General features: G+C 38.7%; 6 protein-coding genes and 1 non-coding gene across 9 annotated transcripts; 2 read left to right on the top strand and 5 right to left on the bottom strand.

Annotated features, from left to right (window-relative positions):
• Positions 1-9092: 9092 nt before the first annotated feature.
• AMPD3 (adenosine monophosphate deaminase 3) lies at positions 9093-41957 on the top strand. 2 transcript variants are annotated; one of them, XM_021529466.3, is made up of 15 exons: positions 9093-9237; positions 12321-12546; positions 15041-15236; positions 15617-15782; positions 17727-17946; positions 20408-20537; positions 28286-28480; positions 28728-28859; positions 29745-29908; positions 31067-31193; positions 32002-32165; positions 34203-34323; positions 36258-36431; positions 37341-37451; positions 38382-41957. In XM_021529466.3, exons 2-15 carry the CDS (start codon positions 12326-12328, stop codon positions 38556-38558), a joined length of 2298 nt encoding a protein of 765 aa, XP_021385141.2. In that variant the 5' UTR covers positions 9093-9237; positions 12321-12325; the 3' UTR covers positions 38559-41957. The 2 variants fall into 2 exon arrangements, with proteins under 2 accessions (XP_021385141.2, XP_021385139.2); XM_021529464.2 differs by lacking the exon at positions 9093-9237 and adding an exon at positions 9504-9635.
• A 523-nt stretch (positions 41958-42480) lies between these two features.
• On the bottom strand, positions 42481-56791 carry RNF141 (ring finger protein 141). 2 transcript variants are annotated; one of them, XM_021529467.2, is made up of 6 exons: positions 56702-56791; positions 54668-54867; positions 53078-53186; positions 51930-52111; positions 48849-48956; positions 42481-47280 (listed from the first exon to the last, which is right to left on the bottom strand). In XM_021529467.2, exons 2-6 carry the CDS (start codon positions 54850-54852, stop codon positions 47130-47132), a joined length of 735 nt encoding a protein of 244 aa, XP_021385142.2. In that variant the 5' UTR covers positions 54853-54867; positions 56702-56791; the 3' UTR covers positions 42481-47129. The 2 variants fall into 2 exon arrangements, with proteins under 2 accessions (XP_021385142.2, XP_021385144.1); XM_021529469.2 differs by lacking the exon at positions 54668-54867 and having other exon boundaries at positions 56702-56788.
• A 3568-nt stretch (positions 56792-60359) lies between these two features.
• LYVE1 (lymphatic vessel endothelial hyaluronan receptor 1) lies at positions 60360-69205 on the bottom strand. The gene is made up of 6 exons (XM_021529511.2): positions 68673-69205; positions 65040-65199; positions 64794-64933; positions 62272-62574; positions 61433-61511; positions 60360-60749 (listed from the first exon to the last, which is right to left on the bottom strand). Exons 1-6 carry the CDS (start codon positions 68752-68754, stop codon positions 60563-60565), a joined length of 951 nt encoding a protein of 316 aa, XP_021385186.2. The 5' UTR covers positions 68755-69205; the 3' UTR covers positions 60360-60562.
• A 2635-nt stretch (positions 69206-71840) lies between these two features.
• Positions 71841-132415, bottom strand: IRAG1 (inositol 1,4,5-triphosphate receptor associated 1). The gene is made up of 24 exons (XM_031505074.2): positions 132201-132415; positions 121932-122052; positions 106740-106803; positions 103649-103734; positions 102417-102605; positions 96952-97052; positions 96094-96164; positions 94822-94995; positions 93799-93876; positions 93271-93320; positions 92797-92838; positions 91628-92218; positions 89746-89824; positions 87192-87312; positions 86320-86350; positions 85108-85248; positions 82918-83049; positions 82014-82155; positions 81281-81330; positions 79623-79730; positions 78364-78431; positions 76868-76987; positions 76119-76250; positions 71841-75164 (listed from the first exon to the last, which is right to left on the bottom strand). Exons 5-24 carry the CDS (start codon positions 102483-102485, stop codon positions 74924-74926), a joined length of 2541 nt encoding a protein of 846 aa, XP_031360934.2. The 5' UTR covers positions 102486-102605; positions 103649-103734; positions 106740-106803; positions 121932-122052; positions 132201-132415; the 3' UTR covers positions 71841-74923.
• Positions 132416-168496: 36081 nt separating this feature from the next.
• On the top strand, positions 168497-188420 carry CTR9 (CTR9 component of Paf1/RNA polymerase II complex). The gene is made up of 25 exons (XM_021549769.3): positions 168497-168647; positions 170389-170487; positions 171245-171484; positions 171591-171708; positions 172299-172388; positions 173657-173805; positions 176034-176141; positions 176634-176741; positions 176867-177103; positions 177839-177928; positions 178032-178160; positions 178265-178448; positions 179027-179115; positions 179379-179564; positions 179745-179832; positions 180066-180214; positions 182216-182332; positions 182500-182645; positions 184054-184125; positions 184949-185084; positions 185509-185655; positions 186088-186245; positions 186556-186652; positions 186972-187084; positions 187337-188420. Exons 1-25 carry the CDS (start codon positions 168603-168605, stop codon positions 187746-187748), a joined length of 3507 nt encoding a protein of 1168 aa, XP_021405444.1. The 5' UTR covers positions 168497-168602; the 3' UTR covers positions 187749-188420.
• A 14420-nt stretch (positions 188421-202840) lies between these two features.
• Positions 202841-214741, bottom strand: EIF4G2 (eukaryotic translation initiation factor 4 gamma 2). The gene is made up of 23 exons (XM_077784422.1): positions 214562-214741; positions 214436-214510; positions 212660-212724; positions 212463-212528; positions 211924-212049; positions 211474-211576; positions 210660-210791; positions 210501-210567; positions 210266-210417; positions 209741-209851; positions 209122-209205; positions 208938-209036; positions 208612-208753; positions 208360-208520; positions 207816-207929; positions 206920-207045; positions 206583-206687; positions 206283-206498; positions 205734-205992; positions 205330-205534; positions 204654-204865; positions 204425-204546; positions 202841-204120 (listed from the first exon to the last, which is right to left on the bottom strand). The coding sequence occupies exons 1-23, from the start codon at positions 214739-214741 to the stop codon at positions 204055-204057; spliced, it is 2988 nt and encodes a 995-aa protein (XP_077640548.1). The 3' UTR covers positions 202841-204054.
• LOC116183776 (small nucleolar RNA SNORD97) lies at positions 207606-207774 on the bottom strand. The gene has a single exon (XR_004148469.2). It is a non-coding gene; the product is annotated as a small nucleolar RNA SNORD97 (small nucleolar RNA).
• Positions 214742-249920: the final 35179 nt, after the last annotated feature.

Below are 249920 nucleotides of genomic sequence, written 5' to 3' on the forward strand. Positions count from 1 at the left end.
TTTTCACAGTTAATTTTATCCACAGGATGCCTGCAGGTGCCTAAGGATGGAAAACAAAGGGTTCTGGCCCCTTCCACAGAGAAAGCTGACAAAAGTGGTTTTAAGCTGTTGATATGCTCTTCATATCTTTTGCACCCATCTGTGTCACACTAGCACAAGGAAAAGGCATGGCAGCACCCATTCCTTCCTGCTGCACTGCAAAATGCTGAGAAGTTCTCTTGAGGGATGGTGAAGTTTACTCTTGCTCTTCTAGCAAATATTCAGTTTCAGTATCAGATTACTAAATGAATGCATACAGCATATTTACCTTTCCCCATTGTTTTGGGGTAGCACATGCAAGTTTAAAATTTATACTTTATTCATATGAGTTTTGAAGAAAAACTAAATTGATCTGAAAAAAACAAAGTTCAAGAAATACCAACATGATGGTTTATTTTTTTCATTATCTACTCATTTAAGTTCTATACTTCTCTGATAATTCTGTTTTTTAAACAAAAGGTTGTTGAAACTCAGAAATTAAGTATTAGGGAAGGCAGGCATTGAGTTCAACACCTTTTCTTCCACTTTAGTCTAGATTTGAGAAGACTGGCTGTTTCCCTACTAGCATCTAATTGTACAGGAGATTACAGGAATAAGCCACTCAAACACTGACTAATCCAGCAGGTCACCTTCCATCCCACACCTTCTGCCATCTCCTCCAGCCTCTATTCCTACACTCCAAGAGATGTGTCCATGCTGGAGCTGCTCCCTGTGGAAATCCCTTCTTTTCCACTACATGATCCAGGAAAGAGTTTATTACATACCGAGACCCTCCCCACAGATCCTGGGCTTTTAGGAACACATGAAAAAGGAAAGTGGTATGAAGGTTGGTCAAAAATGTCCAACAAGGCCAAGGAAAAGGGGAAAAAACCCTGAGACAAACATGAAACCAACAACAACAACAACAAAAAAACCCCAAAACAAAATAACAAAACAACAACAACCAAACCACCTACTGCAATTTATCAGGGTCACTAAATCTGAAAGGAAAGGTGTGTAAAGTTGCAGGATCAGAAATCAGTATAGAGGGAGTTGAGTAAGGCATCAAGCACAGAAGCCCTGACAACATCTACTGCTCCATGAAAGCATCCCAAGTGTGCACCACTAATGATGCTCTGTCTGCACATGACGGGACAAGCAAACAGCAACAGGTCCCACCATCTCTGCAATCTTCCCTAACATCTGCTAAAGACAGAGTTCTGAGCTACTGGGCTCTTTTTTCCTAGCCCTAATGGCACTGAAGTAACTTGGAAATCTGTCTTTGGACACAGGCATTGGAATCAGATCCTTCAGTTGTGGCAGCAGCTGAAACATAGATCTCGAGGCACACAGAACTTTGTAACTTCCCTTGTCCACATTGGATTAGCTTAATAACTGGGAATTAATAAAGCTTTCCTAGACTCAGGAAAGGGCACAAACACGACTTAGGTATGTGTGCTGTTATTTTAACGGAAGGAAATGTCCCGCAGGTAAGGAAAAGGCGGGATTTTCACGAAACGCGAGTGGAAAGAGCCACGGCAGCAAAAACGTCTCCGTGGATGGAGCCAGAGATGCTCCAACACCGCGAGCACCGCTGTTCCCTCTGTTAATGCATGGGCAGCGCCGGCTCCAAGAGGGGAGGCTCCGGCAGGGGCGGGCTGTTACGTAAGGGAAAATCTGCATTTCTTGCGTAACTCGGCTCTTTACATAACCCCGGCCCCCGAGCGGGGAGAGCCGCACCGGCGGAGAGGAGCGCAGCGCAGCGCAGCGCCCGGCACTGCCCGCCGCGCCACGAAGGAAATGCGCTGTTTCTGCCTAAAGGAAAAGAAATAAAATAGCTTACAGACTGCAGATACCCATAGCTGATAGTTTAGGTGGGCTTTATGAAAAGAGGACAGGAGGTTTTTGAAGCAGTTTTTCATCTAGAATCACGGAAGCATCAAGTTTGGAAAAGACCTTCAGGATCATCCAGTCCCCCGTGAGGCCAGCAGTGTCCCTAGAGCCCCTAAGCCACAGAACCACATCCCCTAGATCCAGACACACCAGGAACGCCTCCAGGGATGGTGATCCCACCACCTGCCAGGGCAGCCCGTTCCAACATCTGACCATCCAAACACTGGAAACATAAAGACAACACAGGCCTGGCCATAGTGATTTTACACAGGCAGATTGGATAAAATAATAAAACAACTCCCACTCCCAGTCAAAGTTGAAGTTTCTACAGGAGGATAAGAAAATTCTCTGTTGGATTTCTTGCCAACTTTGCTTGCTTAGCACTAGGCAAGCAGAACACAGAGAAAGTTTCTTTGGGCTGTAAATGGTCACTAGGATTCCCCATGTACAAATGAACTCGGGTTGGAGGTTGCAGAGTTTCACTGACACTTGTAAAAGGAGAGACTTGAAAAATACACTTGTAAAACAAAGAGAAGATGGGGATAATTTGGTGGCAGGGAAAGATGCAGTTCAGCAGCACCTAGCCTGGAGTTTATTTAAGGATAAAAGTTCAACAACACCTAGCCCATGGTTTATTTAAGGATATGTGACCTCTGTGTAAAGTCATGTTTAAATCTTACCTTGCATTTTCCCCACTGGGCAGTTATGTGCTCCATCTGCATCCCACAGATACCTGTTCTTTGGGAAGGAAACTTCCAATGTGAGAGCCAAAGAACCCAGATGCAAACCCTTATCACTAATGATTACAGAAAACTTAATGGCCGATAATAATACAAATGCAGAACTATTTGCATTTCCCTGCAAACAACAATATAAACGAATTCTAAACATACAGGTTAGATTTCAGTACTGATTTTTGCAGAAATCACCTAATTTAGAATATTTTTATTTTAGGGGTCTCCAAAACAGACCAGTGTTCTCCTCTGTGAGCTGTAATTACACTGATTTATTATTTATCATGCACTGGTAGTGTCTAATTTATTAGACTGTTGCTTGCTGAATATTTTATTTTATGTTCATTCTGAGCAAATAAAATTGCTCTTAAAGCAAAGTTGAGTAAAAAGGCATTGTACACAAGAGTTGTGCTTAAAAACTATTTCTACCACATTGCACATAACAAATTTAAAATGTATCTTCCAGAAAATTCTGTTTTATAAATCAGATTTAAAGTCACTTAGCTACACATAAAGGTTTGTCTGATGCATTCAGATCTCTCCTTATTTGAACAGCTCCAGGATTTCAGATAAATTATGTATAAAGTCAGAGAAAGGCAGTCTTCCATCTGGGGTAACTACTTGCAAAGTCCAAGCTAAGCAGGTTTGAGACAAACTGGTTTTAAAGCACTATTTTACATGGCTGTTGTGCCAAAGGCAGTTAGCAGATGCCAGCAAAGAATTTGCCAAGTGGCTGGAAAGGAATCTTTCCAAACATCCACATGATGACTTACAATTCCAAACACACCAGATCCCATCTTGCTTGTAAACCTTTCTTGTGCAACAAAGTATTACAGTGCATTCTATTTATAAACTCACAGAAAACTTCTTTTATGTTGCTTCAGACTCTAATTATTAGGACTGTACGGGTACTTTCCCAGTTTATTTTTAAAGCAGTCTCTGAACAGTCACATTCTTTTGCAATTTCTGCAGTTCTCACTTCCATTTCTGGTTTGAAACAAACTGGTTTATATTTGCATACTCTATGTGTTTTATCTTATAATAAAATACTACAGGACAATTATACTCACAGGTATCCTTTCAGAAGAGAGAATGTCACGTGGCTGAAAACCCCCCAGGAGCTGGATTCCACAGCTAGAAATCTCAGTTCTAATGTCAGTACAAATAATTTAAAAAACATTTTGCCTTTTATATAAACCTACAAGTATCTTGTATGTACATATTCCAACTACTCAAGATGGAGTTTATGGAAAAGCTTGGTCTAATCAAAATTTCTCATCTTAGTTCTCATTTCACAACCCACTTTCTCGAATGGCCTTGAACAATCTCCAAAACATAGGAAATTTGTTGTTTTTATTTAGAGTAGGAGCCAAACTTCTAGATTTACAAATTCCTTCTTAACTTAATACTAAGACCAAGTTATATGTACCAAGAGTTCTTAGCTGCTCTAATTCCATTACAGGACTGAATACTCATGCCCAATCAATTTCTGCAGGCTTTTTGAAAAGCAGTGGATAAGAAATACGATGCTTTTTGATTTATTGACTTTATAAAACTGATAAATGATTGGTATCATTCAATCATTCAGTGGAGAAATTTTCTCTGTTTATGAATGATTACAATTTTCCAGATTATTTGGTGTCGTGGTTTGACATGGGAAAAGAATTTTCTCAGAAGGAAGAGGTCAATCCAGTCAGGGGTCAGGTTTGGATACTGACACTTGGGGTGACCAATTGAAGGTGGACACGCCTCTGAGAACACAGAGGGGTTAAAAGCAGAATTCCCAGGAGAACTCGCTCTCTTTGGTTCTGGTCATCGGAGAATGCATATTCCTGAGTACAGTCAGATCGTGAGCCCTCTTTACCTGGTTACTCGCAAGAATGATTTCCATTGGGGCCCTGAGCAGCAGTAAACTTTCACCCAGATAAAGCAGGAAATGGCTCATGCGGTAGCCCTTGGCCCAGTCAGGACAGGACCAGATGTGAAGAATGTGCTCTACTCTGCAGCCTAGAGCCATGGTCTGTCCTGGAGCCTTTGACAGAAAGTGCCTGATGAAACTCGAGGCCGACTGGGATTTTGGAGTTGGGGCTACAGAGGGTCTGAACCCAACTACACCCCAACAGAGAAGGAAATCCTGGCCGCCTGCGAGGGAGTCCAGGCCGCCTCAGAGGTGATTGGCACAGACGCACAACTCCTGGCACCCCGACTACCGATGCTGGGGTGGATGTTCAGAGGAAAGGTTCCCTCCACCCACCATGCCATCAGTGCTACATGGAGCAAGTGGATTGCTCTAATCACGCAACGCACCCCTATTGGTAAACTGAATCGCCCTGGGATTTTGGAAGTAATTACAAATTGGCCCGAAGGTGAAAGTTTTGGTGTCGCAGATGAAGAAGAAGAACCAGTGACACGGGCTGAAGAAGCTCCACCATACAACCAACTGCCAGCAGAGGAAACACGCTACGCTCTCTTCACTGACGGTTCTTGTCACATCGTAGGGATGAATTGGAAGTGGGAAGCAGCTGTATGAAGTCCCACACGATGGGTTGCAGAGGCCACTGAAGGAGAAGGTGGATCAAGCCAGTTTGCTGAACTCAAAGACGTTCAACTGGCCCTAGACATTGGAGGAAGGGAGAAGTGGCCAAAGCTCTACCTCCACACTGATTCATGGATGGTAGCCAATGCTCTATGGGGGTGGCTAGAGAAGTGGAAAGAGGCTAACTTGCAGCGTAGAGGAAAACCAATTTGGGCTGCTGAAGAGTGGAAAGATATCACTACCCGGGTAGAGAAGCTACCTGTGAAGGTTCGCCATGTAGATGCCCATGTCCCCAGAAGCAGAGCTAATGAAGAGCAGCAAAACAACCAGCAGGTAGATCAGGCTGAAAGGATAGGCGTGTCAAAGATAGACCTCGATTGGGAGCACAAGGGAGAGTTGTTCCTAGCACGATGGGCCCATGATGCCTCAGGCCATCAGGGTAGAGATGCCACCTACAAGTGGGCACGAGACCGAGGGGCGGATCTAACCATGGACAGTGTTTCTCAGGTGATCCATGACTGTAAGACGTGTGCTGCCATCAAACAGGCCAAGAGAGTGAAGCCCCTGTGGAATGGTGGGCGGTGGTCCAAATACAATATGGGGAGGCCTGCTTTGCTTTGTTCTCGATCAGATTTCACAGCATTCAATTGATTGGTTGCATTTTCATGGGGGCACCGGCATTGTGCCAGTGTCAAACCATGACATTTGGTTTAAAAAAGAAATCATTCTTCCTTTACAGTGAAGAGTATTTGATAACATGATTTAACTGCATTTCACATGTGGCAAAAACCTCCCCTCTAGCTTTTGGAGACAACTTCATTTAACTGTGAGGAGTTTTTTTTTCTGTTGGAATATCAGTAAGTCTTTAATAAGTAAATGCATGAGTGCCAAGCATATCATTAACTGAACTGACTGAAGATCAGAAAAGCAAATACTAGGTCTGATATCGCTTGGGTGCCACTAATGGGTCCATTGTAGATTGAAATATTTCATTTGATCCATTAGTTATTTTGTTGTTATCAATACCACAGGAGCTGTATTTATATATCTATTTACAAAATGAATTCAAACTCCTTTAGCTTTTAAGGCACTGCTCAAATGAAAGCAGTCTCTTACAACAGCTGAAACAATTACAAGTGAAAATGAGAGACCATTTTGATGAATATGCATTCCAGCAGTAATCATCTCCCAGACAGGATCTGTCTGTTTCTAAAAATAATTGTTAATAATACAGATGTAAATTTAGGGGAGATTTATTATTTTGTTCCATTCCTCTGTAAATGTTGACACTTAAAACTTTTACTGCATTTCCTCTTGTTAAAATAGACAGTCTGCAAAAGAGAAAATACAATGTGCACTGAAATAATAATGAGTGTATTATTGTCACCAAAAGAGTAGTCTCTAAATTAGGACTAAAAGCAAGTTGAAGACATAATAGAAATACACATAAAAAAAAAATAATATGAATAAATGTGATCAGCTGTAACTTGGTAAAAAGAAGTGGATAACTTTTTCTGGTATAGCAAGATTAAAAAGATTAAAATAAATACATTTTTACAAAGTGTAAAATTTACCTGAGAGAACCAGTGCTTGCTGCATAACAGAAATGAACCAACACCCAGGTGGCTTCAGAAAGTACAGACATTTTACAGTGGTAATCCCAACATTTAAAATAACTCTGGAGATGCACTATTTTCAGCATGGGGTGTGTAAAAGTACAACCTACCTACAAACAGGCTGGCAGACAGGCTCCTCATGGGGCAGACAAGGTGCTGAGTGGCATCACTGAAGTGTTCTAAGGTTTAGTGCTCTATGTTTTGTAGGTGCCAATGGAAGCGAACAATGAGATCTGTGCAGAAAATGCATTATTTCACTGCCAGCTCAGTGTTACTGCCGTTGCCCAAGGATGCAGGTGAATTCTTCATTAGGAGAGCAGAGACAGGACAGGAAACTAGACCCACCAGTCAAATGTATGCTCTTAGGTAACTGACCATAGTGATTGCTTCTGCAAAATGTGAGAGGATTTAAAGTATTTTCTTGTTAATTTGTTACCATTACCCTACCCTTACAATCCACCCTGCTCTTATTACAGATCTTGCAATCGTATTTTCTTAATGCCTCAATTACTGTAGATGCATTTACTCAGCTATGATCACAGTTTGCTTTTGAAGTTTTCCAATTTGTTACAAAAGGAAAGCTCATTTAAATACTCATGGTCACCTACAACAAGCGCCCTGTGTCCTATACACTTAGGGATTTGTACTTCAGCACTCACAGAAGCCTATTCTTTCCTAATGTATTTTAAGGTCTCCTTTCCGTGTGAATCCTCTGGCTTTGCTAACATGTGAGCTCATACTGCAGTGTTCTCTCTTCACTGGGGGCCCGTGGAGCTGCCCGTTTGTGTGTAAGAAAGCTGAGAAACAGTTATCTTCCAAACCGCTATTCTTTCACTGCCGTTGGCACCAAGTCAGCACGAGAGGGAACCCTGCCAAGCTCTTACATCCCACAGAAGAGATTAAATCAAGTGCAGAGGCAAGACTGATGTGCCAAGCTGAGGACAGAAAACCAAAAGGCTGTGGGACACCTGAATCCAGCAGGCAGGGCACAGTAATGACTTGATGGACACCAAGCTTAAACTTCCAGACAAACTGCCCTGATAGCAGGCAAGTTTGAGCAAGTTCAGGCAGGTGGCTAGGAGAAAGGAAGGAAGCAGAACTAACAGATCAGGAATTGAATGGCCAGCAGCAACAGGTGTGCTTTACTCACATCTCAAATGGGCAGGCCAGCTGTGAGTCACAGGTACAGACACTTACAGTATGTGGTTTTCTGGGCGACAGATATTTTGTCAGGGTGTTGCCAGCAGCAGTTGATGAAGACATTCATAATTACTGTGGGAAAAGCATGTACACACAGCATAAGTCCTTTTTCCAGGCTGAGAAAAAATGCCTATTTTTGTAGTATTGTTTCTAAATATTTTTTTTATTGTGGCTGACTCATTTTTGAATGCTTTGAATTGCTACATGTCTCATACAACAGCTGTAGCCATAATTCTTAGCCGTTTTTATGACCACATGAGGGTGAATGTGCTGCCACTTGTCTAAGGGTCAAACCATCTGCTCTTCTTTGCAACTCAGATTTGGGATGGAAAACTCCTTTATTTTCACTATATTTCTTTACTAGCTGTGTGAAATAAAGGAGTTTCCAAAGCCAAAACCGCCTGAGGTTTACACATGGAGTATTTCTATGCCTAGCAAGCTGGGGGGACTCAAAACTACCTGATGCCTCATGCTTTGGGACATCTACCTTTAACTCTGCTCATCATTTTACACCAACTATCTTCACTCACTGCATTCCCAGTGCTTCCCTGCATTGTAAAGATATTTTATATCTAAGTGTCTTCAGGTTAGTCTCAAAGTAATGTAACCCAGACTCACAAAAAAAATGTCCCTAGAACTTTCAGCTTCAGGGCCCAGAATCTCTCAAAATAAGGTCAAGTTCTTTTACACGTTAATATCCTCATTCCTGCTGAGTCACACTGGGTTTGAGCTTCAGTTATTTGCCTTGGCCTATCTACCCGGAAAATTTCTTGGGGTTTTGTTTGTTTGTTTTTTAATATAGACGAACACCTGGACTAGGTTGTTACATTGAAGGGCAGACGCTGTTGAAAACACTTCTGACTGGGACACATCGCCAGCGCACTTACCGGCTGTCACTCTGCACTGACCCCACGACTTTCTGGTCTCGAACCCAAGTTTTCTACGCTAAAGCACTTTTTGAGGAGTTTTGAATCAGGCGCTGGGGAAGGCTGCTCCGCTGAGGCGAATCCAGGTGGGGCTGGGCTCCCGCCCCTCCTTCCCTGCCTGCCGCGCCGGCCGGGGCCATGTGACAGCGCGACTTCTGCCTCCGAGCCGCCCAAGGGGAAGGGGAAGGGGAAGGGGCCGCACTTTCCCCGCCGCTCCGGCTGCGCTGAGGCCGCGGCCCCGCGGGGGAGGCACCGCCCGCGCCCCGCCACAGGTACAGCCGGCGCCCGGAGCGACAGCGCCGGCGCTCGCAGAGGTACGGACAGGCGCCCCGCCCGCCGCTCGCCCCCCGCGCCGGGGCGGGGCCCGGCTGGGCAGGACAGGCCGGGGCAGCCCCCGCGGGTGCGCCCCCCGCCCGCCGCGGAGCCGCCCCGGCCGCGATGCGGCCGCCCCGGGGGCAGCCGGGCGGCGCGGCGGGGCCGGGGGCGCGGCGAGCGCGCTCCTCCGCCCGCGGGCCATAAAGGGCCGGCCCGGGCGGCGCGGCACTGCGGTACCGGGCGGCCGGCGGGTGGATGCGGCAGCGGGGAGCGGCGGCAGCTGGCGGGAGCGGCTCCTCCCCCCGCCGCCTCCTCCTCCGCCGGTGGCTCCGGGCAGCGTCTCTCCGGCCGGCGGCGGCCCGGCCCTGCCCCAGCATGGCTCTCCCCGGGGCGCTCGGTAAGTGCCGCGCCGGGCTGGCCCGGGGCGCTGGCGGTGACCTTGGCCGGAGCCGTGCGGGGCTCCTGCGGCGGCCGCGGCCCGGCCCCACCTGCTCGCGGCGCTGGGATGCGGCGCTGCCCGCTGGGCATCCGCGGGGCTCGGAGGCGGCTCTGGCTTTCGCGGCATGTGCTTGGTTTAGATTCAAGGCCGTGAAATGCCTGATCGATAATTGCTTTTTAAGTAATAATTCAAATTTTTTTTTTCATTTTTGTGCAGCATGTTTCAAGAGAAATAGCTTTCTTTTCTTCTGCAAAGGTGCAGACCTAAAGGGCAACCAACCTCTCTATTAGATCAAGCTATTTAGGAAAAGAGCATTTACTGAGTGGCATTCATATCCTTTCCCATCACATTAAAATGTCCAGTTGTTGCTCACCTTGGGCAAAGGACAGCAGTTCAATAGAAGGATACTGGATACAGAAGCCTCTTCAAATCCTGGATGGCAAAGCTCACACAAGTATTGCATGAGGTGCCTCATGACTATTTTAGGTTCATTAGGCTCCTCTCTGTGCCATGAGCTAGCAGTGATGTGGGTGAATGTACATTTCAAACTATTCCGTGCATTAGCATCTCGTGCTTGAGTGGAGAACGTGAGCTTGGGTTCTGTAAGAAAGAAAAAAAACTTTGGTGTCAGTAAAGGATTGTACTTATATCTGTACTTTCTGTCTCTTCACTATTTTATTGTAAGGATTTAAAACACAGCATGGTTTCTCATGCAGTCTGTTTCTTTAGTGCATTTGTGTCTCTGATCACAATTCTCTAGAAAAAGTTCATTTAAACTAGGAAAATGCTCAGCATTTTCTACTCAGCAGAAAAGCCATTATTACTTCACATTGTCCAAGTATTGTTAGCACTCTTACTGTAGTTGGGTAAGTGTAAAGGGAGTTTTTCCCTGGCTGAAGTGGCCCAAAAGGCTCTTGCTGCTGACAGCTGCATCTGTAGCAGGCTCTGCTGCTGACAACTGTGTTCATTGAGGTCAGGGGACAGACTCCCATGACTTCCTGGGGGTTGACATTGCAAAACCAAACCTAAGTTTGGATGCTACTAAGATATGGTAGTGCATTGTCACTGAATTATTCAGCTAAACATATATGTATTTTTAAATTTCTTATGTAGTTAAACTCGATTTTATGAAGACTTAATAACTGACTACAAAACAAATACTCTCCTGTGCAGAAAACAGCACAGTCAGATCCACAGCTCTTTAAAAACAGAGATGCTTTTCTACTGGGATGTGAATGGGTTCTTGTAAAATAAAAATGCAAAGTAATGTAGGGGAACACTAAATTGCTGTGTTATGGTCCAATTTAACTCGCCACCTTTTCATGCTACATTTGCTTTTAGAATAAAAGCAAAAATGCTCTCAAAGCAACTGTGTAAACAGGTGGACATTAATTAGAGTCTTTTAGGCTGAAACCAACAGGATCACATATCAACATGTGAAACTTGCAGCATGCCTACAGAAAAATTGTAATGGGGGCCCTGATAAGTTGTGCCTGAAGAGATAAAAAACTGCCACTCTCCATGCTGACTTCCAGGGTATGTTGTTATTTAAATGAATGCTATCTCACAAAATACGTTGCATTTTTCTAACCAAAAAGGATTCCAAAATGCCAATTTTGGACCCAGACTTCACATTCTGGCAGTGCTTGGATCTGTATGCTGTGACATGTTCGCAGCTATTTTAAACTTATGTAATAAGAATTTAATCTTATTTGTTATAAACTCCATCATACTGAAGGCATTCAGAAAGCTTTATAGTACACAACAAATAATGCTGATCAGTAGCTTATCAGAACTGTGTTTTTTCCTCTCTGGAATGCTTCCATTTGTGCTAAAAAGCACATTCTGAATTGTATGAAAATGGAATAAAAGTAAAACCAGGAAACCACAGAAGAAGCAATAAAGATGGCATTTTAGTAATGATGCTAGTATAAAACAGAAATATTTTGTGATTAAAGGCTAGGTACTTAAAAATTTAAAACATATTCTTTTTGAAAAGTAATATTTAAATACTAAGTAGAAATGGAAGTCCATGACTTATCTGCTTCTCACATGCATTCAGAAATGTGATATGAACTACTACAAATGGAAGAAAGAGTCACTGAGTTAACTATACTACTTTTGTTCCTATTGTGCAAGTATTCCACTTCCCAACAATTCCATGCCTTTCAGATTTCATCTGTGCAAGGGATGGGGTGAGGTGAAAATTACAACCTTCTTTTCTAACTTGCCTGTTGGCTTGAAGTCACTGAGCAAGGAAGAAGGCAAGTAAGCAACTGAGTGAATGTGATTTCCAGGTTTGGTGCAAGGACACACAGCTGAGTATCCATTGTATCACAAATAATTGTCTGTCTGTGCAAGTAAGTGGAATCTCCCGGTCAATCTCTACATAAATTGCTTTGGAATTTTTGTGGGTATGCCACAAAGTTCCTGATGCACAAATTAGCATGGCTCCAAAAGTAGAGCTGCTCTGTAGTTCTTGTATACTGCATGCTAGTTTGAATTCTGCAGAACTGTTCTACTTTCTTCTGATTTTGCTTCAAGCTCTGAATTTTGATAGGCATACCATGGAAAAACCCTCAATCTCTCACACATCTTCACTCATCCTGTAGCTCTAACTTTGTCAACTGTGCTCCTCATCAGGCGAGATGCCCCGACAGTTTCCCAAGCTGAATATTTCCGAGGTGGACGAGCACGTGCGGCTCCTGGCAGAGAAGGTGTTTGCCAAAGTTCTGCGAGAAGAAGACAGTAAGGATGCATTGTCACTCTTCACCGTGCCTGAAGACTGCCCTATTGGGCAGAAGGAGGCCAAGGAGAGGGAGCTGCAGAAGGAGCTGGCAGAACAGCAGTCTGTGGAAACAGCTAAAAGGTTTGTTCTGTTGTTGCTTTCTTAGTGGAAAATAGTTTTTGAGAAGAGTTTGAGTTTGTATTGAAATACCTGGCAGACAGCATTCTGCCTCTTACTACTCTAGGAGAAAGGTCAGCAGCAGGCACCAGGGCCACCCCTGTGGTGTCCTTCTGTCCTGTGCAGGAGCTATCGGGATGGGCCCCAGGGAGCTTGGATTGGTCAGGTTGTCTCAGCTTGTGATCCCAGCAATAGCACAGATATTGCTCATGCAAATTTAATAAACAGCATAGCTGGGTAGAAATGAACAAAACCCTGAGACTCTTTAATGGAAGAAGAGTCAGAAAAAGAAACACTGCCCCCTCTTTTTCTAGTTTCATTAAGAGAAACAGAAAATTTTAACAGAGAAAATGACAGTGGCATGATACTTCCTTTAGTCTCTGCAAAAATAGATGAAAGCAAAGAATTTATATTTAAGATCAAGGGATAAGGTGAAAAGTGGTATTGTCATAATGAGTTTATTTGTAGCTTTCCTTTACTCACAGAGATAAAGTCTAACCACTGTCAGCCATAAAAGTATACATTAAACAAAAAGAAATTGCATTCTAACTTTGGTTTTCCCATGGCTGTAATGAAGGCAAACTTGCTTTGGTTTGTGAGGTATTTTTTTTTTTTTTTAATTCTGTAAGAGAGGCAGCCTTCCCCTGATGTCAGGCTGTTCCAGTGTCTTGCCTTCACAGGACTGTTGGGCTGTTTCTGGAGTCACATGAGCTCAGCAGCAGCCTGACACCAAGTGGGTTGGACGTGTACAGACTCTTCAAAAAGCAGGCAGGCAAGAAAGCATTTGAAAGTGATAGCTAAACCCATGTACCTGGTTAGCTGCAGAAAGGCAGTTGGGCAACACTTGGAATCATGTTTCTGGAACAGAAGGGAGACGAGTCAATTTAGTTAAATTAAGGTATGACTCACTGATGATACAAGCTGAGACTTTGGGTTTGGAATTGTGCAAGTGGATTTCCCAGTTGGCATATTCATAGACATAAACAGGCACAGAAGGGAAAACCAGATGTTTTCAGTCAAACAAATGTTTGGTATATATTTCCTCCTGGACTAGTGTGTTTCATTTTTAATTTGGAAAATTCATCTCACAGAAACAAAGTCAGGTTTCGTACAGGTTCAACTGTAGGAAGGGGCATTAAAGGTATTTTGTTTACATGTAGGAACAGAACAAGTGTTCATCCCTGCCCTGCAGGACTGAAGGGACAGTGACACAAGTACAGCTTGTGCTGTTTCCAGTCTCAGTTGATCAAACACTGCCTTTCAAAACTGATGCTGATTTCCAAGGTGGCTACAAGTACTTTAGAGGATGACATTTGGGTGTTAATTGTACTAGCACTGCATGTTCTTATTCTTAAGAATACCACAGAAGAAATATGCGGCTTTCTGAGAATGTTCCAGTGTTCCTTTTTCTTTGCTAGTGATTCTTAGTAACATTTTAAGGTTTTGGTATCTAACTTAAAAAGCAGGGACTATTTCCACAGTGCAAAAGAAATTGTTATCACAGGTACTTGATAACATTTATATTATTTATATGTTATATTAATATTTAAAATACATTTAAGCACATTTAAACTGAATAAGGAAAATTAATTCTATCTTCAGAGATATTCCAAAGCTCCACTTGAGGTATTAGGGTTACTTCACTGGAAAACGCAGCATTCTTTTTTAGCAGGTTTATCTGAATTGCACATCTATCACAGCTTTGATGAGAAAAGGCAGCATTTTTAAATGTATGTAGTTCCACCTGAAGGGAGGAATGGACTTTTGTATCAAAGCCATGCTGTGATATCATTCTGATAACCACATCAGCCTTCTGCTCAAGTCTCATCAAACACTGCCTAAGGAATAACTAGATGCTCCTCCTTTTCCTTACAAGTTGAACTGAATGATTGTGAAATTTTGTTGCCTAATCTTGTCTGACAACTAGAGGAATTTTAGGTCTGGCAAGTTTTGGGAAGAATGGGAAGTCTGTGTAACAGCATGATAATTTAGAACAATTCCCATATGCAATATTCCATACGTACAGACTTGTTTCTGTCTAATCCTTCACGAATTCTGATGCTGTCAGTCTGTAAGAATTGACCCTTACTGAAGTGAGCACAGTGATCACATTTTCCTTTACACAGTGACTTGCTGAAACTGAAGTTGTGAAAAGTGAAACACAAACCTTAGGGCATCTTAGAGTGGTTGTAAGTAAATTGTGGCATATTGGACTCATGTAGAGGGTAAGTGCAATTGTGTGTGGTGTAGATCATGTGAAATGTCAATACAGAGAAGCTAAAAGCACAAGTACTTTCTGAGCAGGGTTTTTTCTGTGGTATGAAAGACACTGTTTTCTTGTGGTATTTTTCATTAGTAAAATTTCCTAGGGGGTGATTTCTTTGCTGTAATCAGTTTTCCAGTGTATTAAGTGTTTTATACCATGGCTTATTTTATGTTTTATACCATGAATTCGTAGGAAGAAAAGTTTCAAGATGATTAGATCCCAGTCTTTGTCATTGCAAATTCCACCTCAGGAATGGAAAGCACCAACGGCCAATCCTGTCCTGTCTCCTGCAACACCAGTTCTTCCGAGTGCTTTTGTGCCAGTCCAAGTGCCATATGATGTACCAGAATTCCAGAGAGTTTCAATTAGTGGGGACTACTGTGCAGGGGTAAGAAACTATTGTTTTCCCACTTTGTGTATCTGGAGGGTGTAAAAAAGGTCCCATATATGTACATGAAGTGTAAAATGCCAATATGATGGTTCTCTGCAACAAACTTCAAATTGTTTTGTCAATACAATGATTTGTTAGACAGCTAGAAGTCAAGGTCACGTTGTTCTATACTCTTTCTAAAATAAGCTGGATAAAAACATAATCAGATGTTCAAGAATAGGATAAAATAATTTGTGTGTGTTTTGTGTATTGTATTTGGTTTCTGCTTATGTCACTGGCTTACTGACTCCTTGGGCAAGATCTTTGTGGTCAAGCCCCACACACTTCTGTGCTAGAACTGCTATTTTTTCCAGTATTTATCCAGGTTTTCCTTCCAGGTTACAGTTGATGACTATGAACAAGCTGCCAAGAGCCTGGTGAAAGCTCTCCTCATCCGAGAGAAGTACGCACGTCTTGCCTACCATCGCTTCCCAAGAACAACCTCTCAGTACCTGTGCAGCATGCGGGATCAGAAATGGAAGGTTGAAGATGAGGTGCACCCAGGTGAATACCCTTTTTAAAATATTCAATTACATTCTGAAAAATGTGATGATCTCTTCTGACTGTCTTTGTAATTTATTCTGTTATTGACTGGAGAATCACTAACAGGCCTAAATTATAAATCCTGTATCTAATTTGGAAATTTAGTGCTGAAAACCTAAAAACCAAGACTAGACTCTCATTGATTACTTTATTTCCTAAGCAAATATTAAGTAGCATACTTGTGCTCCCCCAGGAAAAAGCTGTATGGCTGTGGTTTAAAGTGAAGTCATTCCTCCTCATCTTGGCATAGGGAACTAAAAAAGGTGATGAGCTCATCTACTTCATAAATTGAAGCATGATACAGACATGCCAGTTAGCAAGCCCTGAGTCAGGAATTTCACAGGCAGGCTACACTTGCCAGGTCAAGACTGGAAGCTGTAGCGTCATATTTGTTGGGCGTTCTGCCTGGGTAAATAAACTGATCTCTCAACAAGGCTTATTAGGTTGAAAATATTCCCCCACTATGTGTGTCACAAATTATTTTTGTCTCTAAGGTGGGTTGTGTCTTGAAAGCTTTGCTTGTGCATTAAACTGTTTGCACTGCTCATTTCTGGATTAGGCTGTGAGGAGCAATCTTTGGTCTGTACAGATGGGCCACTGTAGATGTATCCATGTTGCTGACAACTTATTTTCAGCCTTGAAGTGACATTTTAAATCAATTACTGGTTTAGTGGTTGAAAGAGGGTGACTAAATATGTTTTCAAGTGTTTGTTTTCCAGGAAGAGTGTAAAGAGGACAGTATACTGAATATTCAAGACTAGGAAGATATTTTGGAACAGCTGCCAGGGAGACATTTCCAAGCTATTATTAGGTTAATAACTTTCTTACAGTTAGGATTTTAAACTTTTGACACAAAAAATGAAATCTTGTTACACAATGTCTTAATTAGCACAAGTTTGAGCTAAATAGTTATAAATATTAGAGATAAGGATGGTATCAGTTTATAATATTAATTCAGGTACTCTAGGTGAATAAAAGGACTGGTAATTACTTTTCTGTCTGGCTTGATTGAACAGGTAAAAGAAGAAATCTCTGATAAGACTGAGCCAAAGAATATAGTTCAGTTGACATAAATGCAGTCAGGACACTTTGTGCTGGTTGCATTAGTCAGATACTGTAAAAGAAGTGATGATTGTTCACAACAGGAGTGACAATGTTTGAGTGTTCACATAAGCTAGATCTCCTAGAAGTGTGTGTGTGATTACTTGATTAGTAGGAAAAGACTTTGTAACTTCTTAAAGGCTTTACAAAACTGTACTGAACAAATCCCAGTTGTGCTTCTGGCGCTTTGTGATTTTATTTATGATCAGAAGGCCAGGGGATAAACTGGATTTGTGTTGTACAATTTTTGGCTTCTATCCTTCCTGCTTCTATTAAAAAAGAAAATTATTAAAAAAGCTCAAACAGAACCCTCACAACAGAAAAACACACATAAACAGACTGACTCCCACAAACTAAAAATCTCCAATCAAAACACAACAAAACCAACTGATTCTATGCTTAAATCCAAACTTCCAAAATTGCTGGCGAGTGAGAAAGTGAAAAGAAAATACAACATTAATTATAGTGTTCAAAGATCTCAACTGTACTTTGACCATCCTAATTTAAATACTTCTGCAAACTCGTTTTCAAACTTATTCCAACACACATTAATGAATAATAGTATTAAATTTGTATGCCTTGGTTCAGAGAACTCTAATAACATAAAACATTTGCATTAAGGTAGGCTCCTTTAGAGAGGGGCTGCAACTAAAGCAGATCTTTTATAGTAACTGAATGTGATTTTAATGAAAATACTGAGATCTATTAGAAATTAAGCTTTACAGAAGTAGAAAGTTCTTTTTGTAATTATTTTGCCTTTTGTGTAAGTTATTTCTTCCAACTGTAATGTAAATTTGTTTTCAGATTTCCATTCACCCCCAGAAGAAAATGAAGATCCTTATAATCTCGATGCTGCTCCAGACAATTTGGATTATGTTATCAAGCTGAAAGGTGGCATTCCCTTTGTTTATGATAGCAAAGAGATGATGGAGCTCAATGAGCCTCGGAGTTTGCCATATCCTGACCTGCAGACCTACACCCTTGACCTGAGCCACGTTCTTGCTCTAATTGCAGATGGCCCAACGTATGTTCCTCTTTTGTCACTCTCTGCCCCTTCAGGCTGCTGCTTACCTGTGGCTTTAGTACTTCTCCCTTCTGTGATACTTAATTCCTCAGCATATGCATTTTGTAGCAGTGCTTTGTCTTTCTCAAGCATTAATGCATAATGAAAAATCTTAAAAAGTAAAAAATACAATGCCACCTATGGCTACCTTTAATTTCTTTGGTTTCTTAGCATCAACCATGGCAAAAAAGGGGTTAACAGAAAAAACATCAAGGAACTGGCCAAATGTTTCCATTCAAGTCAAATCTGACCCAAACTTCTTGAAGCATGGGAACTGAAACTTAAGCTTTTTTTTTTTTTAATTTTGTTTTTGCCTGTGCTGAACCTGAGGTTTTTGAACAGTTGTCCTGAATTCCTTCATATCTGTTTTGCTCTGGTTGCATGAAGAGAAACCCTGCATATGCAGAGCATACAGATCTGCTCAGCAACATAAATATTCAGTCTGATTTGTTCCAGATGTTAATTAACTGCTCATATGCTGCAAAACTGACCCATGTATGCACAATCAAAATAAGTCCCAAACTTCCCAGAACCACCAAATTCCTGTGAAGTTTCTAAAAACTAGAAATGTAACAACTGTAGTACTATAGTACAATTATAGTCAGTGACACTCATGACAAAACAATGTCCTTGCCTAGTGCATGATGAAAGCATGTGCATCCAGTTTTAAGTTTAATTCCTATCTGAGAATTGGAAACGGCACCATCTCTCATGGCCTCAACACCAGGAAAGGAAAAGAATCCACTCTAGGATGGAACCAAGCAGGAACCTGAACTGTTCTTCTAAGCTATTTGCCCAGTGTGCCAGCACTGCATTGCTGGTCCTCTGCCTGGGAGAGATCACCACTGACTGTGCCCAATTAGCCCCACCTGGTGCATTCTTTCCCCTGTCTGTCTCACAGCTGTGCCAATCTGTCTGCCTTGTGCAGCAACAGTGGCAGAACAAGCCTGGCCCACTCCTTAAGCCCTTTCTCAGGAGCCAACTCCTGTGCTTCTGGTAGCCTTATCAGCTCCAAATCAGTGTCAGGCTGAGCAGGCTTTGGTTACAGAGCAATGGGCAAATTCATTCCAGTTACAGTGCCTTATATTCCCAGACAGATAATGAGAAGTTAAAAGAATGAGGAGGAAAACCAGAAACAAGAGTCATGCTGAAGCCCCTTTTGCAGTTTGCACTTAAACCTTAGACTTCACATTTGTAACAGGGCCCTAAGAAGGGCTATGGTAGGACAAGTTAGAACATTCAGCACTGTGGTGAATGTAGGTCAGTCACCTGCTTCTTTCATTAATTCAGAGTAAGTTTTTGCAGGCTCATCTACACTCTCTAATAAATGCAAAACTGTAAAGAAAAAGGTCTTTCCCATAATCCTGTTGCATAAACTCTTCTTTTGGTATTGTTTCCCTATTTGCAGCAAGTGCTTTCCTGTCATTTATGCCCATCACATGTGGGGCTGCTCAGAGATCAGGAGCCACCAATTCTTTAATCTTTGCTGCTAGTAAACTGATGAAATCTCACCCTTACTCCTCAGGCTTGTGGTCTTTTGGATAACAGTATGATCTAACAGACTTCCTGCAATGGGCAAAGAGGTCTTGACTGGTATTGGGTTTTGTGAGACTGGGTTTGAAACAGACTTCCAAAACCATAATAGGATATGTGTCCTATTGAGGAGAGATTGGCAACAATAAAGCAGGAAAAAGAAGGCTATTACATTAATAGTGCTAACAAAATATTGTGGAGTCAATAAGAATTGACAGATGGTGAAGAGAAAAACCATGTCATTGGTTAAAAATAGAAGGAGAAACATGACAGAAGATGAAAGTGAAGATGGAGCTCTGAGTAGGCAAGCAGGAACAAAAAAGCATATTTTCTAAAAAAGACATAAGAAATTATTTTGGAAAAAAGTATTTCTACACAATATGTGTTCTCAAGGCACGGAAGATGAAAGCATATTGGATCTTGTCTTTGTTTCTCACATTTAACTGGAAAAGCAAATAAATTTGGAGGATTAAAAATATTCATAAGTAAGGCTGGATGATAAGTTGTTTCTGTTATATATGAGAAGATGGTTCTTTTGGAGGTACCATTTTAGAGAAGTTGTAATTGATGTCACATTTGATTATAGGTTTCATGCTTTGGTCATTATTACTAAAAGGACTGCAGTTTATGCACAGGTATAGTGATGAATACTTGGACAAGTTGAAGGACATAACATGGTTATGTAGAGTTCTGTTTGAGATTTCACTAATAACATTGGTCTGAAATTTGCTTACATATTTGTTAACCAATAGGATAAAAAGATTGGATTTGTCTTGGACCTTGTAAAATGCCCCAACTTTGTTTTTACTGTGAAAACTTTTATGTTCTTTTTGAATTTGAAATACATCTAGTTTTAAGTTACTCTTCATGTTTGTGTTTTCTTTTACAGAAAAACATATTGTCATCGGAGGCTTAACTTTTTAGAATCTAAATTTAGCTTACACGAGATGTTAAACGAGATGTCAGAATTTAAAGAACTGAAGAGTAATCCCCATCGAGACTTTTATAATGTGAGAAAGGTAAGTGTGAGAAGGATTAAAGGCATGACACTGTTTTTAGTAGAAGTACCAGCAGTTTTGTCTTTCTTATGGGAGGTGTAGATGATATTCAGGAAGTAGTGTGTGCCTACCACTCTACTGAATTAAGTTATTTTAAAAATGTTGATGTTTTTTTTACATGGGAGCTCTCCAGGAAAATTAACTTGAATATGCGTGGGTTAATTGGATTTTGCTAAACTAATTTGTTTACTTATTCAGAATCAAAGGGGCTTAATTGTGTTCAGATTGCTTTAAAGGAGTGAAACAGAGTTAATCAAATGGAGCTCACTTGGATTATGAATAAAAGTATCCTTATGGAGGTTTAATTAATTTTAATGAACTCAAAGACATTCAAGTGCATTTTTCTGCTTTCGTGTAGGTACATCCTACTAGAATATAGTAGGAACAGCTGTACAGATTTTAGATTATAATTTCATTTCATATTGAAAATAGATGTTTAAATACATGTCAAAAGACCTCCCACAGAAACTAAACTGAGGGTTCATGCTGCTATCAGTATCTGGTAAAAAAAGTCTGTGATATATTAAGTAAAAAGATAATTTGAGTTGTAGTCTTGGCTCTGTCTGAGATACACTGGGCTACAATTAGGAGACAGGTAGGGGAATCAAGGAGCTGACTTTATTTCCTGACATATTCACGCCCAAGAGAGCTGCGTTCTCTTCAAAGCATGGAAGCAACAGTGTTAGGCTGCTTTATTTGCTTCCCTTTCCTGAAGTGGAGAGGAAGTTACTGGAGTTACTGCTTCATTTTGATAGGAGAGATTTCTTCAGAATTGTTGCTGGTGGTTTTAACCACTTTGGGTCAATTTTGCATTGTTTCTCTATGTAACTGGAAGAGGTGATCCTTATTTGTAACTTCAGGGTTTCCTAATCCTTCTTGTTGCGTTTTAGTTAGCATTAGTTCATCAAAAAGTCCTCTTGGCTTTTCCCCATAATGCCCAATGTGTTTGATGGCTACTGTTGTAGTAGTTTAGAGTGGTAAACTGTCCCAGCATCCATCACAGGGGTGGAAACAGATGAGTTGTCAGGTAAGGTCTAATGGATTTCACCCTTCTGACTGTTAAACGTATGGATGGGAGGATCTGTCAGCTAATTCACTCAAGTGGCAGGCTGGTAGTTGAGTCTGACAGTTCTCTTGCATAACCCTAGAAAGACATTTGCTACGTGCCACGTTCAGAGAAGGCACTTCAGGAGCTGACAGATACTTGAATAAAACACGTGGTGACTGAGACATGCAGAGGTGTGGATCAGGTGAATACCACAAACAGTTTATTAGTGAGAAGTTGTAATTAACAGGATTGTACTTGCTGAGTTCAGCTTTTCATCTAAAAGCAAATGTTCAATGTCTCTGGGTATATCTTAATTATTTTTTAATTACCTGCTTTTGAATAAGCCACTCTACAAAAGGATTCATATTGTTCAAAAGCCCAAAATGTGTGTTGCTTCCCCTCTGGCAATATGCACATTCCAGAGAGCTGGAACCAGCCTGCTCTGCTCTGCCAAAGACAATTCCTTCTGCCAGGTACTGGTTGAAAAATTCCTGCTGCACAGAGCTCATCTTGCTTAAAGTATTTTTATGAAGCAAGCTCACAGGTAGTATTTTTCCGAAGCACTCTGGAAAGTAAACTGCATTGTAGGTACAATTCCTGTAAGCCCCCAGGTAATCTTGTTTTCCCTGTGTCTTGCTAACCCCTGTAATGTTTGGAGCTAGAACTTCTCTGAAGTTCTTCCTTGCTAATAACAGTATGAGCAGTGAAATATTTGAAATCCACACTTCTCAGCCTGTGTTTTCAGGATGTCTCTCTGTTAAGTCAAGCCTAAGAAGTGCTTACTGCTCACAAGGAAAGCAAGGAACAAGATTCACCTTCCCAAGGCTGTTGGTGAAGTTGTGTATCACATCCCTTTGACACAAGTGTGAAGATCCTGGTACAAGCTGCTTATATGAAAGAGCCAAAGTAACGGATGGAAAATGCCCAAATTAGAACAGATATGAATGGAGCGGCGAGGTCAGGCAGTGAACGTGTACTGCTGCATTTAGAAAGGTGCGGTAGAAAGCTGGCCAGGATTAATTGCTAGCATGACAACTAAACCTGGTTTTCCCCTGCCTCCTTCCTTGCTTTTCCTGATTTAATAGGAGTTCTCCTGTGAGACCATCTATTCTTAAAACCCATAATTATGAGCATAAGGCTCATCTTAAATAAGGGACATGCATGTTTTTATCTTGCATATTGAACTTAACTGGAATGCAGCCCAAGATATGTTTTGCACAGTTTTGCAAGCTGGACCTGGAAAATTGTCCTTTACTAAGGACACAGGTATTTCTGTAGACAGACAAGAACCCACAGATGGTGAGAAAGCATGGCTGGCTCCCCTTGGTTCTCTCACAGATGTCTGTGAGAAAACACTAACTTCAGAGGAGACTCTTGAGTCTGCCCTCAGCAGGATTCCTCATGTCCTCCAGTTGATGCACAGCAAAGTGCAGGCAACACATGTTTCCCATATAACACTGTGTACATGAAGAATGAAATTAAGGAACCAGTTTATCTCTATGATACACAAACTCAGAACTGAGTTTTAACCTTGGTATACCAGGGTGTCTCTGTGTCCAATAGCCTCAGATAATTCAGAGCAGCCACTTTTTTTTTTTTTAGGTGAAGCCAGATTTTTTTACCTAACATTATTTGCTACCTTTGTAATGGATATTGATGTACTGAATTGGCAGGTGTCCTTCACTGCAAATAGCTTTGATACAGTTTCTAAAGAAATAAAAATCACAGTCTAAGCCTCTTTGGATATTCTTTCTTTCTGTAGCCACTATTTCAGTGTGTCAGCAAACCATACCTGAGGCTGTGTCCTAGCAGTGACTTTTACACATCATATTCTCCTGCCTGCAGGTTTACTAGTGCAGGTGCCCAACCTTGTGTAGGGAGCTGTGCATGGGAGAATGCAGTTTGTGTATTCACAGCCCTGCTGAATGCTCTACTGCAACAGCTGGCTGCTGCTGTGACATCTGTTGGATGAGGGCGGTGCAATGAATTTTTATTTTTTTACTTATTGGTTAGGCAAAGAGGAAGTAAATTCTAGCTGGTTTTTAAGACCAAAGAGTTAATATACCACTGGTTGTACTTGTAAGAAAGAAAGTTAAGAGTGGGGTTAAATGCTACTAAATTCTAGAGATCTCAAAAAATAATGAAATTAGCAGATGTCTGCTTTTTAAACGTTTCATTACAAGCCTTGTGAGTGAATGGTGAACCTATACCATAACTTCTCTGAACTTTGATTCATCCTAAGTTTGCTTGTTTTTATGTTTCTTTTGTTTCCCCCAGAAGCTACTTAACTGACTTTGGTGATGAAATAATTTCATCATATAAACCAAAACGACAGCAAACATGAAGACTTAGGGGTTAGCATCAGATCCAGAGGGAATGCCCCTTCAGCATGACATTGAATTGTGCCTTACCACAGTTAGCTGGCAGCAAAGCTGGCTGTTGTGCTTTCAAAGCTCTGAGTGCGGCTTGTCCCCTCCTGCCTTGCAAAGATGCTGAGGCAAATTCTTGCCCTCAGTCTTGCAAGTGAGCACAAAATATGATCAGGTGCAAAGGCATCAATGATTATAATGCAAAACTTCTGTTGAGACCATAAAAAAAGCTTTTCCTGTCCTTTCTTTTAGTAATTAAAAGAACAGAACAAGAGATTTTCTCTTTACAGCAGTGTATTTCTGTATTTGTGTCAATACAAACACTTGGGTTGGATTCTGCAGCCAAACAAGAAGCTGGATACGCAGGGATTCTCTTCTCATCTCTCCTGGTTTCTAGGTTGCTCTGCATGGTATAAATATGAATTAGACAAGCTGCTGAGGAGCTCTGCACAGCTCTAGGGAATATTTCTGCTGCCAGGAGCATTCCTGCACTACCCAAGGACAAAGTATTTTGTGTCTCTGCCTCTCATGCCTGTTAAAGAACTGCAAGGAGAAAATCAATCCCACTGTATAGAGCTTTGCATCCTATCAGAAAGCTGATGAAGTTTGAATGTATTGACAAGCAGGGATCTAGCAGTGGGATGAGGAATGATTTCCCTTCAATTCAGCACTGAAGTAAAGCCTGCAGAGGACTCAGTGTCAAGTTCATGCAGCCCATAGCTATTGGGTTAGAAGTATTTACAAATGTAATTGTATGTGTTTAGAAAATGTGGCAGTTTACACCTGTGGATACTACTAATCTAGGCACTGGAAAAGTTCAGTGTTATTAAAAGGGCTGGCCTTGGCATTTCTTTTTGCTGCATTTTTCACTTATCACTGAACTAGCTCATATGCCCAATTCAGTGCAGCACTGTCTGTGATATGCACAGATAAACATCTATAAATCAGATCTGAGATGGAGGTTTTGTGGAGATCTGAGTGACAGTGGAAGGAAAGAGAAGGAATGAAGGAAGAAAAGGGAGGAGGCAGAGTAGTTTAGGGAGGCTGGTGCTGGTTAGATGTACAGGGCAATGAGAACTCCGAACTCCTTCAGGCTGTAAGCTGTACACCGTAGGAATCTGCAGAGAAAGAAAGCCTGGAGGATTGCTGAGTGAAGGGAATTCTACCACCCTTTTAAGTGCAAGAAAGCTGATGTCCACCATTGCTTGAATGATGGAATTACAAGAATTTAACCTTTATGTAAACAACTGTTTCCATTTGTTACAAGGGTGAATTCACTGAAGGTATAAAACTGTGTTTTAAGACAGGCTTCTGTCAGTTATTCTGTTTTTCTTTCCATTGAAGATTAATGTGACCTTGAATGAAAGGTTTTCTGCTGGGGGAGGGGACAATAAGCAGTGCAACAGGAAATCTGGTTAAGGGAGAACCAAGGAGAAACTGGGCTGGAATGGCACTATAGTAAATTTGAAAATGCAAGGAGGATGTTTGCAAATAGAAACAAATAAACGTTGTGGTGGGGGTGTGTTACTCATGGTCCAGAAAAGCATCAGCTTATTTATGTATTGTATGAAGAACAAAATAGTGACATCTTAAACTGGGAGTGGCTTTGTCTTTTCTTTGGGGGGGAGGAAGGAGGCAAAGGGGATATTTGTCACCCTTGTATGAATTCAGTCTGTTCAAATTGTTTTAGTAGAAGCATTTCATAATAAATAACAATAAAATTAATAACTATATTTTAGCATAACATTTCACATAATAATAATGACTATAATCTGCCTAACCAGTCAGCCCACCTAAGCTCTATCTAAGGGTTCTGTGTTCAGATACTTCATTTAGTTAGGATTGCACCCTACATGGTAAAAATGTACAAGAGCATACACACTATATGCTAGGGTAGCTCAAGCTCAAGTCCTTAAAACCTTCCAAAAAGTTGCATTTATGCTTAAAAAACAATAAAGAAGAAAAGCTATGTGATTCTCTTATGATTTTAGACTTGAGTCTTTTATGACTTTGGTTACTGAAGTTGCTGCGTGCTTAAAGGTCACATTATACTGGGTAGTAAAAAAAGGTCACTAAAGTAGTGAATATTCTATGGAAACAGCATGAAGAAATGAAGAAGATTCCAGAAAGGTCTCTTAACTTTTGGCAGATATGTATGTTTAGGTTGAATGAGAGGGTAAAAAAATTGTATGTATATATATATATATGTGTGTGTGTGTGTGTGTGTGTGTGTGTATAAAGGCAGATTTATGTTCTCAGAATAAACCTGCTGTGGTTTACTCAGCTCTAGGGCTGTCTGTGATGTGTTTGTGGGGACTAGAGAAGATGTCAATGGAGCTCACTGAATAGCAAAGGCACATTCTAGAGAATTACTTCTCAACAGGAAGCAGGATTTTAAAAGCAATGTGATATTTGCAAACAAGTAAACAAAAGAAACAAAAAGCCTCCTTGCTTTCCATCCTTGTCCTCCTAACAGCAGTGAATTCATGCTGATTTACATAAGGAGGAAGTGCTGTGTCTTGTTTTGTTCTGACTTTTTTCAAGACTCATTAATTCTAGTAGCTAAGCCATTACTGGAACCACTGCATTCTGAAATTAAATAAACTACACTTCTTCAGGGTCCCTACACCTCTATTCTCTGTTTATTACTTGTTTTTCATTAGCATTTAGAGCCTGGTAACGCTGTTCACTGTCCTATACAAGCTGACCAAGCCTAGTAGTATTTCAGTGTTCCAGGAAGAGTTTACAGTAAACAACATTAGTGCCTAACCCAGAGTATGTATATTAACCTGAGTAAGCACATGTATAAAATGCACTTGGGCTCAAATATCTATACAAATACTCTGAGGAGGGTGAGAATACATTGTGTGGAGGTATGTTTACTGTTTACACACAGCATTGTTTCCTGTGCATTAATAATGTACTTTATGTTCTGTACTTTGAGTCAGCAATATGTTTCTTGCTTTTTTATTTAGCTTTAATGTGTCTGGTATATTTGAATTAGGCAGTGATTAACAGTTAAGTGTTTAGGTTTCAGTTTTATGTCCTGGTCTTTATTTATGCTACTGACATTCACAGGGAGACGCTGCAACAACTTGTATATATGTAACATGCAAATAAAATGACTCCAGGTGCCAAGTGAAGCAGTGGCATTCCTGTGCCCTGGATGTCATGGCATAAACCCAGGTTTACACTGCAGGAGGGTGGCTTATTCATGTGTTCTGTGATATGTTTCCTGCTGATCTTTAAAAGCAGATAAGGATGTTGATTAATTCTGTTGGTAGAATGTGAAACTGCAGAGTCACTGCACAACAGGGAATGCCTTGGGCTCACTTTGTTGTGCCCATGTTTGCAGCTTCCTGGACAGAGGAGTCCTACATGAGAGTCCTTTCAGACTTTTAGTTCAGTGACTTCTTACAGCTGGCTTATCAGAGTATTTGGTTTATTTGAGAAGTTCTTTTAGTGTTGCTAATGACTTACACAGGGAAAACTTACATGACAACCAACCCCCAGATGTTCTGAGTTGTCTCTTTGGATTGTATTCCAATAGAGGGTGCTCAGGTAGCAGTGCAAACTTCTGAGCAAAAGCAAAGCAGACCTGTGGAAATAGTTTGTTTCTTGTCAATACTTTCTTTTTTCAACAAAACCTGAAGGAGTACTCTCAGCCCTTCTGTGAACTTGCACTTCCCTTACTGTGTGAAAAGATCTAAGAAAAGAGATCTGAAAAGTCTCTCAGCATTATGAGTTGCTGTATTATAATTAAACTTAGAAAAAATGGTGACAAAAACCTCACGTGTATATTCCTCAGTTCTAGTGACCTAAGATGTTTCATGTACTTGAAATACAAAAATGAATTCTGCTTTTGGAAATGGCTGAGAATTCCAAGTCCCTTCAGTCAATGAGGATAATTATAACCACAGTCTATAGCTAGAGAGGCATTGTTGATTCATTAATTAAGTAAAAGGATACTAAGGGGTCAGAGTCTCCTTAAAGGAAGTACCAAGTTTAATCTGAACCCAGGATCAGTGATTAGCACTTGGAATGTATCTTGCTGAAAGTTTTCCTATTTAAATATGAAACTACTAACTGAGGGGTACTTTACTTACAGTTCTGCTTACTGAGTGATTCTACCAAAATCAAAATCTCAGGATACCGAAACATTTTGATTTGCTTAGGCACTAATCCATACTTAAGGAATATTTTAGAAGGCTTTAGTGTTGTCAGTGACATAGATCTTTGCTGATTAAGTCTATGTAGATGAATGATAAGCATAAATAATCTTTTCATTTCAGGTTGACACTCACATCCATGCTGCTGCGTGCATGAACCAGAAGCACTTACTGAGGTTTATTAAGCACACCTATCAAACAGAGCCCGACAGGATTGTTGCAGAGAAAAAAGGCAAGAAGATGACTTTAAAGCAAGTCTTCGAAAGCCTTCACATGGACCCCTATGACCTCACTGTAGACTCTTTAGATGTCCATGCAGTAAGTCTAGTGAAATGACAATACAAATGGGAAAAAGCTAACTTTTCCAAGTGTAAAATTCTAATTCCTACCATGTTTGCATGATGACTTACAAAATCAGAATTTGACTTCATGCATTACAGTGCATGTTTGAAAGAAGTTATCACAGGATTTTTCTTTTTTGTGCCTTTTAATGCTGGGCAGTTTAATTTATGAACTATTGTGTGTTCTTAAAAGTACAGTTATTTGGGTTTTTTTCCTCTTCCAGGGACGTCAAACATTCCATCGATTTGACAAATTCAATTCCAAGTACAATCCAGTTGGTGCCAGTGAGCTGAGGGACTTGTATTTGAAGACTGAGAACTATATTGGTGGTGAATACTTTGCTCGTATGGTCAAGGTAAATAAGTTTCAAGCTTTTCCAGCTGTAAAGAAATGGAGGTTTGTAATAGATTTGTGATGTCATAATTGTATACAGGCCTAACACTATGGTTAAGTGATTCCAAGTATTGTGCTTGCTCCAGCAATTCCTCAGAGGAGAATCTCAGCTAAGCCAGTCCCTGCTGCTTTCTGAATAGTTTTATACACATAAGCTGTGTATGAGTTCAAAGCTGAGTTGTGGATAGTTTTAAACTAATGGAGAGCAGCTGAGGGTCAATTCACTGGTTTAATATTTTGTTAGGATTTAGTTGGCTACTGGTAGTTGCTAGGGAAGGAGGAGCTAGAGAAGTGCCTCTGCATAAATCTGCACATGCATGCAACAGGCTTCAAATTATTTTCTTAGAAGAAAAAAATAGGTAGTTTTTGTGATGTAGTGATTGTCAACTCTTCTTGAATATACAAAAGTATTGTCTAAAATTAATTGCTGTAAAACTGCTTACTACCACAGATTCTGGGTCAGATTCTCCATTGTTCTATGTATTTTATGTAGACATTTGCTGTAGTTTAAATAGTCTAAATCTGATTTATCTATCTTAAATGTAGGTCTGTCAAAGGTGCTAGTAATGACTGCACAAGAACATTGTCCTCTAAAAGGAGGATTTAGAGTTATTCCCAGTTATATGTACAGTTAAGTTATACTCATATAATATTTGAGCTAGCTTGCCAGTAGAGTATTTAGATGCCTAAAATAAAATAATGACTTGAAAGACAAAAGATTCCCTTTATCTTTGAAGGGTGCCAATACAGTTATGTCTGCTCTGAGGAAAATGCAATGATAAATATATTTCTAGCTGTAGATGATCTCAGTGTCCATATTAAAGCAAATATATTTATTACTTACTAGGAAGTAGCCCGTGAACTAGAAGAAAGTAAGTACCAGTACACAGAACCCCGCTTATCCATTTATGGACGGTCTCCAGATGAATGGCTGAACTTGGCAAAATGGTTCATTAAGCATAAAGTTTATTCCCCTAATATGCGCTGGATAATTCAGGTTCCCAGAATCTAGTAAGTAATCAGGAGCTCTTGGTAATCTTAATAGTTTGAAATCATACCACTGACTTAATTTCTGATAATATTTAGATGGCTTATTAGCTGTCCTGTAGTTCTATTTATAAGCAATAGCTTGGGAGATATATTTTTGACCATTGGTGCAGTTTTTCTGACAGTCTGGGGGTGGAAGAAAGGAGTTGGGGATTGAATCTACTCTTTATGAAGCTATTCAAAACAACTGTGAATTATCTGGAAGTCTGAAGACACTGAAACCAAAAATTACAACTGGGTGAAATCAATCTGCATTCAAAGACCAATTAAAATACAATTTAGTAATAAGAATAAATCAACTCTTGAATTTCATGAATAAATAGAAAATGCTCTGTCAAACTGTTATCATCAAGATTAGTGACTAAATGACAGTGAACTTGGAAACAACCCAGACTGATGATTTCCAAACTTAAATCCTTGTCAGGATCTTCTTAGTTTTTAAGCATCCTTTGGGACTTCATTTCTTTGTTTCCAATACTGTGTGTTGTAATACAGTCTCCCCTGATAATTTTGTCAGAGTTAATAGCTGAGCTTTATGTTTTGAAATGTCACAGTTGGGGTATGAGTAGAGAAGGAGCTATCACAGTCACATGTATCCCCCAGAGTGTACTTTTCACTGGGGAGAAAGTTCTCTCCTTTAATTTCTTCCATAGCAATTTCTGACATGCATGGCACAGTCAGCACTTGGAATAAGCCATGCACTTAGTGTCACATGGAAGTACTATCCCTCTTTTCTGAAAGGCTCACTAAAGCACAGCATTCTACTTTCATTTGGAGTAGTTACAGCTTTAGGAAACAGAATCCTTCACGAGAGGTAGCTCGTTATCTCCCCTGGTAGTACACGGATGTCTGTAAAGGACAGAGTCACTGCTCTGAGGCAGCATCTCCCCCTGCATGCTGTCTCTATTTTTGGAGCACTTGAGAGCTTCAGCAGAGCCTGGATGAAGCAGAGTGCCTGGCAGTGCAGGAAACAGAGCACAGAGACAATCTGCCCTGACATAAACTTTGAATTTCTGAATCCTGGTGGAACTGGAGCTCTAGAATGTACACAGATAACAAAAAATACAAAAGTGAAGGACAATACAAGCTTATTAAAGAATGTGTCTATTTTTTCCCCTTCAGTGACATATTTAGGTCTAAAAATATTCTGCCTAGTTTTGGGAAGATGTTGGAGAACATCTTTGTACCTTTGTTTGAAGCAACAATCAATCCCAAAGACCACAAAGAATTGCACCTATTCCTCAAATATGTAAGTATGTTTGGGTTTTCTTCCTCACATGAAATGGATCCTCTACTACTCATATTTTTTTTGGTCCATAGCTGTTCCCAGATACTAAAAAATCTTCCTTCTCCACAGATTGCTCCTATTATTGTTTCAAAGCCCTGAAACACAATTTAGTACAAGTCTGTGTGAGGTCCAATTCTCACATAACCTGTTTATTTCCTCAGAAAAAGCTCAGTAGCTATTTATTTGTCATTTCATTAATTACCAAAAATGTTTGCTTGCTCTTGTGCATCATCATCCAGGATGGGCACTTTGAGCTGCTTCTGAACTGGCCTCCAAAAAGGAGGCAGCTGGAAGGAAGCATTGTGTAGATCATGATGGATCTCAGGAGAGAAGTGGGGATGTAGCTGCTGGGACAAGGTTAACACAGACATTTCTGAGCGTGCCTCAGATCACAGCTCTGAGGTTTGCTGGGAACCTCTTGCTTTCAGCTGCTTATCAAAGATACCAGATGAGTTCAAAGGATTCTAGTCTGGATCTTAGGGAGTTTTTCAGGTCTGTAAACCTCCACAGGAGGCTGAAGGCTTTTGTGCACCTGGGCTTCCTGTTTGTCTCAGGAAAAAAAAAATGGGGTAAAACTTTGACAAAACATGTTATTCCTGCTGTGTGCATGCTATGGTAGGATGCAGAGCAGCAGGACTGCTAGGATAGGGATGGAAATTAAGGAGGAGAGACTGGAGGCTTGTTCAAACAAGTCCTGGAAGCAAGATTAAGTGGCACTGAAGTTTGCTTCTTGAAGCCCCTTATTTCTGTGAATTTCTTCTCCCACCAGGTGACTGGCTTTGACAGTGTTGATGATGAATCCAAACACAGTGGCCATATGTTCTCTGACAAGAGCCTTAATCCTGACCTCTGGACCAGTGAGAAGAATCCCCCATATAGCTATTATTTGTATTATATGTATGTCAACATCATGTTGCTAAACAATCTTAGGAGGTAAGTAGACACTTTTGTATTTTATAAGCTCCCAGAAAAATCAGTAGCTTTCTCTCAGACTGTCAGTGTTTTAGATTGCAGATCTTCTGAAGCAAGGGTTATTTTGTATTACAGAGTTGAGTACTTGAGATATTTTGAAAATACTGGTAACAAAATTAATTAAAACAAAAAATTCAGAAATTGCAGAGGCATCAGATTAATGCCTTGATTTGATGTTTTTGTGTGGTTTGGGTTTTTTTAACTCCTTAAAGCTGCATATACCAAATGAAACAAAAGAATGGACCCCAAAAAACACACTCATTGCCCTTTGCTTGGCTTTGCAGCAGATTCCCAAATACGATGTACCTGCCTCTTGGTGCCTGGCTATCTCCTGGTAGTTTAAGAGACACAAAGTAATATTGTGGCACACTGGCTTAGGGGCTGCTGCATTCAGAGACAGACCAAGTAGGACACAATTACAAACTGCACATCCAGCTAACTTCCTTTAGCAGGCTTCTTGACTCAACTCATTTTTATAACTTCAGGACCAATGTCTGGGCAAGTAATGCAGGGAGTTATGTGACATCAGACTGTCAGAGCAAATTTTGGCATCGGGCTCAGGAAAGCCTGAAATTCAATGTGAAGCTATATTGCAAAATTTGCAGTTGACTCATTGAGTGCCCTGCACAACTGACTCCAGTGGAGGCAGTGTAAGGTTATCCACTAATGTTAAGAGTGTCATCACTTACCCTGAGAGGATTTGGTTCACTTCATTTAGTTGTTTAGGTTATTTTAGTTATTTAGAAAACATGTTGGGGATTTATTACAGAAGGTGCACATATTTGTCATTTTACAGTTTTATCCAAGTTAGCATTCAAAATTTATTTCTTCTCCCTCACTGCTAATTCAAGCATTTCTTTATCATCCTGTTTAATCAAAATTCATAATGCAAACACATGCCTTAAATTACCTTGTATGTGCAACTATCAGGTGTAGTTGTTAGTTTTAATTCTATAATAGATGCAGTACAGCAGATAGCAAAGTCATCCCTTTCTCCTGACTCCCTTTACATTCTCTGTAGTCTACATACTTTTTCTGTTCAAAGAGAGATTCTGCCAGAACTAATGCATTTCTTTTTAACCTCAAGATAATTTTGACTACTGTATTAAAATGTCCCCAGATAATCATTGAATATTCTTTATAGCTGAGATTCTGACAGAATTCAACAATGAGTCACTAACTGTTCACCCTGTTAATCCAAGTGCTTAAGTCAACACAGCCCTGACAAGACTGTTTTATATTTTTGGTAATATTAGTGAGGATGGGCTACATCCTTACATCAGGAGAAATTTTACTAACTTCCACCCTAGAATTGCCTTATAGTCTAGTACTCCTTGTTGAAATTGTGTTTTAAACATTACCTCCAAATACTTCTGAGACATTTGTATGCACTGAATAACAGGGTCCATTATAACATCAAACCCAGCATCACTTTTAATACAGGTGATAACATAATTCTGGAAATTACAGTGGAAGTCTGGTATAATAACTAACATTCCTAGACCATCTCTACTTCTGAAGGTGTGGTTTTATGCTACACTTAACCTGATGAGATGGTAGGCTCTGATCACACTAGGTACTGTTAGCTAACTCTTGGCAATGTGCTTCCCCTTCTTCCCTCATTTTGAATCAGGAATTCTGCAGCCACAGGTTGCATGGGTTTACTGAATTTTCCATCTGACAGTTAACTCCACTGAAATCCATTCAGTAGCTGTTTGCCCGTGGGTAGACAATTGCTAAATGAGATGTAACTGAGGAAAGCAAGAAACCACAAATATGTCTGGTGGTAGAAGGGTAGAAGGGTAGAAGGGCCTTGGATAGAGGGACCTGTCCTTTTGAGCAGCCCACTACAGGTAGGCCTGGGTAGATGTCACATCAAACTGTATGAGAATGTGTAACTTACTTTTCTTTTTAAATTCACATATTACTGGCAGTTATACACCAAATAGATAAAGAACAGTGCTTTCTTTTAAGTGAAACTTGCTTTAATCTCTTCAGGGAAAGAGGCATGTGCACCTTCCTGTTTCGACCTCACTGTGGAGAAGCTGGGTCTATCACTCACCTTGTTTCTGCCTTTCTGACAGCAGACAACATCTCTCATGGATTGCTCCTGAAGAAGGTATTGCTCCTAAACTAATCACTCTGTGCTCAGACAACCATCACTGGTTCAAACAGAAGGCACTAAATGGACATTTTTCATTAATTTACGTTCTTAGCAAGGCATAAGTAACTCTTCAGTTTGGTCAGAAATTCCACCCAGACCCCCGCCCCCAGCACCACAACACGTGGACCTGCTGGAGGGAGTCCAGAGGAGGCCATGAAGATGCTCAGAGGGCTGGAGCACCTCTTCTGTGAGGAAAGGCTGAGAGCACTGGGGTTGTGCAGCCTGGAAAAGGGAGAGAGAGATCTTCTAGCACCTTCCAGGGAGATCTTCTAGCACATTCCAGTAGCTAAATGGGGGTTACAGGAGAGCTGGAGAGGGACTTTTCACAAGGGAAGGTAGTGACAGGACAAGGGGGAGTTGAAAGAGGGTAGGTTTAGATGAGATATTGGGAAGAAATTCTTTACTGTAAGGGTGGTGAGGCCCTGGCACAGGTTGCCCAGAAGCTGTGGATGCCCCATCCCTTGAAGTGTTCCAGGCCAGTTGGATGGGGCTTTGAACTACCTGGTCTAGTGGGAGGTGTCCCTGCCCATTGCTGGGGGTTGGAACCAGATGATCTCTAAGGTCCTTTACAAGCCAAATTATTTCATGATTCAATGAAATAAATAAGCTCAAATGAACTTCCTGTTCTTAAGCTACAAAAAGCTTTGTCTTCACAGGGAAGGAAGATCAACTGTTCAGATATGTCAAGGATTTGGCAGCACCCATTTTTGGTTACTCCAAGCAGAGTTAAAATTACGTGAACAGAATTTAAAACTTTAGACTTGCTACTGCTCTCTGGTTTAGTCCCAGAAGAACTTAAGGAAAGCTCTCATTTTTTCTCTACAAAGGTCATTTTCTCTGATTGTCATTTCTGTTCTTCAAGGTTCTTTCTGAAATTCTTCAAGGATTTGATTATTTTCATCAAGAAATTCAACATAGCTGTTTGTCACAACAATATTTTAGATAGAACAAATGTTTTATGACAGAACAAATGTTATCATTCCTGGCACATTAGTTAATGAAAATCATCACTCAACCCATCCTCAGGGCACTTTTTCATATTTAAAATAATTGATCAGTGGGTGGCAGACTTGTGCTGAGTACACTGTAATATTTCAGGAGTTCCCTTATAAGTGAGTTTTTTCTGGTTAATGCTCGAAAGTTCTCTATATTTTTCAACATAACCAAGAACAAAGAAAAAATGTACCTAAAATCATGTCCAATACTATGCTCATGAATAATTTGGTCATAAAATTAGACCCAGACAGAGTAGCACTAAAGCAGTGTGTGACCAAAGCATTCTCCTCTTTCTTCTCTCCTGCATGGCCTGGTGTGATAAGATGGCATAGCAGGTACTAACAATAGTAACAGTAATAAAGGCACTTGCAAGGTTCATAGGTTGGCTAAGGCAAAACAGTCATAAAGATGACGTGATCACAGATTATTTATATTATTTACAACAATAACACATGACTGTTCATAAATTAAAACTTCTTTTGCTCCTAAAATTTATCTATTGGACTGCAGCTTTGGAAATAAAAAATTGCTTAGCAGTTCTTACCCATCTGTTTTCTGTGACTTTCAGGTTTTGGGGGAAGGTATGCAGCTGATATCAAATGCAGTGCCCATAATGGTCATATATATACTTACTAATCTACAGAAATATTAGTCACCATATTTTTAAAAGGATGACACCTACATTTAAGATCATAAATTATTTTTATAAAGACCAGTAAGATTTAAAATTCAGACTTTCATGTATTTCCTGCAGAAGTCATGGTTCAATGTCAACCTAATTTTTTTGATCTTGGTTTTCTCCCTGCAGTGCTGTTTTTTTCATTTTATCCAAGGGAAATCCTCACTTTTTCATTACTCCATAGTACCATTAAATACTGTGTTTTGTTTTTCAGAGTCCTGTCCTCCAGTATCTGTATTATCTTGCACAAATACCCATTGCTATGTCCCCACTTAGTAACAACAGCCTATTCCTGGAGTACTCCAAAAATCCACTACGGGAATTTCTCCATAAGGGCCTGCACGTCTCCCTCTCCACAGATGATCCTATGCAGTTTCATTACACAAAGGTAGGAATTGTAAAAAGCACCAGGTTTGAATTTGCCAACAGCACCACAAGGGTCCAGAATGACCTGAAAGCTGTTTTATTTCATTGCTTAGGACATAGTGTCATGTCTTTCAGTCACTTCATTCATTCTCCCTCCTCATTCTCTGTCTACTACTCACTGTTGGGCTTCAGAAGGAAATGTCTGATTTCCTAATTATGTTTCTTTTGTACTCTTGCCTCTCCAGTGTTGGCTGTTGAAGTATAAAATGAAGGATGAGGCTGAAGGGAGGTTTGAGCCTTCATAAACAATCCTCTAGAGTGCCAGGAAAGTCCAGTTTCCTTACTCTAATAAATCTGGGGAAGTACATTACAAAAACACGATGTGGAATCTCAAGATGACATACGAGCTGCTTGCTCAGTGAGCTGAAGCAGATTCCTGCCCTTGGGTGGCCTGGCAGAACAGGAATGCCTGGTCACTGGCTGTGATGCCCTCGTTTGTGGCTGGCACCGCTTTGAGCCATGCTGTGCCCAGAGGGGCCCATCCGTCACTCAGCTCTGCATCCCAGGACAAGCCGAGCCCTGCTAGCCTTAGCCCGGGCTGGTACAACTGGGTGCTCCAGGGTGTTTGTGTACCCTGAGAGCTCTTTTGGAATTGCCTAAGAAATGCCTCCAAGGATCTGGACTGCAGGCTGCAATTTCTTAGACTAAGCTAACTGGATACCCAGTGCCTATTAATTATTAACCAGTAGTCCTTGGGAAATTTGAAATGAACAATTCTTTTCATAGTAGTTGTGATTTTAAAGTTTCAAACTTCTAATTTTTCACAGCTGTCTAAAGAGCATGTATAAAATCCTTAATTAGTAATTATATGTATCCCCATTTATATCTTATTAACATATAATTTAATATCTAATGTATTTTGGTGCTGCAGGAAGCTCTCATGGAAGAATATGCTATTGCAGCTCAGGTGTGGAAACTAAGCACTTGTGACTTGTGTGAAATAGCAAGAAACAGTGTTCTACAGAGTGGATTGTCAGATAAGGTAAGTATGGCTGGAAAACCTCTCCTGTGAGTTTTAAGGCAAGTAGGAACCCAGAAGTCAATAGTCTGAACACTGAATAGTAGGTGCTTAGTGATGTATTTGTGCACATCCCTGTCTTCTTTTCCAGAAATAGTCACAAACTATCTGCTATGCAGTCTTACATTACAAGTAAAGTATTAATATTACTTTTCCCCATTAGCTTTGTTTTGGAATTCTCAAAATATGTAGAGAGTCCAGATGTCTGTTTATACTCAGTTCTTCTTCCAGTTACAAATTTCTAATTATTTGGGTGATATCCTTCTGCCAGTGATTTTCTGCATCATGTCTTAGCATTAAGTAAAAACAAACTGCCTGTCATAAGACATGTTTTTTTACTTAAAAGGGAGTACTACAGAAAATACTTGATTTAGATTGGTGGTCAGATTAGATTAAATTCCCTTCTGGTTTTAAAACTCTACACAGCTAAGGCCTTCTCTAGGAATTATTTTAGAGCATTCTCTCTTCTATGTCACTTTTGAACATTTCTCTGAAGGAACTGGTATTTGAAGGGGCTTCATGAGTATATTCTGTTGCTTCTTCCAATATTCCCTGGTGACTACTACTCATTTTCCTCTTGTATAGCATTTAACAAACAGAAGAGACCTAAGCCTCTTTTCACCCTCTCACATGCAAGATGTTGCAGTGAAAGCTGAACACTAACAGAAAGGGTTTTAGTAAACCAGACTGAGTGTACTTTTGAGTGATTATATGGATCAACTTTGGCCTTAAAATCTCCTAAACTGGTTAAGACTGTGAGGAAGAGTACAACGGCCAGCTGGTTGAAACTGCTCTTTTCACTTGTACCCGACTCATTCAGCTAACACTTATTTTTCCAGTAAGTCAAAGCAGTTGAACTGACTTCTTCCTTTTGACTTCTGATCCCGTTCACAGGAAAAGCAGAAATTCTTAGGGGTGAATTATTGCAAGGAAGGGCCTGAGGGAAATGACATTCGAAAGACAAATGTTGCCCAGATCCGGATGGCCTTCAGGTATGAGACTCTGTGCAATGAACTCAGCTTCCTGGCTGATGCCATGAGAACAGAAGATATTTCTACCCTGTCCAAGTAGTTACAAACTCAGAGAAACCAGAATATATCCCTCTTAAGCAGGATAAGATGCTAATTAACCTCAAATCACCTGTCTTTGATGCTGTGGAGACATAACTGAACAGTACAGAGACAAAGGGAGTATCTGTGGAAGGTAAACAGCGTTTGCCATCCCGTTACTGCGTTATTCTCGCTGCAAAGATTTCAGTTTCTACGAACATTAGGCTTTTTAAGATTGCTGTAACTATTAAATGCAAACTCAGAATCATGTACTATTTGTTTCATACTGTCTTAACTGTGCCCTGCTGTGTAGCCTGGGAAACCAGAGAGAGTATCTGTAGTGCAGATGTGCTGTGCACCTGAGGATCCTGCAGATGCTGACAGCACACACCCACCTGGGTTGGTCTGCACGTCTCAGTACCAGTCATGGCTTTTAAGACTTTTAAGTTTAACCCTTTATTCATTAGTAGTTTTTATGGGGTTTTAAGGCTACCCTTTCATTCTGGAAGGTGTTCTGACACAGTTTTTAACTCAATGTTTCAGCACTTATATTGGAAAACAATAAACTCCAACATCAAGTAATCTTGTTCAATGACTAATTCCTGTTGTTATGTAGGATGTTAGTGAAGAGCAGCAGATTAATGCTTTTTAATCTAGCAAATGGAAAACATGGTGTCAAAATCACTATTATATATTGTAATGAGTCTAATTACATCAAGAAAATTTTGCCTTGAAAGTTGAGAACACTTTTTTTATTGCTTTGTAATGGGAATATATAGATGTGCCCATTCAAATTATTTAGAAATGTATGCAGATAATTCTGGCTGCATGTAAAGAGAAATTTTTTACTTGAAAAAGGGAAGTGTTCTTATGAATCAGTGGTAGAAATGCCAGACCTGGTTCTGGTCCTACTTCTGACATATTTTTACACATTTGTTTTAGTCTGTATTTTAGTCAACTACAGCTAAATGGGAAGTCAAGCTGTCTATTTATACAGAAGCCAGCCCACTTGAAATCTGTCATTTCAAATAATGGTATGTTATGTTAAACTATTTATTTATGAGGAAGTGGTTAGTAAAATACAGCTACTGGAATATTTATCATTTTCAATTTTCTTTCTGTTTCATCAACTTTATGACACAGTACTTCAGAAACAATTAAAGGTAGTAACATGATGGCAGCTATGTATTGTAGAAGCTGCACACAGTTTCACACCAAAAAAGACTCCAGGCTGGGGAAGCAGAGGGTGTGGATGCCTGTGAGTCCAGCAGAGCAACTCAATTCAAAGGGCTGCAGTCCCTGAGGCAGGATCTGACCCCTGGCTCTCTAATACCCTGCACAGGGACACTGGGCTTCTTCAAACAGGTATTCAGTATTAATGCAGAAAAGGCAATAACTGATACTGGCCCATCAAGGTTCACCTGACTTTAAACCCTGCATGTTGTGCTCAGTCAGACATCTTGTGCCACTTGTATTTCCTAGGCCAGGCCCTTCCCTGTGCAAGGAAATGGCACTAAAGTAGGGGAGGGAGGAATTAATTATCATCTCCTATAGCTGTGCATCCTTGCAAGAGCCCCCCAAGAGAGATAAACCTAAAGATGTCAGGAAGCAGCCTGGAATGAAGGCTGCTCTGAGGGAGTCCAAGGCACAAGTGGGAGAGCTCTGGCCATCCACTTAACCATCAGTTAGCCAGTATCATGCAAGGGAACTGCAGTGATTCAGAGGGCTTTCTTCCAAAACCAAGGCTGCAGACAGGTGGTGGGAATTTGACTTCAGCTCTTCAGTGCCCCAGCCTAATGTCTGCAATGGGCCAGATTTTATATCCCTTGTACCCCTAAAATCATGTGAAACCACATTATGCTGCTCAGCTGCACGAGAGTAAAATTGTCCCAAGTTCTGAGTCAGCAGCCCCTGTCAGCCTCACTGTTAGGAACTTCAGCAGCTCACAGAACGCAGTCTCAGGATTTGTGTCATTTGTTTAGGATGAAGTCTGAGAAAGTAGTTTAAGCTGTTCAGCTGCATCGAATGCAAATGTCTTGTTTGTATAAGTACAACTTCCTAATAAACTATTATCAACATAACATTATTTGGGAAAAACATCTGCGTCCGTGCTAAATAAGCAACATGCTTGGTATGAAGAATTTCAGTTTTAAGTATTTCCATCTGATAAACATTGCTTTACTTGGGTAGTTTCACCTATTAGTGCTGCTTTTGTTGTCATGTGTCTTTTTTAGTTTCCTTAAAATTAAACCAAATTTGTGTATATATTTAATACCTTTTCAGCTTTCCTTACCTCAGGTTCTAGTAGGTCTGTAGCTGTTACTGAAAAAAAAACCCTGGATTTGTATATTCAATGAATGGATAGTAATTGGGATTCTGACAGTAACCACAGTAACACATAAGTGGTCACGACCACAAGTTCTGCTTTCTGTGCTTTCTTGTGTGCTGCTTTCAAGGGGAAATTCGGCATATAGTATTATATTTGGGGAAATATAAACAGACATCCTTTCAAGCTTCCACTACTACATTTCTCCTGGTTGTCCTTTAATTGGGCAAATATTACTGATTCCGAAGTTCAGTTCTTAAGCTTTGCTTTGTTTTATTTTTTTTAAAGTTGCACTTTTGTGCTAATGTGAGGCTGTTCAGAGTAACCTTGAGGGCTCAGGCTGTGTCTGTAATGAAAAGACAGATCCAGCACAAGTCACTGCTGTACACACAGACACCAGTGCAGGACAGGGCAGTGGCTGATCCCCCACAGCTGCGCTGAGGTCAAACCTGGTTACAACACAGCTGGTTTGACTCAGGGGCTGGAAGAACATCACTGCAGGTGGCCACTGGGCAAGTACTGCTGCAGGATGGAAGAACATCCTCCTTTCTCTTCATTAAGAGAGAGGCTCAAATGTTATTCAAGGCTTCCTTAAATCTGTTGGTTCAAAAGCATTTTATACTTTCAACTTGAAATGGTTAATTATGGTTATTTGATGTTTACAACCTATCTACCTGAACAATTCTTTCCTGTTCTGTTACTTTAGCAAACTTAAGGCATTTGCTCTGCTACTGGAGAATACATATTTTTTTCACATCCCAGAGTCAACCTTATTGTCTTCTATCATTGTTCTTTACATGTGGCTAAACATTTCTGTTCTCTTTGCCTAGTTAAGATCCAAGTCTGAAAAGGTGTCTGTAAAAACTGCTTTTTTCTTTCTGTGCCTGGGTTACATGATGTTTACCTTTTGCCTCTTGTGGAAGCATTAAACATTACACTAATGAATGAATTGTAAAAGAGTATGGTTATGGATTTTGTGTGTTTATCTCTCAAAAAAAATGTAGCTCCTCCCAATCTCCACATTAAAGGAGAACTAAAACCATGTGCAACTAAACTGACTAAACCTAAATAAAGCATGAAAACTGAAAAAACCCAGTGGAGACAGAGAAGACAGAGAGCATTATTTAGGAGAAGGGGATAAAGGCTTATCTGGCTTAAAACAAGTCAGTGTTAATGAAAACCAACTATTCAGACCTGGCATAAAGTTGTAAAAATGAAATTGCGTTGCTGCCCCCACCATCTCTTGGTGCCCACCCTGCTTCTCTGCTCATCCAAGCTGGGCACCAGGGCGAGGCATGCAGCAGCTCCTGCTGATCCTGCACCCACATGAGGACACTGAGCTGAGAGTCAAGGCACCCAGCCTGGGAGCAGGAAATCAGCCCTGACCCTGAGGGCAGAGCAGTTCAAGGTGTGATTTCATGAGTACACACAACAGATTCATCTAACAAAACCCAACTAAGAAGCCAACAAGTGACACATTTAAATAAATAGTATCAACACAAATATTCTGCTACAGTCACCATGACTTTTGGGGAAAAGCATAATACAAACCACTTCAGTGTTTGAAGTGTTAAGTGTTAAGATTTTTAGATGAAGACTAGAACATCATAGAACATCATCCCTTTCAGTACACAAACTTTATTTCTGTACACGAGCAGCACAGGTGAAGCACAGTTCATCTGTAACTGAGAAATGTGTATTTCTCCCCCACACCTCTCAAAGCACTAAACACCACTGTTAAACAGCACAGTCTGTATAACAGTGAGACACCAACACCACTACGTCTTTCACTATGACTGACAGGTCTCACATAAAAAGTAGTTTTTGAAGGTCTGTTAAAATGGGTCAGAAACACATCAGCATGGAAGCACAGATTGTTATATCAAACTCCTACCTTCTGACACTTACAAATTTCAGAGGTGCAGGTTTCCAAATACTTTAGGTTTCCTTTGTAAAACCACATAGCATTTTTAAATAGCACTTTGAACTAAAGAAGACTGCTCATTTAATCACCTATTACATTGTATTCTTCATTCCAGCAGACACACAGTGCGAAGTTCTATCCAAGTTCACAAAACTGATAATTCCTACTAATATTAAACCTACAAATCCCATGCCCAGTGTTTACTATTTGGATTTTGATGGCTTAGTGAGGTTAAGTAAAGATCTGCTGATGAACATCTTGGCAGCTCAGACACAAAAGCAGAATGTGCTATCCCATCCCTCACGGATGTAACATTGGCTGGCTCAGAGCGAAACGTTACCTGGTGATCACACACTGTGGTCACTGGAAGGCACACAGCCTCATTCAGCCTAATTCCAGTGACACATCCCAGCAGGAAAAGTTTTCAGTCCTTAAAGAATAGCGCTGTATTATAAATTCCCTGCCTTGGAGTCAAGCATTGGAAGAAGTGACAGGTAACAGATATTCAGTTTTGAAATGGGTGATGTTTAAGACACACTCATAAAGCAAAATTCTGTTCACCCACTTAAAACAGGTGAGGATAAAACCTCTGGCAAGTTATCTTCAGGAATGATTCAACAGCAGAAGCCCAAAGAAAATACTTAATTACTGTCATATTACTTCCATTACAAAGTGTGTGTGAATACAAAATTAAAGCATGATGTATATGCAGTGTAAGGACTAAGGGTAGCCAGGTTAACATACAGCTCCTAGTTCTATCAGACATCCTTAGGGCTCACTGAGGGGGCTGTTTTTCCAGGATCTAGCTGGATGCAAAACACAACCATGGCTAGTATGTTCCTTCCAAAAATAATGCATTTGGCACATACAGCTCTACAGGGGTGGGATTGAACAGCTCCATTCAAACCTGTAACACAGATCTCAGTGGTTGCCCTGGCTTCCAGAAGTGGAAAGAGTATGGAGTAGAAAACCTTTCTAATTATGTACAGAATTTTCTTTAAAGGAAAGATAAAGAAGGTAAATATACCATTTCCCATGAAAAAAAAAAGAATCATGCCCATCATATTGATATGATGCCTAAACTTGAAACCTAGTAAATAAAAAGGTTTGCTAATTGCTCTGGTACACCTACCTCCTGCTGTGCCTGTCAACTGGTCATTTTATTCATTCTAATTTCCTGATCTGTTAATGAATTCCACTCCCATTTCTGCTTTGGCTTCGAAAGATCCAAACAGATAAGCCAAGTAACTAGACAGAGGAAAGAGTTACATTAATTACATATTTCAATTCTTACTTAAAAGGAGGAAAAATTAAGAAAAAAATATTCCAAACCTTAGCATTCTTAAACTTTAAAATACCATCAGCAACATGATGAAATAATTTGGAGGAAAAAGTGTATTGCACATCTCTGAAAATAAAAATCCTTTCCCCAAACAAACATGCTCCTCAATATTGTCCCCTAAGAATTAGAGTTGTTTAATATTTCCCATCACTTCAGAATATTCTAATTTATTTGTGTACCTAGAAGAGGTCAAATCAGAGCCAGTTTTGTTTTTTTTTTGCAGAGCTGCATTGAGGTACCTTGTTGATACAACCCTTCAAAGTTTAAGAGAGCTTTGACTCAAAAGTGCCACACTTTTAACCACACCACCTGTACAAAGCAATTGTATTTGCATCAAATCTCAGTTTTCAGATTTCCATAATACTAAAGCCAAATGATTCCTTAAGCTTAAACTCTAACATTTCTTCCAAAGTAACTTTATTGCACAATTCATACAGAAAGTTTAATATAGTGGAATGTTCTTAGTTATTAATACCATCTCTAATGTTTAAGTTACAATTTCACATTAAACCTTTAAGAAATATTCACTTAACACACAAAAAAGTTAATTTACTCTAATGCCCTCCACCAACAGCTATTTGCAGTAATTCACATTTTCAAGTTCTAGCTTCTGGAACTCATTGCCATGTCCATGCCAATGGATTCCTTTTCCAAAATTATTCGCTAAATGTTGTACTTCAGTCTAAGTAATACCAACCAGTACCAAATTACTAGTTTTTCAGTGTTAAAGTATCTATTTCTCCATATAACATACAGTACATATATTTTACAAGGCACACATTACAGTATCTACATCACAGCAGTGTGAATTACAGCAACTTAATTTAAAAAAGCTGTACAGAATACAAAGTTTACTTTTTCATCTATTTAAATAATTTTTGCATTAGTTTATATTGTAATTGTCATTATGCTGCAATTAACAACCTGTTTGCATCAATATAAAATTACATTTTAAGAAGTTCATGTAAGTTCTCAGCAGAAAGTCAACTTATAAAATCTCAGTTCAGAAGTATAATTCTTGAAGTACTTGAAAAATAAAGTTAGCTTGAGGCTTTCATTTAGACGCTCTTTCTGTTCCAGTGATATAAAAACTTCAAAAAAGTCGAAGATTATCTGAAATTTCTGAACATGGACTAATGCAAGCTCAAAAAGCAAAAAGAAACCAAACTAGTGCACGATTAGGAATATTTGCACATGTTTTAGTGGGAAATCCTGGGCCAGTAATGATTTCCAGCCCAAATAACCACCCTTATGCAACCAAACACTTAATAGATTTACTGAAGAATATTTCATTGCTATCAATGGCTTAGGAAAGGGGAAAAAAAAAAAAAGAGTTCTCAGCTATATACAGTCCTAAAAGGATTTTTCCATAGCTAAATACAGATTTACAGACTAAACCATACTGGCTCTCAGATGACAGACACATGAAGGCTATGTTGCTTCTCTGTTTTAAAACCTATGATTAATTTGACAATGGTCTCACAAGCCAAGCTCAAACACGTGCCATACTCTGTGCACATTCTTTAACAAATTGATGTAATTAAGCTATTTTGTAGCCAATTAAGAAAAATAACCTAAATGTGCATATCTACATGTCACAGAACTTGTGACAAAAGGACCTAAGCCTTATGGCATAATGGAATTTTAACAGGTATGGTAAGGAAAAATGCAGTCCTCACAGTAAGCAGGATTTATGCTGTTATTCCCTCAAATGCTACACTTGAATATTTTAACTTGAGGTTACTGAGTGAGAAAAAGTAGTATTTGTTAATTGATATATATATAAAATTCTCTACAGTAGCCATTCATTTTCATAACACTATTTATGCACAGAAGGCTTAAGATGGGTTTCCTGAATACTAACAATTTTAGACTGTCTAAACTCAGCTCTTAAAGACTTTATTCTGCTAGACACAAAATACTGTTGCACTCCAGTTGAGATATCCCTTTTCCAAGCTGTCACATGTGCATCTCAGTCTAAGCCACATTATTGTTAAAGAAGTTTCCCTCTGCTACATAAAAGCATATTGCACTTGTAGATATAAAGTAGAGCACCCTTACTTAGGTTATCACTTGTAACTCTTCATATACCTTTGAACTCTGATCTCATCACTTCAATAACTCAAGAGGAGCAGATAAAACCACAGCATCAGCCTAAACTACACCTTAAGTGCTAATTCAAATAAAGGCATTCAGATATACCCAATGTTTAAAAATAATTCTAGCTGTTCTTTATCAAAAGCTACTGAAAAGCTGATTTACTGCTTTTAGCATTGTGTACAAAACTGTTTAATGTTTCCAAGCTGATAAGACTATGCTAAATATCATATTTAAAAAAAAATATTTTAAGATATAAGTTTTGTTAGAAGAATAACGGGAAGTGCACAAGTACATTTACAGACCTGCCTACACTCTCAGAAACAGACTTAAAATAATTTATACTAAAAGTCTTAACAGATCAGATTAAGTATCTGTAAACACTAAAAGCAGCAGTAACTTCCTACTGAAGAACAGGCAGTGGGACATCTTCAAGTTTCAACAGTAAAATTTCAAATTAATAACCACTAGTGTTAACTTTATCTTTATTCACGTTAGTTGTGAATAAGAGACTGCTTTTAAGGGTAGGAACTGTGAGGTCAAGCCACCTACCATGGTTCATCTCTGTAGCAGTACACTGTGATGCTCAAACAGCAGTTTGCAGTTGTAGTTGTGCTGTTACAAGTTGCTCCATCGAGTAGTCAAACTGTTAATTAATATCAAATGCTGTTGTTAAACTCTGTTAATGATCAAAGAGTTTGCTGGAAGAACAGTTTAATAACGAAGACTGCACACACAGAGACTTGCTCAGATACCCTGTGCTTTAGGAGAGCAGAGCAGACTCACAGCAGCCAAGAGGAGAAGGAAAGGACAGACTGGAAGAACGGCAAGGAGGGATAAAACCAGATGCTGGGGAAAACAAAAGCTTCAAGTGGTTCTGCCCTGATCAGCCTGGTGGGCAGGGTCAAGGTCTGTGGGGCTGCCCCGCCTCATCCACCATGTTAAGGATGTAAGTGGCAATGTCATCTTCTGTAGGGGCCTCTGACACCACCCAGGAATCTCCTGCCCCAGTCACCTGCCGGCGGCACACAGGACAGTTTCTGTGGCGGTCACTCCTGTTAGGAAGGCACAGAAATGAGTGGTTTTCACTGATGGTCTTTTGCTGACCAGAAAATCCAGAAGAGCCCCCAAAAGTACAAACCAAACCCGAACAAAAACCAACCAAGTGAGAACTTGAAGAATGATCACATTAACTGAATTAGGCCACCTATCTATTTTGTTTGTTTAAAAACTTCTTTCTTTGTGAGAAAGACTTCTGAATGGAGGTCCATTCTTGGAGTGAAAATTTGGAATCATGAAAATCTGGAATTCCTAATTCTTTGTTTAGGTCTGACAGGATATATCTGGCTACCTGGCCAGAAAGTTTAAATGGAAATTCACTGTCTAAATTAATTGTCCTATATTCAGGAATTCAGCTGAGGTCCTTAGAAACCAATCTCCACAGGCTTCCTAGATAGAAGAAGGAGCCCGTTCCTGGGTTATGCAGCCCACAAAAGTTTAGAACCGGTCCCTTGGAGTCCCAACCCCCTCCACCATCTCGGGGGGTCCCCAATACTTATGTTTGAGCTGGGAGCCTCCATTATTATGCCTAAATTAAGAGATCAACCTTAAAAACTACAGACCAAAAAAAAGCATGGTGCAACTGGAACTTAGCGAGGAGTTCAGCTGATTCATCAGCCAAAGCAGCATATAATCCACTCTCCAACAGTCACTAAACTAAGCCCTGTCCTGCTGATAGATGTCAGGATATTTTCCCAGAAGAGAGAAATTACTTGCTGTATTCTGAGATCCAGGGATTTTTTACTATGTTTTTTCCTTGTGGAAGCCTGGTGTTTGTTACAAGTGTAACTTCTTTACTAAGTCTTTCAAAAAGCCACCACCAAAAAAAAAATCTTATGCACAAATTATGCATAAACCCATTTGCATTAACTAGCCAAAAAAATTACTTTTTTAACAGAGCAAGTCTGTGTCCCCCAGTGCCAGACTGCCAGGACACTTCACTAATACTTGAAAGCCTGCATGGTCAGGCAAGAGCTGTGTTCCTTCACAAATGAATTCTTCTCTCTCACTTTTCCAAGAACTGGTGTATCAGAGATGCATAAGCTGAAAAGGTGTTCAATTTACTGTGAAGCTGAACATTGTAAGCTACACATTATATATGTAAACTTGAAGGTACTGCCATAGAGTCTGATTTAAGACTGATATATTTAAATCAGTAAACTGTATGCTATTTCTTTGAAAGCATAACATATGAAAAAAAAACCTCTCTGATAGTTATTTCCCAAGTGACAGACAGTCCAACTTGCCTTCATATTTGCACAGCCTTAACAAGCTTTAAATGAGATTTTAACATGAAGCATAACATGCCAGCATCTGCATATACCAGCTTCTGAAGCTTCTAAGCAAGACTGTAACAATTCGATTTTAGAAGAATAAAAAGATGTAAGAAATTACAAAATAAATCCTGAACAGCATTTTCACTCTTTTTTATAAAATTTCCTGCCTTCCTTCTGCTTCAGTCTGCTTTTACTCAATTTTAAATTATTTGGCAACCATAGAATCTGTCAAATCAAGCTGAAACATGCATACTATAAAATAATTAATATCCTATCATTTATATTACCATTTATCAATGCATTTCTGGCAGAAACTGTGAGCACACGGCAGGATTAAATCAGCACGCCCATCCATGCAGATGCAACATTCCTCTTCATCTGTCAGCTGTTTAACCCTGCAGAAGAGAAGACATTGTTTTGTTCCAGATGTTTGATATTTATGCCCCAGTTATTACATTTTTCATAACAATTAGTGATGGCCAGAAAGAAACACCTGTGCTTTTAATCCATGAATGGACTACTTATGTCATCCCAGCCTATGTCAGCAGTGAATGTGCATTTATTTTTTGTGTCAGGTTTTTGTGTTAGTATTTGTGTCAGGTGCTTCTGGTGTTGCCAAGGATTCTGTAAATCCCTTTTCATATCAACAAGGAAGTGTGGGGAGTTGTAACTGCTTCATATCACATAACTGGGCACAAGGACAGAAACACTGTTTACATTAAAGGCAGGAGAAGAACCTGCCTTCCTGTCACTGCACCTTAGGCTGAACTAATTCATAATGAACTTTGCCACATTTCTGTGTGCTGGTTTATATCCTAGAGAAAAACATGCATGGCAAGAAGATCACTACCAGAATGCAGGTTCACTCATCTCACATGGCATCAGAATGCCAAGAGCTGAAGTACTCATTAGATTGAAAAGGCTGATTTAATGCTACATATAATTGCTCCTCAAATTAGGACTCTCAAGATGACTGTTACCACAGCTTTTCCAGTTAAAATCCCAGGTGTTTCTGTTGGGAGGGAAGTTTAAAAATTATCTCACTACCCAAGACAGATATTGACATTTTATATATTTTCCCCAAGTATTAAATATCTTTATCTAATGTTCTTATCAGGAGTATCTCAAATACTGGCACCATCAAGACTTCTCAAGTGCAAAAAGGTGCAGACTCCTCAGCTTTCACTGGCCTAAAGAGATATGTAAAGTTTGCAATTTTATAGTCATAGTTCACTTCCAAAACAACCAAGGAAGTGTTCTAAAATTAATGGGTTTTCCAAAAACCCTTATTAATGAATCCCTGTTCTGACCTGGGGGACAGAGATAGTCTAGAAAAAAAATGGCATTTCAGAACTTAGCCCACCTTAATGACTACTGACCAGACTATTTTGCTTAGATATCTAAGGGAGCTTGTCAAATACAGATTCATTTTTGATCTGCACAGAATAGCCAGTTACTGAACAGCACTCAACATGCCTTTGTTTTATCTTTCCTTGGGGTCCTTGGGGTTTCCTTTGTAATTTGCTTTTGGAGAAATTACTTTGAAATGACATTTTTTTTTTTACAGATGGTAGTTTGCATACAATGAGGACAACAATTTCCAAGAAGCCTGCTGTGTTCTTTAGACCTGTTCCCTTCTCATTTTCCTCCCCCATGCTATTCTGAGTACTAACCTTTAAGAACACTTGAATCTTTCAGATTTACTGGTGTCTATACAAGCAATTACACAAGGCCTATTTATAAAGCTTCTGCAAAGTCAGCTTTAGTCACAGTGCTAAGTTCCCAAAGAAACAGTAAAATAAAGGAGTGACAGACAAAGGAAATGCTTATCTCTTTTTTATCAGTAAGCATAAACCACTTAGGCATATTTTGAATGCTCTGAATAGGAAGTGGATGTTGTAGAGATATGGGGTATTATTCTAGGAGAAAAAGTTAAGAAGAATTGAAGAGATAACATTTGCTATTTTTAGATGGTGAGGGCTAACTTTACAGAGCTGAAAAATCTCTGAAGGTGAGAAGAACTGAAATGGGTGGTTATCACAGAAAAATATATAGAAGATTTAATTGGTGTAGAATACTGAAGATGGTTCAGCTTATATTTTCCTTAGTAACTTGAAAAACTTGGCTAAGACACAAGCTCACCAAACTGCATCATATTAGCAAAGTATAATCTGCTTTTATTTGTGACTGATAAGGTCTCAAGTGGTGAAGTTTACAAACAAGAAGGATGCCCATCTCCCCTATCTCCAAGTCTGAAAAACTGAAAAAGAAACTCACATAGGAAATCTGTTATTTTCCTCATTGACTTTAGCAATATATAAAGTTGTTTTGCCTAAGAATCTGGGGTCTATGTTGTTTGATTTGTCTATTTGAAGCAAAAGACCATTTCCAGAAAAATGCGTGTTCTGGGACAACCTTGAGAAAGCAATTTTCCTGTTCTTTCTCAGATATGTTCACAATTTACAGGAAATAAAATGAAATTAAAATAAGACCTTCTTCAATCCACTAACTTAGAAATGTCAGAGAGCTCTGTGAAGTGACAACACAGGTGACCCCTTTTTCATTTCAACAGCTGACGTGTAACACTCAGGCTGTTTCATTAGAACACCTGGCTGCCAGCTCTTCACTGGTGAACACAGAGAACTCTACCATTTACCACCTTTTCTTGGAAAACCTAGCTCTACCTCACTTTAAACTGAGTTAGAACCATGAACTTATTCAGGAAAAGTAAGGAATTACTGGTAGTAGCAACACTTCCACAACAGGGAAAGGGTGATAGACTTCTTGCTTTTACATTCAGTTTGAACTGAAGTTATTGCAGGTGTTGACCTTAGTCTTTTGTTTTTCCTCTGGTTAACAAAGCAGAAGGTCAACATGAGTGAGACAATTCACATTTTTCCAGCCTTGCAAGTTAAAATTATTACCATAATGGATGGGCTTCTAGTGGCAACAGATGGGAACTTTCACATGCCAAAATGTAAGAGGAAGAGAAAGTTTAACTGAAACAATAACAGAATCTGTTTAAACAAACACTGTCAAACCCCCCTGGATTTGTAGCTGCAGCTGATTCAGTTTCCTCCTGTTTCCTTATTCAGGAGATTCAAGATATACTATGTTTCTATTAGAACTGATCTTTAAAAGGGCTGTTCTGAAGGTATGGTAGCATCATATTTCAGGATTTCACCCAAGTGCACTGCAGCTCCCTTGGTGCAAGGGAAGGTGTCTGTCCATGTTTGTGATGGTACAAAGCCTGCAGCTATCAAGAACGAGCAGTTCTCATCAGCAGGTATTTGTAGTTCAGTTTTGAAGTACACTTCCCAAAACGCTTATGTTGTAACTGGGTCAGAAGCTAAAGTGTATCAAAATACCTTCCCATCCACAAGCTGGCCTGACACGAAGACAGAGATCTCCAACTCTCAGCAGCTTCTTCAGAAGTATCACTCTGTGCAAGAACTCCTGCTGCTTGACTGGTGATGTCTTTATAAAGTTGAGTGAACTGATATAAGTTCAAGATTCTGGAAGCTTCCACGATGCCACTTGTTTTATTTATCTTAAGATATGAGAATTGTTTACAATTACTTATCAGGTTTTAACTTGGCATTGCTCAGAATGTTTGTAAAGCACTGCAGTTCTCATGTAAGGCAGTAGTCTCCTTCCTGTGTGTCCTTTATCACATTAACAAGCTGCAGTCTGCCTCAGCAAGAGTCAGGCCTGCCTACAGCTGTTGCAGCTGAGGAACACCACAGGCAGCACCAGGATTTCAGGGCAAGGCAATTGCCATCACTACTCAAATGGATTCAGGTGTGAATAGGGACTGACTGCCCAAAGACATGGGCTGAACTTAGAACTAAGGACAGGATCATCAGTCATTTGATATTTGAGTTTAAAATTGCCTATAGTGATGGCTGCCTTAATGAAAACTAGGAGTAAACAGAAAAGTACTAACTGTTGGTTTCAAACAGAGTTTGAGGGTTGGCTTATTTAACCACGTTAAGATTGCTATGGGGATTCAGGATCATTAAAGGACTTTAATGATAGGATAAAGAGGGGAAAATCTCCTCTTTAGACAGAACAAATTTTGTAAATTTTTGTCATAAATTAAAACATTTAACCTTTAGATTAGTTTTCTAAGGGATCAGACTATGTACAGGCACAGTAGCTCAACTAATAATGCCTGGAAGACCTGATTAATTTCTACTACTGACCTCAAAATCTATAGTTGGCAGTTTGTTGTACCATTTGATTACTTAACCTCACAAATCACCTGCATTTGTAACTAAAGGGCTGTAAGTGCTCCACTGGAAGGCATTACTCCTTTAAAAGTTATAAAACTGTTTTTGTTGCCATGTTTTTTGCAGAAACTTAGAATTTAGACTTAATTTATCTCCAGCAGCATCTTTGAATACATCATCTGTATCAAAACACATGTAGCAGGTGTTGGATTTTACAAGTAAAACTGACAGTCCTCAAATCTGTGCATACAAACTGCCCTTCAAATTAAAATGATCACACTTACTTTGGTACATATTATCCTAACGATCACCTTCCAGAAAGCAGAAGAATCAGACCCAGGCTGCACTTCAAACAGCAGATGTTTATCTTGTCCAGAAGCCAATTTTGCAGTACTGAAACAAAGCAACATCAGTTCAATGCCATGTGCTGGACCTGCAAAGATCAGCAGCCTCAGCCAAGTGCAATTATTTATGGTTCACCTGTCTGCTCTCCATCCTTAAAAGAGATTTTAGCAATACTGCCCAGGGGCATCAAATTACAGAGTATGACTTTCTCAGCATGTCATTGAATACAAAATCCATTTCATTTTATATTGCACAGCAAACTTCAGACAATGTTGTGCAAGTCTTTTGATCCAGCATCAACAAGCAGGTGTACTTTACAGACATTTAAATTCACATATACTCTCACTGTTTATTATACTAATCACACAATATTGTCTCCAATCTGAAAAGGTTATTTCCTCAACAGGTATGTAAAAAAAAGTCTGTGACTACCAGTGTATGCAGATGAGGTGTATTTTTGTTAGTATATATTAATAATGAGGTAGTCAGGTGAACATGTCAGGTGACCTAAAATTTGTTTCTTTAGTGGAACACAGACACAACAGTCTATTCCACAAGAATCAGAACATATTCAGGCTTAAGTAAACACTGGAAAGAAAAAAACCACTCGAGAAACAGTATTGAGAAACAGTGAATTATACTAATATATGCCTGGAGTCTCAGGCAAAACATCAGGTTATGTTCTCCAAAATCTATTTATGTGTCTACCCAGAAGACAGCTATGTGTTTTTCAAGGTCATTCACAAAATATGACCCTCTCAGAGATAATTTCTAAACTAAATACAAATTCACATTTTAGTTAAACAGCAAACATTACAAAGCCCTTATTCTGTGTGTGTGTGCTTCCACTTCATTTTATCACTCTCACTGTGTGCCATAAATACAGGCTAAAACCGACAACACTGCTTTTTTGCTCATTTCATTTTACTGTCATTGTACTGGTCTAGCAAAAGGCAGGCTATGAAAAATCTGACAAAAAAGCAGCCTTTTGTTCGGGATTATCTAGGTCACTGGTTTGGGACAGTAAGCTACATCTCGTCCTTAATGAGGAGCAGCCTGGAATGTCTGCAGAGGTGGCAGGGATGGTCACAAACAGTTCTGTTTCAGGTGCCACCCTCCTCACATAGATCTGCTGGCCCTACCAGGCTCCTATTGCTCCTTCCTACCCAAACTGACAAACAGAGAAGAAGCAGCATTGCATCTTCAGGTGGAAGGGAGAACAATAAGGGACACAGGTGACACTAATAAAAAGATTACTCCAAATTACTTCTTGTGAACTTTTAAGAGAGAGCAGTACTTGCTGGAAGAAGAGTACTGCAGAGAAGTGAATTTCAGGAGGAGAAAGGCCTGATTTTGAAGTGTAATTACAACTATTATTAAGACATAAAGAAATGAAGGATACATTTCAAAACCATCAGGCCAGTTCTGGCTTAGCCAGCACACAATAATATATTGTATAAAAGGTCTCTGTAAAACACACAACAAAAAAAAAAAAAAGAAAAAAAAAAAGAAACCAAAGTAAGGCTTACATATCATTGAGTTCAGCTACTCTTCCCAGAAACTCTTCATAGGTTAGGAAACCACTTTCTTGAACCAAAGAGGCATGCTTTGCTACTTTTTCTGGCAACTTGTTAATTACAGTTTGTGTGTGGTTTGAAATCTGTTGACCCATGGTGAAGCTCTTCACCTCAGTTCTGCAGAGAGAAGTTCTCATTCACTTGTAGAGTCTCTGCCAAAAATATTTGAGAGTTACATTTGTGTGTCTGTGAATGGCTACTCCCTCACTTTCTTATAGCCTATAGTAATTGTTCTACAAGTAACACAATCTGAATAGTTAGATCAGAAATAATGCAGAACACTTCAAAGATCTGGAATGGGGCATTATAATCTTTCTATTTTGTTTACAGCAATACTTATATTAAATTGAGATAACTTTCCCCACAGATTCAGCTTCAACACCGACATATATAAATACATCCAATGGAATGGAAAAAGAAATCTTAAGATGACAATGGTAATTTATGACAATCTTTGTTTATTCTAAATATTTGTGTGTGTGAATATCAGAATGTCTGCACATAAGCACATCAGTGTCTGTTTATACACAGACATCGCATCAGGAATTACCTTTCTTACATCAAACTTACATTGGTAGATTAAAAGAACTCCCACAGCATTCTGAAACTGGTAATCCAAGGAATCCATGTCAGTATAAACCAATTTAGAGACCTCCCTATCCACACAGAACACTCAGCTTCAGGCCGTATTACAGAACTGACTTGCTCAAATGTCTCCAACTCCAATTTACTTCATCTTTCCTTCACACCCAAATCTTTTCCCCCAAAAGTCTGCCGAAGGATTAATGCCACACCCTCCGAGTATTTATCTACTTACTCCCCACGGTCCCCCTGCATTTGACTTCCCCCAAAATGCCTCTTTGCTGAGTTCACTGTTTGTCAAGCAAACCAGTTGTGTCAGGCCCTTCTGAGACTTGTACAGAGAGAGGTGTGGGAGGGCTAGGGAACTACAGAACATCCACCTAAACTCACAAATGGAGCCATTTGACAGGAATTGCGTTACAAACTCCTGATGGGAGGCATCACAGAGAAAGCAGCATTTTGCCCTGTAGGTAGCGGTAGCAGCACTTGGGCTTAACCCCGCCCAGAACAAAATTTACAGCTGCTGAGATCTCACCACGGTGCGAGGAAAACACAGCACACCAAGCCACCTCCTGTCAGAGCATACTGAAGTACTATGCAATTTCACCACAGTAAGCTTCCAATTTATGGCCGGAATTGTGACCAGTTTCTCCTCCCACACAGATACGCTCCCCCTCCGGCCACTTTTCTCCTTTCCCGATAAGGCTCCTCCTGCCCCGCTCTCCAGGAGTGCCTGGTGAGCACACGCCCAGCCCACACGGCAACAGCAGAACCTGTCACCTTCCAGACACTCCTCCCGGATCTCCCGGGCTTGTGCTCCCCCGAGCTTCTCCGGGAGCACCGTGCCTCCTGCGGGCCTGCGAGCTCAGCACCCAAATCCCAGCACTGAAAAGTTTGGGGAGAAACACCTGCAAGGGTGTCTGCAAAACTGGATATCGGGAAATGTTGCACTCCGAGGGTGGTCGAGCACCGGAACAGTGTCTCCAGGGCAGTGGTCAGTGCACCAAGCCTGAGAGAGTTCAAGAAGCGTTTGGACAACACTCAGACACATGGAGTGACTCTTGGGGTGCCCTGTGCAGGGCCAGGAACTGGACTGTGATCCCTGTAAGTCCCTTCCAACAAGGCACTCTATGAAATGATCCCTATTGTTCACCCTTCAAGACCCCACACACCCTGCGCCACCCTCAGACCCACGAGGCGGCCCGAGCGGCGCGGACGGCCCGGACATAGCCCCTCATGGCCCGGGCCCGCCCCGGGACGGGCCGCGCTCAGCCCGGCTGCGTCACGGCCGCCCCGCCCGCTCCCCCCACCCGGCCCTGCCCGCACCCGCCGGCTTCCCCCGGGCCGGGCCTGGCGCTCGGTGCCGAGGGGCGGCGGGGGGCGGGTCCCGCCCGCCCCGCTCACCGCATCCCGGCACGTCCCGCGGAGGAGCCGCCGCCGCCTCACGGGCCCCGCAGCGCCGCGGCCGCTCCCCCGCGCCGCGCAGGCGCGCGCTCGGCGGCGGCGCGCGGGGCTGACGCAAGCGCGCGGCCGGCGGCGTTGCCGGGACACGGCGGACGCGCGGCGGGAGCGCGGCCCGGGCGGCCCCTGCGCCGCTCTCCGCCCGGCGCCCTTCCCTCCCTCACGGCCCCGCCCGTGAGGCCGCTGCACGCAGGGCAGCCGGCGGTGGCGTTGCCCCGCCGGGACACCACAGAGTCACAGGATCGGTTAGGTTGGAAACGAACTCGGGTATCATCGAGTCCAACCTGTGACCGAACACCACCCTATCAATTAGACCATGGCACTGAGTGACACATCCAGTCATTCCTTAAACACCTGCAGGGACGGTGACTCCACCGTCTCCCTGGGCAGCCCATTTGGATGTCTGATCAACCTTTCTATGAAGAAATTCCTGCTGCCGTCGAACCTGAACCCCCCCTGGCACAGCCTGTGTCCTCTCATCCTGTCGCTGCTTTCCTAGAAGAAACCGACCCCCTCCTGGTCACAGCTTCCTTTCAGGCAGTTCTAGAGCTTGATAAGGTCATCCCTGAGCCTCCTTTTCCCCAGGCTAAACACCCCCAACTCCCTCATCATGATAATTTTGCTCCCGATCCTTCCCCAGCTCACTGCCCTTCTCTGGGCTCACTCCAGCCCCTCAATGTCCTTCCTAAGGGGCTCAGAACAGGTCACAGCAGTCGAAGTGTGGCCTCACCAGTGCTCAGTAAAGAGGGACAATCCCTGCCCTGCTCCTGCTGGCCACACTATTATCCATTCTGACACACAGCAGAAGTGCTGTATAGAGCTGGCTTGTTTAAGAAACACTCTGTAATAACTGGGCTGACAAAAATGGGATCACTTTTCACCTTGCTGAACCCTCAGCAGATGCCCACTCAGTGCTGCAATGCCCAGGATTCACAGTGCCTTCACTTGTAACTATGAGCTCTCTTAAACAGTGATTTAAATGATGCTGAGTGCCTGGCTCAGTGGGATCATCCCAGGCCACAGCTGCTGGTGCAAATACCGGTCTGCAGGGAGGATATGGGTGATGGATGTGAGTGGCAAAGGTCAATGCTCATTGACCTTTTCACACAAAAACCCAATACCCATAAACGACAACAAGCCATTGAGAAACAGACATCCTAGAACATCCTCTGGGTCATCCATATCCTGATGCTGCAATATTTAATTCTACTTTTTTTTTTTTTCCCTTAATTTTAAGAGGAGAAAAGGAGTAGTACTTCCCCTTCCTGCCTGCTTCTGTTCACACATGGACACACGTACTTCCCACACCAAAGGCATCCCTCTATGCCAGACAGGGATTGGGCTGGACTGGAAACCTTGCTGGATTTCCTGCAGGCCAAGCACCCCTTTTGCCTAAGGTCAGCAAACATCTGCAGCCTCAGTGTGGGAATGTGAGTGGTGTTAGCATCAAGTGACAAGTACAGACTGTGCTCCCCTGTTCAGTGGGATGAGTTATTTGTCCAAGGTACTTGAGCAGCTCTGGTACATCAAGAAGCTTCAGAGCTGTTGAGAAGGTCTCATTAAAAAAAAAAAAGGCACAACACTTGAGAAAAATCAGAAACATAATGAAGAATTTCTCTTAAGTTTCTGCTACCTCTAGTTAAGGGTTTGGTGTTTGACGCTTTTTGTCTAGATACTTAAATGTTTCCTGTTTGCATTGTAGTAGTGCATCCCTTGCAATTCCATTAAACAATGAGCAGGAATGTTTTGTACTTTCCAATTCCAAGGTGACCAAGTTGTGCTAACTACATAGAGACAATATCAAATAGAGTCCTTGTTGATCAGTACTTAGAGCTGCCTTTATACCATACACAGCAGTGTAACAGCTCCTTTAGCCCTTGTGGTGTTGGCATGAATTGTGTAGTGAAATGGAGGGGCAGATCAAAACATGTGCATTGGTCAGGCAGCAGTGGGAATGTCAGGATGAATGCTGAGTTTTTAAGGTACATGATAAAATAAGACACTTAGAGGTTAAGGCAATATCTTATTAAAACAGGATTTTTTTTTTTTTTTTTTTTTTTTTTTTAGTAAGTAAACACTTCAGGGGAAGAAAGCACCCTTATTTAGCTCTGAAACAGAAGCAACAATAATTATCTCTTGGCTGTAGGGAATAGAGAAACAGGTTAATTTCTAATCTCTAAAACTTGGAAAAGAGAGGCAGAAGGGAGATTTAAAACATTTCCTAAACTACCTGGAATCCACTATGCTTGCCTGTGCCCTTAGATCTGTTTGCTACTCTGGCACCTTCATGACTGGTGGCTGTGGCACTTCCTGGTGGCCTTTCTTGTGCTGTCTGCCCCTCACAGAGCACTTCCATTCAGGACACAAGGTATTACTGTGATGTTTTGCAAGGAGAGGAATTACTTAACTGGCTGGGAAAGCTGTGTCTAGTGTTGTCCTCTGTTGCACATTTTTCTGCTAAAATTCTGCTGATGGACATCTGAAATGAGCAGTTCTTAGAGCTGTACTGAATCACTTGGAGCCATAAAACATTTCTGAACTAGCAAAAAAAAAAAAAAAAAAAAAAAAAAGGCAAGAAGAGAAAACAAAAAACAACCCAGGGAATCTCTTAAGTATAATGCTAGAAATACACTATAAATCATTGCCAGTGGAATGTATAAACACTGGGCATTTTAAAATTTATGTGAATGAAAAATATCCAAGTTCATAATCCAGTATCCTACACTGTTGAAAACACAATATAGGTGACCAGTTCTATTGCTATTTTAAAAATTATTATTATTATAATCTAAAACTATGTATTTAAAGCTGATGAAGAAAAAAAAAATCTTTCTTTGGCATAACAACCTCCTTCATATATTAAGGGAAATTATCAAAATTCTTTATTCAGGAAAATATTTGATAAACTGCTAGTGTTGTTATAACAACTAAGTACTTCAGTAACATTATGATTATATGAATTATTTTTACCATGAGACAGTTTTCGTGAGAATAAATTGTCCAGACAAACAGATTCACCATAGTTTATTTTTTAGGGAGCACCATAGACATCCCATATCACCTGAGACCTTTATTATAAAAGCTACACTTAAATACACACAAAAGATCTCCATTATAACTCTTGTTCAAGGATTTTTTTGTCCCCCTCTGTCAAATATCTCATGTGGAAGAATGATAATGGTTTCAATAAATAAAAGAGTAAATTATGATACAACAAAGGTATCTAAGTTATTCATTGCTGTGTATATCTATATACATATACATCAGCATCTTTGTACCCTTCTTTGGGCATTTGAATGACAGTGGCTTAATCCTTTGAGTTTTTACTCCCTTGTAAACAGAACTGTTTCTTCTGTTTGTAAACAGACATTTTTAAAGCAGCATGGAACTACTGAGTGGAAATAAGCTAATCTACATGAGAAAGAACTACAGTGTCAGCATTTTATTTTAGGCATTAGGCTAGCAGGCATCCTCCAGCCAGATAAAAAAACCTTTTTATATATATTGATCTGAAGTCCATGCAAATAGCTAATGTAGTGCATGTTGTTAACAGCATATTTCTAATTGCTTCTTTATTAAAAATGAAAAATAAGCTGTAAAATGGATTTGTAGAATTTATTTCAAGTAAATAAGATGCCATGTTCTTCTGCAAGAATATTTGTTGCCAAAGATGTAATTATTGAAAAACCAAGGTTTCATATGTTAAAGAAAATATGAGTATTTACAATCACTTATGTTTAAAAGCACTACTAAGTTCTGTGTGCTTTATTTTATACTTCCATCAAGAACTGTACATTCTTCCCTTTAAACTTCTGCTTCTAGACATTTTACTGTGGCCTCAGGCTTAGTTTTACACTCTTCTACCTTATTTCCATTATTCTGCGTTTCCTTCTCAGGTGTTTGGTCATTTGATTTTGTCTCTTTCAGAGCAGTAGTTACAACTGTTTCTTTTTGCTGATTCTTGTTTAAAAATGGTAAGGTTTTCTTGTACCTTTTAAAAGAAAAAAAGATAGTAAAGTAGAAATACTGACATAGTTTGGTAGTACCACTTAAACAACTAGAATTAAATTACCATACTCAAGCAGAAGTCTCTCAGAGGATAGTGGCATGCTAGATCATTGTGCTTTTTCCAGCAGTGTGTTATCTAAAGAAATATTTTGGTATTTTTTTTAAAAATAGACAATGTATATTCAGGATTTGTGGTACACAATGATAAAGCTGTCTGGGCTGGGGTGTGAGAACTGCACACTTTTTAGTAGCATTTAATGTATTAATGTACTGCATTGAAGTCTAAGTTTGACAAATGAGTTCAACAATTTTTTTTTTCTGAGCAAAATCATAGTGCAATAATAAAAACTTTCACCTTGAGTGTGACACAGAAGAAAAAAAAGGATAGAACTGCATAACAACAGGTGCACATTTCAGTGTTGCTATTTTGACACAATTGGAAATGTTTCACACTAGGCATGATTGACCAATTAAAAGTAGGCAAGATCTTTTGTGTTCCTTTTCTAAAGCAGGGAGTGGCAACAGCAACAACAGTGCAACACTATCATGTCATCATCATTACTACTCTCCTCTTTAGTATATATTTTAAATATTCAGTGATTGCACTCTAGGAGTTAATCCACTCCGAGAGAGAGAGAGAGAGAGAAAAAAAAAAAAGCAACTTACTTTTTGATATAACAGACTGCTAGAACAACAGAAATAATGAAGAAGATGATTGCCAGTACAAGAAGTGTCGTGGGGATACCTAGAGATATAAGCACAGTGTTTTTATTTATGTACTTAAAGCTGATGTTCTGAAGGCTTAAGAGCAAAAGTCTGGATTCTTCTAAAACCAACCTATTATAACAGTACATACACATGAACTGAAGAATAGAATATTAGGAAGATCAAAAGGTGAGTTACTCCTGCTCATTTCTTTCAGGATAGCCTAAAACTGGTATTTGGGCAATCCCTGACAGATATTTATCTAATCTCCTCATTGGAGGGTTTTTACAACCTGCTTGAAGAACAGACTCTTGTTAGTAACTGTTCTTACAGTTAGCATGCCTTTCCTCATATTTGGTCTGTTTCTCCACTGCTGTGCATTAGGATTGCTTACTCACACTTGTATATCAAGAACAATTTTTCTACAAACTTCCTTGGCTTCTTTTAGTTTTAAGACCCTGGTGAGTTTTCCAGTACACTGAGAGTGTTTGCCAAGATTTTTTCCAAAAATTTTTTACCCCAAATCACATTAACCAGAATGAACTTGCACCATTTCATATAAAAATTTATCATAAAGTATAAAATCAGATCTTAGTTCTTCTTAAAAGCTATTTTTAAATCCTCTGCCCTATAAGCCTTGTTCTGCAAAACCAAAACACTCCTATTCTGCCTTCAGGTTCAGCTTTATCAAAATGGACACTGGAGCAGCAAACAAAAATAGCAGTGAACAGTTTGATTACTGACTTCTACATAATTATCTCTTTTCATTAAATAACTACCACATAAGGCCTTGTTTTTACCTCCAAAAACAACAGCATCATTCTTAAAGGCCAGGTGGGGAGTGTGCTTGGGAGAGTCAGTGGGTGAGTGCTCCTCTGGCATTGGTGTGGTGGGCCCCTCTGTTGGTAAGAGCGTTTCAGTCACACATACGACACGGAATCTCTTTTTCAGGAATTGTTCTGACTCAGTCACAGTCTCACTGGGCACTGTTGTGATGTTCTCAGTCAAATCAGAGGCTGAATATGCAGCTAAGTCCCTTGATGCAGTTGATAAAGGAAATGTGGTTGTAGTTGGGTCTGGTTGACATGAATTAATCTGAACATCTGCAGCAGGGAAAAGAAATACGTAAAATTTGTGTTGAATGCCAGCTTTGCACTTAGTGCACACACATCTATTGAAGTTGTTCCTCAGTCTTTCCTTTCTAGAAATTCTTAATTTTTTATTCAAAAAAGCTTTACCCAAACCAGGCAAATATATCCTATTTCAAACATGTGGTTACAACTTAGATTATACAGCTTTTATCAGTACTCACACACACTCCTTTGAGCAACTGTGGTACACATTTTATGATTCCATACCAGACTATATCCCTCATGAAAACTACTTAGAGTAATACTGCACATAAAACCCAACAGTATAACATCCCACAGAGCAGGGAGCAGCTTAACTGCAGATTCAATGTTAAAAAGTATTTCAATTATATTATATATATGTTCAAAATATATGCATGTACTGTTGATATTTGGAAAATTAATTTGATCTCCTGTAACATAATGTAGCCCAAAAAAGGCACCAGTGTGAGATAATAAAGAGATTTGATTGTAAGTGGGGAGGAGAGAATGGGAAGCAAAAAACTTCATGTTTGAAGAAAAATAAGTAATTTCCAAAAATTTAGTCATTTAATAGAAGTGGACGTTGTCTGTATAAAAATGTAGGTGCAAGTGAAGTTTTATATGGAATTGGAAAAGCTGAGTTCTGATTCAGGCTCCTGTGAAAATGTGAAAATTCTACTTTGCTAGTGAAATTCTATATTATGCAAAGCTACAACAATTTCACTAAAGTAACAACCAAGTTAACATAAATACCAGGGAAACGATGTATGTGCTGTTTTCCAAGTGAATCCCCATGGGAAGTCTGATGACGCAGTCACCTTTACAGAATGAAATGCCAAAGGGCAGGGACTTGACACTTTTCCCACTATGGTTTTTCAAGAGCTTTTGGCAAGTTTTTTTGGCACAAGAAAACTGACAAAATGAGCTTCTGACAAATACTTCGGAATGAAATGGAAAGAAATGCCTAGAACAGGCAACAGTTTGGAAATTAAGAAAAAGGAGTGCAGAATCATCCTAATGTGAAATATACATTTAATGGTTTTCTAATCATTGAGCAAACTTGACTTTTTTCACACACTCTAACTGTATATAGTTGCTTTTTTTAATTAAAGCAAAACAAAGCAAATAATTTGGAGTTATTTGCTACCTCTTTAGCATCACCCAATCTACCCAACACTTTTGATGCAGAATAACACACATTTCGTGCAGTGAATGTGGCATAGGCCTTCTCTCTGCAGCTTTATCCTCAGTCTCTTTGGAGACTCCAATGTTCACAGTCACCAGGCAGAGTCTCAGTCTTTACATCTTTGCATCTCCATCTTTCTCCTGCTTTCCAGCCCTTGTTCCCACAGTGCTCCTGAAAATTTTCAGGATTTTTTACATATCCTCTTGCTCTTGTTATCTAAAATTCATTGGCCAAGTCTAGGAACTGATTCTAAATAATTATATTATCCTTTTTTTGGTCTAATTATTGAAATATTTGTCATGTAATAACCATAGAGATGGGACACAAGTACAAACACAACATCTCTAGTTACTTATTTTTAGTAGAAGCCATTAAGAAACAATATTGACCTATTGTGCTGAGATCTAACTTATATCAAGGCCCAAATTCTACTGTTGAACTTCAGTCTGTAAATAGCCAGTGAGGAGAAGGGCAGGTCTTTTAACACTTAGGGTGATGCAAATTAAAAAGAACTGTTGGATTTTACTGATTAGGAATCTAACTAACTTTATGGTCTCTTGAAGTTCTGGCTTGTAATTTGATTTGACTTAATGGATAGACCTCCCTTTATAAAAAAAAAAAAATTCTAATTTTCGTGAAGTAACTCACTCTTAGCCTTTTTGCAAAAGCAGACACATCACACACAGACACCCTGATTAAAGATTAAGTCACTCTTTTTAAAATAATCATACCAAAATAATAAAAACATATTAAAAGCATTGCATCAACATTAAGTAATGGGAAAAGCAACTCTTCCTCAAGAGCTTTAATGTCAGCACCACATTGTTAACTGGGATTAACTGAATTCACCTTTTGCATTTCTTGGAATCTTCTGAGCTAAGAACAGCTGGACAATGTTTAAGACTGCGGGGGGAGGGTCAACAAATTATAGGAAATTACTCACTTTTATGATTTTTTCATGCAGATTTAAAAAATCTAATATAATCCAAAACAAAAAGAAAATGCAGTTGTCATGCTTACATACCTGAGGAATTGAAGCAGTAGAGATGAAATTTTTTATCCTTGCCAACATTCCATTGTACTATTCCAGTTTTTCCCTGACCACATTTCTGGTTGGATGTTATCCGTGGAATAACAGCAAATCCATCTTTCACCCATCCATAGCTGCAATAAAAAGGATCAGTGCTTTTAGTATGAGATTTATCACCAGCCTCAGCTGTGTGTGAAGGTGTTCACTAAAGGTAGTGGGCCAATAACTGATGGCACATACTTGCATGTTTCAAAGCCATGTTTCAAAGCCTCTTCAACTTGTATTTTACTTGCCAACTCCAGGTTGAATTGATTACATCCATTACTTGCTTCTGAAAAATTGGCTTTCTGATCAAGATAAATTCCTATGCCCTTGATCCTGCAAGGTGAATTAATGGAACCTGTAATTAAGCCATAAAATAGTCAAGGTTAGTATTTGAATATTAAAATTCATTCCTCATGAAGAATTTTAGATCAACTGAATTGAATATTTTTTTGAATTTCTAGCTTGAGGATAGCAGAAAACTAATTTCTAGCAAAAAAGACATTTTAAAAATAGAATGTATTTTTTAAACACAATAGTCTGAGATTTCAAGAGGCTTGACTGTCCTTAGACTAAATGCATATGCAGCCTTTTTTCTCTTTTTTTTTTTTTAATGAATTCAAGCCAGCTGTTGCACCAAGGCATTGATTCTGTTATGACACCCTTCTTATCAAGATGGTAAGGTATATAAAAGCAAAGGAATTATACATAACTTTTCATGGAATTAATATATCAATAAGGAAATAAAACTACTTTATAATTTCTGATGTTCCTTATTCCTCCTAAACTCTTTTTTTCCCCCTAGCTTTGCGCGATGCTTCCCTCCCTCAGCCACTATCAAGTTTTCCATTTACTGCGTTTGGGAGGCAGCAGGAAAAGAGAAGATAGGCAGAATGTAACACTTTCCCAGGCAGTTCATCCAGCTTTCTAAATAGCCACAGCTGGCACAGTCTTTGTGACACCTGCACCAGCAAGTGCATAGCTCAGATTACACCCGCTCTTCTTTCTCATCTGTGTTAAGGGCATAGGACAAAATTCAGAATTTGGCACAAATAAGGAGAAAGGGTATTACTATTTTGCCTCCATATTTTACTGGGAACATTTACTGGGGAAAAAAAATATTATTTTGGAGTTACATACAGTAATTGCCCTGTCAAATGAAACATTTCAGCATTTGATTACAGACATGTCAGATAACCACCAGTCGCAGGTGTTACATCCCTGCTCAATATGTTTGTCAGACTGTATTCACTAGGTGTGTGCACTAATGTGTATTTCACAAAATCCGTGCTTCAGAATGCAGGCAGTCCATAAACTCTCAAGGTAGGATGAAGTGATGCCTCCAAATCCACCCCATGAGTTCTTAACAAGACAAGTTAAACTGAATTTTATGAATGAAAAGATAGAACTGGCAGCCAAGCCACTCTTGCAATGAGAAGGGGTAAAAGGTGACTAAGCTTGTGTGGAGTGCTAAGAAACCAGACAGGCTTTTAGCTCCTGCTTCCACTGGATGTGGTGGGGCTGGAAATGGCTTTTGGAAAATGATGCATCTCTGGTGTCCTTACATTTAGTTTAAATATTTGGAAGAGCTGCATTTTAATCAGGTGGCTCTATCTCAGCAGAGAGGAAAAGCCACTGAACCCTTGAGCAGTCCCCTCAGACAAATTATGGCTGCATCCAGCCCTGACCTGAATGTAAGTCAAGCCCAAACACATCGCAGGGGGATGCAGAGAAGCCCTGGTGCTCAGTGAAGCTGTGCATGCTGTTAGCAAGGACTTCAAGTCTGCTTTATTTAATCTATTATTTTCCTATCTTCAGATTTGAGCCAACACAACTTTTAAAAAATGTGATGTTGAGAAAGGAAGCTTCTCAATGACCAACTTAAAAAATTTCAAATAAATCTGAGCAAAGGAATTTAATCAACTTTTAAAAAATTACCTAGGTACTTGTGAACTGCTACTCTCATTAATCATTCAATTACAGGACAAATATTTTCACATGTGTATTGCAAGTTAGATACACAGCATAATATAGAAATTCAGTGCCAAAAACTTAGGTTGCAAATTATAAGTGACTCTAGGATATGGACCAAAATTGTATCTTAGAATTTGCTAGGCCTTTTAACTCAAAACATTGATTTAATGATACATTTTGTAAAAGTTATGAATTTCATACTGTGAGGAAGGAATCCAAAAAGAGAACAGTAGCCTTTTCAAGTCTCTTCATAGCTCATTAAATCATCTCTGAACACTGATCTAAAGATGGCTGAGTTTGTGCAGGAGCAGACTAATCCTTTAGAAGTACATTATCCTTTGTGGTCCACAAGCTGAACATAGTTATACTTTAAGCTCTGCTCTATTTAGGTAACCTAGTACTGGCACGTTCTACTCAGTATTTTGGTCTTGGGTTAAAAAATCTGGTTTACAGAAATAAGTGAGAAGACCTAGACAGAAGAATGACAGTATGACAAAGTTGCCATAGAACAGGAAGAAAATTGTTCAGTTTTTAGTTTTTGTAAGCTGTGGATGTTGGCCTTGTTATGTATTATGTATTAGTTCCCTTTCTGTTTGGTTTTTTTTTTTTGTTTGTTTTTTTTTGTTTTTTTGGTTGTTGTTTTTGTTGGTTTTTTGGGTTATTTTTTGTTTGTTTGTTTTGTTTTTTGGGTTTTGTTTTTTTTTTTTTTGAGGGGGAGCTGTTGTTTTTCTCTTTGCCTTGTGTCTAACCTTCACTCTAATTTATTAGAGTTCCCTTTGGCTGCTGGTGTCAGGGAGCAGCAAGCATGAGGCTGCTCCACAAGGAAGGGGGCCAGGAGCAAAGGGTGACAGGCACAGTCCCACAGCACCTTAACAGCACCACAGTGGGGATGGTGGTGGGTTTCACTGCCACCCAGAGAGCAAGACAATGAGTCAGACATCCATAAAGTCCATTTGGGAAAAGCAGGAGATGGTTCTATGCATGCCTGAAGTCTATCCTGGAGATAAGGCTACCTGCAGCCTAAATCCAGAGTCCATATGTGAAGCCCAGACAGCAAATCACTACAGGAGGGAAAAAGCCCAGACAGTAAATCACTACCATAAAACAGCTCCAAAACACAGCTGGGGATCAGCACTGAGCTTAACTGGAGCTCTTGGAGCCACGAGGGTGCATGAGAAGGTGTCCCAAGGAAGGTCCTTGGGACTTCCTCAAGCTCTCCTTTTCCCCAGTGGAAATTGTACAGTGTTGGTTTTGCTGGAGGACACTGCTGTTGTTAGGTACTCCAGTCCTGTGGAATTTCAATAGGACTTGAACATCTAATTCATTCAGTCCAGAAGTCTTTCAGTAGGTGAGAAAATCAATTGTCTGCAATAACTGTATATGTTCTTTAACAGAAATAGAACAAGCATTAAGTCCTTGGAAAACAGAGAACCATCTGGAAGGTTCTGGTGTGCATTGTGCTTCTGCAGATATCCCAGCAGCTACTGCAGTAAGGATGGATTCTGTCAAGTTAATAATGGAATTTGAAAGAGAACTGGTGTCATATTTTGCTCTGGTATTTAAAATGATACAAAATAAAGTTACATTTCAATAGATCTGAACTTAATCCTAAATGCAATACCAGATCTTTAAAATAAGCAGTTCTGTGGCATTTAGATTCAGGCTTCAGCATTTTCAGCAATTAAATTAGACCAACAATGAAAGTTTCCCTACATGCCAGTTTTTGTTGCACTGTATTCTCAAAGCCCTCTGGCTTCCTCTGCCAGAAACACATTTTTTACACACGCTCCTTCCCCACATTTTTGTTTGTAAATCCAGCTACTTTTTCAAGACTTTAGAAAGTGGAACTTTACATACCTGTTACAAAGTAATTTTGAGCCAGGAACGTCATAACCCAGATGAAAGACACTGCTGAGGTAACTCCAAGATAATTTGCCATTGCCACCAGCTTGGAAAACTCAGAAAAGTAGGAAATTCAAGGTATTTTGTTGCCTGTGCTAAGGAATGTTAAGGTATTGGATGCTGTCAGGTGATGAGATGACTTCTGGAAAGCAACTTCAGCTGTCACTGCAGTGCTTCATAGAAAGAATGCCAGAGGCAGTGTGGTGACTGTCCCACTGCAGGGCGAGGTCACGGAGCGGAAATCCCTCATCACCCTTTCCACTGGCTTTCATGTGGGAATGGCTGGAAACTGTCACTGCTGCTGATTCGCAAAGCATGGCTGAGGAAGTGAGATAAGGCTGTCAGACTGCTAAGTCAGTAAACACTTCAAAAGAAGTTTTTCTTCTGCTATTTTTTCCTGTTTTACTGATGAACAGATCATTATTCATGTTGTCTATTCATCTGGTAAATAAAACAAATCTTCTATTGTATCATAATAAGCCACACAAGATTTTTCTTTTTTATTGGAACTGGAAGGGCATCCATTCCCCACTGTCCTATTTGTCTTGATGGAGTAGTTTTACTTTTTTTTTTTCCTTAGAGTTCCAATGCAAAAGTAGTACTCACAACACAGAGGTAATATGAAACTTATTTTTAAGAGATTTGCAGATATGCTACTGTAAATGGGATTCCTTTTGAGACCACAGGTACAGAGGTGGCAGCCAGTGCCATCACTGCTGTCTTTTCTAACATTCCAACAGTGACTCACTTGGATTGGTTCAAAACACAGATGATCCTCACAGCTATGATTTAGAAAACCTTCAGGTAGTCTTAGAATATTTTTTCCAGAGGTTCCAATAAATACAGAGCAGGAATGGAGTTAAGGGATGGGCTAATCCCTTTAGTGTCAGTCATATCTGCTGTATCTACGTTATTCCTGACAGATGTTTGTCTAACCTGTTCTCAAAGATTTCCAGTGACAGATTCCTAACATTTCCTCTGATACTTCCTCTTGTTCAGTGCCTCACTGTTCTTTACAGTTCAAAGGTGTTCACTACACTAACTTGACTTAGCTATTCCCTGGTATAAACCTATCACTGCTTTTCCTGCTGGCAATGGACATGGAAGATAGTTTACTCCCTTATGTTTTGCAACTATTTTATGTTTTTAAAGACTTATGCCTCTTCTCCCAGTTTTCTTTCAGCTAAGAAACCCCTGCTGCCTCACTCTTTTGCTCCATGTGATGCCTTGCCAATGCCAAGATTAATTAATGAATTAATTTACCTGCTTTACAGTTCAGAATGGTGTCAGTCTCTTTATTATTGCAACCGTATGATTTTCTCACATCATGTTCAACTAGTGATTCAGCAAACTTTTGGATATCCACTGTCTCCAGGCTGTTTTCAGAGTCCTAGAAACACAAGTGTAACAGTGTAAAGCTACCTCTTTAAATTGTGGTTTGCATTTAGAAAGTCCCCAGCCAATATATGAGATAGCATTAACTTTTAATGGGGCACAGGCACAGCTCCTGCAGCAGCATGTAACAGGGTTATTAGATGGTGGCTCTGTAACACAGACTGAACCTGAAGAGAATGCTTGGGGGTCAGTGAGATCATGTCTCCATTAGCAACAATGAAATGAAAATTGGATTGATTTCGGGCTGTGCTTTGGAAGTGAATTTGGTAAAACTCAATGACATCTTTACACAAAGTTCTAGCTCCAATTTCTGTTCCCTCCCTTATTGTGCTATACTTACCTCCCTCTACAAAGCCATGGCAAAGTCAGATACTGTAATCAGACTTAGCCCCACTTGAATAAGGCTGTAAGATGATTCAGTGGCATTTACAAGGTAGAAGCAGGAACTAATTCTCAGTTATTCTGTAGTTCTCATGGACTATAGACTGTGGCTGTAAAAAACTGAGAACATTAAAATCTTTCCATTGAAAATGCTTACCTTGAACTGCTAAGAATTTCCTACCATGAAAACTAATAAATAGCTGGGTTTCTGACATTTTAAAATTGCATGCTACTTGTCCTGCCAGATCTTAACATTTTGTGCTGTGGCAAAGTTCCTTTAGTCAAACTCTTGATATTTAGTAGGATTTTTAGCTGTAAAAATGAGATAAACACCTTTGCAACACCAAGCAAAACTATGAGCTCCTTCATCACAAGGTCTTACAGATTAGAAGAGATAGAAAATAATTTTAGAATGATGAAGCAAGACTGAAATAACTTTGTTTTTTGTCTATTTCTTCCTTTTTGTAGTTCAGCTGTTCCAAAACTGTGTGGAAGGCCACTTATCTGGACAGTAACAGTACAAAAGGTCTTTAACCTTTCGGTGTGCCTTCTTCATAATCCGTGTGGCTAAAAAAAGCAGATCTATGCTGAATGATTAATTAGTCTTTGACCTAAATACTTATTGCAACCTATATGAAAAAATCCCTGCCTTTTATGTCAGCCTGTTTTAAAATGCTGATAAGGATTGCTAAACAGAAAACTTTGATACAGCAGAACACATGTAATTGTTCTCTACAATAATTTCAAAGGAACCTTGAAACCTGAACAACAGTAGAGGAAACAAAAAAATGTTCGTGTAGAAAATACAAATATCAGGGTCTTTCCATGGAACCAGTAATTCCTTTCCAGGTTGTTGATGTCCCAGAGTTTGTCTCCTGGCAGAGACCATCAGAGATTCAGAACTTGAGGACTGACTCATACCTACTGGTCAGGCAAGTCTGCTCCCCACTAGACTCAGGCTTCCCAGACCGCCCAAATCCATGAAGCAAACTGACCTTTCACCCAAAATCCTTGGGTTACAGATTTCTCTTGTGGCTCCCATGTTCAGCCTCCTCCGTGACACGTGGCCTCCCTCTGAAGCAGGAGTTAAAACTCTTACCATGATATTTCAGCTTCCTCTCTCAGCTGGTTTCTAGGGCATGGCAGGGATGATCCTACTTCCAAACATTTCTCCATTGACACAGGAGTTTGCTCTCCTCTTCTGTACCATTTTCCTGAAGAACTGGAAGACTAAGAGCAAGATGCTCAGAGTGTGTAACAGTGTCACAAGGCAGGACTTGTTTCATGAGGACATGGCCATCAATATGCAGACAGAGCAGCCCAAATCTTTAAGATAAAAACACTGAGGACTTTGAAACCATAATTTTATTTCAAAACTCAAGTATGTGATACTATACAGTACAATACCAGCACACTTGTGCAAAATCTTACAATATTACAAATTTAAATATGATACACAAAAATAGTGCCCTTTTGAAATTCCTTTTGCTAGAAACATTTGTGCTGTGCAGGAGAAACCATAAATGTGTCTTGTTAAAGCAGAAAAATAAATATTGCACCTTAATGAAACTATTTCAGTGTTAATAGCATAAATAATAGGTTTGTTTCTTGTTATCTGATGTGATCTTTGAACACAGAAGAGGTTGTTTGGCTTTTTTTTTTCCAGATAAAGCAAACTAATATCCAACAGATAAAACTGTATTTAGAATAGTTTTTGAGCTTAATCTAGTTTCCTATTAAACAAAAGGTGTTTTAATTGAATAACTGAAAAATATAAGCATAACTATTTAGTGTGCTGTTAGTCATTGTGATTTGTTATTTTTAGTGGACAGTTTGCTCAAAGTCGTTACAAAAAGAACAATTTTTTTTTAAAGTAAACTTTATCTTCATTTTTACACCCCCACTAAAATATTTTCCTCTTTCAGTTCATTTGTGGCTAAATTATACTTACTTCAGACATGCAAGTAGCTCAGCTCAAAACAGTACTACTTATGGGAACTACTTATGGGAATTGTCCCTTTGCACTAATTCCACAAGAAGCCAGTGTGCTGAATTTTAAGACAGGATGGAGACCTCATTCACCCACTGACCAAAAAGAGCTTTTCACATGCTTAACACTAAGCAATTAGAGAGTCTTGTTGATATCAATAACTTTTTATCTGTACCTAAAATAAGTTGTTGGATTACAACAGTGCAGATGCAAATAAAAACAAATTAATTCAATTACAGGCACTGTTAATTTTCTTCAGTGCAGCCCAACATTTCCACAGTCACATAAATATATGCCATAATTTTTGGCATAGAAAAATCTGAATATTTAGCAGTATTTACTTTCAATTTTATTGCCTTAAGTTACCAACGTTATTTGTAAAGAATATTAAGTTAAAGAAGCTGATTTTAGAAAAGAAGTATTAAAGAAACAACTGGCGAGTTTCTTCAAATACTGAAACTACCTGAAAGGTGTCAGTAGTTCTTCACAGTCAGAAATTCTAACTGAACCAGAATCCAAGTCATTTGCAAGAAACCTTCTCCTTATTCTTTACAATTGCAATTTTAGACCAAATCACACTTCCCCATTATCCTTTCTGAACTTCCTTAAGCACACTATTCCTCAATATATATACTTTAAAGTATAAAAATAAACCTTTCTAATTGCTTATAGACTCCCTTAACCAGCCTCCAAAAAAATTTGGTAGTGTTTTTCTTTTTTTATTTAATTTTTTTTTCTTTCCCCATATTAATGTCTCCCTAAGAAACACATGGCCAACACAAATTCACCAGCAGGATATTTGTTATTAGTGCCAGGTATGTGAACTAAATTTCTGACTGAGTTAGAAACCTGTTTTTTTTGACAGCTTAAGATTCAGTGTTTCCACCAAAAGAAGACAGGACAATATTGACTGTATCAGAACTGAAATTACAGTACTTCATAACACTCTTATCCTTCTGTTGGAAAACAGACCCATTTCTCAACCAGAAAATGCCAGGAGGATGCAGGACAGGAGTGCAATCGAGGGTCACCCTGGATTTGCTGTTGTGGCTGTAGCTATGGAAAGACAGAATGGTTCACCTTCACTCAGAAGGGATGCTCAGCAGGTACAGATGGTACACCTCCAGTGACAAACATTTTGGTCTCAGCCCTAGGTGCTGGGTTTTGTACATGTAATGGCTTCACCATTTTCAAATTGCTTGTCCAAAAATGTCAGGCTTTCACATTCTTGTGTAAGAACTAACAACTCCCAAATAGGCAGAACTGGCAAAAAATCTGGGCAAAAGATTATTCTAGCTTGATGTGGTAGTCAGTCCAGCTTTGGAAGTGTATTAGATCAGTTTTGATCCTGGCATCAGATTCTGAAAATGAGCTACTGAAAACATCAGTGAGCTCTCCTAAGGCCTCACTGCTACCATGGCCTAATTCATGTAGGCACTGGCTGGGTTCTGGCTGCTCTCAGAACTCTGTTCCTGCTGCAGATCTCAAAGAATGCCTATTCCAGTGTTAGCAGGAGGGCAGGGTCCTCTTGGTATGGTCACCTCCATACAGAAGTTTGAAGAGCTTTTGCTTTCTTTTTCAATCAAGAATTGAAGATTGCTTCCCATGTCCATGACTGCTGTGTTTTGGGCTTGGGTGGCACACGGACCTTTCCAGGCAGCTACCACTTTTGGCTGTAACCAGTACTGACTCTGACTGGCACACATACCATTTTGGAAACCTTTATATATCAGAAGTTTCCAGACCTATTGGAGGATATCAGCTGTGCCACCTAGACCCCATTTCAGGTTCTGTTGAGTATCCCAATTAAAAAAAGGTGGTGGTCCCATTCTTAAAGCACATCATAAAACACATTTATGCACGTACTTAGCATTCCATTTAAATAATCATATAGATCATTCCTTGTATAAAATTACTTTAGCAGCTAGGCATTTGGTCTTAGAATATAATTATATTCTTCCATGGAAGTGTTTCTATTTCTACCCAATAGTTATGAATAAGGAAATTAATTAGCCTCTTAAAACCCAAAGAACTTAAATGCAATTAGTACTTCAAAAATCAACAATAAATTCAGGAAACACAAAGCAAAGCATTAACTGCAAATGTGGGTTTTATGATGGTCTTCAAAATGTCAATGTCCTGTGCAACTCATTCTTTTAAATGTCTTGTAGGTTGCTGATTACTGCCACAACCCTACCACGATTCAATACTACTTTATTTGTACGAGTCCTTTACAATAAGAGGATGGACAGGATTATTTATCAGATTGGCATCTTAGCAAGGAATGCTCACCATGTATCCCAAACCTGGTGGTGTAGAGCAACTCGCTTGCCTAAGGGATCAGTGGAACAGCCACAAGGATGACTAAACACTACCTTTAACAACGGTGCTCTAATACACAAACTTGCCCTGGGGCCATAAGGACGTGGATGTTCCTCTGTTATTCCGTGCGTTGCTGCTGTCGGAATCCTGAGTTCCACCAGGAATACTGCTGGGCTGCAGAGCAGCTGGCCTTCCCTTCAGGTGCCTCTGACTTTTCATCACAGGAGTTGTAGGAATGGTAGATTCCCAACACCACGGCAAAAATGACTATTGCAGCCACCACAAGCCACACCACATTCCAGTGTTTGCACAGTTTGGGGTACAGGATATATAAATAATTAATGACGACTTCAAGTCTGCTGTAAAATTAAAAGAAAACTATTATATATTAATCAAATGCAAATTTTTTATCTTAAGTTTTTCAAATTGGAAGGTGTCATAGGTGATGCACCAACATTTTTGCCTATACAAACATCTTGTCAAAGAAGAATCAAACCGTTAAATTCTTTTATGGAGAGCTGTACACTCAGATATTCCAACTCCAACTATTCCATATGAGTAATATTTGTGAGACAGCTGGAGACTATAAACTTGACTCCTATTTCTCCCACCTGTCAGCTGGCAAAACTCAGAGCTTGATATCATGCAAAATTCTGCACTGTTCATACCTTGATTAATTAAATTAGACATTGTAATATGTGGTAAACATTTCTTTCCAAGGCTGTCACGACTAATGAGATGGTTGCTTTCTGAAGGCGGCCGAAATCTGAAATCAACAGATGTTTATAGCTATAATGGTTATGGAATGGAAATTAATTCTTTTGGATTAGGTAAGGATCCCTGCCTTCACCTGGGATTGGACATATTACTTGCTTTGGCCAGCATCCTCTGTAATGTACAGACAGAGAACACTAGGTGTAGATGGATAGATTGTCACTCCAGTGGCAGGAATGCAACACGGCACCAATTCAGGCTCCTGAATTACAACCTTTATAAGGCAGTACATATTCACAGAGAGTTACATTTTGGCATCTGAGGAAATTTTATGGAGCATTCTTTTACCTCAAATCAGAACCAAGCTCCATCAAGATGAAGCATCTTGATGTCAACATACAGCTTTAACCAAAATATCAGAAATTTTATGCTTGCAACTACATCGTCTTGGAATATTACTTTCTGTGAAAATACTGTTATTTCAATATGCTTCCCCAGGAAGAAAACATGTCAAAATGATAGCATAAAATACTTTCTTGGGTACCACAAGTAGAAAAATGTGGCCCCTCTTGTACGGACATATTTCACCACTGTCTCACCTGCTTTTCAGATTTTTTATCTCATCTTCATTTTCACTTTCTTCATGTTCATCATGACTTTCTTTGGGTGTCTCTTCATCTTCTTCCTTCAGTTCCTGAAGTTCTTTGGTCTTCTTTAAGGCTTCCTGATATCTATATCAGACAAGACATTTATTTATTAGTTTAGGACATTGTATAAGCATGATCTCATGTAATGAAAAATTAGCTTTATGTTTTGTTATATGTAATAAAACACAAGGAGAAGTGTTGCAGCAGTTGAACAAGAGTAAAAATTAGCTGAAGACTATGAGTAAGGCACACAGACAGCCACCTTTCTTGAGGATTATATTAGAGCTGATACCAAATGTATAATTTTGAACAAAAAAAAAGGTTTTTCTTCACAGAGAACAATTTCTGTCTATTGTAAAGGAGGCAGTAAACATTTCTCTATAGCTTTGCATCACTTTGAATATGTTCTAGACACTACTTTTTTTTCCTGGAGAATAAATGCAATTCAATGCTGAAGTCAAATGTCACACTGGATTCTGCAGGAGAGGATCAAAATTTGTCTCACTCTTCACATAATGCAAAATTCTTTAACTAATATTCAGAAACAGATCCCAAAGTTTTAAATTGCCCCAAAATATGATGTGTAAGGAATTTTGTGACACCAACAACATAACTACTGTATTTAAAATCAAATTTTAAAAACACATGTCCTCATCTGGTAGCACATATTTACAGATTTAGTTGACAAAAAATATCCCCACCCCTTGTTATATGCTTCCTCTTCTATCTTGGCTTTAGTTTCAGGACTGATCTCTTCCAACCCACTCTGTGTCAGCACAGAAGTTGAGGTTTCACAGTCAGGTTCTCCATTTGACTTCCCACTGCCAAGACAAAAGAAGCAGACAGGTAGAAAACAACATCAGGGAAATGTGTTGTATTTGGAGCATGCTGCAATTTTGTGAGTCATGATTTGTCTTTTTTAATGTACGTCGGAGAAATGAAATGTCATTCAAAAGAAAAACTTGAACATCAAGAAAAATATTATTTTCAGAATGTTGTGATTTAAGAACAGTTATTATTATGTTTCTAAGGTAAGAAAAGTATATTTTTTATTCTTCTTTAAAAAAGAAGAAAAGAGTCTTTGCTTCCTGGCTCATGCATGACATTTATTTTCTATTCATGAAAACATTTCCCTCAACTTTCTAAAACTCATATATTGTAACCTGCTACATAGGAGGAACATAACAGAAGTAATATCAAATACTAATTCAACAAAACATTGTTTTTATTTGCCTTGTAAGTATTCTCCTGAGCTGACTTTATATGCTGAACTGATGCACAGGTTAAAAAAAATACACATGCCTCACTTTTCTCAAGTAAAAGTTTGGAGCAGTTAGCCTGAAGAGAAGCTATTTTATATTGCTGTCTTCCTGCAGTGCTCTCCTGTCATTTATTTTATCTGGGACAGAGAGTTTAAGTGATTGAGATATAGTAGATCTATCAAAGTCAAGGTTTAATAAGCTCAGCAACGGATTCCATTTCAACTTTTGGAATCTCACCCTTTTTGCAGGTCTCATTTTCCTTATTTTCAATCAGGTTGAACTATTTTAGTTCAACCTGACACCATGTGTGGGCAATGGACTTTTTCTCAAGGCCTGTTAACAATAAACATTATTTTCACTTGGTCTTTAAATAAACCATGAGTATAAGCTTGAAGTGCTTAAACATACAAAACTGTGCTGGTCTGGGTAATGCTACACTACTAGACCAGCTGGCCCATGTACACACACTTAGGCTCAAACTTGAATTTCAAGTTCTGCCTCTGTTACTTGGTAACATGATTTGTTTTTTCTCCTAGGTGTGAAATATTGATAAGGTTTTATGGCTGTTATATTTTCTCACAGAATTTCTGTGCAGTTCCAAAAGATGGTCTAGATCTTGCAGAGTTTTTTTGAATAGCAGCAGCCAGTGCTGTAGTTCCCCATTTTTGTTTTCTCAGTTGTTGCATACTTACAGTCTTAGTAAAGCACGAGGTAAAACAAAGACATAAGATAAATTTTGTCTTGCCTCAGCACTAATCTAAAATATGTGAAATTCGATATTCTGTAGTGATGTATGCATTGAAAGCTTTTAATTTGCATGTTTAAAGCATTCTAACCGCTAGTAGTAATATCACAGCATTTCAAAATATGATTTTTTAAACTATTATTTAGTATTATCATTTAATAGATACTGAGATGACCTAGACAAAACTCACTTTTCTAGAAGTGCTGGCAGAGCAGGAGTAGATGTTAGGCTGCTCCTTCCATTACTGGGTGATTCAGACTGTAAGTAAAACACAGCTGTTACATATAACTGTTACATTCACTAATTAGTTAACATCCATGACTAAATAACTAAATACCAATTAAAATTCATTAATTAATTTCAAATGGGTGTTCAATAAAATGAAAAAGGCAGTGTGCTGCTTAGGTTTCCTTCCCACACTCACAAGCAAAGTATCTTGAATGTGGTGCTTCCACATTCTTCTCATTAACTAGAGTACACAATGGACTTGCACACTAAGAATTTTCTGACATTTCCTTCTACCCTGTTTATTTTTCCCCGGAAAACATTCTCTTTCATATATTGATCACTGACCAGTAAAATCATTCTCTGACTCCTATTATCCTAGGAACATGCATTTATTAAGTTTTCAATGGGAAATTTTAAACCTAAATAATTAATAATAAACCATGACAAACAAACACACCTGGTTCCTGAAGCAATAGACTCTGAGTGCATAATAAATAAATTGCACAAACAGATGCTTTCCTTACATGTAAAACAGATAAATACATTTAGCTTCTCAGCAAAACCCTCATTTAAATAATCCTGTATTTTTAACAGAAAACTCCATAACTTTATGTCCCATCTTAGCTCATCTCTGAACAGTGAATATGTCTTGCAGTTTTTCTCCAAAGTATTTGCATGGATTTATTATGTTCAGATTAGAGTTTCATTTAATTTATTAAAGTTTAACCAAAAAAAATTTCAATAAAGAGGCTGATGGTTCCATTGATCCCAGATCATCACAGAACCTCTAAATTACTGCCATGTAGATTTCTGTACATTCATTAGATTTATGTCTGTTCAGTGGACTTTTGGCAATGAAGAACAGCAGTCCAGCTGTGTTCTGTGGTTTCTGGTTAAAATTTCTCTTCTACAGGGTACAGCTATTTTCATTATTTCTTTCCTGCATGTTACTTCAGATTAAAAGGCAAAGTGCCTCACCAATGTCCAGTGCCTGTGAATCAGCAGCCTGCCCTATTCAGTTGCTCCCAAAGGGATCATTCATGGAGATTGCAATATGCCCTTACACAACAGGAATTACCTCTGTTCATCCCCTTTACCCAGAGTGGAGTCAAAACAAGTTAAATCAATGAAAAGATTTGCTTTTCCAATAACTATAGCTTTCCCCGATGCAAAAGTGGTTTAGACAAAAACCGGTAACTTTAAAATGTGGGTTTTACTTACTAGGGATGGCATTGAAGGTATAGGTGAAGCTGATGGTGACTGACCAGGAATGTTCAAGGAGTTAAACTTAGGAACAACTGCAACACTGACTCTCCTTCGAGGCATATTCTGGGAGAAACAACAATTATTTTTCCTACCATACAACAAGACAGAATGAAGAACAATTCTGTGGGTTAATTTGTGTGGCAAAGATGTAGGTCAGTGTCCCCTTTGGGAAAAGAAGAGTTGGGAGCAAAAGTAAAATAAAAGGTCGTGGTTTTTCCCAGAAATTCATCTTGTCCTGCATGGTATGGCAAGTGTTCAATGTGAAATGAGGTGTGGCACAGAGATGCTGCTCTTTTCCATCCATACTGAAAGCCCAGCAGTGTAAATCACACAACAGAAATGTTCTGAGTTTATATTGTCAGCTCTTATCACAGGCCTTTATCTTTGATGAAAGCAGATGCATAATGATACTGGAGAAAGTGCCAGTGTCACAATGACTGGAAATAATGAATTCATACATTAAACTCTTATCTTGCTATGTCCCTATTATGATATTCTGTACCCACTATGATATATTAATTACATGTAAACATATTAATTATCATTTACTGAAACAAAAACATGCATTCCTTCCACAAAAGAACAGTCCCTTCTCCCCCAGCCCCAAATTGTTAGATAGCATCATGCAACACTGCTTATATTTCCCAAAAACATAAAAATTCTCTTATGACAAAAACATGCTAGCTGTAGCAATATATTCTAGTTCAAGCAGAGATTATGTAAATTTTTGCTGTCATTTGGTAAGTAGACAACTGCTTCATCCTATAAAATCTATGTAAAATCTATGTTTCCAACTAAGTAAAACACCAAAACACTTACAGCATCTAACAGTTTTGCTTTAGTGCATATCCAAACACTTCTAAGATTCTGCTCTAGACAACTTTACAGGAAAGGAGTTAAACACAGCTTTAGTGAATTCTTAGGAGTTACACCATGATTCTGGTTCTAGACAAAACTAACCATACCTATTCATTAACAAGTTTTATTTAATGTGCTCCTGAAAAACTGCACTGGGAAGTCAGCAGCTATGGTAAGCAGTCCATTCCAGTGTTCAGGTTCTTTTTCTCCTTCTCTATATTCTTTGGACTTGTCCCTGTTAAATTTAGTCTTTGAGACCTCTGCTTCAACCTATGGGGTTCTCATTCTGAAATCCCCTCTTGCCCTCTGCATGCTCTGTGCTGTAATTCTTTATACCAAACAGAGGTGGCAGGAATAAACTAAACCTAAAGAACTACAACCCACTCAAATAAAAATATGAAAATAAACAGTAGACTGAGTATAATGCACCTGATCACCAAATTTCTTAATGGTCATACTGAGACTCATGCCTCCCAGATCCCTGGCTGTTTTAGCAAGTTTTGTGATAGACTTGATCTCCAGCACTTGGAAGTTTTGCATAAATAAAACACTAGAGTTTCCCATCAGGCAATACCATTATTGCACAAAGCCATACTAAGTCATGTATACAAAATTGCAAAGCACATGCGCTAAAGTGCATTAATGATATTGAGCATTTACCAGCACTGTTTGAGCACAGCCTAAAGAACTGAGTGTATACACACAGATAAATTTCACTACATAAAGTGTTCATTTTCTTTATGTTGCAGAAATACCTTTCCAACAGTGAGAGACATGGATCTAGATGAACGAGGAACTCCATCTTCTGCACAGAAATAAAAATAAAGAACAGTCTTAGACTAGTGAGTATGTCTAAATAATATTAATAGAAACCTTGCTTATATTTCAAACTCAGATACAGTATATTTACACAGGGTCTGTAAGTGATCATATATTTATTGTCATACGGTATTGTCATTCAGCTGTCTTCTCAATTACACCTGCACAAGAAATTTGAAATAATTGCAAATAACCAAATCAGTACTATTTTCACTGAATCAGGAAAAAAAAAAAAAATTCCCACTATTGGCCTCCATATACAAGGTCTTGCAAATTAAAATCCTTATATTTCAGTTTCCAGCAAAGGAAAGAAGAGATTGCAAAAAGAAAAAAGTGGTTTTAATAATGAAATTTTGCCTTCATCTAGACCTAAAAGGTAGTTGCATTAAAATTGTACAGAGTACATGGATTTGTAAGAGGCCATGAGAAAATATGATTTGATCTCATAAGAATTTGGTAAGTGATTGTGATTTCAAATTACTTTACTATAGCATTAAGTATGGCTCATATGAAACATCTTAACTTATTTCTGAAACTTTTAAAAATCTGTTCCCATAGATCAGAACTTTATGAACAGGTTTCCCAATACTTTACTTTAAATTGTTAATAGCACCCACATCTCTCTGAATTAGAGGCAAGACAAACCCTTAAATTTTGATTTTTCTTTACCAGATGCACCATAGGTTCTGCTAGAATTCTGATTGGCAAGTTTCTTGAACTCCATTAGTTCAGCATGATCCTTTTCATATGTCCTTTTCAAATTTTCCACATACTGCATCATTACTTCTGTTGCCTTTGACATACGCTTCTCCTAAGGAAGAAGAGAAGGAAACATCCAGGTAACCTCTACACATCTCCAAGAAATTATTTGCCTCTATATGTATTCTCCATGTCAGGGTTAAATCTGGAGTTGTTCTTAAGGAAATATTGCTGCCTTAATGACTGAAAATTCCTAAGATAGAAGAAAATGCCAATTCATATGCATTTCACAGAATATAATAATTTATTTTGTCATATATTCAGACACCCTGCCTGGGTGCCTATCTGATTACTTATGTGGTATACCACATTTGTTTTCAAACCCTCAAAGGTCTTAGTCACTGACATCAATCTGTTAACTTTAGAGGGCAGAGGGAACATTCTTGAATCTGGGAGGGTATTGATGTGTTCTTATTTATACTCACTCTCTTTTCATACTTTTTGTAATTGACTGAACTATTGCCAAAAGCAGATGACTGAATTAGATGAGTTTTTTGACCCAGAAAAGTTTTTTTTTCTTATTATTTTTATTACGTGCTGCACTGATTTGAAATTAGTTTATTGTGATGCAGCTGTAGTTCTGAATAAAATATATGCTCCTGTTGTACAGGTATTAAATAGCTTAATGGGCAATCTTCTACCATTGGAATTCTGTTTCCAGGCTGCAGTGGTGTGTTACCTGACACTACAACAGACGTCTTTAATCTGTCAAAATGGCAAATAAAACTCAGAGGGTGAACGTAACCTCTGGCCCAGGCTGGAAAAGAGTGCACCCATGGATCCAGGATGCAGGTAAACATTGGGATGCCCTCACCTGGCGAACGGCTCCAACCATCTCGGCACGGCTCGAGAGCCTGGCAGCCAAACGCCGCAGCACCGCAATATCCTCCAGGAGCTTCTGGTAGGCTTCCCTGTGCTCATAGTGGTGCCACAAGTGAGCTGAAGACTGAAGCAAAAATACAGCAGCTTTATCAGCATGGTTTTAGTTCAAATGGAGTGGCCAGAGCCCCAAAATGGGGTAGAAATATCCAGGCAGAACTCATGGAGAGATTAGACTGGCACACCCAGAAGGGTGCCAGCACTGCCACCACACCTAGCCCAGAGTGCTGCTGCCCTGGTGTTTCACTGCAAGCTGCAGGGACACAGTTTGAGGAGTTAGAGAGGGAACATTTGGAGAGGGCTTAGTACATTTGTGATACTTTCCCTTCTGAAATCCATAGTGAAACATTCCCCACTACCTGTGAACTCTAGAAATGCTAAGTTCGTTTCAACTAGCATGTTAAAATGATTGCCGAGGGACAAAGGACATTTTAATTTTCTGGGCACAAGTATTAAGAAGGACACGCATGTTCTTTCAGTTCCATGATACTTCACTTATTTTCAAAATAAGACATTATAGTCTCAAGGATTGCAATGCTACCTTGATAATAAATTGTAACCAGAATTTGACTTCAAGAACCAAAAAGGCATAAGGAAATCTGTTTAGGAAAAATCATGCACAGAATTTCAGAATTTTTTTTTCTTTCTTGACAACTGTAACCTCCTTATTTTCTCAAAAAAAAACCCCAAAAAACCAAAAAAACAAATTCATGTAGATTAGCTTTCTCTTGAAATTACGTTTCTGAATAATACATCAATTATCACAAGACTAATTAAAAATCAGAAAAACAAGTAAAACCGTCACTGAGACGTAAAATATGTGCCTGTCCTACAGAAGTGAAGATAACCACTCAATAAGATTGGGACAAGTATAGGTCTAGTATGACAGAGATTTTACAGAAGTCATCAATGTTTTTAATTGCTTGTTAGTTTATTCCATTGTCCAGAACAAAAGCTTTCATAGGGAAGACAGCTTCCCCTTTGTTACAAATAATGAAAAAAGCTTGTAAAAGCCAGACTGTAGCATGTGAACTGCTTAAAGGGAGAAAATCCTAATCACATCTGTCCCATGCTGGCAACATGAACCTTGGTGCCTAATTAGGGATTCTTGACAGAAATACATGGCAAATCTAACAGATTTATTTCAGTCTGAAAACCCTGAGATTTAATGTTTCTGCTTGCTCTTTACACATGGAATAGAGTGAAGAGCAGCAAAATATTCTCAACATTTTTTTTACAGAAACAATAATTTGAAAATGGAGATTTGGAATTCTAGATGAAAAGATGTGAAGATCATAGTCTTTAATGGTGTTTTTTCTTACCTGATGATAAAGTAAATGGGAGCATCATATATTCTCCTCGCTATTCTTATAAGAATGGCAGCACCTCCTTGCAATAATGAATGCTGGGTCTAAGGCTATTTCATTGATCAGCCTGGTGTCTAACCATCCCTTCCTTTATGCACAAAGACATGCACAGCACTTCAGTTGACACATCATAGCAATTTTTTGTCATTCCAGTTAGAAGACCCAGAGAATGCTGACAGGAAGTACTCAAGACTACTGCTGTAAAGGAGCAGCAGGAACAGCTGGAATGAAAGTGTACTCAGGCCCAAAACCTGAGCCTGAGATTGGACCTATTCCTTAAGTATTCCTGGCAGTTTCACACAGCATGCCTTCTAGTACCTGCAGCTAAGAGGTGTTTCAAGTTACAGATCTCAGGATTCAGGTTTCAAATAATTTTGGTATCTCTCATATCTGGACACCTCAAATCTACTGCTAAAGAAGGTCTTGCTCAGGAGAATAAGGATTAGTGCTCCAACTGCAGTTCAGAATATTCTTAGCTATGTCACAAACTTATATCAAGAACTGAACAGCAAACTCCAAGTCTTTATTCCTGAAATCTGCTACACCAAGGGAAGCATCCCCTAGGCATTTCCACAAATGCTGGCTCACTCTGGCAGAAGATGCCCTCTCTCAGAGAGTAGTAGGCAGCTCATGGCAAGGAGTTTGAGCAGCAGAAAATGACTTTTTGGGGTTGAATTTACAAGCCAAACACATTTGCAATATGTGTGCACTTTCCTTTACACTATAGTTCAGGAAAAGAATTCCCTCTACTTTCTTACCGTAATGGCTGCTTTAAAGTTTTCCAGTTCCTTCTCAGCATTCTCTTCAGTAAGATTTCTCTCTCTCTCTGCCTGCTGAATTCTAGATTCCAATGTATAACTATCATTTCTAAAGGCCAAGGAGAGTTGTACAAATACATTCTGTTTGGATCAAAAAAGGCATTTTCCAGTAAGTCTCACAGTAATATAATTTTCAATAACAACTTATGAATAAGGTATGTGTTTAACAGACTTTGCTGCTTAAATAAGTATTGAAACACAAAATTGAAATTCTTTTAAAATTTGTTTTCTTTGAAAAATCATGTCTATTTATTTCCACTGAAATAGGAATATTAAATGAATTGCTGCCTCTTTTCCTGTATGTTTTTCTGGGAGCTCTGTAGGGCAGTCATAATGAAGGAAGCAGCCTACCAGAAGCACCAGAATCACAATGGATCTGTTTTCTAGCTGGACTTCCTCCAAGGGTCCCCAAGGTTTTTTAACAGATAGTCTGTGCAGGGGAAGTCCAGGGATGAGCTCACCATGAGCATTGTTTTACCTAAGGGATAAACACCTACCCCTGAAGCCAGCAAAAGATTAAGAGCTAACATTTTTTTTTCTCTTGCACCCTGCTTTTAAAGATTGTTTCTTTCTTTACCAGACTCATTATTTTTTAGGATTAATACTTAAAGCAAAAGTCATCAACAGCTCCAGTAGATTTCAGTGTTGTAAAACAAAGATCTTTTTCTTGACTGCTATGTGTTCTAAAAAATACAAGAAACAAATGCTACAAGCTAGAGAGAGACCCGCAAACAAAATTATTGGCTTGAACTGAGAAAGTAAAACTTATGTAAACTAACAGCAGGATATTATTAAAAATGCCCCAAAGCTCATATTAGCTAATAAAAATGCAATTTAAAATGCTGAGTTTCTGACCTTATTTAATCTCAATTTTTTTTACTCCTTTAGAATATTAAAACTATTTCCAAAGTGAATTCGTATTTTATATATATATATGAAAAACACAAATGTTTTCCTACTCTGTCATTTTACAACTTCTGTTGCTTTTATTTCACAAAATTGCTACTTTGATGAGTTCAATGTGGGGTTTTTTAAAATGAGAAATATATTTTGAGGTAAAAAAATCACCATATTAACTCATTCTAATAATCACACTTAGACTTAAAGTAATCACTTAAAATTGGAACATGTCTAAAATAATAACATACTTACCTCAACTTCTTTTTCAGTGAGTGGTGGGGAGCTAGAAATAAAAGTAAAAAATTCACATTTTAATGAGTTTTTTCTCTAAAAACAAAGGTATTCTAACACTTAATTGAAAAGAACAACAAAATATATGTTCGAGTTTTAAGAGTTTCCTACTACTTTTCAGTATTGTTACAATCAAGCAGTGGTCTCTCAGAAGTTCTTCACCTCATGCATTCATTTATATAAAATAATGTAAATAACAATTCCTTCACCATAAATGTTAAATATTTATCTCACGTGCACAGAGAATCCTTATTGACAGTTCAGATAACTGAAGGCTCTGGTGGTTTTTGGTACCTAATCATGTGGCTAAATGGAGGAATTATTTTTGGCTGAATAAGTTTGGAATTGTTTTAATGTCTTGGAAAGTCCAAATTAGTGAATTCACAAGTGAGTCCTTCAACTCATTTTGCAAAATAAACTCTGTTACCCTAAAAATTGTCCCCTGCAGAAAAACTGCAGAATTTTTACATGTCCAAATTCTACCATTGGAAAGCATCATCTGGCCTGATTATTTTCATGGGGGTGAGAAATAATATTTTCAATATGCGTACATATCTGCAGCAGCAGTCCTGGAAACCAGGAGTGGAAAAACCTGTAAAAAAATCTACTTGTAGCATGCAATTAAGGTTTTATGTAGAACTCTCAAACTAATTTTAAAATTTGGCCAGTTATTGGAAGCTGGTACATTCCCCAAATTTTTTCAGTAAAGCTGTGTTGCACACTTTAAAATGCAACAATTTATCTCCGTATGAATGGAGGGAAGGGAAGTTGGCTGAAGACCATTAGTATATCTTCTCCTGGATTATGTGTTTCCACTTCTAATGAGCTTTTACCTTCCTGGAAGCGATTTGTGCACTCGCAGTTTTCGCAGCAATACATCAGGAATGCTGGGCATGACATCAGAGCTGTTCTTTGTCTCTTCCTCTTCAGTCGGGGAAGGAAGAGGTGAAGGGCCTAAAGACATTTTGCAATTAAAAAAAAATTCTGTTACTTGAAAAGTCACACATTATTTTCTGGACTATTTTAGCTGAGATTTTGTAATAGAATACTGTCATTTTCTAAGGCTTTAGGTCCCACCTGCCAAGATGAAGCGTAGTGTAATATACCATACTACAGATTTTGTACACCATTTATTCTTATAAATTATATCATATACCTGTTTGCACTGTATGTTGATTGAAACAGGATATAAAGGTTATACTTGCATTTTCTGATTCTGTCACCTTCCTAAGGACCAAAACATGGTTAACACTTTTTAAAAATTCTTGTTACTTAGCTTCTGTATTTTCATTTTAGTTAATTTCACGTATATTAGTTCCCTTATCACCTTCTGTCTTACCAGAATTTCATGGAATACTCTCCTGTAGGAAAGGCAGAGTCACCAGCCTGAATCTCAGACTTGGGAAGGAATCTTTAAACAGTTCTCCTACTCATAAGATTAACAGTAGGACTCTTAGACTTGCCATATAATTCGTGTGTAAATCTGGAGAGCAGTAACATGAAAGATGGAACAGAAAAGGAGATCCTTTCCAGCTACATTTTAGTTCTGTGCATTTGCTTTATATTAAAAAAAATCCAGTATTTACTTAAGAACAGTCACATGTATCCCCATAAAATCCAGCCTGACACCACAGTGTCTCCAGATTTAATGCATCCCACTTATCTAATGTAGATGCTGTTGTGTTTACTCAGATGGTGACAGTAACTTGTCATTGATAAAAACCATGATGAAGACAGTACATTGGATTCATAACAGTAATAATGAAGTATCAGACTATTTCCTATTGTTTAAGCAAAATTACCACTCCAGTTGAAAATGTGGCTTCTATGACAATGTAAGGAAGTAGGTCTCCCTAACAAATTATAAGAATTTGACTCCTTGCTTGTTTTCTCCACTGAGGACAAGGAGTTGACTCTTAATATTCTGGCTACCATTTAGATAACTTACTGGACTATAAAAAGCTTGTGATACTCATGAGATCCATGTTGAGAAGCTGGATAAAATAATGCTTATCTTATTCACAGTGTTTTCCTCAAGACTTCCAAACCTGCCAAAATTACATAGCAGGCTGGTAAAATGGCAACTATTTTATACTTTCAAAGGGAGTCTGCTAAATAATTTCTGGGAAATTATACATTAACAGACAGGAATAATATTATCATATCTAAAAATTCAAAGACATAATCACTAAATATAGAGAACAAGAAATCTCTTTTAATCTTGATTCATTCAGACTGAAGATGAGTCCATTTCCAGACATAACATGAAATGTAGTATCTCAACCATCTCTAAGTGTAACAGGAACTTTAAGGCTGATGAGCTAGGCGCAGTGCAAATGTATGAATTAGCAAAATGTACAGTGTTAAAAAAAAATCGAAATTGACTTTGGATTAAATCTTGAATAATCAATTTCAGCTCACTTCATAGTAACCATCTTCATTTCAGTTAATGTCACACTGAGCAAGTTCTGAATTAACTACTTTCAAACAAATATATAGTTTTGGCTTAAATATTTCAGGTTGATATATTTGGTTTAAATATTTTATCTAAGCACTACTGCTATTTAATTCTTCCACATGTTGAATTATCCTCAGGTTCATATCTTTGCTCTTCATTCTGAATCTTTTTAGATGCAACTATAGGCATCAAATATTTTTTGCTTATGTTAGATTGGAGAAAATATTTGGTGCCAGATTTCTTTTTCCTCATTTATGAATAGTTTAAGCTTTTTCCTTAAAAAAGCATTTTCCTTTATTTTTCCTTAAAAATCACAGAAACTGAGGTTAAAAAAAATCCCACTTATTGTAAGGCATATTCTTCCAATCCTACAAACACCTTTATGATTCTTTTCTGGCCTTACATTTTCTCATTCACATTGACATGGAAGTCAGTTTCTCCAGAAGTGAAAATGCCATTTCAATGCTTGCCACACATATACTAAAATAAAAAAGGAATAAAGTATCCCATATCTTATTTATATTCCCAGGGATCAAATTCATCCTTATGACCATAATATCTTGCAGAAGTTGCATCCATTTAATCCATCACTGCTGAAATGTTTTTACAGAAAGCTACTGATACTTCAGTCCCACAACTATTAGGTACAAGCCAGACTCCATTCCACATGTGCATCTTCTCCCTTGGTTATAATAACATCTAATATCTTCTTGGTTCAAATAATCGAGAAATTGAGGTACTTTCCAATATTGGTCTCTCTTGTTTTTAAAAGTAATTTATTATTGTTCTTCATGACTGCTTCAACTATTATTGCAATTGAAGATTTTAAGACTTTTTCTCCTTGTCGTCCCCCCCCGCCCCCCCCATAATAGTCAGTTATAAAAATCAGAGTATAGCAAACATTCCTTCCAGTTTTTATGATACTGCACCTTTTTCCTGTTCCACGGCTTCACTAAGTTCAGGAAGTTTAAGTCCAACTAAATTTTGATTTCTCATCAAAATATGCTCCTGTGAAGAGAAACAATATTTCTAAGTAAGTGAACCACTCATCTCAATTTAAATATCCCTGCCACATCAACAGTAAATAAAACATTTACTTTGGTTAATAAACATAATAGAGATATTTGCATTACATTACAGTCAGATGCTACATAACACGGATACAAATAAATTCAAATGCACTCTAGGATATTACATATTTCAAATTTCATACAGGCATTAATGAGAAAAATTCCCTGTCACGCAAACAAAGATTTGTGAAATGTGCCCCTTATTCAAGCAGATGTGTACAGTTTTGGTAAGTGAGAGCTTTAGTAACTGACAATGAAAAAAGTAGTTTTGGATGTAGCCACAGTATAACTAAGTATCCCAGATAACAGAAGAAATTCAGAAAATCCTGCATTTGAGACTTTGCCACTTTGCCTTTATCAAGACCAGAGCTTGGGATGCTTCATTATTACTGTCTTCTACCTCTATTTCTCACAGGTAAGAAAAAATGCTCTCTCAAGGATTATACCTTGTTGTCTTATTTCTCCTTTTATTATCTCCTCATTTTCTTTCATATTCTCATATATGTTTACATTCACAAATACCTGTTTTTGTTTATGAGTAGATAATTCCTACTGAAGACAGAGCTCAAATCGTTCCGAACTGGAATTATAGATTATGTTGCAATAATTGTTTGATTCTGTTATTTGTGCTTAATAACTTCTAGGTAATTCAAAATGATAAAATTAAAGAATTATAGAATAGCTTGGGTTGAAAGGGACCTTAAAGCCCCTGCCATGGGCAGAGACACCTTTCACTATCCCAGGCTACTTCAAGCCCCATCCAGCCTGGCCTTGGACATTTCCAGGGATGGAGCAGGCACAGCTTCTCTGGGCAACCTGTGCCAGGGCCTCACAAACCTCACAGGGAAGAACTTCTGTAATTAAATGGCCCAAGGGTCCCTATAATCAAAACTTTCAGTACATACACACTAAGAATACATGTATTATATCAACAGGAAAAGCTGGATAATGAAGCTGCCATTCCCAAACAATATAATGGGAATGAATTAACCAAAGTTCAGAACTTGCGTTCCTCACCTGTCAGCCTTATATTCATCCTAAAATACTAACTACTGAGTTTGAAAGAAAATATCCTTATTAGGCTGTTCAGGAAAGTACCTGCTGCCTTTTTTTTTTTTTTTTTTTTTAATCATTATTAGCCATAGAGACATGTTCACTGCTTTCTTTTGGTGGTTTATAATTTCATTAAATTTCTGCTTTTTTTTCCAAGGGTTTAATTGCTAACCATTTGGGAAATTATTTAACAACAGATTATTCATTTAGAAGCTGATAAATTTGCAGCAGGTAATAATTAGGAACTGTAAGTCTGGGCATGCTCTACATGCCCTTGCTGTCAGAGATGCCCAGTTCTACAGCTCTGAACACTTTGAGATATTTTCTGAGAAGCTTCAATAATCAACTAATCATTACAAACCCATTTCCTGTCCTCTGTGATCCTGCAAATATAAACAGGCAAGAGCACATGCATACATACACCTTGAAGTACCACAGTGCACTTGGATGCATATCTAAAGAGAACTAAGAAATAGAGTAATTCCAAGGAATGTCCTTACAGGTTACAATTTAGTAAAGTTGCAAAGGAAAAGCATGATACAAATCTGTATTGATTATGCTGAAACTGTTTCCCATTTTATTACTCTATGTTTCTTGCAGTGATAAAAATAATACTAGACACATTGAAAGTTTAGCAGGGTATGAAAATTACTTTTTCTAACAGGATTCAGCTGATGACAGGACTTACCTCTCTGAGCTTTGTTAGCTTCTGCATTCGAACTGGCTGAACTTGGATTTGAAGGTCTTTGAATGCTTTTAACTGATTGCTGGATTTATTTCCAAGAAAGCTCTTATCTTCCTCAGATGGTAATTTTAAAGAGGTTTTCTCTTTCTGTCCAGGCTCCAAGCTATCCCAGGACACTGCCCGCAATAGAGGAGGACGCAGTCCACACAGTTTAAACTCTGGTTTACATGGAACTTTATGGTCCCTCATTTCTGGAACAGGAATTTTTAGCTTTGAGTCCATATTTCCTATTCCTGGTCCTGGTAGATGGGTTCTTAAAGGAACATCTTTTTCTTTTCCTTTCTTGAGGAATGATTTTCCAAGTTCATTTTCACAAACATTCATGCAAGTATTAAGAGACATTCTGCCACCATCACCAGCTGAAGGGGAGAATTTAGGTAAAGTATCCATATGTTTACGTGGATCAAAGTTTTCCTTTTGGTCTGAGAGCTTCTCTTTGGAGTTTTCAAAGCCAGCAGAACGAGGAACCAACCTTCCCTGAGAAATCTTTCTTTGATCATTCTGCCTTCGATCAATTAATCCTTTTGCAGCATTCTGAAAATACAGGGACACACATGAAACAGAGAATCAAGTCAGGATTCTTCTTTTCCCCTGCACAAGGACAGATTTTCCTTTTAAAAAGCCATTTCCTTTTCAGTGACATTTGCTTTTGAATGTGTGCAGTTGACAAAAGAAATAATTTTTAAAAGGCACTTAAAGAATAGTGAATTTGGAATCTGCTTTCTGAACTTTTGAGTTAACCTCTCCCATTCCAGAGTCCATTACATCAATCTTCCTAAAGTCAAGCTCCTCAGCATGTTAAAGTCATGGAAAGTCTAAACCACTGACATACACCTAAATGGCTATAGTATATATTTTTATTTTGCTCATAAAGTTACTTAGTATATTGATTTTAACTGAGCTAGAGCAGGGTCCATGATAGTTTGGAAAGATCAAGTGGTAAGCTTACTATCCTCTACTTCTTTTGTAGGTCCTTCATAATTTCTTAAAGCAGTGTAATTTTCCTTTCACACAGTGAATAATCTTTCAACATTTTTAGTCCCATCAGTGAGTCATATGTGTGCCAAGACAAACTAGCAGACTTTGTTCAGCTCTCAATGTGAAACACTTACCTCTCCAGTTTGTCTGTCATCCTCTTTCACAATTCTATTATTCTAGCACAAAAAAAAAAAAAAAGAAAAAAGAAAAAAACACTTACAAGGTTCTGTTTTACACCTATCCTACAAACATTAGACATAGATATTAATGGCTGAACTTTGAATCCTATAATTTTTACATTGCTTCTTTTATTTATTTATGAAATAACTTTAGGGATTATTTTTTTCATAGATTAGGGTGATATTGCATCTTTTTCTATTTTCTATACTTAACAGATCTTCATGACCTTTCAGTTCTTGTTACTTCATGGATTTCTGTCTTCCGACTAAATATTTGTCCTTTGCTGTACAGAGAAATACCACTGATCCAATTTTGGTCTATAAAATGGTATTCCAAACATACAGTTTTTATCAAGGAATAAAAGGGCAACATATTATCATATAGTATTGTATATAACCAGGTTATTACACAGACTATTCAGCTCTTACCTGCCCTGGAGATACTGACTCAATGCTAGTGGTTGTGCATGTATCCAACCCTGAAATATAGACATATAATTAGGGCGTAGCCTGATATTTTGCTCAAAACTTTTACTACTATAGCATTAGCAAACACATACGTGGCACAGTTTCCCATGATACGTGAAGGACAAAAATTCAAATGTCAAAAATACGATTAAAAAAGGAAAAAAAAACCCTCAAACACATAGCAAGTGAAAGATTATTAGATCTTCTCAAAACTCTCTTATTGATAAAATTTAGAAAATAGAACATGTGAACTTGCAACATCACAGGAATAAAAATATAATTAAAAATCTATATGCAAAAATATATTTTGTATGCATTAAGGAACTTGTATCATATTCAGGACTAGATGCTTAAATTTACTTTTCTCAAGAAATACTAAACAAATACTTTTTTTGGTGAGGTTTTATAAGTTAAAGTTTGAGCCTGCAAATGATTGGATTTTATGATCTTAGAGGCCTTTTCTCCCTTAATGATTCATGATCATTTTACCTGATGGAAGTGGAAGAGTGAGAGAGTTGCTCCAAGATGCTATGGGTGAAACTTTAGGACTAAGAGTAGGGGAAACTGCTTCAATAGAACAAAGACAAAAACAAAATTAAAAGGTGATTTTACTTTATAGGCTTGTACCTTCTGTATTTTTAGAATTCAGGTGAGATTAAAACATCAAAATCATAGTCATGTGTTCATCCAGAACCTGACAAATCATTTTAATTGCCAGGTTGTACTTGGCAATTAGGAGTTTAGAGTATGTTTCATGTCTTATACTTATCAAAAATGGATACATTTCTATTGATACAAGAAATTCTTGTGCTCCTCAGTTTTCTGGTACTGTAAGCACTGAGGAGACACAGCACAAGAGAAGATTGATGAGGAATTTAGTGAAAAAAAGAGGTGATGTATAGTTGTAGGATGCTTTTTGTTTTTTACCTCCAGAGAGTGTTGGGCCAATTGTAAGACACAACTTTGTTTGAACTGGCATTTCAAATCAAAATGAGAGTCCTATTTCATGGTAAAATAGCATTTTATTCCAGCTTTCAAACACTTCATATAAAAGGAGAAATAATTTCAATTGACATTCTAGAATAAAACATTTTATTCTTCTGTTTTTAAAGGAGGATCTGGTCCATTTAGCTTAGTTTATGACTATGTTCAGAATAGGAGGTAGTGTAATTGTGTCTGGAGGGAATGTTTTTCAGTAGGAAGAATCTAGCCACTAGAATTTCATTTAAACAACAATTTCTGAGTATTTTTCACTTTTCAATAGAAATACTTCATGCTTTCTTGCTACACTGTTTGCAGTGTAACTTTACACCATTTTACCCTGACACATCTGGGTAGTACAGATGGGTCATTTCTGTTTTATGTGGAACTTTGTGGAGGACATGAGGGATTCTGACTTTCAAATTAACCAAGTATATGTCAACAGCAGCAATGTATAGATTACAGGAGATGTTTGCCTTTACAGATGTTTGAAGGAGGATGTAAAATCTGGTTTTCAGGATCTACCCCTACCTGTGGGTGACTCTGAGAAGCTGCTTCTTGACTTTCTGCCTCTGCGTGTAAGGAATCTCTCACTCACTTTCTTTGCTTCTTCTAACAATTCAAGGTTCTTCTTTTTGTCTTCCTCTGATATTTTGACATCTGGTAGTGGATCATTCACCAGATCAATCACATGACCGCTATTGTCTGTATAGAAAATGGCAGAATTAGAGCTGGACCTTCCATTTCCATCTATATTGTGGCATGTGAGAGTAACAAGTTCAAAACAAACCTGTAAATTTATACCTATAAATTTAGTTTTCAGCTTTCATGTCACAAAAAAATTACTGTTTGCTCATTCCTTATGTTGATACAATCTCAAGTTTAGAGCAAGTCCTCAAAACCACAGGTAACACACTAAGATTAATTCACTGTGATCAGAAATTCTCTGAATATGTGAAACTGGCTTTTCCAACTGTGCCTCCAATGCAGTTTCTCATTTCTAAATAAAAGTGCCATTAGATCTATCTCAACTAACTGTAACGGCATTTCTGTTGTAGACTGAGTTTCTTCATGGAATTTTCATATTCAGTTTTTCAAGGCTAAGAACCCACAAACTCACCCAGCAAAGATTTATGCACAATAGTTTTAACAATTAATTTAACACTTCATTAATCTGTGGCATTTAAATTGGTTGAAAACACTAAACTTTTGCAATTCTCCAGTTATGATGAAGCAAAGAAGGCAAGGCCCTTTCTGAGTGAGTAATTATAAATGGCTTTTATGAGCATCTAAAGAACAGCTTGGATGAGGGGGAGGAAAGTCACCAGGTGATATGAGAAAAATATTTTTTAAATTGACAAGAGCCATTACAGAACCATCAGTTTTCAGAAAAGCTAAGAATGCAAGCAAGCAGCAAAAACTCAAGGGTTTTTTGTTTGTGGGTGTGGAGTTGTTTCATTATTGTTTTTTGATTTATTTTTTTGGTGGGGAGGGAGAAATACTTTGGCTTTAATTTCATTAAATTTAGCTCAATTTCAAGGATGCCAAAAACCATACTTACAATTAAATATTCTAAAGCAATCTATTGTCAGTGAAATATCTGTTTTGGTTTAAACTCAGATTTGTGTGCTGGAAGCTCATGACTCCAATTCAACATCCCAGCAGCATTCCCTGTGCATGCATTACACAGTGTGCAGAGAAAAAAAAATGTGGTCAGTACAATCAGACTCTTTCTATAGGTTTTTATTGCATGTCACATTTTCTGGGAACACATCCTAGTTGAAATGAATAATCACTTCTTACCAACAGAAGTCAGTGAACTTGTTGAATTCCTGGTAGCACGGTTCGAATGTCTCCTGTGAGGACTCCGAGGCCTAGAGAGAAAAATGAAGAAAAAAAATTATGGAGTATTACACCAAAAAGAGGTCCTAATTGCCTATTAAAAGTTAATATTAAAAAGAAAGCCCTTCGGTTTAAAAATGAAGACAAAAAGCATTTATTGCAGTCCCTCACACCACCAAACAACTGGAAAATGGAGGAGATTGCGGAAAGAAGGAAAATTGCAGAAATTGAACTGACAAAGGAGTTCTAAATTTTGCTATTAATCTCATTCACTGTGAACCTCATTTCTCAGAAAAAAGTCCCTGCATTTCTTTAGATTACTACCATGACTTAAAAATTTAGAGGCAGGTCAATAAAATTAAAAAGACCAGGTCAGTAAGTATGCTTTATCAGAGTAAATATAATAACTGAAAACTGAATTGAACTTTTCAACTTCAAAAAAGATTACTATTTCTATTCAATTACTTACTTTCACATATGCTTAACCTCAAGGTGGTATTCTTGTCCCATCTATGTGAACAAGCCCAAAACATCTTCAAACCCCATTGTATTACAGTGTTCAAACTAGATATTTAAGTTGTCCAGCTCAATAAGTGGGGTTGCCAGGCAAGTTACTCTGTGTAACTCTATTATTTTAGTCTAAATTATAATCCTGTTACTCCACCCAGCATCCCAAACACCAGTCTCAAAATGCAAAGGCAATACAACCAAATCACAGAGATGCAGCATTAATATTTTCATACAACATACATTTCAGGGCAATATTTTAGAAACACACCCTGGAACTTACGGATGGATTGATAATGTATTGTATAGTACCTGTTAACCAGATTTTTATCAATTTCTACATCTGGTGTGACAGCATTCTCTGGAAGAACAATAGAAGGTGTGCTGCATGTTGTCCCTTCAACAGTTGTGTCCTGAATGGTGTGTGACAAATATAAAAATGTAGTTAAGCAGAAATTCACACCATTGAACATTGATTTTCTCTGTGGAAAACAATGTGTATTTCTCAATTTACCTAAAAAAGAAAAAGTAATTTAAATAAGAAATAATTAGCTGTAATTTGACAAAACAAACATTAATTAGAGGCCTACACTTAAATTACTCAAAAGACATGATGGATACCTGGAATATCTGTTTTCTTTAAAAAGTTTTAATGCATGCAAGCTAAATTCAATAAGCATGGAGCTAATGAGAAAGCTTTAAAAAGGCAGACAGTCCAGTTTTACACACAGCAAACCATTCCTATAGTGAAGTACATGTCCAAGAGTTCAGTGAGTTTATGAGCTGAATGCAAGAGTGAAAAGCAGCTCTGTATAACAGGGCTAAATTAAGAACACAAACCCTCCAAATCATAGTAATGTATAATGAAATCTTGAACAAACAATATTAAGTGTGATGATACCCCCATGATACCTGAAACCTCAGAAAATAATTTAAAGTTATCTTGTTAAGAGCTCCTCATGGTTTTCCCTCAAATTACTTGGAAAAATATTCTTTAAAATACAATTTAAATATTTAGTAAAATAAAATATAATTTTTAAAAGAAACTGGCAGGCTGGTACTGAATATAAATACGTGCTTGCCTGCTTAAAAATATGAGGCCTTGCCTCAAGAATTTAATCTCACACCTTCTGCATAATGACACCATTCAGCTGAAGAAAAGGATTCCATTTCCTGTGAGATATCACAAGTTGAGATGCATCAAGTTGGCATAAATTAAAGTGGATGTCTCATATATAAGAAAGAAAATTCTTACTTCTACCCCAAGCACTGTATTCAGATTAAAACCAAGAAACAGCTGGAGGGGAAAGCTTCCCAGAAGTGGCAGTTGGCTGCTGTCAAGTGACTTGTAAAATTTAAAGAATAATTTATAAATACTCAAATCCTAATTGCTTCTGCTAGGCACTGATACATACAAGAGTTTTGTTCTAGTTTGTTATCTGGAGTCTAAAATTTTCTTGAAACTACATCCCAAAGCTTCACAAGAAATTTGTAAGGCAGGTAAGGTAAGAAAAAGCTGTTGTAATAGCACTATTTTAGACATTAATAGAATGAAGAATGTAGTAAGTCACAGTTCAGCAAGTCAATTTTAGACTCTGGAATTGTTCCAGGCCAGGTTGCGTGGAGTTCTGAGGTACCTGGTCTAGTGGAAAGTGTCCTTGTCTGTGACATTCACATTCTCTGGACAGAGAGACATAATTCTGTCTCTCAGGATTTCTTGGAGAAGCACAGAGAGAAGAAGAGAAAACAATCATTATCTCTGCTCCTTTGTTTTCCCCATGTGGAATGTGGTATGGAGATTGTTTACCTGAAGTGATTGCTTGATTGGATTCTGGTGAAGGTTGTTTGGGTTCAATGACCAATTGGATCCAGCTGTGTCTCAGACTCTTAGCAGAGTTACGAGTTTGTTAGTTAGATAGGTAAGTATGTAGAATAGGATAATATCTCTTTAAATACTATATTAATGTAATATAGCATAGTTTTAATAAAGCTATCATTCAGCTTTCTGATCTGGAGCCAGACATCATCATTTCTTCCTGCATCCAGGGGTTCACCATATTTTACTATACCTGTCCATAACAGGGCAATTGGAACTGCATGACCTTTAAGATCCCTTCCATCCTAAAGCACTCTATTCTATTCCATAAGGAAGCTGACTCTTACTTGACTGCTAATGTCTGTCATTTGCCATAGAACCCCTTGCAACATCTCTCCCAGTGCTGCATTTTATTCTTGTTGAAATCATGTATTTTCTGATCAAGTCAAAGAACTCTAGAATTACGTGGAAAATGGTATAATATTAAATACATAGCATAACCCTTCTACCTCTCAAAGGTAATGAAATAAGCCTTGATTTGGATACCTGAGTTAGGATTCTTGATTCTACTGCAAATAGCATCTTTTTTTACAATAATTAATTTTTTAAAGCAGCTCCACACTTCCATACTCATAACTCTCATATGAACTGCCTTGGCAAGTTCACTTTGTCAGTCATAGGAGCGCAGGATGGGGAACATGCCAAGAAAACACTGGGCAGATTTAAATTTAGGAAAAATATCCTTGTAATTCTGAAAATGTCAGAATCCCAAAGCATATGTGATTCAAATGCACAAGTGACATTTTATGACAATAGCTTAAAAGCAATTTTTAGTAATATGCTTGAAAATGTTAAAAAAGGACAATATATTTTGTCAATGACAAAACTCAGGTGACTCCCCTGCTTGTAGGGCAAAGCAGCTGAATACACATGCACAGTGTTTATACTAATCTCGTGACTGCCAGAAAGCAAAAACTTTTGAATGATGTAACATCAGCCACAAAGTCACTTAAGCCCATTTTAGGACTCTAAAAACAGCTCATTAAAAAAGAGAGAGAGAGAGAGAAGTAAAAAACAAAAAGAGTTTGCAGTCAAGGCTAGTTCAGGTCAGGTAGAAAACATTAATCCTGGTCAGCAGCTATAGGAGTTCAGCATCTGCACAAGTGAAACCTCATGGCCCTCCTTGTCCAAACCTGCATTGTCCAGGAGAGGGTCAGGAAGAGCCAGAGCAGGAAGCTCTTTGCAGGGCCAGCTGGCTCCAATCGAAAGGAATTGTTTTAGACTGAGGAGAGCTTAGGCTGCTCTACACAGGCCTTGGAAGAGGAGCTTTGACAGGAAGCTTAAGCTGCCTCACAACAGTACAGTGTTTTACAGCTGCACAGAGATGTTCACAGATTTCCATCACCTTCTTATATGTGTGCCTTTAACTCTGCTCCCTTGGTAGCTTCCAGCCCCGTCTGCTCCTCAGCTATTCCAAACAGTTGCCTCATCTTCCACTACCAGTGCTTCCCTGCTACCCCTGTCTTTGCTTCCTTTTTTGTCCAAAGCTCTCCCCTCAACAAAAATGTAGGGTAAAACTGACTCCACCTCTGTGGCTCAGGTGGGAACTGCTCCACAAGGGTGACCAGGAGCCATGCAGACTTGCAGGGAGGTGTCTGGAGGGCTGAGAGGTGGCACAGGCAGTTTGGTCCATAACAGAACAGCCAAGAGGATCAGGGATGGAAGTAGAACCGCCAGATGTTCTGGCTTTTAAGTTCTACCAGGCCCTCACTAAGCATACAGAGAATGTGCTTTTGAATTTTTATAATCCAGACAAATTTGGATAATTTTTACATTAATGGGATGGTGAGGGGAGAAGGAACATTAAGATACTCTTCTGAAAGGCCTACCATGCCAGACAGACAGGTGACAGAACTTTACTGCATAACACCTGAATCCTTTAAAGCACTGGGGAAAAAAAAAAACAAAAAACAGGAAACAGAAAACCCACTGTCACCTGGCCATATTCTTAGATATTAACTAAAAGTCTGGACTGAACTTCAGAGAAACACAGGCTGCTTTAAGAAATACTGAAATAAAAACCCACATTTGTTTTCTCAAAATTAATTTGAGACATAGAACCCAGGTCTTCCCATCATGTAAAAGCATGATCACACTTGAAGCATGCAGAAAGCTACATGTAATGTAAAATTCATTTTCTTTTTGTCTGAACTGTTTTGCAATCTGTGTGCATTTAGGCATGCAAGGAAAGGGTGGGGAAAAATCTCCTGAAACAGAACAAGGAAGCTGTTAGACACCAGACAGCACTCTAGATGAGATGAAATTCCAGACTTGGAAAATTTTGTTGAGTGGCAGAAAATAAATTAATCAGATTTAGCTCTTTCTGATGCCCTCTCCTTGCTTGCAAGTCCTTATCTCACAATAAGATGTTTTACTTAGAGTGACTTAGAGTCATGCTGTAGAACTTGACCTGCAGCAAGAGCCAAGAGTGACAACAGCTATGAACAAGTTCAAGTTTTCACAACATTGGCCAGTGGCAAACCTTAAGTAGGTTTATGAGCAGTGTGTTGGTTAAAATCACTCCACTGTGATTTTGTGCCTAAAAATAATCATTTGTCTAAAATGAAGCATTTTGCACAGTGAACTGATTCATGAACTATCACATTACCACAGGTCATTTAAGACCTACATCTAAAAGGCCTGGAAAATGTATTAAAAATTTAATGCTTTTGTATTAGGAGGTTGGAAATTTTCATTTCTCCCACTTGACAAGCACATTCAGGATTAGAATCACTGATGTCTGCTAGACTTTTGCATTTTTCATCTTTGGGTGTGTTTTATATAGCAAGTCTTTTGTACTAAAACATTTTTCACATAGGTGAGTTAAAAAACCCCAATACAATCTTCCTGAGCTAATATATGTTATCAGATGGTAGTCTTGATGAACTTGTATCCAACTGAGGTGTTTATCTTAAGGCAGGAAATTAACACTCAGCACCATGTGCAATTCAGATGGAAGGCAGGACAAATCAGTGCAGAGCTCACTGCTGACATTTTCCAACAATGTTAAAGTAGCGGATGTTTTCACCTAAAGTCTGGAATGTAGTGTCCCCAAACCAAATGACAGTGTCACATCTTTAATTGAGGATGTGCCAGATTATAAATCCTCTTTCTTTACCCCAGTTTGCATAAAAATTAATGATTTGGATAACCTGTGATTTCTTAATCGCAGTGAGGTTCTTTACTTCAGCTAAGCTAACAACTGAAAAAAATCCAACCCCAGTTTATTAAAGCATAAAGCTACTTTTTATCTGTGGTATAGATTAATGAAAATGAGGAACACCCATCTGTTCTTGATTTTTTATATTTATCTGGAAATAAAACATGTAAAAACATATAGATGCCACACAAATTTGAAGCCAACTGATCAATATGCCTGGATAGCACCCACCTGCCTCTGTATAGCTCCAGTGTATGTTCATCTACTGCTTTGGCAAATAAAGCACTGAGAAAGAATACAAACCAAAAAACCCATTTCCATCTTTCACACACACGAGTTGCATAACATCCTCTATATCTGTAAAAACAACACTAGTTGTTGAAGTGAAAGCCTAAGTTCTGTTCTCAAAGTTTAAAGTTTTCTTTAATAACATCAGAAAGGACATTTTTGGACAACTTTGATATATGTCTGTCTGTTCTGAACCATTTATAAGCCTCCAGTTCAAAATTATAAACAACTGCTTGAGCCATTTAAGTTTCATCCCTTAGGCTATAAAATATTTGAGGAACTCTAAGGATTTCAGCTAAAGGATCATTCATATCTTCATCAATTACGCAAAACACCCTAAGATAGAGCAACAAACAGATTTGATTTTATAAACCCCTAAATATATACAAACAGGTTTCAGCCTCAGGTTTCCAGCTAGTGTCAGAAAGCACCTTTGTAAGTAAGAGAGCTTACTTTGGCTGGAGGAGAGCTGCTGTGCTGGGCCTCTTTTGCTTGTCCCTTGTCTTCAGGTAAGGTTGGCATGGTGGGCAGCGTGAAGCACGTGGAGCTGCAATGTTGACTAAGAGGACCATGCACTGCTGGCAGTATCTGTTTCAAGTTAACCTGAAGGCATAAGCTCTGGGAGGCCTCGTGATCTGCAGGCTGGGTTAGATGCCAAAAATACAAATCAAATCCATTTAAAACTCTATGCTCAAAAACTGAGATCACTTTACAATAACAAACAGTATTAAGGTTTAAATTAAAAATGCTATCTTGTGTTTTATTAACTAAAGCTTTCAAGGTCAAGTAGCAAATGCAGATGCATTCAAAACAGACAACCTTCTGCTCTTGTTGCTATTTCCATCTCTTTCCTCCATTTTACAATTTTTACTTTGTCACTATGATGTGACCAAACTGCCTTTTCTAAATAGCCTCTAAGAAGTAAACAGCATCTTGTCATCACATCCTGGATATCACAGAACAGCAGAATGGTTCAGGTTGGAAGGGACCACAGGGGTCATCTGGTCCAACCTCCCTGCTCAAGCCGGGTCATCCCAGAGCACATGGAACAAAACTGCATCCAGAAAGTTCTTGAATATCTCCTGTGAGGGTGACTCCATGGCCTATCTGGACGATCTGTTCCAGTGCACAATCATCTGCACAGAAGTTTTTCCTCATGTTCACATGGAACTTCCTGTGCATCAGTTTCTGCCCTTGCCTCTTGTCCTATTGCTCAGCACCACCAAGCAGAGTCTGGATCCATCCTCTGACACCTCCCTGCAGATATACTGACAGATATTGCTAGGGTCCCTTTCTCGGCCATCTCTTCCACAATATGCCTTTTAGTAACTAATAGCCTTAATGCTACAGAGCATGATCTCACATCTCAGAGGACCAAAACTGGAACCCTAGAGGGTGGCACTCTTCCTTTCAGCAAGGTGAATTGTGAAAAGACTTGGTGTACCTCTGCACAAGACAACAAAGGGCAAGACACTTCCAAAACAAAACAGCAGAAATGCCCAAAGGAAAAAAAAAAAAAAAATCACTACCTATTAGCTGAGAAAATTCTTATTGTTAGTATCAAGGGGAGGCAATGCATTCACAAGTGTAACATCAGCATGAAAGCCTGCACCAAAGTCTGAGGATCAGCAGTGCAAAGCACAAATCAGTCCTTAGAGTGGCAGTGGATGGGTTGCAATACTTACTGTGACACCTGCCCAGGAATCAGGGAGCTGTTCTCATCAGTACATCAGTGTCCTCATGAACACATCACTGCACTCCCCGGAGGTGCCTGCAGGTCACACACACACACACAGCTGAGGCCACCTGGTGCACACTTGGTGTCTCCACCAGGAACTGCTGACTCCTGCATTGTAAATTAACCTGCTACAGTTTTCCCTTCCATTTCAGGGGTGGGCAAAGAAATGGATTCAGGAACATGTAGGTTTGTTGAGATTGCCAATTGCATTTGTCAAAATACATCTGTCGCTTTAAAATAAAAGCAAAAAGAGGCAAAATCATTCACAAGAAACACTGAAGCAGTCTCAGTAGTGACAAGTGCCTCACCTCAACTCTCACAGAAGAAAATCTGTGTTGTAAAACCTACAGAATGTGTGAAAACTTTGGACTACAGAAGCAGCTAAGACCCATGCTTTTATTAGGTTTATTTCACATTATGTTGGAAACTTAATTTTCTCTTTCACTAGAAGAGGAATACAAGGCCATCTCACGTGAACTTTAATGCAGAATAAATAGATTGTAAAAATGATCCTACACAAGTATTGCTGTGTTCAGGAAAAAGTAATTCTATATTGCAGTTCCTCAATAACAATACTGAAAAAGATGCAGCATATGTGACATCATTATGAAGACCAAGATACAGACTCTTTTTGAACAGTGGGCATAAAGATTTTTCAGAGGAGTGCATGCTGTAGGGACAGTGTATTTCAAGCTTTTCTAGACAATTTTGTACCTGTTACAGGTGGTTTTCTAATTCTACAAAGGTAAGTGGTACTTCATGTTTGTATCATGATTTTACCCACCTCTGACTTCAAATAAGAATAGAGGAAATTTTCTATTAATAAAATATTTAAAAATGGCTATTAAGGCAAAACAAAGTCCCTAATAGGATGGAAAATACATATTTATGATTATGCATATTTTAATAAATCCACACATTAGACAGATACTGAACATCTGTGTGTTTCAACAATTATGTTTTTTTGTATCAAATGCAGTCACCAACTATTTACAACACATGAAGCTGAGATGGAAACAAGGTAACTAAAAAATATGACATAGACTTACTTTTCATCTCTATAAGAAAATCCTGGCATCCTACACAATTTCTGAATTTGCAAGAACATAAATTTTAAAAAAAGAAGAAAATAAAATATATAAATCTGGCTATTTATCTAATCCCTCTTAGTGTTTGCCTAATGAATTTATTATGGTTCTGATACATTCAACCCAATGCTGGGCCTGAAAAATCAGGAATGTTTCAAGTCATGGCCAAAGCATGTTTGCAGTACTACATGGAATTGTAGAAGCTATTGCACCAAAGTGGTTTATTCCTAGTCTTAGCTGAGTTCTTAGTACATACTAAACTTAAAAAAGTAATGCAACTTATCTTGAAACAAGAAAGAGCGATTAAACATATCAAGTTTCAGTTCATTTTTCAGATTTAGAAATCAAAAAAATCTTTAAAAGAAAAAGAAATAAATCAGTAAGCTTGTCTAAGAATAGAAAGAGACAAATCGTGAGCTGTGTTGTCCTAGAGATGCAGCACAGAAAGTACAGCCAAGGGAAAACAGAGGGCAGAAAGATGAATTTATGCCACCTTAACAACCCCCAGATTTGGAGTGGACTGAGTTCAGGCTGTCTCCAACACAATTAGAACCCTACTCTGATTTCCTTACAGAGCTATCTTGCAAATAGGAATAAGCTTCAAATCTCTGTACTGATCAGTAGGAAAATTTCTTCTTTTGACTTTCCATTTTTTCCTACTACCACTCCAGAAAACCCCAGTGCTGAGGACTATATTAGAGCAGTGAAAGCTTACACATAGTTATTCATATTCTTTGGCTTCTTGAATCAAACATCATATTTGCACACCTTAACTGCATTGCTGCAGTTCACTACACTGCCAAAGTGAGTGGCACTGCATTTCGGTATTTCAGTATAAGGATATAGTTCAATTAATAAGCTACATTATTTAGAACTTCAAAATTATTAACTTTCAGTCTAAAAGCTTAGTTTTAACCTGTGCAGTGTTCTCAAAGTCAGTAGCCCAGATTTTTTAAAGACTATGATGCTTACCCAACACAGATATCATACATTGTAAATTCAAGTGGATATACCATGCTCTGCAAGGAGTTCTGCATTTCACAAACAATTACTGCCTTCTGATACTGGTAGGGAAGGCAAAGGCTTAGAAAAGATGGAAACTTAAATATTAATATTAGTGAATAAATATTCTTCCATCACTGCTGAAGTGACCTTATGCCCCTTTAGCTGGGCAGTGAAAACAACCACAGTAAACGTCACATGGAGTCAAAATGGATAGAAATGGGAGGCTTTGTAAGAACATTCTACATGAATTAGGAGTTTATCTGAATCTCAAAAATGTAGATAGAAGATAAAGAAATATCCTTGGAAAATTTATGTCACTGGAAGGTACATTTTTTCTTTTTCAGCAGAGCATTAGGGCAGAGCGCAGCCTTGGAGCTTACAGAAATTCACGTCTCTATTTACAAAACCAGCTGACAGCTTTACTGAACCCTGAGCTAGAGTGTGAAGAGCTTGACTAGCCTGCTTCTAAGCCTGGCTCACCTGCCAGCTGCACAGCCTTTGGAAAGATGCCCCCATTAGCTTTGCCAACTTTGTCTCCTTTCCACAAGAGCAAACACATTTCAGTCAAAGAAGGAAATGATATGTTAACAATACATGCAATACAGTGAGGTACCAACTGAAACACCTGTAATTACTGGCCCTGAAGACACTGAAAAGAGCTTAAAAATACACATGCACTTTAGAAATAGGCAATGTGCATGAGCACATATTAGCATCCTAGGCACTGAGATAATTTCAAGATCCTGTTATTTCTATTTTTATTTCTTTTTTCTTTCCATTAATCAAGCCCTGTCTGGCTTACCTCTATCTTATCAAAGACTATCATTTACATTATTGTACTTTTTTATCAAAGTAAATTATCTCCCCCAAAACTCCATTCTTTCACAAATGACAAAATCTTCAAAATTATCTTTTAAAACGAAATACTTGTGGAGATTAACTCACATGTCATAGGCAGAGTGGATGCGGGTGAAGATCTACAATCTCAGTATGCACAAGCCTTGTGCACCTACAAAATGAGTTAAAAAACAAATTACTTCTCTAGTTCACCAAATTCTGCTCATTCCCACACTAAGGGGAGACAACCTAAAGAAAAAGAAAAAAGAAAAAGAAAAAGAAATAAAAGAGAGAATGGAGTGCTTTTCAATGTTTTGGTCTATTATTACAAACTTACTGCTTAAAATAGTTAAGAAAAAAATTAGACCCTGAGCTCAAATTTGTAGACAGATACAGATCAGTGAATGCAAAGAACTTTCTTTTACCACTGTGTAGGCTTAGAGTACAATCTCCAGGAAATGGAGATCTGGGAGCTCTATTCCATAAAAGGGAAAAGTATTTAGAGGTCCTTGGCTTTCAGTGTGTTCTCTCTGCAACTTATTTTACCATAGTAGAGAAAGTTAAGTATAATCACTTAACTTCCCCTGGCTGAGTCATGGCTGAGTCCGTGGCAGCAAAGGCTCAAAGAAAGATGCTTCACTCCATCTCCACTGATAGCTGGGCACCTGACCCCAAATGCTGTCACATCTCAGCAAAGGGACACAAAAAAGTGCAGAAATAACCAATTAAGAAAGCATTTTATTACTATTTCTTAACTGCATCCTGCCTGTGGTCAAGTCTCATTTGTCAAAGCAGGAGTTGCTTGTTCATGGATGCAGCAGCTGAACTGCACAATTCTGAGTGGCTTTCTGTAACTTTTTTCTGTGTTGCACTGTAAAGTGGTTGTAAAATGTTACCAAATTAAAAAGGTACCTTCTTGCACTCCTTTTTGTATAGCTATAAAAATATATGGAATTTGCGTAACATTTTGAATTTGGTTTTGCAGCTTTGGAGTACTTAAGACCCAGGAAACGTCCTTCAAAGTCTGAGCAAAACAGGGTGTTTTTCTTGTGTTTGTACCACAAAAGTGTTTTCTAAGACAAAGCATGATTATAGCATAAGATACACAGTTTGTCGGCAGATATAACCATCCTCTAAAATTTTAAAAACCCAAAACCACAACAAAGCAAATAAACCCCAAAAAAACAAATCCAGAATATCTTAATAGAAACACTTTGAAATTTTGCATTAAGACTCCAAGATCTTTGTATAATAGGAAAATTCACTGGGAAAAGGAAAAAGAATCCACAACTGAAAATGACTCATGTACATTCTTGCCCTTTGTGACAAAAGGTCCTACATGGAAACTGGAACACATTTTCTTTATTGTCTGCAACACAGGAAAAATATTGACTAGTAGTTTCCTATTGCATCTCATTCTTATGAAAAAAGAGTGGTTTTTCACGTTAAATACTCAAGTTTGCAAGAGATTAAGATCCTGCTTCAGCCAATTTACCAAACCACAGAGTCATAACCCCAGGACAAAAATAAGGCACCTCTGTGATAACCTTAATGATCCGAGTTCCACTCACACTAACATCCATGCGACTACTCAAGGTAAAACCTGGAAGACAAAGTGGTATTTCTGTTTTTAGGATACAGAACAATTCCACTGGGGCACGCAGTGTACAAAGAACCATTGTGTGAATTCAAAAAAATCTGTTTTCATTCTGAGATTCATTACTGAGTGACTTAAATTATACTTCTTAACAATCAGAAAAATTCCAGGTTGCAACCTCAGAGACAAGGGATAAATGTGAATAATTCTGTCACAAAAATATTTTAAAGGAAGAAACTAGAGAAAGCTGAAGGAAAATATAATTTATAAAAACCTTCCCTCAAACTCAGTGATTACAAACTTCTTTGGAACTACAAGCGACACATGTAGGACTCAATTTACAGAGCAGCAGAACAGGAAAGAATCTCCTTTTCTGCTTCCTGTTTTCCTCATAGCCCAGGAACACATAAAACTGGATGGTTTTCAATAATCTGCTTGAATGAGAGAAAGGAAAAGTTAGGTCAGGCAGAACGTAAAAAGTTTTGATGCATGTCCAGCCTGACACGCATCCTGGGAGAATTTTTCTGGTAATGAGTAGCTATGACACTGCTGAGACTGAAAACCAAAAGTTTTGGGGGTGACAGGTGATGCTGCTGCCTTATCAACAAGATCAACCCCTATAACAAGGCACCTGTTTTGATTATGTATCAAAAATTTACATCAGAGTTTAAGGAAATAAGAAAGCTAATTCCAAAAGAGTTTAGTGGACAAATTATTCTGGGAGTTCTGTACTTAACTCCCAAAGGATCCATTCTGGTCCCAGCTTTAGCTCTTCCTTGATACATTAAGAGAAAAAGCTATTGGACCTATTTAACTCAGAGACAATCATTTTAACATAGCTAAATGGAAATTTAAGACTTACTAAAAGATCATAATTGTGTTCAAAAATAGCACTTTTCTTTCTGTAATATGTCAGCTTCATTTGTTTTAGCAATGTTTTTACAGTTTCTGTTTTGTTAGCAGTCAGTGTTTAGATTTACTTCTCTTGCAGCAAAGCATCTGAAGTACTGGCTTACAATGACTTTTTTTGTCTTGCAAGAATTCTAGGCTGAATTTTATGCTGCAGACAAACAGCAAACAAATGAAGAATGTACATATTTTAGAAACACTGAGGAGCAGTATTTCACTAGCTTTTTACACTACTGGATGCAGATTAAAAAAAAAATGGAATTTCTTTTAAGGTAAGCCTATTTTAGACAGCCTGAAAATTTCCCAATTCCATTATTTTGGGGTTTTTTTTTAGAGGCAAGTAGTAGTTAATGTTGCATGAATAAAATTTTTATAAATTACTCTGGTTGAGATATAATTTTTTTTTATTTTCAGGCATCTAGCACTAAAAAGAGCATAAGAAAATGAGGTTATAAGCAGCACAACAACAAATAGTTTTAAGAACTGCATACAAGCCCAGAAAAAAAAACCCATGTTTTGGTTCACCTGTACTTTTTATTCATTCTGGGGCTTTTCTTTGAACAAATATCCTTGACACAGAACTCAAAAATGGTGATTTTATCTGGTTAAGTCTGTAACTAAGATACTGGACTCAGCTCTCTTATGAGAAGGATGTCTTACTAAGTTTTTTGGGTTTTTTTGTCAGTGGACTTTCAGCTGGAAAAGCAAGAAGACAACAAAAAGCATTGCCCAGCCAGGTGGCCTCTAGGAAACCAGTTGGAATGAACTTTGAGGTACTTTAAAATAAAATTTTAGAAATATATATATGGAAAAAAGACAATACATGTGATATTAAGGAAAAATGAAGCCCTGATTTAGTCAGTATTATACATAAATGAAAGAATTCAGCCAACAGTAGCAAAACTGATGATCAGAAGACTGTCAGATCTCAAGGCAGAGTTGCTATATTTCTTAACTTGCAGATTATTTTATGTAGACTTTAAGGAAATGCAGTTTAAAGGAAGAATGTGAATATAGAGTAGGAGGATATTTGGCATGGAGAATAAGGATGCCTAAGCATATAAGAATAAGGAACATCATATAAGAAAGTGTGAAGATAAGAGTGGGAGAACAGTACACTTGGTGTCATTCAGGAGGGCAGTTCAAAACAAATCCAGAGCTAGGAAGTACCCAGAAAAATGTCTATTACAGCATAAAGGCAGTGAACTTAAAACAGGATAAAATAAATAAAAAGTTGAAATTATATGTGAGTAAAAAAACATTGCTCTCTTCTTCCTGGACAAATTACTATTTAAAAGTAAAATTGTTTAAGAGGCAGTGCCAGGCTCATTGTGTGGTGCTGAAGGACCCCTCTGAAGCAGGACCTGTGCACTGAGGAATCTCCCAACAGAAATTGCACCATTCAGAATACCAGGGGATAATACCACCCAACATGCTTTTGCCTAAATGAGCATCATGTTCTCAGTCACAGCTACTTGGGTTTCTTTCTTCTACTCCTTCTCACAGATTTGGAGAAACCTAGATATGTTTCTGCTGTCTGGACTGCATATATTATACATCACATTCTAGTTATACATTTATTTTTTACTAGGGTGTAGGCAGAGTGGGGAGCTTGAGATGATATTTTCTCAAATTGACACTTGACTATATTCTTATTCAATATAAAAAGCGAGCAAATACATTTGTGTGGAGGGGAGACAGATAAGATTAGGGGAAAAAAAAAATCAGTGTTTCTTGCTGTCAATTCATCTTTTTTAAAGAAAAACCTTAAGGTTTCTATATGAAGTAAAATGACTGAAAGCAATTTCTACATAGAAACATTTTATAAATTATTCTGCTTTACAGGGCAGCAGGATATAAACTTTACATAATTTGGAAAAACTGACTACCAAAGGCCTGACTTAGAAACATAAGTAAGTTGAAGTCAATTAGGGCAGAACACTATTGCTTAGTGACCCAGGAGTCTTGTTGCTAGTCAAGCAAAAAGATTTTCCAAATGAAGAAATTTAATTCTTTCTTTCCCAATCACAAAGGGTAATCCCAGAGGGGAAACTTTGTTGAACAAACCAACAATAAATAGATTTTTTTGGGATCTAGAATGCAATTGTGGGCTTTCAAGCAGGGAGATTATACTTGGCTTTCCATCTTGCATAGATAAATGGCAAAGCAGCAAAGCAAGCATTTTATTCCCATTTTATCCTTCCTGGACACAATCAGATTGACATTTGCTTACTTTAGTGATACATGGACACCTATTTTTGCATTGCAAAAATGAACACACGCCAAAAGAACATGAACATGTTTAATTTACTTTTTATGAGAAAGGAATGATAGATCTTAGTCCACTGAATGTTTTTTCAAATATTGCTGTACACCAGGACAGGAATATCTTCACTATCAACTTATTCAAATCAACAGCCATTGTGTGGATTTTGACTGCTTACTTTTTTCTACAGACCTGGTAGTTCACTCATCCAGGTTGCAATGGCCCAGCCTGGATTCAGGGATGCTGCATATTAGGTCACAAGAATTGTTGTTTTTGCTAGGAACAGTCCAATTTTATTCCTAGAGTACACATGAAATATGCAGATCTACCTGTCTGTGAAAAAACAAAGCTCACCATATCACCTCTTCCTTCCTGCCAGCGTATGATACAGTAGCGTGAAAAAGCAGTAACATTCTGTAATGCCACCTTGTAATTTTGAAGCCAGCAGCAATACTAATTTCTCTCATCAATATCTAGCTCTAAAAACAGGTATTACAGCAGCAGCAACAACAGAAACAACAACAGTAACATATTAATAATACAAAGGATGATTGTTCAATTTTAGTATTCTCCAAAGAGGTGGGGTGAGGAAGTCCTCAGTGTCTCATTCAGGTGTGATGTAAATGAAAAATTGGAACCAAACCCTCTTTCTTTCTCAAAAGATGCAATACAAAATTCTGCAAACACACTTTGTAGAAGGTCATTTTCCTCTATTGCTGAATCATTTACAGATTTCTGTGTGCTGTGTTATTCTTGCTTCTGACTGTATGCTTCTGGGACATTATAAATACCCTGACAAGAACCCTTCAGATGCAGTCACACAGTGCTATTTTCACACTATGAAATTCTTACAGTAAGCATTCCCAAACTGATGCATTTTTTAATTTAAATTTAATTTTTAGAAGGTGTGATAGGAAGAGGCAGTATATTTACAGCACAATTCAACTTATGTACTGTGTAAAGGCAGAGTTTCAGTAGCTTGGATGAAGCCTGATCTTGGTTGTTTGTTTTTTTTTTTTTTTTTTTTAACTGGTATTTAAAAGCCAAGACCCATAATATTCAGAGACAGAAAGATCACTTTGTTACTGATGCATTTAGCAAAGATATTCTATGTGCATTTTACTGACCAAGTTAGCAATGAATTGCATTGGATGACCCTCCAATAAGGCACATGCTGAATCAACAATAAATTCCTCAGAGTCCCTCTTTTGCTAATTGGGCTAATTGAGGCAGTTATTAATTTCAAGCTGAAACCAACAAAGCATATTTGATTTAATAATTTGAAGACTGTGAAGGTGTTGCATTAGACGGGATGATGTGGTAATTAAGACAAGGGTGAAATAAATACCCCAAAATTCATGCATCATACAGAAACAAGCTATTAGCACAGAGACTGTTCCATCAGGCGTGCTCATGATATGGCTGTTCTTATATCTCACACAGTAAAATATTAATTTCCATTATTTAAAAGGTTCTTTTATAATACAGGCACAGCACTGAGTTCAACTTCAGTCATAAATAACATCTGGTGAACTTTGTGAGATGAACCCTTTTGCAAGCAGCCTTTACATAAATTGAATTGTGCTGTAAATATGCTGCCTCTTCCTATCACATCTCCTAAAATTAAATTTAAATTTAAAAGTACATCAGTTTGGGAACACTTACTGTAAGAACTTCATAGTGTGAAAATAACCCTGTGTCCAAATTCTCAGTGCAAACTAAGTCTTGAAATGAAAAGACTGAGGACAGCTGAGTTCTGACTGATATTTTTGGTAGAGCAGTGCATCATATTACCATTACAACTGACTGACTACACAAATGCTTTATCTGATTTCTGAAAAGTGATGCTCTGCCTACTGTCCCTAGTTTGAAAATACCAGTATCCCAAGGGGATACTTAATCTCAGGTAGCACTTGCAAGCCTCTCTCAGGTAATCTCTGGCTGCATCTCTGACTTGAGAAGTGTCATGGTTCTCTCCTGCTCAGATCCCCAAATCAGCTACTTGCCCTGAACTATATGTGGCCAGAAGGAGACTTGCCAGGGGCTGCAATTAAGAACCCATGGCCAAAATTATAGGGTAAATAATTTGCACTTTTTTGTTCTTATGGGAAATCCAGATGCAGAAGCTTCAGGAAAAGTTAACCTGAGCTCTTTATTTTAATGTGGGGAAAAGGGAAAAACCACATTCTTTCATCACTTCAGAAAGAACAGGCTTGCTGACTTGCAGAAAGGATGGTCTGAAAATGAAAGCAAGCAGTTGTTTGTGAGAAAAGACAAGCAAGTCCCCATTTCCTGTGCTCTTGAAGTTCTGCATGCCATCAGAATCCAAAATGAGGGACAAGGGATTATTGCTAGTACCTAAAAAAACCCAAACCAACCCAAACAAGCTCCAGAGCTGCCTTTCCACTACATCATACAAAGTCTCTACCCACAGATTTTCAAGATTGGGAGCACATGGTAATGCTAAAAAGCAAAAAATTGCTAAAAGCAATCCTGCCTTTTATTTTCTATGTGTCCTTAAAAGTAAAGAAGTGAATGTTCTTTACACCATCCTCTTCAAAAGCACCTCAATCATTCTATTTGTCTTCCACTGAGGACTAAAGGAGAATTTAACCATCTATTTGTAGTGTCCTCACTTTAAGGAAACACTGATGTATTCTGCGTATGGACAAGTCAGCATTTCCAAATGTGCAACATCAAAGCTAACCTTTGATGATTTAAGTGACTGAAGTACAGAATTCCTCTTACTTTTAAACTCTTCTCAGCAGGAAGAAAATGAGGCCTATTTTGGCTGCTTGTTGCAATTCTAGATTCGGAATCTTTACAATTTGCACTCAAATTGGAAAATTATCCTTATTGCCTTGCATCACCTGGAAAGCATGGTAAGAAAAATAACTTCTCATTTTCTTTTAGAAGGCTACCAGATACCACACTTTTGCTAACCTTATTTCTGCCATTTTCAATTATTGTTTTTCAAAACCTAGGTCAAAGAAAGTTAATAATAGAAATCAAAACTGTCAGAACAAGAAAGGAATTTTTATGCATTGACTGGCACATACTGTATCAAAACCCCACATTTTTCTGGGTAATAAGATAGTTCAGAAAAAAAAGCTTTGGGGAAAACAACAGCTCTGCTCTTCTGGAATAGCACAAGCCAAATGTACCAAAATGCTCCTCATGTCAAAATCTTTCCCTGATAAAATTATTTAGCCAACACCATTCCATTCCTGATTATATCCAGGAGTTGGTCCAAAAAGTAATGTACCAGTTTTATGCACAATCTCATCTCATCAATGTCTAAAAAAACCCCACACTTATTTGGTATGGTTTTATCAGTGTTGTGCACAGGAAGGCCCTAGGAAAGAGATGAGCTTAAACCAGAGAACTACTTCTGCAGGGCAAGAGAATTCTGCACATTGGGAGCTAGATTTCACATACTAGTTTTGACATTTTTACCTCAAAACCTAAAATGAAAATAGGGGATGTAAAAAGGACATAAAAGGAACAGAGTTACTCACATTCTATGAAGCTTTAAAAAAACCCCAGGACATAACATGGGTCAAGATTTGCCACAGAAATATTAGACCTACTGCAATTGTCTGGTTCTTTGAGGGCACTCCATATCTGCAGTAAGAGCAGTGAGTCAGACATGGAATTGCATTTCAGTTCCTCAGTTCACAACCAGCAGTTCAGCTCTGGTGCAAGCTGCCTGAGTTTGTACAACACCTCCTGTTCCATTGCAGCTGCTGACAGTTTGGTAACTCCTGGGAGAGGAGCAAGGAGACAAATTGGGAAAGAAGCAGCAATCATATCTTGATACTGAGCTAAACTGACCCCAATTCATGTTTCTTACTCCTGTTTCATTGCATTTTTTAAGTTATGCTATAACTCAGTATTGCTTTTGTCATCACTCTACTAAGGAATTGTTATATTGCTAATTTTACAACTTTATATATGATGAGTCAAAATGGCATTCTGTATTTGCCTACTTATATACAATTTGTATACAATAAGTATGTAGTCACAAACATTAAGCTTTATTACTTTACCTTTCTTTTCTTTCTTCATGTCAAATAAAGTAAACAATTTTGCATTAAAGTAATGGGACCCATTATTTAAAGTTTAAAACATTTGTAGAGACTTATGGAATGAAAAAGATTCAGTGATTCTAATATATTAGGAAATAAAAAAAGGCACAAAACCAGGTAAATTAATTAGAAAATATCTCTTACAAGAAGATATAGGAACTCATTGTAATTTTAACAATACCATAAGACTAATAAGATATGACTAATCTTTGTAGAAGAAATGCTGAAATACCAATGCATCAAAAGTTTTATTGTTAATCAAAGTTTTGGGGGTTTAAGCTGTGCATTATCACCTGAGGTAATGGAAGGCAAATAAAAAGCCTTAAAGAAACTGAGATAAAAGCACGCAGTGAAGGCTGCTCATTCTTTCCAAACATCTCCTTCAATATTTTGATGTTGACCCTGAGCTGCTTTGTTATTCTGCTCAAACAAAACAAACTTCTGATTTGAAGGAATTGCTTTATAATTTTATTATCTGATTTCTTTATAATTTTATTATCACTTAAGACTTTCATCCTAGTTCCTAACTTTTAGATAATAACTGTCCTAGATAAAAAATTAATGTAATATTTTATTACTAAATAGATCCAGATACAAGAATGGTAAATACAGGACTGTCCAGCAGTCTAAATTTTGCTATTTCATTAAATTCCTTTACAGAAATCAACAAGCACTTTAATACAAGCAACATGTGTTTTTCAAGGTGAGGTTTTGACAAAATTTTCTATCAAGCATCTTAAGGAAACTCCCTACTCCCTGTCCTGCTCCCACTGGACAAAAGACAAATACTTCCTGTAACTGAAGGAAGCAAATAAAGGACAGAAGTTGTTCTGTGTGCTGCAGATATTACGCTTCCACAAGTACCAAGGTGTTCAACATAGTCCTGAAGAATCTGGAAAAGTGGGTCTGTACAGATTATTAAAGATGAGACGGGAAAATCAGAGCTAAAGACAGCCAAGGCAGTTTATGCTGAAAAAGGCAAATTGATGCAAATGACAAAAAAAAAAACAAAAAAAAAACCAAAAAAACACCACTTAGTTAAAGAAAAGCCCATCATTACATTTTACAAGTCAGAAAAGAGCTCAGAGTAATTTTGAATAATTCTCTGAAAATAGCATTCAGCAGCAGTCAAAAAGGCAAAAATGTTAAGAATTAATAGGAAAGAGCTAGAAACAGCCTAGAATATGAGACCAAATCTCTAAAACAGTTCTAGTCACATCTCAAAAAACCAAAAAAAAAAAAAAAAAACAAAAACTAAATAAGCACATACACCCCCAGAAAGAACAACTAACCCCCAACAACATAAAAACAAATGGTTCATAGAAGAAAGACTGATAATTGCAAATGGTTTCCATGCAAAGAAGGACACTTCTGTATAGAAACAGGTTAGAAAGTGATGAATACACTGAAGAGGGTGGCCTAATAATTGTTTTCCCTCAATTCCTCACAGAACATATGGATAAGAATGCCAAAAGCAGTTACTAGGCAGTCGTTTGAGTAAAGTTCCTTCACAACAGCATACAAATAAATAATTGAATTTGTTACCACAGGAAGTTGAAAGAAAGCAATGGGAGAAAAGGACTTTTTCTTACATTTTTCTAGTTAATAAAAACAGTACATGCTAAGACCACAGCCAGGACTAAGACCCAGGATGATACTGTGCTGGATTTCTAAGCATCTTCCATGAAGAAGTAAACATATCTCAGCCTGAAGAATGTCTGGCATCTCCCTGCTTTGTCACGTTTTAGAGTCTTGCAGATGAGCAATCTTCAGATGTTTTTAAGAGGCTATTTGGGTGGCAGGTCACTGAAAGTGTTTTCAGTTCTTTAAGATGCATCATAGAGAAAAAAATTAATTTCATGGGAAAAATGACAGTAAACCAGCACTTTCCAAACTTTGCAGTCTTACACGCACAAGCACATCTGCTTGCACACACACTAAAGGATATTCCTAATTTTATGGCTCTGTGAAGAAAATCCCATTTGTTTTCAATTCCTTTTTATAGAAGACACAGGTGCAAATCAACACAGAAACTACCAGAAAATTAAGAAGCTGAGACTGTCATAAAGGTTTACACAGCTCTTGATTACAAAGTATTATTGCTGTTCTCCATCTTTTTCCTATTTATTATCACTGAATCCCAAAACAGCCCAGGTTGGAAGAGACCTGCCCAACTCTTTGTGGGAAAGGGAGCCTGGATGAGATTATTGAGCATTCTCTCTAACTGTATCTTGAAAACCTCCAGCAATAGGGACACTACCACATCTCTGGGGAGGTTGTTCCAGTGAACGATTGCTCTCACAGCAAAAATGTGTCTTTTCTTATTTTGAGATGACACCTCTCCCTGTCACATATATTCAGCTGTACAACGCTGCCTACACTCCTGGTCCAAAAGCCTCACATGTGGCTGAGTCAGAAAAAAACATGAGAATAATCTCAGCTCAAACCAATGGTGCAAACTGCGGAAATGTCTTAAGATGCTCTTGCACTCCCACTGGTTTTGTCTTACAGAATACACAGCAGTAAGAATAAATCCATTTTTGGGGTAGAGGCTTGAAACACTTGTCTTCCTCTAATATTTCTTACTAGTTCAGCCAGTATAAACATCATTTTAGTAGGCAAAGAAATGTAAAAAACAAAAATATAAGATTGGTCTATGATACAATGGATGTTTTTTCCCCCTGAGATATTAAAAAACTTGAAAACGGCCACATGACTTCACAACTCTAAAAGTTATTTCACACTCAAAGGATTATTTCCCTTGTGTACTAGTAAACTCATAACAAACTCCACAATAAGGTTGCTTTAACAGAGTTAATACATATCATACTAAGTTTCCTTTCACTATTGCTAGATACTCCATCACAGATGCACAAGATCAAAATAAACTACATTTAATTCTTGTCTAGAAAATTTTGTGAGAAAACTATTTTTTTCCACAAAGCATAATCAAAGTTTCCACTCACTACAGAAAGAAACAAACTTCCAATTGAAGCTTCCACTGTCTACTTTGAAGAGACAAGCTGTACATTTTGTTTGCCTCTAAACCTGCAGGTTTTCCCCGTGCTGTTTTGCTGCAACACAATTATGCCTTCAACCTTGGCAGGTCACACCTTGTCCTCCCATTGTATGGCTTGCAGGACAGGACTAAGCAGGGAAAGCTTCCTAGTAACAAATCCTTGGAGTACAGGTAAGTAAAGGAACATGACAAACAGTTCTTCCAACACCCAAAAGTCAAATTTTCACCTCAGCATCCCTCTTCCCCTTGAAGCTCACAAGCTCAGTTTTGCCTTAGACATTGTGATTTGATAACCATTATGAAACTTCATCTAGTTTACTTGTGTCTCTTTATCAATTCAGTTAAACTGAACACCACCTTTGCATTAGTCCTATTATAGTTATTAGAGTTGATATAAAGAAATCAAAACTTGATAAGCTGAGGAAGCAATTGTTGTCTCACAGACAATACCTGTTTTTACTTGTCAACTGAAATTGCTGTTTTCATGCAAAGATTCATAGCTGGGATATGGCTGGATACAGTTACTAAAGGCTGATCTCTTTCAAGTGTTCCTACCAAAACCAGTAAGACCAAAGTTGATGCTCTCTGTGGGGAAGAACCAAGTGAAGAACAACCTAGACCTATTTTATTCTGTTCATCATCTTCAATATTGTGTTATTAATAATACCACTTACTTGTAACATATTGAGAGGCATGAGAATATGTATGAAGGGAACCTCTCATAAGGACTCACTTTACCTAAGGCCATTTGTCTCCTGAAGTTTTCTGCCAGTTTGGCTTATTTGATTTTTTGTTTGTTTGGTTTGGTTTTTATTGGTTTTGAATCAACTTAAGTTCCTGTCCTAAAATCAGGAATTTAATTTAGGCTCTCTGAATTGTATTCTGCAGGAACCTTTCACTTCTCAGATGACTACAGGGAAGCCCAGGGAGACAAACTTTGTTAGGTTAAAATTAATCTTTTTTATATAATAGCCTTTCCTGAAGTGACTTCAGATTACCTTCAAAAAATTTTTTCCTGGGGCAGTGGAAGGAATAGCAAACTAAAGAGAGACAGTTTCTATCCTTCTCGTAATTCTTAAATATATTGGCTAAGAAATTAAGTTCTTAAGAATTGAAATCTTAATTCTCTTTAATAATGGTCTCTTCTATCCAAATCCTAGGCTGCACTAATTAGAAAATCATCTTCCCAATATTTTTTTCTCACAGATCAAAAGAAATAAGAGAGAATTAGAAAGGCAGAACTTAGAACTAGAGTTTCTAGGTGTTCTAGAAACATTTCATGTATGTTTCAATCATCTTTTTTCAAATATTCCCTTCATTTCTTCTTTATACCCAACAACTGACTACAAACAAGTAACAATTGCCAAGCTAGCTTAAACAAAATGTATAATGTCTATACCTACACAAAAAAACCCCCTAAATATAAATTAATGCCAATTATACTGTCTGATCTCCACAAATAAGATGATGTTGAATTGTGTTGAACATCTTTCTAAGGCATGTAAATATTTTTTTCCAAACTTTTCTTCTTGTTGTTAATGTTTCTTAGTTAGAACAATGTTTATTTGATTTTCCATGGCACTTAAAGACAACCTACAAATTGTTTTTTTGAGTGTTCCTTCCAAGTGTTATGTTTTTAACCCTGTTGAAAACAAAAAAAAGTATATTTGTACAGAACAAAGAGGATAAAGTTACTAACTGAACATGCCATTTATGTATTTTTATTAAAGGAAATACTTAAAGTCAAAGCTAGCTATATTTTTTCTCTAACATTCTCACTATCCAGTTAAATCAGAAATTATTTTCTGAAGAAACAATGGAATCTAGAAGATAAAAAAGCAGGGCAACTACAGTACTTACCATAACAATTTATTTGCCAGCCTGTGTGAATGGCACCTCACTTTTCTATCACAGACAGAAAAAATCCACTCCAATTCTAAATAAGTGTAAAGTGTACTTTTGAACTGAGGTGAAACAAAAAGCAAATTTGAATCACAGAGCTTGTTTGAATTACAATTAATATCTTAAGTGAACATGCTGCAGAGCTTCATGAATATTCAACTACAGAGTTACCAATTTCACTAAATCAGTGCTTTTGGCATTAAAATTTAATTTTCTTCATTTTTTTAAGCAGGGTGGAGTAATGGAATTTTATTTAGTTCACTCATTAGGTTCATACTCTGCCCTCATATGTATTTCTTCAAGTACACCAACCCAAAAGTCAGGCATTAATAAATCACACAGTTTTTCTAGTCAGGTTACTCTGCAGACAGGCAGCAGTTACTTGTTCAGTTCACTCTCACAAAGCTGCCCAGCTGCAGCCCTTACTGTGCTGAGTTAATAATCCTGAGGAAGGTCTGAATATTGAAAACATGCTGAATATGCTTTGCACTGGTACATTATTTAATCTTATTAACTGACTAGAACATTAAATTCCACCCACTTAAATCATTACTTCATAGGACAATTGCAGCAGAAAATAACTGAACCTTGTGCTTAAGAAAGTGACGGACACAACAGTTCAGTTCTGACCTCTTCAAGAGATTTAGTTCTTCACTGTATAATGACACATTTTTTTACTATGTCTTACAAATATTTTGGGAATGGTGTTTTTGGGATTTTTTTGCATTTTAAGAACCTCAGAGCATTCAAAATACTGTGAATGTAATTCTTCATCACTTTCCAAAAACACTTTCCAGTACAGCAAAGATTTACTACTGTGAAGAAGAAAGTATCACTCCCCAATGCACTTCAGTGAAACTGGCCATTGGTCTTGCTTCTTCACCTGAACTGCTTATCAGATGTTGGCATTTTGCAATAGATACTGCTTCAGGCTAGGTCCAAACGGTTAAATTCACTGTAGTAAAACTCATGGTGTTACCTAAAAGCAGTTGTCTTGTTTCTTGCACTGCTGAACTAAATCTCACTTTTGTCACATACCCAAAGCACATTGCACTTCCAGTCACCAAGAATGCACACTTACATCCTGAGTTTTACCAACATCCATCTAGGTGGAGCATTCAGTTCAGTGGAATAATGTTTGATAGTTATGGGAAAAAATATAGCTCTTTGAATATTACACAATCCAACAATTATTTTTATCTTCTAGAAACAATTTTTTTAGGGTTTCATATCTTCTCATCTATGACCCCATCCACAATTTTTACTGAAGAGTTTAATTAAAATTGTTCATAAAGCAACATTTAATTTAAAAATTAGCAAATGGACAACATATATGCTGATCAAGGGAAAAAAAATTGAAATATGCTAAAAATTGTCAGAATAACAACTGACCTGTGCAACTCTCCTGTGTAAAGGGCTCCTTACTCACTGCACTGGATGAGACCCACAAATTAGAAATTAGCCCAACTGTTTCAAATAACAGAAATAAAACTTAAAGTACAAGGAAAAAGCTGATTACCTATCAGAGGAATTTAAAGTCTGGGATTCTCATGGTCAGCATAATGGCCTGTTGCACAGGTGAAGAAAGGATAATGAATATTCAGCAGGCTGATGGCTGGAATGCTGTAGGCAGGATCTTCCTATTTTAAACATAGAGAAACAAAGTCAATACTAGATAGAAAATGGTGGGATTTTTGTTTGTTCAAGCAAAATGAACAACTCCTTCAAAGCAGATGATCAGGCAAAGAAAGAAAACAGGATGTTACTACTTCCAAATAATCACAGAAAAACAAACCAGTGAGTAACAGAAACAAAGTGTGCAGTTTGCTTAAGAGCAAATGAGATCTCATTCTGCCATTTTTTACTGAAGTTTACTTCAACAAAAAGGATCTCTAGAAACTTCTGAAGTGACCTGAAGGAAGAGAGAAGGGGAGTTCTTTAACAGGATCACTATATCTCATTTTGAGAGCATCTGTTTAGTGTTGCTGGTTTCCCCAATGTTAATTTTAAAAAGGAGAACAACAAAAACACTCCTCATCCATAAACCAAATATCTGCATACCCTGAGTAGACTTCAGATAAAGAGACCAGTATTATCCTACATATTAAAAAGCCAAACAAACCCTAAACCTACGACAGGTGATTTATAGAGCACCTAAAGTAGTGAGTCCAAGTGGAGGTCCTGGAGTTTCATCAGCCTTAGAGTTTGCCTAGTCACCTTGAACATGCACAAAAGGACATAATGTGTGGAAAAACCACTTCAGATGCAAGAAAATTTTCAGGGAACAGATTCCTGTGCCCCAACTGCCCTTTTAAATGACCAGAAAGCAGATAAGGGCTGCTGTCTCTGGGTATTACTTTATTCACCCTGGCTAAGCTTCAAAACATCTGTTGCATAAGGAAAGTCTAATTAGAATGGCTGCCTCTACTCGGATGGCTGACATTTACTTGCCATGGGAAGAACCTGTCCACTAACCACATTCCCATGAGCCTGACTGACATGCCTAAAGAGCAGGCTGAGCAGAGTCTATAGCCTGTTCCCAAAGACTGCAGAAACCTCAGACCTTTTCCTTTTAGGCATTGGGGCCTCAATGGAAAAATCTGCAAAAGAGATGAGGGTGTCTGTTACAAACTAACAGTGTTCTGCACCACTTTGGAAAGCAGACAAACATATGGACTGCCACCAACTATTAGAACTTGGTGTGAAATCACAGGAGTTATCAGCCTGCAGCTTTCACGATCTGTTTCACAGACATTTACGAATCTTTTCCAAAATAAAGATAGCAGTGCACAAACAGACCATTTGGTAACCTGTGTCTCCCTACGTTAAAAAATTGGTTGGTTCTAAGCAGCTGAGCTATCAAAACCTGTTCTTCAGGTATTTTATTTTGATTATTTGTGTCTTATCTCCCTCATAGCAAGCTTACATATCTCCTACCAGTCTGGAGAGCCAAGAGACAGCATTTGCTGTGCCTGGTTTTAAGCTTCACACATGCCAGGTTGCCAGCTGGCAGATCAAACAGCATCAGTGATAATTTCAGCTCACAGTGAAGCCTTTCCCCGTAGCAGCACTAAGCTGGATCTCTCCTCTCTTACCACACCACTAATTTTCACTTATAGGAGTTTAATACTTTTGCAATCCTCTCCTGCCAAATTCAACAAGTCTGAGAAGTTCAAAGGGTACTGGGAGGGAATGAAGGGAGGGCAGGGAAGAAGAGGGAAAGATAGTTGGCTGACAACCAGAATAAACACATCATTTTTAGTCCAAGGAAAACAATACCAAAAAAAGATTTTGGAAAGAATAAATGCATAGCTAACACTTAAAGAAGGCTACAACATTTGAAGAGAAACGTGTCTCTAAACAATAGCCATGTAGTACTTTTTCTCTGGAAAAAAGCTTGTGTACCTAATGTTGTATGTTGAGGTTTCCCTCTTCCTCCTGCACTGCCATAAGCTGGTGAAGAGTTTCAAGCTAAGCTGATGCAGGAACTGGCAGATATCAGGAAGCTTGTATTTCCATGGCAGATGCAAGTTCAGATCTGAACAGCATCTGAAGCAGAGACTAAATAGAATAGTATAGAAATACAGAATAAACCAATGCCATAACAACTGTGGTGAGGGTGCTATGGACAGAGTTCTAAGGGAAATCAGGTTTCTTTGTTTCAAGTATTTGACAGTGTCATGAAAAATAAAAGCTAGAGTTTTTAAATTCCACACATCTCCTCTGTTGTCCTCTCCCCTTCTCCAATTAGGTTATTCATGTGACCACATAGTCTCAACAGCAAAAGTTACAATATTGTAAATGCAGCACAGATGTGCTGGTTTTACAGGCACATCATGTGTAGCCATAGAAGCACCTCCCAGGCTTGACATAAAAGGATAACCTTTGGAATTTTAATTACACAGGACTCTAATAAACAAGTATCAATAAATATTTATGGGTCTAACATTTGGACTCCCCTATTAGATTGGTAAAAAAACCCCAAAAGCAAGCAACAACCAACAAACCAAACCCACAGTCAGTGCTGTTGACATTCTCATTTAAGGATAAACCCAGGTAATTGTCCAGTACTCCATTTGGAACAGCTGGAAAGTAAACAAAGAATCCCCACAGAGGTTGAGAATGACATGTTTCCACACTCACTGGAGTTTGTGCAGCTGTGAAGCTACAAATTGTCACATTTTTCAGCACTTAAAACCAAAATTAAAGAGTACAATTAAATCCCAAAGATGCTCAAGATTCCTTCTAGAAAATTACTGTACTGAGATTACACAGGCTAGTAGAAATGAGAAGGGTGCAACTATATATGTAACACTGCAATGCTTATTTTGAGAAAAACTGTGATCCATGTACATGGCAGTAGTTTATCCTGTGTTTTTAGAAAAATTAAAAAGCTCAAATGTACTTAGAGGTAGTGCAGAATTTAAGTGGGCCTTCAAAATACAGAGTATCATAGTTGCCTCTAAGAATCACTTCATCAGCATGTTTATAACACCCTTGAAAGAGTATTAAATAATAACTAACAACTGAAACAAAAGTTTAAAATATGTATTTCTACCACTGATACACACTTGATATCAGACCTCTCAACTGGACTTCTAAGAGTGTGTTAAAAAAAACACTTGAAATAATTATCTGACTGTTGTGGATTAACATATGCAAATTGACCTGCACATTGTTCTGCATTTTGAGCCAGTCTCATTTGAACCTTGAGGATTCTTCAAGCTAATTGGAATAAAGAGAACCAGTTACTTAGCTTTCAAACAAGGCTTCCATTTCTCCAAGTCTTTCTCTAATACTCCTCAGGAGACAAGAGAACGAGGCATAGAAATGTCTGAGGAAACAATTCAATTCCATAACCAAGCCTACAGTTGCTAAAATAACATGCCTTCCTCTGCTTGCTGTGTTTTATGAAGGAAGTTGAATTTCCTGCTGTCTTCGAGAAGCAACATTCATCAAGACTTTGAGCCCCACAGAGATGCTAAAGATTCCATTAGCTATTATTTCATTTCTTTTCTCTTGAATAGCAGGGTGCCCATAACTGCCTCAGGAACAAGGTGTGACGTTACAGGGAGAAAAATCTACATGGGCTGATGCAGTCTGTAAGCTGATTTTCACACTTCCTGTCATGCTGAAGGAATTTAGAGAAAGGTCAACATTTTCAGCAGCTTATCTTGCAGAGAAATGGGAACTTGGTCCAAATATTCAACATACAGGTCATGAAGAAGCAACTGAACTCAGCAGGAACCCAACTGTCCCATTTGACCCAGACAGTTTGGGATTCATATAGTTGGGACACATTCTGCTCTCAGGTGACACCACAGGGCACCTGGAACTATGGGGCAACTCTGCTCTCCAGTACACTGAGCACCTCTGTCACAGTCTCAGTCCCACAATCTCCCTGTCCAGGAAAGGGCTGGTAATGCTCCGTGGCAATTCGTACATAATTTTTGATATTTTTATTGCTATAGCAACTGAGTGTAGGCATTTAAACATAGCAACAGACTTTTTATAGCACTTTCTTGGATGTCAAAAAGGCACGTTGTTTTATTTTCCAAGCAGATGCTCAGAAGATAAGTACACACAGGATGATTGTACAGTACTCACCTTCAAAAGGAAGGAAAAGCCTCCCAGCTTCACAACTTCTGAATCATATAAGCTGACAGATGAGTGTAAGATACATTGTGAGTTGTGAGGTTTTTATCATGAATTTAAGAGATTTTGTCCTGAGAAAACGTATCACCAACTACTACCTAAGAATAACACTAGATTAAAAAACTGCTGCATCTGTGCTTATTTTGTAAAAAGCTGTACAAGAATTTACAAGTCCTACTCTATAGGGAAAAAATGTCCATCAACTCTTCCTGTCAAGCAACAGAAAAAGGGAAATCGTCTTCATATGAAGTGGATTCAGATTCTCTGGAGTGATCAAAGTCCACTGAGACAGACCCATAGGTCATGTACATGGGCAAAGCTCCACACAATCCAAACAGGAACAGCAATTTGCAAGAAGACGGTTTGACTTGCTAGATGGTTTAAGGAAGTACAAGTCATCATTTTCATAATAAGAATCACAGAATAATTAGGGCTTGGAGGGACCTCTGGAGATCATCCAGTCCAACCTCCCTGCCAAAGTAGTGACACCAGTGATTCAGGTGGGTTTTGAATGTGTCCAGAGAGCCTCCATCTCCTGGAACAGTCTGTGCCAGTGCTCTCAATGTAAAGAAATTGTTTCTCATGTTGAGATGGAACTTCCTGTGTTTCAGTTTATGGCCATTGCTCCTCATTCTGTCACTGGGCACCACTGAAAAGGGTCTGGCACCATCCTCTTAGCCCACCTTTGAGATATTTATAAACATAAATGAGATCCCCTCTCAGCCTTCTCTCAGCTAACCAGGCCCAGCTCCTGCAGCCCCTCCTCATTGGAGAGAGGCTCCAGACCCCTCATCCCCTTTGTGGCCTCTGCTGGAACCTCTCCAGAGGAGCCCAGAACTGGATACACTTCCAGGTGTGGCTGAGTAGAAGGGCAGGATCACCTCTCTCCATCTGCTGGCCACACTCTTCCCAATGTAGCCCAGGCTACTTTTCTTGTGTACAGTATTTTTCCTCTGGGTCCTTAATTTTAGCATCATTTCTAAAGTGATCAGCAAAAATCACCACTTGATATTTAATGTAATTTCTGAACACATTACTAGATAGAGAAATACCAAAAAGCAACAGGATAGATTTCCTTGGAGATCTTTAGGTATTATTCACCCTTCTGTTACAATTACATGTCAGCTTTGGAGAGAGTGAAATGGTTGATGTCTGCCATTTTACTAAGAAAAATACTTAAAATCTGATAAACCGAAAATGTCAAAGCGTTGCAAAAAAAATGAATCCAACAGGAAATATCAAGAGCTTTGTAGAAGGGTACATGTTTGTTAATACTCCAGTGACTCTATTCCATTAGCACATAATATATGAGGTTTGGAAGGAACATTTTAATGCTGTATTTAGTGCAGAAGAGATTTCAAACAGATCCCAAAAGCTCAACACAAAGATAAAAACTGAGTTTTTACATGTTGAATATATCCCACAAAATCTTTCTTCCGGACCCTTAAAGATATTTTTACTTAATGCAATTGAGTAGTTTTCAAGCCTTCCTAACCTTGCTTCAGGTTCCTAAGATACTTGGGAATTCTGATAAATCTGCTTTGGTTTCAACAGTCTGCTCCACTGACCATTGCATTTATAAAACCAGCTTTTAGAGAAATGCTGATAATTTTATCTAACGAAGAATAGGAATAAGTTCTTAACTGCAACAGTCCTCAGGGAAGTCTGGATGGGCACCACTACACTGGCATAAGGGAGCAAGGCACAATATGTAGGGCTGCTTCCAAGACTTTTCCAGTCTGAGGTGATGTGCAGAACATCTGATTGACTTAGCACCTCCTCCTGGGACAAATTCCACCCTCCACTGCAACTAGGCCCTAATAATGTAATTCTATTTTCACAAGCCCAGAGCTCAGTGCCTTTCCTTTACTATTTATACAGAAAAATATGGGAAATTCAGCAGCTGAAATTGAGAAGTAATTTTCATGCATTGTCAAGTTATTTCTCTTCCTCTCCACAAGAGCTCCTTCAACTTATGGCTAGACACTTAATTTTTAATTTTTCTGTTCAGCAGTTACAGCATAGTTCATTACAAACTGGGAAGTTTTAAACAACATTAATTGATATATGAAACCTTACTCTATTCTACTAGCTTCTAAAAGAGACTGGAGATACTGGGAGAACTTTTAAAAATGAAATAGAGGATTTTTCTAGTCCAAAATTTCAGAAAAATCTATCATTTTGCTTATTTTGTAATTTGTTAGTACAAATTAAGTCCAAAATAATGGATGAGAATAGACCTTCTCCTACTCAGATTGCCCTGAGAGAGTCTTTACCTTTGTGGTGTTCACTAAGTGCCTCCTCTGGCAACACTGAAGTCAATGGAAACTTTGCTGACGATTTCAAAAGCAAAGATTCAGAGCCAAAATTCCCCATGTATAACTTCAGCCTTACAAAACATTCTGCAGAATTATATAAACAGCAATAATTTTATTCAGAAGGCAAGACTCTACCCCAAAGCAATCATTGTACTTGCCCCAGAAGCCCAGAATTTCTATCACACTTCCATTTTCAGGATGCAAAATATTACAGTGGGTAAGAAAACAATGTGCAGTGCCAACACAAAAAGCTTTCCCCACCACTGCTGTTTGTTACATGAACTTCTCAACCTCTTTGCTCTTTGCAGAAATCCCAGTAAGTAATCCAGTGGGCTGTATTTTATAGCCATGAGATTGCAGCTCTCTTTGGACAATCACCAGGTGTATTTACACATAAATTAGGGGACAGCAGTGACTCTAAAGTATGTATGTGCATCACAACAAAACAGAATATGCTTTAGCTAGGGAAAAGACTTTAAGGTTCACATACTCGACATACATTAGCTGGCAGGTTTGCATGCTTCCCTCCCTGCTCCTCTCATCCTCCCCTCTCCCAGCAATCCCTGTTAGCATAGGAAAGATCATATTCTACAAGCCTTACATGTCCAAACCCACAGATCTCTACAGATATCTAAAATACTACAGGTCCCAGATTACTTGTGATACCTAAAGATTTTGTGTTTTGCACATTATAAAGATAGGTGAAAGTTCTAGCAAATGGTGAGGCATTCTTATTCTTGATTTCAGCTATGAAATGGGGGTGAGTGTGGTCTTTATTGTTGGTAATGTTTCCTCAATCTTTTAGATATTTAATAAATCTGGCAATTCCTAAGTAAAATTTAATTCTCAAATTGCTTTTTGAGATTGTAAAATTCACAATAGACACTGAAACTAACTTTAGGGAACAGAAATATAAAGCAAAAAAAAAAAAAAAAAAAAACATTACATCTACCAACTTAGATTAGAGGATTAAATCCAGGGATGTTATTAGAGCTGAAGCTCTCCATCAAAACCTGAGGTTACAAGTCCACTTGCTCTAATTAAGAGACCCCTTTTCAGAATCCTTAAGACCTACTTTCCAGTGAGGGAAAGTGAGTTATAATTTCAAAACACTACCATAACAGTCACAGTCTTAGCTCTCCACAACAGCTCTACACATGTACATAAGCAGTAATTCACTTCTATCTTGAGTTACTAGTTTAGAAGCTTACAGAGATCCATCACCCACTCAGATTTCCTTTCTGTCAGTGATACTGAGATCCAAAACATCTCTTTGACCCACTTTTCAAAGGAAGCACAGGCAGAGAGCACATCACAAGGAAATTCTTTTGCTTAGTTTACAGGAAGGCTGCAAGTTAGGACAGCAAAAAGATGTATCTCTGCCCACAAATCCCCCAGATCTTTAAATAACCCACAAACCTTGAAACAGTGAGGATTTTCTTTCCCCTTCCACTCACAAACGACTTTATCCTTCCTCTTCCTGGACTTACACACTTGTCTAACAACAGCAAATAGATGAGGAAGGAGAACTCCATGTGAGGAACATACACATACCCATATAAGGAGGACCTGTCTCTCTTAGGTCCAGCTCCTTATACCTTTCTGTACTCTGTCCTAAATAACTTTTTAGAAAGTTATTTGACACCAAACTATCCTTAAAAGCTGTCAGGAAGCAGATTGATTGAAAGGAGAATGAAATTAGCTGGGGCTAAACATGGGAGTTACGAAGCTGGTTGCTAGATAATTCTTAATTTCCAATGTTTTGGTCCAAGAAAAATAGGACTATAGTTATTAAATCTGACATATAAAAAGATAGGAGGTAGGGAGGCATACAGGTTTCATGCAATTTAGAACTTAATCCAGAAGAATGTGAAGCAGATGGATTTCTAAAAGTTAAATACAATGAAAATCCTAGGTACTCGTAGTGCTGACATTAACACAATATTCACCATGCACAAATAAAATTTGTATTAAATTACACTTTTGTCGTCATAATACCTTTACTGAAGATAAATTTACACATAGGTACTTCATTATATATTCTAAGTTACAAGAGAAAAAAGAATTGTGTGAAATAAGAACTATAGTTGTTGAAATGCTATATCATGTATTAGATATACATACTTGGTTCAGACTTGGAGAAGTCAGACACTGATTAGTTATTCCAACTTTTAGGCATTGTTAAAAATAAAAATAAGTCATGGAAACTTAAACACCTTCTAGAATACCATCTAAATGTATACATCCATGTAGAAGTTGAAGGATTGCATAAAACATCACAAGTAAAGTAATACATGCAAGATCAACAAATCAGAATGAGGGTCTTTGAAGGCCAAAACCAACACTGTATAAGTGAGTATCCTCAGTATTCAGCATTTCATATACTGGGCTGATTCTTACTTTCCACTATTCTAATAAACTTAGATTTCTGTGAGTTGTATCATTAGATTATTGGGCTCCAAGTGTGGTATAATTGTTGATTTGGGATATTACTGTTGATTTAAAACGTGAAGGCCCGATAGAAGTCTAACCTAAATGTACTAAGCTGTTCACTAATGATTGTCCAGAGAAAAATAAAACTATTACAAGTTTTGCAACAAGATCTGAAATGCTTTAACAAGTAAGATTCATTCATCAGAGCCTCTTGAAGCTGGATGAAGAAACCTTTCACAAAAGTGTACATAACACCTACCATATGAAATATAAATGCAGTGACTGTCAGCACTCACAAGAACACTTTGTCTATGCTCAGAATTCTAAACTCACCCTGTCTCTGTATGTCAGAAACTAAAAACTATAATCACTCTGCAGAGATGGAAATTCACTACTGATTGCAGAGAATTTTTCACCAGATCAAGCCATGCTATGCAGATTTGAAAAATCAACTCACTAACACAAGTTGCTAGTAATGTGAGCTAGTAACAGAACCTAAGTCTTCAGTTTCAGCTATCACTTCCTTGCACTGACCTCATTCTTTCACGTTGTTTACATTCTGCTGTCTGAAGCAAAAGACCTTAATATACACATAAATTAAAACACATTTTTGTCTTACTAATCAAGGAATTAAATACACTTTAATGCAGAATGCCTACCAAATAGCACAGATAAAACCAAAAACCAAAATATCAGGAAAAGCAAATAATTAAATTTTTTTGTACTAAAGGAAACATGTTTGAACACTTGAAGATAATTGTTTTTCTCTGTACAGCATTCCAATTAAATACAACTTTGTGGTATTAATTTACATCTAACAGGACTAAACCCAGAGACTGTATAAAGAAATGGCTCTGAAAAAGCCTTTTTAAAAGATAAATTCCAGACAAGCAGGTAATCCACCAACATGAACCACTCCAGCACTGTTAAAAGCATGAGGCAAGGAAGTCATACAATTAAAAAAAAAAAAGAAAAAGAGTAATCTGTGATTTATCTGTTTCTCTATAACATGGATTACTCCTAAAACTCCCTCTTGGTTAGTACAATGGAGATGACAGTATCTGTGCACCAGGTTACCTTGAATTACTGACTACATACCTTTATTATTCAAGTCTCAGTATAATTAACACAGCTTTTCCTTTTTCATTCTTGTATAGTCCCAAAAAGTTTGCAAGCAGAACGAGGTTGCATTGACTACACACAGTCTTTAAGCAGCTAAAATCTGACAAAGAGATAGAATTTGAAGGGATGGGGGATAAGAGGTAAAGAACCAGCTCCTCAGTATCACAAGAAAAAGGTACTGTACCTTTAAGGAGGAAAAATGGTTCCGTTCTGTTTCACGGCTGAAAAAGAGCTTATTCCTAGTTATAGAGATTACTTACCTAAAACTTCAGTTATTCCTCTCTTTCCCCTCGGGCCAGCCTCTCTTTCACTCTTGGGAGCTTTTACCATTTAAGGTCAATGTTACGTCTGGCTCTAGTAACTAAAGCTGAAGCAATTTTTAACTCAGAGATCCAACAGGCTGCCTAACATTAGAATGAGAGTTTAAAGTAATTCTTCAGAAAGCTTTTCTTGCCTCAGAGAATTACAGAATTAAAGGCTCTCCTATTCTGGCATAAGTACTCTGGGTACAACATGATGCAGACATCCCATTAGCATTCTTCAAGTTCACTGCATATAAGCTCTACTTACTCATTTCTGATTAAAACAGGCAAGTAGGAAGAACAGATGAAACCGTTTACATCATGTTATGTTAACCCTTAGAATTTTCTACTGACACAGATGCTACTATTTTTCATTCCTCTCCCCCCTCCCTTTGTTTGGTCAGAAGGAGTCTAAATTAGAGAGCAAATAGAAAGCATGTGAACTTTTAAAGAACGCTGGCTTCAGTCCAGTCAAGGGCTCTGCTCTCCACTTGCAGAGTAGAAAAAATTCCCAATGAAGTCCACAGAATTTGCTTGTATCCCATGAGAGAAATGTAGCTACATATGAGGCTTGAAGAGGGAAAAGAAACCCAAAATCTTTACCACAGTACATTCAGGTACCTACAGAGCAATCATGTGCATGTGATTCAGAGCTCTCAGCTCTAAAACTGAAAGAGATTTTATTTCAGCCCATTAGCTACTTTAGATTATTTAGTTATGAGTATTACAGTTACATCCACAGATTCTAACTAAGTGTTCTCTATTGCCAGGTGCTGGGAAGTTATTAAATGTAAAAAAGCCAAACCCTGTCCAAAAATCCTTTCACAACTGAAGTAAATACAAGAGAAGAGAAGGTGGGTAATGTAAGGGGAAAAAAATGGGTACGGTAGCAGATAGCATGTAAAATTATTGGATACTAAGTTTTGAAGGGATATATTAGGGCTGTTTTAAGAGAAAGTACTGAACAATACTAAATTAACTGCCTTTTGACAGTGGCTGATAAGATCAGTAAGGCAGAAACAAATCAGACAAAGGAAAGATTTGATTATTTGACTTGGAAAGCACCATAGGGGACTGGTGCATGGCTTGTAGGAGAAGTGGGCAAAGATGAATTGATGGCAACAAAGAACAGAAAATTAGAAGCTGAGCACCTGCTTTGTGCCACATCATACTTCAGCTGGTACTAGAAAATCTATTAATCTACACTTAAAACATTCTTAGTTCCAAAAATCAATATATTGAAAAAAGGCTCCGAAAAACTTCTGCAACATCGATGCTTAAATTTGTTCCCCACATAAAGGGAGTAGCTAGGATTTTCCACTACCCTTTCAGGTATTGATGTCCTTTGTCCACTTACAGTCCTTGACACCATTACTGACTCTAACAAGGCATTTTAACACACCTGCTTTCATCTTTTTTAATTACTATTTCATTACCACAAAATCAATTCTGAAATATCTTCTTGTGACTCAGCATGGTTTCAGTTGTCCATCTAGCTATCTGCAGTTACAGAATTTTTACTAGCATCTGTAACTCATCATTTTTCAGTTTTATTATCTCAGAACTTCTAGGCCACAAGTGTCAAATGCTTCATTTGTCTACAACAGAAGTTGTGTTCCTGTTAAACCTGCTTTCATCCCTCTCAGAGCAACAACTGCTTTGAACCCAGTTTGGGCAAGAACAAGTTGTTTACTGTCTTTCAGCATTATTGTCCTCTGGGAAATAAAACTTCAGTGAAGTTGCTTGTTCATTGGTCTATCATCCTACAGCCACTGTTGGCCAAATTTAGCCCGAATTTCTTAAAGTAATTGGGGCCTCACAATATTTTCAAGTTCCCAAAGAGTTAGTGAAAAAACAGTGCTTGTAAAGCAGATTTAAGCTACTGCCCCCACTATGGGGAAAACCTATAGCAAGCAGAGTTTTTGTTTGGCCTCTCCAGTTGCACCACACAAACATGACCCCTGCTGTCTAGGTAGGATTTAGGGGACAGAATGATTCTGGAGGTACTCACAAGAGGAGGAAGACAAAGCTTCCATCAATCTTGTGCTCCTGAAACAGCTTTTTATATTCTATTCTATAGCTTTGGCAGATTCTTTGCCCAGAGATTTGTTTAGTGTGAATGATTTCAGGCCAAACAGAGGTGAAAGCTGCTTGCTAAAATCTAAATTATTGAATGACAAAATATTAGCAGCTGAAATTTAATTATTTCAAGTAGATTGTCAAAATTCTATCAAGAAGGCATAGTAACACGTACCACATTAAAAAAGTAAGCAAATTACTTTTTTAAAGATCTGGTTTTTTAAAAAAAACCATTCTAATACAGATGGCTTGGCAACCCCCCCCATAACACAACATATTTATGTTGCCAGTACTCCACTATTGTATACCCCTGGGAGAGCATAAAATTATTTTTTTATAAGTATCTGAAGTATTTCAGAGTGGCTAGAAGCAGTTCTCTGCAGTTACATATGGCTTGGTGGTTATGGGATGTGCGTGCCTCCATCCCACCAGTTAAGTTTCCATTTCCCTGATTTTCACAGCTCTGTGACCTATGAAAGCAGCACAGCACAGGAGTAACAAATTTAACACAGCAACATTAGGCTTCCTGGGCTGGGCTTCTCAAGTTCTAAGATTTTTACTTGCACCTTTCAGGAAGTGAAAACCAGCACTAAACAAAAGCACTAAAATCCTTGTCATACTGAATCAAATGGAGAGCTCTGCCTCTCAGACTGAAGTAGAGGTAAGATCCACACAGGGACTTCATTTTTGGAACACAAACATTTTCAAGCACTAGCTTTGGCTAGCACAGCAGAAAAGTGATCTTGCCACAATCTTTGTTTTTTTCTAGTTTTGGCTGTAATTGGGCAGTCTGAGAGATAAGAACTGTAACTCAAATTGCATTTTTATGTAGAAATAGTTGTAAGTATCTTCATTTGAGCTTTTGAGAATTCTCATATTTTTTAAGATTTACTTTATTATTATTATCACTACTGCTATATTTGAAGATTTTATGCTTCAGGACATAAAGATACTTTGCATTAAAATATTGTTTATTAACATTCCTGAGCATATGTAATAGCCATCCATAATGGCAAGTCATGATTACATGCTCAATTTTTTACCCAATGACTAAAGTACAAAGATTATTCATCAGAGAGGCTAAAAATTTGCAGCAGAATTGATAACATTTGCACTTAAAACTGGAGTTCTAGGACACGAGTTTTCATGCTCCATTTTAATGGGATCTCAAAGGTGTTTTTATCAGTTAAAACTTTACTTGCATCACACTTAGAATGCATCTCTGTCCACCTCCCAAATAACAACATGCATTCAATTTTGTTTATTGAATCATTCTCATCATCATATTTCTCAACTGTATGGAAAAACTAGTCAGCTGAGTTAAAGTTTATGCCAAATTTTTGCTGTGTCCTTTTGTTTTCTTGCACAGAACATTTTTTCCAAATTTAAATATTTAGTCCTGCATCAGATTTGTGTTTTCAATTGCTCTTCTGGCTTGCATGTTGCTACCATCATAGTGCACACAAAACTGAAGTCACCTACTCTCTTCTACCCACCACAGTATGCAATTCTTATCTGCCAGCTTCATCCAGACAGGAGGAAAAAAACAAAAATAATAACAATTCTGTTAACTTAATGTATTAAAAAAAAAAAAAAAAAAAACCACCACACCAAAAAAATCCAAGGCAAAAACATGCAATAAAATTTTCCCATCTGGGACTCATTCTGCTGAACATTAAATCCCAAATGCAACCCAGAAAAACAGAACTAAAATGTGTGCTAGCTCAAAAGGGTAGTATTACTCAATATCACTTTGCCAGTCAGCTATGCTAGATCATTTCTGCAAAATGTAAAAAATTTTATTAACTTTTAATAATGTTTATGCAGCAACTTATCTAGATGAGTCTTCTTCAAGGCAGGGAATTTGCTCCAGCAAAAGACAAGCTCTTCACATGAATCAGAAATGCTAAATTAAAAGAATATGCAATTGCAGAACCTGCAGAAGGAGGCAAGGACAGGTTTGTTAGAGCCCAGTCATCTTAAGGAAAACCATCCATCTCTATGGACAACAATGGAAAATCAAGTTTGCTTTGATGCCATGATTGAGGTACAGATGATCCTGTAAACCAGATGGAAAGATCTGAGACTTTAGGGACAAGGACTCAGAGCACCTGCAAAACCCCTCTTCATCAAGCTACAAGTCTTTTTATTTATAAAAAGCTAATGTTTTTCTCAGTCCCAAAATAGCCAGCTAATAATCTCTATATGAGAAACAGGCAGGGGCCAAGAAACAAAATGTCAATCTGTTTTCCAGTTTTCATTGCCACATGATCAATAAAATGATCCAAACTGACAAACACAGTTTCAATGCCCAAGTCCTTCTAGACAAATGTTCACCAAAGCATTTACAGCAATCATTTTCTTTTCCCATATTAACGTCTTCTATTTTTTTCCTCCTCCCTTTAAGAAAGTGGTTTTAAAAATGGAGTTCCAATAAAGCACCAAATTAGGATGTTTATAATAACTTATGGGAAAACAAAACAGTATCAGAAATTTAAACCTTTGTGGGCAAGGAAGTTACTCTATTTCCATGCCCTTAAAATCTAGCCTGCTAGTAAGCTAAATATATCAAATATTTTTAGCACACATAGAATCTTACAAGGTCATGGATGCATTTCACTTAGTCTAATTAACTGTTTTATGAGGTTGAGCTTTAATTTCTGCTAATAGCAATTGAAACCTTAGCATGTCCGCAAGCAATACATTAAATACATTGCTATGTGACTGTCCTGTGTTCTAGGGAAAATCCTTTTGGGAAGATGATACAATTAGAATTAAAAAAAGTAAAGCACTGATGGGTTTTGGGTATTTTTTTGGACAGGGGGTGGAGGGAGGAAAGAAATAAAAAAGGAAAGTTTATTAATCAAAGAAGATCTTCCAATAGAGTTGACACAGCCTTTGGATCATTAATCATGTACAGAGAGTTTCTCCCATCAGAGCTCATTTTCTGGTTTGATTTTGGGGTTGGTGGCAGTGAGGAGTTAAAATGGGATCTACAATAGCAGGATTCCAAAAAAAAAAAGAAGAGGGATGAAGTTTGAAAATTATTTTCTGGGGATCTTTTAGGAAAGTTGAAGAGATTAGTAATTACTATCATTAAGCTGCATCTCACCTTGGTTGTGGGAAATAAGACAGAATGAAGAATTAGGAGAATTCCAAAGGATTACAGGCTTTTCCTTCCACATATCTCCATCCATATATATATATGGATATATATATATATATCCATATAGCCTGTATATATGTGTATATATATATACATATGTACAGACATGTAATAGCATGCTCTGGAAATCTGAAGTACAAGTGAAGGAGACTGGTACTGCACACCAATCTAGGCCAAACTGGTAAAGGTTATATTTCTTCCTGAATTCAGAATTCATACTGAATTTGGACTTCCTTCCATATCCTAGTCTAATACAAGATAAATGAAAATATTGCAAGAAGATACTTAAGATTTGCAGGGAAAGGATGTAAGAAAGAAATTTTTTAAGGATTTAAGATTACATTCCCTTCTTGAATTAATAATAAAAAACTGCTAATCTCACATGAAACTTGATATCAGCATATCCCCTACCCATCCTGATTCAGAACATTTGCACTCAACTAACAGCCCTAGATTTTAAGAATTATTTGCACGTTGAAGTTTATATTTACCACATGGTAAAATAAAACTTCTGAGGAAGCTATGTGGGAAGATTTTATCAGGTACACTATAAGTGACTTCCATTCCTACAGCAAAAAGCAAAGATAAGTGTAAATCCTGGTCAGAGACTAATTTTGGTTAACACTTACTTTCAATGCTGCAATTTTACACTGCCATTTGTTCTAAAGATTCCCAAAGTTATTCCACCTTTATCAGTAGAATTTCAGAGAAAAGCTTTAACATACATTTTTGTTGACTGGATTACTGCTGCTGCCAGATTGTTGCATGTTGATAATCATTCCCACAGTTGCAGGCTTCATTGGATGGTTTGTGGTTTTGTATTTTCCTTAGACTAAGGAAATCATAATAATAATAATAAGGTAGTGCATTTTAAAAAAGGAAAAAAATAGTATCAGTAGGAATGTCTGTAGATGAAGTTGTCTGTCACTTTCCATTGTAACACTGCACCTTTGCAGTTTCAGATATTTGACATATGACACAAATGTGATATTTGGGTCAAAGTGACTGGCTTCAAAATTTTGTCAGCCAGCATGTTTGAACTGTTTCCAAAATAAAAGGGGGACAAAATTTGTTATATATACACTATATATGTAAGAACATTTTTAGAAAACTTTAAAGAAGCTATTTGATGTTCTACAGAAAAAGGGATTGAATTTAGGACTGCAACCATAATTTTTTCTTGACTCTTTGGAGGTGCTCAATTTTTAATTTTTTAAGAAGTCTCAAATAACACATTTCTACTGAGCATGTGTCTACAGTTTCAGAAAACAACAGGAATTGATTATGCATAGTCAGTATCACCATATGCACATAGCTAAATGTTTGTCTGCCCTGAACCTTTGCAAAACTGGGATTAATAGTCATTTATTTTGCATTTTTGCAGCTTCACATAGAAGTAGCTGCTGGTGCTTCATTCTTTGCCTATGTTTAACAGGATGCATTACAGTGGAAATTTTTGCCACACAGCCCTTAAAGCACACTGCATTTCTGCCATGCCTCCAGAACTGCCCAAAATACAGTGTTGTAATTTGTTGGAAAGATATGCCATTATCAATATGAGACTCTAAAGTTACATTTTCTTTACCTGATCCTTCCACACCCCCCTTTTCATTCTTGCCTCTGAATTAGATTGTGTCTTTTTCACCTCTGATGTAAAGCCTAAAATCTCCTCTCTACATTTGTTCCTGTACTTTAGTCTGATCATATTTTCCTGGTGGGTGTTTATTAATGAAAAGTCAGTGACCTATTTTTCTGTATGTTCTCTTCCTAAGATCCCCCTCAAGGTGAATGTGCTAGTTCTAAAAGACATAAGTGTTTTGTTAAAAAATGCCAGCAAAATTAGGATGTTTTGGTGGCTTCAATTATAAGCAATATTTTCTATTTTTCATAGACTTATTCACAGAATTTAAGAAGTAAATACTTATTCATTCTTTCAAAGGAAATATTAAGCTTAACAGCAGTCTTAAATAAAGAAATGTAATGCTAAAGATCTCATAAGTAGATATCCTAACCTACATATATATTTATATAAAAATCAATGTCATGTTGTGATACATGGAACTGTCACAAAATGAGACTGACATGCCATTACTAGGAAATGTATATTCCAAGATGAATCAAGTCATACTGCAACAAGGCAATGAAACACTCGTTGGTTCTGTGTTATAATCACCAGAGCAAGTGATTCTGCTTTTTGAGAAAGTGTTTGCTTGATTTAAAATACAGAATCCTCATCCACAACAGCTTCAGACCTTTCATTCATCTACTACCCCAAAACAGAAAAAAAAAAAAAAACAACTCAAATATTATTTAGATACAAAGAATATTTGAGAATCCAGTAACTCTGATGAGATATGAGGTTCCTGGAACTGAGAAAGTTTAGCTAAAGGTTAAGGATATTAATTGGCCCTGAATCCAACCACTCTATATTCTGGTGTTACCACTGTAGTGAAATTTAGCAAGAGAAGAAACTGCCAGTAAGATTTATAACTGCTGCATCTCAGAGTACCATAGTGTCCTGCTCTGCCTGGCTGCTGTGCAGTAAGATAGCAAAGTTAACAGGTGCCCCAGTACTCCTGCAGGTCCCTGGATGGCAGGGTGTTCACATTCCCTCCTTCTCCCTCCAGTGGGGTTAAAACAGAATGAAAACACCTGTTCTACTTTTGTATGAGAGATCAAACATGCAAGTTGAAAAATCCCTCCACTTTTTACGTTCTATCCCCCAGATGTTCATCAGAACATCTGGGCTTTTGTCAGAAGGATGAGAACTGCTGGCAGCAGCTCAGCTTCTAAAGCTGCTTCCTTCCACCCTGAATGGGATTCACACACAAGCATGTGCTCAGAACCCCTGAGCAGTGAACGATAAGGAACGAAAACAGAGCATAGACAAAAAACATGCTCCATTCCTCCACACAGTGATGGACATGACAGTGAAGGAGATTTCCCCAGATTGATGTTTTCCCTAGAACAAGCTGCAGAGCTTTTACCAGAGGAAGGAAGAAAACTATTCAGTATTGCTTCATCATGCTCTCTTGACTGACAGCATTGGTTGCATTCGCAGGGGATTGCTTCAGTTAGGAAAAAGGACTGTCAGCATTCCTTGTCCTTGGAAATGCTTCCACTGTTTCTGAGTTAACCACATGACTTCACAGTGGTTTAGATGCTGTCTCTACTTTTCACAAAAGCCATGTATGTTTTCTAGCTGCCTGCATCCTGTTCAAAATCAACTTGTCAATCAAAAGAGGTAACAAACAGTTGTTTACACACGTGGTTTGGTGATTAAAGTGTTAAATGATCTGACATCAGGACGGGGCAAGAAAAACTGTGCAAAAGGCACTGTACCAATTTGAATTTTACATGTCAAATTCTGTCAGCATTCCTTTGACTTGTGGCACTAAGCCAAAAGCAATCCAACCGGAGTGGTGCCATATTTTTCACCACAAACCACGTGTACACATGCAAATTAAGTGGAAGTCAATGGAATACGTAATAATTTTGGGAATTGTTCTATGTATGTATGCATATGAAGAATTTGTACAATAGTATCATTCTGAAAATTGCTGGATCCATAGAACAAGGGGGCTTTTTCTCCTAATAGAGTGGATATATTCACCAAGCTAGGAACAATGGAAAAGACTGAAACTTGAAGTTGCTCTGACTGTAAAAATAGACTATTAAAAATATTGGCCAGAGTTAGCAAGAGCTGCTAACATGAGCCTTCTTAGGGATGGTGTTTGGGAGTCATCCTTAAACAAAGGGGGAAGAAAAAGGAGGTGGATTCTCTTGGAAAGAAGACATGAGTCATGACTGAGTCCACAAAAACAGAAATTATACTGGTATAACCTTCACAAATCTGGAAAAGGAAAACAGTAAGAAATAGGCAAGGTGAGCAAAAATCTAGTCAGGATAAATTGTACTAAGCTGGATGAATGTCATGGTTTAGAAGACAAAAATGACAGATTCATGAACATCTTTCAGCCCCCAGACTGTTTCAGGCAGATAAGACAGAGAAAGGAAGATTTTGTTTTGGTGGTTTTTTTTTTTTTGAAACTGGGTATTTTGTATGCCATTAAATAAAATTTCATGTTGTTTTAATGCTCCCTGAAAACTATAGTTTTTTCTAATCTATCATTTTTGCAAGACTTGTACCACAGCCTTAAGACAAAGAATCTATGGAGTAATGTGAGGAATCTCTTAGTCAGTTACTTGTCCTCAAACAAGGCAAACCCCCAAACATTTAGGATGTTTCCTAAACAGCTGGGATTTAGATTCTACTACTGTGAAGCAGCAGCAGAGGAAAAATGCCAGAGCCAAAGTAGGAAAGCATGTCAGTACATACCAAAATCCTTGGAAGCTGACTGCATGCAAGCCCTGTGGGCTCAGGAGCCCAACAAAAGCCGGAGCAAGAAGAGTGTGATCACATTTATGGAACAATTTGAGAGCAGAGCTATGTTTAAAGCCTTATAAGCATTAAGTTGTGAGGCACCTCATCCAAGTATCTATTGTTTGCTAAAACATACAGGGAATACAGTTGATTTCTCATGCCAAGAAGGAAAAATATGTAAATTTCAGCATTATTAAAACCAAACTATGCTTGCATTATAGAAAAACAAAATTATTCCTTTACCAGATCAGTGCCATGTAAAAAAAAGAGAATTTAATAAAATATAAGCACTATTTGAAAAGTTCCAGGATTTCCTCAAATAAAGTTTAGGATTATTTTCTTTCTAAGAGTGACTTCACAGACATTTTGCTATCCAATTTTTGACACTTTAGTCAGAAATCCAGTGATGCCTCTGGACAAAATACAATTCTATATCAGATATGGTTACCACAGATCACCTTGTGCCCCTTCTCAGTATGGTAAAATGGTCTTGCCTTTTGTGTACACCTTAATTTGCTTGGACACATTGGTAACATATGTTATTATGGGTAAATTTATTACATAATGGGTGACTAGGACACTTTCCAGCTGCAGCGAAATAAGATTTTACTTACAGTTTTCTTTTTCCTGCCCCCTACTTCTCTAGACCAACCTATAATCCACAGCATTCCATATGCTGTGTTCTTCTGAGATTTGTCAGAACACTGTTCTTTTAAGTTAATTAGAATGTGGCAAAACAGGTACGTTTTAAAATTTTTTTTTTGCTAAACACTTCTTAAAAGTGCGTAGATAAAATCCTCAGTAAAACTTAATTGTAGTCAGACAGGAAACTGGGAGCTGTCACCCATGCTGTCACCAAGGCTAATAGATGTTACTACTTAGCCAAATCACAGGAACTTTAGAGCAATTCTTCTGACTGTTAGGAGAATTTAACTCTTGCTAGCCACAGGAACAAGGAGTGGGCAAGAAGGGTTGTTTGCAAATCCATGGTAGAATGAAGACTGCAAAGGAGGAAGGTTAAGCAAACATTGTTCCCAGGAAAGGACCTGAAGTTATTAGGAAGTGTGATATGTTCATACAAGTTAAAGTATTTAACAAACAGGATTTTGGAATGTTTTGCTGATAAAACATTTAAGGAAAAAAAACAAATAAAGCCAAAAAGCCTTCAGCAACATGAGAATTAATTATAAGGCATGAAGAAATCAAAAATCACTGAAATCAGACCCAAATGTGTAGCCCCTAAACCAAATATTTTCTGCCCTGAAGATTCATTTTATGCCCTTTCCGATCATTCGGAAATTATTAAAGAAACCCATACCTGTTCTACATTCAAATAATCTATATTTGCAATTTTAAGAAAGGGAAGAAAGAATTAAACTGAAGAATTAAAATAGTTCTTTTAAAAGCCTATAAGCTTTTGGCCATGTGCTGTTTTTTCTGGGATACCTGCATGTTTATGCTGCAGGAACTACCTTATTCCTTTCCCTATGAACTCTAAAGTCATTAACTAACTTTTTAAAAATTCTTCCTCTGAACTTGTGCAGTCCTGATGCTCTACAACAAATAGAGCTAAGCCATCTTTAAGTGAGATACCGAAGACAGTCCCATCATTGCAATAACTTAATTAGCACTATGCTGCCTTTGCTAGGCTAGTGCAGCCTTAGTACTGACATGTCACACTCCAGCCCGTGGTGAGCAGGGGCCCTGTTTTTATGTACTCTTGCAAGGCAAGGCATCTGAATAAGCAGCCTGAATTATCCTACTTCAAGTTAGTCATTTTATAATCCTATATTAGCCTGTAAAAGTGAGATTGGTACAGCAGTTTGCTCAATCTGAACATATTGATTTATCCAAGTATAAAACCAGAAATTAAATGAAAATATCTGTCTCAAATCTTACCTTGCTGAGGTCTCTCTTGTTTTTTTCGTCTAAGATGGATTCTTCACATCCAGAGTAACTTCTCTGTTCACTTTAAAGAGTGGAGATAATGCAACGCTTCAGATATTACTATTACACAGGATTTTTGAATTGCATGAGAAATGTTGAAATGGGAAAACTTTGCAAAAACGTTTTCATCCTCTGTACAAGCAAGACTATAGCATCTGCATGTCTTCTATATAACTCAGGCAACAATATCCTGGCAACCACATTTCAATGGAACAAAGCCAGGTAATTAAAATTACTAGATTAAGCATCCATCTCTTTTTATCATCCCACTTGATAAGCCAGACTTACTCATATTGGAAGTGATGGTCAAAAATCTGCTAGATAGAGAAGTGAGATGTTGTCTCACTCTCAGGTGTTGTCTGTCTCTAAGCTACAGAGTCTTTAATTTTGTTTGTCATTGCCCATTTAGCTTCTCTTTCACAGCACTATCCTCCCGAGAACTTCAAAAATTAACTCTATCATTTTGTATGCTATGCTTTGCAGACATCTGCATAGCTTGGTGAATTTCATTAATACTTCACAAACAACATTGTCAAGCTTTGTAATTTCTCTATAAAAGCTAAAAGGATTAAATTCACTGCACCAATAAAACCACTCAATGCACTACCATCCTCATCATGTCCACTCACTCATTTTAATAGATTCCTATTACCATAAGTCAAAACTTTGGCTTCCACTCTTCTGCAACTGCACAGCCTAATCCCCCTGCAGAAGCCAGACTTCTAAATCAGACTATGAGGCAACAGTTCAGCAATGAAGAGCTTTTGGATTCCTTCTTTTTTTGGTGGTCATGTGAGCAACTGCTCTGAACTATATGCTGGTGTCTGAAGATTTCAGTAGTCACACCATTCCTCTGAAAGGGAAAGTGATGCAGGATGCTACTCTGCAGCAAAGAACAAAAGAAGGACTGTCAATCTAGATCATATCTTGGTCAAAACAGACCTCAAATTGACTGTTGTACAAAGCAAAAAAAAAAAAAAAAGGGGGGGGGGGGGCTCTTGCATTTTGGTTTTTGGATACAAAAATTTAATGTACCTACATTCAGACTCATTATCTCTAAGATTTCATTCCCAGTCTTAGATACCACACAAGGACCTCAGTGTCTGGAAGAGATGTTAAGAAACAGGCTTTAGGATGACAGGCACAACAGAGCTGGTAACCTACATAAATACTTTTTGTTTCCTTGCACTGTATCACCCCACACTTACCCTCAGTTCCCACAGCCTAACCTGTTACAACTACCTCATTCTCTTCCTAAAGTGTAGCAACTTGAATAATGGAGAGGAAACTTCTGTTCTCACTGTTTATATCTAAGATTGCTGGTTTTTCCACAATGACCCATTTAAGCAAAGTCAAACACCCCAATAAAATTCTTCAGAAAGTAAGGGGGAAAGAAAGAAACTAAAACCTTCTTTTAAGAAGGATGACTCCTCATTCCCTTTCCCAATCTTACCTTCACAGCCATTACTATCTAATTAATAAACGTTTAAATACACAAGGTGAAGCAGATTATATTCCCTTAAGTATATTTTGCCTGGTTAAGACACTGGCCTAACACTACACATCTTGCATAGGAATAAATTTGGCTTTTAAATATGTACAAACCAGAGCCCAGCAAATGCACAAATATGCACAATGCTGATTTTTCTTATGGAATCACAGACAAAGCATAGCTTTGGAACAGTCTGTCCACACACTTATTCTCTTTTCCTTTTCAAAACTTGTCTTGCATTTTACCTTGCCAATAAATTAAAAATATTTTCCTCTGATTACCTGGTCAATCACTACAAGCTCACATTCTACTGCCCAATTACTGTGCTGAAACTTAAGATACTAGACTAGGAAAACCTGATAGCATTTTCCACACTTAGAGCAGAAGAGAAAAGCCCCCCAACACGCGCATCTCCTGATGTCTAAGTGGACAAAACACAACACATGAACAGAAACAAAATACATTTCTATTTGCTTCTGCGTGCTCTTTTAGCATTTGGAAAGGGGAAGAATATTTTCATTATTAATTAAGAAGTAGAACAGCTTTTGCTACAGATTCAGAGCAGCTTACACAATTTCATCTCTGCTAATACAAGGATTACTTGAAATGTCTGAGATGTCTCATCTAAAGAGATTATAATGGCCTAGGAAAAAGGAATAGAAGGAAGCTGAATGATTCATTTTACAATTTTACACGGCAACCTTTAATGCAGCTTTTAAATTACTTTAAGATTTTTTGTGTTTTCAATTAAGCTGAGTGAGAGTAGGTTTTGATTAGATATTAGGAAGGAATGTTTAACTATAAGGGCAGTGAGGCACTGGAGCAGGTTGCCCAGAGACATTGTGGACACCCCATCCCTAATACTGGATTGGGATCTGTGGGAGATGTCCCTGTTCCCTGTCCAGGAGTTGGGACTGGATGATCTTTAATGTCCCTTCCAACCCAAAGCATTCTGTGATTCTGGGAGCTCTCTTCATAGAGGCTACTAACACATATAATAGAGCCTGCATAGAAATGTTAATAAAATCAGTTAATAAAGTCATACTAAATATGAGTGTGTTACACAAGGTTATGCTGAGTATGCACAAGTATGCACAAAATATTTAAATTCTTTAACTACAGAATTAACTACACAGCAGCCCTTCAGTACAAAAATAATGAGCATTGCTTAATGAACTTTCCAACTGCTGTTGAAAGACCAACTTCCAGTTTGGAAAAGATTACTTTTCTTCAGCCTTTCAAAGACCAGGCAAAGGCCAGTGAAAAGTATTTCAGCTGTCAGACCCGGTGATCAAAGTCACAATGATCAATGATCACATATTAAACTTGCTGAAAGCTAACTTTTATCAAGGTTCTCTTAAACAGTTGATGTGATTCAGAGTATTTTGGTGGCATTGTTATCCAGAAGAAAGCAAAGGATAAAAAGAAGGCACAACAAGAGTGTTGTCCAGAGGTTTCAGGTAGTATTGTCACTGCTAAGATGATAGATTTCTGGTATTCTATTAGAGTCAAGTGTGTATTCAATAAATTAGGCTTGAATAGTAAATTCAAGATGCAAAGGTTATTTTCTTTCCACTTCATGAAAAAAGGAGGAGCTAACACATTTATAAACCAAAAGCTGCAGTTCCCAGTTTTCCATCACCACATTCCTCCACTAAATCTGGATGAGAGCTACAACCAGCAGCAATCAGCTCTGGCTTCCATATACACTTGAAACTGAGGCACATTTGCTGTTTCCACAGGCTGCTCTGCCTTGAGAACCTCCAAAATCCATCCTGAGAAAGGACTGAACATGCAGCTGAGTCTTTAGGAGAGCAGTTACTGCTTCATCACCTCCCTGCAGTACTTGCATTTCTCACAGCAAGGCTGACATTCTTTTGAGACTATAAAAGGCAGCAACAGATAAATTAATGGAATTTTTAGAACACAGCAGTAAAGTGCTTTGAAGTAGCAAGCAACTAAAAAAGGAAATCAAGCAGCCATTACATCAGCTGAATGACAAAGGCTTCTGAGAACTCATTCAAAATTTAATCTGCCATGATCTTATATGACAGCATTACTTATATACATGTTTAGCAAAAAGTTAATTTGATCCTTAAGATATTTTAAGCTTCTCCTAAAGCATTGGTTCACAGAAGAAGATGTTATACACAAATCTTATTATAGTTTTTGGAATGATGAAATACCAGCTGTTCCTCACTGAGGCTTAAGCAAAGCATTTTTACCTCACATAGTAGAATCTGTAAAATCAGTCTCACTTTCTGTTTAGCTGTGGGTGAGCACACACTTTATTATTTCCAATAGTTGATCTGTGACACCTGCTGAGTGAGCCCTTGAGAGCTGCTGCCACATGCTCTTCAGCCTTCCTACCCAACCTCCAAACATTTCTGACCACAGAAGATAATTTTAGAGACTTCATGTATAGTCTATGAGCCAGAAACAAGGAGCCTCAATTCTACAATGTCTGGCTTTTTGGCTTACACCTTCCATACCACACTATATAGTCCTTCAATAAGTGCATATCTCCAAAAAGGCAGTTAAATGCATTTTTAAAAAGCAGTTTAACAGATAAAAAAAATCTTCCAAGGGATGGGACAGCTGCAATGTCACTGCACTAAGTAACTCAGCTCTAAATGTCTTCAAATTCTTACCTTTCTCCTCAACTATCACTCATATATTGAGCTTGAAAAAACATGATTAAGAGTTCTCTTCCTGAATTTTTCCTCTAATATTGCCTGCCATCCCAAACAGCATTTCATTTCTTGATTTGCATAATCCTTCATTGTTTCATCTATCTTTATTTCCTTTTCCTCAGCTTTCTATCTTGCTCAGAATAACTAACCTTCCTGAAATCATGATTTTCAGCTTTTAATTAGGCAACTATTTTTCCAATTCAAAGTCAGCTCTGTGTTAAACTCAGTAATGTGACTTCTATGAGAAAATGCAAGAAATAGGTTTGATGCTTAACAAATCTTTCCCCAGGGGACTAAAATTCTGCTGTACACAAAGGGAGCACTGACCAAAGCATATGCAAAAGTTGCCCGTTTCTTATACAGCACTCTTCCAATGGTCAAAGCATTTTACATGTTAATATATTGGTTTTTCCCTCAGATCCAAAGTAGGTGAATAGAGTGGGTATTTTACTGTGAACAACACCGTGCACATGGAAGCTTCAGTTTAAGATAAGGGGAAACTGAATACATTAACATAAAATGAAAAATTATTCTAGAAATCTAAAGTGTTTGCTAAAATGCACTGTATTACTTTGCTTAAACGTGCACTATTGTTATATTGGATATTGTTACAATAACAATATTGCATATTGTTAAATTTTTTCTTGCAAGACAGAGAAATTTTAAACTTGTTGCAAGCTAGTTTCACCAAAAATACACTCAGAAAAATAATGAGAAAATCACATTAAATTTAATTTGCACCCCATTTATACCTCTACCAGTAAAACCAGTTAATGTTAGAATTCTTTAAAAATGGGCCCAGTTTTATGGCAGCAAATGTTTTGAAAATTCTACACTGAAAAGTGTAACAGTGAAATAAACATCTGATAAACATCTCCCTTGTTTATAACATGAAAACAAGAGCTGGTCCCATTTAACTGCAGACTGCATTTAATTCAAAAGAAACTGAAAGACTCGAGGAAGAAAGTGTTTTTAACAATTGCAGTGTCTAAAAACATTCCTACTAAGAACAGAAATATGGGACCTGTCTATCAGCTGGATTGTGGTATTTGTTTTGGTTTTTGTAAACTGTTATTATGTGCTTCTGCATTCTTTTGATTTTACTTCCCAGGTGTATTCATGCTTCAGAGGACAATGATCCAAAAGTAATATCAGCAGTCATTTAAATACTTAGGGTTTGTGCCAGAGTCCCAAGTAAAGATTTTTCTTCTATATGGTGACAAGGTCAGCTGCGAAAATCCTATTCAGCTGAACACTCAGGGAAGAAAAATGTTGGGCTGAGATGTTTTGGAAGACACCGATGTGATTAACAGAGCTTCTCTTTTGCCATGATGCAGGAAGAATGAAGCAAAACCATGAAGCCACATGTGATCATTCCATTCATTCCCAACAAAATTTAAAAATTCAATTGCTTAAAAAGGTTCCCAAGGACAGACAGGGCTGGGAAAGATTGAAAGAAACACGGAGACAGGCCCAGCAAGCAATGCCATGAGATATCAACAGATTTCTGAAGGCTTATAGAAGTTATTTACTCGTTCCTTTTAAATGGGGATACTTCAAAACCAAAAGCATTGGACACAAATGTATCTTTGGCAATGGGGGACAGCACAATGCCAGAAGAATGACTTTTAATCAGAGCTGTTTATAAAATTCAGGGTACCAACATAAACAATACAACATATAAACACAAGCTTGCACTGCAAGATATTAACTTGCAAGTTAATACCTGCTTAAGACACTTTAAGCAAAAAAAAAAAAGCCTTCTAAATATCAGTTTCTGAGGACCTAATCTCAGAACCCTTGACTACTTTAAAAATAGCTTTTGTTTGAAGTTTGGGAGGGATACAATTATTACCAGTAGCATGCAATATCTGTGACAACTCTTTTGCCTGCTTATGTTTGAAGGAACTGATGTCAAGGTAAAATTATTGTATTTGTCACCCGAAAAAATCAGATTTCATGACTCACATACCATTGTATAGTTAAGAAGTAGCAATATTTCATTCCTGCTAAGACAGAACAGAAGTATTCCTATTCAAAGAATCTTCTCCTCCACTTGCTTTACATAGCAAGTAAAAGCATAGCATTGTTTTTACTAATTTACATAAGTTTCAAATTATTTAAATTTAACAAGTGCTCTACTCAAAACATTTCAGCATAACAATAGTTTCTAAATTTGTTCATGAACTTTTTTGCTTCTTTAACATATGCTTCAATGAGGTAAACAAGACATCTTTTTTTACTGGATGCATCATTCTAATTTACTATACCTAAAGTCCTACATATTTATATATTTACCTGGTAATGTTTATGTAGAACACTTATTTCTATCTTGTTTCTACCTGTTGAATATCTGCTCTCCATCTTGGAAAGGAATTTAACCTTTAGCAGGCATTGTGGAAATCGAAGTTTTTCACTAGCAAAAAGTTACAACTGGGCTGCTTGAAGCCTTTACAGACAAATCTAAAGTTTTCCTTCTACTGCTTTAAATACCTCTCCTATTTTTTTTTTTTTACCTGGTACAAAATACAGATGACACTTCAGTTTGAATTTTGATTTTGAAAACCAAAGTACACCCTCACTGGGAAGATGGCAGAAAAATTAATCTCATTCATCCTAGTTTCAGTAATAGTTGGATTTTCTACTTTGTTCTGACAAATCCTTTGTTAAATTTGATTTTTTTTTCAAGAGCATAGGCTGTATTTTGAGATATTTTTTGCTGCATAAATAAATATTGATAAATGATACTATTATATTTTCATTAAAAGTGTTTTATTACAATATCTGCCTTCTCCCTAAAATATAAAACTGTTTATTTTACATCTCAAATGAGACCTTTGCTACCTTACAGGGTTTTTCGCAGTAACCTATTTGTTACACTGTAGTTGATTAGACTTACTCCAGCACTGTTGAAGTCCTTACCCTGTAAGTATTTGTGCACAAAGTCATGCATAAAGAGTTTTTTGGAGAGCAAAGCAAATATCTGTGACCCTTTGACAATGCACCTCCATTCTTTTAAATATTTAAAGCAGCTTTACTTGGCACTGCTATCTCTTTAGTAATATTATTTAGGTCAATTTCTCTCAAATTATTCTTACTGACTAAATATATCAAGAAGGTGCATTTTTAGACTGCCAGCTCTTCAGAACAGGAAAAGTATTAATTTTATAGTGTCAGAAACAACAATGTTATGATCTTTGTGCACTACTGTTAATTAAAAAGTAACACTGTCCCAGAGCACAGATGGATAAGTATGATCAGATCAGCACTCTGCCTATTCCTCCTTCTCCCTCCATTATTTATTGAAGTTGTTTGGATTTGTTTATAAAAATCCCAATAACAACAAACTTCTAATTTTTTTTCCCGCAAATGACTGAAGAACAAACTTGCATTGCTTCCCTTCACATTAAATAAAAGCAAAGCTGAGAACAAAAAGCCATTTCCAGTAAAATCCAGTCCATGTAATTTATCATTTATGTACAACTGCCCTAACAATTTTCCACCAAAACCATTGTTTCAATTACCTTATTTGCCAAAACAAGAAAGGACAAGTGTATCTTAACAAAATTTTCCCTTTTGGCACTGCCCTTTCAGAGTAAATAACCAGTTTTCACTACTAAACACTAACATACAAATTCTATAAAATTAAGGTAAAAGTAATACATTTACGTGGAGGAAAATTCAAAATTTATATGTGCTTATATTTTATGGTGGCAATCCTGCATTTAATTGAAACCAATGTAAATTTATGCCAGGAACAGAGAAAGACACATGGATCCTGACTGGATATACACCTCTTGCAGGTGATGCAGAAAAGGGGAGACAGGAAGAACAATAGAATGGTACTCAAATATCACAACTGACATTTTTGGATACAGGTAAGACTGCTCAGACTTTACAGGAAAAAAGAAAGAAAGCTTTACCCACGTTCACAGGGAAAATGCACATATCTGAGGCCCCTTCCAGTTCAGTGTTGCCAGCAAGAACTTTGCCATTCAGTTTAGAGAGAGCCAGATAGTCTCAAGGGACTGAGGACATGAACACTGCTGTCCTGTTCACAGCTTTATGCACAGGCCACAGTGAGAAGGTGGTCTTTCAGGATGTTTTTTTTCAAGAAGGAATGCCTGCATTCTCAATTAAATATTTTGACATTCATTCTGATGAAATGTAGCAAGGAACGTTGCTATTAAATGTATTATTCTCAACAGCTAGATCCCCAGATCAGCACTGTACTTTTTGTAATTATCAGCTATTGTGAGCAGCTTTTATTTATCTCTTTCTCCCTCTGCCTTATTTATGAGTCATTTTCTCTTCATTAAAAAACAAAAAAGTATAGTTCAACAGTGGATTCAGTTTCTCCCTTTGCTGTTTGGGATGGTTTTTATCAAACAGCTTCCTTCAGAAAAATAGAAGCACATATATGTCATGTCAATGAGTCTGTAAGAGGATAACTAAAACATACGTGTAAAAGTGTGTTTCATCAGCTACAGATAAGCTGTCCCAAATACCAGTGTCATCACTATGGATTTTTGTTACACTTGCTGTAACATGATTGTACCATAAAAAAATAACCCATGTTAATTATGACCAGGAGAAATATTAGCCTGTTAAACAGCAAGGAAACACATCTATAATTACCTCCTGGCAAAACAAAATGAGCAAAAATACTTATGCAATAACAAAAAATCCAACCAAATAGGACAAAACAAAGCAACCAACCTTCTTTGTTATAAACTAACAGTACCTGTTTTCAAAAATCCTATTAATTCTAATTTTAAAAAAACTAATTAATTCTAATTGCTGCCTTTCTTTACTGGTTTGATACACAGACAAATCCTCACACTGCTGCTTTATTATCAGTTACAAGAGCTCAAGTCTGAAGTTGCTAAGGATTTTGCAGCTCAAGCTCAGATTAATTTTTTTTTAAAATCCAACCTTTCTTTTTTAAAAGAAACCCAACCACACAACATGCTCCACTCCACCTCTCCCAAATTGTCTGGAAAAAAACTGTCTCAGGAAAACTTGAGGGTAGTAGGATGGTAAGATGCCTTACACATCTGATGCTTTGCAGCACTCTTGCCAGACTGTTGAGCTCTTGGGTTCTGTTTCCTCTCTGGGTTTCATCACGGAAACCCAAACGCAGCCAACGGAAGCGTGCCAAGGCAAAGCTCTTTTGGCTCATTCTTGAGTGCCCTGCTAAGTGGCAGTGTCAGGAAGTCTGCATGGGGTGGGAGGACACGAGGCAGCAGCGGCACGGAAAGAGCTACGCAAGAAATCATTAGAGGCGTTTACTTGTCCCATTATAATAGGCTGCACCAAAACTTAGTTTTAACTCCAAACCAGTAAATTCCACATGGAAGCTTTAAAAATTGTCTTGATAAAAAAAAGGGCAAAAATTGGACTTTAGTTTTATTGTATTTCTTCAAATTTTTATCTTGTTTTTCTGTGTGTGCTGGTGGGGGATTTTTGTTTGTTCATTGAATTGTGAGAACTAAACAGCTGCTAAATACCCAGCAAGAGGAAGTGAGAATCATCAACAGTTAGAGGACCAGGCGTGCTGGTCAATTATGATTTTAAAAGTTACTCCTTTTTATTTGAGTACTCCAATGGCCAAGCCATACAAGGTACACAGAGGGTTACAGGAGCTTCTAAATAGATAAACTGATGTCTTTCATGTGCCTTGTGGTACTCAGAAATCCTCAGAACTTCTCAGCATGTTTAATTCCATTATATTTAAGTTGCTATTGTCATAATTAGCTTCTTCTCTGAGCATCTGTTGCTTCACCCACAGCAATTGCCTGCACAAATTGTTCTATCTGTGCTGCCAGGTATTGGAGTGTCCTCATCATCCAAAAATCCTTGTCTGACAAACATCCTTGAGGATTGGAATGACATGATCTTTAAGGTCCCTTTCAACTCAAACCATTCTATGATTAATGAGAGTTCTAGATGTTTCTCCCAACAGAGAAAACAGTCAGCTTTACTAGACCTGCTGGTATTTTGGACTTGTAGTGAATTTCCTATACAGAAGATATTTTATTACATCAAATTATAAGTTACAGGGACACAGATGAGCCCTCAAACATGCCAGCATTTCTCTTGGTCTCAGAATGCCTTCTTTTTTTCATATATTTCAGTCTACTAAGTCTATAATTGCAGTAAGCCTCTTTTTGTGAAGATGGCCTGGCCTTAACTTTCATGGAAGCATTGCCTTTTTTGTGTGCGTGCTGCCAGAACATTTTGATCTTGCAAGTCACACCTCAGTATGATTGAAAACAATTTCATTTATCTGTAAACACCTTGAAAATCCTTTTCACTGTCATCTACAACAGTACATAACTTCCCAGATCATAACAGCTCTAAAGAAAACCTTCAACATACCAGCTCTTCCTGCACATTCAGTAAGAGGCCAATGAAAACAAAACCCTGCAAAACTCAAAAACCAAAGCCAGACAGCTCCCAAACATATTTCCAGTGAATTTTAAGATGTAACATGGGGCAAGACAGTCTGAGACAAGCACATATATAACATATGCTTTCAATTATTTTCATGAAAACATGAAGTTTACAAGAACAAAATAAGTATGGCAGATTCCATTTTAGAAGAGAGTTCAATTTCTAGGCCTGAGATTCTAAAACTCAAGCCTTCAGCTTCCCAACCAGACCTGACCAATATAAAATAACATCAAAGGGAGCAAAGTTTCAGATCAACAACAATATTGGCTCCACCACCTCCCTGGAGCTTTCATTCTTTGTGAGGTTTTCACCACTCCATCACTCATATATGCAAGGTAGGATTTCCTGTGTTTTGCCTGCACACAGCAAAGCAGACTCCTCCCACCCTGTTATGGATTTGCTGTCCCTCTTGTCCAACCCTTCTGCATCTTGGAAACAAATTCATTTTAAGAAGCTGCTTTTCTTCAGCCACAGTGAGCCTCATTCCCTAGACCTCCTGATGAGGGGCTAACCATGGTCCACACACACTCCAAGGGAAGCCACCACACTGCCTATCCCACACTGCTGGCTCCAGCTTCTTGGAGAAGCAGCTGCCTATCACTTCCTAGCTTCCAGCACAGGCCTTGGCTCAAAGCCACCCTCACGTAAAAAGTCTTGCATTTGGAAACGGATTTAACAAACCACCTAGCAGTTCATAAGCATAACAATGTGAAATATCTAAACAATCAGCAGAGAGTTTCATCTGTTTCCAGGTGGTTTCCCCCCCATTGGCTCAGTAGTGGGTTTGCATTTTTTAAAATAAAGTTGTCTTGCAACACTGCATTAACATTTTATGCAAGAATTCTACAACATTGATGAAAGCTTGTGTATACGGTAATAAAAATCTTACTATTTTTGCAGCCATAGCAGGACAATATTGACACTGCTGCTTATTGTCCATCCAGCTGAGCTCATGACTGCATTTAAATTTTTAGGGGCTGCAGTAAGTTGCCCCTACAGTCCACAGCATTTAACTCCTATGTAAGCCCTTTTCTCACTCAGCCTGTAAAGCATCTTCTATTCCTAATCCTGCCTCCAGAGCATTGTCCTTTTCATTACAAATTATGTTTAACAGAGCACATACTGTATGGAGCACAGAATCATAGAACTATTAAGGCAGGAAAAGATCCCCAAGATTATCAGGTCCAACCTTTTACTGATCACCATCGAGTCAACTAGACCAGAGCACTAAGTGCCACATCCAGTCTTTTCTTGAACACTTCCAGGGATGGCAACTCCACCACCTCTCCAAGAAGCCCATTCCAATGTTTAACAACCCCTTCTGTGAAGAAATTTTTTCCAGATGTCTAACATCAACATTATCTGGTACAGTTTGTGGCCATTTTCTCTCTTGTCCTGTCGCTGGTTTTCTGGGAGAAGAGGCTGACCCCTACCTGGCTACAGCCTCCTTTCAGATCACTATAGAGAGTGATGAGGTCTCTCCTGAGCCTCCTTTTCTCCAGGCTAAACACCCCAGCTCCCTCAGCCACTCTTCACAGGACTTGTGCTCCAGATCCTTCCCCAGCTCTGTTGCCCCTCAATGTCTGTCTTGCAGTGAGGGGCCCAGAACTGGACACATCATTCAAGATGTGGCCTCACCAGAGCCCAGCACAGGGGACAATCCCTGCCCTGGTCCTGCTGGTCTCATCATCACTGGTCCAGGCCAAGATGCCACTGGCTTTCCTTTTGAAAATATAGCCAAAAGTAATTTATTATTTTTTTTAAATAGTTGAATAATTGAAAGAATGGTAAAAGTCTTGTTTCCCTCCTTTATAGAGTTGATCTGTCCACACATCCCTAATAAAAGAACTGATAGATAATTCACTATAACAACTGCCAGTCTTTCCAAAAGAAATGGGAAATTCCTATCAATTTTGTTTCCAGATCAGAGGCAAAGCATCCTTGTAAAGGTCCTCTTATGAGATTTACTGATCTTATCTGTTCGCTTTTAGAAAGTTTATTGTAGATAATTAGCTGCATAGATTTGGGAAGATGAACTACATGCAGTTGCTTTTAATTCCAGGAATTCAAGAAACATGGTAAGTGCCCCTACAAGTGTTTATAAGAAATTCCCTTCCATCACTATTTTTCTTTAGAGGTTCAGAATAAATTTGGGGAAATGAAAGATTTTAAATTCATTCTAACTTGTTCCACAATGTAGGAAGTATTTAAACAACCTGGAGAAAAATGCAACTGATTTTATTTTAAACAGAATTTTTGGAACTAAATTCAAGTTGCCAAAACAAGAGCAGCACCTTGCATGTAATACTTTCTTGTGTAATAGTGAACTTAAGTCTTTCTTGAAAACTCCTAAGGAAACATATGGATAATTTCACAGAGAAGTGTCACAAACCAAAGGCCTACAGAGGAAAGTAATAATAAACAATATCCTCTTCTCTTCACTCATCCCATTAGAATAGCAACAGAATATAAACTCCACAAGAGAGTAATTGATCATCCTGATAGTAAAAGTCAGCACAGAATTCCAACTTCACAGTACTAAGGTAACAAAAGAAAATCACAAAACTCTCATTCTAATTTGCTACAAAGATGAAGTAAAACTTGTCATGTACAACTACACAATGATGTGCAATTTCTGCTTTTTTTTTTTAGGAGGATACACAATAGAATCTCATTACGTGAGTCCAAAACTGCTTGGCAGCCATTTGAGGGCAAGCGTGCTAGCGTTTGTGGTGAGAGGGGGGAGGAAGAGGAACACCAAAACACAGGAAGTTACATGAAGGATCTCTAGTGCTGTGTGCTTGATTTAATCAGTCAGGGTAACATTGATGTCACAAAGTCACAGCTAAAATAATTTCTTACTGCTCTGTAGATGTAGTACCTGCCTGAAAGCACTAGGAAGCTGTGCCTTTTGCAGTCTGCCAGGTGTAACTCAGCTTATTCCCACGTAATTTCATGTATCTCAACTCCTTTCAGTAACTGGATGATCCAATGCATGACTTTGAATTCCTTTTTACCAAGAACACTCCAAACACTCACTGCAAGAAGCACTGCCAGCAGGAATGTTAAATGTGCTATTGTTTACAGTGGTGGTCACCACTGTACCCTGGGAGTCAAGAGTAAACCTCTCACACTGTTAAGGTTTGGTCAGTTCCTCATCATTCTCCCCGTATCCCTTTTGAGATACATTTTCTGCAGGAGATACAAAAGTTTAAGGTAGGGGCACTTCCCACGTTGTCACTTCTGGGACTGCCGACTGTGAGTTTTTTGGTTGTTTAAAGCCCAGCCATTCTTCAGTTTGGGTCAGCATTCAGAAAACATAGTGCTGTCATTAGCAGCTGTCCTGTGCTAATTCTTCTGTGCCCCAGATTTTCCACGTCATTCAAAATTCACAACACAAGAACTTCCTCATCTCCATGCCACCATCTTCCAACACACTAAAATGTCACATTACCTCCACAGATGTTCATGCCTACATCTCTTTGACAACTCATATTGCTCAGCTGCATGTTTAATAGCAATTTTTATTTTTGAAATAAAATAGAACAATAAAAGCTTTGCTGATGTCATCTGACTCAAAAATAAAGAGATCTTCAGCATTTTGAAACTAGGAATATTGTAATTTTTTAGATGTTGCTTAATTTTGTTTAAATGCCATTTTAGTTGGGCGCATATTTTCTGAATTTATATTATTTCTACGTGGCAAACATCCCCATTCATCAAAGACAAAACTACTTATCAGTGATCAACATACCCTGCCTGCTTAGCTGGAACTACCTACATCTGTGACACCAAGGAGACACTTTACCAGTGGCTGAAAGATCCGGCAGCTGCTGCTGCTCCAGGAACTGGGGACACCGCAGAGCACATAAATCCTGCCCAAGTTCTGACCACAACCCAAACACTCACCATACCCTGCCTCTGCTGGTGCTGATAACAGAGCGGTCCCCCCTCAGCTCCCTGCAGCCCTTTCCAACCTCCACAGAACTCCACACCAGCTGGAATTGCATCCTGCAAGGACAAGCACATAGCAACACTCCCAGCTGCCTGTGGCTCAAGAGGCCATTTGCCTGTTAAAACTAATTTGTTTGCAATTCTGCCAGCAATCTAAACTGACATTTCACTAACCCCGCTGCTTGTGTTTAAGGGACAGCTCAGCATCTGAGAGGAGCTAAAATTTTAGCTGAACAGCATTTAAATACAGTTGCTTAAATGAGGGGGAAAGTGCTTTTAAGAGGCCAAAAATCTCTTTAGGAGTTGTTCTAGCTTAACCCATATGGGTAGGCAAACACTTGTGTTACTCTAGCAATACCTAAAATATTCACTTTTCTAGGAGTGAAAAGAGAATTTTTAAAAACAGATGTTACCCTTTCCAACAGCCTTATCTACTATGTAAAATCACAAATATTTTGTCTGGATATTGTAGCTAACAGTTTGTGAAAAAAAAAAAAGAAAGGTGGAAACTAGACAAAGATGTAACAACCTTGCTTCCCAGACTGAAGACAGTAGTGAAACATTTGATTTAAGGCAATTAACAAATTATTAGTGCATCCCAGTGGTTTCAATATCTGAAGTTCTTTAATGTGACATAAGAGTAAGTAAACACCCTAAAGTAGCACTGTGATTGGTATTTCACAATAGACATTTGTTCCTCAGCTTGGAAGTCTGCAATTTTGTCACAAATATGCTCTTGAAAAGCATTGCAGAATTGGACAAGCTAAAGGAAAATGCTGTATCCTACAAAATCCAACAGCTTGCCATTTTAGCCAATAAAATTTCAGCTAATATAAGCAACTAGATTGAAAAAAGGAACTGGAATTAATTCAAGTAATGATGACAGGCTAGGACATATTAAAACAAGAAAAAAATTCCTTAATAAAACCCACTGATTTGGAGAAGCCTCTGCTTTCTATAAATCTGTCCACACACTCATACAACATCTTTGGAAAAGAAAGGCTTTAAAACAGAGAGTGGTAAATTCTTGTAAATTCTTCCTCTTGCTATCTACCTCAGCTCTCCTGTAAAGCTTTTGGAAAGAAATAAAATCATACTATTGATTAAGAAATACGATAAAACCATACTTTAAAAAAACAATATTCTGCTTCAACAGCACCTCCATTGAAATTGCCATACTGGTCAAACTTGTTTTACAGAAGAAACAGACAAAATACTTATAGAACTGTTTTGTTTTTGTTTTTTTTTAATTATTGCCTATTTTTATTAAAGTTTAGGAGCAGCCATTCAAAAACCTATTTACTCATTTTGAAAACAGAAATGCTTAAACATTTTTTTTCTAGTCTTAATCATACAAAATAACTGTTTCAGCTCTGGGCATGCTCTGCATCCAGCCTCACAAATGGCTATAAATGTGGTTTGGAGACAAACTGAATCTGATTGCAGCTTGTTACAGATGATCCAACAATGTAGAAACAGTACCATGGTCATATTAAATGTATCTAACTTCAAATTTGGCTCTCTGAGGCAGGGACTGAACCAATGACCCCAAGAGCCCCTTTCATTGTAAACTATGCTGTGAATCTATGAATGGAAACTGAAAACACATGGCAACACTTTTTTTAAGTGTCAATGTTTTATAATTCTATTTATAACTCAATAGTGCCCTCTGCTGACGTTTTTCTGCTTGGTTATTTGCATGGAAAAACTGTGAGGGTATGTTATGGGAATGTGTTAACACTTGTCCTGCAAATGAAGGAAGGAAAATTGTACAATGTTCTTGCTTCATATTCAGTCAGCACAGGGCAGAGAATGTAAGTGATCAACACCTTTACCAGATCAGTTTGGAAAGATTGTTTGGGTATTTAAAGTCAAAGCAGATCTCTTCACCCTCTGCCATTAAAATTTAGGATATTTCACAGCAGCCTTCAGAGCTACAGAACAATCCTACCCAGAACACACAAAAACCTCCAAAACCAACTATCAGTCTCCCTTGCTACAACAACAGGAGATGCATGCAGGTAACTTGAAAGAGAAGATAAAAAGTGTCATGATAGAGAAACCTCTCAAATCTGGAATATCAGAATTAGCAACTATTCATCTTCACCTGTGTGAGATGTAGTTTTACATACACAAAACTGTGCAAATGTTAGAGAAAAAAACTTATTATAACCTCTAGTAAAGAAAGGATTTTGGTGTAATTTATTGTCTTTACCCTTGGCTGAGTCTTCTTAAGAAGGCAACATCAAAGCTGCTTTTAAGACAATTTAAATGGATGTATATTCAAAACAAACATTAAAACACACAACAGCTTCTCTAAACACTTGTCAGGATTATAACTTGGTGGTTTAGAATTTTCTCAGTTGTGAGAATTAAATTTTATTAAAACTGCTATAAAGGTTTGCAAAATAAAGTCAAAGTTCTCCCTTCAAAATATTCAGTCTACTTACATTTAATTTCTCGGCAAAATTTTTTTTTTTCCAATTTTACACTAATTTCCAAGTTTTAAAGTGCTTGCTCTTATTTTTAACATATAATTTCTAAACATGTTTTTTTCTTTTGCAGTCCTACAGTCTCAATGGCTAGTAAGAGTTCCTACTAAACCGATTGTATTCACTAGTTAATCAGGAATAATTACCTATCAGCAATCACCATGATTGAGTCATTCTGAGAGCAAGTATACAAGTATTTTCATAATAAAGATAAGATAGTAAAAAAAATATTTGCAGAAGTGAGATGGCCATTCACACATACATGAATTCAAAGGATTTTAGGTATCCTTCATAGAGCTTAAATGTCTTTCATAAACATCTATTTACATAGAAGCAATCTGTTTACATGCCCATGGAAAATAAAAATTACACTAAAGAAAGGTAAACGCCCATCTTTTTCTGTATACTGCTGAATGGGGCAGAACAGCAAGGGAAATTCAGGCTAAACTTTCTGAAAAAATCTAACAACAAAGTTAACCAATGAAGCTGATCACCACAAGGGTTGAAAGGTTTCCATCACTACAGTTTCAGACAGATTATTATCAACATTGCATTCCTTTGGTACACCTAAATTAAGAAAGAAACCTACTTTAAGATTATATTAGAAAACATAATGACCCTTGGCCCTGTCAAAAAAATGACTTAATATTAGAAGTACATCTGAGTAAAACCATGAGAATGTGGTTTGTTGCTTGTGTTATCTTTGATTTACACAAAGGAATTAAGCCTAAACCATAATCAGTTAGTTATTAGCTAGTTAAAGGTGTTTCTCTAAGAAGTTTTGTGTTTCCGGCACATTATAAATTGTGCATACATGCACCCTGAAATTCTAAAATTGTCTGCTAAGGTGCAAATGGGAGTCCAGTGAGATAACAAGTAGTCACTTGTGAAAGCTGCACCTTCCTTCATTTGAATGGTCTGATATGTATTCACGTAGTCACTTGACTGATATAAATAAACTTTTACTCATACTTACAGAGGCAACACAGTCCTGAGAGTTTCTTTACTGGCTTCTGAATCAACAGAATTCTTGACTGAGTTCCAGCAGTAACTCTTCTAGTGGTAACGTGCAAGCCAGAAGAAACACAACTCAATTTTCCATTGCAGGCTGAGCTTGCAGCTAGAAATGGTTTTGTTTATAAACATATTGCAGCATGGGTGGCAACTTCAGCAGCAAGGACTGCAAGGCACCAACAGACTGCTCTGGCAGATGAAAGCAGCTCAGAACTCCAGAACATCCACGTGCATCTTACTGAGATAATTTAATTCCTTATTTCATCTTACTTATTTTGAGGATGGTAAATACTCTTCTATTAAGTGCAAACCCCAAAATTCCCGGGCAGATCACCAATACAGCATTTCTAGTGTAGTAGCTTGCGACTGCTGTGCCTAGGTTCCATCAACAACACAGGTTGGAAATACTAAATCAAATACCTCCCAGTATAACCACCCTGACTTACCAGGGAATACCAATTCTAAAAGATGCTGTGATAAGGAATCCCTGAAAACTTACAACTGTAGTTTTTTTTCCCTCTAAGTGCAGTTATCTGCTTCTGGGTTCCTGCATTTCACAGGTACTCAGTTAAATTACAATTAAATGAATACTTCCTGCTGTTCCCACACCACCATTATCCCCTTGCCATGTGGCTTTAGAAATTGAGAAAGAGCATTGACGTGCAATGCATAGAAAATAGGTCCCAAATGACCTAGTGAACCATTCCTCAGAGTACCTCCCTGCATCTTAAAATAGCTTTTGCTTCTGGCTGATAACATTTACTGGTTCTCTTCCAGCCTGAGGCCTTAATTCAAGAAGATAGCCAGGCTTCTGCTTAGTCCAGAATAAATGGCTCTCCTTGTGTGGATCAAGTTAATTGTAAACTTACGTGTTGATAGGAGCTATGAAAACAGGCTTCGAGCATGGCGTCCATCCACATCACTTCTCAATCACCAAACAAAGTGTCCCTGGCCTTCCGAGAAGAACATGCATGCAAACACATCAAGTGCTAGGGAGGAAAACAGGACAGACATTTCTCAAATTAATTAATAACTGGATACAAAATGTGCTATTATACTGGAGTTTTAAAGTAATCTGATTGTATTCATTCCCCATGTAAGATGATAAAGAATAGTTTTGCATTATTAGCAAAATGCGTGTTAAGATATAACATAGAATCGTTGGTATAAAAGCCAAGTTTGAAAAGTGCACATTATCTTCCTGGGATGAAATAAATTATAGATAATGTTCCTACTTTACAACTAGTAATTGGATCCAGTAGAATAATAATTTCCATCTTGAGTGGGAAAAAATTAGAATTATTACTTTTCTCTCCCATATATTTATTGTCCTTTCCCTTGGAGCAAAAGTTATTAGTGTGCCCAAGAAAAACATATTACTTCTATCTGAAAAGTAAGAGATGTTAATGAAACACTGGGGAGAAGCAAAACTGAACAGATCATTCAGAGATCATCTGGCAAGACAGGACTCTGCCCACAAAAAGTAAGGATGTTTAAACCTTGTCACTCGAAGTGTTTAAACAAAAGTAGAAGTTGTTCTGCAAGAGAAAAAAATAAAGGAGACAGAAGAAAAGTAAATTGTCAGAGAAAGGATTTCGGATGTTAGATACATGAAAATCAGTTGTTTTTCTCTATTTAATTCCTACCTATAGAAGTCAGTATAGAGTTTATATTATAAATCACATTAATGAAAAGGATGTTAGAACAAGCAGTCACCTCCAGGAAACAGAGAAAGATTTGTTGACATATTCCCAGAAGCTTTCTTCATCTTCAGGCTGATTCTCAGGCTTCATCCTTCCTGAGAATTTCAGCACAAGTGTTCCCTGTTATTTTTGGAACTGACTTCTGCACTCAAGTCCTTGCTTCTGTAATGTTTTCCCTTCTCTAAGCTTTGTGTTAAAAACTTGGGTTTTAGAGAGCATGCACAGAATTCAGAATGCAAAGAATTGTTTTAAAAGCAATATAACACAAAGAGGATACATTTTAAATAAGATTAAGTTCCTCCATTACTTTGTAACCTTTTCCAAAGTGCATTATACTAACAGAAGACAGAGATTTCTATATTTATTCTGTAGTCTTTTCTTTCCATTTTCAGTACACAAGTAACAGTCTATTGACTAGGGAAATAATTTTATTCTAAGCATTTTATTATAAACAAGTGTCATTATCAAATGCCAACACTTAACGGCCAAGTACCTGTCAAAAAAATTCCAAACATTTCACGTATACTAATTTATTCAAAAAGACTAGAGGATGATGGAGATGCTAGATCTCACTTGTTCTTGGATTTGCCACTAATATTTCCATTGAAACATTAATATGATTTAATGTGTTAGAAATGTACTCTTAATTTCAAAGAATGTGGTATCAGAACTCAGAAGTCCTCTTAGAAGTAAGTTTTGGCAAGGAATAATCAGTGTAGTCTGCACCTCAAACTTCTCTCTTTTTCAGTTTTCCTCTGAACAATTGCAAGCTTTTGTAAACTAAGTATTTCTAAAAGAGAGAGGATACAGAATGACAAAATTTCTGAAGTTCATCCTAAGTAAATTCATAAAAAATTAATGTCTCTCTCTAGGTGTAACTCTATTTAAAGTCTGAAAGACACCAATTTTTTCTAGCAAACATTCTGTACCAAAAATCAGTGCTACCTGCATTCTTTACATTTCAGCACTGCAATGTCATTTGATACTCTACAGCCTTTTGTTTAATCCTCACTTGTCCTATTAATTGCCGACATGCATTTTAAACCTATAATGCTGATGCATAATCCCTAAAAACAGCCTTCACCAGGAAGAGAAAGGAGCAGGGGGATAATACGCCTTTGCCTAGTAACTCTTTATCATTCAAATAAAATTCATCATTGAACAACTCAGTGTTTATCAACCACAGCTTCCTAGAAAAAGTAACATATTGGAAAACACTACGGCAAAGCCAAAAAGGTGACCCCAATTGGAAAATGCAAAGCTATAAGCAGAGAAAATCTCGAACTTCAGAGAGTGAATCCAGATTCTCTGTAACCAGAACACAGGATAGTGACCGTGAATACGAATCATCTCTGTGCTCGCCAGAAGGTGGTAATAATGACACTGTACTTGCATGGACAGCTTTCGCTTTAGAAAGCTGGGGAGGATTTAAGCATTAAAAAAATTTAAAAATAACTTTGTAGAATTGCACTTGTACTGCTAACTTCTTATGGCACTCCTCATTTTCTACTAGTCCCACAGGGGACAGAAGAAAAGTCTCCTGCATCCTGCAGCTGCCTCTCTCGAGTTTTCTAAGAGAAACTCTATGAAGCACAGCAAAGCCAAGACTGGACTGCTTCTCTGATTCTTTTTTTTTTAAATCCACTTTTATACCTACTAAATGCACTACAGAGGTGGTGGATGGCTATCTGTGCAAAACCTAACAAAAACTGAACAAACAATTCCATAGATTTAGGTGACCATCTAACTCAGTAGAGTATAATTATGTTTACCAGATAAATAAGGCAAACACAATCATTTGATGAAGCACAAACAAAAAGTAGTAATAAAAGATATTAATCATTTTATCCAGCATAAAATACTTCAACTTTAGTAGCTACAAAAAACTATTTCTTGATCTGCAAAAAAACACAACACCTTCCAGTGAAACATTAACATAAGCCAGTAAGGACCATCCATTCTTACAGCTCTGGTTTGTTACACTTCATGTAGTTTCGAAGGAAAAAAAATACCCATAACATTGCTCAAAATCCATTTAATATGGTTTACTTCAGCATTCCTTACCAGCAGGATAGAAAAACCTAACTCCTAAAATAACAAATTTGAGCTACACAGCTAAAACAGCAGCCTCTGAAACAAGCAAAAGATTAAACTAATAAAAATTTATACCCATTAAAGCCATTTTTAGCACCTTTTTAACCAGTCTGCCCAGCACTTTACTAAATCTGCTTATTACCTTTTCAAGATGTACATGTTGTGTCAGGGTAGAAAATCCTAACTCCTTAAAGTAACAAGTTTGAGCTACACAGCTAATAAGTAGCCTCTGGGACTAGCACAATATTAAACTAATAAAAAAAAATTATACCCATTAAACCCATTTTCAGCACCTTTTTAACTTTTAGTAAAAGTGCCCAGCACTTTACTAAACCTGCTTACTACCTTTCCAAGAGGACAGCTCCCCCAGGCACATTCTGCCACTACCCTACCTGCAGCGCAGAGCTTTTATCCTAAAAATAAGCTGTAAAGATACTTTGCTACTAAAATAGCCGGCTCGAACCACCCAGCTGTTACAGGATACATTGCAGCTGAGACAGCCACAACACACAGAGTATCACCACACAACACCAGAAGGTTTCAGCCCATCCAGACTATCACCACACCTCACCAGAAGGCTTCAGGTCACTGCCCATACAGAGCAATACCTCAGAAGGCTGCAAGTGTCTGCACTCCTTGTTCTTTAGCCCAACCTTTTAAGACCTCATGTTGATGCACTGCACTGTGAGCCCTCTGTTCCCTTTGGTGGTTGCTCAGCGCCCTGGGCACTCCCTGGCTCATTGCTGCCAGTGCTGCTTACAGCTGTGCCCACTGGGGATGAGGCTCGGCCCCAACCCCATTCCCAATTCCCACAAACAGCTGTTTCTAATTAGGGCTCGTTTATTTAAGGACATGCACCTGAAGCACAAATGGTAATTTGCTTGCAAAGAGAGGTGGCTAGGTAGGTAGAAGTTTTTGTTGTTTGCTTTTTTTAATATACTGTTACTAAGGTAGCTTCATTAAACTCAATTTTCATACCTGAAAAAGGTTTATAATTCCATATGATAAAGAAGCATCCAGAGATTTTTTTTTTTTTTAACTGGGTATAACATACATCACAAGTGAAAGTTCAATTTGCTGTATCTTTTGTTATATCAGTTTTCCCTGATTAACAAGATCTTCTTAACAATCCAAGTTTAAAAGTAGTAAATTCAATTTCCTCAGTAATAAAATTCAATGAAACAAAAACAAAAGACAGCAGGATAAAACAAGCCTCTTTTCTTGAAATGTCCCTAAGCACTCATAAAGTGGAAAAAAAGCAGCTGTTTACACTAGAGTAATAGTTTACACACTAAAGAGGTGCTAGATAGCCAACAGTGACTTATTGTTATGAGTGTATATGGAAAGAAAAGGAGTCTTCCTGCTTTAAACAATATAAAAGTCAACAGTATAGTAATTAAATGTTAAATTATTTTAAAATGTGTGTAGTAGGTTTGTGCCAGGGAGCAAGAATTGTTTTTCCTCTTTAACTTTGGCTTAATATTCTTAAGGTCTGACCCTACAAAATCTTTAATTAAAACTAATTTTCTGTCTATGAGGAAATCTAGTTTTCTACAGAACAAATGCCTCAGAAACAGGCTGCCTTTGCAACCCAAATAGCTTCAGCATTGATTAAAATATCTAAAAAAGTAGTTTATTTCTGAAAAATCAGCAAAGAAGGCTTAGGAACTTTATTAATTATCATCTGGCTCTGCATAACATTGTTTCTAGCATGTTTTTAGTGCAAAACATACTCCATCCCATAAATTTCAACATCATTCTGCTTTCCTGCCATGTTTCTCTAGAATACATATTTATGGAAGAAATCCACTCAAAGAGTAGAAGAAATATTTGGTACAATTAATTGGAGCAGGTAACTAAGTTGAGAATAATAAGTGCATAAAGAAAAATCAGGTCACATTCAAAATGTTAAGTAATCAAAAAATGTTACTTACTTCAGCTTCACAAAACAGGTGACACTGCAAGTCATGTAGCCATTACCACTATAATATACAGGATTATAGTAATTCATACTTATTTTTAAAATAAAATTAACTGATTTAATACCTTATAGTTGTGACTATCAATTTATTCAATGTTTTGTATTCTGTGCACGATTAGCTATAGGACAAAATCAATTTAGCTCTAGGGTTTAACAGGCTGTGTAAATATTTAAAGTAATTTCTGTCTGAGGATCTTTTAGTATTACTACCCTTTTTTCCCCTTGGTACAACTGTAAAAATGACCAACATGGGTCATGTGCTTGCTGCGTTTGATCCAAACATGCAATGTATCTGACATCATAATTAGAAAAACACAATTTAGGAGCCCAATTGCGGAATTCCTTCTTTACTTTGCGCCTCCGTGTGGCCGAGTCCCTCACACAGAGCCCGCATTTGCCATTGAAAACACTCACCCAACTGCAATATAGTTGGCCCAGCTGAGGCTGAAAAATTTTAAATACGCAAGTATTACACCAGCTGAGCTAGTCGGATAATATAAACTTGGATTTACACTTTGGTTTCCCACGAAGATGGGGAAAACCCGCACGTTTTAACTCGTTTATTTGAGAATCTTTCGGCGCGTCTGAGCTGCCGTGAGGAGAGGCGCCGCCTGAGGGAGCCGCACCCAGTTAACCTGCTCGATTTACCGGGGGCTGCGCGTACGCACAAACACCCGGAGCCGCCTTTCCCTGCTCCAGAGGGGTGCATAACCCCATTCCCGGCGGGAGGCGTGTGACGCGTGTCAGGAGGAGCAGACACCGCCCTCACACCGCCCTGGCACCGCCCCGGGCGGGCCCGCTCCGCCCCGTTCCCGAGCACGTCCGGGTCGGGCGCTGCCGTGAGGGGAAGTGCGCGCGGCGGCCCCGGCCCGGCCAGCGGCGGCTCCGGCAGCGCTGTCGCCAGGATGTCGCGGGGCTCCATCGAGATCCCCCTCCGGGACACCGACGAGGCGAGTCGGGCGCGGGGAGGCGGCGGGGCAGGGCGAGGAGGGCGATCCGTGCCGGGGCGGGGCGGGGCGGTCGCCGCCGCCCGTGGCCGTGCTCGGGGCGCGGGTGTCGCTCGCAGCCGGGGTGGCCGGTGTGTGCCCGGCCGCGTTCGCCGCCGCTTTGCTGTGTCAGGGTGTCCTGGTGCTCCTCCACAGCCCACAGACACGAGCCTCTCTGTAAGGTTATTTCACCGTGGAGCTAAAAGCTTAACTTCTCTGTATTTACAAGTGTACAAAGAAAGATTAGAAAGGTTTAGGAGATGTGGAGATTTGCAGCATATAACAAAGTTTGCCATTAAATCGTGCCATGGCAGATACTAAATTTATAGTGTGGCTAAGTAAGGTGTTGAAACATAATGCTTACAGGTTGAAGAATATCCTCTGTGAATTTCTATCTGCCTGCTTTCCTGTATACATACACATATACATATACATATATACATGTACATAGCGACATTCATATACACACAAATTGATATACACAAACAAATCTCTATATGGCTGCCATTTAGGTTTTATCTAACAAAATTGCTTTATTCTATGGAGTTTACATGTTCAAGGGCATTTTCTTCTGTGACAGAAATTTCTGTCTGAGGTGTCAACATGAATTGTGATCTTGGTTCGGGCTAGAACTACTTTGATCCCAAAGTTCTGAATTAATTACTAGGGAATATAATAAAATACCCCTCCACTCACCCCTGCTCTTTTTTACTTCCATGTTTATTTGCTGCGTTGGTAATATCTATTTCTCATTCATAACTATTTTAGTTGAGGGATGAGGGCCATTATCTGTGAGACAGGAGGTGCTATGCAACATAAACTAAAATGAGCCAAAGTTAAGCAGAAATATTTTTGCTAAAGTCTTGTATTGTCAAAACTAGAAGCCTTTATAAACTGGATTGCTCTAATTGAGCCTACAGAGGAGTCCCTGCATTGGTAATCAGGGTACAACAACTGCACTTCTTTCTTGCTGTAAAATTAACTTGTAACGCAGATGACTAATTATTAAAGACAGCATGGCTGAGTAAGGTGAACTAACAAGCAGTTAAATTGTGTTCCCAGATATCCCATCTGGGGAGTACCTGTTCCTTTTTCCTCATTTTATAATATCAGAAGATTAGATCAACATGGGAGACTAATTCTCACAAAACAATGCCTGAATGATGAAAAGTTCTTGATGTCATTTGCTAATCATATCTACAGTTGTAAATATTCATAAATTTAGCTTCTTTAATAGTCTCTTAATTTCCTAGGGCATAAAGATGACTTTACAATATTTCAGGAATCTAACTCTTAGGTATGGATTTTCTGACACCAGATGACTTGGAAGATTTTGTCTCTGAGCTAGATCTCTATATTACCTGCAGGAAAAGTTTTTGAAAGTCAGTCAAGTTGCAGTCAAGTTGATTATTAGCCGATTCTGAGCATCAAGTCTATAGTTAAAGAAGTTAAAATCAGATCTCTGCTTATTTTCCCTCGCTTGCATCCCAAACAGTGGTTTGTCTTTTCTCTAAAGAGAAGCCATCACTTTTATCTTGTACAGAATGCAATATGTTATCTCTCCTTTCTTTGTCCACAACTTTGTTTAAACACAAATAGTTATTTATGTTTTGTGCTCTGAGATGTCCAGTTTCCTTTGAGCTCAATGACTGACAATTTTTTTTTCATGCTTTGTGAAAACATTATCTGTGTTGTTTGGTTCTAGGTTATTGAGCTTGACTTCGATCAGTTGCCCGAGGGTGATGAAGTTATAAGTATACTGAAACAGGAGCACACCCAGCTGCACATATGGATTGCCCTAGCGGTCAGTATAGATACAAATTGTGTATTTAAATACTGTATTCACACAATCAGATAATGATTTCCAATTCCCTACTCTAATGACCAGTGATAACTGAGCTCCAAACAGGTACTTTATGAGGTCATTCAGTCTTTGATTCTAGGCCAGATGTTTCTGATTGACATATGCATATTAGGATTTCCATTTAATCTCTTTTTCATGAAATAATGCCTCATGAGGGTTGCTTTCTATGTTTTTTTCCCCCTCAATCCATAGTTTTCTTGGTCTGTGCATTTGATTACATGCTTAATAAAAAAGGAGGGGGCAGTATCAATACTGTGGAAAGTATGATTAAATGTCAAAACATCAAAGAATTTCAGAGGAAGACCAGTGGATTCTTCTTATAAATAGCTCAAAAAGTTGTGTTTTAAGGGGGTGAGGCACTGGCACAGGTTGCCCTTAGAAGTTGTGGATACCCTATCCCTGGAAGTGTTCAAGGGCAGGTTGGATGGACCTTTGAGCAACAGGAAAGTGTCCCTACCCATGGCAGGGCGGTTGGAACAAGATTATCTTCAAGGTCTCTTCCATCCCAGGCCATTCAGTGATTCTAGGACAGAAAAACACTTGGCATTACCAGAAAACCTTTCTCTGATGATACCTACATTTATTTCTGCTTTATCCCTACATCCTAGGAAAAGAGTCTGTGTGATAGCTAAAGCATCAGCTTGGTATGTTCTGTACTCACTGGGGTGGTGTTGTCTGTTAAAACTGTGTTTTGTAGCTGGAGTACTACAAGCAAGGCAAAACAGAAGACTTTGTGAAGCTGCTGGAAGCTGCCCGCATCGATGGCAACCTGGACTACAGAGACCACGAGAAGGATCAGATGACATGTCTGGACACTCTGGCAGCCTACTATGTACAGCAGGCTCGGAAAGAGAAGAACAAAGACAACAAGAAGGAGCTCATCACCCAGGCCACCCTGCTGTACACTATGGCTGACAAAATCATCATGTACGACCAGGTAAAAAAGAAATCTGAGCAAAAAAAAACATTTTCGTATATTAGTGATTTTAAAGAAAACATATTTTGCAATGATAAATGTATTGCAAATTCTTTCCCTTGTCTAGAATCACTTGTTGGGAAGAGCCTGCTTTTGCCTGCTTGAAGGTGATAAGATGGACCAAGCTGATGCACAGTTCCACTTCGTGCTCAACCAATCTCCAAATAATATTCCTGCCCTACTTGGTATGAGTTTCTGGATATTTGTAAAAACCTGGTCTCTTTGGTTGAGTTTTGGAATGAGTTATGTGGTTAAGTGGGTGTGTGTAGAGAGAATGTGATCGAGACACACATGACAGAGACTAATTCAAATTTGGGAAGTACACATAGGTGGAAGAGCTAGGAAAAATGCAATGCTAACTGGCATCTTCTGAGACCCAAGGGCATATATCCAGTCCAGCTATTTATGCTTCCCTAGTGATGGCAATGGTGCTGGACACTCTGTTAAGGGTGAAGTTACCACTTGTGAGGGGTCAGCAGATTGTAACACTTGTAATTTAAGTTGTTCACTAGTCTCAGTAAGTGTCTTTCCTCTGGACCAATAAAGAGTTAAGTTTCTACAGAAAAATATGAACATATAAATTTAATGTGTTTTTATGTTTGCTTTTTTCATATACTTGACAAATGTACGTCAGCAAATGTAAGAAAAGTTGTCATCCTAATTTTCTGTTAGTTTTTAACTGTAACTTTTGAAAATAGGTACAGTACAAGTTAACCAAATATTACTTGAGTTTCTGGTTTATAATCTTGGTTTTGTTCCTGGTATGTTCTAACAGGTAAGGCATGCATTTCTTTCAACAAGAAAGATTATAGAGGAGCCCTTGCCTACTACAAGAAAGCACTGCGTACCAATCCAGGCTGCCCAGGTACGGCAGAAAGTGTTTGCTACTGGAGGTATTTGCTCTGCTTGCAAACTAACTCAGGTCTTCCTAATTCAAATTTAAAGGTCATTTTTGTGGTCTGTATCTGTCAAAAGAACCCCAACCCTCATTATAGAGGGATTTGGGCATTCTTTGACTTGAAGTATTTCTTAATATTTAGAGAAGAAAGTTGTGTTTAGGAAAATACTTTTTTGGAGTATTACCTTTTAAAGAGGTATTAGAAAATGAGATTTTGCATATAAGAGAAATTAAAGTTATACGGAGAGGGAAGGAACTGTTCAAGACTCTTGCAGAATTTTTCTGTAAGCTCTTGGAAAAAGGCGTCAGAAATGACATAACAATAATGAAACAAGACATAACAAGCAAAATTCTACTTATAGTGCATGATGTGAGTTTTCCTGGTCTTGTATTATTTTCTTTATACAAAAATCTGAGAAAGTGAATTTTAATGGCTGTAAAAAGTAATACGTGGGATTTAGATACATTAATTCAAGGTATTTACAGTAAGAACATAAATACTTGAAAGTCTCTTGAGAGATGTGATAGACTTTGCCATAATCTGTTGGAGAAAAGGTTTATTGCAAACTTGATGTCTGTTCTGTGGTCTGCTTTACCATATTGATTGCTACAAAAGCCTTACTTTTCAACATACATCTTTCCTTTGCTCCCCTTTTTCTAATGGACACAGATTTGAAACTGCTGTTTATAAATTCTCCGTAGATCACAAGCAGTCTGAAAGGGCAGTATGATGTGAATTTTCTGTATTAGTACATCTGTACTTGGTTATGGAAGCTGGAGGATGATAAACAGCATGTGAATCAGTTGATCATTCGACGAGAAATGCCAGCTAAATTGTTTATTCATCTGTGTTTTCTGAAGACCTGCTAGTTTGGAGTGAACTTAACTTCCCTAAGAAATGTCCAGCCCTTCCATCTGGCAATTCTTTAATGCTATTCTCTATTATTTTTTAATACATTCCCATAAAAGTGATTTTTTATTTGTCTGGCATTGGAGTCTGTGGGAGATAGATCAGTATTCTGGAGTTTATGAAGAAATAAAGTCTTACTAATACATTCAAGTTCATTTTGTGGCCAGCCAAGTATGGTCTGCTGCCTTGAAAAACAGAAATTGTTAAGATGGCTTTGCAGGCCTTAAAGAACTCTGAAAAACTCTGCTTTCACGCTCGGTTGTGGAAAAAAAGAGGCATAAAGTTGAAACTTTGGGATTATGAATGGTGTCATGTTGTTCTCTAGCCGAGGTTCGGTTGGGAATGGGCCACTGCTTCGTGAAACTGAACAAGCTGGAAAAAGCTCGCTTGGCCTTCAGCAGGGCTCTGGATCTGAATTCCAAGTGTGTTGGGGCCTTGGTTGGACTGGCTGTTCTGGAACTCAATAATAAGGAGGTGGGTCTGACTTAGCAGTAATCCATGCTCAGTTTACTTTCTTTTAGATAAAAAAGCAAATTTTTTGTCCTTTCAAAGATAGTCCAGTTTTAAAATGGGTAATAACTTTTATGGTTGAATAAGTTGAAGTCTGTTCTATTGAATGATATTATAGATACGTGCTTGTCATGTGAGCAGCACATTCTGAATAGCTTTCTTCTGTTGTTAAAAATCTTCAATTCTGTTATTTATAGAAGAATTAGGTACAGAGAAACAGTGCTAGGTTAACTGTTTCATTTAAAATAATAAAACTCCATGGTGATACGTGAAGGAAGGTCAAGGTAAATGACGTATTCCCAGGCGGTTAGAACAAGATTTTTAGAAGTTTAGGAGTTAACAAATTTTCAAACGAGTTTCAAACTTGCATTCAGGCATGCATGCTGCATGGTAAACCAAAGAGTAGGCAAGAAAAAATTTTAACTGGTCTGATAAAAGTACATTTAAGTGGTGATCCACCTTTCTAGATATTGTATCACTAGAAAAATGTATGCAAATATAGTTTAGTTGGAATTGTAACTTCCTTAGCAGGGATTAACCATCTTGGATGTTATCACTAGAAGAGGAGACCCATAAGTATTTAAAAAAAAAAAATATTGTTACATAATAGTATGTGGCTAAAATTTAGTGCGCTACTTTCTAGAGTTCCTTAGAAAGATCTTTTGTTAGCACAGAATGTCTAAAAATTTCTTGGTTTACTACTTTGTGGGGGGAAAAAAACCTGTTCATATTTCCATGAAGAAACTAAAAGGGCATAAGAGTTTTTTTCATAAAACTACAGAAAGAACCAAAAATACTCTAAAGTCAAATTTAAATAAATTCCACAGATGAGAAGTTGATGCTATTTGGTATATTTCTTTTCCTGATGATCTTTTGACTGAAGTCAAGAGATGAGCCCGCTCACCTGAAGATTCAAAAAGCTATGATTAAAAGCTGAGCCACTCAAAGATGTTTTGTGTTCTTCCTTAGAAGTATATCATCTGTGCTTTACTTCAAACTCTTCTCACAACTTTGTAGTAAAAGTTAGTGTAACATTGAAGAGTTGACACAGGGAAGGGAGAAAATAGTCTCTCTGAGTATCAAACTAATTGATACCTTTTTTGTGCTTAGATATTTCTTCCTCCTAGAAGATGTTATGATGTCAGATCAGGGTTGAGACACACTGTGTTCTCATTGAGGTCTGTCTGATCTGTTTTTCTTAAATGAAAGCACTTAGAGCTTTGAGACCTCTACCCACATATTGGATTGGGTTGAAGTTGGACATAAGACTCAAGATATTGGAGAACTTGGACAAAAGCACAGTGTGATTATAAAGCATATTAACCTTTGAAAACGAAGGCAGGAAAGATTCAATATCTCCTTATCCAGGTCTATTGTTATGCTAGGTTTGGAAAGATTGCACCTGTTCAAACTGAAATTGATTTTTTAGCTGCCTTCATGTTACATTTTAACCTCTTAAAACCTAATCTGTTCAATAAGACAGCTTTCTTCTCATCATAATTACAGAGTAAAGCACAGCCATTAGATGACTTCTTGATAGCATTTTTTGTGTTTCTGTTCAGAAATAAGTACAGATTAAGCTGATATGCTTGTGATACAGATTACATGATCATCCTAAATAAAGATAAATTATTTTATCAGTTGTGGATTTGAACTTGTAGGTAATCACATTTTTACCATGGGAAGCTTGCTTTAAGGTATAAAGCTTCTTTAGAAAATAGTAAGTTGATGAAATGATATTTCTGTATAAACACTTCAAACTTGTACTGATTTTAAAACGAGATCTAAATAATTTGAATTAGAATTTGAGCATGCAGATATATTCCACTGTTGAAAGAATTGGGTAAAACATGGAAACTGAAACCAACAGGCACTGAGGACACTGGACAGTAGAAGGACCAGAAGGAAAGCTGTCAAAGGACATCAACACTAAGTCTTTTGGGTTTTTTTGCTTTTTTTTTTTTCCTAGAAATTCCTGCTCTGCTCTTTTCCATCCCTGTATGGTAGCTTCATTTCCCGTTTTCCACCTGTATGCTGCAGGAAGAAAAGCTGGTAGTTGAATTTACTTTTTTTTTGAGCGCAGTATGGTGTTGTCAGAAATCTTGAGCAGCCTAAACTGAAAAATGATTTTGAAGATGGTAATAAGATACAGATACTGAGGTGCTGCTGATACCTGTCAATGTTCCATTTAGGCGGATTCCATCAAGAATGGTGTTCAGCTCCTCTCTAGGGCTTACACAATTGATCCCAGTAATCCAATGGTGTTGAATCACTTGGCTAATCACTTCTTTTTCAAGAAGGTAAGAGATCACTGAAATTTTACTTAAATGCTTGATAACCTCTGAACAGCAAGAATTCTGGTGATAGATTCAAACCCATTTCATCAGGTACCTAATATCTGTTAATCTAGATGAAGAGCTCTGAGGTTTTTGGCCTGAATTTTGTATGAGCCTTTCTCAAGAAAACCAAGAAAGGTACACTTACTTAAATCAAAATCATCTTTGTGTCCTGAAGGGGTTTTGCATTTTTGATGTTTGGAATTGGTTTTTACGGTTGGTGGAGGTTTTTTGTTGGTTTGTTTTTCCCTCTCCTCACTCTTCCACGCTTTAAAACATGAAATAGAGAAAAGAATAGTAACAGCTAAAACTAAATCTGTTGTTATTTAGTCAGTGCTGTGACTAAAGCTTTGTCATATTTTCCAGCTGTCCATGTTTAAATCATAAAATCACTTGACCATAAATAAAGTGAAGCCTTCCAAATTTCATTTAACTTCCTTTTTTTTTTTTTGTCAGGACTATGGTAAAGTACAACACTTGGCTCTTCATGCTTTCCATAACACAGAAGTAGAAGCGATGCAGGCAGAGAGCTGTTACCAGCTGGCGAGGTCTTTTCATGTGCAGGTAGGGCAGTTTTTAAAAGTCCCCTTTGAGCTCACATTTAAAAAAGTCTCTGTTATAAAAGTTCACACACACAAAGGTTGCCTCTAAAAACACTGACTGTTCTTCATTTAATTCCTTTTAATCAGGAAGATTATGATCAAGCTTTCCAGTATTATTACCAGGCCACTCAGTTTGCCTCATCTTCTTTCGTACTTCCGTTTTTTGGATTGGGTCAAATGTACATTTATCGAGGGGACAAAGAGAATGCTTCACAATGCTTTGAAAAAGTCTTGAAAGCCTATCCTAATAATTATGAGACTATGAAAATCCTTGGATCTCTTTATGCAGCTTCAGAAGATCAAGAGAAACGAGATATTGCAAAGGTGAGTTTTCCTTCTGCCAGCATCGTGTTTATTTGCAAGAGTAGAACTTGGAAATTAGACTTGAAATCAGATTGTTCCTTAAGTTGAATAAAACTCAGGGTTAGGTGGCTGTAGATATGGAATATTTCATATGGGCTGTCATGAGGGGTCTTTCTGTCTGTGAAGAGTTATAGCTTCTGGACAGAACTGAGACTACACTGGGTTCTGGATAAAGCATGTCCAGGAATTTACAGAAGCTCCAGCCTTATGTCTCTATTTGGTATGTGAAAAGGGTGGAATTCTTTCCATATATATATAAAATTGTCTGAAGATGGGAAGTTAGCTCATGATTTCCTGAAGAGAGCAAATCAGCTGGTGATTACCAGAAAGCGCTTGGCTTGGCTTATCTGGAAGGACAGTGATGCTTTTTTTAAAATAAAAGGTATTTTAAATCTAATGTTGGGTAGATAAATGGAAGAAATGTTAGACATTTCTCTAGCTTTTCATGTTGGTGTATTTGCCTTTGTTTCTCTAAGACTTGAAGCAGGTGTTCTGTTCTACAGAAGAATAGAATAATGAAGGAAGAAAACTAATGCAGATTTATTACTGTATAGATTTTTAGGATGTTTGCTTCTGCAATATGGTGCATCTTCTCTCTGGTGTTAAAGTGAATGCCTTTACTCTTTCTTTTATTTCCATTTTTTTTTTAACAGGCTGTGTGTCTTTGAAGTGCCATAATTATCTTCTGTTTTTCAGGGACATTTAAAGAAAGTCACAGAACAATATCCTGATGATGTAGAGGCATGGATTGAGCTAGCCCAAATTCTGGAACAGACTGATATACAGGTATTATTAATATGCACTTGGTGAATTGTGTGTGTGTTTTTCATAAGAGTGTGTAGAGCTCATTCTCTTCTTTCTTTCATCCACTTTCTGTTTTTTTGCACAGGGTGCTCTGTCAGCCTATGGAACAGCCACACGCATTCTGCAGGAGAAGGTACAGGCTGATGTCCCTCCAGAGATCCTGAATAATGTGGGTGCCCTGCACTTCAGGCTGGGAAACCTGGGAGAAGCAAAGGTATGCAGTTACTCACAGTTTGAATGGTGTTTCTTGATCAGACAGAAGCTTTTCTTTGTGGATATTCTGGAGTGCTTCATTGCTATTTTCTTTCTGTGCTTCAGAAATACTTCCTGGCATCACTGGATCGTGCAAAAGCAGAGGCTGAGCACGATGAGCATTACTACAATGCCATTTCTGTGACAACGTCCTACAACCTTGCCAGGCTCTACGAGGCCATGTGTGAATTTCACGAAGCTGAAAAGCTCTATAAAAACATTTTGAGAGAACATCCAAATTACGTTGATTGTAAGAAACATTTGGTATTTCACTTCTACAGCTGTCCTTATAATACCAAAAATCTTCTGGTTGATAGTGTCTTCTGCTCTCCTTAAGTCTGTCTTCCTTTGTTTTCACTGTACTGTTGGGGCTGACCTGTGCTGTTTGCCACAGGCTACAGCACACATCATGCCCTAGCCTCATCTGTAGCCTTTTCCCTGTTTGTTTTCCATTGTTACCCACAGATACCCTTCCCAAAGCTTGTGGAGATGGGAGAGCTATTTATAAAGTGGGGAGGAGAATTATAGAACTGATGGTTCCTTATTTCTTTGCAGTTTTTCAGTTGTCTTTAACTTAATGAAGCAAATTTAACACATTTACAATACTCTTAACTATTCAGAGCCTGCAGATTTTGTATGGCCATCATGGGTGCAAGTTCCTCTTCACGTTGTATTTCTCGTGAATAGAATATGAAAGGTCTCTTAGTGTTTGCTGTCCTTAGCTGATCAAGAGAAAGATTGCTTTTGAAATTTATGCATGGACAATATTTTTTTTGCTCAAGATGACTTTAACCTGATTTTTATTTTATTTTCTATCTTTATTTTCAGGCTACTTGCGCTTGGGAGCTATGGCCAGGGATAAAGGGAATTTTTATGAGGCTTCTGATTGGTTTAAAGAAGCACTTCAGATCAATCAGGTTTGTAACCCTATAGTGTTTAACATTAAAACACTCCAAATAATAAGTTAACTTAAAATTTAATTTTCCTCTTTTTGTGTTTTTAATTTGTTTAAACTAGAGGAAGAAGAGAGAGCTGCCATATCTGCTCTCTGTGTTTTGTTTGGGGTCCTTTTAAATATGGAATTACGTTTAAGAAGAGTAACACTTCATACTTGAAAAAGAACCCTTGCAAAGGGAAACACTTCCCTTTTATTTGTAACTTAGAGTGAATTTTTATTTAGGATCATCCAGATGCCTGGTCTCTGATTGGCAATCTTCATTTGGCTAAACAAGAATGGGGTCCAGGACAGAAGAAATTTGAAAGAATATTGAAGCAGCCCTCCACACAAAATGATACTTATTCCATGCTGGCTCTTGGCAACGTCTGGCTGCAGACTCTCCATCAACCCACAAGAGACAGAGAAAAGGTAATGGGCATCTCTCTGCCCTGTGTATGGGTTTGTTTGTTTATTTTGTGTATGTTATTAGCTATTCAGAACCTCTTCTTAATGTTTATTTGGCATCTTCTAGTTCATAAAACCTCTGGGTAGATCTTTTAATACCCCACTTTAGAAGTGAGTGATGAATTGGGGCATTTCTTTCTGCAGGAGAAACGTCACCAAGACCGTGCATTAGCCATCTACAAGCAAGTCCTCAGAAATGACCCAAAGAATTTGTATGCTGCTAATGGCATAGGTGAATATCAGACTCTAGTTTTGCATCAGAGGTGATCATATTCTTGAATTTCGTGCTTTAATAGAGAATTGTTTTTTCAGGGCCTGAGCACTGTAGAGTGGAGCCCAGGACATGGCAGCTATGTCAGTTTTTGAAGGGACGCTTTATTGAGGCAGTATTGAACTTTCTGTAGTAGGAGTGCACAGTGTGCATGAAGCTGGAAGCTCACACTGGCCATGTTCCTCTCCCCTCAGGAGCTGTCTTGGCACACAAAGGATATTTCCGTGAAGCTCGTGATGTTTTTGCCCAAGTGAGAGAGGCCACAGCAGATATCAGCGATGTGTGGCTGAATTTGGCACATATCTATGTGGAGCAGAAGCAGTACATCAGTGCTGTGCAGATGGTAACATCCCATTGAACTACCTCCTGTCTTGGCTTAGATGACTTCTAGATTGTCAGGGAAGCTGGGAAAGTTTCTGAGCAATGTTTTAACAAGTTTTAGGCCTATTTCTAGCAAGCTGTTGGCTGTCAAGTCTAGATTTAGTAACAGCCCGTCAAATGTGGGTGGGGAGTAACAAAGCACCTATCAACTTTTATACTTTTTTGCAGAGCAGGGTTAGAATTTTGGTAATGGAATAAATTATTAGCCAGAGCAATATCAGTCATTGTAGTTACTGTTTGTGATTTACATGCAGATGTTTCCAAAGTAAGTAAATACAATATGCTGCTGGGATTTCCTTTTAAACAGCAACAATTCCTATTTTTGTTCTTGTAAATGACTACATGAATACTTTAAAAGCTGACTGAGCTGTAATTTTACTCACCACAGTTAAAATCACAAAATAATTCACAGTGGAAGAAATCTGTTGAGATCAGCTAGTTTGACCTGACCTGCCCAAGCAAGTAAATGTTCAAGTGTCAGCCTGTTCTGAGTAAATTGACTCAATTATTCGATGAAAAGCATACAAATAAGCTTAAAAACACAGCATATGTTGAACAGGACAGAAACTAAGAACAAACTTGTGTCATTTAAGATGAGTCCTTATTGAGGCTCTTCATTCAGAGCTATTCTGAAGCTTTTTGTGATGCTTAATAAAGAAGTGTTCCTGGGCCTTTTTTACATGATCAGAGCCCAGTAGTCACTATCCTCCAGTGAACTATTGTTAGCAAGCTTTGGCAACACAGTCACATTCACTCTGTTGTGCTTGAATGTGGTCTGCTGTTTTTTTAGCACTTTGACTATTTTCATTGACAAAAAGCCTAATGAAAATCTAATTTTAGCAGTTGCTTATGCAGTGAATTACAGTGGGGAAGTGGGTATCACTTTCACCTATCAATTTAGGAGAAAAAATATTTTACTCATTTGCTAATTTATTTAAGAAAAGGTGTTATTAGAATTGTGTTTATTTACTGAGGTGTTTTATTGTTCCCTGAGCTTTGCTATGCAGTCACACTGTGAAATACATTTTATTGGATTCAAAGGGAGACAGATTGAAATTACTAGTCCAGCTAGTGCAGCCACAATAATTATCCTTCTGAGTTCTCTAAAGCATACAAATCCGAGGCAGGCTTGAGCTAAACACAAAATCTTGGATGCTGAAGGCACTCACAAGACAGTGAAATCCAAGAGTAACAACCTCAGGTGTTACAGTTCAGGGGAATTTTTCTGTACTTGAGCTGCAAATAAAATGTACTTTGTACTCCTTGCTATTTTGGGGGCTTAGAGAGGGTGAAGGGTTCCTTGAGAAAAGAGTATGTCAAACAGAAGTTGCTTTTTACTGAAAACGTTAACATTTGGTATCTTGTAAGCCTTTAATTCTAGACCCACAAAAGTTATAGTAACAAGTTATCTTTTACACTTTAGATAATCTGATATCCCTTGGCATGGGCAAGTTCCTCAGCTGGGTGGACAGAATAAATTTGATGTTGAGTTATCTGGAAATTCTGGATATTTTTTTTAACTAATTACATCAGATATATGAAATTAGTATATTAGATATATTTCATTTGGTAAAGTATCTGATATGAATAAAGAAAATATATTGTTTATTCCCCCTACATACTGTGGAGAATATTTGAATGATCTTAAAATGAGTCATGTTGGTTGGACTTTGTTGCAGTAAATGCTCCTTTAAAAAGTATTCTTTTGTACTTAAGACTTACAGAACCTTCTGGGCTGCAGCCAGTTTCTAGAAAAAATCAGGTACTTGCTATGGAATAGGAGAGAGAATGTTCTAATCAGTGAAAAGTATGTTACGTAGCATAATACACTTCTTTAAAAAAATAAAAGGCATAATAGCAGTGATGCTTTTTAGGAATAGAAACATTTACTAGAGTTAGCTAACCAAAATAACAAACCACTGTTGCCTCTTACTTTGATTTTTTTTTTTTTCTTTTATTTCAGTATGAAAACTGCCTCAGAAAGTTCTATAAGCATCAAAACACTGAAGTGTTGTTATATTTGGCCCGGGCACTGTTTAAATGTGGCAAATTACAGGAATGCAAACAAACTTTGTTAAAGGTATGGATCTAGAACATCATGGATCACAGAATAAAATTACTGTTAGTTGATGTGTGTTTGTGTTTCTTTAAATTTGGTGGTCTGGTGTTGAAATTATGGTGTTTATTCTCTGTATGTAATTTCTGCTTCACGTTGTAGCTTATCTTAAAAATATGGGTTTTTTCCAGGCCAGGCATGTGGCTCCAAGTGATACAGTCCTCATGTTTAATGTAGCTTTAGTGCTGCAAAGACTTGCTACCTCTGTCCTGAAAGATGAAAAAAGCAATCTGAAGGAAGTGCTTAATGCTGTGAAAGAACTGGAGCTCGCCCACAGGTAAAGATCATTTGTTTCTAATCATTATAATCCATGTTGTTGTCCCCTTACAGTATACTTGCAGTATTGAGCACAAATCTGGTTAGAAGAGCAATCATTTTCTACAAAGCACTGTGTTATTCTGGAGTTTCTAGTAGGAAAGCAAAATATTGGGCCTGACAAAACTGTGTGCGCAGATTTTGTTCCAGAACCAGTTTTGTTTGACCAGGTGCCAATATGTGTTTTTGAGTTTTGTTATTGCTGTGACCAAGATGCTCTTCTTCCTCGAAATGCACAGTCAAAAATATGTTGACAATTATTCTACAACTTGAATACTATTTTATGACTTCTTTCAAAGCAAACTGTAAGGCTTAAAAGCAAATCTGTTTCTCTTACATAAGCGTAATTAATGACTGGCAGTCCCTTAAGACTAATTCCACCCTTCTTTTGGTAAGTAAAGTCCAAGTACTCTCACAGTTTAAGAACAGAAGCAATTTCTTAAGTGCATTTGAGATATTTTAGTTCTGTTTAAAAAACAAGAATAGAAAATTTTGTGCAGACGGCAGTGTGATTCATCTGATCCAGTTGTCACCATCCTTGAACAGAGTTTTCAACCATTTGTCCTGCTCCTAGGTGTAGCTGGCGCATGATTTGTGCATACCTAGCTCTGCTGTTACATTGAGGATAGAAGTTCTGACTTAAATTTAATGAGAAGCTTGTTATGTATTGTCTTGAAGAAGTTGTATGAATTTATTTTTGCCTATTAACTAAAATTTTTGGAACATACTCTCCCTAGTGTAGACCCCAAGCAAGGAGTTAGTATATTCATATACCCAAGAATTTGCGTCTAGCACAAAATCACTTATTTTGAAATGTGTCTGAGGGTATATGGGAAGAAGCTGTGGCAATCTTGAAAGTTAGAAGTAATTTTCTTTTAAACTGGAAAAACTTTTCAAAGCACTGATCATCATAGCTCACTATCTACTTGTAGGTTTGTTATATTCTCAAGGGCCTGTCCACTAGGTCAAGGAGGCTGTTCTGAACAGATTTTTGAAAAACAAGTTTCTCTTCCTTCTCTTATGCTGAATTCAGGCATGTGATCTGTGGCAGATGAATCAATCTGTTGGGGTCAGCAATGTACTTACTGGTAGAAGCCAGCAAATGAAATCTCAGAACTCTCTTTAGAATTTTCCTCTCCAGAGAGGTTTTAGAATGCTTTAGATTTGGAGTAGTCTGAGTGCACTTCTTAACTGTTAAAAGGTGCTGTATTAAAAGGTGTTGGCACAGAGGAAATTAGTGGGATTTCCTCATCTATTGAGTTCTACAGGTTTGCAATTCAGGAGTAAATGCTTTGTTTTAAGGTAAAATTGCAATAAATATGTAAGTAATGCCATCTTTGCTTACTTTGGTTTCTTGTGATTTCCTCCAGGTATTTCAGTTACTTGAGTAAAGTAGGTGATAAGATGAGATTTGACTTGGCACTTGCTGCTACAGAAGCCAGGTAAAAATAATTTTTTTTTTTTTAAAAATCCTTCATTCAGATTCTAAGTGAAATATTTTTGTCCTGTTTTTGGGTTTTTTTTTTTTTTAGTATTAAAACTAGATTCCAAAATTTCAGCTGTCAATTTGTTAGAACAGTAGAAATACAAGTGCAGGGTCACTCCCTACCACTGTTTCGTCTTTTTCCTGTGTTTCTCTTCTGCACATTCTTGTAAGATTTCCATAGCCCCATACAAATACCATGTGTTGTTTTCTATCTTTCACTGTACATCTGAATGGGTATCATTGAAGCACTTTGTGCAGAGAAGAAAAATTTAATATTAAAAGAAATGTCATTTTGTCATCAGCTAAGAGGGGGTTGAAAGCACCTTACCTTAATGTTTTGTGTGACTTGGACACTATGCAGCCTTAACTCTCACACTACTGGGTGTTTGAAGCTTGAATTTTGCCCTACATTTTTGAGGAGGTTTGTTAGGTTATTGTGATTAAATACAAATTCTTATTAACCATACTTCAGAAGCTCTCCAAATTGGTTGGCATGATTTCTTTTATGCTCATGTGTGGGTTTTCTGTATATGAATTGGCTACGTTTGAAGTGTGAAGCAATATGTTCTGAAATGATACATTGGAAGATAAATTAGCTTACTAAAAATGCTTTAATTTACTCAAAAATCTGCACTGCTCTTCTTTGTGCTCTTCTTTCAAGAAGCTGTTTTTTTAGTTCATTGGGGATATGAATGTAGTGTTGTGGTGCAGGCACTTGATAAAAGCATTTCTTTTTGTGTTTGCCACCTTGCCTTACCTGAGAGCCTTGGATTTTGCAGGCAATGCTCCGACTTGCTGAGCCAGGCCCAGTACCATGTGGCTCGGGCACGCAAGCAGGATGAGGAGGAGAGGGAGCTGCGTGCCAAGCAGGAGCAGGAGAAGGAGCTGCTTCGCCAGAAACTGCTTAAAGAACAGGTTTTGTTGCACTAAATTCTGTGAATTGCATTTCATACGTGCAGACGGTGACAATATGTGTGCTCCTGCTGCTCTAGGGTGGTACCTAGTAGCTGTTTTTCTCAGTCATAGTAAGTGCCATCTGAAAATATTGCAGCTAACTCTTTCTTCCCCTCAGAAATATTTAGTTGTATAATGAAATTAAATAGATGTGCCATAAGTTCTGCCATCAGATATTTACCTATTCTACTATGGGCTTTTTTGTAGAAAACTTTTTGTAAAAAACTTCTTTTTTTTTTTTTGCCATGTGCACCTTCTGCTGTGACACAGAGCATCAAAAAGCAATTTTCCAGTCTCCTGACAGCAAATAATTTCTGTGCCTGCTGTTATAATCACCATGGGGGTGCAAATACAATGGTAATGGTTGGCTTCCTTGGTGTTTCAGGAAGAGAAGCGCCTGAGAGAAAAAGAAGAGCAGAAGAAACTTCTGGAACAAAGAGCTCAATATGTGGAGAAGACCAAGAATATTCTGATGTTCACTGGTGAAGTAGAAGGATCAAAGGAGAAAAAACGTGGTGGCGGTGGAGGCAGGGTAGAACAGAATGTTTTAATCTCTTTTTGTTTTTTATTTCTTTTAAAACTCCTTAATTTTCTCCTTTTGACATATAGTCTCTTGCAGGAGCACAGGTTTTTAATTTCAAGCTCCTAGACTACTGAATAAGATTGCACAGGTTTAATACTAAAATGTCATAATTGGAAGCTAATACTTAAAAGTTCTAAGTGTGGTGGCATCACTAAAATGTGTTCAATTGTTAAAATAACAGAAGATTATCTTATTATGTGCCACTTCAGAATCAGTTTCTAAATTATACCTATCTTGTACCAACTTTGCCATAGTCTCTAGAAGATCTATATTTTCATTTCTTCTAGAACATGTTCAGCTAAATTTCCATTTTGAAGTGTTTCCTGGTAGCTTTGTAACTGGGATGTGAATAATAGGTTGTGTTGTCTGTGTTTCTTACAGCGTTCCAAAAAAGGAGCAGGGGAGTTTGATGAGTTTGTCAATGATGACAGTGATGAAGATCTGCCCATCTCTAGAAAGAAAAAGAAGAGGAAGGGCAGTGGTAGTGAACAGGATGGGGAAGAAGAGGAGGGTGAGAGAAAGAAGAAGAAGAGGAGGAGGTAGCTGATACTTTAATTAATTAATTAATTAATAATGTCAATTTAATATTAGACTTCCTTGAGCATTAGTAGAGCTTTTAAGTAAGTTCTCTGCAGTCTTTTGTGACAGTTTGAAAACAAACTCTTATCAAGATTTCACATGGTTATTTTTTACTAACACATTACACTTTATAAGTCTTAAGCAACCACTCTGCAAAAGAAGTAGGAGTAACACTTGATGAACTGGACATTTCTTGAGACCGGTATTTTTGTTTTAAGGGTTTTTTGCAATATTATGCTTTATGCCATATAAAATGTGTTTCTGTTCAAGACCCCAGAAGGCAGAAGAGGGGAGTGATGATGAAGAACATGAAAATGGCCCGCGGCCTAAAAAGCGACGTCCACCCAAAGCAGAGAAGAAGAAGGCTGTAAGTTAAACCCTGAATAACTGCATCACTCTCTAAATATGTGTTTGGAGTTTAGCATTACCCTGGTCAAGGGAGATTCATTAGTGTTGAAAATTACAGCAAAGCCTCCTGAAGCCAACTGGTCTTAGAACTTATTTTTATCCTCCTCTTCTCTTGCTATTGCTGCATCAAGGATGAAAAGGATATTTCCAAAGCCATCTAGAATCAAATGATAGTAAATGGAAAAATTTTTAAAAGTATATCTGGTTTTCTGAATATGTTCCTACATTTGGGCCCTGTGCCACATGAACAAGCAGCCCTTTGTTTTCCCCCTATACAGCCCAAACCAGAACGTCTGCCTCCTTCAATGAAAGGAAAGATCAAATCAAAAGCCATCATTTCATCAAGTGATGATTCTTCTGATGAGGACAAACTCAAAATTGCTGATGATGGGTAAGAACCTTAATTAACTTTGTGCGTACTTAGAGTTTCAATGCATGCCTTCAAGAGAAAAGGCAATGTTAATGAGATAACACAAAAATAATGAGAAGTTTTTCATTGTACTTGCAACATCCCTTCCCAGTGCAAATTAATTCCATTCATTCTTCTAACACTAGCATTACCCAAATCCTGGTGTCTTGCTTTATTTATCAGCTAAAGGGAGCACCTTTTAATACCATTTTGTCCCTCTGCTTTTCCCCTCAGGCACGCTAGGAATAGCAACAGTGATTCTGAGGAGGGGGAGCAGCAGCACAGCAAACGCATTGTTTCCGACAGCGATTCCGATAACAGGAACAAGTCTGGCAGCGAGGCCGGCAGCCCCCGCCGGTCCAGCGCCCGCGCCTCCGAGGAGGAGTCCGACAGTGACCGGTCCCCGAGGAAGAGGCGGCGCTCGGAGTCGGAGCAGTCCGACAATGAGTCCGTGCAGTCGGGGCGGAGCCGCGGCTCCGGCGGCTCCGAGAACGAGTCGCGCCCGGCTTCGCGCAGCGCCGAGTCCGACAGAGACTCCGAGAGGGGCTCTGACCACGAGGGGTCTGCCAGAGCTTCTGGGAACGAGTCTGAGCCGGAGGCATCTAATGACGAGGGCTCTGAAGGGGGCTCAGATGACAGCGATTAGAGCTGAATTACAGACCGTATTTTTTAAAAAATCATGTAAATACATCTCAGTTACAGGGGAGATAGAATTTTTATATTTCAAAACTGTGATTTAAAGAACCCTAATGTTTTAGTAAACTGTTGTGAGACCTCCTTGTGATTCTTCCTATTAGTTGCTAATGGATGTTTCTCCAAGTTGGCTTATGGTGTATTTTAAAATTTAAACCACTGTAGGTGCACAGAATCTCTGTCCTGTAGTCAGCACACTGAGGATGAATGCATGTAAAAACTATGGATCACAAAAACTCCTTAGATGGTTCAGTGTGGCTGAAACTTTGTTCTGTGATTATACATGCATAGATGGATCTTAAAATCCTACCAGATGCAACAAAGAGCTGTGGATATTTATCTTTTTCCTCACTTGGAGTAAAGGTCAGTAGGGAAGCTTTTCTTACTTTCTATTAAAGAATAAATGTGCCACGATGCAGCTCTTTTATGTTTTCAATGGTTTGTTCTTTTGCTTCTCTTTTTGTGTTAAATCAGTTGAAAATATGCAGATCTTAGAGAAATTTTATAAACTAGTAATGCAGATTCAGATGAAATATTTAAATTGGCTGGTAATGACATTTGGGAGAATTCTGTGTTACTTGAGAAAGGTAAAGCTGCAAGTGTCACAATAAAATGTTCTTGCTTATTTGTTTTGGAGTGATTTTTATTTTACTCCTTAGAAAGTATAAGCAGAATACCTGAAAACATTTAATTTGACAATGGAATCTGTTTGGAAGAGGTGGTCCTCACTGTATTGTAAGTACATGGCTTTGGGAACAAAGTCCTTTCACATAAAGTGTTCAGGAATAACAATGAAAAATTGCTGTGCTGTAGACCAAATCTTATTTCTCTCTGTGGGTCTGAAAAAAGTCAGTTGTACCAGTCCAAGGAAATGTTTTTCTTTTTTCATTGGTCCACATTCCTGTGTCAAGCATTTGCTAAGAGAAGATTCTGTAGGTCTGGATAGTGTATTGCTACCAGTTCTAATAGACTGTATGGCCTTAATATGTTGCCTTGTTTTTAGGAGGCTTGGATTGTCACTACTGATAGTTCACTTGAAGCACTAAGTGCAAGTGAAGTTTCCCATGCTGCTATTTCTGGTTTGTTGTGTGCATGAACTGTTCTCGTTGTGGATGGGTTTGTTCATGTGTTTATGGGCAGTTGGTAACCATAGCAGACAGCAGAATGCAGAACACTGGAGATGTTTCTCTTTGCGGCTCAGTTTGATACCAAGTTTCTATCTGTGGTCTTACCTAAAACTTAGCATCAGAGTAGAAGAGCAACCCTCATGTTTGTTGGGTCAGAGCAAAGCTGAATCATGACCCAGAACCACAGGGAAGCAGTGGCTATCTGAGGTGGGAATGCTTGATGTCACATGGCTTCATTTGCAAGACTGAGAAGTGTGAGGAAATTGGCACGGACAGTGGTGGCAGGTGTGACAGCAACCAGCTCTTAACAACAGGAAGGAGAAAGATGTACACCACTTAATGTGGGATCTTAGAAACTTTTCTCTACCTCAGATACACCTCTGCTGTCATAGCTTTATCATGTTACTAATTCTGTCTTCCTTGTGAAAAGTCTGCAGATTTTGTATGATGCTGTATGTACAACAAATACATTTAGTATTGGCTAAAGATAGTTCTGGATGAGGTGCTGCGTGGATCTTCAGACCTAGCATCCAGCTGGAGAGAAATGCTTTCTGGAAATGTAAAATAACAGGGGTTTTCAGAAATCTCTTATGAGAGGTAATTTCGTGCTCTCCACAGAAATGAGTTGTGTAAGGAGAGGTTATGACTTAATACAACTTGAATTGGGTGATGTACAAGAGGCCAATCAACAGGGATAGAAAGGGGACAAGAGATGCTTTTGCTTTGCTATTCCTCTGCTTTTATGTAGCAAAAGAACCAAAAAGCCACCAAAAACCAGAAGTAATTTTCTTTTTTCTTCCCTTTGAGGAGAAAAGTTAATGGGAGGATTAAAGTTATGTAAAAAGTCATGTGTTGCTGCAATTGGAGAGAAAGCTGTGTTTTAGCTTAATTCATATTTTCTAATGCTTGTTTTTTGAAAGTGCTGTGGTGGAATAACATTGCCATAATTCTCTCTTGGCAGCATTCCTTGCCTTCTGAAGTAGGTGGTTGGCTTGCAGCTAGTAAATTCCTTTATTTTTAGCAGTAATCTATTCCTGGATGAAATACAGCAAGTTAGAAATGTAACACTGCCTTGCTAGAGAAATGCTTTATTCCTAGTTCCTGTTTTACATCCACAGTTGCATGATGTGCATTGCATCCATTCAATCCACAGGTCCATAACTGTAGGAAGTGTTTCCTGGTGAGCTCTGTTGCAGCTCAGCATTTTGCTTTCCTCACATATGAGTAGCACATAATCTCCAGAATCCAAGAAGAAAGAGGCATGTAGAATTTGCTCTCATTCCTGAAATTTGTAGATTTGGCCTTTCACAGAACATTTCAAATGTAACTTGACAAAAAAAAAAAAAAATGTTGCTGGGTTGGGTATTTTATTTCTGGGGGGTTTTTGGAGGAGGGGTGGAAGAGAGAAGTTGGTTGGGGTGTGTGTTTGTAAGTTTTTGGGTTTTTTAATCCATTTACTCAATTTTCTCTTTCAGAAGCTTTTCCAGGTCAGTACTTGGTGGGAAGGAGTAGCTGTCACTGCTGAATGACAAAGCATCTGTGTGCAAATCAATCATTCTCTTTGTAAATGTCCACTTCTGCTACTTTAACTCAGAAAACCACAGTACTCTATCCACACAGAAACAAGCAATATAGCTGAGAATGTGCTGCCAAGGAAGGGTTTGGACAAGGTGAGACCTATGGTAGGAGTAAAACAGCTAAAATTGTATCAGTTCTTTCTATAAGGAAGTGCCACTTCCTGGGAAAGTTCCTTTCCACGTTAAATATTTCACTGCTTAGAGCAGTGTTTGTTGCTGCACAGTTTTAAACTTAGATTACTTTTGACATCTATTAAGACATGCAGGCTTTCTGGAACAAGTTAGCTCCTTACTTTTTTCCTCCTTACTTTGTTTTGCAGTTTTTTTAGACTCCCTTGTTAAATGTTGGTAGTTACCTTACAGTCAATAAATCTGGAGCTGAAAAATTACCTGGAAAAATTGCTGGAGCAGCAGTCAGCAGGGACAAATTCAGTATTAATGTGAGTAACAAAACAAGTTGGCAAAGTGGATGTGAAAAAAGGTGAATGCTCATTATTCTCATAGCTACGAGTATTTACTCCTAATTAATAGTATTTTGTTATTTGTATAAACATTAATTGCTCTGCAGAAGAGGATTTAAATTGGAGGGAGAATCTAAGGGAATACCAGATATGGGAATACCTAGGAGAGAAATTCAAAGTCCATGTACTGAAAATGAATATTATTTCCATCCTGTCTGTGACTTTTGGTCCACAACTGCTCAAACTTCATACTTTCATACTAGAAAAACTTTGAACTTCAGGATGTTTTGGTCTTGGCTGCACTATAGAAGGTACAGTTCATGTGTAGTCATGCAGCTTGTAATGTCTTTTTACCTGTGGTTTGTAACTATTAGAGAGATTAAGAATGCTCATCATAGCTATGTTGTTATTTAAGTGCCTCTGGGTTGTTTTCTTCCTCTTTTTAATTCTTCCTTTGCCCTGAGGCAAAAACTTCTTGCACTGCAGTCCAGAGCTTGGGGCCGGTGAAGTGTTTGGGGCTGGCAAACTTGATTGAGTTTATCTCCATTTGAAATGATAAATGTTAAATAGTCCCTGTTGCTGCTTCTAAATAAGTGTCATCTTTATTTTATGTGTGTCCCTTTATCTCCTTGTTTGGACATGCCCCCAACATAGTTGTGCTATTGTCTGAACTCCAGCAGTGCTGTTTGGCTCAACAGCATACAAGAATTTCATACCTTCCCCCCCAGCCTTTGCTGATTAAAATATAAATGCCCAGTTTTAGCTGAAGAAAATGGGGTTTTAGCACCTGAGAGTGAATTTATGGTAATGACTTCCAGGGTGTTTGCTTTTGCCTTGGAAGGCTCCAAGCAATGCTCTGACTCTTTGAATGTTTTTGAACCCTTCAGAGTTCTTAGCACATGAATCTCCTCTCTTGCCTCTCTCATATGCAAATCTCATATGCTAATTGAAACAGCTAAAGCATTCTTGGACACACTGAGGAATACCTAAAACATTCTTGGGCATTTTGAGGAGCATTGTGGGCCCACTCTCCTTCTTAGGGACTTCTGTCAATGGTGCAGTTGAGTTGGTTGCACAATCTGTTTTCAGTGACAAATAGGTCTCAGCCAGAATATTCCCTATTCTATCTGCTATTCTATCCAATTCAGAAGTGACTTTCTGATTTAGGGCACACAGGTAGTAGCAGAGAGCTCATCTTTGCTGGTTGCTCATTCTATAGGACAGAGGAGGTTTAATTTAAGAATCTCATGCAATGCTATATTGCCTCTGTCTGGTTCCACAACTCTATTAGAGAAAACTGGTTTTGGAGTTTTCTCACCTTTGCACCTGAAGGTTCTGGTTGTACAGACACTGCTGAACCACAGACTCGTTTAAACAGAGCTAATACTGATAAATACTAATAAATGCCAGTCTTGCTCTGAGCTGGTGATAGTAAACTACCAATTCTGAAGATGCCTCAGAGAAGATTAAACATTTCTTCATCCATCTCTATTCTTTAAAGACAGAAAACTGCCTTGTTCTAGCTTTCAACAGAGTTTGAACTGTTCTAAACTGCCTATCTGTTATGCTGTGCTAAATTATTCCAGTGCATGTTCCATTCTCATGGGAATCTTTCTAACCAAAAGGTAACATTTTTTTTCTTTTGGGAAGCTGTCCCAAACCAGCTGGAAAAGAAGAATTATTGTCAGCAGCTATTTACTAACACTAAAAAGGAAAGGGGAATTAGGTCTCATTTGCGTTTGCAGAATGAAGTATGTTCATGCACAAATTCGAGATGGTGATTTTAGTCAAAGTGTTCATACAGACAATACCATATTCATGCAGCTGTTTTGTTTTATAGTCACTGCATCGGGGGAACTGGCATGGAGTGCAGGAGACTGAACCTGTAACTCTTGGAGTGTTCCTCATTTCCTTCTGCAGTCTGAGCTGCTCAAGGTTTGTCCAGGCAGTAGCTGAGGTATGGCTATGAGATAATTAGGAGTTGCCATATAAACAGAATGGTATTACTGGAAGGGGCAAGGAAGGAAAGAAAATCAATTATGTGTCAGATCAGTGCTTACATAAATATTATTTATAGTCTTGATCCTTAATTACTTGGGTCTCTGTATTTCTATTTTGGATCTTCTGTGTTGGTTTTTTTGCTCTACATTCACTTGTCTGTAATTAATGCCCCAAGAGACACTTGCCTTGCCATGAGTGTTTCAATTTCTGTTGCCTTTAAACAGTGCAGGGAAAGGATATTTTATTCAGTGCATGTGCAAGAACTATTGATCTATCCAACTGTAAAACCCGAGAGTGGTAGTTGTAACAGAGGAATCAAGTGAAGAATACATTAAAAATATGAAAAATGTAACATAAAAGACACAAAGATCTAAAGGGATCTGTCCAGTCCAGATTCTGCTGTGATCCTAGAGGAACCCAAGATGCATCTCAGCTGGCAGCAGTGCAAACTCTACATAAGGGGGAGGTTGGTGGTATCTGTAATATTTGCATAGAAATAATTCTCAGTGAAAAAGAATTGCAAGTTTTAAATTGTTCTCCATCCTGGCCTGAATTGCCCCAAAACAGCAGCAGCTCCCTTCAGCTGTACTTTTGCAGAATGTCCTGTTGCTGTATTCCACCTGAAGTGATGTTGTATTTCTTAGGGTTTTCATACATTTTTGTCTTTGATATTGCTTTTGAGAAATGTGTAAGAAAACTGGGTAAGCAGGGGGGTGGGTGAAGATGTGGGATCCAGATTGTACATCAGGACAGCATTTCACATAGCACTGACATGGAGCTGCTTTGGAGCAGGATGATTCCTTACAGAGCTGTACTGAATTTTTGTCTTATCTGCAAGGTTTTTGGAGCATAAATTGTACCTTGATTTAAAAAATTACAAACACTGTTGCTTGATTAGTAATAGAACCACAGCCTCTTCTCCTTCTTCATAAGATGAAGTCCAGTGAAACAGATCTGTGTTTGGTTTTGAATGATTTAATTTAAATAAAGAAAACTATAAACACATAATTTTGCTATTAGAAAGGTTGAAGTGCTGGCCAAGAGTGTGATTTGAAAACAAATTATGGCTAGAATTGTCTTACGGAATTAAACCTTTATTGCCTAAAAGCTGATCATCCTTGTTGATCCCCACATTGAAGAGCTGGGTTTTGGCCAGGCATGACTTGATTCAATTCCTGTCCAAATTAGACTGCTATGAAGCTGCTTTGCTTCACAGAGTCCTTTTGGTAGGCAATTAATCAATATCTCCTGGAGTGCTTCAGCAGAGGCTGTGGTTGTAGTTGCTCAATCACTGAGGTTGCCAAATGATCACATGCATTTGTTTAGTTTGGGAAAACTTCATGTGATGATTTGTTTAAAAAAACAAACCCAAAACTACCACAGACCAATCATTGGGGGTGGCAATGGGGGGGTGAGTGTGGGATGCACAACCAAAAAGCCATGAAAAACCCTCTCAAAGTCCACGTTATGTGGATTATCTGGAAAAACTTCCCGAGACAAACCTGCAGGCTCACAGATGTCCCAGTCAGAGAATCAGAGCTGCTTTAGGTACAGTCCAGTGATTGTATCTCCCTAGACTTCTGGTACTGTCCTAAAATTTAGCATCCTTCCTCCTGCCTTCCACTTGGGTTTAGTTTAATGCTCAGGTGTGATGGTCTTTGCTGTGAACTCCCTGGTCAGCTTTCTCAACCATTACCTGCTCAAACGTTTCTGTTAATAATTAAAGGATGCATTTCTGTGATCTCTTTACAAGAATTAGTAAATCTGACATGACTAAAATGAGCTAGTGGTATAACTTTGGAGTACAGGAGGAAATCTACAGCAGAGTTGGTTATCCCACAGCCAATAATTTCTTTTCCTGAATCAGAAATCCTGATTTGCATTCTCTTTGATGGAGATGGCCATTTGGATCCACACATGGAATATACTTCCTTGTGGATGCTTTGAGTGGTTCATAGGACCAGAAAACAAAGCCAATTTAAAGATCAACATTGTGAGCAGAATTCAGCTGAGGGTGTGGGCAGGGAAGGGCAGTGGCTATGTCCTGGCTGTGCTTCTTCCCTTCCTTTGAGAGGCAACAGGTGCTGCTCTAGCCCCTGGTAACAAAATGTGCTAAACCCACACCCAGTCTTGGGAATAATGTTTAGGAATTTGTTATTTGGTGATTTTTTTTAAATTTTCATTTTTTAACAAAAGCAGTTGGTAACATTAATCTCACAGCTAAAATGCTGCTCTGTAATTTCAGATTGACCTGTGAAGTTTAGAGATGTAGAGAGAAAGGTTCTTGTCACTTCAGTTAAAGGAAATTACAGCCATGATTAGTGTCAAGTGGAAAAGGATTATTTTGAAAGCAAGCTGGAACCGCATAGAATAATAGAGAGTTATCTTGGAGAACACTCATGTAGAACATGAAAAGAATAAGCTAAAAATCCAGCAGAGAGAAACAGAGGAGGACAAATCTAAATTTAAAGCAAAGCAAGCTTCTTAAATAAAAGGTATTGATATATTAATAAATCCAAGGAGTTTTGTCAGATTACAGGGCTTCTTTACCTACTGTCTGCTTCCCAGGAGTTCCTTTTAATTAATGCAGTTGTCCCTGAGCTTCAGAGCATCAAGTTCTGTATTCAGTCTTGCCATCTTGTTTGATCCTGATTCTTGTTTTACCTTCTGCTTTTTCTAAGCCTCCACCTGCAAGAGCAATGAGAACTAACACTCCTCAGTGTTTTGGGATTTTTTTTTTGTTTCATTTTATTGTCTTTGGTTGGTTTTTTTTTTTTGTTTGGCTGTTTGTTGTTTTAAGTGTTCAGCCTTTGTGGCTGCAGTGAAAAGCCTGGATGTCTGAAGGGAAGTGCCCCAGGGATAGAAAACTGGATAAGCAAGGAAAAACAACCCAGAATTTACTATGTGTCAAGATTTCTAATTCAGACATTCTGGATTTAGCTTTTGGTGGACTCATCTCACAGGCTTGAATGGTTAGGGTGGAAAATGAGGAGGGAGATAGCACAGGGTGATGTGAGGAGAAACACGTGTGCATTTATTTTCCTTTGTGGTGCTTCTAAATTCCCTTATTGTCTCTCCTGGGCTCAGAGAGAGCTGTCTCAGCAATTCAGAGCTGCAGCAGCTGAAGAGGCTGTAGGGAAGTGGGGCTGACACCCTTCAATAGGGCAAAGAAGAGAAGGGGAAGGAATGTGGGTTAGAGGTACAGAAATCTAGTGTTTCAAAATCCTGAAGTCTCCAGAAGTAGAAAAATCAAGAAGGAAAAACAAAACGATGAAAGAATTCTGTAAATAATTATTAGCAATTTGATAAAATGAGCATTTAAAAGGCAGTATCAAAAAAATAAGGATTTCAGAGACCTTGAGAGACATGGCCAAGATTTTCATTATGTTTATTGCTGGGTTTGTTTTTTCCCATAGAGCTGTATGTATTTCCTGCACCTTATCCTACAGGTTATATATCTAAATTTGCAATTCTAATTAAATGGGTTGCTGTAAGGTCTGTGTAGAGAAAAGTACTATGTTGATTTCCAAATTTCATCAATGCCATACTGCCGTCAGGAGAAAAAAAAAAAGAAAGTTAGGGCTGGATCCATCACATTCTTAAATTTTCCTCTAGCAACAATGACATGTTCTATTACAGTGTTATAGGGCCAGGTGATTTAAGTGAATTTTCTTTATCTTCAGACATCTAAAAATTAGCAGTCTAGACACCTTGTAGAGAGACACCCATGGCCTGGCATCCCCAGGAGGCAAATCATCCCATCCCAAGGTAATTGTGTAAGGTAGGAGACATGAGTCACTCTGAGGAACCTGTTCCTGTCTGCTGCCCCAGGAGCATGTGGATGTCTAGACACACAGCATTTGGATAGTTAAGTAAGAGGAATCCCACCCAGCACCGCTGGAGCTCAGCTATTTTCTTTGTTATTCATTTGAATTGGTTTCCAATTTAGATGTAATCTTCTCCCCTCTTTCCTCTCTAGACCAATCCAGTAGGATCAAGTTTACATGAACCTTTATCACACTGAGGAACTGAAAGGGAGATTTACAGAACAGGCATCAATACAGCTGGCATCCATCTATCAGTTCCCTTCTTAATTGTGCTTTTATGAGTTTTTTTGTTACATTTAGGGGTTTTCTCCCCAAATGGTGCTGTGTCTGCCATTTCAGCAAATGTCAACAGCAAGATTTATTCAGATTGTCAGGCAAACTAAGGATTACTTCTTGTGGAGCTGTGAAAGTGCCTGGCAAACAACATCTGGGAATTGGGAGTTCCTGGAGGTGCTGGGGTGAGTACACAGAGATAGCACAGTATTTGTGGTGTTGCAGTGCAGGGAAACTCTTCTTTCATGGTGCACATGCTGGGATCCAGAGCTCTCAGGCTGAGCCAGGTTCTGTAGGAAGCCCATTCCAATCTTTCCAGGCTCTAGTGTCTAATTTAGCTGTTGGTTCTGTGTCTTACTGTACAGGTAACAGGTGTAGTACTGAGATTCAACTCCATCTATAGTGTCTTTTTATGGTCCTTATTGAAGGATGAAATCCAAAGCTGATGTGATGTCAGAAGGAACAGGATTACCTGGATTTATATTTTTCAATCCAAGGAGCAGCCTGTTCCTAAAGCAAGAGGGGAATGAAGAGTTTGAATTAATGACATTTCCCCTTATAAACCAGATGAAGTGTGTAGAGTCTTTAAGAAAATTATGCAAAATATGACATTATTCCTGAATTGAGTTGCACTTCAGTTCTTCATGAAGATTATTATGGAATTGGCACTGGCAAGAATTCCACAAGGATAGAATTGCACATTCTGATGTCTTTTATCAGAGTCATTCCAGCCCCTGAACTGCCACAATCAGTGCACTCCCACTGACAGGTTTCACCTCTTGCAGGTAAGTGCTGGGGTTTTACTGCATTATGGTCCCTATCTGCATGGTGAATCTACTGAGATATTTATCTAATTGATTTTATGAAGGGCCTTTCATCACAGCTAAGTACTTCGTGGTCTTGCCAATTAAATTACATCAATCCTATAGATGGGAAACTGTGGGAAATTGGAGGTCACCATGGAAACCTTCACTGGAGCAGGAAATGAAACTGCTGTGCTGATGAAGTGAGTAATCAGTTATGTACAGCCTAAAAGCAGTGCACCTACCCTGCCTCTCATGGCTGTGTCGTGCTGGGCCTCTTCCCCACAGCCTGGCTGGGGCTCTCCTGACTTTAAAATGTTCCTTGTATAGAACTGAGTGAGCCCTGCCCTTCTGAGCTTGGCTCACAGGGCTGTTTAAGGTTAACATGGCAGCTGAAGCCCAGGCCAGTTCCTGTTTTGCTGTCAAAATTGGGAGGAGGGATTAGGACTAATGCTTCTACCATTATTCAGAAATATTAACAACCTAAGCTTAAAACAATTGAGTAACTGAATGGCATTTCTCCAAGAGGAATAAAAGGAATAAAGATAAATGGGGATATACATAATATACATAAGTGTGTATCTATACAAATAGAAAAACTCAAGGCCTTATGCCTCTGGGAAGGAGCTGGGAAGGAACACAAAGAACATGCAATCATTTCTTAAAGGGTTAAACAAAATCCCTAAAGGCAGATAAAGGCTTCACCTGTCTTTCAGTTTTAACTCAATGTACTTCCACTTCTCAAATCTCACTTTGTCCTACCAAAAAGAGAAGCATCCATTTTCTAACAGAACAAACTCTATAAACATTTCCACACTATCAAAGCACATAAAGATCCCTTTTCCTTTCACAAAGTTAAGTGGTTTTGCACAGCTTCTTAGATAATAAAATTCTGGGAATACTTTACACATCAGATCCTTCAAGCACTTCTACTGCTAACATAAACAAAAACTAAATGCAAGATTGACGTTGTTCTAAACTGCAAAATATTTGAAGATAAAAATCCCCTCAGCTGGCTGCAATCCTCGCTCCAGCCATGTATCCAAGCCAAGTGTAACTGTTGCCATGGCTGCTTCGTCAACTCATTAAAAATAACAGTTCACTCCTCTCCCTTAAAGGAAAGGGATGTGGGCTCCCTAAATCAAACCCAGACAAGCCTGTGTGTCTTTATAGCACCACTTAAAAGGCACATTATTCAGGGAACTCTACCTGAAGAATCTTAGTCCCTGACCATCAGAGAGAAAGGCCTGAAGCTGTTTGAGAGAATTCTTGGTCTTTCAGAAGTGAAGCTTATTCTGAAATGCCAGGATATGGGTGGATCCAGGGAGATACTGAAACCACCTTTTACCTTGCTGAGAGACAAATACAGCTACTTCTAAAGTACTGACAAGCTTTCTTGGGGTATATCTTGTGTTGTATGTGGAACCACCCTGGCATAAAAAATCCTCAAAGCCATGTTGATACAGTCTCCTTTAAATTACTGTTACATCTTATAGCTGTGCAGCTTTTCCCTTTGCTGTCACTGAGCACAGCTCCCAACCCAGCTGCTGTTTCTGTTTTGCTTTTCCAGATGCAATGTGTGGAGATACAATTGTTCCAGGCTAGAGCTGCGCCAACAGGATCTTGCCCCCTGAACTAAACCTGTCTCTGCTTGCTGGGCAGGAGGACTTGCTCTGTGCTCTTGTTCTCTGGCCAACAGCATTGGAGATTAAAAAGGAGCAGTGATCAATTGACAGATTTATGTGAGATGAGGGGAAAAGCCACCACCTTTGTGTGACACTTTGACCCATTCTGCCACTATGGGACAGACTCACACTCTTGTCCCTTCTGATGTTCGTTCAAATATTTGATGTAGGAGATGCACCATGGCTATTTATCAGCTTCCCAATATTGACCTCCTTCCAGATTAAGAGGAATCCTTGTGACATCAATGGTGGCACATAGCCCAAGCCCCTGCACACCCCCCACATCAGGACAAGGCTGGAGCTGAGCAGCATTTGAAGCAAACAGTGCAACAACCACAGCTGATAAATAAGAGGTTTCTCAGGTATCTGTGAGCTCAAGCCCACCACCCTTCACACTGCTGTTACCAACTCCCTGGGAATTTAGTTTTGAGAATAAGCGTGAATTATCAAGAGACCTTTTAAATCAGTCTATGCAGCTGCTTGCCTGGGTTGCAACATAAACCATGATAATTCATGGTTCAGATGTGTTCTAAATTTGTGCAGTTCAAGAGTGCACTGAAATGATCAAAATGTTTGGATTTCCATAGTGCTCGGGAAAAAGCACTCCAAGTCCAAATAGCATTCAGAGGGAAGCTTCCATCTGTTCAAAAAGCAGACCAGATAAGCCACTCTTAAAAAATTTTGTTCTGGACCCAGCCTCCCCCTTTTCCCACATGCCCTAAGGCTTCTTCCTGCACTGTTCCTCAAGAAACAGAACCACATAGGAGTTATGAAGGTGTTTTTACTTTCAGGAACTGATTTGGAACATCCTTCCCAGGAGAGGCTGAAGTTGGGGTTGTTGAGCCTGTGAAAGGCTCTTGTACAAGAACAGGAGAGGGACTTCTGACAAGGGCAGGTATTGACAGGACAAGGGAGAATGGCTTAAAGTGGCTTATCTCACCTAAATAGCTTTAGGTGAGATAAAATGAAGAAATTCTTTACTATGAAGGTGGTGGACACTGAACAGGCGACCCAGAGAACCTGTGGCTGCCCCATCCCTGTAACTGCTCAAGGCCAGGTTTAATGAAACTTTCTGCAAGCTGGTCTCTTGGGAGGTGTCCCTGCACAGCACAGGGGGGCTGGAACGAGATGACTGCCCAGGATTCAATTATCAGAACACATTCCTGGAATTCTCAGATTTCATACCTCAGCACCACTGCAGCTTAGACAGATGGTGCTATAGTGCTATAATCAGTGACAATGCAGCAGCTGTCCAACTGTGACACTCTCTAGGAGCAGGTGAGAATTCACCATGACAAGTCCTTCTCAAAATCCAACCTACACCTGACAGGGTGAGGATTCCTGACTAGGAACTGCAACCTAATTCAGAATTTCAGAGGATCAGCTGAGTTGCCATTAACTGGTAGGAAATGTGTGTAATATGCAGTTTCTCCCAATGCTCCTAGCAGTATAATTATACCCAACCCTTAACAAAAATAGTATTAGTAAAAGCCATTATAATTTATCAGTTATAGTGGTTTAATTTTGACTGTGACTTTACTATGTAGAATTAAGCACTCTTTACATTTTAAGTACAATGCCACTCATAGTCAACAGGAACACAGAAGTTAAACCCACCAACAGCCACCCGTTCCAGATTAGCCATAAGTTTTGCACTTGAGCACTTAAGAACTTCAGCAGCAGTCAAGATCATGAAGATGCTACCACGTCTCATCTATGGAGAGACTTTGATGTGCACACTGCAGTAAGCACCATTTTTACACCAGTTTGAAGAACCCAGAGCTGTTCACACTGCATGAGGCTTTTCCAAGTCACGTAATGGTAATTCCACCTGTTTGCAGCATTTTCTACCGTTTTTGTTCTATCCTGCATTTTTAGTCATTCTTTTTGTAGTTTTCTCTACCAGAATTCTTAACTCAGTGGTCAGTTAGAAACAAGCCAAGCAGCAAAGCCTCCATGCACAGGTACGTAAGGCTGTAGTAAGGACATGTTACACTGGGCGAGAATACAAGGCTTAGTTACTGTGTGAAGGAGCCCATAGCTGCCAGCTCGGCCTTCTGCAAAATACAGCAGAAAAGCTTAGCTGCAGGTTTTCGATCTATTTCAAGTTCTTACTTGCACATCCTCTCACCTCTGATATAACTTGAGTTGGAAACCACTCTTTCCTGCCTTATGGTTCCTCCCCATCTTCCCTCTGCAGTGCACAGGAGCAAAGTGCATCACATGCTTCACGTACAGATTACCATATCCACAGGAAGTGTTATAGCACCATACACCACTAAAGCAACCAGCAGTAACAGCAAAGTTTAAGGATAAATTGACAAACTTGGAGAAATGCAACACTGTTGGTGAAACAATGGTAAATTTCACTTCACAGCACCTTATTACACTTAAAAATGCAATTCTGGAACAGAATTTTGAATTCATTAGCATTAAATTAACCCTATAACTATAGTTGTATTTGTCCATCCTGTTAAATAAGTATTATGAGTATTGAACTGCAGAATTTTAGTGCCTATAAGCACACGTGCACCTGAGCCTGCACATTGGAGTGAGGAGTGAAGTCTGCACCCCTGTAGTTCTAGCAGTGACTGCATCACTCTATGGATAGGGAAGAACCATGAATTTCAGAGGAACAACATTAAGTGTTCTAGGAAGCCCCAGGATGTCAGTGCTCACCACTGCCACCCAGGAGTTGCAGTCCATCACACACAGCCAACTCCCAACCTCCAGCCACGTAACTCCATTTGAAGCATTCCTGTCTCTCTCAACTAGACCCCACTCCAGTATCCTACTCTTTCAACTGCTTATCACACTCAGTTTCTGAAATGCAGGGATGGTGCCATGGAATTCTGCCAGCAATTCAAATTCAATACCCTTTATGTCATTTGGTTTGCCCAGTCCCTGGTTTCCTGGGCTCCACTGCACAGAAGCTCCCAAGGCAGTAGCAGAACTCCCTGACAGACCATAGCCCATGAACACTCAGGAGCAGAGCTGGGACTGCAGTCAGGGAGCCCTTCAAACAATCACATGCTTTTCCAGCTGCAGCATTACAAGGTGCTCCACTGCCAACTCCAACTCTCCCTTTCCTCAAAGCAAGCCTAGTTATCAGCTCTAGTCCTTTTCTTAGGCTCCACCTCTTCACCTCCTATGCTGCACAAGTTTATAGGCTACAGCACTTGCACCACTGGTGAACCAAGCTCCAGTCCTGGAGCCACTACAAATACATCACCTTCAACAGGTTAAGTCTCGAGTATCGATGAGGACAAAAAAAACTCACTGGGGACAAGGTTCTAGGAAGTAAGGTGTTTTGAGTATTTAATAGATGACATTTCAAGCCTGTACAATGCAACATCATTCAACTCTTTTGTAGGGATTCTTTTTGCCAATTAGAGAAACAGGCAGCTAATAGACAGTGCCACTTGATTGAGAAACATGCATGTGGCCTGGGGGGAAGCTCAAAGCATTAACCAAGTCAAAAGCACATACTGATAAAGCATACATTGGACCACAAGGCAAACCCCTACCACTTTTTTCAGCAGAATTCCATCATTCTCCTCCTGTCAAAACACATCTGTAGTGTCTCATCTTGTCTGTGACCTTTAGAATTCATCTGCATATCCAGACAAGGAGTGTAAAAATAATTTCAAGATGGTTGCAACCTAAGGCAACTCCCACTGATGTTTCATTTCTTAAGTGAACAAGTCATCAGCCAAAGCTTTTCTACTGGGAGACATTCAGAAACAAGTCAAGTATCACAATGTTTATTGATAGATACAAGTATATAAAATCAGGGCATGAACATGTCTTGATAAATTAATAGACTTAATTTCAGTACTGTAAGAGGGACCAATTCAAATTTCTCACCATGTCATGTTTCACACCCACAAAAACCTCTTCCAAAGGGCATTAAACCATCTCTTCAGCCGATCAGTTTTTGTGCAAGTAAACTGTTCCTTTTAAAAAAGACTTGTGCACTTGCCCAGGCTCAAGGATATTAAAACCTAGCACATAAAGCCCATTACTAGAGGTAGAAATACAGGCAAATATACTATTACGGCAACAACCATCGATTACAGTTAAGGATTCTCTGTAACAACCAAATGGATAATCAAATATTGCAACAACTCAAGTATTACACTGAGCAAAGTGCATTTCTACAGTATTCAGTGTTGCTATTCAGTTTCTAACTTAAAAACAGCCTATGATAACTGGCAGCAAAGAAGACCCTTGCAACAGACTGCTTCTGCTCGAGAACTTATGATGTAATTATTGCATGCTGCTAATACACTGTTATCTAAACATTGAAGATACTCTAAAATATTTTTATTGTAGACTATTAAGACATACTACAAAAACCTTTTGCAGAGAATATCCTACTGACATACTTCTGCTTTAAATATTGTGAAACATTACAGCGGAATGAATTTTCGCAGTGGTTAGGTCAAATGCAGTTACATCATAGCAACAGTATGTTTGCACAATTTAAGGCTTTGGCTGGTTCTTTAATCAGCTTCTTCTTCAGATTCTTCTTCTTCAGCAGTTTCCAGCCAGGTTAGCCACTGGTTTACCTGCAGTTACACAGAATTGGTTTAAGGGAGCAGGAATTGTTTCCCCATTAGGTACTTTTGCAGAATATTCATCCCACACCCCCCAAAACTTGTTTTACAAAACCTTTCAGCCACATTTGCACTACACATAGGCCTCCAGTAAATAGATTTAGGTCATCTTGCTTGCAACTCCTTCCTAGTGAAATACTCCATTAAGTTTCTAAATATTTGCAAGCCTTAGACACTCGAAAGTCTTCTCAAACACTCAAGTGCTGCAGAAGTATAAAAAAAAAAACCAAGTCTATTCTAATGTTAGTAGATTTACCTGGAATAAAGCTTTGCCTTTCCCTGGAAACTCTTGAGTAATGTCTTCTTTCCATGCCAAGAAGGCTTCTTCTTCAATGATCTCCATGTCATAGAAATGAACAAAGAAGCGCAGTAACATGCCTATGAAAGTCAATTCAAACTTGATTAGCTTTATAACCTTCTCAACCACTTGCTGAATTTTAAGAAATGTAGGGACAAGCCAATTCAGGTGAATTCGATGTACTTACCTTTTGGAAAATTATTGTTGTAGCAGTGCACCTGGAGTGCATATAATGCACTCACTTGCAGATCAACATGGTCATGGAGGAACTTCTGCATCACCGGCTTGAAGGAAAGAAGCAGCTGTTTTTCCTGCTCGAGCTGCTCTTTAGATGGAGCAGATGAAGAATCCGATTCGTCACTGGGTGGGTTTACTTCACTAGAAATATACTGCAAGAAACTGGACAGAAGGAAAGCCAAGATAAGTTCTGTAAACTAAGAGATCAAAGCACTTGACACTTCAAGTTCAGACAGCTATCACTGCAACTGTCCTGCTTCCACCTGCAGTGAGGGGCAAGCACAGGGACTTGTACTGTGGCTGACAGTGCACCACAAAAATCCTTCTTCTGCCTTTGCTACAGCCCTACATTTAAAAAAAAAACAAAAACCAACACAGGGGTCTAGACTTTCTCCCAAAGAAAACACTTCACACACTGATGCAAGCCTGGAGACTTGCCTTTCTTCATAAATAGGATTTTACAAGAGAAGGTTCACTCAGAACAATCTGTCTCCCCATGTACCGCACCTCAGATCTCTGCATATCAACATTTGAGCCTGTATTTAGAAAGTTAGTGCCTTACTGGTAGATTAACCAAACAAGTTAAAACTTGTTAAAAGCTAAAATACATTAAAGCAGCATCCTACCTGGTCATCAATATATTCACAAATCCCTTATCTACATGAAGCTTGGGTGAAATGTTATCTTTAATCCACTTATAGATGGCTTGAGGGGATGGATCCGATTTTATTTGCTTTAGCAGTTCCTTCTCCAGTTTCAGAAGCGGGAACAAGAAGCTAAGCCCTTTCCCTTCCAAGATCTCCAGCATGCGGTCCTTGTTCTGGTCAATTTCTGCCAAGGAAATAGAGACACGTGTTAAGTGCTTCTCAAGAGCTGTAAGGCATGGTTCATGCTCCAGCCACCTCATAAAAAATCTCATTCCTAACAACGATAACTAATTCCACCAGGACAACTCTGAGTGTTATTTTACTCTGGCATAAACGAGAACAACATCTCTCAGGTAACAGAAGAGCTCTGTGACAAATCTTACCTGGTAACATTTTCTGCATATTCACTTTGCTTTGTTGGAACAATTCTGTTAGCCATTCACGGTCTTGTAACTTAGCTAACTGCTGAAGACAGAGCAGGAAGAGAGGGAAGTGGGTGCCACTTTCCAGTGGTTGAGCCAGTTCGGAAATGCTCACCAGGTCTGAAATAATGGCACGGGCTGCAAACTGTGCTAAGTAGGATTTCACCAATGGGATGTCCACCTCCAGTTTGGGGCACTGGTCCAATACATTCAGGAATGCCTAAGAAACAGTACACACACTAGATGAAACGCCTAAGTAATTCGGTTCCTGTGCAACATAATATTCATAGTCTATTTTCTGTAGTCACTTGTGAAGAGGATCCCAGGTTCCAACTGCCCTAATACTGCAGGTCTTCCTTTCACTGCTTCTTGTGCCCCTCACAGGTTCATGCACTACTTTTACCTCCTCAGACTAGTAGGACTTAAAAATATTTGCACACTGCTTTTACAGCAACTGAACACCAAGAAGAGCCAAGAAACAAGAACTGCAAGATTATCAGACCACAATACCTGCATGAAGTTGTCACTGGTGGCTATTCCCTCCTGCTTGAGCAGGCTGATCAAAGTACTTGCTTTCTCTTTGTCCTCATCTGATCTATCTAGGGATTGAAGGATTACTTTGCTCAGCATCTCAGGAATGAAGTGTTTTGGAGCTCTCATTTCTCTCACAGTATTGACAGCATCATTAGCATTTCCATTGTTCAGATACTCAGTCACAACAGCCTCCTGGAGAGGAAAGAAGCACAGGTCAACATTCTTTTTGAAGATCACATCCAAAGCTGTAAGACTCACTATTGCACACTAACTTACAGTTTGTTTAAGTAGCTCTTCCTTAGAAGGAGGTGGTTTCTTGGTGGTCTTTGCAGGCTTCTCTTGTATAAGTGGTGGATTTGTTTTAAGACCAAGTTGAGGCGGCTGAAAAAAGAGACGAGAATTTGTTTCTTTGTAGCACATCTACCTTGGCTTATATCAAGTTTTACAATAAAAAAGCAGATGGGACACAAATTAGTTTGGTTTCATACATTCTTTTCAAGACTTGCTCTGTGCAATCAAAGACTTCTCCATGCCTTCCCACATTTGAAATTAAGTTTTCCAAGCACCAACAGGGAAGCATAGCCAACAACATACAGGAATTTTTTAAATTTACCTGTCCCAAAGGCGGTGTCTGAGTGCGTGGTGGTTGAGCACTGGGAGGAATCATAGTTATCTGGGGCTGAAGCTTTGGCACTTGGTTTTTATTCATCAGGAAAGACTGAGCAGGTCTCAGGCTAATCTGTAAACAGTAAATCAAAGAAAAACTCAAACTGTTTCAAGTATTCTGACCAACAGTTCACAGCCATGGACTCACTCCAACTGATCTCACTGAAGTATGACTCCATTTCTACAATATTAACATTCAAATACAGATTAAGCCACATGTGTTCTGAAACTCCCCCAAAAGCAAGTTACTGGCATTTGTATAAAAACCTGGAAATGCTCCTTTTAGATGCAGTATGTTAAGAGACCCAAGAAGATAATCAGCATGTTTGCTGATGTATTTTACAGCCAAGACAAAATTCTACCAAATTGCTCAGAAATTGGGATACAAGTCTGGTTAACACTCAAAATCACAATGCAGTTTACTCTGCATTTGAAATTTTGCCTATTAGCCAGTTCTAAACAAAAGAAAACAAAACAAAAAAAAAATTAACCTGGTCCAGCACTTCAGGGTTTCTAAAGTTCAGGATTTTCTGAAGTTTTAATTAAATGTTTTGCTATCAATAGGATGCATGGGAACTGATGTCAGAGTAGTGTTCCTGGAAGTGTGTGGGAAGGAATGGACACCCCAAAAAATTGCCCTCATATCTCAGTCTTGCTCATAGGACGCTGGATACCCTAAGGAAAGTGAGGGGGGGTAAAAGGTGAAAGAGGAAGGGACAAAGAAGGAGTAGAATGAGGAAGAGGAGAAAGAGTTCCAGCATTAGTCCTCATAATAACGCGTCTTGCTATAATCATTGGGCAATATTTAGAATAGGCTGTAAATAATGTAGGCATGTCATGTACCTCATCTGCATTAAGCTGTCCTTTCTTAGAAAACCGAGGTGGCATATCCTTCGACTGTCCTTGTTGCTGGGATAAGAGTCCCTGATTCTGGGTATGGTAGAGTTGGCTTTGCCCCTATTTCAGAAAGGGAGATATAGAGAAAGAAGTGCAGATGATGGAGTGGCGTACATCATTTGGTAAGTAGTACCAGAGGGACCAGAGGAACAAAGACTCTATTTGCCAGGAAGGGAGAAAGAAGGAGCAGGGGTGGTGGGAGAGTAGCATCTATCCCTAAAAACAGGGCCATCTTTTAAATAAAACACACCGTTCTGACCCACCAAAGCCACATGCACCTTTTCTTGCAGTTAAAAAAAAAAAAAAGTGTACTTCTTGCATCTTTGTACAATTTAAAAAGTGGTTTAGAATTTTTGTATCAGCTGAGCATCAGTTATCAAAATCAAATCTGAGTAGGTCTTTCAACATAAGCAAACTTTAATCCGTAACATACGCATCTCAGGAAGTGCTTCTAAACAAGCTGAAGTCACTGTGTGAACATCTTCCTTACCTGACTTTTCATAAAAGATTTGCCTAGGTCTCCAAACTGGGATTGAGCAGAAGGCATGAGGTGACCCCCATGGCCATTGAAGAGTTGGTTTGAACGATGGCGTCCCATGGTGGGTGAGAATCTATCCTGAATAACCCCTGGACCAGTACCAATTCCGCTACCTGGATCAGCAAGGAGACAAGCGACAGTTTTAGCTCTTATTCAGCACAGCAGAGACACAGCCACCCCATCACGCCTGCGGTGTCAGTGTACCTGGCATTTGTCCAAACATATCAGCAAGCCCTCCGAGTGGGTCCCTGTCAAGTTTCATCCTGGGTGGCATGAAGGGTCCCTCCAGAAAGAAGTCGCTTCGCATCCCTTGAGACATAGGAGCAGGAATAAAAACTCCCAGATCCTTTAAAACAGGAATTATAGTTTTGGTGAGTTTCAAGTAGCAGTCCCAAGAAAGCCAAGTTTTTAGCCTCTGGCTACAAAAGTCCATCTGATTTTAACTCTTAAGCCTATTGTCACACTGTGTGAGAAGTACTCCCAAGGGCACAGCACCAAGGCAGGCTCTGGACCTCACATGCAACACTCACTTTTACTGCATCTTGACGGATTTGATTGATAGTCTTTGGTCCATTGTCAAGAAAAGCTTTGCGAGGAACCCAGTTGTGTTCTCTCAACTCCACAGTATCCTTGGAACAGAAAAGGATATTAGGAAAGGATTCAAGACCATTTTGCAAGCAAAAAAAGCAGCAGGGAGACATTTTATCATCATACCTGCAGCAGGAAACGAATCCTTGCTGGCAATTCCTTACTTGACATCAAGGAGCGCATACGGGCAAAGTACTGATCCATTAAGGACTAGGGGAACAATAGTTGTAAGTTAGAATAATTCTATTAGTGCCTTGAGTGTTTTCACTCAAGACATTCAAGACAAAAAAATGCAACAAGCTGCCCATTCCTGCCATCTTTAGCTCCTTGACAATAAAGATCTAACGCATCAAGACATCTGAATCAGAGATAAGCAACGCAGCCAAAATTCTATTCATTTTAAGCTTACATTCCAAACTTCCATCTCTCAAATCACCTAGCTGCGCTAAGAACAGTTCCTCAGCAGTAGTTTAAGAAAGTTTTCAAGCAGTGTTTAAAAAACAGTCTCACTTAGACGATTTCCTGATGACCCCAACTACACCCTGGTGAGATTTTTAAAACTGTTTCAAAGATTGGCCTTTTTTATCAAGAGAATTGGTCAAGAAGTCATGGTTGGCACTCTTTTCTCTGAAAAACTGAACCTCTGTTTTGTACTTATGCATACTGAATACAGAAGGTTCAAGCAATCAAACGTCTTAGCTACATAATTTAATTAGGTTAATGACTGCACTAGATAGACACATACCTTGGCTTTCGCATGATCTAATCTAGGTCCCACTGTCCTCATTATCTGACAGAGGCACTCCAAATCCTCCCCCATATCTTTGAGTTGAACTCTCTTCTTCTTTTCCAAAAGCTGAAAAATTAAAGGGAAAATTTAAGATTTAAAAATTTTATAAATGACAATTCATAATAAGCAACAAACTTTGTTTTGTTCTGAAGGAAAATGGACTTAAAAATTACATTTACGAACTGCCAATTCTTAATTGTGTATGCTTTTAAGCACCTATGGCACCCTTATGTCTGGGCAAAACCACATTCTCCCTTGGAGACAATTCCTATAGCTTTGAACAAAGCCAGTTTTACTTCTAAATCATGCCAAAAGGTTAACAGTAGGGGATGGGTAAACATCAGAAACATTTTTGTGTCATTTTATGCTCATGCTCTCCAAGACTCTCCGAGCAGTGTCGACGTTTGTGTAATTTTTTTTTTTTTTTTTAGTTGTCAAGTTCTGTTTTGCTCCTAGCCTCCTCCCAATCTGAATACTCACTGTTTTGATGCACTTATGAAGGATAGATTCATGAATAAGATCAAGCTTGCCAAGTTCTCCAATGAATTTGATGTTCCCCAGCATCTTGATCTTGGCAATGGCTCTCTGTTCCTCCTCCTCAGGGAGGAGGGGACCATCATGCTTATCATAGACTGGAAAAGAAAGAAGCCTGTTTTAGGTGGCTGTGGGAAAAGACAACAAATATATTCCGTATTAAAGTAGTTTTAAAACTTACTATCAACATTTCTGGTTCGGTTTTCAAATTCATCTTGAAGTTTAGATATTAGGAGGCGTCTGAATGTCTACAAAAAGATGACAATGAAAACAATTAAGCTAATCAGGGCAGCTACAAATGCATGCAAGTTCACCATTCCACACTGAGAGATGCACTCACTGTGCTTTGCTTCTGTCCTGGATGACTCTCTGCTGATGGGCCATCAAAGTTGGGTGCATCTTCTGCCAGTCGCAGACATAGTTGAGCGTACAGTGAGCTATACTTGGGCTCTTCAAGGGCTTTGTCTACGATCTACAGAGATTCAGGTTGAGTAAGGCAGCAAGCAGCAGTAGGGTGCAAATGTTATTAGCAAAGTGAGTTACAAGACACAGAATGGATTATTATCGCTCTCATCTAAACATTCTGGTTTCTGCTTAATCAAGCACAGAAACAGTGTAGTCCAAAGCCAGTCTTAATGCTGAAGCAAAGGACAAAAGCTATTGCTTACTACTAAGAGCCTCTATAATCCTTGGCCACCAAAACGCCAATTTATTATGCCAACACCTACATTAGTATCACCAATCTGACATTAATGTTTAAAGTAAGTGAGGTAACAGTTACATCAGTGTCCCCAGAGGTCACCAGTGGTAGCCTTTCCAAAATTAAGAGGCTTGCTCCTCAGAAAAAGAGGAAGAAGGGAAGGCCAAGTAAATAAGATGGCTAACTGGCACCTTAGATTATTAAAAAAATAATCATAGAACCTCAATCACGTTTAGTGATTGTGGAGACATTTAAATGAGAAACTTAAAATCATTAAACCTACTTCCTCCTCAGTACATCCTTTCTTACATAGAAAGCAGAGGTGGGACATGGTGTTTGATAACCCAAATACACAAAAGCATTATTCATGCTACTTCTGTATCCCGTCTTTATCCTAATTCCCACTTTTCAGCATGCAAGAAAATTGTAGTTAAAAGAAATGCAACCAGCTTACCAGCAGTATGACCCCTTTTAGGATGAGCTTAGATTCTACACCCACATTGAGGAGCTCAAGGCATAGCTTGTCGAACTTTTCAGGAGTAAGCTTATTTAGTATGCTGAAGATGAACAAAAACACAGAATATAAACATACTGTAAGCATGCTACAAATCACTTTAGACTCATCATTTTATTTTTTAAGTCTATTAAAAATTGAAAAGTGCAATTTTCCATTCAACTATGTTTTCTGAGATCTTCAGATTGTGAAGTATCATTGAAAACACTGATCAGCTTACAAGAATTACTTTCAGTGTTTTCTGCTGCTAGATTACCAGGCTGGCTCCTTGCTAAAGGACACACCTTCCCCAGACTCAAGGCCCCCATCTTCCCTTCCTCCAGCCCATTTCTTAGGTACACATTGCTAATGAAAACAGTAAGGAAAGAAGTAATTTTGTCAAGAACTTACCCTCTTACTTTCCTGAAGATTGCATCATGTCGTTCTTTGTCGTTTGCGGAGTCGTCATCTCGTCTAGTGCTTCGTGAAGGAATCCATTTCTGAGCGTTTTGCCCTGGGGTTTTCCCCAGGAACTCGCTACAAAATTTTGAAGAATACAGTTATTAAAACAGAAACAAGTGATTGAAAGAATTGCCCTTTTAACCTTTCAGTGTTGCCTTACTCAACCAATTTCATTACTTGCTTTGTTAAGAGCACACAATTGCTCCTACAAACATTGCAGCACCTGCTGCACAGGAAAGTACTCAATAACAACAATGCCTGTCACCCAAAAATTCTCTCCACACTTTTTAGGTTACATGAACAACCCCATGCACTGCCTATCAACCAGGAGGTACACTTGAAAGGGCAGACTAGAAAATATTTAAATGTCTCTAACTCAGTAGGTATTTCTGGTACAACTTTAAAGCTAGCCTATTTTCGGTTCTACATTCACTATCAAGCATGCTCTGACTTTGAAATCATGCAAATCAAAGAGCAAGATGACATACCTGTTGCTGGCAGTCTTGGGATAGTGCTGAGGTGCACCCCTACCACCTCCTCCGCCTGAAGAAGCACTGTTAAAAACAACCATGGAACCCTGGGTAAGTTCAAACATCTCCGTTTTGGTATAAACATTACACTAATTTAAGACGCCCTCCAAGGAGATTTTCCATTGCTAACTACTCATCAAACAAACAAATAGTACCTGAAACGAGAAGCACCCCCTTCTGCAATCGCACTCTCCACTTTGGCGGCTTGACAACGAAGAATCTTCAAAAGAATAAAATTAAATTGACGGGGTAGGGAAAAACAAAACCTAGAAAGACAAACCAAGCATTCATATTATACTTGTTTACTATCAGCTATACCGTCTAATTTTAAAAAGTACAAATGTTTGTTTGACAATGAGAACTCTCCAACACCAAACTTTACAAAAAGAAAACTTTCATTCATGCAATACTTGGAGACAGTCACAGAAAGGCCGATTTCATCATTATAGCCGTGATTCCCAGCGGGGCTGAGGGCAAAGAGACAAGGGAATCACGGACTGAGCAAAACCCTCAAGTCTGCCCAAAAGCCAAGAGTACTCGCAGAAAAGAACGCAAGTATTTTTTTCTGATTATACAGCACTGACGTGATTTCGAAACTATGATTTATAACGGCACGACAAAGCAGTCAAATTCTGAAGTAAAAATCATCAGACAACAAAACGCACGCTTAATGCGGTAAGAGGCGTGTATTCTGCATCCAAACGGCGTACTAAGCCACCAAATAATGAAAAAAAACCGTACCGCCCACCCACCACCACCTCAACTTCCAGCGTGCATGAAGAACCGCACTGCATCGCTCACGAAGCGGAGCGGCGAGCACGGGGCCAGAAACGCCTGGGGGAGGGAAGCCTCACGGTGCCCGGGAGGGGCTCGGAGCCCTCCCGGAGCCGAGCGCGGCGAGCGCCGCCCGCCCGCCCGGCGCGGGCACAACATGGCGGCGGCGGCGGCGAACAAAAGGCTCGGCCGCGGAGAGCGCCCCCCGCAGGCGCCGCGCGGCGCCGCCGCCGCCCCCCGCCCCGCCCGGCGGGCGCCGCCCGCTGCCCGCGCCCGCCCGGCTCTTTGTTCTCCGCCAGGGCGCCGGGCGGGACCCGATCCCCCGCACCGCGGCGGCCGCCCCGGCAGGCACGAGGGGGAAGCAGGCGGCATCGCCCCGCAGCGCGGCGCCCTAGCCCCCAGACAGGAAACGTGGGCGAGGTGGCTGACGCGGCGCTTCGGCAGCCCGCTCTCCGCTCGCGCGAAGGGAAGGCAATGGACAATAATAAGAAAATAATTAGGGAATCCTCTCGTCACTTCCCCACCAGCAGCGTGGATCCTCAGACCGCAGCCCGCTATGTGTACCGCGGCTTCTCCCTCCAAGGGAAATCTGGGGGGCGGTGCGGGTGCCCGCAGACCGCGGCCAGACCACCATCCTGCAGCCGAGCCGAGGGCACTGAAGGCATGGCCCGTACGGACAGGCACTGCCCGATCCCGTCTCCCTCGCTCTAACCTGAAACGTTGCCGCTCAGCCTCCCCTCCGCGCCCGGCGGGGGCTGCCGAGCTCCTCCACCCCTTCGCTCAGCGGCGGCGTGGCTCGCAAAGCCGGCAGCGGGAGCGACCGCCGGCCCGGGCCGCCATTTTGTGCGGGAGAAACAGACAAGCAACTGACAAGAAAATGGCGGCCGCTCCGGGCAGCCGCCATTTTAGGCTGCAGCTGCAGCAGTACCCGCTTATTCCCGGCCCCAGACCCGCGCTTCTCCCGCCATTCCCGCATTTCTCACCTTCCCTAAGGCCTTGTCAGCTTCCCCGGGTCCCGGCGGCTACCAAGGGCAGGGGAAAAGGCAAGAGAAGGGGGGGGAGGGGAAGGGAGCCGGGGACCGGGGCTGGGGAGGGGAAGGGGGGAGCGCGCGGGACAGGGCGAGTCTCCGAGTCACCACAGCAGCAGCAGCACCGACCGGACGCGTCCCCCCGCCACCTCCATAGAGCGCCGACCGCCGCCGCCGCGTCTCGGGCGCTCCCCGGCAGCCCCACTAACTTTATCACCCTTCACGCAACCTACCCCACCTCCCGCCGCTACCCGCCAATCGCCGCCGACCGCTCCACCCATTCTGCCAATCACAGCCGAGGAAGGGGGCGGTGCCAGGGCCGGGGTGGGCGGTGGAAGGAGGAGGTTTGGTTGCGCTGTGCCACCGCCGCAGTGCAGCACCGGTATTCACGAACGCTGCTACGCCAGGGGCTGCCGGCGCCGCCGCGCACGGCATCGGGGCCTGCGCAAGTGGCGCAGCCGCTGCATGGCGGCCGCTCGGCTGCCGCGTCCCCGCGCCGTTTGCTGCCGAGCTGCAGCCCTCACAGAACGCCGGTGCTAGGGGCCTGCTGTGCGAGCTGCAGGCACGTTCACAGAAGGGTACTTTAATATATATATATATATATATATATACACACATATTAACATACATATATACATATGCTAATATCTATGTTCGTAAGATTTTTGTTTGTTTGGGGGTTTAAACATTTTATTTAATAAATTTATTTAAGCCCCCTTCGTCAGCCCACATTTCGGATTTGTCTGAGGTAAAAAAATGAGTCGGTAGCTCACGGTAGCCCTGGGCTTGCAATCAGACCCGGAGGAGGACGTTTGCTATCTGAGCCTGTCTGTACGGATCCAGTTTCAGGTTTGCTTTTGGGGTTTGGAAACTATTTCCCTGCATGTGCTTTTGGCCGGGAACCATCCCGTCCGGGGCTGCAGGCGCCCCTCAGACAGCCAGGGCTCGGGAGAGACATTTGCTTTGTCGTGGTGAGCACTCGGCTAGTGCAATGTTCTGCTCAGTGAAACAAAACAAAGATGGCCAGGCTTGAAGCTGTAGGTGGAAGTTTGAGTCATGGACACTTGCAGAGACTCAGCCGCGAGGGGTTTCATCCCTTACCAGCCCGGCCTCCATCCCAGGTGGTGGCTGAGGTGGCTGCCACCCTGGCTTCCCAAAGGTCGAATGTAGCTGCCCTGGATGGGGCAGGGCAGAAAACAAAGGCTGTGGGGAGGTGAGGAGAAGCCCCACAGACACCCACACCTGCTTTGTTCACACACCCGCCTTCCGCTTTCGGTTTGTGTGACTCACGGCGCAGATGACTGGGAGAAAGTGATCCATGGAGTAACTCCCGGACCGTGCCTGCAAGATGGCAAGTCTGAACACATGGTCTTGCAAAACTTCCAGTTTCTTTCCAAAGCCAACCTCATTCCTAATGCTTTCAATTTATGTAAGGCCTAAAGGGGGCTGTCACGTGAGAGTTCTTACATTGCATCTTAGCTGGGATGAAGCTTCTTCAAGGTAGGTTTCCCCATGTTGTACCTGTAAGCATTAAGCACAATTTACTCACTGGATTGTGTTATGGAAAATCTCAAATAAACTACCTGAAAGTAAGTTTTGAGTTCATTTGTGTTGCATAAAGGTGACACAACTGTGAGAGGTACTTACCATACCAGAATTTTTATATAATGACACTTTCCCACATGCAACAATAAGCACACTACTGCAAGAGCTTGGACTTGATGAGTAAATCTGCAAGAACAGAACTGTGCAGAACACCATTGAAATCCATGGAATCTAGCTTGAAAGGAAGGAACAATGGGCACAGAGGAAACAGCAAGGTCAACAAAATTTAAACCAATGTTAAAACCAATGAGGTTATTGAACATTTTCAGAGTGAAAAAGTAATAAAAATTTGCAAATTTTTGAGGAGAAAGCAGGGATTTTGCTTTGGAATGGGTGGCAGAATATTATCATTCTGTAACATTCAGTGTTTCCAGCATAAGCATTCCAATACTGTTAAACTGTAAATAAAAACTAAGAATTTATATATATTTGCAGGTGAAGGGCAGGAAGGGAAGAAAACAGATTGGGAAACCTGCAAACCATAGTAGGTACATAGTGAGAAAATCACCTTTCATTGTTTATTTTAAAGCATACTATGAAATACTTATTACCATAACAACAGAAAATCCCCCAACATTTGCTCAGGAAGAGAATAACAATGTTTTCTTAAAGCTGTGGTTGTTTTATTAGCATTGAACGCTGAAGGATTCAGCAGGATATATGGTGTTCCATAGCTCAAACTGGCTTTAGCAGGTGGGAACCAAAGAAGTTTCTGTGCTTGGCTTCTCATAGCATCCCTTCACATGTGCCACACTTTGTCAGCCTCTGAGACCTGCTGCACAAGTACAATTGATGAGGGCAGTGAACTGTAATGCAGAGGACAAAAAAAAATGTGAAGTGCCTTCTAATTTATACATCTCACCCTCTCCTTAAATTCCTTTGCTTCTTGGCATGGAAGACACCATTATTCATGTCTGAGAATGAACCAGCCCAATTGTTTGTTTGACTATTTGGTAAAAACTTTACCTAAAGAACCTTTTTTTTCAGTCTGCACCCTTGACTTTACCAACAAAAACCCACAGCACCCGTCCCCCAACCAAAAAAAACCAACCAAACAAAAAATATATAGTAATTTTATGGCTCGCAGTTGCATTACCGCCTTGCATCCATCCATCCATCCATCCATCCATCCATCCATCCATCCATCCATCCATCCATCCACCCTTTGCAATTTCTCCAAATTCTACCTCCCCTATTGTATTTTCCCTCTTTCTTCCCTCCACTTGCACTGGACACCAGTGATGCTTTAAATCAGGTGGTTTCCAATCGGCATAGTGGTAGTTCTGGATTTGTTCCTGCAAGTCTGAACTTGCAGAATCGATGCATAATTCCAGCCTGAGTGCACTGCCACTGGTTACTTTGAGAAGGGATGTCTGTCAAGTGTCCTGAGGAACCCTCTGTGTTGCAGGCTGCATGGCACAGGAGCAGGATTGCTGCACAGATGCAGCATCTGGCTGAGAGGAAGAGAGATGCCCCTTGCTGCACATGTGGGAGAGCTCAGAACCTGGGCAGGCTCCTATGAAAAGAGCCCACAAAATGTGGGAAAGGAGCTTTCAGGACTGGGAGGTTTCCTGAGCTGCAATCACCAGGACTTAGCCAGTGTAACAGGTTGCCTTGCAGTGATTCCAACCCTGCTGGGTGGGGGTTCCAGGCAGTGCTGGTGACAGGGTGGCTGGAGCAGTGTGGCACTGCAGCACCCCAGTGCATCCTGCAACTCGTCCCATGCTGGCCATGGGGCTGCCTGGGCTGGCTTTATTCAGAGTGCCCCATTAATGCAGTGTGGACATGCAGACAATGTGAACTAAAGCACCTGTGTAGTGAATTACTGCAGAGTAAGCAATGCACTGGCAATTCGCACCCTAGTTTATTCCATGTTAATTTCTCCAACATAATAATCACTTCCTGCACCTTCTAATTTTTCCAACAGTTTTTCAGCCTGTGCTTTTCCAGGGGAGCCATATTTTTCTCCAAAGCCATCGTGACCCTCCTGATGAATGAAGTAGCTGGCACGCACATTGAACCAAATGTGAAATGTACTCATTTTGTTTTTCCTCTAGTAGAAGCCTGTCTCAAGAAAAGCTGTACTGTAGAAAAAAAGGCCTGGGGAAAGAAGAAAAAAAAAAAAAAAAGCAAAACGCAAACCCCAAACTGAAAAATACACCTGTATTTTTCATTTAAACATTTTTATTGGCACTTCTACTGAAGCAGAATGTTCTTAACAACAAACCCATTCATACTGTGCAGATTCACTTTTATAGGAATTGTTTGCATTGTCTCTTGGAGAAATGCACGAATAATACATTGGATATGTGCCTAAATTGTACAATATAGCATGGATGGTGTCGGAACATTGCAGAAGGTTTTGTGATTTTTCTGTACAGGATTTTAATTTGCAGAGTACTGGCATTAAACTTCTGTATATCTGTAGAGGTGACTTTGAGTGACACTGATTTAACAATATTCACTGAGGCAAGAACATTCCAATCCTTCTAGACAGTGGTGCACTTTAAACCACCTGCAAGGTCCCTTCCCTTTTCCCTTCCTTTGGAAAATCCTTTGCAGTAGATTTCACTTAGTCTTCCATCTAATAAATTATTTTGCTTTCATTCCATTGTCTTCTGCAATTCTGCATTCAATACCTTAACTCACCAGCTGGATTCCTGCTGCTCAGAACCAGACATACTAAAATACATATATATAAATCCACCTTCTGATTCCAAATTTAAGACTCAGAAGACTTGCTGGATTTTTCAAGTGTAACAATATGTCTGGAAGTTACAATTGCACAGGACTCTTATGGTCCTTCTCCCTCCAAAATCTGGAAAGATAGTTGGGGTGTGACTTGAGAGTTAGCCAGTGAAAACTGGAATAGTCAAGTGTCAGAGATAGTGAGATTTCACCAGGGAATGTTTGTGCAGGCCGTGAGGGAAGCGAGGCAGTGCCCATAGCAGCACAGCTTGCTTTGCTTTCACAGGCCTATTTAGAACAGGGAATATTTTTAGCCCATATAATTGTACTAATGCATAATCATCATAACTTGAAAAGAGGGAGATTGCATATGTATTCCCACAATGGTTTAGGACAACAAATAAACCAAAAAATAAACCCAGCAGTGACTGTCTTCTCATCAGGTCCAGTTCAGTGAAATATAGAAGCAGCAAAATTTTCACATTCTCTAGTCTTCTAAAATGACAGATTTGTTCATGGTCCTTAGCTCAGCAGAGTGAGTGTGCTGTGCTGCAATGTTCTGTTTCTGGCATTGGTTAGCACCAGCTTTACAACAAAGCATGAAAGATTTCAAATTTATAATTTTCATTATTTTCCAGGAAAAGAGCTTTTCTTTCTCCTAACCACTGCCAGCTCATGTTTGAGCTACCTTAATGCATGTTCATAATTTGTAATTTTTTATGTTATTTGAATTTCTATTTTCTATGTTAATATCTAATTTTGTCAGCTTTTAGGCCCTCTAGTAACAAATTTTTCTGAGTTCTGCAGTTTAATTGTATGGTGTTTAAGAAGGAATAATTCTTGAATCAATTTTAGGATGTATTGGCTTGATTCCATTGTAATCTGCCTGCTTAAGTGGTTTTGTGGCAATCATCTTCTATATGACATACTTATCATATTCAGAAACACTTACTCCAGCTGAACACAAAGTACAGTTGGTTGAGTTGGAAGAGCATCTGAATGTCCTATAGCTGCATTGCATTACTCCTTAAAAAATATGTATTATTGATGAACTCAGAAGTATGGATAGGAAATTACTGTTATGGCAATGCTGCACATGATCTTAATTAACTAATTTTGTATTCTCTTTCTCAGTGCAGAAGATGCTGTGTCATGGTTTGTGTGTGAAAAAACCAGTAGGAATGCACCACAGAACATTTATATACATTAATCTGCTTGTAGCAAAGGCTTTTGTTGGATGTAAAGAGTTGCTGCTTGCTGTTTGCCTTACTTTTCCATGGGCAGAAACACAGAATAGCTTCTTACAATTTAAGGTAATATTCAGGCATAAAAGTTATCAGTGGTTGCCATTAATATGATTTCTATTAGTGAAAAAAAGAGAGCATGAATTATCTGTTCAATTTCTGCAAGGACCACATTTGCTGATATTTAGGTATCACAGATCCACTTGAGCTAGAAAAAGGATGAGGAAAAGCTACTTTGCCTTTTCAGTCCTGAGGTGGAAGCAAAAACACAGGGAAATCAGGCAAATAGATATAAATCCAGGTTAACCTTTGGAAGGCAGTGAACTCCGTCCATTTTTCCTTTGTTACCAATTTAAAAAATTCAAAACCTTTTTTTAATTAAAAAATATGACTATTTGCATGTATGAGCATTTTATTACAAACCTGTATTTTTAAATAGGTGCAAGAATGTTAAACCATTAGATTACAATAAACAGCATTTCCATTGTTTGATCTATGGTTCCCCTTATTAAATCCAGTCTACTTAGAGTCTGTTAAAATTGTTTTGCATTTCTCTAGATTAATTTTATATTGTCATTCTTCAGTCCTTAAAATCCATTTAAAGCAAGTGCAGCTTGAGTGCAGCTGCAATTTTTTTACTATTTTGGTGAAATCTCTTTTGTTTTTAAAGAAATTGCATAAAGGAGGCATTTTGGGAAGAGAGGTGGGAGAAGAGAACCAAAGCCACTACCAGAACATGACCTAAATCAGGACAAACATTGGAAGATTGCCAGATATAAAAAAAAAAAGAAGTCTGGATCTGACTCTGAAAGTAGCTTCTATTAACCAGTAGGTATTTCTGGCTTCATGTGGTATGATTTTATGTCATACAGAAAAGCTGGTCCAGAGGAGGGCCAGAAAAGTGATCAGAGGGCTGGAGCACCTCTCCTATGAGACAAAGCTGAGGGAGTTGAGGTTGTTCATCCTGGAGAAGACTTTGGGGAGAGCTTTATGTGGCTTTCCAATACTTGAAGAGCACTTTTGAGAAAGGTGGGGACGGACTTTTTAATAGGGCCTGTGGCAATAGGATAAGGGACAGTGGTTTTAAACCAAAATAAGGTCGATTCAGGCTAGGTAAAAGGAAGAATTTCTTTGCCATGTGGTGTGAAACAGTGGCACAGGCTGCCCAGAGAGGTGGTGTATGCCCCATTCCTGGAAACACTCAAGGTCAGCTTGGACAAGGCCCTGAGCAACCTGATTTAGTTGAAGATGTCTCTGCTCATTGCAGGGGGGCAGGACTGGATGAGCTTTAAAGGTCCCTTCCAACCCAAAGTATTCTATGATTCTATGAAAAGTGTTAAATGTGTTCTGTGGATTGAAAATAATTCATTCTCTGGAGCAATACAAGCCATTTCAGCACCATAAAATTATTTCCTGTTAGCCAGCTTTACAAGTTTAATGAACAGGAGATTGACAGTCATTAACAAAAAGTAAAAATTACTTCAGATATGTACTTGAATAGCATGGTCCCATTTCTTTGGATTGTCTTTTGTGAAATTTTGAGTGAAATTGGAAGGTCTGAAAAGATTCTGAAAATGTAGTTCTTTTGCAAGTTTCTGAGCTTGTTTGACTTTGCAGCCTTACATGCAGCTGTGGGAATTGCTGTATTCTGGCTGGGGATTGATCTCAAGAAGGGTTGCAGGGTGAATATGGGGGTATGGGGGAGCTCATTTGTATGTGTGCTTATTGTAAAATACCTGTAAGCAGAAGAATCTCCAGCTGGAGCAATTTTTTCCTTGGTAAAAAGGAAGTGGTTGGTAAAAACCAGTCTCTATTTTTTTCTGGTCACTTGTTTAAGTTGAAGGTGTTTGTTTGCTTTGGGTTTTGCTGGGTTTCGTTTGTTCCTGGTGGTGATTTGGTTTTTTTTTGTTGTTTTTTTTGTTTGTTTGTTTGTTTGTTTGTTTGTTTTTAAGTGGAAACAGTATAAATAAGCATAATTTCATCCTAGGTAGTTGTTCTGGTTAACATAAATGATTTTCTGAAATAATACTAATTTTGCAAAGCTTTCAGGCTTAGCATTTACATGCTGTGTATCTGAAGGAGAAGTCTAAAGTACATAACCACTGATTTCAGATCAGTTTTATCAGGGATTAATTTCACTCAGTATTTTATCCACATTGTACACTTTATTGACTCATTTATTGAATGCAACAGCTCTCAGAGAGTTAGCTGAGAGCACAGCTATAGAGTGCTGGCTTCACATCCTGATAATTCATCTGGTTCCATTAGTAAAAGACAGGTTTGTCATGGTTGTTTCTTAAACAACTGGTAGAAAACTTACAAAAAAGGGGAGTCAGGAATTTCAATTTAAAGCTTGCTCTGATTAAAGGAGACAGTTTGGTTTGTCCACCTTTGCAGGTCAGAAGCTGCATTAGAAAACCTCACAAGCTCAGATTCTTACTCTTGTAAGGAGTTAAAGCAACTAGAGAAGCCAAAACATATAGGAATAATGTTTTAAAACTATTTCTGCCAATGGGTGTTTCCAGCCTCAGTTAGCTTGGTGAAAGCTTTCTGGAGCTCTGTACACTTGTCCTTCTCTTCCTTGGCTCTGATTTTCTTAATTAATAAATACATTCTTAGTCAACTCCCCATTCATCTTGCTCCCAGCAACCATATGGTAAATATACTCACATTATGCCCTTCACTAAACAGATATAGAGCCATGACAGCAGTGTAACAAACAGAGAAAATACAAGGATGAGGATGTGTCAGCAGCAGAACACTCTGGAAGATGAGTCCAAACACAGTTTATGGATTAATTGAAAGTGGAACTTGGATACTTTCAGCCAGGAGTCTTAAAATTAAATTATTAAAGCACTTTCTGAGTAAATTACAAAAACAGTTAAACCAAATTAATTCTGAGCAGTAAGAACGTCTGATTAAAAATATAGCACAGTTTGAGTGGTCATTTAAAAAGATAATTAATTTTCCTGTTTATACCCACATAGAAACAACAGAGCAGTTCACCTCATACAGATAAGTAAGGACTAAAGCTGTCTGCCTGTAGAGTAAAATAAGAACTATATTCAATTTTTATAAAACTCTCATATTTTTCCAATACTCTAGGCTGTGTTTCTCAGTTTCACTTTTCATGAAGTCTAGTAGCAACATATGTAGTCACACCAGCTGACAGGCTGAGGAGGAACTTTTACAAAGCTAGATTGTATTATGGGAGGAAATTATCCCTCCTCCTACCTGGCACCAACCACCATTATAGTTGCCCTGTTTAACGCAGGTTTAACACAGCTGCAGCTCCAGATGATGCCTTGTCAAGAGGGTCACTCACAGGGACGGTGCTGTCTTTAAGAAGAGTACATGTGACTGCCAATTGCTGTGCACTGCGCTGTGAGCAGCAGCACAGCAGGAACAGGCAGGGCAAGGAAAGGTGCCAAGAGCAGTTACACTCCACGGTCGTTGACTGGAGTGAACTCTGCGTGCAGGGTGCTCCCTTCTAACAGTTTTTTCTGTGTTGTGCTCACAAAAGTTGCAAAGCCATCGAAGCCAAGTTATGGAAGACAGATTTTACCTGTAACAAGCTTCATCCTGCCCAAGTTGTATCATAAACTCCTACAGAAACACCAGATAGAATACAGGCAAAACCTCAACACACCTGGGCAGGTATTTTACCTTCTAGCAGCTACCTTTTGGATACTTCAGAGGTCCTTCCTCTCTTCTTATCAAAGTTTCCTAGACCCTCTATACTTTACCTTTGAGTGTAATCTTATCTAATTCAGTGACAGCAGAACGGGAAATTTAACTTTATAATTGCTGGAGATAATTGTAACTTCTCAAAGGAAATAAGAACAAAAAGTCTTTTCATCAACATTCACACCAGTGACTGCCCGGATCTGCAGAAATTCTGGGTAAGACACAGCATTTGGAGAGTTGATATTTGTGTTGCTGATACATTAAATTCAGTGGTGACTTCCTCCACTCTGATAGTGGTCTCTTTCCACAAATCTTTGAAGGACAGGAGGGTTTCAAAAGTTGCAAGTCTGTATCAAGACCAAGAATATTTCAAGAGAAAACAGATCCTAGTTGGTATGGAAAAATTTGATCAATTATTGCTCCTTAATTCCAACTACTATTTCATTGATTCACATGGTTTAGTCAGAAAGAATCTAAAAGAAGTCTTCAGGCTTCTTTTAGAAAATGCAGAACATCACCATGGTATTTATGTTTACAGATGTGAAAATTTCTGTAAATATTACTGAGAAACTTTTTTCTTTTTTTTTTGGTGTTTAGCCAACTAGCAAGGAAAAAAGAAAAAAAGACAAAAAAATCTACAAAACATTTCAGCATTTATACTCTAGGCCAGCAAGGCCTCAGAATCAATGAACCTCAGGATTCAAAAGAGGGATTTGCAGCTTGAAACTTTACTGGAAAGTAAACAAGCAAAACTGATGTCACAAGTTTTACTTCTTCAGCTTGCTAGAGCTGATCTTAAAAGGGCTGGCACTCATATTTTAAACCATTTGATCTTTTACAAGATGCAAAATTGTCACTTCTGTTGTTCCCCTCTAAGACCTGCTGCCACTGAGCTTTTGAAAGGAAATCACTACTAATGCAGCTGGTGCTGCCTGGAGAGAAAGAACTGCAAACACTGTTGGCCCCTTTTGATGTCAGTGATCTGGCCTCACATGATGCCAACTCCTCTGTGTGGTATTACAACCTGTTACAGATAACAGCCTGAATTACCTGTAATCTAAAAAAAAAATAATGGTCAGACTACTGTAATAGTGATTCTTGCTTTTAGGGTGTCTGTTCTGAGAGGGAGAATTCAGAAGACAACATCTTGCCTCACAGGACAACAAACACACAGAGTGGGATGGATGTTTCCTGTTTACAGTGAGAGTACAACATATGCGTTACCTCAATTTTAAGTATGCTTACTTAGAAAAGGAGTAGACAAATTCGTAGATAAAACTATACAGAATAGTCTTGCACCAAAATGGTTTGGTTTTTTGTTGGTTTTTTGTTGTTGTTGTTGTTGTTGTTGTTGTTGTTGTTTTTATTACTGAATTACAGGATTTATGCAGGCTTTATTGTAACTAAGTTTCGAAAGGAATTTTAGAAATTGTGAAAGTAACATTTGTAGTTTGGGTGGTAAAAAAGGAAGAGGATAAGACTACCTAAAACAGTACACATCAAACTGATGTCTAATTTAAGAAGTAGTGCCATTACTGCTTGCAATACTGTGAGAATTTATGGTACATTTAGCTTGATAATCTTTGCTATTAGGCCAGAAGAAAACTGGTTTGTGCTACATATATGTGTTATCTCTGTTCTATTATGAAATTTATTTGATAAAACAGTTTCTTGGCTATTTGCTAGTTATCCTTTAGATAAAAAGAAAAGAGTAGTCACACTTCATACAGAATATATAAATACTTACCAGAGCATCTCCTTTTCTCATTCTCCACACTGAACTATCCATAAGCAAGCAGAATTGCTGAATCTTGGTTGGGAACATGAAGTATTTTGGTTCATACATTGATAAATACCAGTGTCTTTCAATCCATCTTACAAATTAGTTATGATCTTTGCTATGTAATTGACAGCAGATCTTTGACTATTATTTAAGACATGGAAATACAAAGTATTTCCATGGTGTACTATTTTCACAACAAATTAAGATTTCAAACGTAGTATTTTACTTTTCTTTTTACTTGTCAAAAGAAATCAACATTTAAAAAGTGGAGGGAAGAGCAGAGTTCAAATTACAGTGCATTAAGTTGAAATTAATAGCTCAAGCTATTATTTCTTATGACATAAGAAAAAAAAAGTTGGATTTTGTACTTGGGATCTCAGAATAGGTGCAAAGATGATCACACATCATTAAATGAGAAAATTAATTACTTCTGCCTTTGAGCTTTCTGTCCAATTTACTCAACTTCAGCAACTCACTGAAATCAATGTTTATAGCACAGAATGTACACATAACTTGTGAGAATCAACATGAGATCAGAGACAACTCTGTGTCCCTACTCCCTCTACAGTTTTTCCCCATGAAATGATTATTTTTTCTGTTGACCAGATGGACTTATCGTAGTGCCAGATTATTCTGGGATGTATATCCATGTGGGAAAGCTTAGGAGCAAGGCTTTTCATCCCAGAGCATCTATTCTTTATTGACAGATCTTTGCAAATAGCAAGTGCCTTCTAAGGAATGTGTGCAAATAAATACTATTGTTTCTTAGCTTTTTAAACATGTGGGTGGTGGTCACATAGGTCTTTACATTATTCAAAATCTGTATATTATTATTATTATTATTATTATTATTATTATTATTATTATTACACAGAGAGTACCATAATGAAACTACCAATTGATTTGCATCTTAGTAAATTAGCCCCAGTTGAATAACTTACCATGATTCACACATCAAAATCTTCACTTGTGTGTCCTTTGTTTGTACCTGCTTTTGCTTTTCTAGATATTTGTGTAGTTTCTATCACAGTGTCTGACCAAGACAGAAAAAATGTTACAGTAAATTCCTGTCTTAATACAGGAATGTCTTAGCCTTTAATGTATTAAATATAATTTGTGTTCCATTTAGGGGTGTTTGACAGTGATGTAACAAGGACAAAGGAGACATGGTACAAGACCAAATTAAGATGTAGGTAATTAGTCTGTGTGATAGTCTTTGCAACTGAGAAAGGAAGATTAAAAATAAAGTCATTGTCTTCATGGAAAAGTGAGTACTTTTAAGTACCAAGTTCTGGACTATTCTGTAACAATGTATATCATGGATAGTGGAAGGATATTTTCATGCCAAAATGCAAAGCTGTGTCCAATATCTAAAAGTACCTCTGAACTAAATTGGGGAAAGTATGAGAAGCAGGATATTTATGATTAGATGGAAAACATGCTGCTTCTGATCCCAAAACTTTATTTTTGTAAAGCACTTCATTATGAAATGTGATTATACCTTAGGATTTTACTAGAATTCTCTTTGTTCAGAGTAATTTAGCCCATATTCAGTGTGGGAAAAGCTGCTTTTCTTTTCTGTCTGGTAAGAATGTTTCCAGCAGCAGTGAGCCAGGGTTGGTGCTGGGTGCGATTGAGGCAAGTTTTCCTTTATGTTTACTTCCTTGTGTAGGCAAACCCCTAGCGAGTGTGTCATGCAGGAAGTCTGGGGAGTTACTCCAGATTTATGCTGATGTAACAGGACACGAGAGAAATTTTTTGACTTTCAGTCCCAAGCAGATGGAATACTGTTAAGTGACAGCTCCAGCAGGAACAGATTTGGGAAGTACTGTTTTAAAGGCTTGTTAAAGGAGAATGTTTTAAAGAAAGGTTGGAAATAGCAGAAAGAGGAATCATGTTCTTTTTTCAGGTTTAAATAATGCCTGAGTAGTGCATTACAAGTCCATGCTGCTTGTAATGCTAGAATACTATAGTGGCCTCTGTTTCCCCAATTTTATTGTCAACTAATCTGTTTAAATTTAAACTGTAAGAGGGAAAGACCAATGCTAGTACTGATCCAAGATGTGGGTGCTCCTGGTTTGTGCTGAATTTGTGGTAGGCTGCCTATCCTTGGCTTGTGATCTTCCTGTTCTACTGCTGAAGTACTGAAAGAAAAACATTTGTAATAGTGAAATAACTGAGAGAGACCTTACAAATGTGCTAAAAGGCATCAGGGCAGTTTTAAAGCTCTTTGTAAAAAATAAACCAGAAATGTGGACTTCTGCCTCTCCACCAGTGTAGTAAATGTCATCAAACTTCCCATTAGTTACCATTCCGTGTTTTCCAATAAGAGAAATGCCATCATGTTCATACTACTCAATTTTTAAAAATATCTCTCTCTCTGTCTCCTGCTTTAAAGCACTGTTGAGAAGACTGGATGAAGTTAAACACAGCAATTCAAAAGTCAGATCCATTAGCCAAAATGGAATTGGACTTTCTGCTAAAGGAAGAATGATGAAAAGTACTGACAGCCTGAACAGACTGAAGCTTTCTTTAATATAAATATTGCAGTTTCTTAGTGTCACATATTTTCTGGATAAATATCACTGAATATATTTTTTTTTCTGGCCTAATGTTTTCCTTCCTTCAATAGCCTTATGTTCTTTTTTGTATGATGCATGTGATATATTAAATAATTCTATTCTGTTTTCTAATCAGTATTTGTTAGCTTCCAGGAGTCAGCTCTTATTGCTAGGCAACTAAATCAGAAATCTCCATCTCTGTATGAAGCAGTTTGCTGTATCCATGCTGACCCTGTGCTTATCTATACATACATCTATAAAATTACCTAAGTGCAGCTGTAAACGTCAAATGTAAACATGCTGCGAATCTTACCCATATGGAATTTATCTTGAAACGGAGTTGTTAATAATCAAAACAGTTGGAAAAGGCCACAGATTTTCCCCTCCCCCTTTTTAGACATTTTCCTCACATGTACCTATTTTTAAGGGCAGCCTTAGTGCTGAAAATTACTTCTTTCATTTGGACTGAAAGAAATAGAGATTTATTTATTAATCACTGCAGTTTTTTTTTTTTTTTACATCAGGATACTTCCTTAATTTAATGAATGCTTCTGTGAGGATTTTGATTACTGTGATTCTCTGTTTGCAAGTTTTCCAAAGGAATTTTGATATAGAGGACTTAGTGTGGAAACTAACAGCAGGGCTTCAGCAGGTTGTAGTGCCAGCAGTCTTTCTGCAGTTTTGCAAAGCTTATACATTTAATAATTTATTGAGCTCTTATTTGCTATCTTGGTGCTTGATTGCATTTCCAGTGTCATCCATTCTAATAATATGTCCTCTGCAATGTCATTATCTAATTACTAAGGATTTGTTCTTATTTTCCTCAATATTATTTTTGTTACTAGAGTATCACTGTTCTGCCATGGAGAAAAGGACTTCTGCTGTCACACATTGGCATGATCTTTTATATTTTTTATTTTTTTTAGATTTTTTTAACCAGTTCATGATGTGTTTTTAACATATGTGTGGTGTGGAAGTCTAGAAGTGTAGAATTAAGGTCAGAAGGGGTGTGTGGAGGTCAGCTGGTTCACAGTCCTGCTGCAGGCATGGTTAATCTCCAAGGTTCAGGGCCTTGTTGTGTTCTTTCTCCTCCTTGTGCTGAGTGCCAAGACTGGACACAGAATTCCAGCCAAGGGTGTTTTGGCTGTGGCCTGACAAGTGCTGAGCAAAGAGTGACCAAGAGGTGACTCTTGGAGGAGTTGCTTGGACATGCTGCTGTCACCATCCCTTAGATGGTGGCTTGGCTGGTTGAATTACAGCTCTCCAAGTAAAAGCCTTGAGGGGAACAGGCTTTCCAGTACCCAATTCTGCATTTTTATTTTCTCTTTAAACCAGCTTCTGATCCTTCACTGAGGACCTGCAAAAGGAGTTCATGCATACATTTTCATATAGGTACATCTAAAGTTGGTTAATATAAATAAAGGACCTGAACTGATCCATTTTTCTGTTCTAATTTTGGTTCAGCTGTGATTAAGGATGTTCCACTGTCCTTCCTGTTCAGATCAGAAATAGATTGGTAACTGACTCATGTTAGAAAATACTGTGTTTAAAAATAGAAATGATCGCATGCTGTGGGTGATCCCATGGAGTGGGGCTTCAGGTGAAGGAAGGGTTTAAACTCTCTTTTCTGCTTTGCTGTCATAGCACTGCTATTATTTATGGTTCCCACATGGCACCACTGCTTTTCTCACCTCCTCAGCCTCACTTGCTGTATTTAGGGACTGAGGCAATCTGGCAAGTACAGTTGAGGGAACAGAGGAAAGCCTGAAAGCTCTGCCCCATACTTTGTGTTTCAGTGGTGCCAAGGATGTGGGAGCTGGGAAGGCAGATGCTGAAGCCCTACTGAAGTAAGGATGGACTTGTGCTTTGATGCTTGTGCTGTGAGAGATTTGGTTCCTGTTCCTGAGTGGATCAGCACTGCTGGGGCCCAGCAGGCACTGGGCATACTGGTGGCACTGGTCACCCAGGCTGGCTCATGTGGCAGCCTGTGCTCAGCCTATATCAGGTGTAGCAGAGGACACAGAACACGTGGAAATTCAATAAGTTTCTCCCTTCCTTTCTGCCAGTTTAAAGTGAAGAGGGCACTTCTAAAGAGGAAATGGTATCTCACTCTTAGATTCAGCAATTAGCCTCTCTTTTAACTGCAAAAGTAGGTGACAGGCAGTGCTGGCTGCAGTGATGTACATCTCTGATGCAAATTATCCAAACTGCACAGGAATAGTCCTTCTAAGCCACCAAACAGTTGGGTTTTTTTTTCTTCAGGATAAAGAGAAGCTTGCATATCCTCCCATTAGGAATCAACTAAGCTGTCCAATAGCCACAAAATGAAGTTATTATTTTTGGTATTTTTTTATCAGTTATTACTTTAAGTCCTTAGTTAGAGTCACAGAATCATTGTGATTGGAAAAGACTATAAGATCCAAAAGTCCCAGCACCGCCACAAAGTTTGCCACTAAATTACTAAATCATGTCCTCAATGCTACATCTGACCAAGTTGTATCTACTATAAATATTATTCCTAACATGATATTGTCTTATGTACTACTTATTTTCTTTTACAGATTCTAGCCAGTCTTTTTATGAGATTTTTGCTGCAAACTATCTAATTCTTTAAGATGTTACAGATGGAAGCATGAAAATGGTAAGTTATTAAGAAACTAGAAATAGTACCTGCAATGTTAATATTTTTATCTTTTATACCTTTAATAAAATCCTACATGTTTTTGAAGTTTGCTTGTTTTCACTAAAAATATTGCTGTGGATATTGATTTCTTATAGGACAATTTTCTTAACATACATTACTAAATCTCTTGATAAAAAAAACTTGTATGTATGGTCAAACAATTGAAACAGATAATCATTGTAGGTCACTTACAACTGAACTATTCTTTTCTATTCAGTACATTTATTTTTCATTTTTTTGGACAGAAAAATCAGTGTTATTTTCAAAAAACAGTTGTCATCTAATAGAGTTGGTTCATCCACCTTCTTCAGCCTTTCTACAATAGTGCTTCAAAAACAGCAAAACCTATCTCAATTATCTCAATGATAGTTCATATCCAGACTAAATAAATGCATTTTATTGATCTATTATATTCCCAGTTCTCTCCCTAATTTAGATGTGATTTCCAAATTTGCTTTTATTTTTTTTAAGTGCTTCATTGAAGAGATGAAGTTGCTTGCCACAAAACAGGCTGAAATAAATACACAGGCTTTCAGCCTTCAGGGAAAATGTGTTGGATTTGCAGGATAAGTGTGATATCAGACTCTAGACATGATAAAAGGAACCACATAGCCCACACATTCAGTACATTGTCTTTGTGCATGCAGATAATGTGCTGGGGTTGCTACAACTTCAACTTTCCATCCTGAACTTCCTGACATAGGTGAATCCAATTTGCTCCATTCCTCACAGGCAAACAAAATGATCTATTTTTAGAATGATTTAATCAAAGGAAGTTTTATGAAGACGAAAGCTGAGATACAAAAAGGAAATACATCCTGCCATGCAAAATTTGGCTCTAGCCCGCCCACCACCTTGAGCTAATATTGTCCATGTCTACATTTGCAAGTGGTGCTGTGCAGTTGGAGCCAGTTTGCCTTTGGTGCCAAGAGCCTGATGTCCATCCACAGTGCATGTGAGTGGGTGGAAAGGAGGGAATGTGCTTTGAACTAGCTCCAGTTTCCTCCTGTGAGCTGAAAGTCCAGTAATAGCTGGAGCACAGGAGATGCTCTGCAAAGTCTGTAGAGTACATCTTTCAGCTTTGTGTCTTTTGGGGATATCTGTCTGTACTCTGATCTGGGCTGGATGAAACAAGGTAAGGTGAGAGGGGATGAACAGGAGATTCCCTTCAAAAAGCATATTCCTGGTGTGAACTTACAAACTCATAAAGATGCCTCCATTGATTGGATGGTTTGAAAAGTCAACATATTCTGCCAGACTGTAGGGAATTAGTACTTTCTAGTCTTTGAAAATAAATTTTCTCTGTATTCACTGATGCTTATTTATTTATTCTCTGTGCTAAGGTGAGAGAGGGAAACATGGTAGAATATAAAAGGTGTTCACAAGGGAAGCTACTTGTCTGGTTAATAACAAAGGACTCGCCTGGTAAATTGTGACATTCTGTTTCATAACTAGCATAGAAGGTACATGGACAGAGAGGTGTCTTCTGTATATGTGATTTTACGATTTCAAAGCCTTCACTATTTACCTTTTTCTAAAGCTGCAACTAAGAGAGCTTTTCCTGATTTCAAATATTATTATTCTTCATAAAATGAAAACTGATAAATTGAAGGATTTGCATGAAATCCAGTACACCACTTAATTCTATAGCATTAGTTGCAGACAACACTATTGCTACCTTTATTCTTCTGAGTCTGAGTACTGTAAAATAATGCAGCAGTGAATACAGAGAAATATGTTAGTCCTGTAATAATGGTGGAACTGAAGAAGGTTGTGTAATTCAAACACTTGTGAAAGTAGTAGAATTATGGACTTCTTGCCAAGGCTTGTCTTGAGACTGTGATTGTTTACAGGAGTTGTAGCACGGAAGCCCATGAGGAAAGATGAGATGAGGAGGCTGATTCTGCTGCCTGATTCAGATGGAGCAGGACTTGCTCTGAGCGATGAATGCATTCATTTTCATGAGGTAGTCTAAAAATGGACTAAAAAGCAGGATGGAATCCAACCCTACATCTTAGCATTCAAACTCTGTTTAGACAACTGTCTGCACAAGGCTGTATTGCACTTGTTTGTGGTATGGCTCAGTGGAAACCAGTAACACCAGTATGTACCACCAAGGTGAGAACACAAAGCCAGAGGCCATGGCGCTTTTTACACAGACTTTACTTAAAATAGGTAAATGGTCAGGTGAGCAGAGGTAATGAGCCATGTAGAAATTTGTGCCAAAGCTTTTACAAGCCTTAGCAGGAGAGCTGCACTATTTATGTAGCTTTACAGATGAATATTGTTGGCCTTTTGTAAAGGAAGTCAATCCATAACTGAAAAGCTGTCTTCAAAAAATATGTGTAAAATAAGCATTCTTTTAACCCAAACTGTCTCTCCCCCTTTCTGAACCATTTTATATTGTTGTTCCACATGTGATACTTCCTTCAGCAGTACATCAGCATGTGCGATGGTCAGTGGGGGTTTTGCCAGAGTACAGTGTATAGCACGTTTTGGCAAACTGTGACTGCAGATTATAGAAGGTTAGCAGCAGAGTTAGCATGGGGTTAGGAGCCATAACACTGAGAACATCGGCTAAGAAAACCAATACGTTTCTCAGAATTCAGCAGAATCCCTGGAGCTGGGAAGTCCTTTCCTCACACTGCTGATTTTAAGATCATGTGGTGAGCAGCATTTAATTTCTTTGAGTTGGAGATATTTTTAAATTCTGTTGCGTGTCTGTGAGCATCCTCAGCATACTATTTGGGAAAAAAGAATACAGTGTAGTGTACCACATTCAAAAACTCTCTGGCATTTGAGGTTTGATCTTATTATGAACATCTACTTTTTAATCATATTTAGGGCCTGAGTTATTGTAATCATTACTTGAATAGTAAATGCTACTTGGTCCCTCAGGATTTGGCCTTTATTTTTGAAAAAAGGCAATGGCATATGTAAGAATTAATTATTTCCCTGAAGGTTTTTTTATTCTCTACAACTCTCAATCTGACTTGATGGATCTTTCTGCATGTTCATATGTACTCAGCAGCTGAGCAACTATGGTTTAAAAAAAAGTCACTGAAAAATGCCAAAACTCTGTTTCCCTCCTCCTGCCTTTTACAAGATACCTGCAACAGAGAGAGTCAGGAATTTTAATGCCAGCTGATTTGAGTCATAGGAGAACAAATAACTACACAGCATTTTTGCCAGTGTAATCTTTGGTCATTATTATTGATTGAAATGAAGCTTAAAAGTGAGTTTCTTCTGAAGTCTTTTGAAAAATGGTGGTTGTCAATATGCTTTTAAGGCTGAAACATCTATCAGCAGTCCTGTAAAGATGGTGAATTAGTTCTGCTGAAGTACGTGACACCTGTGAGAACTCCTCAATGTGTCTGATAGGGAATCAAAAGTAACTTTCAAATTTTGGATACAAATGGAGGAGAAAAATAACAATTCTCTGTGATGTGCCAATTTATGAGCAATGAGTAAGTGCACTATGCAGGTTAAAAGCACCTCTTTTTTGAGGAAGCAGCAAGGAAAAAAGTGTAAAATTATGTACTGAGATCTGACCCCAAAAATACTCAACTTTACAAAATTTATTCACCAAGAAGACGTGTAGAACTCAGAGTTTCCTGGGGAAAAACTGTAGGTGCTTGAATGTAACTTCTTGAGTTTCATAGGGTTGTGATCTGACTGTTTAGTTAGGTTTTTTTCCTTTGAGTTGATATTTGATGTCTGTCAAGTTGAAGGTCTTGCACAAGAGTGAAAGTTATTTTACAAAAAATTAGGTGCTACATAAATAATTGATTTCCAAGAGCATGGTCATGCTTATGTAGTCCTGACAAGAACATTTTAATGAATTTCTATTCTAGAAGGTAGCATTACATATTTAAATAAATTTAAAACTCCCCCAAAACAACAAAAAACCAAGTGCAAAGAGTAAAGACAAGTAATTTGTGGTGATTCATGCAGATTATTCTCTCTGATTTGCTTAATAGCTTAATGGAGATAATCTGTGAAGTCCCTTGAAGCAGAACAAAAGCTTTATTAAAGATATTCGTAAGATTATTGATAATATTCATAAATGTTATCAGCGAGAAAGCAGAAAGCAATTTTTCCGGAACTTTGCCTCAATGAATAATTGTTGACAAAGGGCTCTTCAGGATGAAATGTCACATCTTCTTTTTCCTGTGGATTGTGATAAGTTGTGCAATCAAAATGCTAGGGTCACTAGTTTTTTACTAGGAAAGAGATTATTATGTCTACATGCCCAAATGTTTTCAGTTCTCCCTAACTCTGATGGCACAATATGTGATGGAAGTAAAGGAAATCAAGGTAATATTTGTGTCTGCTAATGCAAACACAGCTGTACCACCTCTTACTAGTTAGGTAAATAATATGTCTTCAAAGTTCAGGGCTGGAAGTAAATATCAAAGATGACCACTGTTAAATGTGTTCTTTAGATTGGGCCCAGTGTTCAGTTTTCAGTATTCAGAAACTGAAGTTTTCTGTGCTGCCATTGACAATTCCCACTTGCATAAAAGCAACTTAAACAGATAATTCTTTTGCCTCTACAGCTCAATAAAATAAATGCAGAAGCAATTTCTTTTCCTCTAATACATTTATTTCTTTAAGAAGTGAATTGCTTCTTAAAAGAGATAGATTTATTTCTTTAAGAAGTGAATTGCTGCATAAAACTGCTAAGCAGGGCTGTGATTTTTTTGTCATCCTTTAAGCCAACCTTTCTAGGGTGGAAAAAGATTTTAATTGCAGATCAGACCCTATTGAAGTTTTTTCAAATCTTGGATTAATTTATCACAGTACATAAAACAAATGTAATTTTGACTCACCCTGTGTATAAATAGCTGCTCTAATGTATTTGATTTTTTTTCAATTACTCATATGTTTCCTAGGTTATCAACTGATTTTTTTATATAAAGAAGAGGGAAGATTGATTCTGACATTTTCTCAGTTGTGTGCAATGACACTTTTAAAATCGTAACAGTCTCCTGCCAGCTATAGATATTGACTCAAGCATGAGATTTTCAGAAGACATGCTTACTTTAGAGACTAGTTTGTCATGTTTCCATCTGTTGGATAAATATCTTTTTGACTAAGTGTAAAACCTCCATTACATGTCATCCCAGATGCTCAAGAAATTTTTCACCCAACTGCTGAAAGGATGATATGCAAAATCCTTTCAAAACACCTGCCAAGTGAGACTGCACAATCCTGTCCCAGGCAACTGGAACAGCCACCTGAGGTTTGGAACTTCAACAATCCCCATGTGGGAAACAGCAATCCATGGGACAAATCTTACTGCTGGGGAGTGTATGATTTCCCCAGCAGGTGGGAAATGTAAATCAGGAGCCTGGAGGGAACCAGGAGATATGAGAATGGCAGAGGGTTGTACGCTCAAGTGCGTGCCCTCTGCAGCCGGGTTCCTGGAAACCTGACCTTGGGTTATTTTGGATACTGGTTGATAAGAACCTTTTTCTTGTTGTCTGAGCACTGAGACTGAAGAAATTTGCATTCCTCTTTTTTGAATTTTATCCTACTGGCTGTACTAGCCAGGACTGATGGGGGCAGGTGAGACTGAAATCCCTTTGTGCAAGCTCCCTGGCTGGCACACAGAGATTTCTGTCCCTCACGGGGAGTGTTTGTTAGACAGACCTTGGGAAGTGTTCCTTCAGGGTTCTAAGAACAGTCTGTTCACTTGTAAATACTCTTCTTTTTCCCTTTCCCCTTTCACTGAAATAAAATAATGCTCTGGTGGCACAGTCTCTGTAATCCCTCTGTTGCTTCACTTCAATAGATGTGGAGGAATCTGTTTTTTAAATAGAAGTTTCCTGTGCAACACCAATGTGCTTTCATTGACACTGTTTTTTTCCTTACTTAAAAGTATTCTACCTATTGATGTATTTGCCTAGGGAAAAGCAAAGGCAGTTAAAGCAGGAAGGAAGCAAGAATGACAGAAGAATCACTTTATACTGTTGACTTCTCCACAGCAGGTTTGATGAGAGCAGATAAAGAAAATTTCATTTTTTTATTCAGTAATGAGTTTTACTTAATGTAGTCACCAGCAGACTTGGTGATCCTATTTCCCATTTTATATGGTGTGATTTTAACCATGCAGTTTTCCCTTTTTCTCTGTCAGAATAGCCTGATAAACTGGTTTCTTATATTTTGTATTTAAATTTGATTCTGACCAAAGCAGTGAACAGCTGTGGTCTTACTGTAAGTTGCTACTGTTATTTTCCCTATACTTTCCCAATCTCTGCCTGCAGAACAGGAATGTGAGACTGGAAGTGACTCACTGGATCACGGAATCCACCTCTCTGCTGCAGCATTCATCACATCTTATAAACTCCCTTTAAAAACATCCAACCTTAGTCTTGAAACTGCTTTGTCATGCCCCTCACCTGCTCTGAGATATCCTACATTGTTTTAAAAATGCTGTTAATGAATTTGGAAAGCCTCAGCTCTCCTCACTGCTGCTAATTAAGCTTTTTTTTCCCAAGATATACACATGAAAATATGGTGTGTAGGTGTTTCTTTCCAGTTGCTTCTTCCAGAATGCTGCTCTGGGACCCCACTGATTAGAAACACAATTATTTTGCTCAGCCTTCATGGCTAATTGATCTGTGCTTGGAAGTGTCACCCAGCTTACAAATTTGGTCATGCAGTTTCTTCTGCTGTCAGAACTCTTCTCGGGAGGTTTGTTTCAAATAAGTCTGGGATCGCTCACTGAGTTATGGGAATGTGGGGCTGAGTACAAAAGCTTTGTAAACAGAAATCAGTTGTGTGTTTAAAGACAACTTTACAGAATTCTTCTCATCCACAGGGAGGATTTAAGTTTAGAATGCATTGCAAGGTAGTGTTACTGTCTCTATGATAGTTTTTCTAAGTCAGTGAAAAAACATACTTTAAGAATGCTTCTATGATCACAGAAAATTCTGAGTTGGAAGGGACCCAGAAGGATAATCCAGTCCAACTCTTAGATGGATGGCCCATACAAGGATCAAGCCCACAATCTTGGTGTTATTAATACCATGCTCTGACCACCTGAGCTCATCTCAGGGCTTTTATGAAAGGAAATAGCATGACCCAAGCTTATGTCTTCCAGAAGGAGCAGGAATGACAAAAATCTCCTTAAAATTTTCTTTTCCAGATTTTTTTCTCCTCATTCACAACTTCCGTTGTCTTCAGTGGTAAATTTCTATGTCCACTGTTAGCCATGCCATTAAATTGTTCTTTTTCCTTTCAGTTCTTATTTCCTGGACTGATACCATAACTTCTGAATTGATTCCATAATTTCTATAATGGTATTATAACTGAAGCAGGTAACTTTATTTTTAAATTTTAAAATAAATGGGTAAGTAGATTCCACTTTCATCTGATATTCTAAGAGTATCGGAATTTACTATCGGCCTCTGGCAAGGAAAGTCAAATGGATTTTAAGATAAATGCAAAAAAAAAATCCAGAAATACCTCTCCAGAGCTCTATTTTTTGATTCAAGTACAAGTAATCATTGAGTTGTTCATGAGAGATTTTCTTGATGAAGTAGGATGGGGCTCTTTCATATATTCCTTGGCGTTCTTTATTGATGCTTTCAGGTCACAATTGCACAAATTCCTGCTTTTGGTAGAGCTCTGGCAAAGGCAGTTTGACCCACGAGCATAGAAGGGGGAAATTTAATACTGTAAGTGGGGCTGTGTGCTTCCAAATTTGAAAATGGCTGCTTAGGGCTTGTTACTGAGGAAACCTCAGAGTCCAGTCCTTTACCCCCACTTTGTATCAGAATTGCAGATCATCTTAATAATCATCTCTTGTATCCTAATATCCAATTTTGGACACTGCTTCTACATTCACTGAGTCTCTTGACAGGATTGAATATTTTTGGCTGCAAGGGGCAGCAGCTGTAGGGGGGGGGGGGGGGTTGTGCAGTCTGTTTGTATATTATTCTGCCACATGATGTCCTCCTAAACCAGGTTAGAATTATGGAATGCAGGTACTCAAACTGCAATTCTTCAGCATTCAGACATGTATTTATATAGAAGGTACTATTCTTGTAGTAAACTATTACTTTAATCAGAAATACCTCCTCTATAATTAGTTTCAGTTGCTATCTATGGATAGTGAACATTTCTCCTGAGGCTGAGTGTTATTAATACAGCCTCATGGTTACCTGCATTAAAATCCAAAGCTTAAGAACTTTCAGCATTTTCAGTTTGTTCAGATTATTCTTACTGGTACTGCTCACTACTTTGTAGAAGCATTTTGTCCTAGTGGTGCATTTTTTGCACCAAGGTACATTATGAATGTTGCACACATTATGAGAATGTTGTAATTAATCTTATTAATAAATTACTTTAAACAAAATGTCTAGTACTTGTATTTAGTGTATGACAGAAACAAAGACTTTTATGTACAGCATCCTGCTTTTCCTTTGTGCCATATTACTTGTTGCTTTAAATAACTTTTCTTCTTCTGTCAAAAATTTGTGTTCTTTCTAATGCTGGTGTAGTATATTTTTGTGTACTTAGGTTTGCACAAATGTTAGTTTTCTGCCAGTTCATTAAGTTAGAGGGGATAATCTCCCACCCAGACAAAGGAAAATAATGACACTAAAGCAGCAGCCTTGAGGATTTTGGTCATGGTGCTGAGCACCTGGTTCACTGGAGGTCAGTAGTGCACTGTCTTGTCTCAGCTCTCAGTGTAATGTTTCAGAATATTAACCAAAACAAGAATAGAAAAATAACTCTGCTTTGTTTTCAGCTGAGTCAACAGATCTGTCTTCTCTCCATACTTTAACTGAGTCTGTGCATATTCATATATATGTACAGAAATGTGTATCTCACCCTATGGAACCAGCAGAGATACAAAATGAAGCTTCACCCCTTGCTCATGTGAGCTATTACTGTGTTAGGGGTTTACATTGGGCATGGATTATTTATAACACAGGTTTACAAGGTGGCTGGATAGTAGCAGAAAGAAAATTTTCCAATACAGATATCTCAGTTGTTGAAAGTTTATTTGCAGATCTGGCTCTTACTATGTCCTCTGAATTAGAAGCTTGGACTTATGACACACTACAGGGCTTTCTTCTGGTATGGAATTGAAGTTTAACCTAAACTTCAGTGTAGGATTTTTAAATGGACTCATTCTTCAGTTAAACAAGAAGGAAAAGGGTCACATAGCAAATTATTAAGGAAATTTAAAAAACTGTTTTCTGTGTAATACTCAGTAATTGGTCCATCCCTCTGCCCTGAATGCATCCAGCACTATTTAAAGTAATTATACTAAGGATCACAGTATTTAGGCATAGGTTACATTCATAAAATAAAAACAAAATGCTGTTCTAGCATGCCAGTGAAATCTGCTTTGACAAGTTAATCCAGTATTTATTTAAACAATGGTAATAAAATATTTAATTGCACTTTAAGATTTATATTTCTGTCATCCAACCAGGTGAAAAATTCTGAACCAAACATATATCAAGTAATGAAAATGCCTCAAGTACATCAAATACCAGTCCATTATACAGATTAATGAAAGAAACTGAGCTGCAATGATCACAGGTATTAAATATTTAATTCTCTTTCTGTTCTTTGAGTCTAAAGCAAGAGGGAAATACCCCTCTCCTCCCAAAGCCAGCCCTGTTGGTTCCTGAGGAATGTTAATCAGCTTCCTAGTGCCAGCAGGCTACAATCACCAACTACTAATTAGTTTTAGATAGCAAATAGTTTTATTGGTAATGAGGCTTTAGTTTCTCGGAGGCACCAGACTGAGCTTCATTCAGATTTATTCAGTTATTTATTAATAATGTTATTTTGCAGTATGAACAGTTTGAGCATGTTTAATGCCAAATATTTGTCTTTCACTTAATAGTATCAACACACCATTTTAAAATGGGTTTTGCTTATAGAGCAGCTGATTTTAAATTAACTTTCCATTTAACAGTGACAGTATTTGTCTCCTTGTTACTCCAATTGTTTACTCTCTTAGACATGTTTACTACTCAGGCAATTATCTAATTACCTGAGGTAAGAACATGTAATTGGAGGAGTTTTTAAATTAACTTCCTGTCACATTGCCTCTCTAGGTCTGTTCATGGTCTCATGTCAAGTGCTGCTATTTTTGCAAGGTGTAAAATTCTCTGCTAGGTGTTTCACAAACAAGATTTTAATTTGTTGGAGCTGCCAACTGTGAGTAGAGAAAACAGATCATTCTCCACTTCATGTAATGCTGTTGTCAGGTGTGAGGTTAATTTGTATGTTCGCAAAAGTTAGCCTTAAAATACTTTCCACCATAAAGGCAGAGAAATATCATAATCCAGCAGATTGTAACAAATTCTGTGGAATGGTTTCATACCTGGAGCTGTATCAGGGAGTGAGAAATTAGACATTTCAGCACCTACATGAGGATCTCAGTTTGGTACCACCTTTCTATGTGGTAAGTTTGCACTATAGGATTTGGTTTAATGGGTAAAAACATGAAAAAATGCCATGCCTGTTTCCTTGTAACATGGTGTATTGAAAGTAAGACTAGAGGAGGCAGAAATGGGACATGTTTCCTGGCATGCTGTCTTTGTTTCTGCTAAACATTGCAGGCCTTATTTGGCCTTTAATCCTTCATAAGCACCAACCCACTGTCAGATAATGGTGGAAGAATGTAGCATATTGAAACATTTTGGATTTTATGCTTTTTGTATTTTCATTGCGGGCTTCTGCTTTTATATTTTCAGTATTTTAGAGTAAAAGCCTGAATTTTATTGATAGTCCCAAAAGATCAGGCCTTTAAAGGCATAACTTTTGTCAAAGACACATGTCTAAGTTGCAGTTCTGAAAATGCTTGCAAATGCTTTCTGTTGGCATGTGGAGTCCATTTTTGGCTTGTTTTTGTAGCTGAAAGTTCCCCAGTATGATTAAAACATTCTCAATTTTGACAAATTGAGCACTAGAAGCTAATGGATTTGTTCTTCTTTTGAGTAAATATGTGGAAAGCAGTTTTCAAGGCATATGTAATTGTATTTATGCCATCAAGAAAATGAGTGCTATTTCTATATTCTACTCAATAGAGCATCTGTCTGAGCTGAAGAATAACTCAAGTTTTTGGTTTGGCTTCCAGTAAAATTTCTATCACCAATAACAAATGTAAGAATCATTAATGAGATGCTTTGTTGCTCTGTCAAATGTGATCCTTCTACTGGGCCCAAGAATCCTTGAATTATTTTTTTTGCAATAATGCAACTTCTGCTGAATATTCTAGAATAGTTTCCAGCTTGCTTCTTAATGCATTCTTAGGGAAAATGGAAGACATGGATTTGAGTTCACTCGTTCTGAGGAGAAATCAAGGTTGAGCTTTATATTTCATAGGTGACTGCTAGGCTCTTCTATGAACAATAGAACTTCTTTTTCTTAAATTGTATTTTGCCTTTCTACTTCCAAATAAAAAAATACACTCTGAATGTTTCAACATTATAATAAGCCCAGCTGAAGCCTATGGATATCAGGATATATCCGTTATAATGAAAATACAGATTATAGGTAAGTGAGGATCTAGGTTATCCTAGGTTTTAGGCTAGCTGTGTCCTCCTCTGCTCACCAGCTGTATTCCATGGGAAATTTGGTTTAAAACATGCTTTCCTTGTATTATGATTGTAGAAATTTTTTTTTTTTTTTTTTGTTTAATGTAATGGCAAGGGGGGGACAAACTTATTCAAAGTATTTTATAAACTGAAATTTTCTACAGTACGTAGAATTTGAGGTTAATGGCATTAGAGTATGATCATTTCTGAGTGACTGTACATAGCTGTGAACTTGGATAATTAGGAAGAAACCTTTGATAATTAGGAAAAATAGGAGCAGATTGGTTCATATCTGCTTATTGAGTATGTTCTCTAAACTTGTTGATCAAGCATGGGATGCATCCCAACTATGATATACTGGAATCTGATGAGTAAGAGCCCAAGATTGACAGAGTAACCTTCTCCCTGATTTTACCAGGCACTGAAGAGAGACTGACAAACCTGTAATTACCAGGGTCTTCCTTCTCACTCTTCTTGAACTTTTGCCACTTTTCAGTCAGGTGGAAGCTCTCTGGACTATGAAGAGTTTTCAAAAATACAGAGAGAGGTGTTGCAGTAACATCAGCTGGCTCTTGCAGTACCCTGGGATGAATCCCATTGGCCTCATAGGAGATGAGGGTGAAATGGCACAGTTTGGTTGTATTCCCAATGGTCAGCTGATGTTTCCTTTTGTTCCTGGAAGTACATAGTACTCATGGACATTTCCTTTATTTCTGCCACACCAATCTTCTGCTTCCTTTTCTCCTGGAAGTATGAAATGCTTGCAGCTTACCAGGGTGCCAATAACTGTGAGCTAGTTCAGTGAAGAGCTGGTGCTTTAACATTTAGATATGCCATGTTGTTGTGTGTCACACAACATCACTCACAAGAGGATTATGCTGTGCTTAAATGACAAATGCATCACTCTGCCAAACCCCTCAAAGCTTGAATTTCTATACTTATTTGGAAACAAGCCCCTTAAGGCTGGTGATGGGTATTTCAAGTCTTTGGCTAGTTTAAATTTTCTTTAGCCTGTCTTGATGTGTGAGAAGCGCAGATCATTAACTTGCCAGTCAGGCAAAGGAAATATTGCTTTACAGCCTTCTAATTATTAAAAAAAAAAAAAAATCTGTACACACATTTGTCCAGTGAACTTTTGAGGATCAAGTTATCTTTGACATCTCAGAAGTATGACGCAGCAGTGTAATAGCACATGCTGCTACTTGGAGGAGTTCTGCTGACTTTTATTGTAAAGAACCTAGTTAAGCTGACTCTTAACACATCCCACTGCTTCCCCAAGTTCCCTTTAACCAGGATCCTTTTTTGGGATGAGGGCACCCAAACCCAGCAGAATTGGCTTTAACCAATTTTGGGGGATCTGCCCTCCTCACCCAATTCCTGCTCCAAAATCCAGCCTTGAGGCTCAGCTCCCCATCCCCTCAATCTCTCCAAGGATTTGCACTTGGATTTCCCAATCCAGCGGGCAGCAATGCTGTTCTCCTCACTGTGTATCTTAATTGCAGCAATTGCTTAAGAAATAATTAAAATAAATTCAAAGAATGAAGAGACAATAAAGAAGAACTGCCAGCTCCAACCAAGGGGTGCTCAAGCTCCTTCTCAGTGATCTGCTTTAATTAACCAATGCAAATGGACCAGTTAAAGCCACATTGATACAGTTTTATTATTTTTAATTGAATTCTAGAGAAATATTGCAGAATAGAAAAGAATATTTTTAACCCCAAAACTTTCAGGGGTCTTTCAGGGGTCCACAGGACAGCGCTGCGCTGCACCCCCAAACTGAGGAGAATTGGGAGAAAAGACAAACCCAGACTGAGATTCCTGGAGATTGGTGCAGCTTCTGCCAGCCAGAACAATCCTGGGTCTGAACACACACCTGTGAATCCCAGGAACCTGGGACATCATCAATATCCTCAGAAACCTTTTTATTAAAAGCAGATTTCCAGAGAATTAACAGGATACGGAAAATTAAACAGAAATGTAAAGGAACAGCTCCCCCAGCCCAGCAGATGGCAGCATCCAAAGGAAAATGAACAGAAAGATGATGGATTGGGACCATCGCCAATCCCAAATCCTCGTGTGGAATACCACTCTGCTTTGGTTTATAAATCACCACTCCTCTTAGTGGACAAACCCTTCAGCTTTGCTCCCAGTTCCCAACTGTGGCCACCAAGACTCTGCTGTAGCGTGTCCTGGTAGGAACATCAAGTGGTACAGATGGAATGTGGAGCAGGGGAAGAATTAGGATAATTTCTCTTCTCCAATTCCAGTTTTCTCAGTGAGGTTGGGAAAAATATGGAGAATTTAGTTTACATGAGAAGATGGAGTCTGTTTTTAATGACCGGCAGACAACACATGTAAGGAAACATTTCCACCTCTCTCAGCACAGGCAAACCATAAACGGCAAGATGGACTCTTGGAACAGAAATGATCAGGTGCCTTCTACAAGGTGGCATCTCCCCAGACAGCAGCAGTGTAACCCCATGGGGAGGAGAGGGGAGGGGAGGGGAGGGGAGGGGAGGGGAGGGGAGGGGAGGGGAGAGGAGAGGAGAGGAGAAGAGAGGAGAGGAGAGGAGAGGAGAGGAGAGGAGAGGAGAGGAGAGGAGAGGAGAGGAGAGGAGAGGAGAGGAGAGGAGAGGAGAGGAGAGGAGAGGAGAGGAGAGGAGAGGAGAGGAGAGGAGAGGAGAGGAGAGGAGAGGAGAGGAGAGGAGAGGAGAGGAGAGGAGAGGAGAGGAGAGGAGAGGAGAGGAGAGGAGAGGAGAGGAATTTCTTACAAATTTTCCTTACGGATAACACATCAGAAAAGAAAAAATGCAAGTGAATTGTTAATTTGCCAAATGACAGCCCTGGGAGACACATTTTTCCTGCTGTGCTCCTGCTCTTTTCACGGTAGCCTGAACAAGTTTTCCAGCCAGGAGACCCCATCTTAGCACGAAGAGCCACCCCTCAGTACTACAGTTATTTACACCTCGGCTCTTGGCTGCAGAGAAGTGTCCTGAAAGCCCCAGCAGGACCACAACCTTCAGCACAGGTCCCCTTGCACAGTCCAGGTGCACACAAAGCACACACGGCCTCAAACTCCTCCCTCCTGACTCAGTTACCTTCTGGAATGCCACAGAAAGAATTCCAACCTACCTGGGATTTCCTTCTCCTCCCGGCCTTCAGGGCACTGCTGGACAAAGGCAGCAACCCCTCCCTGGCCTGCTGGATTCAGTTTGACTCCTCCAAGCTCTCCCGCACTGTGGAATGACAACTAAAATGTTCCACAGGGGTATAACCAGACCAAGAGCTGTCCCAAAGCACATGAGCTAAAGACAACCCTGCAAGCACTGCTGTGGTATCCAACACTAAACTAGAGGTTTCAACCTCCTTCTGACCACCTAACACAGCTAATGAGGGCAAGAAAATTAATTTAAACTAAGCATAATGGGCTTATTTTCCAACAACCCGTTTTGCAGGTTTACAATGAACCTTCACAAGAAGAGCTTCCTCAGTACATGGATTTCAAATCAGTGGCCAAACCCAGTAGGTCAGAAAGGGAAAAACAATTGCTGGCAGTGCTGGAAGCACTGATGGCCCTGAGTTACAGCAACTTGACCTAAACTGAAGGAGAACCTGAGCCCCTGTAAATATGGCATCAGGTATCTGTGCATGTTACATTTCATAAGCAAAAGGTTCCATGGGAAGCACATTAAAATTGTTTCTACTTGTCCTTTCACAAAGCAAGACTGTTTTTCCCTGCAGCAAAGGTTTTTTGAATTAAAAAGATAACACTTCACTCATGGAGAAGAGAAAGATGAGCTCTGCTAAATTTCCCTAAGCCAGGCAACACAAAACAAAACAAAACGAAGTAAAACTTTTCAGTTTGGGTCAAAAAGAATCTTTCATTCCACTTTTTCACCATTTTCAACAATCTACCATATTAATTTTGTCTCTCTTCAAACAAAAAGCCAATTCAGCTTTGAAAACCGTATATTCTGGTGTCCCAAGCTAACACATCAATGCATTTGTCTTCTCCTGTGCCCAAATACATCTTAGCATAGAAACATCCAAACTCCCTTTTCCTGGGAACCTGATTTCCAGTGTGTTCTGCTTGCTTGGATTTTCAATTCCACTTTCCCCAGCTGCTCCCGGCTGTGGCATCTGGGGCAGGACAAGGAGGGTTTCACACCTCATCTTTCCCAGGAGCTGCAATCAGAGCCTTTGGGTCCTGCTGTGTCAGCCTCCCCAGGCCCTAAAGCAGCATTTCCTTCCACCCTTCCCGGAGCTGCCTCACAGCCCCCCAGGAAGCCCCATATCAAACCCCAACCACTTTGGTTTGTTTGCTTGTTCCCAGCCCAGAGGATTTCACTGAAACAAGGGCTGAAAATCTTCCTGAAAAGAGGAGCAGAGGGACTCTGCGCCTCCAAATGCAAACACCCAGCCACCACCACTCCTGTTCCACCAGTGAACCCACATTTTGTTCTATTTTGAGATGGGCCTCCACTAAACCTCCAATTTTTCTCTCCTGCAGGAATTTTGAGGCCCAGGGAGCGGCCATGCCCAGGAGATTTGCCAAAATCCGCTACGATTTCACTGCGCGAAACGCCAATGAGCTGTCAGTGCTGAAGGATGAAATCCTGGAGGTACGTGACCACTCCTGGGAAAGGTGTGTCCCCTCCCCTTCTCAGGGGCAGGAGAGAGCTCAGGATACCAGCAAGCACCAACCCCATTTTCCCTGGGGCTGTCTCAGCAGTGACATGGAGCTTTGCTCAAATCCAAGGCTGGAACAGGCTGCTGGTGCTGGGCTCTGTCACTTCCTCAGCTCAAATACATCGGTCCCATCTTAACCTCAGTGAGGAGGGAGGAAACAACTCCCTGTCGTGCCCTGCTCATCCCCTGCTGGACACAAATCTGTTCCTAACACGGAGTTATTCTCCACAATCCTCAGGAGTTTCACTGGGAAAGTGACACTGGGTGAAGTGTCACTGGAGTTTTCCCAGAATCACAGGATGGCCTGGGATGGAAGGGACCTTCAAGCTCATTTCATCATGAGCGTGTTCCTTGCTCCCAGTTTGTGCTTCCTGCTACTTCTCTTCTGCTGTGGAGCAAAACCTGCAGCCCTGGGATCAGGAAATCACTGATTAGAAGTAGCAGAGAGCACTGAAAGGGTTTCAATCCCAACTCTCCAATTGTAGATTCTCACAGATCTGTCCTTCCACATCAGGCAACAACCAAGGGGTGATGGAAGGAAAATAAATGTCAGCACAGGGGCACAGGAAAATGGGAACATGGTTCTCAGAAACACAAAGTCCATCCCCCCAACATCTGGTGCCTCACAGGGGCTGGGATTTTCCCCTCTTGCTGTGAAGTTTGCAGGGCAGTTCCCTTATTTCACCAGCCCAAAGGGAACTAAATAACTCAAACCCAGGAAGATGACAAACTGAAGCAAAACCCCAACACCAACACCAGTCCTCAGGGAATGAGACCCTGTCCCTTGTAGCACTGGGAGCCATGACTCTGACAGATCAGCTTACACCCCTGAGCACACCTGGAGCAGAAGCTGGTGGGTGTTGAGGGTTTTATGTCCTTTGAATGGGGCAGGAGGAACAGGGTGAGTTAGACACATGAGAAACAACTGGTCCCACTGTAAACTTGTTCACAAAACAGATGAAAAGGAGTCCCCAGTCACACTGCAAGAAACCATAAAGCAGCTTTTTAGATCCTTCCTATCCTTCATCCTGCAGAAGAACTGCAGAAATCAGTTTTTCCCAAAGAGAAAGTGAGGTTTCAAAAGCTGAAGGCAGACTCTTGGCTCAGGGTGGGGGAAAAGGCAGATCTTCCACTCCCCTCTAGGGCCCACCAGCCTCCAAAACTGTGGCAATCTCTCAGTACACTTTTGTTCCTGATGGTATTCTGAAGGTCCAAATGTCACCGCTCACCCTATTGCTCCAACAGAGCACTTAATCTTGTTCTTTAGAGCTAAAATACAAAAGTAAGCACTTTCCTGGGCTGTATCGACAGTTAATAAAAGTGCTGAGCCACACCCCCATTTTCTTTCCAATTTCCCTACAAACACATTTAATGGGATTTTTGACTGAAGATTTTATTTCATTTCCTACCGTTTCTATAGAACTTATTCACCAAATGGATGAGCTGAATGACGAGCTGCTAAAGAAGATCACAAACAATAAAATTCAGCCTCCCCACAGGAATTTCAAAGTGGAAAAACCTCAGCAAGTTTTTGTGCCCCTCACCTTTGAATCCAGCACTGAAGAAGTCAAAGCCTGGCTGGAGGCCAAGTCATTCAGCAAAGAGTAAGATTTGCTCTATTGCCACATGAAATGCTCGTCCTTCCCTGGAGAAGGAGCTGGGGAGGCTGCTGGCACCATCTCACCTGGGACAAGTCACTGGGATTTACTTACAGAGCCTGTGTTGTAAATTAGATTTCAACCCTATTAAATCCAGGCTCTATAACCAGGATGTTCAGAGCCCAAATTCACTTCCATTCTTTCCTAGAAACATTTCATTCAAGAAAAATAATCAACAAACAAAACCCATGGCCTGAAATGCTACTGGAATCACAGCTGCCACCCTGGCACAGCCCCAGGGCCCTGTGATATGATCCCAGTGCAGCTCCCAGTCTCCCATCTCCCACTCCTCACCTCTGGCATGGGGCCACCTGCAGCACAACCATCCTCTCCCCACTTTGTGTCTCCCCAGGACCGTGGAGCACCTGGGCATCCTCACTGGAGCTCAGCTCTTCTCCCTCAACAGAGAGGAGCTGAAGAAGGTGTGTGGTGATGAGGGAAACAGAGTGTACAGTAAGATCACGGTGGAGAAAAACCAGCTGGAGGTAAGTGTTTTTCTGGATAATTCCTGATGGAATGGGGGGCTGTGCCAGCAGTGTCATATAGATCATTAAAAAAGCATTTTAAGAAACACAGTTGGGGGGGGGGGGAAGGGGTGGGAAATGCAACCAAACCTACACAAGCAATAAAATACACGTAAGAATTCTGAAGTGTCTTTTAAGCTAAAAGGCCCCAAATCCATAAGATCCCAGGGGGGATCCTGGGTTTAGTCACAGCCTTGCTGGGATCTGAGAAGGGCACTCACCTTGTCAAGGAGGGATGAAGAGGACAATCCTCCTGAGAAGCCCTGGCTCTGGATTAGGGTGGAAAAGAGTAGGATGGCAAGCACAGGAGGTGAAAAATTTCTACAATGAAAATAAAAACAAATGTTGAGCTAGGAAACACCCCACCTTCTAGTCCTGGGGTGTAGAGGAAAGCAAATCACAGGGAATTACAGTTACCTGGGATTTTAACAGGAGTGTACATGACAGCTCTGTAAAACTGGGAGCCACAGCAGCACTTCCTAAAACAGATGTCTCAGCAGACCTTACTGCAGAGGTCACTTTTACAAATTTCCATGCGACTGAGCTGTGCACCTGATCTGTTTGTACTGCCTGCAGACACTGCTATAAAGTACTGTACGTGATGTAACTGAGCAAAGGAGACAATGATATAACCATGCACTGTACAAGAGTTATTAAAATAGTTAAGTTATACTTATAAATCCATCTCCGTCTCTTTCACTGGGTTTTCATAATGGTTTGTCACTGACAGTCTCAGAAACTCAGCAAAATGTCTGAAACCACACATTTCCTCTTGGGTTTGGGGGCTGACATTCAACACGAAGGGTGTTATGGTCTGGATAGCTGTGTTTTAAAAACAGAGGTGAAAATCTGACACATCATAAGAATCAGGAACCACAAAAGCCGCAAGCTGAACTCCTTTTCTTGTCTGGTCTAGTGG

Source organism: Lonchura striata, chromosome 6 (genome assembly GCF_046129695.1).
Source record: "Lonchura striata isolate bLonStr1 chromosome 6, bLonStr1.mat, whole genome shotgun sequence".
In the NCBI taxonomy this organism is placed as follows: domain Eukaryota; kingdom Metazoa; phylum Chordata; class Aves; order Passeriformes; family Estrildidae; genus Lonchura; species Lonchura striata.

Bases quoted from the DNA above. Each gene is read 5' to 3' on its own strand.
- AMPD3 (XM_021529464.2), top strand. From the start codon at position 9,614: ATGGCTCTCCCCGGGGCGCTCG. The intron at 15,237-15,616 runs GTAAGAAACTAT...TTTTCCTTCCAG, and splicing joins GTGGGGACTACTGTGCAGGG to GTTACAGTTGATGACTATGA. The intron at 17,947-20,407 runs GTATGTTCCTCT...TTTCTTTTACAG, and splicing joins CTAATTGCAGATGGCCCAAC to AAAAACATATTGTCATCGGA.
- EIF4G2 (XM_077784422.1), bottom strand. From the start codon at position 214,741: ATGCCGTGCGCGGCGGCGCCGGCAGCCCCTGGCGTAGCAGCGTTCGTG. The intron at 214,511-214,561 runs GCGGGTAGCGGC...TGATAAAGTTAG, and splicing joins GGAGCGGTCGGCGGCGATTG to TGGGGCTGCCGGGGAGCGCC. The intron at 205,535-205,733 runs GTAAGATTTGTC...TTTCCTTGGCAG, and splicing joins TATGCAGAAAATGTTACCAG to AAATTGACCAGAACAAGGAC.
- LYVE1 (XM_021529511.2), bottom strand. From the start codon at position 68,754: ATGGCAAATTATCTTGGAGTTACCTCAGCAGTGTCTTTCATCTGGGTT. The intron at 62,575-64,793 runs GTATGTAAGCAT...TCCCTGCTGCAG, and splicing joins CTACTGCTTCAATTCCTCAG to ATGTTCAGATTAATTCATGT. The intron at 61,512-62,271 runs GTAAAAACAAGG...TTATATCTCTAG, and splicing joins TGATGCTGTTGTTTTTGGAG to GTATCCCCACGACACTTCTT.
- IRAG1 (XM_031505074.2), bottom strand. From the start codon at position 102,485: ATGCCAACCTTACCTGAAGACAAGGGACAAGCAAAAGAGGCCCAGCAC. The intron at 81,331-82,013 runs GTAAAGAAAAAT...ATTTCTGTGCAG, and splicing joins CAGAACCTATGGTGCATCTG to AAGATGGAGTTCCTCGTTCA. The intron at 76,988-78,363 runs GTGAGTTTTGTC...TTGTCTTGGCAG, and splicing joins CTGCCAGCACTTCTAGAAAA to TGGGAAGTCAAATGGAGAAC.
- CTR9 (XM_021549769.3), top strand. From the start codon at position 168,603: ATGTCGCGGGGCTCCATCGAGATCCCCCTCCGGGACACCGACGAG. The intron at 182,333-182,499 runs GTATGGATCTAG...GGTTTTTTCCAG, and splicing joins GCAAACAAACTTTGTTAAAG to GCCAGGCATGTGGCTCCAAG. The intron at 185,085-185,508 runs GTTTTGTTGCAC...TTGGTGTTTCAG, and splicing joins AGAAACTGCTTAAAGAACAG to GAAGAGAAGCGCCTGAGAGA.
- RNF141 (XM_021529467.2), bottom strand. From the start codon at position 54,852: ATGAGAACTTCTCTCTGCAGAACTGAGGTGAAGAGCTTCACCATGGGT. The intron at 53,187-54,667 runs GTAAGCCTTACT...GCTTTGTTTCAG, and splicing joins GTAGCTGAACTCAATGATAT to TACTGCAAAATTGGCTTCTG. The intron at 47,281-48,848 runs GTAATATAAATG...CCTTCCTAACAG, and splicing joins CAGAAATGCATTGATAAATG to GAGTGACCGCCACAGAAACT.